The sequence below is a fragment of the Xyrauchen texanus genome, chromosome 15 (genome assembly GCF_025860055.1).
Source record: "Xyrauchen texanus isolate HMW12.3.18 chromosome 15, RBS_HiC_50CHRs, whole genome shotgun sequence".
In the NCBI taxonomy this organism is placed as follows: Eukaryota; Metazoa; Chordata; class Actinopteri; order Cypriniformes; family Catostomidae; genus Xyrauchen; species Xyrauchen texanus.
In genome coordinates this window covers 28,810,422-29,098,779 of record NC_068290.1, presented here as the reverse complement: position 1 = coordinate 29,098,779, position 288,358 = coordinate 28,810,422, and the positions used below count along the sequence as shown (strand labels likewise).

The window sequence follows — 288,358 nt, the reverse complement described above, 5'->3', positions numbered from 1 at the left end:
GTTTCATGTCAACACTGCATTCGCTCTCATAGTAATGGCAGGCAATCACGCGTTCACGGCATTATCACATGAGGGTAACTCAGTCAAGGTTCACTCGCATGTCATTCCGTGTTGCATGCCCGAGTGTTTCACACTGGAGAATTAAGATCATTATTCAGGCATGTCATCCTGTAAAGTACTTATTGTACAGGGTCCCATCACTCCCTTCAGTAAGATATCCCTGTTTTGTTGGTCGCCTTTGCTCTAAATCACATAGTGGGTGCTTTCCAATACAATTTATCATCCCTACTCACTAGGAAAGACAGAGCTCATGATGTGGGCACTCTGAGGGAGCATCACAGTTTAACGTCATTGTTACTGTTGTAACCTCCGTTCCCTGATGGAGGGAACGAGACGGGTCGAACGTAGTGACACAAGGGGTCTTTCTTGAGAGCCTCGTGTACCTCTGTACTTGAGAAAAGGCCAATGAGAAATTGGCAGACAGAATTTGCATGTCCTGCCCCCGGACATACGGTATCAAGGGAAGCGGGTGTGCGTCTGTCAGTCAGGTTTTTGCACTGAGGAGCCGAGAATAAGGTACGACCAATCACAGTGGTAGGTCTAAGGTCATAGCAAAGGGGACACAACATCTCGTTTCCTCCATCAGGGAACGGAGGTTAAAACAGTAACCATGACGTTCCCTTTCTGTCACTCACTCGACGTTGTGTGGAATGTAGTGACACAAGGGGTCCCATTTCAAAGTACCATGCACTAGACCGTATTACGTGAACTGCTAACACAGGTGCAAGCAGGCTGCTGCATGCTAGAAACAACTGTATCGGCCACACGTAACCCTCCCCAACGCCCCAGAAAAAGGTGTCATATACAGACCTTAGGTTCCCAGCACCCTTAAGGGGGGAACAGGTGCTACATGACCATCATGGGAGCAAGCCAGCCAGCCGTGGTCTTTTCTCTCTCTATGTTTCTCGCATAGAGCGTAAAGCGGCTAGGGCTATCTTAACACTATGACCACATCCTGCCCAGACTAGTGGGAGGTGATATGTGGCCAATACACCACATGGGTTGTCAAGCCACACGTGGGAGTGGCACTGTGGCAGGTCCTAACTGATGAAGGAGGAGCTCTACAAACACAGCAACCGGGGGCAGAGGGACTGCCCAAGGGAGACGCGGGTCCACCGACAGGGGAAATACATCACAGGGAGTTGCCTGAAGAGGAAATTAAGCTCGTTGTGGGTCTGGTCGCAAATTCCTCAGCTGACTTTGCAGACCAGAATGCTAGGGAGGAAGAACATCCAGGAAGCAAGAGCTTAGTGGCTAACCTGGGAGAAAAAGTGCACTGGATCAACTTGGTGAAGCACGATAGGTGCAAGCGGAACACCCGGTCGGCTGTTCCGTATCACGAGTTCTACCGGCTTGGACTTGACAAAACACGGGAAGAGATGGACTAAATCCTGAGATTTTAGAATCTCGCAAAGGTGTTGGGTGTTGCCCAGCCCGCTGCTCTACAGATTTCTGCTAGGGAGGTGCCATTGTCCAGTGCCCACAAGGATGCCACACTTCTCGTTGAGTGTGCTCGAACCCACAAGAGATGGCGTAAATGACCCAGTGAGCTAACCTCTGTTTGGAGACAGAGTTCCCTTTCCACCATCCGCCGAAGCTGATAAAGAGCTGCTCAGAACATCTAAAGCTCTGTGTGTGGTCCAGATAGATAAAACACATACCAGACACAGCAACGGAAAGGCTGGGTCTGACTCCTCCTGGGGCAGCGCTTGCAGGTTCATGACCTGATCCCTGAAGGGGGTCATAGGAAACTTGGGCACGCAGCCCGGTTGCGGTCTTAGGATGATAAAAGTATCTGCCAGACCAAACTCCAGGAAAGTGTCGCGGAGAAAGTTTGCAGGTCCCCAACCCTCTTGATGGAAGCGAGCGCTTTCAGGAGTGCTGTCTTCAAGGAGAGGGCCTTGAGCTCAACTCAGTCAAGAAGCTCGAAGGGGGGTCTCTGAAGGCTCGATAGTACCAATGACAGATCCCAGGAGGGGGACAGCCTTCCCTCCAACCCCTCTTGCAGAAATGAAAGCACTGACCAAACTGTGCATCTCTGCAGGTCTTCAGACCGGGAAGAACACCAATTTGCGAACAAGAGCCACTTTAGGGTCTAAAGCTGCCTGGTAGAGGGAGCTCTGGCTTGGTTGATCATGTCTATGACCGCAGGTGGTAGGTCATTCTGATCTTTCACGTCCCGTCCAGGGGCCAGATGTGGAGGTTCCAGAGGTCTGGGTGTGGATGCCAGAGGGTGCCCCATCCCTGGGAAAGAAGGTCCTTCCTCAGGGAAATTTGCCAGGGAGGTACTGTCGCGAGGAGTGTGAGATCCAAGAACCAAGTCCGAGTGGGCCAGTAAGGAGCCATTAAGGTGATTTGATCCTCGTCCTCCCTGACCTTGCACAGCACTAGTGAAAGAAGGCTCTCTGGGGTAAATGTGTACTTGCGCAGCCCCCGGGGCCAGCTGTGTGCCAACACGTCTGTCCCGAGAGGGGCCTCTGTCAGGGAGTACCAGAGCGGGCAGTGGGAATTTTCTTGGGAGGCAAAGAGATCTACTTATGCCATGCCGAACCGGTCCCAAATCAGCTGGCCCACCTGGGGGTGGAGCCTCCACTGTCCGCCGGGTGAAACCTGTCGCGACAGAGCGTCCGCTGTCATGTTGAGGTTGCTAGAGATATGAGTGGCGTGAAAGTGACTCTTGTCAACGTCGCACATCTTGAACATGTTCAGCCATAGGTGACGTTCCTTGACCACAAGGGTGGCCATCGCCTGCCCGAGTGCCCGAATTTTGAACTTCGTGGCACAGAGAGTGTGGTCGGGTGGGGGGCTTGGCTATGAGCGGCACCCTGGGCAGAGGAACCAATCTACTAGCTGTGAGGGATGAGGGAGGGTGGAAGTTTTTAATCCAGCCTCGCGCTCATGGCGGCCCGGGAAAGCATAGCGGACATCCACGCGTCAGCCTCAGACTGGGCGAGCAGACCCAAAGGTGGCAGACCAGACGAGTCATTAGCACCAGACACTGCTGTGACGCTCTCCGAAGCAGCGCCACAATCATTATCCAACTTGCGGGGTCCGAATGAGACAACTGATTGGCCGTGAGGTCTTGCATCGGACCCGGACAGAAGCAAACGAGCGTGCTGGTGGGCAGGTGGTTCATGGTGATTTACCTGGTGAAACCAAGCCCTCTCCCAAATCGCCTTCATCGCCGCCCGCGCCGACCTTAATCCCGTAGGAAGAAGGCGCAGTGCGGGTGGCGGCTGAAGTGGCTTTCCCTCGGTAGGGAGAAAGCCGCGATCGCAAAGTTGCCATGGCTATTTACTCGCAATGAGAACATAAATGTATTAACATAAACATAAATGTATGACCGTCAGGAGCGGAAAGAAAAGAGCCGCATCCAGGAACTACACAGAGGCGGAAAGGACGTTCTGAAAAGGATGTTCAATGCCTGCTGTGTATTGCACTTTTTTGTAAACTCTTTTAGAGAAAACAAACTCTTTTTGGAGGAAAACACCTTTTTAGAGAGAGCACTGTCGAAGCGCCCAGGGGCCTGGACTGCGCAGAGTGCAGAAAAGGAGAAAGCCGCTGATGATGTGCCGTAGATCCAACAGCAGTGCTTCGCCAACAGAGGTGAGTGGAGTAGTAGTGAGACTCAGCTTGCTGCTGCACAACCACTCGGCTCTGAAGAAAAAATCTGACTGACAGACGCATGCCCACTTCCCTTTATACCGGGGCGGGACATGCAAATTCTGTCTGCCAATTTCTCATTGGCCTTTTCTCAAGTTCAGAGGTAAAGTGAGGCTCTCAAGAAAGATCCCTTGTGTCTCTACATTCGACACAACGTCGAGTGAGTGACAGAAGGGGAATGTAGCCTTCACTAAAGTCTTGTGAAAGGGTCCTTAGTGAAATAAATACCCTACCCGAGTGCCTCCAAGAGCGCATTAAGCGTTTTCTTATTCTATACTCCATGTTCTCATCGGAAGCACCACTATCGTGGCGTGTACCTGACACCTAGCGGTAGGCTCCACACTGCATTCCCTTATTCTTCAGATTATTTAAATACCAGCGTAATGCATATCGCCATATGATCAGGTCATACAGGGGGTCATACCTATTTGACAGCATATTTAATTTTATTACTCATTCAGTCATCATTAAAGTGCACAAATTTGTATGGTATGTCTTCATAAATCATTCACTCATCTTTGTTCAGACTACGTTTCAATCTATGGGGATCTTCAAGCATTGGGGCTTTATCAATTTTATTAATATATATAAAAAAACGTTTTGCATTCAGGGCAGCTCTCGTCAGCAGCAGGCAGTAGGATTCATTCCTCTTGACATCACAGTGCCGGATTGTTGATCTTGAGGCAGATACCGAAATTCAGCTCACTGGATGTTGCATGTCATGGACCATGCATGGTCTGCTGGTTTTACGGGCTAATAATAAAAAAAAAACATGGGGCACGTCTCTTGAATTTCTAGGCATCACACTCTATTCTCTAAAAACACAAGCTTCCCTGCCTAAAGAAACTCGACAGGATCAGGTCTATTTGCACATCGTGCTCTGGTCAGTTTGGGTCTCAGCGCGATCTCCTGTCCCTATTAGGCCACTGCAATTTTGCCATGTGCATCATTCCTCAAGGCCGCTCCTTCGTTTCCTGACTCCTCACACTAGCTCATTCCGTAGACAACCTCTCCTACATATCAATCGATGATGGCTGCCACGAATCTCCGGATTACATGTCCCTTTTCTCGGACGTGGTTCCCTCCATAGGATTCGGTGGTTACTTTCTAGGATTATGGTTCACAGGGAAATGGCCAGAAGAATTTTTCAATATAGCTTCCTACGCTCCATCCACTCTCTTTGAAATGTATTCCATAATCACGGCCAGCGTTTATATGGGGTTCCCTTTGGCCAAGCAAACACGTCATAGTATTGCGACAATTCCGCAGTCATCACTATAATCAATATAGGCCCACTTACCAGCCTTTTTGCTAGTTTAACACAAACCGTAATAAGATATTAATGATGATTAGAATGGGAGATGGGGTGTGTTAGAGAACACTTGGAATTTTGCTGCACACATGCCAGAATCACAACTTGGTAACAGTTGGTACACCTAGGGAGAAGCATATTTCATTATTTTTGTCATGTCAGTTGTTTTGCTGTGTAAGATCAAGGAATTTTACATTCTGATTTTTAAATGATTAGATTTGGAATCAACTCCCATTAAATCTTAACTTCATATTTGAAATTATTTCTTAATTTTCATTTAGTCTTAATTTTAAATGCACTTTTTTGTTTTTGTTTTTTTAGGCAGAGCATTATTTGTGCATTTCAATTAGCATTTATCTTGTCATTGTCTTCATGAAGTATTTGTGATTTATCATGGATGGCTACATTTACTTTGTGCAAATAATTGGATGCTATTGAAAGGATGAGTTTAATTGATTTTTTCGATGACTGTGGACATTACTGGCGCAAACCCCAGATTGTCAGCAGGGTCTGTGTTGAGCTGCGATCAATGCCGGTGAATCTTCCCCCCTGCTTTATTTACTCAAGCCGGCATTGATTGAAACAAGCAGTTCAGGGTGAATATTGTCATGCCATTGCAAAGTTTCACCTTCTTAGCCTCTAAAAGATTTTTAAAAGATGCCTGCCATCTGATCCTGACCATGTAAAACACAGACAAATACTTAAATTGGAGTTTTCACACCTAATAAGATCCATCAAGAATATAATTTCTTCCTTTAAACTATTCATAACAGATTTAAGTGAATTAATTGACTGAGCACTTTATTAGGAACACATGTACACCGACTTATTCATGCTATTATCTAATGAGCCTGTAGCAGCCAATAATGTAATAACTACCATTAATGTAATAACTGCCAATAACATAATAGATTTTCCATTCTTAATGTAATAAAAGTCAATAATGCAATAAATAACCAATAATGTAATACAATTTCTGAACTAATAACATAATAATGTTTTGCCCATAATGTAATAAATTCTTACATTATTGGCTGGCTATTGCATTATTGGCTTGGTTAATAAAAAATAATAAAAAATGTATTACATTATTGGCAGTTATTACATTAACGGTAGTTATTACACAGCCAATCATGTGGCAGCAGTGCAATTCATAAAATCATGCAGTTATGGGTTAGGAGCTTCAGTTAATGTTCACATCAACCATCAGAATGGGGAAATGTGATCTCAGTGATTTCTACCATGGCATGATTGTTGGTTACAGGTGGCTGGTTTGAGTATTTCTGGAACTGCAGATCTCCTGGGATGTTCACCCACAACAGCCTCTAGAATTTACTCAGAATTGTGTGAAAAACAAAATACATCCAGTGAGCGGCAGTTCTGTGGACAGAAACGCCTTTTTGATGTGAGAGGTCAGCAGAGAATGGCCAGACTAGTTCGAGCTGACATAATCACTGATAACCATTATACTCTGTACAATTGTAGTGAGCAGAATAGCATTTCACAACATGTCAATCCTTGAGGTGGATGGGCTACAACAGCAGAAGACCATGTCGGGGACTTAATTAGGACCAATCTGTAATAGGTTTACTTATGTTTCAAGGAGATATCTTATATCACCAGTTTCAAACAAGAGCTTGTTAACATCAACAAACTGAACACAACAAAACAGCACCGCAAACTTATTGTGCATTCACCGGAGTCATGCAATCAATTTGGGTGTTTTCTGTGGAAAAACAAAATCTTATATCTTCTTCTCTAAAGAATGGTCAAATTACTGACAAACGGATAATCCCTTGAATCTACCTTGTGGTTCTTGCCTTTCCCTATTACTTCACCCATAAACACCGGCTCATCGTGCACTGAGCTGCAAGTTGACGTTTGCATATCCCATTTTGTGAGGAGCTTAGAGAAAGGTCACTTGTTGTAACCCATCTGGGACTCACAGTGTTGAATGTAATCAGTATGCGCTTGTTATTCCGGGTGCCTGTGCTTTCTCTTTTATCTGCTTGTTGGAGAGAAGTTAATTTCCCTTGTGACCTTTGTGTAATAAAACAGTATTATCTGTTGCACTTGGGAAGAAGCAAATTAGCTTTTTCTGTAGTGTTTTGTCACTAAGGTGATCACTTATAAAGTTATTTACTTAATTAGATTAAGAGCGCTGTAAAGGCCCCATCCAGAGTGAGGAGGCGTATCATGTCTGTCTGTTTTATCTCACGGCCTCTCCAGCCGGAGAACACAATGTTTGAGCATCTCAGATGAGATTCTGTGTAAAACCCCAGTGACAACAGCCCTCACTCCATAACGTTCCTCATGTGCTTGAAGAGGATTATGACAATACCAGCATGAAGGCCAGCACAGAGATGGGGTGAAGCACTTTTCTTCGACCATGTCTAATTTTGATAGGTTGCACTTAATGTGAATCAGTTATCTGAAGCAGGCAGACGAAGGAAGTTGGATGACGACCATTTCAACACGCGGCTCCAATGCGGTCACTGAATGCTTGTTTGGAATCACCTGAACTGAACAGAATGACAAAAGCTCCATGCTAAAAGCATTATGAACAGCAATTCTCCTGTCTAAAGTCCTTAATGTGGCTATTTTGCACAGCGCTGCACGAACATGTGCTATTTGATAGCCTTGAGTTTCTTTCAGCCATTCAGTTTGGCTAATCCTTCCCCTTATGCCTAGACTGCGGCCTGATTTGTTGGTTAAATTGAATCTGCCACACTTTGTCCCAAATAGCGTGATGGCAATCTGTCAGTACTGAACAGAAGTCCAGAATTTAGTTTTTCCTTTTGTAAATTGCAGGTATATGTCACCTCTGCTTGTCCTGCTTGCCACAGCTTGTTTTTAATGTATTTGGTTACAGTGCAGGGAGCATAGACTTGCTCATATAGTGTATGCGAAATACGCAAACGTTAACCCTAGAATATACAACTTTACAACAATGAAATGTATTTCTGGGTCACAATAGACCCAGGTGATATATAGATGCTTATTCTTTAAAAACTAGTTGTTTTTTTCCAAGGAAAATTAACTGTAATGATACTTTTATTAATAATGTAAATGTTAAAATGGTTTATATAACTTTTATTCAATTCAGAGTTTTACACACATTGAAAATGGAGTAGACGTTTTGGGTGGAAGTATAAAAAAGACTGTATAACATTAATATGGGCAATTTTCCATATTTCAAAAAACGAAAAGTTACAGGTTCAAACACATTACCATGAGCTATTACCATTGTGGTCTTGTCATGAACAAGCCATCTAACCTTAAGTTGCTCTATAGAGACTGTCCCTGTAATGGGTATAATGTCATGCAGTTTGGACAAAAGAATCGGCTGAATGGTATCTTGCTATACTTGCATACTACACATAAATATGAACATAAACTTGGTATTCAACATATATTTAATTACATAACATGAAAAATTAAAACAATCAACGTATAACAAGTGTGATACCATGCACTGAATATCATAGTAAACACATATGACTCATATTCGACCTACATATGCATTCTAGGGGTTGTGATTGACTTATATTAAATAAAGTAATAAATGTTTACTTAATCTTAAAATGGTCAGTTTACATGGTCAAAAACACCTAAACTGATGAATATCTGGAGTGCATTGTAGGGTCAAAGGCATGTTTTTTGGGGCAAAACTTTCTCACACACCTTCAAAAAAAGAGTTTTTGTGAATGGAGAACAGCTTATGTGAGAGTCCCACTGGTGTGTGTGTGTGTGTGTGTGTGTGTGTGTGTGTGTGTGTGTGTGTGAACCTCTGAAGGCGAATGCAATGCTTTGCTGACCCGTGGAATCTACCTCATTATCTGGCCCATTGTGCTATTCTCCTTCCTTGGCCCCTTTCACACCCTGTCACCCAGCCACCTCCAATGCCACCGGCCTGGCCAGCTCATTCATGTTCCTTCAGTCCATTGTGAGGCCACTGGAGCCCAGGGCCCTGTAGCGAGCAGGGGGAAAGGGCGGCCCCTGCTTTGTGTTTCCCTTGCCGCTCTTCACGCACACGGCGGGGAACTTCCTTTCTCATGTCACCGAAACCGGCATGGCCTAATCCGCCAGGCCACACCACCCGCCGAGCATGCTGGGAAGGGGCATTTATAAAGCAGTCCCTAATGGTCCGTTAATAAATCGCTTCCATTTTACGCTCGACTCTTCACACCAGAGTAGAGGAGGAAGTATTCTGGGCCGGAGTATCCAGGGATCTGTCATGACACATGTTGATGAACAAGCTTTGATCTGGGAATCAAGAGCTATAATTTAAGATTCTCTAAGAATTTCTGTCACATGCCAATGAGAAGCAGATTAATCTATGACTTTTTTGACCTGCAATAGCTTGAAATCACTTGAAAAAAGCTCTCAATGTATGGAAGTGTGAGTTTTGCTCGAGGGTTAATGGTTAGAGCACTGCCCTGCTGACCGTTTGCAGCCCCTCTTGGGTCTCTAGAGAATCTATTACCCATCATTCTCCCTCTTTTAAAGAGGTGACTTTGGTTAAAGCACTCTGGCTAAGAGGTTAGACAGGAACTCCATATTGACTTTGACGGTAACCAAGATGCGTACGCTCTATGATCTGAATGGCCCCCGTGTGAGGCGTAGATGGGCTGGCTGTATGAATGGGACCATGGGTGATTGGCTCAGCGGGAGCGTTCAGGGGTGTTAGGGGTGTCAGGAGCCCAGCGGGCTAATCTTGTTAAGTGTGACACACAGCCAGGGGGAGTGAAGGGGTGGTCCCAGCAAGACAAACACTCACACTTGCATGCACACACACACATACGCTAACAAGTACATTATGTGCACAAAGATAAATATGAGGGCAAAAGTGCATGTTTTTTGTTTAATGTTTGTTCTTTTAAGAATGTGTAAATATATAGTTAGTTTATTTAAGTGGATATTTATGATTGATTTTAATGTAATGTCAGTCAACAATATAGATTACATTGATTTGCAATCAAGCACAATAATATTTCAAAGTCATAAATAAGTTTGTTATTCTGAATTCTTAATTATATTAAGAATCCAGGCTACTTTTTTATTCCAATGAAATTAAAATCAAACTTCATGTGTGCATGGCATAAGTAGAATAAAGTAGCAATTACTTATTTTTTTTGCAAGTTTCATGGTCAAATATGTCATTTCAGAGTTTCAGAGGCCATGGTGTCATGTTGCTTGTCACAGGAAAAAGTGTGATTGGGCCAATTAGAGTGTAGGAGGATGTGTTCAGTTCATCTGACAGCTGCATGCTGTATTAAAAAACCTACTGATCATATTCAAAACTTACAGATTACCGACTGTTTAGAAGAAAGAAGTAAACATAGCTGAAAAAGTGGAAAGTGTACAACAATCTGCCTACAACAGCACAGCGATTGCACGTGCACACAGAGAGCCAAGACATAATGGAGCTTTTTCATATTGTGTGAAGACAAATGCAATTATTACACCATTGATTCCTCATAGTATAGACAGAACACTTAAACGGATGGTTCACCTTCAAAACATTTACCCTTAAAAACTTTTCCTTACCCTCCCTTATTTTGATTTGTTACTATTCACTTTCATGCACCTTATTCCCATACAATGAAGATAAATGGTGACTGAATCATTCTTCCTAACATTTCCTTTTGTGTTCTATGGAAGAAAGAAAGTCGTAAGAGTTTGGAACAATGTGAGGGTGAATAAATGATGACAGAATTGTCATTTTTGAATGTACTATCCCTCTAAAAATGTGCCATTTGAGATTTGCAGTTATAAGTTGCAGTTTTTAATGCATGGAAGAGCAGAACCATTACATGCGCACCTCACCTCGAGCAATCTGTGCTGAACCCTTTGTCAGTCAATCAATGCTCTCTGTTATCCAGAGAGGCATAAATTGGGTGGTTATGACAAACAAAAAGCTATCAGTGGCCATGAATAGAGAGCGACCACTGAGCAGGGTCAAGCATCAAAAGCTATGACTAACCATGAGTGAGCTCTTGTCATCAATAATATGAAAAGAGAAAGAGAAACAACCAGGAGAGCGTGAACTTGACAGGAAATTCTGAGTTAATGATTGGATCAGGTCTAAATCTATATGCTACCAAATGCTCTCTACTTGAATTGCATTTTGAATTGATACTGTACATAATTACAAACACAAGAATAGCATCAAAGAGAGAGAGAGAGAGAGAGAGAGAGAGAGAGAGAGAGAGAGAGAGAGGGAGAGAACAATGTTCTGTCCTGTTGTGGTATCTTTGACAGGTTTGGTGCTATTGGAAACATTATGGTGAATGTCTCAGTGGAGTGATGGGAGAGGGCTGAGGTCATGCTGGTATACGTGGCTGATCCTGGTAGCAAACATAATTGGCAGCATGTTTATTCAGGTATAAGCACCACATCTTGACAGACTGCAGCATAGCATGTAATTACCGCTCTACCTCTTGCTAAGTGGGATCTGTATTCATGTTATGGGGATTTCCAGGGTCTTTTCATAACAACTCAAATCAGAAAAGAAGGTTCAGGGGAAATGTAGTTATTCTCCAAATGTATTTTGAGAAATGCCTTGTCACTAAGTAATGGCAACATGGGCTTTTCCTTTGGCATTTCAAGGCAAAAAAGGTCAGTTGTTTTGTTCTTCCTCTTTTTTTCTTCTTAAAGCTCAGAAGCCAAGGAGGGAAGTGAACATTATTGATAATGCAACATTTTTAGCAATGTCAGAAAACTGTCATTTAAAAACATTTATATTGAAAATATATTCATGTGCAAAATGCAAAACACAGTTGCTAAAAATTTTTTGAGTAAGTTAAAGAGCATAAGTTCAGTTAAACAAAGTCGCTTTTTTTTAACCATGTAAACAAAAAAAAAAAAAAAGATGGACCCAAATTCAGATTTATTGTATGTGTCTACATAAGTAAGAAATTGTTACCAATCTAACTAACTACAAATACATACACACATTTTTTATTTGTCTATACTCCAGTTAAGGAAAATATTGAATTCAGAAAATAAAACGCTCCAGAAGAAGCACTTAATTTAACACAAGTACTCTCTGTCTCTCTCTTTTTCGTTTCAGTCATCTATGTGTCTAGGAGTTTAGGAGGCTTTCCCTCAGTCTCATTGCTCTAAGCATTCCATCATATATAAAATAATTTCAGAAAGAGAGAGAAAGAAATATACAGGGCCATTGTCATTGTTTATCTGGCTGTCTTTTCATTCCTCGCCCTTGGTTTCCTCTTCAGAAATTGATGCCCCTTTAAAAAGAAGCAGAGGAACTGACAGGTAATGCTTACTGTGATAAATACTTACTGATTTCATCAGTCAGAGTTTCCCCCTGCCTTTTTTGCACTCTACAAGTGCAATTGTTGGAAGTTGGATGGAGATTAGCTGTCAGATGCATCAGATAAACAAGGAGAGGTGGAGAGAGACCTCAAATCTCAAATGCTCAAATCTGGCAGTCGAGGGGTGGCAGCATGTGTACGGTGATCAAAACAAGACACATTTATCCTATTGTATAGTGCTGTGTTACATGTCTGCCTGTAGAACATAAGATTACATTTTGTTTTCCACATATATTTAATTTGTATTTGAGTGTTTGTTTTGAATTTTTCCCCTAAATGTAGAGAAAATTCCAGAAAGTCACTTTTGATATCTCACACTTCTTCATATTGTAGGTCTAGGGTTTTCAACCAGGGGTCCATGAAAGCACTGTAGTGCAGTGGTTCTCAGCCCTTTTGTCTCCAAGGCCTCACAGTGTCCAAAACAATATGTGTAGACCACCCAGTAGAGGGATGAAAAATCAGTCCTCTGTGGTAAAGTGGGAAATAAATAAATAAAAATTGAACGAGAGCTCTGGTGCATTTTGAGATGGTTTAGTGCATTGAAGTGACAAATTTGTCTTGTTACATGTTAGGCCTAAATTTGGATTCTTTACAGTTTTTTCAGCATTTTAATTAAGATTATATTAATATCTTGTTTAAATTACCTTGTGGCCAGATGTTATCTTGTGGCTGAAGGCCCCTGGTTAAGAACCACAGCTGTAGGTGGTCTGTGGACTTATATAGAATTCTTTTTTTAATTGTTTTATACAAAATAAAAATAAATAAAAACAAAATCTATATAGTTGGATCTATAGCTTTTTTTATTAATAAAAAGAACAATAAATTATAATTTCTTGTAATTTGATTTATTCTATAGAGTGTAAAATCATAATTAAAACTATTGTTTTTCTGTGATAGTAGTTGGAGAATAAAATTTTGTGAACAATCCAGGAAATGGCAAAGGATAAAAATAAGAAACCTGGTCAAAACTAGTTAAGAATAATGTAATTAGGATGTGCAAAGCTAAACATTTTCATAATCGACTAGTTGGTCAGTTGTTTGAATGACTAGGCGGTGTTAAAGGTAATTATGTACAATATAGGCTCCATTATGATCACGTAACCCCAATCAGATGCGATTAAGAGGGATATGTTAATGCTCAAAGCATCTTTTCAACATGATTACTAATGGTTATGCAAGAAATAAACCGGCTAAATAACGTAAAAAATGTTTTGCCCAAAACTATCTTATGAAAACAGTAAAAAAATAAGAAAGGCTTCAATACAGAGCGGCACAAAAGTCTCGCGTACATACGTATAATTGCTTTTTTAAAAGAATACTTTACACCTGCCGACGCGCTATGGAGAATCAGGATGCTGAGGTTCGTTCACCAGCGAAGTGGCAAGGTGGAGAGATGTTTGCCGGAGCACTGCAGGGGAGCGGAGAGTCTTCACATTGCGATGAGGATTCCGTCAGCTGGCTCGTGTGTGTCGATGGCGAAAGGTAGAGGGCTTCGAGACAAGATATGATCGCTGTCTTGAAGGAAGAAATTCCAAGGAAATGGTGTCTGTGCACCTGTTTTTATAGAGGCCAGTTTCGTGCCAAAACAGGCAGGGCTCAAACACCACAGCCAATATTAAAATATTGGTGTTATTATTGAGAGGTCTCAAATAGGTAGTGTATGAAGGCACTTCCCATATGTGTGACTACGCAATGTCAAGTGGACTGAGTCGTAAGGGAACCACTTGAACTGAACGCAGTATGACACGCTTCGATGTAAACAGAGAGCTGAGGACTCTCAAGGTTATCCTCGATGCACACTCAAAAGCGCAGAACTGCAAGATAACGAGGGTACACATCTAGTTTATGACATCAAGCAGTTTAAACATATTTTACTGCAATCTTTTATTTAAGCAGTTTCAGACCGAATCTGCAAAATACTTTAATCTCTCCAAAGCACCTCAAACACAGGAGCATTATCTCAGTAGATGATTTAACGTCTGATAGTGTTCGTCTTGAAATGTATTGTTAAAGGGATATTTCACCCAAAAATTTAAATTCTCTCATAATTTACTCACCTTCATGCTATCCCAAATGTGTATGACTTTCTTTCTTCTGCAGAACACAGATTAAGATTTTTAGTTGAATATTTCAGCTCTGTAGGTCCATATAATGCAAGTGAATATGAGCCAAAATGTTGATGCTCCAAAAGAAAACGTAAGACTCCAGTGGTTAAATCCATATCTTCTGAAGTGATTGTGGCAGGGCGGAGGGCGGGGCCGGGTCGTGATATTATCAAGCCGGTTCTCGCCTCCTCTTTGCAGTCAGCCTTTAACCCTCACAGAGGCATAATTAGCCTAATACGGGACCGGGTGCATAGGATCACGACCTGGCCCCGCTCTCCACCCTGCCACAGTGATATGATAAGTGTGGGTGAGAAACAGATCAATACTTAAGTTCATGTTTGCTTGAAATTCTTCTCCCTGCCCAGTAGAGGGTATATGATTGAAGAATAAGGATCACCATATACACAAGAAGAAGAATGTGAAAGTGAAAATGAAAGTGGAGATTGACTGAGCAGGGAGGAGAATAATGATTTAACCACTGGAGTCATATGGATTTTTGTGATTTTTGGAGCCTCAAATTTATGGCACCCATTTACTTACAGTGTATGGACCAAAAGAGCAGAGAAATTCTCTCATTTGTGGTCTGCTGAAGAAAGAAAGTCATACACATCTGGGATGTTATACGGGTGAGTAAATGATGAGAGAATTTTAATTTTTGGGTGAACTATATCTTTAATGCAGCATTTTGATGGCTGTAACAACAGCAGTGCATCAATGGACAAAACTTAAAGGGGACATATTATGCCCCTTTTTACACAATGTAATATAAGTCTCAGGTGTCCCCAGAATGTGTCTATCAAGTTTCAGCTCAAAATGCCTCACAGACCATTTATTCTACCATGCCTTTATACCCCTGTTGTGTAGCCCTGTTCCAAACGGGCTGTTTTAATGTCTGTAGCTTTAAATGCAAAGGAGCTGCTGCTCCCCACACCTTTTTCTAGAAGTGGGCTGTGCTTTCCTGCTGGTGCCATGGATATCTGGCCACAACAAAATTATAAGTAACACTGCGAACACACTGTCAATCATCTTACTGTATTGTGCATAACAAAGGTCAAGTTATGAAATATTAAAAACAGCTATATCTGTCGAAAATACCATTATCATTTTATAATCGTTTTTGAAATAATGACCGGTTTTATTACACGAAAATCTTCATTGCATGACCACTCAAGCGGGACTGTGGAGGACGCCAATCAGTTTATTTTGTAACTGAAACAGAGCTACAGCTTCATTTTTATGGAATAAGGTAGTTAGGGACAAATTGCTACATTACACAATGCACAATGTTTTCACAACATACGTATTTCGTGCAACGTGCAAACAAGTAAATTCAGAAAGCCAAATGGCAAACATTAAAAAAGTATAAAGTGCGAAACATACGACTTGCAAATCTGAAATTGGGCCACAGAGAGTTTGTATCGATCCATCCTTGATCCTTAGCTTTGAAGCAAATCCTTGTGTTAACCATCGTTGATGAAGCAGTCAGAGCAGTCAGTAGTCACAAGCGGCTCTAGCGATGTAATGAGGGCGGATCTAAGCTACTCAGACAGATCTCTTCACCAGCCGTGGGTGGTACCTTTCCCCTTTTGACATCATAAGGGGCATCATACCTGAACGGCACATTTGGAGACACTGTTTTATTGATGGGGAAAGGAAAGAAACGAGGGGATGTCTTTTACCATATTTTTTGGTTGTCTACACACACTGGGGACGAATAATTATGTGGATTTTTTTGTGGATGTAAAAAGTGGATTTAGCATAATATGTCCCCTTTAAATCAGAAAAAAGATTAAAGTTCTTTGCAGAGGGATTTAATGTGCAGACTATTATTCACTTTTATGCACAGCAAGCTATCATCATGCAAAAATGCTCTCCAAGAAGTTGCGTCTCTCAATTAATTTGAGAATTAGGTCTCCCATTAAAACCAACACCACTAAAATATTAATGTTAGTAGTCGACCCCACTAATTAACTAATCAGTTGTTGGAAGACTAGTAGATTAGTTGACCACCGTGGCACATCCCTAGATGTAATAATATTTTCTAGTGTTATTAATGAATGAATTATACAGTTATTGTTGTACAGTGATTATATGCCAGTTACATTAAAGTCAATCATTTTTAATTAGAAGGTTCCTAGGTTGGTTGACAGTTTAGGTAGGGGGTCCCTTGGTTGGAAAAGGTTGACATGCCCCGCCAAAAAAAAATACAAATAAAAAAAAAATATCCTGTGTACAGTAAGAGTGAGCAGTGGAGCTGAAATCCTTGGCACCTGCAGTGCTGTTATAACCGCACTTTAGCATTATTACATTATAAACACCCTCTTTGAATTAAATAAAGTACACTTTGCTATTGACGACTTTCTCTCTTCATTTCTCTCTCTCTCTCTCTCTCTCTCTCTCTCTCTCTCTCTCTCTCTCTGTCTCTCTTAGCAAAACAGCTGTGCTGGCCTTACAATGCATTAAGTCTCTTGTTCCTTTTAGATAGTTAAATTGTGCATGAAATGTAGCTGGCGTGGGGAGCTCCAAAGCTGGACTGATTAGGCAACATCTGTTACATTGGGGAAAATCTGTGTCTGTCGTAATTAGCTGTCTGATGGGGATACGGTGTGCCGGATGGCGCAGGGGGCTGCCACAGGTTCTTCTCCCCCATTCGGTCACCTGTCCGACAGCCCCAGCCCTCCCTACCCCTGCTACCACCACTCATCAGACATAATTATGGAGAACGCTGATACAAAAGAGCAGAATAAAAGGGAATAAGCTATGTCCATCTGTACTCATGCACACACAAACAGACATGTATACACATGCTTACCCCTCAAACGTGAGAACATGGGTACTGTGGGTACCATGTTGGCCCATCCTACCTCTTGCATCTTTTCCTGGACATGAGTTGACATCTGAAATCAAATAATTAATAAAGAGTTGAAATAAAATATTACAGCAACATTAATACAAAGAGAACCAATAAGATTATCATATCATTACCCACATATTGACAGTATTTACATTTTTGGGTGATCTATTCCTTTAAGCTTCTGGTCTGTTCCTCAAACAAAGCAATCATATGACTTACAATTATGATCACACAATTTTGATCACACAATTATGCTACTTTGGAATCGACTGCTTTTACAATACTTTTATGGTGCTTTTTGTCCATTTTGGGGCTTAATGGATGTGGTAAGTCACAGACCTACAAGAAGATTCTAAGAAGTTGTATTCTGCCCAAAAAATAAATAAATAAAATAACAGCATACAGGTTTGGAATGACATGAGGGTGAGTAAATAATGACAGAATTAAAATTTTGTGTGAACTATTTCTTTAAGAACTAAATTGTACAAGTGTTCATCAACCTTGTCTATTGAAAATGGCATTACACCCCACTGTCAGGATAGTAGATTCTGACATAATTAATTAACTAAAACGCATGAACATACCTCCTCCTATTGATGAATCTTGATTCTTACTGTAAATCTATATGTTTTAATCAAGGACTCTCTGTAGGCAGATTCTTACCAACACAGGGCAAGCAGAGCACTAACCTCTACATACTACACCCACTGATAATCTTTGACTAGTGGTTATAAGATTGGAAACAAGAGTTGATGACGAGAACTGTTGTTCTGTAATTGTAGCGGTGCCCACGCCTGCTTTTAAACTCACCATGACACGAGTCAAGACTTCCTACTTCGCTCACATAAGGGCCAAATCTCTAAACATAATTACAGCAAAGCTATTAGGACCATCTTAGACATTTATGCCCTGTGCTGGCACTGTGCAGAATGTCAATAAAAACGCATTTGAAGCCTCAAGGTCCGTGTCACACAGAGCTGACACAAACATATGTATAAAGAAATGCACATCTGAGTAAATACTCAATTTATGTCACAGTACTTTTTAGATCCTCTCCTTAATCATTTTAACAGGTTTTAAACTTTGACTACACTGCTGTGTTGATGGACAGGCTGTTTCCATGGTGCTTCTGTGAACTGCTTGACAGCGCCTAGTCAGTCCATGCAGATGATTTAGAAATCTTACCTGGGCATTTTTATACCATAAAACATTTGAGATGCTGCCATCTCTTGTATCTCATATCAAATAATCTGATCTCCAGTGAACTAAGTCTCTTTCTTCATAGTTCTTTTGATTAAATTAAATGATTCTCAAGGGTTAAATGGCATGGAATCGTAATGCTTTTGCAATGGTAAGAAATATTCGACATTACAAAGAAAATGGAATGAAAACCCCCCTAACTGGAATGTTTGTGGCTAGTATTTGTAACCTTTGTTTAAAGTAAAACAAGTTAAACTGTTTACAAGAAAAACTTGCATAGGACCACAGACCAAGTACAGTTCACGAACCAAAACCATTTCAAAACAATATAAAATTGAATTACAAACAATTATTTCAAAATAATAAAAAAAACTGCAGTAAATAAACATACTTTATTTCAGAGCAATGCCGTTGTGTTATCTACTTATGCTTTTTCTTTAGCAGAAATATATAGACTACATGACTGAATTCAAGCCACACAAGTTCTAGTTAGTGAAATCAATTGTGAGAGCATTTACTGAGATTCAGAGGATTTAGAGGGTTTAAACAGAAAGATCAACAGGTACAGGTGATACCACACACAAGTTTACATCATTCCTCTCATGAGCGCATGTCACAGAGATATACAGAAGCAAACATTTGTAGTTAAAAAGTATATAAGTATTATTTTGTTTCTAAAATAATCAATCATTTGAGTTCAGAAGAACTTTATTTGTCATGTGGATTATTTTGATACACCCTAAATATGCATTTTGGAAAATAAATGCTTATTCAAAATATTTAGTACATTCACTTGCATTGTTTAAAGGAGGAGGCCTGAAATGAAATCCTAAAAATCTTAAATTCTGTTTTGATGAAGAAAGAAACTCAAATACATCTTGGATGGCCTGATGGTGAGTAAATGATCAGCTAATTTTCATTTTTGGGTGAACGATTCCTTTAAGAGTCAAGCATTTGTCTCAAAAGTTTGGTAGAAATGTATAGCCACAAATGTGAGAAAAGGTAGATGAAAGTGTCCATGCATGAACAATTATGTTGGCTTTTTCTGCAGTAAAGGAAAACACTAAACTGTTAGAAAGACAGAATGGATGAAACAGAAAGAAAAATACTGTGAGTGGCGGAGAATGACAGCCAGCGACATGTAGAATGTCACAGCAATTGCGGGCCCATCAGACCGGGCTGCATGATGGGTGATTGCCTCATGTGTTTCTCACGAGTCCATCGCAGAGGACACGCGCTCTCTCTCGTCTATCCCTGGCCCAAGCCTCCGCCACTGCCTCAGACGTTGACATTTAAAATGTTGCTTCCTAACCACTTATGCTAATTGTTGTAATTTTCCTGATGAAGCGGCGTCCTGATACCTTGATGCAGCCAAGATAGTTTTACATTTTCTCTGTGTGTGCTGCTCGTCCATTTGGTCCATGTAGTGTCAACTTGGAGTGCTACTGAAAGCCGGCAAAATTGCAAGCAAATTGCATCAGATTGCCAACATTGTGAAAAGGTAAATTGCTTGCAAATCTATTTAAACCACTGGCCTATTTTCATCAGCCACAGTACTTGGTATTCATGATTGCTTAATTGGTGACCTTTTCTATTGTGTAGTGCTTTATGGTGTAATGGAAAGCGATCTTTACCAAACCAATTATGTATTTTTTTCTCGCCCCACACCCATACATTATAGCTGTGATTGCGATGGCTAGTCCTTTGTAAATGAACTTTCAGATTCCAATTATTTCTTTATATAACTGATGGAGGATAAAGAGTCATTTGTTTGCTATGATGTTGCATTTGAAATATCTTTGAGGCAGAGACTGTCAAAGCAAATGGAGGCGCAGAAGCCACAAGGTCATGCCCTGCTTTTGACTGACCCTCATTTACTGCTGCTTTTCTGTGCCGGGGACCAATTAAGGACTCAGCTGGTGAAATATTTTGTCAGATTCTTGAAAACAAGTATATTAACTCTGGATTCAAATGAATGTTTTATCTATAGTAAAGTGTGCGTTTTAGGCTATTCTCAGAATACTGACATTATATTGACAGTTTTTGTTTGTCTCATATTTATGTATGTTGTTAGAAGCACTTACTGTAAAAGACCCCTTATTATTCTGATTTTTAAAAGTTAAAAAAATTACAGTTGTACTAAAAGGTTGGAAAGATACATTGCTGTAAGTACATTTATATTTTCTGAATTTCACACATTAAAGGCATTAATCTAATGTATTTTTGCTGATGCCATGGTTTGGTGTGAGCTGATGAAAGATGCCACTCATTCAGTCCCACTAAGACACTGTCCAATCAAGCCCAGAATGCACTCCACAAACAAAGAGATTAGATACATTTCTTTACAATCTAATCTGTATTGAACAGAAAATATATACATAATCCTCTGCAATACACTGTTGAAAATATTATATGGTTCAATACAAGTTAAGCTCAATCAACCACATTTATAGCATAATATTGATTTCCATAAAAGAAAATTTGACTTGACCCTTGTTTACTTAATAAAAAGAAAAAAGAAAGAAAGAAAGAAAACTTGTGGTTACAGTAAGGCACTTACAATGTAAGTAAATGGGGCCAGTCCATAAACACAACATTACACAGTGGTTTAAAAGTATAGCCACAAGATGTAAACACTACACATGTTAACAGGATTTTAGTGTGATAAACTCTTTGTTCTACATGATTTGAATGTGATAAAATCGCTTAGAGTTAGGGTTTCCACTGTTTCACCGTCATGGCAATGAAGTTGTGATATTGCTTTACACCATTAAGGTTAGTATGTTATTTTATTACACTAACATTGTGTTAACATGAATAATGTTTGCGTGTTGTGGATGTACATTTGATACAGTGAGTAATTTGACGTTTATGGATTGAGTCCATTCACTTCCATTGTAAACGGGGGTGAAAACGAGGATGAGTCAAAATATATTTTTGTTGTAATCAACATTATGCCACAAATGCTGAAATTCCTTTTAATTCTGTTAAAGATTTATACAGAGATTTCAGTGTTGTGTGGCCCATAGGCAGGGTTGGGAGGGTCCATCCATCCATCGTCAACCGCTTATCCTGTGTACAGGGAACATTGGGCGAAAGGCGGGGGACACCCTGGACAGGTCGCCAGTCCATCGCAGGGCCTGATAAAAATACATTCTCTGAAAAACCTAAATATCTTATGCAGTGTTTCTAAAACAAGATTAATCAAACTGATCTTGTTTTAAGGATTTTTAGATATTTTACACGAAAACAATAAAAAATTATTAGCAAAAATAATATTTTTGCTCTAATATTAATGGTCTTACTAGAAAAAAGTAATTATGATCCAATGTGAATTTTCTTGATAAAAAAATATGATCGTGTATGTAAAATGTCTAGAAATAAAAGTTTAGCTTAGCGTAAAGCTGACAATTTACACAAGGTTTATTTCTACTTCTTCTGCTCCAAACTTCAAACGTACTTCTCTGTCTGCTCATATGAATGTAACACTTCATAAGAAAGTGTTTCACCGCTGTTCAAATGCATTTTGGATCGCATCATTTATATGTATAAATATTTCCATCTGAAAGGACTAAATATTAAATGAAACAAATGACAATACAATGCAAAGTAATCTCTTCAGTAATCAAAATACTTTTTGAATGTAACTGTATTCTAATTACAATGTTAAATTGTAACTGTATTGGAATACACTTATATTTTGCATTTTAAATACATAATCCTGTTACATGTATTCCGTTACTCCCAACACGGCACAAAGGCTGCTTCAGAGTTCAACATTGCACATGGCACACATAACAGGCCTTTACATATTTAAAATGCTATATAATCTTGAACAGTGTTGGGTGTATCTGATTACAAATTAATAGGTTTCAGTAATCTAATATTTTAAGTAAAAAGTAGTGTAAAAATACATTTTAAATTCTTGTAATCAGATTAAAGTTAATGACTTTCAATTCAAGTAATTACTTTTAAGTACATATGTATAGTAAAGTAATATGCATATTACATTTAAAATATAAATTTATATGTACATCTGTTAGCGTTTCTGTGACAGCTGAATGTGACAATGAATGAGGAAGAAATCTAGACATTTTAAATGAGTGGAAAACCAAATACTATTAATATTTAGAAAATAGTATAAAAGTAAAATAAGTAGTAATGTGATTACATTAACTACAAGTAATCTGAAGAAGTATTTAATAATTGTTAGTGGATCTTGAATGATGTGTACTCATAAAGTTATTTTTTGTTGATGTTACAGAGAGGTGAATTTGGGCTTCCTTGAAAACATAACAAATAGTAAAGGAAAGAGATGAGTTCTTCAATAACTATGCTGCAATGGCATGAACAGTATGTAGTGTATGTGTATGTGCATGTGTATGTGCGAGTTTGTGTGATTGATAGAGGGGCTGGCTGTGCACATGTGTTTGTCTGTAGGCTGAACCCCAGAGCAACAGATTCCTTTGCTCAGATTAGCTAATTTTGATTTGTTTTCAGACAGGGTGTGTGTATGTGGGTCTGTGTCTGGGCTTCAGGGCCTAGATTGTAAATTTTGCCTGCTGCAGGCCAGAAGCTGATTGATCTCTCAGTGTAAAATCGATAACAAGACACTGTCATCTTTGTAACGAATGAGCCGTTCAAAGGAGATAGATTAAGATTCTACAGATCACACCGTGCTTCTCTTTCATCAATCCAGCCCTGCCCGGGTTTGAGTAGTGGAACCTGCAGCCGGTTTGAATCGCTCCTCATCAGCTGTATTAGTCCGGACCTGAGTGCTGTCTGCAAAGGCCTCTTCATTATACCGTGTATATTTCATCCGTATCAACCGACATGGTAAAATTAAACATTTGCCCCTTTCCCCTCTTGTGTCTAATACCACTTGATTGATTGATTTTATCATTTGCTGAAATAGATCACATCGAGGGGTTGATTAAATGAAAAATTGAGGGCTATTGTCTTTCCCGCACGTACTTTATCAGAAGTAATATAACGAGCATCCTCATTTGTCTCCAGTTGTTACAAGAAATAAAGTCAGCTGTGCTTTTCGGCCGTCGGCAAGCCCGAGATTAGGAGAAGATTAATATAGTGCTTCTCGTCTCTCTCCTCTTCCTCTCTCTGTCTGCTCTGTCGCCTCTTGTATCTCTGCGGCAGAGATGCGCCGCGCTCCCTCGCGGGCCTGGGGTCTCTGCTTAACCTTCGCCTGCTCATCTATTATATTATAGTAGGCTACACCTCCACGCGAGACGCGAGCTAAACGCGCTCGTCATGCCTGCGCTGGATTGATGGTGGTAGAAAATCATTGCATAATCTCAGTTTTTTCTAGCCCATTTTTCAACTTCTGCCTCTGCTGGTTCTTCTGATGTGGACTCATCTTTGGAGAGGAGAAGAGAGCGGGTTTGTTTGTATGGGTGTGTGTAACCTTAATTTATCAAATACGAATTTAAGAATTTTTATTTGACATGCTGTATGTGAAAATCGCTTCGATATTTCACATGGATCCCCACTGTAAAAAAAGAGGTAACCTGCAATTGTTAGCTACCTTAAAGGGATAGTTCACCCTAAAACGAAAATTCTCTCATCATTTACTCACCCTAATGCCATCCCAGACGTGTATGACTTTCTTTCTTCTGATGAAAAGAAACCAAGATTTTTAGTTGAAAATTTTAGCTCTGTCAGTCCATACAATGCAAGTTCATGGGTACTAAAATAAAGTTCCAAAAGGACATAAAGGCAGCACAAAAATAATCCACACAACTCCAGGGGTTAAATCAAGATCTTCAGAAGCGATATGATATGTGTGGGTGAGAAAACTATCAATATTTAAGTTTTTTATTTTTCAATCTCTAAATTTTTCAATCTCCACTTTCACATTCTTCTTCTTTTGTTTTTGGTGATTCACATTTGTCATGCATATCGCCACCTACTGGGCAGGGAGGTGAATTTATCCTAAAAATGTCCTTAAATATTTATCTGTTTCTCACCAACACTTATCATATCACTTCTGAAGATATAGATTTAACAACTGGAGTCTTATGTGTTATTTTGATGCAGACTTTATGAACATTTTGGAGTTAAAAAATTCTGGTACACATTCACTTGCATTTGAGGGCCTTCAAAGCTGACATATTCTTCTAAATATCTACGTTTGTGTAAATGATGAGAGATTAAAAATGTTTGGGTGAACTATCCCTTTAAAGAGCTTCTACCTGCTCTAAGCCTTAAAATTCTTTAAGGCTCATATAATAAAAAAATACTATCAAACTTTATCAAACACTTTTTAATATATTTGCTATAAAGAATGTTCAAAGTTACTCACAGTGACTGAACCAATAACAACAGAGATTAATTTGTTTATAGAATACTTGATTTGTTATAAAATGCCAATTATGATGGGAATTAACAGAAAAACGTGCACCTTTTTCTGAAGCGTGGTTCTCAAATTTTGAAAAATCATTGTCTTAATTGGTTACTCAAAAAAAAAAAAAAACAAGCACCTTGCTGTCTAAAAGTATTAAGTATTAAGAATAAGTTGACAAATTTAGCCATACCATAGAACTATTGTTCCAATACCGTATCTACTCTATATCACTAATTACTTAAAGGTTATATATTTTTTGAGGAACAGACTTTTCTCATGACTGTTTGTTTACTAATCTTGGCACGTAGAGAGCAGATTGGACCCCCTGAGAAGCAGCTCTTCAGACAGTCATATTGCAAGTGACTCAAAAATATGCATACATTCTTCAGGGCAGCTTGACAACAGGACCAATGCCAACTATTGATCTAAATAAGCAATGGTGTGTTTTATTCAGAAAAAAAACCCACAATCTTTTCTAAATCTAATTTCAAATATAAATAATAATGTCTACAGATTTGCAGATTGGCTGAGCCTGGAAATATTTGAAAAAAATAAAAGAAAGATCCATGTTGAAAGTATCTGTATGACAACTTTCATGTTATTGTACTTTTGCAATTGAATCCCCAAAGAGTGCAGATCAACTACAAATGCAACTCCCGCTTGCACTCACATATAATCCTTTAACAACAAGTACTTGTGTTCAACAGTTTATATATGACCATCACCAGCATGTGTTCAGTTAATCACAAGGACAAGCCCCCTCAAGAGTTTGTGGAGATAAAGTGAGAACGAGAGCTGTTGCGTGTAATACTTGTTTAATTCCAAATGGGTGCGCTTCTTATCAAATAAAATAGTGTGGGGGTTCTGTCAGGAATGAAGCCCATCCTTTTCGATTGGGCAGAATGTGTAAAATCGACCAACAAGAGAGTCGGGTTGGTGGTGGATGGGGATAGGAGCACCACACAGCACTGGGTGTCCCTGTCACATCACTCCCCCTCTTCCAAGGCGGTTGTGCTCCCGCCCCGGGGTCAGCTGTCCCCGAATGCTGGCTATAAGGACTGGCACAGGGAGACAGGGGCCCACTACATCATCTCCAGCTGGGAGACTTATTACTGCCACCCCTCCTCACCTGGCCCAGCCATTTATAACATCATCAGCCTATTAAATATTCATGAGGGTAAGAACAGGAGGGAGGGGGATTGGCTGGTGGGGAAAGGAGGTGTGGGGTAAAGGGTGGTTGAATTCTGCAGGTGGCTGTAAGGTCTGTAATTGGTGCCTACTTGCCTCAGCAGCATAAAATTGTTTTCATTATGTGTTCACACACAGGCAAGATCCTGGGCCCTGCGAGAGCTTCCCACAGGGACCGGAGAACGAGAGAGAGAGTGAGAGAGATTACACTTAAACAAGGTCCTAGCTTGCAATATGAGAGAAATGGGACAGGAAGAGGGCTTTAAAGAGTGGAGAAAGAAAACAAGATGGGGACGCTAATAATTAACTAGCTGTGTTTGAACAAAAGCAGACAAATCAAAACAAAAAAGAATGGGATGTAGAGAGAGAGAGAGGAAGTAAAAGAGAAGGACAGAAACTGAGTGAAATACATACATATATATATATATATATATAAAAGTAAATCTAGAGGCAGAGGGGGGACATTACCCCTCACCCTTGTGGCCCTTGAAAACATCCATAGTCATCGGGGGAGCAGTTGGTTAGGAGGGGAGGGGATGCAGGGGGAAAGAAATCAAGAGAGAAAGAGAGAAAAGTTTCCACCTGACTGGAGTTCCCATGGTTTGCATTGCATGAGGGTAAGCAGGTTTTTGCAATAAACTCAGCCTTTTGTCCCCCTAGAAAGGCCAGTCAGGTCCCTCCATTTGGATTCAAGAGTGTCTCTTTCTCTGCTCCCTGCGCTGAACTAATCACCACCGTACTTTGTTTAATTGCAACCAAAGGGAGAGATGCGTTCAAGAAGTCATTCCGACCCCCAGTCCATTTCCTACCCCCCACCAACCTCTCTCTCTCCTCTTTTTCCTTTGCATTGAGTATTGCAAAAACATTTCTGCAGATTGAATGTGGTTTTGGTTGAGGAGGTGGAGTAGATAAGCACTGGAGGTGATTGCTTACAGCGTGCAGAAATGCTTCCCGCCTGTTGTGGGTATGTATCAGCGACCAGAGAGAATCTAAAAGGTCTCACTGGGGGCCGTTGAGTGTGTGTGTGTGTGTGTGTGTGTGTGTCTGTCAGGGTTAATGTATGGCACAGAAAGGACTGCTAATATTGCGGACTAGAGTGGCGAGTGGCCGGTAAGCCTGTTGGGCAGGAAGCTCACCATAATCAGGTGCATTTCAAAGCCACTATAATGGACTCAAATTCACTGCTCCTTATTTTAAAATGGACATTCAGAGAGTGAAGGTGCAGGGTTTGTGTGCAATGACTCTGGAGTCAGTTGCTTGTGTGTGTGTGTGTGTGTGTGTGTGTGTGTGAGGATGGGGGTGTATATGTAGGGAGTGTTAGGATTTATGAGACAGGACCTCTACATTAACACACACACGCACACACTTAATCTGGCTCTACACTAGCTGAAATTTCCAATGATTTTCAGGTGTTAGCTTCTTTTAACATAATCACTGGCCAGGTAGAGGGTTACAGAGCACACATTAGCACCTCTCAGTAGGAGGTGTAATCACTTGACTGTCGAGACTCACTGCTGAGTTAATGGCTTCAAGCACTGAAAAGACACAAATGTTTTATTTGAAAAAAATAATTCTGTCACAGAAGAACTGGCAAGATGACAAGCTGATCGGAACTCTTTTTTTTTTATCACACTCAGCTGCATATCATCACAAATGCTGATTAAAATCCATAGTGATTCTGTCATTCTGCAGAAATAATATAAAAAAGCAACTAATGATGGATAAAAATAAGCTTGATGGACATTTTACAGTTTTGGTGCATTTTAAAATATAACTTTTGTGAAATCCAAGTGAATATTGAAGAAAATGCAACATTGTAACTATTTTAGCCCCTGTTTTAGAACAATCAAGCAAGTTATAGGTCTGAAAATGCCCCAAATCACTCTATTGCCATTTTACTCATGTTGTTATTTTGTCAGAGACAGTTGTGGAGAGTCATTATGTGTGTCACTCTGTGTATCATTATTTTTAATCGGCAAGTGTGTCATACCCAGAGGTGGGTAGAGTAGCCAAAAACTGTCCTCAAGTAAAAGTACAATTACTTTAAAAAAATTATTACTCAAGTAGAATTAAAAGTGCTAACATAAATAATTACTTTATAAAGAGTAAGAAAGCATCCAACGAGAACCTTGTTACTTTCACAAATGATATAATGGAAGTTAACTCCCTACATTCCATTACATAATACACATTTAACATGTATTACAGAATTATTATTATTTATGGGAATTCAGTCATCATTCACCATCATGTTGTTCCAAACCCGTATGACTTTCTTTCTTCCATGCAATACAATAAGGAGATTTTAGATAGAAAGTTAGCCTTGGTCAGCATTTACTTTCAGTTCATGTGTTTTTTCTCTATATATTTGAAAGTGAATGGTGACCGATACTGTCAGTCCCTAACATTCTGTTTAACATATTTTGTGTTCCACAGAATACAAAGGCTCACACAGGTTTGTAACAACATAAGGGTAGAGACATGATGATAGCATATTCAATTTATGGCTGAGCTATCACTTTAAAGAGATAGTTCTCTCATAATGTACTCACCCTCATGTCATCCCAGATGTGTATGACTTTCTTTCTTGTACAGAACACAAATTAAGATTTTTAGAATAATATTTCAGCTCTGTAGGTCAGTACAATACAAGTGATTGGGTGCCAACATTTTGATGCTCCAAAAAGCACATAAAGGAATCATAACAGTAATCCATACGACTCCAGTCATTAAATCCATTACTTTAGAAGTGATATGATAGGTGTGGATGAGAAACAGATACATTTTTAAGTCAAGTTCTTCTCCCAAGCAGGGAACATATGCATGAAGAATGTGATTCGCCAAAAACAAAAGAAGAAGAACGTGAAAGTGATCTGTTTCTCATTCACACTAGTGGTGTAAAGAGTTCAAATTGATCACGGTTCGGTATGTATCACGGTTTAAGGGTCATGGTTTCAGTACAGTTCGGTATTTGCTTTGTTAAAAAAATATATATATATATATATATATATATATATATATATATATATATATATATATATATATATATTACTGCCAGATCCAAAGAATACTCTATTTAGTATACACTTCAACAGGTTTGCCCTTAAATAACAATCAATGTTTTCAACAGTAACCATAGTTTAACCATGGCATTTAAAGTAAAATCATAGTAACCACAATATAAACATGGTTACGTCATGGTTACAACATACAGTGAAATCATGGTTACTATATAGAAACTACAGTATTACACAGTAATAACAACTAATTGTATCAAAACCATGATTTTTGCAAAGAAAACCATGGTGACAACAGTCATGGTTACTACAATATTACTATAGTAAAACCATGGTAAAATTTATCTGAGGAAGTGAGCACACCTGAACCTAACAAAAACTCAAAACAACATTTGAGCATCTACCAAGTATTATAAATCACAGACATCAGAACAGTCATTAGAATACATTATAGTACTACAAATGTCAAGGTTGCGTTCGTTTGCATTCCTTAACTGCATTAGTTAACACAAACTAACAATGAACAATACTTTAACAGCACTTTTTAATCTTGGTTCATTTAAAATCTTACACATACTAATACATTATTTTAATTAAAAATAGAATATGTTAACATTTGTTAATGCATTTCGAACTTAAATGAACTAATAATTAACAATTGTCTTTTTACAACTCAACACGGTAACACTTTACAGTTAGGTTCCATTTGTTAACAATGAACAATACTTTTACAGCATTTATTAATCCTGGTCAATGTTAATTTCAACATATACTAATACATTGTTTAAATCAAAAGTTGTATATGATAACATTATTGAATGCATTATAAACTAACATGAACTGATAATGAACAATTGTACACTCACTGAGCACAACGCCACGGTCTAAATCACTGAGATTACATTTTTCCCATTCTGATGGATGATCAGAATGGGAAACATTAACATTAACTGAAACTCCTGACACATATCTGCATGATTTTATGCATTGCACTGCTACCACAGTGCAATGATTAGATGGATTGGCTGATTATAACTACATGAATAAGCAGGTCTACAGGTGATCCGAATAAAGTTCTCGAATGGAATCTTGTTGTAAAGTATTGCCATTAACATCTACCCTACATTAATAAATGCTGTTAAAAAATATTGTTCATTATTAGTTAATGATACCTCATGCATTTAGTAATGTTAACAAATAGAACCTTATTGTGAAGTGTTGTTACGAGCAAGCACAATATGTATTCATTTATAATTAAACAATATCACAATATCTCTGTCTTTTGTGGCATGCGCAAAATGGTGAGCCCAACTGTGCCTGATTAAAGTGTATACATGCTAAATGAAGCCAAGCTGCATTATCTAGGTCTCATAGTCCGGATAAAGTGTTTACATAAGGCTTTAAAAGACTAATTATTGTTTTAGTCCGACTGAAATCAAACTTTTAAAGTGCGTGTAAATGTACTGATTGTTGTCAATGTAAATATCAGGACTGTTGAAATGCCACTTGTCCAATCAGATTAGAGGACCAGAACTAACTGTTGTATAATTCTGTGCAAAGTATCTTAAATTGGCATTACCCCTCGTGACATAACTCCAGTGTCATGACTTAACATCGCCCAGCACAGCAGGAGCCTACCACGCAAGCCTGTTTTTGGGTTTGTGGTTAGTTCTGCTGGGGAATATCCCTCCTCATCAACCCAGCATGAAGGAGACCTTTTCTGGGCGAGGTGCTCAAATCCTGTCTCACTTAAAGACTCCCTAAGTGACCCTTGGACACTCATTTAACCCCTCACTGTGCCAGCAACCCTACTAACACAGGGGATTTCATCGCTTGATGCACATTTGGGGTCCCACCCAGACCAATTCATTGACAAGAGCTGAAATATCTGAGCCTGCTGGGAAATCCCTCATGATTGGTATATCTTTGGAATGGCAAAAAAAGGTTAGAAAGCTGTGGCTTGTATATGTGTCAAGGGAATTCTGAGTTAAAGGGATCGTTCACCTTAAAATAGAAAAATTCTGTCATCATTTACTCACCTGTTGTTCAAAACCTGTATGATTTTCTTTCTTCAATGGAAATCGAAAGGAGATGTTAGGCAGAATATTAGTCTCAAATAGTCATTTATTGTATGGAAAATATGCAATTAAAGTGAATGGTGACTAACATAATGACTTACATTTTCTTTTGTTTTCCATGGGAGAAAGTCAAACAGGTTTGGATGAGCTTGATTACATGATGACAGAATTTTCCCATTAGGGCAAACTCTCACATAATGGTATCCCTTATTTGTTCTCTAAAATGGAATTTTTTTTTTTTTTTTGCATATCTTCATATCATGCTGAATTCAGTACAAATCAAATTGGAAAATAGAAATAAATCTTCAAAATGATCGGTTGCGCATGAATGTTACAGTACCTGCAGTTCAAAAACTCTTTTGAAATGTTAGAATGTGATCATAGATAAGATTTGAAACATTTCCTCTCATTGTTGAGAGGTTTTTAAAAACAAAGGATTAATGGGACACAATTGCTATTCATGATGCTCACTCTCTCTTAAGAGATGGGGGGATTTTGCTGTCTCTCTAAAGAGATAGGGGGATTTTGTATTGTGTGAGCAATTGGGCTGTCCCTCCCTCGCTCTCTTGACTTCTGTGGGGGCTGCCTGGAGGTCGGAACGGGCCAATGAGGGCCCTGAGCTGACCTGTGAAATGCTGCATTCTGGTCCCATCACTCTCTCTCTCTCTGGCTCAAAGACTGTTTAAATGGTTGTGGTTTATTATTGCCCACTAAGGGCTAAAGTGATCCTCTGTCAGGCCTGTGGGGGGGGGCTGGCCCTTTTGCGGGACAGCTGTTCAGGCATTGCCTGACTTTTCATATGGATATGTATGGTAATGGAAGGCAATGGAGTGAGGATGAAGAGGAGGCAGCGTTAGAGCCCTCACTCTCTTCAGCACGCCTCCAAAAGCTCCACAAAAGGAGCAGTAAAAGGGGGCCGCACCGTTGAAGCTCCCACTTTTTGTGGGCCTGAATAAGTTCTGCGAAAGCAATGAAACTGATCTTTAGCCGCGAGACAGGGGAAGTCTGCCCACGGGATCCGGCGAGCTCATTAGCACAAAAACGTCTAGCGCGGACAGATAATTGACTGAGGCAGATTCAACTATCACTCCCCCAGAGTCTGTCACAACAGTTTTCTTAGTGCAACACACACACACAGTACACCCCATGCCCACCCCTCCACCTTCAGTGACATGATACAAACACATCCCATCACATTCTATTAACAGTTTGCACTCTTTCCTCCTGTCACTTGCTGCTATTCCTCCCACATCCTGATCTGAGTGCTTCGTCACTGTGGGTATTTTACCCTGTGGTGTTTCCCTCAGCCAGAGACAGTTAATGTTGGTGGATTAAGATGAAACCGTAGCTGCTAGTACACAAGCCTCTTGCTGACAGAAGATAATTGTTTACATGGCATAATTTGGAACACCAGCATCTGACTGGATCTGTTCTGCTTTATAAAATGAACAGGACAATATGTGTTCAGAGGCCCCATTAAATATTTGACTCTTTTGGACACCTAAGTCACATTTAAAAATGTCTGAATGTCATATAACTTTTAGCAAACAAATAACGCCAGATCATTTCTCATGGCTAACGTCCCTTTTTTCAGATTACTTTTAACCAGCTCTCAAGGTGATTCTAATGGGTATATGAAGTCATTTCCCCTCAAGTTCACACACAGTGTAACCACACAAGTGTAGTTCATCACATTAAAGTTTGACAATAAAAAAGTGTCCAAATACATCTTATTTTTAACACTATATCTATTGTTTTATCATTTGAAACCCAACAAACTTCTTATTGTGAAATGTTTTGTTTGAGTGATGTGCATATATATATATATATGTACATATATATATATATATATATATATATATATATATATATATATATATATATATATATAATAAAAACACTCTCTTGTTCATTTTTTCTGTCCAATTGATGTTTCACAGAATGTGACTCACTTGTGGTTGCATGTTTGTTAAATTTTATCACAGTCCTTCTCCCAGAATTGGGTAATTGTAATTAAAAAACAAAAAGTGGCTACATTTCCTGTCTAATAATTTTCTAAAAGTGTTTAAAGTTGTTTTTTTTGTTCTGGTGAGCACAAATGACTGTGGCACACATGTTCAACCCCAGCAGAGACCTCTGCCTGTGCTCATCATAATGGCAGTCTAACTGCTTCGAGGTTAAATTGACTGGAAAATACTGTTTTAATTTTCATGTTAATTGAAATGGAGCAATTGTTAATATATTCACAAGGTAAAAGAACCAAAATGGGATTTTGATTTCTATCGAAATCAGAATGGATCTAGATGGCAATTAACAATCAGGTTTTATTAGTTTTATTTTTCCATAGATTCTAATTAAAATCTTAGCAGTACCCAGCTGTTGAGGCGAATGTACTATATACAACGCATTTTTGCTCACACTTTCCACGATTCTGAAAAAGTTACATTAACTTTAAATTATTATTTTATGCCAGAAACTGGAAACATGAAAAATATCTGAGTGATGCATTTGTGATCTTTTTAGCCCCGATAAAGGCTTTTGATAACAGAAAAACACCTTTTAATAAATTTAATCAAATTCAATTGACAAAAATCCCTAAAAGGAATTACGAGATACTGACAGTGGGGGGTGAATCCCCATCCAACAATCACACTGCGTTTGCAAGAGAGAGAAAAAGAATTTTGTCAAGCAGCTAACAGGCCTATTCTCCACGGCTGCCCCCTTCCTTCATGGGCAACTATAGAAATTAGCCCTAGCCTTCTCTGCGCTCTCACACTTGGCTACACACGCTTGCATGGACACAAGGAAAAGTAGAAGGAAAAAAACTCTTTTCTTTCTGTCAGCATTCCTGGCCAACAATGGCTAGATTAGGCAACGTGAGGGCCCCTCTTAGGGGGGGCGTATTGAGTGGCCAATGGCCCCGGCAGGAACAGCTGGTGGGGGTTAATAGCGACTGAACTCCGCAGTCAGGACCCTTTCTCTATTATGTGGGCCACTCATGGGAAGGAAAGGGGGCCACTGACAGATTCTGGGTTGCGAGGGACCCTCTGTACAGTGTGCAGGGGTCATACAAGTGGTGAATGTGTGTGGTGTGCTACTGCTAGTAAGCCATAGATAGGAAAGTGCACACTGGCGGAACCGACAAAGAGTTTCCTGGGCACATTAGCATTAGTTTAGATTCAGCATGAGGACATGAAGGAGGGGAAACAGTGTATATAAGGAGAAAGAAAAAGAAAGGAAGGAGTTCCCTGTGAAATGAGAAAGACTGAGAGAATAGTTGGATTTCTTCCATTTTCACCCTCTAAGTCAATACAGATGAGGTATTCTGCATGAGTCGAGTAAATGAAATCACTTTTACTAATTTGATTAAATAAATGTTGTTCAACTCAAGTGGTGATTACTTTCTTTACTTGCAGTAATCTTTTCTGATTTGAGATTTCTGTCTTTCAGGAAGATGAAGCCCTATGTATTTGCTGACACATTAGGTCCAAACATCAGGTGTTCCAGCTACATGACTACACACTGAGGCTCCAATCATTCAGAGAGCAAGTGCCTTTGATCACATGTGTGTGTAAATGTATGTTGCTTCTTGTGTTCCAAAGATGGAATGATGCCTCCATCAGTGATCTAAAGGTTTTTCAATATCAGTGTTGTTTTGCTGAGTGTCTTACTCACTGGTTAATGATTTTGTGACCATTCGTGTGAGTTTTTGCATGTGTGTGCATTTTGTGTGTGTGCATGCACGTGCGTACATAGCCTACAGGTAATAATAATACAGGGACACAATCCATATGGGTATTAGATGCATAACATTGTCCAACGTTTTCTTTTTTTTTTTGTAAATCATCATCAAGGTTTACAATTTCTGTAGGAGAAAGTGCCAACAAAGTCTTATGAAAACTGGTGAAATGGTCGAAACCAGTCAACAAAAAGAATTTCAAATCAGTACAGTATAGGCATTACATTTTTGCTGTAACCTCATATCCAACACTTTATTAAGAAAGGAAATGTCAGTAAACAAATATGGTTACTTATTCCATATTTAGTTATGTAATACAAATGACTTATGCTTCTCTCAACTCGTTCCAAACCCAGATATTTGTATTTCTTCCGTGGAACAAAATACGGCTGCTCTCCATTCATGTTGGTAGTCTAGTAAAAGCTTTACATTGAGCCGGTGGACTCATGCTCTGATCACATGACCATTCAAACAGTCTCACTTTAGAGTGTACCTTTAATGTAGGTTGACTTATAAATTAAATTAAATTAAATTAATTAGTGCTTTTCCTATTAAAATCATAGTTAGGTTTAGATTTGGGGTTAAACTAATTTTATTTTTCCAAATTTAGTTACCTATTAAGATTTCTTACGATTTCGCCGTTTCATATTATTATTATGACTTGTCATGAGACTGAGTTGGAAAGTGTATATTTTAGGTGACATGACTTTTCACTGTTTTTAACAACCATTTTGCATTCACTAATTCCCTTTAAATGGTCCTGCACTGTGACACATGACTTTCTAAAATTACAATTATTCTGTGTGTAGTCTCTCAATAAATACGAAGTCATAAATATCTGCATAATAATATATATTTTAAAAGAATTTGCTAAATGCTGTTTAAAATAGTGTTAGATGGTGTATACCATATCACACCATAGGACACGCCAACTTCCAAAAAGTATTTCATGTCAACTACCCACATACATCCATACTGGGTGACACATAGTGACCAGAAATCTGTTTTGCAGTTTGTGTGATACTATCATATTTCTAAATTCATTGGAACAACCTGTGTTGACAGAACATGGTTCCCAGTCAAATGAGAAGGTTCCTTGTGAGAACTGACAGGAATTAAACCCAAACTCCATCAAGTATCCCAGAATTCCCTCCTTCTCATGTCAACCCGCCGTGGCTCATGTCGCTCATTAGTTGCCTGATTATGATAGCACACCAGTGTAACATTTAATCTAGTCTGACACCAGATTTGCTTCTGCTACAAATCCCCCTCTGCCATGCAAATTGAGCCGTCTGACTGTGTGTGTGTGTTTGTACGGGGGGTGTTTGATATGGTGCAGCAGCCTCGGAAATTAAATAATAGTGTGGAGAAGAGACGCTGGGGATGTCTGGCCTCTGCTCTCAGTACTGTGATTACAAAGATGCCTTAGTACTGTGCTAATCAAGGAAAATGAAATTAACTAGCATTTCTACCTCTAGTGAACACTCAAGAGAAGAGCCTTCAGTTAATAACAAATATCACCTGACAGTCATACTCAGTCAACAAATCTAGAACTTTGGTTAAATGAGCACAGAAAACATATAATGGATAATTAACACTGAATACACAGGATTTTCCTGCTAAATTCAGATATAATAAATCTAAAAAAAGTGCTTTTTTAGCCAAGTATACCCAAATCCAATTACTGTTTGATTTCATGTTTACTAAGGTTTAATGAAAGTAGTGCAGTTTGGCACACTTCAAATTATATAAAACATGCAATAAATAATCCAAAAGTAATCAGAGTAATTGGATTATATTATTTTAAATGTAATCTAAAGTATTATGTTTTACAATTTTAGTTGTGTCATTTGTTATCAGTGCCCGATTACATTTCAGAAGTAATCTACCCTACACGTCACATATTACACATAAATTACACAAACATTGAGGCTGCCATGTTATGATCACATGACCAGTCAAACACTGTCACTTTAGAGAGCACCTTTATTGTAGGTTGACTCGTAAATTAAATTAAATTTAATTAAATTACATTTTACTAAAATGTGGAGCTGGGTACACGCAAACCTAGAAATAGTTCACTTGTCAGTGTTATGTAATTTTTTAATTCAGGATTTAAAACCCACACACAAACACACACACACACACTCACACTCTTCCTGTAACACCCGTTTTCATCACTCACTACACCCTCTTCTACACTCTTTCTGTAATGCTTTCAAAGGGCTTCAGCACAGCTAGAGTTGGGACGTGTGTCGTCTTCACCCCCAACCCCCCCTTCCCGATCAGTAAACATTTCATTTCCTTGTCCTGTCAGTAGTGTCTTTGCCCTGTGCTTGTTGGCAGGGCCCCTAATCTGAAACACAAACTGACTTTTGTAGATTAGCCACTTCATCTTTCTCTTCTCTTTGAGGACATAGTTGTCCCCCCGCCTCTGCATCCCAGCGAGATATGCTGTCTATTCGCCGAGCTCAGCTGAGCCACTCCACTCCAACCCTGCTCTGTTTGTCGTCCCCCGAGTATGTTTGCCCAAGTCTTTTAAAATGTCTCTTAAGAAAACATATCATTGGAAGTGGCATATGACTCCCCTGCGACAAACATTTTTTACTGAGGCCTCAGCTAACTGCATCAGTCTCCAATGTCCCTCTGTGCTTATGATTGAGGGAAATTACATTTGCATACTGTATCTGCACAAAGCTCTGCAGAACTAAATTACAATCCCTTACAAATGCAATTGCCCTGGGAAAACAGCCAGCGTCGAGATCTCTTGGAATAGCTGCTTCAGAGCCCTTTTATGAGAGACAATGAGTCCTGCTGCGGATATGCAGCTACCTGTTTTTACATGTACCCTCCTTCCTCGAAACACCTGTGCTCAGTGGTTGTCTCATTGTTTTTCTCATCCCTCGCACATTAAAATTGAAAGACCAAAGAAATGACAGCGGGAGGCTCTCACTGACTCATGCCTCCTTTCTGGCGCCAGCTGGCTGACGGTATCCTTCCTGCCACCACTTAAAAAAGCAGGTCATGTGATGCAGAAGACTTGAGTTTCCAGATGCTAATCGTACCTGTCTCCATAAATTCAACAGGTTTGCTTGGGGCGACCACAAATATGTGACGTGCACTTCAGTTACACACACCGACAGGTTTCTGACATTAAAGCTACATCTCACACAGTAAAGTTATAGTTTGAGTATACTAAATTATTTATTTATTTATTCTGTTTTGGTTAAGAATGATGTCTGGCTCATGTCAGATGTTGGGTTTTCATTAACCCATAAAACAGAATTTTTTCAACACTTTGTTCTTCCATTTTTTTACATTTTCTTATTATGTAAACAAATTATTTTTTTTGTATTTTTATAATCACATTCTACTGCCATGCAAATGCAAGATGCAGACACCCATTGTTGGGGAAGCTACTTTGAATCTATAGTTCCCCTTCTGTCACTCACTCAACGTTGTGACCTCCCCTTCAAGGCCTGTAGGATGACGTCGTCGCTGACCGCGAAAGCCTACCCTTTCGGACAGGCTGCCTCTCCCCTGCATGCCATGGCCCTCCTGCAAGTCGACGAGGCCAAGGCACTAAAAGATCTGCACGTGGATAGACCTGACCCTGATGTGCTGCAGGAACTGCAATAAGCTACTGACCTCGCCCTCCGGGCCACGAAGGTTACAGTGCGGGCACTCGGACAGGCGATGGCCACCCTTGTGGTCCAGAAATGTCACCTTTTGCTAACTTGGTCGAGATGTGGGAAACTGACAAAGCCCGCTTGCTCAATGCCCCCATTTCCAGCTCGGCCTATTCAGCGACACCGTTGAAGACTTCGCCCAGCAGTTTTCAGCAGTGAAGAAGCAGACAGAGGCCATCCAACATATCCTACCTCGGAGCCGGTCTACATCCAGCCGTACCCCGTCTGCCCGCCAAGGGCGTCCCCCTGCAGCAGCAAGAAACCAGCAGGTAGGTCCGCCACAACCAGGGCCCAGCTCTCAGCCTCGGATTAGAGCCACCCGCAGGAAGCGGACACCCCCCGTCTCACGAACCTCCTCCAGGACCCTGAAAGGCTCCCAAGAGTTCCTGAGACGGACCACCCAGGGGACAAGATGGTCGCTCAGGAGCTGGTAGCCAGACCACTCCTTCCCCAGTGGAGGGCCAGGTGGAGAATCCTTGGTTTCCGCTTTTTCATTTGCCGCACCCTCTTCGTGCTGCTGTACCCACTTTTTCAATGAAAGAGCGATTTCCTCATCCCCTGGGTTACCTAGCCGGTGCCCGCAAATGCCGTTCTCACGGTGCCCCGGCAACAGAACCTTACAGATAAAGTGGCACCCTGGAAGTAGTATCTTCACCTCCATGTCCGCAGCTGTATAGCTTTCACAACCCCGGTCGGCCAGTTCTGACGAGTCCAGAGGACGACTTACCAGGACCTCCTCCTCAGTCACTAACCTGCCCCCTACTGGGTACGCGGAGCAAGGTAAGTGCTTTGAGTCTCTTCTCAGCACACATGCCTCAGGTCACAACTTTGCCTCCCAACGCAACACTACCTGCTCCCCACCGCTACGAAGCCCCACCGGTTATGTCCAAAACGATCGTCCCTTTAGTGCCCATCACGCAGAGCTTGGACGCGTGGCTTATGCTTTCCAACCCGTCGCGCTGGCTGGCCAGGACCATCCGACCTGGCTATAAGGTGATCACGTGCACTGTTTCTCACAGGAGATTCCACTAAACTCATGCTCCCTGGATGTCTTTTCCTCACTAGCCCTCTGGTCCGCAAATTCCCGACCAGACTCGCTATGGTACTAATTAATCTGTACTGGAATAGGTGCTCTACAGGGTTTGCCTTCTTGGATTAATCCCCCTGTGTGTATTTTCCGTGGTACGGTCCCCTCTGCCCCCTCCATCCCCCGTCTTTGTGCTTGTAGTAACTCCTCCCTCTCAGCAGGTAGGATCTACCACCGCGCCACTTCCACATGTGGCCTAAAAAACCCATGTGAGGTATTCACCATATTTAACCTCCTCCCAACCTGGGCAGGATGTGGTCTCCGCTGGGCCTTCTACAATAAAGGTAGTTAAGTTAGTAATGTCACTACTTTTAGTTAGTTACTCCCCAACACTGGTAACTACTCATTTTCTCCAAATTTAGTTATGACCGAAATCAGATCACTTATGCCTGTTTTACATCGCACACTGAATCAGTGTGTGAGCCAAACCGAAGAAGTGCATCATGACAGTTTTGCAGCAAATAATGCGCGTGCTTTTACACAATCAGCGTTTCTGCTGCAGAAACTGCTGTGCTCTATACAGAAAATAAATTTATAGAATGGTGAGCTATTGATAAGTGTTACAAGCTTGATCATCATGAAATCTTTTTTACATGATGCTGGTGTTATCTAATGCAGTCTAGTATCATTTCATGTAGTGACAGCCAACACAAGCTCTGCAAATTTTTAAAGATCATTATTTAGTGGACGGGGAATACGATGAGCCTGAATGTTGTTTTGCAAAACTTAATAATACAGTTTAATATTATAGTAAAAAAAAGTAATTAAGCACAAACTAAGTGTTTAGTATTTTAATCATCAATAAAATTCACTTCCAATATGTTAACTCACCATCTTCACCAACAGCCAGGTACAGCATCCCACATTTTTTCCTTTGTTTATTAATCTAGTTAAAAGTTGAGGGCAATAGAACACTTTAATATATGAGTTAAGTTCTGAATTTACCAACCACACGTGCTGTTGCATCCATTTGTTTACATTTGGCAGCTCACTGGGCTGTATATGTGTATTGCCGTTAACCCTTTAGACCTGCCCTCAATGTAATAGTATATAAAGGGGCCATTTTATTTTGTTTGTTTAAGGCTATTGACTTGTAGTTTACTGTCGTTTTAAATTATAAAACCGTATGTCCGCTTAAGCTAAATATTTAAAATAATAACATTTTCTTTTTGAGTAATTTTTTCCCCTATGAGCTGCAATTAAAACAAAAACACACTAGACTAATTATATGCTGCTCACACGCTGCTTTTGCCTAGTTCTGACATGCTGCTTCTGCTTTCGATGTAAATAAACTCATTTGTTAACATGTACGCCAAAGAAAATACACACTGCTTCTGTCTTCCTTCGGTGTGTGTTGTAAAACAGGCTTTAGACGATGATCTCTCCGGTGACACATCAGGGCTGCATTTCCCAGTAGCATCGCAAGCTTAAGTTGATCGTAGAGACCATTAGCGCCAATGGTTTCTATGATCTACTTAGGCTTACGATGCTTTTGGGAAATGCAGCCCAGTTTGGCTGAACATTGGCTCAACTTCTCTCCATTTTTTATATCACATTTATTATTTTGTAGGGCAGCATGCATGTTTATTTTTTCTAATGCTAAAATTAAGAACTGCTCCTCTAAAGGGAGGAATAGATACAATAAATACAGTTTACCCTCTTAACAGCAATTGCAAAAAACAAAGTGTTAAAATATTTTTCAAACCAATATGATTTTAAACCATATTTGACCATGTTTCTTTTAAACTTTCAATCAGACTAGAACCATAAAAAACTGAATCCTGGCAGAGAAATATAAATGTTACTGTTTTCCTAAAGTGCCAGGAATATTGTAGCATTATGGATTAGTTGTCATGTCCAGCATCCTCTTATTGATGGCAGAAAAATATGAAAGTAGCTAGCGACCTGTACGTAAAAGATCAAGATTTATAGCCTGGAATCTCTTGAACAATTTTATCAAAAGCCCATTCCAGCGTGGCATTTTTCTTTGGCCCATAAATCAGTGTTCTGAAGCCCCTTTGGTGGATAGTAAGAGGAGATAGATGAGCCGGGGGAGAGGTCAGTGCTGATTTTTCAACTCAGCATCCTGTCATGGGCCTCAGGCAGCCGCTGTGCCTTTATGAATTGGTCTTTTACTTACTTGTGTTTTTAATTTGTTTTACTCCATTTGGGCAAAATGAAAGAAAAAAGAAAGGTATTAGGACCTCAAATCCTGGCTGGAGATAATGTATTGATTGCTGAAGGACTTGTGTGTGCTGACTTGCCTCTTGTGCCATATTAAAATAGAGCAAACTTTTGACAAATGAGAGACAATTTTACCATCTCTGAGATGAAAAGTACCACCAGAGTGTCTCTTTCTTTTTTTATCCGATTTGTATATTGTTTTTTGAAGTAATTCTGCAGATCCCATAAGTGTACAAAACACACACCGTTGCAAGGCACATAAATACATGAATCAGAATATCACTTTTAATTAATCTTATGACTGGGCCTGGGTAACTTAGCGAGTATTGACGCTGACTACCACCCCTGGAGTCGTGAGTTCGAATCCCTAGTGTGCTGAGTGAATCCAGCCTGGTCCCCTAAGCAATCAAATTGTCATGAATGCTAGGGAGGGTAGAGTCACATGGGGTAACCTCCTCATGGTCGTGATTAGTGGTTCTCGCTCTCAATGGGGCACGTGGTAAGTTGTGCGTGGAACACGGAGAGTAGCATGAGCCTCCACGTGCGGTGTCTCCACTGTGTCATGCACGACGAGCCACGTGATAAGATGTGCGGATTAGCGGTCTCAGATGTGGAGGCAATGGTAAGGTTTGATCCATTGAGTAGCCTTGCCACCATGAGGACCTACTAAATAGTGGAAATTTAATTGGGCATTCCAATTTGGGAGATGACTGCAATATGTTAATGAAACTGTATGCAACAGACTTTACACAGTGAGTTTAAATGTGACAGCTTGCTCCCTCTCTTAAAGCTTAACTGATTTATTCCTTCATTGGTCATGGCAGGCCTGAATGTGGTCAGGCACACAATCTCCTATCTGATTGAAAGGTCTTCATTTATTATTCGGCTATGTAAAGCAGGGGACTCTTGTCAGCGATTTGATCCTGACACTATAATTGATGTCAGTAAGTGGATCATCCACAGAGGTTACAGTGGATTCAAGTGGGCCCTGTCGAACACAAAACCACTGCGACAACCTAAAGTTAGTTCAAGTGTCAGATGTACTAGTTATGGATTCCTGTATCTCAGCTGGTGCTAGCAATGCCAAGGATTTGATTCTTAGGGAAGGCACATACTGATAAGATGAATAAACTTAATCTACCTGTGCTGTAGCATCTACAGGTGAAACTCGAAAAATTAGAATATCGTGCAAAAGTTCATTAATTTCAGTAATTCAACTTAAAAGGTCAAACTAATATATTATATAGACTCATTACAAGCAAAGTAAGATATTTCAAGCCTTTATTTGATATAATTTTTATGATTATAGCTTACAGCTTATGAAAACCCCAAATTCAGAATCTCAGAAAATTAGAATATTACATGAAATCAATAAAAAAAAGGATTTTAAATACAGAAATGGCAGCCCTCTGAAAAGTATAATCATGCATATGTACTCAGTACTTGGTTTGGGCCCCTTTTGCATTAATTACTGCCTCAATGCGGCGTGGCATGGATGCTATCAGCCTGTGGCACTGCTGAGGTGTTATGGAAGCCCAAGATGCTTCAATAGCGGCCTTCAGCTCTTCTGCATTGTTTGGTCTCATGTCTCTCATCTTTCTCTTGGCAATGCCCCATAGATTCTCTATGGGGTTCAGGTCAGACGAGTTTCCTGGCCAATCAAGCACAGTAATACCATAGTCATTGAACCAGGTTTTGGTACTTTTGGCAGTGTGGGCAGGTGCCAAGTCCTGCTGGAAAATGAAGTCAGCATCTCCATAAAGCTTGTCTGCTGAAGGACGCATGAAGTGCTCTAAAATGTCCCGGTAGATGGCTGCGTTGACTCTGGACTTAATAAAGCACAGTGGACCAACACCAGCCGATGACATGGCTCCCCAAACCAACACAGACTGTGGAAACTTCACACTGGACTTCAAGCATCTTGGATTGTGTGCCTCTCCATTCTTCCTCCAGACTCTGGGACCTTGGTTTCCAAATGAAATGCAAAATTTGCTCTCATCAGAAAAGAGGACTTTGGACCACTGAGCAACAGACCAGTTCTTTTTTTCTTTAGCCCAGGTAAGACGCTTCTGACGTTGTTTGTTGTTCAGGAGCGGCTTGACAAGAGGAATACGACATTTGAAGCCTCAGTCCACTCCTTGTGAAGCTCCCCACACATTTGAATGGCCTTTTCCTGACAATCCTCTCCAGGCTACGGTCATCCCTGCTGCTTGTGCACCTTTTTCTTCCACACTTTTCCCTTCCACTTAACTTTCTGTTAATGTGCTTTGATACAGCACTTTGAGAACATCCAACTTCTTTTGCAATTACCTTTTGAGGCTTTCCCTCCTTGTGGAGGGTGTCAATGATGGTTTTCTGCACAACTGTCAGGTCAGCAGTCTTCCCCATGATTGTGAATTCAACTGAACCAGACTGAGAGACCATTTAAAGGCTCAGGAACCCTTTGCAGGTGTTTAGCTGATTAGAGTGTGACACTTTGAGCCTACAATACTGAACCTTTTCACAATATTCTAATTTTCTGAGATTCTGAATTTGGGGTTTTCATAAGCTGTAAGCCATAATCATCAAAATTATATCAAATAAAAGCTTTAAATATTTTGCTTTGTTTGTAATGAGTCTATATAATATATTAGTTTCATCTTTTAAGTTGAATTACTGAAATTAATGAACTTTTGCACGATATTCTAATTTTTCGAGTTTCACCTGTACATAGCAGGCTTCTCTCTAGAAACAGCCAATAATAATGGTTCCACTGTTAGATATATGAGCTTAATTTCTAAAATGATTAAAGGACAGGACTGTATACACAGCAAACAAATGAAAACATACACATACACTATTACAATCTGGTCTCTTCACCTGGTGTAAATCCTCTAGTAATGTAGTCGGTTCACATTGCTGACATTCCTGTAAACTTGGCCCGAGGAAAGCTGTGTTGCGGTCTTATTTATTGCAGCTCTGTGTTTGAAGTCTGAGATTTTAAGATATAAAATGTTTTCTTTCTTTTTTTCTTTATGTATTTGACCCCAAATATGAAACATGAATAATTGATTTTTGTAATTGTATTTTTCTACAGTTTTTCTTTTTTTGTACAGTATTTTTTTATGTATATATATATATATATATATATATATATATATATATATATATATATATATACACACAGACACACACTCACACACACACACAAACTATATTGCTGAGTGCCATAGGCAAGCACAGCAGTGCTGATTTAGGACTATATAGCACGACTGCGAGAGTGATATTGCGTATATACAATAGCTGAACAAGTACATTTACAGTAAAAAAAATGGGAAAACTGAGTATGGTCATAAAAAAACCCATTGTGGGACCTCTCAAACTGCAAATAACAGGGGTTTCTAGCATCCTCATTGGAGGTCAGGACCGGGCTGATTCCATTATGCATGGAACTACTTTCTTACACCATGGTTCAGAATCTGCCGTTGCTCGTTCAACATCATTTTAGGACTACTAGTATATCGGCTTGGGATGTTCCTAACATGTTATTGGTGAAACAAGGATGTGTGTGTGTGTGTGTGTGTATGTGATAGAGAGAGAGAGAGAGAGAGAGAGAGAGAGAGAGAGAGATATGGAGCATGTCCAAACACCTGTTGATGATGCTGTCTGTTAGTCAGCTTTCTGAAGATAATGTCATTTTGGTGAAATTCATCCTATTTTCTCAGTGGAAATATAGTTGCAAGTGGAGGTAATCTTCCCTATTTCATGGTAGCTGGTGCGCAAGACTCTTTCACTGTCCACCTTTTTCCTGGGGGTCTTACTGGGGAAACAAATGTGATGGGGACTTCCGCCGGAAATCTTTCTAAAACATTCCCTAGTTTTGGCTGCAATCATTTTAGACCCTGTTTATAGCTGGTAATAAGAGGAGTTTCAGATGATCAGAACTGATCAGAGCTAAATATTGTTGCCAGCTGATCAGAGCTAAATATTGCTAAATATCATAATCAGCACCACCTCTCACCAGTCAATCACCTGCCAATCAAAAGTTTAAACTTACTTGTGGATTTAAAAGGAAATAACCGTCCAATCGGAAAAAGTTAAAAGCAATTACATACCCAAGGACTATTCCTCTGTCTGATCTGAACATGCAGGTTGACAAGATGACAAGCACACACATCTGAAGCTGAACTAACACAGGTACTCCACTGTAACAACTGATAATTTTACTTGATATGTTGTGTTTGTGCTTATATTAAATCTTAACTGCATCTGGGAGAAACAACACATCGGTTTTGTTCTTGCTTTCTTTGTCTTTCTGACTTTTTTGCAGTTTATTATCGTTCAGTAACACACTGATATAGTGCTTGATATATGTCATCACAAAATCAGACATGCTCTCCTCAAAATCCCAACACTGTAATAAAAGAATGAATGGATGTACGCCACAACAACAGCTGTGTTTACTTGATAACAAAAGTACATACGCTGTACAACAAAGGAAGAAGAGCATAAAAATCTGACCTGAAGTGTGTCACTGCTTCCATCTCCTCATTTCCACACAAGAAACCTGACGTGGTGTCACACTGGTGCAGAAAACCAGGATTTGAGGAGATAAGTCATCATGGAGTCCTTACCACTGGACGAGGTGATCAAGACCCTCACCGGCATGCAGCAGAACCAGCATCAGGCCCTCGTCGAGCTGCAGCTGTTCCAAGCCCAAATGGAGGACCAACAGGCATTCCGGAGCCTGATCAGAAAAGAGGGAGTTGTTGTGGTAGCCCCGGAGCCCACTTCGAATGTCCAGCCAGTCACCCTTGTGAAAATGGGGCCGGACGATGATCCAGAAGCCTACCTCAATCTTTTTGAGAAGATGGCCGAGGTGTGGGAATGGCCGCATGACCAGTGGGCGGCCCGACTGTTGCTGTTACTCTCCGGGGAAGCGCAGCTTGTGACCCAACAGCTCCCCACAGCCAACCGCCTCGTCTATGCTGACTTGAAGAGAGCCATTCTGCAGCGGGCTCACCAGAATCAAATTGCTGGCCATTTAGGACAGGAAATAACACAACCAAACAGGTTTTTCACCTTCATGGGGACATTCGCAGGTGGTGTGCGGTGTGCCGTGAATGTCAGTTGGTGAATCCACCAGCCACCCCAAAAGCGTTAATCAAGGTACCCTTTGAAAGAATTGGTATGGACCTCATCGGCTATTAGAACAGACTGCACACGGACATCACTTTGCATTAGTTCTGATGGACTATGCAACGCAATATCCGGAAGCAGTGCCCCTGCGTAACATCTCAGCACGTAGTGTTTTTCAGGCACTCTTGAGAATAATCTCCTGAGTGGGGACTCCAGAAGAAATCCTCACTGATAAGGCACTATATTTATGTTATGAAAACTACGCAAACTATATAAATTTTTAGGTATTTAATCGATTCGCACAAGTGTTTACCACTCACAAACAGATGGGTTGGTGGAACGATTTTATAAAACCCTGAAAAATATGATTCGTAAATTCGTACACAAGTGTAAAGGGGTTCAAAGGGAAAGGACGAGGCAAGAACCGGCTTGAAGGTGTAACTCATAATTTAATAGTGAATTTAAAGCAAAAGCCAAATAATAAACAAACATGCAGGACAGCTGTCTGTAGCTCTCTCTCTTGAACTGCTGTCTCCGGTCACATTTATCTCTTGCTCTCCTCATCAGGCTGATTGGGTCCGGGCATGCGTCGTTCCGGCCCGGCTCGGCCCCGCCCTCCTCCACGCTACAATGAGGATGCTAGAAATTGGGATAAATGTCTTTAACCCCTGTTATTTGCAGTTCGAGAGGTCCCACAATCCTCCACAGGGTTTGCCCCATTTGAGCTGCTGTATGATCGTTGACAGCATGGCATGATCGACATCATATGTTAATCTTAGGAGGAGGGGCCTTAAAACAGCAAACATTTTATTCAGTACATTCTTGATCTTAGAACAAAACTTCATACTTTGAGTCAACTAACACATGAGATTTTGCTCCAAGCTCAGGAACGGGAGATAAAGTGCTTGTATCCCACCTCAAGATCTAAATTACTCGCCAAGTGGAAAGGGCACTTTGAGGTCACACGTCAAGTCGGAGATATCGATTATGAGGTTAAACGAACAGATAGGGGTGGAGCACGTAAAGTTTACCACCTCAATCTCCCAAAATCATGGAGGGAGGCAGTCCCTTGTGGCCTCCTCCCTCGGGCTGGAGGTGACTCTCAATCAAAGTTCATTCACCCGGTCCCGTGTGGAGACCACCTCTCACCATCGCAGCTCACAGACGTGGCCAAGTTCCAAGCGGAATTCGCGGATGTGTTCTCACCTCTCCCTGGTCACACGAACCTCATAGAGCACCAAATCGAGATCATCCTGGGGGTTGTGGTTCGTTGCCGGCCCTATTGTCTTCCTGAACACAAAAAAAGGTTGTTAAGGAAGAATTAGAGGTGATGCTTGATATTGCCGTAATAGAAGTGTTGCACAGTGATTGAGCCTGCCCGGTGGTTCTGGTACATAAGAGTGATGGAACGGTTCATTTCTGTGTAGACTATCGAAAATTTAACGCGGTGTCCAAATTTGATGCGTACCAATTGACGAATAGCTCGATCGGTTGGGCGCAGCAAAAAACTTTTCAACACTCGATTTAAAGAAGGGTTATTGGCAGATTCCCTTAACTCCAATATCCAGAGAAAATGTTTTGTTTTCCACACCGTTCGACCCCCACCATGTGGTTGTGGTCGTGTGTCTGTCTGCATGAGAGAGGTGAGTGGTGTGGCTCGTTAAACTGTTTGACATGAAGAAAACACAGCTCACAGTCCAGATGCATTCCAAAGATTCACAGCTTCAGGTGATGTGCTGTAGATCGCAAAGTATGAAGGGATAATACAAAATAAGTAAATTCTGAAGCACTCTCGTTGTAGAATACGAGCCGGAGCTGCAAATCCGCTGAAGCAAAACTTGCGTGTTGACAGGTTGGGAGGGATACTTTTGAAATGTTTTCCTCTTCAGATTACAGAATACATACTGTAAAATGTAATTTGTAATGTATTTTGTTAGATTACTCAAGGTCAGTAACGTATTCTAAATACTTTGGATTACTTCTTCAGCACTGGTAGATTTTTTCTCTTGTTTTGACTATAAAAACTCTGTCAGTACAGTAAGACAAAATACACATGATAAAAATACATTCTCTGAAAAACCTAAATATCTTATGCAGTGTTTCTAAAACAAGATCAATCTAATTGAACTTTAAGGATTTTTAGATATTTTACCTGAAAACAATGAATAACGATGATAATCAAAAAGGATTATCAAGCATATGATTTTTGCCCTAATATCAAAGGTCTTACTAGAAAAAAGTAATTATGATCCAATGTGAATTTTCTTGATAAAAATTTTTGATTGTGCCTGGAAACATGTGAATGTAAAATGACTAGAAATAACATTTTAGCTTAGCGTAAAGATGACAATTTACACAAGGTTTATTTCTATTTCTTCTGCTCCAAACTTACATTAAATATACTTCTCTGTCTGCTCATATGAATGTAACACATCATAAGAAAGTATTTCACCGCTGTTCAAATGCACTTTGGATCGCATCATTTATATGTATAAATATTTCCATCTGAAAGGACTAAATATTAAATGAAACAAATGACAATAAAATGCACCGTAATCTCTTCAGTAATCAAAATACTTTTTGAATGTAACTGTATTGTAAATAACAATTATTTAATTTGTAACTGTAGTGGAATCACTTGATAGAACAGAAGATTAAAGTTTCAATAAGTCAAAGGAAAATATTAAAAGTATTTAGAAAATATTATTATATTATATAAGTATTATTTTCTTTTTTACATGCTCATTATTGAGGTCTCGGGCACCCCAAACAAAAAGTCAATCTCAACAGAACATGAGGGTAAATATTATTTATGACCATAAGCCAGTCCAGTAAACTTGACTAGTTTACATTTTTTACTGCGGCTATCAAATGAAAAGTGAGGCTGGCGTCAAGTATCTGTCTCCTTCAGATATCGCGCACCACATCTACACACACCAGAGTCACTTGCCAAAACATGCTTCTCTGCTTCATATGTCTTTTTTTCTTTCCTGTAATTTTTCTTGCCAGCTACCTACCACTTACCGCTCAGTAAATTTCCTCTCCGTGAAGCACAGTGACTCAGAATAAGGCCTTCAAAAGCAACTCTTTAAAACTGGCACACCCAGAAAAGCAGGTTAAAACTTTGTTTTTACTGTGCACAAACATGATGTGGAGTAATTAAAATAGCAATGTTACTAACTGAACTAACTAAAAAAAAAAAACACAGCAGTATGTCAGTAATTTTTCCAGCAAACTGCCTGACAATAAGCTACACCATTGTTTTAAATGTTGCATTGTATAGCTTGTGCAACTTTACCACTGAGCAAATGAGGCGACACTCAAACAAACTCTCGTAAACTGTTCTATCTCTCATACTGTAGAACGTCCTGCATTGGAAAGTCTGATTCATTCAAGTGAATCGGTTTGTTCAGATAAGTCATGTACTGTATATTAAATAATAATAAAAAAATGGTTCACCTTTCCCATGCACAAGCTCTATAAACCCTAATAATAAATTAGCAGAACTCAAAACATTTGAGGCAGTCTGTTACTTCAAATTGAATAAACTCCCAAGTTTAAGTTCAGTCAGGTTTTGATTTTGTTCAACACATGTATGTTAAATGCTCTTGACTTGAAATATTGTGCAAGCTAACTCATACATTTTCATAACTCTTTGGCTCAACGTAAATACTTTGAGAAGGATTTTCCCTAAGCAGCATTAGTTAATTCTATCTAACACAGTGATTGCTAGCATGCATACTAACTGGAATCACTATGTTTTAATTATCATAGCGATTGCTCAATTAGTGCAAAGGACTTTAGAACAATGTTAAAAAGAGCCTGTCCTCGACCTAAGCTCAAGCTCCACTTTGTACCGTAATGGTAACCCCAAAATTTTTTAACATAACAGAAACTCTTTCATTCTTTACGTTCATCTTGCACAAATACACATTATATAACACTTAATTTTAACAATTATTCTCCCTGTCGAGTGCCATTCAAAGCATGCAGGGAAACAAAAATACTTTTCCTGTTAATTTAAAGTGACAAGTTCATTAAACTGAAAACAATAAAACAATTCAGATTACTTAAAATATGTAAGTTTTTCTTTAACTCAAAAGAAAGAGAAAGTTCTAACACTTCTCTAGGTTCAGTTATTTGAACTCATTTGTATGATTTAATTTTCCCTACACAAAACAAGAAATTATTTGAGCATTAGGGTTTACGGCGAGTCTTTGCACTGGATTTTAGGTCTTATTTATTTTAATGAAATAGTTATTTAAATTCTGATGTTCATTACTGTGTTTTCAACTTAGCTAAAGTCTTATTGAGATTGTTAATTCATTCAAAAGTGTTCATTGTATTTTTGTCATATTCTTTAAAAAGATAGTGCACCTAAATTAGCTTTAATGTAGTTAGCTATTTTGTAAGTTTGTATCTGCTGTGAAACTAGTTTTGTAAAAGTGTAGACAGGTGCAATTTACGTAATTGATGGTGTTTCAGAGTAGCAAATAAAATATGCAGTAAATCGTGGTGTGTCATCAACTCACTCTGGCCACTCCACTGAACTGAGTTCCTTGTCTGCTCTGGATGTCCTAATGATTTCTTTCTTCCATCAAATCAATCAATAGCAAACAAGTCCAACCAGACAGCAAGATAACTGTTCAAATTTGATGAGTCAATCAACATGGATAAAGAAAAGCACTCCAGACTGCTGTGTACCTCCTGACCACCTCTATACGTGTCTGTCAAGCCTAAGTTATCATTTTGACCACTGCAAAAACAGAATTTTCCATTAGAAGAGTAAAAGGCTGTGATTGCAGCAAATGCCTTGGTCCCAGCCACAGCTCAACACATCATCTACCATCATCAGACAGGACAAACATAAATACTGGGTGCAATCAACAAACAATCTTTATCTGGGCAAAAGGAAAATAATCACCAAGCTGAACTTTACAAACAAATGTGGATATCATGGAACATACAGTGGGTATGGAAAGTATTCAGACCCCCTTAAATTTTTCACGCTTTGTTATATTGCAGCCAATTTGCTAAAATCATTTAAGTTCATTTTTTTTTCCTCATTATTGTACACACAGCACCCCATATTGACAGAAAAACACAGAATTGTTGACATTTTTGCACATTTATTAAAAAAGAAAAACTGAAAAATCACATGGTCCTAAGTATTCAGACCCTTTGTTCAGTATTTAGTAGAAGCACCCTTTTGATCCAATACAGCCATGAGTCTTTTTGGGAAAGATGCAACAAGTTTTTCACATCTGGATTTGGGTATCCTCTGCCATTCCTCCTTGCAGATCCTCTCCAGTTCTGTCAGGTTGGATGGTAAACGTTGGTGGACAGCCATTTTCAGGTCTCTCCAGAGATGCTCAATTGGGTTTAAGTCAGGGCCATTCAAGAACAGTCACGGAGTTGTTGTGAAGCCACTCCTTCGTTATTTTAGTGGTGTGCTTAGGGTCATTGTCTTGTTGGAAGGTGAACCTTCGGCCCAGTCTGAGGTCCAGAGCACTCTGGATAAGGTTTTCATCCAGGATATCCCTGTACTTGGCCGCATTCATCTTTCCCTCGATTGAAACCAGTCGTCCTGTCCCTGCAGCTGAAAAACACCCCCACAGCATGATGCTGCCACCACCATGCTTCACTGTTGAGACTGTATTGGACAGGTGATGAGCAGTGCCTGGTTTTCTCCACACATACCGCTTAGAATTAAGGCCAAAAAGTTCAGAGAATCTTATTTATCACCATCTTGGAGTCCTTCAGGTGTTTATTAGCAAACTCTATGCGGGCTTTCATGTGTCTTGCACTGAGGAGAGGCTTCCGTCGGGCCACTCTGCCATAAAGCCCCGACTGGTGGATGGCTGCAGTGATGGTTGACTTACTACAACTTTCTCCCATCTCCCGACTGCATCTCTGGAGCTCAGCCACAGTGATCTTTGGGTTCTTCTTTACCTCTCTCACCAAGGCTCTTCTCTCCCGATAGCTCAGTTTGGCCGGACGGCCAGCTCTAGGAAGGGTTCTGGTCGTCCCAAACGTCTTCCATTTAAGGATTATGGAGGCCACTGTGCTCTTATGAACCTTAAGGGCAGCAGACATTTTTTTGTAACCTTGGCCAGATCTGTGCCTTGCCACAATTCTGTCTCTGAGCTCTTCAGGCAGTTCCTTTGACCTCATGATTCTCATTTGCTCTGACATGCACTGTGAGCTGTAAGGTATTATATAGATAGGTGTGTGGCTTTCCTAATCAAGTCCAATCAGTATAATCAAACACAGCTGGACTCAATTGAAGGTGTAGAACCATCTCAAGGATGATCAGAAGAAATGGACAGCACCTGAGTTAAATATATGAGTGTCACAGCAAAGGGTCTGAATACTTAGGACCATGTGATATTTCAGTTTTTCTTTTTTAAAAATGTCAACAATTCTGTGTTTTTCTGTCAATATGGGGTGCTGTGTGTACAATAATGAGGAAAAAAAATGAACTTAAATGATTTTAGCAAATGGCTGCAATATAACAAAGAGTGAAAAATGTAAGGGGGTCTGAATACTTTCCGTACCCACTGTATGTTCACATGATTTGCAAGAGATACAAATATTGGTGTGTGTGTGTGTGTGTGTGTGTGTGTGTGTGTGTGTGTGTGTGTGTGTGTGTTTAATGTTTTCTTTCTGTGATATCTTAAAAGAACATTGATAGCACTTAACAATAAGGTGGTATTAGTTAATGCAATAGTTAACATGAACTAACAATGAACAACTTGTACAGCATTTGTTATTATTGGTAAATCTTACTTTTGACATGCAATATACTAATACATTCAATATGTATAAGTTCACATAGGTAATATGAACTAAAATGAAATAGCAATGAACAAAAATATATTTGTAAATTACCATTAAACATAAATAATAAACTACTTATTGTTAAACAAAAAGGAGCCTAATGCTTTAATGAATGTTTATGAATAGAACCTTATTGTAAAGTGGTACTGAGTCATCTCCTTGTAATTAATTCACAAAGATAACAACGATATAACATTAAAAAAAATAATCTAATTATTCAAGAAAAAAACAGGCATAGTTCACCCAAAAATTGTTTATTCACTCTGTTGTTGCAAACCCATATGACTTGCTTTCTTAATCGTGACACAAAAGATGTTTGGCAGAATGTTACTGATTGATATCCTTTGTGCCCTTTCACTTTCATTGCATCTTTGTCCATACAATGAAAGTGAATGGTGACAGAGACTGAACCTTCTACTTAACATCTCCTTCCGTGTTCCATGGAAGAAAGTAACACAAGATTGTAACCGCATGAGGGCAAGGTAAATTATGACAGAATTTTCTTTTTTGGGTGAACTGTCCTTTTAAAGTTTCCGATTGGTAAATGTGGCCATCAGAATTCTTTTCAACTGTTGCTTTGCTTTCTGATATTCAGTGCATGAAAAGTTTTCAGTCTGAGCACCTACAGAACACTCACCATAGGCAGCAGTGGTAAATTGGGGTGCAGAGATGGTCTAATTGCAGAAAACTCAGGGTAGCTGATTGTGTGCCCACAAAGTGTTCAATTACAGGCATCCTTAACCCAAAGCAATGGACCTTTTGATGCTGGTTGCTTGGCAACAACTCATTTAAGCTGGCTTTGTGTAATATGGTACTTTTTTATTTAGTTGGAAAAAAGGAAAATTATTTTGCACATTATTTTGGAGTACTCACAGGGGATTTGGAAAGCCTAAGGGGTAAGAAATTAGCCATTCGTTAGATATTAGATGTGTAAGGAAAAATACATTTGGAGGGTAACATTGAACAAACTATTTTTAAAATGCATGTCAGGTAGAGCGGCATACACTCATTTAGGTTATAAAAGTTGTATTCCCCTTCTGTCGCTCTCTCCACGTTGTGTCGGAGAAGCGACACTAGGGGTCTCTCTTGAGCGCCGATATCAACCACTGATCTATGAAAAAAGGCCAATGAGAGTTGGCAGCCAGTATTTGCATGTTCCGCCCCCGGACATACGGGTATTTAAGCAGCGCAAATACGGGAGTTCATTCAGAAAATTTCTTCGGAGCCGATGGTCTGTCTGCAGTTTGCTGCGAGTTACACACCACTAACGTTCCTGTTTCCTCTGACGATCTGCATGCTGTTGGATCTTGACGGTGCACAACAGCGGCTTTCTCCTTCGCATTGCACGGCGTGCATTGTTGCCCCTGAGCGCTTCGACAGCGCAGACACACACACATACTGTGTATTAAAAGAGTTATTTCCCTTAAAAGAGTGAATTTCTCTAAAAGAGCAAAACACAGCGGCATTGAACGTCCTTTTCAGGACGCGTCTTTTTCAAGATGCCCTTCCGCCCCTGTGTTGTTCCTGGATGCGGTAGAGTGCTGTCCGCTTCAGACGGCCACAGGCGCTGTCTCGTGTGTTTGGGCCGCGATCACACCGAGGCGGCGTTTGTGGATGGCTCATGTTCTCACGTTGCGGTCGCGGCTTGCTTTCAACAGAGAGCAAGCCACCCCAGCTGGACCCCGCATTGCTCCTTCTTCCCACGGGATTGAGGACGATGCGTTTGGCACTGGGGCCGATTTGGGGGCGGCAGCGGGTGCAGTTTCACCGGGTAGCCCCCCGCGAACCTCCCGTTCCCCGACATGCTCGCTGGTCCCCATCTACGCTCGCGGCGATAGCGGCTCGCCTCACGGCCCGGCTGTCTATCCTCCCGAGCCCGAAGCAGATGAGCTCGCCGCTGCATCGTAGAGTGTGATGTCTGATGCCGAGGACTCCCTGGACTGCCGCCGGGCCAGCAGGCCCAGGCTGAGGCCGACGCTCAGATGTCTGACATGCTTTCCGGCCGCCGTGGCGTGGGGTTGGATTGGAACCATCCATCCTCCCCACAGCCTTCACGGTTGGATGACTGGTTCCTGGGGACAGCGCGCCGTTAGCGCCACGCATCCCCGGTCCCGTTTTCCCGGAGGTGCATGACGAGCTGGCGTCTATGTGGAGAGCCCGCTCTCCGCTCGTCTAGGTGCCACCCGCTCCACTCTCACCACCCTCGACGGCGGAGAGCCCACGGATACGGGCGATTCCCCAGGTCGATAGGGCAGTTGCTTACCATCTATGCCCCGGTAGCCCTACCTCCTGGCGTGGCCGTCCCGTACTCCCATCCAAGCCCTGTAGGACAACATCCTCGCTCAACGCGAAGGCCTACAGTGCGGCTGGACGCGCTGCCTCCACCCTGCATGCGATGGCCCTCCTGCAAGTCCACCTACGGGCCCTGCCCCGTCTGCCCGCCGAGGGCGTCCCCCTGCGAAGAAACCAGCTCCTGCTCCGCCTCAACCTGGGTCCAGCTCTCAGCCCCAGCGTCGAGCACCCCGCAGGCGACGCATGCCCCCTGTCTCACGAACCCCCTCTAGGACCCGGAAGGCTCCCAAGCGTTCCTGAGACAGCCGACCCAGAGCCCAAGACGTTAGCTCCAGAGGTGGTAAGACCGCTCCGTCCCCCGGTGGAGGGCCGGGAGGAGAATCCTTTGTTTTTTTCATTTGCCACACCCTCTGACGGGGGCTGTGGTACCCACATTCTCAATAAAAGAGCTATTTTCTTTGCCTCTGGGTCACCTGGCCCGCAAATGCCATTCTCACGGCAATCTGCTTTCAGATTACGACAGTCCCGGTACACCGGACGCGGCGATCCCGCCTTCCGCCTGCCTACGACTGCCCCCGGCCCGTCGGTTCAGACTAGTCCAGAGGACGCCAGCAGACCTCCTCCTCAGTCACGAACCCGCCCCTGCCGGTCGCTGGAGCAAGGTAAGTGCTTTGAGTCTATTCTCAGCACCCCAGCCTCAGGCCGCAACGAAGCCACCCGACGCTGCATTACCTGTTCCGCCCCGCTGCGAGGCCCTGCCGGGTACGTCCAAAATACTCGTCCCTTTGGTGCCCCTAGCGCAGAGCTGGGAAGCGTGGTTTTCGCTTCCCAACGCATCACGCTGGCTGCACCGGACCATTCGACTCGGTCGAACTGAAGACCCGCAGAGATGCGCGATTAGGTCAGTGCTCCTGTTCCTACAGGAGAGGCTGGACAGGAGGCTGTCCCCGTCCACCCTCAAGGTCACACCATTGCCGCCCACCACGATCCTGTAGACGGCAAGTCTTTGGGTAAGCACGACCTGATCCTCAGGTTCCTGAGAGGCGCCCGGAGGTTGAATCCCTCCCGGCCAGGCCTAGTTCCCTCCTGGGATCTCTCGGTAGTCTTGGCAGGACTCCAGAGACCCCCCTTCGAGCCGCTTGAATCAACTGGACTCAGGGCCCTCTCTCTTAAGACGGCCCTGCTGATTGCGCTCGCCTCTATCAAGAGGGTCGGGGACCTGCAAGTGTTCTCTGTCAGCGACACTTGCCTGGAGTTCGGTCCGGCAGATACGTCTGTGATCCTAAGACCGCGACCGGGCTATGTGCCCAAGGTTCCTACCACACCATTCCGAGATCAGGTGGTGAACCTGCAAGCGCTGCCCCGGGAGGAGGCAGACCCAGCCCTTTCGTTGCTATGTCCAGTGCGCGCCCTGCACATTTACCTGGACCGCACACAGAGCACCAGACGCTCTGAGCAGCTCTTTGTCTGCTTTGGGGGATGGCAGAAAGGGAATGCCGTCTCCAAACAGAGGCTCTCCCACTGGGTTGTCGACGCCATCACACTGGCTTATCACACCCAGGCCGTGCCCCTACCCTTGCGGGTCCGAGCTCACTCAACAAGGGGTGCAAGAATGAACTCCCGTATTTGCGCCGCTTAAATACCCGTATGTCCGGGGGCGGGTCATGCAAATACTGGCTGCCAACTCTCATTGGCCTTTTTTCATAGATGAGAGGTGGATATCGGCGCTCAAGAGAGACCCCTAGTGTCGCTTCTCCGACACAACGTGTCGTTCCCTCCCTCGAGGAACGGAGGTTACATACGTAACCAGACGTTTTTTAACAATAGACTGAAATTCAATTTAAAAACAATAAATAACTTAGATCCCAAGCTTCTCTTTGGTTAGCATTTCAAAAAAGTACATGTTTGTAAAATGACAGCAGAAGAAGCCTCATAATAAAGAAAGAGGAAAGACAGCCGTTCACCATCCACAGCAAAGCTGTGAAGACTGTCATTAAGGCCAGTGTCTATTGAAATCTAAATTCACTGGGATCATTAGAGGCTTGGACCTCCTTCTTCCTCTCTTGTCATTCATTGGGCAGGAAACCAGATGACTGCTGGGAAATAAACAGCACATCAGTGACTCGGCATTAATGTAAGACAGATAAGAGACTTTCAAGCATCTTAGAACTATATAATTAGCCATTGCTTTCTTTGCATTTGAATGGGCACTTAAACTTTGAAAGCTCTCATTGTCTTCAGTTACTACCCTATACTCTTAGCATCAGTTAAGCCTTCCATTCAAGAAGAAATCAAAGGTCCCAGCATTAAAATTAAGGATAAGAAGCCTTGCTTTTGTAAATCAAAGACATTTGCCTCTTTTTAGTTTTGTTTTTGCATCCTTTTGTTATTTTAATGGTTTACTTTCTAAGGTGTCAAAGTGAAGATAACATAGATGCTGTCTTGCTGAATACAGACAGCTACTGTACTGTATGTGTAGAACATCTCAGGAAGAGCTATGTACATAGTGCATCCAAACAGTTTCCCCCGAGATAAAAGTCACTTTTGATTAGATTTTCTACCAAAACACCAAATAGCAACAAAAACTACCCCCAGTACCTTAACACCTGTTTATCACTATGAACTGAAAAATAATCCTGATCCATTAAATAATTGTGTGCAATGTCTAAAGTTTGATTTGGAGGTAAACAGATCTAATATTTAATTGTTTTTTTTAAATGTGGCACTTTTTTGTAGCTAATGAGATTCACTGAAATTAATACAATTATTTTTAGACAAAAAAGAATCTTATTTGTAATATTCAGTTTTTTCAAGGTGATTAAAAGAAACTTTTTCTTCTTCTTCTTCTTCTTCTTCTTCTTCTTCTTCTTCTTCTTCTTCTTCTTCTTCTTCTTCACAGTTTTTAACTGTCCAATGAGTGAAATAATAGTTTTGAGGATAAAAAGCCCCCATGCAGGGGCTAAATACCCCCATAAAACTAATTTTTTTCTTAAGTGTGGAGAAAAGAATAGTTATGAAAAATGTTCAAAGTGTGCTCACATTCACTAATCCAATAATTTGTTTATAGAATACTTGGGATGTCATAAAATGCCAAATGTGATCTAAATTACCAGAAGTAAGGAATAGTGTCATGCCGTCCCATATATGTATGTCTTTCTATATTCTGCAGAACACATAGAAAGGTTTTTAGAAGAAAATCTCAGCACTGTAGGTCTGTATAATACAAATAAATGGTGATCAAAACTTTGAAGCTCAAAAAAGTAATCCATAAGACTCCAGTGATTTAATACACATTTACAAAAAAATGTGTATATGCTTAGATATGTAGACCCCACAGATTATACAATGCCCCCTCAACAGGGCCCTGTGACTATGAAGGCCCCCAGCCCTCTTATAGGATAAGATCCTTTTTCTAATGACATGTTTTGAGCCACTCTTTAATCTTATAATGCCTCCTGGTGAAATTTTCCATGCTCTTCTGGAAGTAGAAGACCTTGTAAAATAATTTCTAATATAGCTACTTTTGTATTTTGATGCACTCGTCTTTTTCATGTGAAATCTTTTGATTAAGGTAAAAACAATAACAATAACATTTATATTGTTACTGATATTTCAAAATGAGTATTTATTGAATTCAAGCAACTTGTGCATACAGTTTCATTATTTTATAGAAAAATAGGTTTAAAAGATAAAAGAAAATTGGCCCTTGCTATCCATAATCTCCCCCTGCTTGATGATCATGATTTTAAGCTCTATTACACTTTATTACATTCTATTACAGCTCTATTACACTTCCTAGCACCATCTAGCACTGTCAAGCACTAGGAAGTGTAATAGAGTTTGAAATCGTGATCTTGCCTAAAGACCGCAAAGGCATTCAAGTATTTGAATTGTGTGAATTGCATTATTGATGAATATCTGAACAACTTAATAGATATAAACAAAAAATTATCGTCACGCCATTTACCAGTAAATGACATAATGAAATGAAATAATTTTTAAACTCTTCCATGATGACCATGTTTTCAGTATCTGAGTTCAAAGTACAAAGTCAGGCTTAAAGTCAAAATAAAATAAAATAAATAGTCTAAATAAAAGCTGAACTTCATTGGAACAATATTTTATTATTATTTATTTTAAAAAAAAACACTTTTGTTTTAAAAAAAGTATTAATATTTGAAAAACATTTGTGTATCAAAGGTCAGGTGGTGTCACCAATATGCAGGTATTCATTCTATTGACATGTGACAAGAAGGACTCTTTAGTCCCTCATGATTTTTTTTATTTTTTTTTATTTCAATGTTTTAAATATTGTGACAATTTAATGAAATGGTCAAATGAAGAAACCATAAGAAAACTTTCTGATAATCGTGACTCAAAAATTAATTGATGATTCAATTAATGATTACAGACACACGTGTATTCAAAGTGCATAGAAAGTATTTTAATATCTTTTGCTTAATGGTTACACCACTTCTTTTATGAAAATGTTTTTCAAAAGCTACAAAACCAACATGGGCACAAATATCTAAGAACTTGATACATGTGTTTTAATCTAGAATATTAAAAGATTTCTGATTTTTGGCATCTCGAACGATATATGCATTTGCAGATGCTTTTATTAACTGACTTCCAGTGCATTCAAATTATATATTTAATCAATATGCACTCTCTGGAAACATATTAACTTGAAGTATAACAAGTTGAAATGGCAGAGATCAGCTGTTTATTACTATTTGTAATGTCTTTAATCTTTGTTTAACAGAAAATGAAAAACCCAAACAATGTAGTTGTGTTTTTTGTCATGTATGCACTAGAAATGTGTGCAGAGGTAAGAAGAGATCTGAAACCAGCCAGTTCAGTCACTCAAGAACTCTGATAATCAAGCTTGACCATAACTGCATAGTACTTCACATCCTCTAGCTAACACATGTGATCAGGTGGTCAGGACTGATTAACAACAACAGCTAGTCCACTTACTGTCATTCTTACAGCGAGAGGTGCTGGCAGTGCCATCTGTGTGTCCTGCTCCTCAGCTCCACAGCCTACAAGCACCCACATGGCACAAATGATACAGGACAACTTGTCATTGTGTCCCAAATATGAATCTCATCGCTATTTATCACAACCTCCCGCAGCCCTGCTGTCAGCAAGAACAGACACGGCCGAAAGCTGCATTTCCCAGGCTCGGCCGTGGTTTGGCAGACTCAACTGCCTCTGTGGCCCTTGTTGAAGGGCTGGATTATTAGGGCCTAATGATGGGGTCAGCTACAGGACAAAATCTGCTTAGGAAAGCTGGTGCTCCTGTCTCAGACCTGCTGCTGATGACAGAACTAATCATGTGTGAAAAGCCACCATGTTGTGGTGGCACCGGTGTGAACACGTATTGCATGATTTTGAGTGTGACTGGATACTTCAGAGTAGGAAAAGAGCATGAGTGCTGTTGATGTATGATGAATGAGACAGAGGCTTGTTACTAATGCCATCTTTGTTTTAGCCAATATAAATGGGAAGTTGACGTACATGGACTTTTTTTAACAACATCACAATTTTAGGTTACATTTTAAATAAATATATAAGGAAAATCGTATAGGTCCTGCAATGTTTTAATGGTTTTTTTTTACTTCATTTTAAAATGCACTTTCAGTGCTACAAATAAATGAGCAAGTATGAATATTTCACATAGTCTCTGAATTCATTTCAGGTCATAAAAAGTTCCATGCATAATATTCTGAGATGTAGCAAAACCTTGTTAATAAAATAGTTATAGAGGATAACATGTCAACTACCCTAATAAATAAAGTTCTGAAGAACGCAAAACACACAACCATATCTCTGTAATAGGTAATATGGCAAAATGTAACAAGGCAAATATCTCTGTAATAAGGCACAACAATATTATAGATAATGTACCCTGACAAAGAGGTTTATTTTGTGAAAAGGGCCAACTGACTTTACATTATCATCCTTTTTACATGGCTACTTAGCAAATAAATGTATATGGACATGAAATAGTTATCTGAGTTGAAATAATTTGATTATGTGAGAATAAAGAGACTGTGGAGTGCTATGAGAGACATCAAATTAGCACAGTGTAGGAGATTGGTCAAATATATTGTTTAATAAAAACTGATAAAATATGTTGAACGCTTCACTCTCCATTTGATTTGAAATGTTCCATAATAAAATGACACTCAACAGTCTATTTCATCAGCACTTAGGGTCCCACTGAGCATGAGATACAACACATTGATAAGCATGCAGGGAGGATGCCGAGAGTGACCTGGGGGCTTCAAATTAAATTAAATGCACATTACAAACTCTCAATGGGTGGCCATCAAGATTTAGACAATGTGATGGATGATACTATTCTAAAATATGATCAAATCTATTCTTAGTACTGTTAATGGACTATCTTCTCCTGCTGTGTGGAAATTTTGGTGTTTGTTTGTTTTATTTCTAGTTGTAGATGATAGAGAGCAATTACAGATTTGCCAGTTTTTTTATTATTATTATTATCATGTTTTGGCATAATATTACTGGAAACATTTTGGGATTGCACTAATAATTTCCCGAAGACCGAGTTTTCAAGTCTAAATTAATGACTTTGATGTGTGATGCTGACATACAATATAAGCGATTGATTCAATTTCCAACCACCCCAAGCTGAGAGGAGCTTTCTTAGACCTGTTTATAAAACACACTATCAAAGCAACCTTTTATAAGCTCTTTGCATAATAATGGCTTGAGTACTTACCTAATGGCACAAATTCTCTCTCTCTCTCTCTCTCTCTCTCTCTCTCTCTCTCTCTCTCTCTCTCTCTCTCTCTCTCTCTCTCTCTCTCAATTAAATTTGTCAATTTTCAATTTAAAAGTACTTTATTGGCATGATTGTGTTTACATACAATATAAAATAAAATAAGCATTTAACACGACATTATAAGAGAATAAAAGTACTGTGAATGAAGTACATTAAGGCACACACACACACACACACACACACACACACACACACACACACACACGCACACACTAAGAACTAAGATAGTCTTCGCAGGTACTTCACCACTGATCAGGTTGTTCATATCAAGTTTCTATTTGTCTTAAAGAATCACATCCTGTTTGAACATAATGTAGTGTGGAAAAATTTCATAACTATAAGCCTGAATTCATAGGATCGTAGGAGGAATGCATTTAGTGCAAGAACTGACATCTGTTCTTCAAAAGGCATTGTGCAATTCTTTGGCACTTTGGCTAATTAGCATTAGCATTGCATCACAATGGAAGGACAAACTTTTGTTGTCAGCACTCAATGCTCTCCCCCATTGATCTTTAAGAGCTTCTTGGAATAAAAGGATTCCCTCTTCTCTGTAATAATATTCTTGAAAAAGCAGATGACGAGACTGAAGAAAAGATACCTTATTTACACGTGTGTGTGCATCAAATGAAGTCAAACGTCTAGGGTCAGCTTTCACATTTTGTACTCCAGTGAACAGCCCATTTCTGAGTTTTAATTACGAGAATTCAATTCACAAAAATGTTCTAATTTAATAAGGTTTTGAACTAGGTGCTTGAAAACAACATACAAATCCACTGCTAGAGAAAATACACATTTGTGTATAGGGACTTTTGTCTAAACACCTGAGATAGTCCTTGTGACAACCTCCCCCGGTGACAACTAGCCTCGATCTCTTTGAAACTGGGTAACACTTTACAATAATTATCCATTCATTAACATTAGTTAATGCAGTAGGTATCACAAACAAAACAATTAACAATATATTTTTGTACATCATTTATTAATCTTCATTCATGTTAGTTAATAAAAATACTATCGTTCATTGTTAGTTCATGTTAGTTCATAGTGCATTAACTAATGTTAGAAAACACAACTTTTGATTTAAAAAAATGTATTAGATGTTGTATTTAACATTAACTAAGATCAATAAATGCTGAAAAAAGTTTGATCATGTTAACTAATGCTTTCAAATGAAACCTTATGTAAAGTGTTACCTGAAACTGCCTTTCTCAAATCACTGCTGGTCACTGAACATACCAATTCAAACACTGTGGTCATAAAACTACATCCCAGCCACAACAAACTGCCAGCAGATACAGTTTACCAGCTGGGAAGGTCCAGTCTGCATCTGGTCACTCAGCAGCTGCCCAGAACTGGGGCAATTTGCCCATTTTAGCTCACTGCGAGTTTGTGCCTGGTTTTGTATATGAGGCCAATTAGCGAGCCCTACCTTAGCCTGCAGCTAAAAGGTTACTAATGGGAGGATGTAGGACACTGGGGGAATTCACCTGAGAGGTGTGGAGAGATCCCCACAGAGCTTTAATTTGAGTGTAAAGGGAGGTGGTGATGGTGGATCAGTGGGATGGAGGGCCTCAGAAATCTTTGCACTGAGCCTCATTGTTACTGCTGGTCATTTGATCTTAAAATAATTAACTTCATAATCTCACAGCAGGAGCAATAGGTGCTGCTTGATTAGGCTGCCAGGTCTAAGAGAGTGGGAGAGAGAAGAGAGCATATAAGAAGTTGGGGGAATAGGGTTGAGATGGACAGGGGACAGCGAGGACAACACAGTCTGGTTCCTATGAGGACCTATGGGGTTTTTAGGGTTTTAAGTGTTTCAAAGGCTCAGAAATACATTCTCCAAGACAAAATTTAGGAGCAAGATATTTCAAGGAAATCTGAGGACATTTAAGAATATTGTATAGTGGCAAAACGGAATTGTTGTTTAAAAATCCTAGTAAATTCTAGTTTATTATAAAATAGAATTCAAATATTTGTATTCATTATAGCTTAAGTATTTAATTTCTATGCCACTATCTTATCAAACAGAATTGCAAAAATAATTACTTTTGCAGTGTTGCTGTTTTGGGATGGATAGACTACTCAAACAAAAAGAAGAATGTTTTGATAGAGCCACAGAGACTTGTACTTTTGGTGAAATCAGCAGTCAGATGGCTTACTCCATAAAAAATTTGTGTAATCTATGGAAAACGAGAACTTATTGTTAAATTAAAAAAAAATATACACATCAACTTTTAAACAGTTCTTCAGTGAAATGATAAAAAATTAAATGGAAAACACAAAAAAATAGGTATCACTTTATTTTACAGTAATGTTTTACATTTACTTACTATATAATTAAAACAACTATAGTAATTACTAGGTGCTTACCCTAACCCTAACCCTAACCTTCACCCATATAAAGTACATGTAGTTACCTAATATTACTCAGTACTTTCTTGGGTAAGTACACTGTAAGTATACTGAAAATACACTTACTGTAATATAAAGTGCAACCAACAAAAGAAGCTATGTTATCCTCACCCAAACTGATCCAATTTCAGCAGTAGAGCATATTTGGTACACCAGTCTGTGGCTTCTGTCCTGCAAACAGAAGCTATTTGCGGTAATGATGAGATATGAGCAAAATCCTGTCCCATCGTTTACTTCAACCTAAATCTTAACCATAGGCCTCTTTTCGTCATCAGATTTTATGAAACTAGATGAACTACAATTAGATTTATTAGGGGAAAGATAAGAACTCATTTTAATTTGATAGAGGAAATTTAATTAAATGCAGAACAATGATTTGACTCAATCTCAAGTGTTTTGTGGTTTTAGTTTCAGCTTAAGTATAAGGCAACATGATCCCCTGTCACCCAATTATTTCTAAACTGATTGTCTTGTTTCTTTAGGTTAGTTTAACTGCTACAAATGTAAAGAAATTCATGTATTTCAGTATTCAGATGCTCATCCTCATCAGAATGGGAGATTGTAATTGTTGCAAACAATATAAAACAGCACAATTACATACATATCCATAATGAATATGCATAACAAAGACCAGCTGTGTGTATTTCATTGGAATACGGAGATGCAACCGACCAAAATGCAAATGCGTCCCAATTCAGTGGATCCAAAAGGAAGAGAGGACCCATAAAGAGATGGTGACCTTAGGCAGTTTGGTCGCCAAAGCCATCTAGGAGAAAAAGTCCAAGGTTTCTGGGGTCATTCGCCTAGAAAGGCTGCTTCCCATAATTTGCATAAATGCCTTCAATCAGGAGTATGGAGGAGAGAGCTGAACTATGTCTCTTATGGGGGGGGGGTTGGGGCTGGAGTGTAATGCGCCCATTACAAGCTAGTCAAGTCCAGGTGAATTGGTGTTGCCATTTACAGCACACTCCCTCGCATACAGACAGGAATAAAGAAAAAAGAGGGAGGATTGAGGGGAGGGATAGGGGGAAGACAAGTTCTGATATCAATGTTACTAAATCAGAGTGAGGTGCTGTGAATGCAAATCAGATTGTTTGTATCACGTCATGACAAGCTGTTGAAAACATTGATTTAGCTTGTCTTTTCGAAGCTGTAAAACTATGCAAAATGAGAAAGTGGCAGACTAAAATGGAATGGCAGAGCACAATTTATTGTTATATCTACCAAAGTCCGCAAAAAATTGTGGACTGAATGATGCATAAGTAATGAACTCGTCTATTTTCAGACTTACAAAAAGCCTTTTTTAAAATAAATAAAACAAATAACAAAAATACAAAGTCAAATTTACATAAGTAGAAGCATTTAAAAAGTGGTATTACATGGGTCTTTATTTATGGAACACTTTTTGTTCTATGTATGTTTGAGAAATCATTCCATTGATTCTCTGGACATGGCAATACAGATGTATATGGCTTATTTAAAGTTGCACAAGCAGTTTAGAGATTAGTTTATGTTTAGCTGAGATTTGTTTTCTTGCAGGGACATAACTCCCTTAGAAAACAGTCATCGATGCCAAGATATTTCATTCACAACCCTTCTGGTAAATCTTACAGCACTACAGTTACGGCTCCAAACACAATGATATCTTCACTCCACAATCCACAGACAGTTAAAATGCTGCAGGCAAGTCTGGCTTTACACTCACAAAAGATGTGCACTTGAGTCTTTAGTTGCCTTGTAAAGTGTACACTGAAGAGAAAAGCAAAGAGTCAAACAGCATTAAATTACCATTCAGAAGAGCTCATAAATTAAGGATTTTGTTGTATTCAAATGTATTTGATCAATCAAGGGATTTCACATTTTCTTTACATTCTGTAAGTTAAAAAAAATGCAAATGTAACATTAAGTTACAGGATATGTCCTTTTTTAAAAGGACTTGGAGAAAGCTGTTATTGGAGAGCTTAGAATGAAAATGAAACAGCTTATCATTCAACAATGATTCCCATCTCCATGCAGCTGAAATACACGTGAGTATTTCATTCAATGTTTTTCATTCTGTAAACCCTGGTATTCTTTTTGGAGTGAGTATTCCTTTAGAAGCACTGTTTATAAAATGGAAAAATATCATTTAAAAACACAGACTTACAGAAATCACATAGCTATACACATAGTCAGATAGCAGAGTTTGTAGTCTTGGATGAATTTTTTAAACATTTATTGACCATCCTCTTTGGGCAGTAAAGCCAGTGTGCAGAATGTGTTTGAGACCAAAGGGTGTGCATATTAAAACTTTTATACTGGCCTCAGAAGCACCTGTGATCTCTCTGTACTAAGTGCTGGACTGCAAGGTCATAAATCACGAGCTGTGAGAGGAATATCTCATCGGCTGCCTGCATTGGGCTGCCAGTGCTGGGATTAAGGAATCAAAAGGCCACGTATAGACTAATGCCACATCGGCCCCTGAGACAAAACAGATCAACACCAAAGACCCTGTACCCCACACACTCTCATCTCTGTGAGGGAAGCAGGCAGCAGGGTCTGTAGGGCATGGGAGTTATCTACATACACACAATTTACATTTGTGAAAATAATAATAATTAAAAAAAAAAATTTAAGTGGCAAATTGAAAAAATCTATAACAAATAAATTATACAAAATAAATAAAATAAAACCATTTAGTTAATCAGTTGTTAAAATAAATAATGTTAATAGTTAGAGGGAATTGAAGGGTATTTATCACACTACATTACATATGCACTTTGTTTATGAGGAACGGTCTCTTGTTTTAATCTTCTTTAAGGTCAGTAGGGTATCACCAGGGAGGGTTATTGAAAAGAATAAAGCCTCTCTCCAGACATATGTAGCTACTAATGCTTTCCTTTGGGAATATTCAAGATCCCTCTGCTCTGTCTATTGGCTTATTCCCCACTCTCTCCTTACACAAAGACTAATACTTGCTAAATCTGACATGATTATTCATGTTAGTGTATGCTATGCTAAGGTATATTATACAGATACCATCCCAAACAGCACAATCTGCTCAGTTAAGGAAGGAATGCTGTAAATAAAAAAGTATTTGTCACAATCCAAGTGGAGCACTTAAATCTGTCATATCTCAAGTGAGGAACACTAAAAACAAGTACAGCAAGATAAGCAGCGGCGGTTGAATGGTTACTTCCTCTCGACCCCCGAGGACGTATCCATCAACAGATGCCCTCGGGTGGAGGATAACAAATTTGTTCTTTTATGAAGCTTGCATAACACTGCAGGGGTACACATAGGAGGGCCGCATGTGGCCGGATATCGCATTCCGTCCAGTTCAAACTACATTCCCATGGTTTCCCAGAGTGTTAACGCCAGGAGCGAGCGACTTTTAGTGGATGTAGCTGACGTGCCTCGGCATGAAGTCGCAAACACTGACAGAAAGCTTTCGAAATCGCTTCACTGTTCCCAGCAGATAGAGAATGTCTTTAGGCTATATACAAATATGGGCACCGAGTGAGCGAAAATGACTCAGCGAATTCTGAGGCTGATGTGTGACTTTTATGCTAGGAAACTAAATTTTAAAATAATATATATATATATAAAATATAATATAATTATTTATAATAAATATTTAATCAACTAACGTTAATAAGATCAGTTTAAAATGCAAAGTAAAATAAATCTCATTTGTTGTTGTTGTTTAATAATAATTATTATATAGCCATACCACCAGGGACAAAAATGTAATTATCTTGAGAATAACAATTACACAAATATTTCATGTGGTGTACTGAGTTGGCATAGCTTTGCCCTTTAGCATTAGAGCCTGTATTTTTTTTTTTTTTTTTTTTTTTTGATAATATATTATATATTGACTCCTTTGGGCTTGCACCATCTGTGCATAAGGTCTCACTTAAGTACAGTTCACAAAAGGGCTTAGTAGGCTAACTACTAGAAGTCACTTAATTTGGTTGCACCACCTGTTTTTAAGACAAGACTTAACTAGTAAGTAAACTAAACTCTCTGTAAAGTAAAGTGTAGTGGCATAATATTTACCTGATCCAATAAACAACCTTCATATTTGTACACAGAGATGTTAAAAAGCCTTGAGTTTCAGTTTGATCTAGTTATGGTTTATGTTCAAACCTCGTTTGCTCAAAAATATCAGCTGTAATATATTTTTAGTTAATGGTATATTTAGCCTATGTATGAACAATATTTAATAACTGAAAAATGAATGATGGGCAATAAATAAATAAATACTAATACAACAGGCTGGAAAAAAATAGACATTTATTAATTTTAATATCTTATATATTTTGTATATGTTGAAACTTGACACCGGGTGGTGTAGCCTACACCGGTTTCATGCTGAGTAAGTTTTTTTACATACTGTTTTCTCTCATAAATGTAAACTATGCAACATCTTCATATGTCAAAAGGATTGAAGCCTGTCACGCAAAACATGAGCTCATTGATGTCATTAAATGAGTCTACTTTTTTATTCCATCCGTTACTCCTGGTCGGAGGCTTCCGTAAATATTTATTAAGTTTATTGGTACAACGCTCAAATATGTAGTAATGCGTAAATTGTGACTTAGGTTAAGATGTAACTTGTGTATAGCTGGGTCAACCGGCCCAGAGCTTTGGAGAACCACTAGCTACTCATGAGGTAAACCGTCTCCCAAAGGAAACAATTGTTTTCAGGAAGGACCATATGCTCACCAAGCAGTCGGGACAGGTCGTGTTTGTAAACAGAAGCAGTCGGCGTTCATTAGTGCTTCAATAATCCAGTCCCCTAGAGGGCATTATTGGTGCACTCACGTGAAAGTTAGCAGAGATCCTCTGAAGAATTCATTCTGACAGTAGAAGTGTGTCATGATGAATTCTTATGAAGACAATAGAGGTTGTGGACCTTTTATTTTTATTATTAGAAGCCTATAAGATGTAACGATTACAATTTTTAAGAATGTAAATTTAAAGTTTTAAGAATGTTACAAATTGAGTTCTTAAGAATCTAACAGTTTATAAGCATGGAACCATCAGCTGTGGAACTGTCTAGCGTGTAAAGGGCCGTTCACAACGAACGCGTATTGTGTTTTCCCAACGCCTCGCGCAAGAGCGTTTTTTTAAAAGCCTCAGGTGAAGAAAAAAAAAAAAAACACTTCTAAACGCGCGCCTCGCTGTACAGTATGCGGGGGGGTTTTTTAGCGCAAGAATGCGTTGGGTCTGAACGGCTCCTTAGTCAGAATTTCACCTAGTATATTTCTCTGTTAAAACTACAGCAAGTAGAAAATAAAATGTGTTCTACATTTGAAAAAAGTTTAAATTCACGTCTGAAGCCACTATATCCAATTATGATTAGCTATTTAGTCATTTTTCCCTTTGTTACCTACTCGGTCCATTGGCCAATTTTTTTATCGTTGATGTTGACAAGTGAGACAAACTTCTTGGACTTCTTGCTGCTTTGGGTGTTTTGCATACTGTTGGATGGTATCCAAGGCAACTGGACGCTGTACCGCCCTCTTCCTGCACTTTTTTTCTGGATTAAATCTCTTCAGCCTATACATGAAGCAAAACGCGTAATATGTAAACACGTGACATTCATCGCGTTACACATGGTTTAAAAAATAGTTTTTGTCGTTCAGTTGGGTACCGCTGTTCCACAAGGACATCAAAATGTCAGAGGAGGAAGAATCTCCGTTTTCTCAAGACCTCAGGGTGCAGTATTTAGGCGAGAGACTGTGCCGGATGCTCAAAGTCAAAACTGATACATGGGAAAAATGTGTCAACCTTGAAAAAAACAAAACACATTTTACAATGTTTTTCGAATCACGTATTAGATTGTTATTTTTCAGCTTGACTGCGTCCAATGCTCTTACTGTTTCTACTGAGGTAAGTGATCAATGAGGCCTTGTGTTTACATCTCTGTGTCTGATATACAGTATATTCAGTGAATGCAAAATCAGGTATCACATGTTCAATAATTGAATATGGTACTAGTTATTTCAACAGCTATCAACCATTGTTTTATTTGTGTACTTTAGGCATGTCCTCTTTCTAAACACAAGGAAGTTTACATTCTCAAGAAAGAAAATGTCCCCATCCTCCCAGAAAACTGTAGAGGTTCTGTACTCTTTGGGGTGCTCTCACCCACCGTTCTGCCACAGCTGTCAGACACCATGGAGAATGTAATGAACTCTTTTAAATTTTCAAGAACATTGCTTAAATCTAAAACTTTTTGATAGGCTATCAGAAGTCAAAGTAAATATATAAAATAAATAAGTAGAGAAAATTTAAGCGAGAACTCTCATTATCAAAAGCTCTAAGACTTTTTGTTGACTTGAATGTATAATCTATGGTCTCTTAAACATAAAGCAATAAATGCATGTGAAATTTGTCATAATTTTGCATCAAGGTCTGTCTGCCGCTTCTATCAAACAAGAAGAATCACCTGATGTGGCCGAATTCAGTATCGCAGGATGTGACACAACACATTGAGAATTTGCAAAGCAAGGTGTCCGTGGTGACGGGAGAGTTAAACGGGAAAACCATCCTTCCCATTCCTGCCATCCAAGAGTGGATAGAGCACTGTCAAGAGGCAACTATCACACTGTATGACAAGCTTTATTTGTGGGGGGTTTCTTCTGTGATAATATAAATACATCTCTTAAAAGGAGTGCTTGATCAAAACTTCTAACGTTCAAGGGATTGTTCACCCAAAAATAAAAATCTGGTCATCATTTGCTCACTCTCATATCATTTTAAGCCTTTCGAATATTCTCACTTCCATCAAACACAAAAGAAGTTTAGCAGAATTTTGAGGCTGCTCTTTTCTATATAGTGAAAGTTACCTGTGACCAGGATCAGACACATGCTCTCCTTTCCTACTCGATGGAAGAGAGAATGTAAAATATTGGTTTAAAATGACAGACAGTTAATGGAATTAAATTTTTTTTTTTTTTTGGGTGAACCATACATTTAAAGTGTAATCATTGTAGTATTAATAAGTTGTATTCTTTAAAGGGATAGTCCCCCCCCCCAAATTTAATAGTTTACTCACCCTCATGCCATCCCAGATGTGTATGACTTTCTTTCTTCTGCTGAACAGAAATGAAGATTTTTAGAAAAATATTTCAGCTCTGTTGGTCCTTTCAATGCATTTGAATTTTGGCCATAAATCTGTAGGTCCAAAAAGCAGATAAAACAGCATAAAAGCAATCTATAGTACTCCAGGAGTTTAATCAATATTTTCAAAAGCAATAAGTGTGGGTGAGAAACAGATCAATATTTAAGACTTTTTTTTAACTATAAATCTCCACTTTCACTTTCACATCTGAAAGTCACATGTGGCACCTGTTTAGTTTCACTTTCACATATGAATAAGAATGTGAAAGTATGAGATTTGTAGTAAAAAAGGATTTAAATATTGATCTGTTTCTCTCCCACACCTATCATTTAACTTTTGAAAATATGTATTTAGCCGAAAAAGTCATACACATCTGGGATCTTTGGGTGAACTATCCCTTCAAGATTAGTGTCTTAACCTTAAACTTCATAGAGTAAGTGTAAATAGCATAATGTTTCATTGTTTTGACTGCAACCTATTGAACAACAATCTATTTTTGTCTTTGGCAAACAAGACAAGACAGTCACAATAGAGCCGTGATACATGCAATTGAGTCAATGGTCATCAGCTGGACGCACATGATCCATAAAGTCTTGCAGGCTGATTCGGCTGAATTGATTGAGAAGGGGCTGAACCCTGGACCAAAAGCTGAACTTGACTTCTGGAGGTCCAGGAAAGCGAACATACAAAGCATTCACGAACAGGTTTGTTTAGCCATTAGCATTTTCCTCTGTGTAAGTTAGTGTAAATGTTTGGCAATGCAATAAATCTTTCTAAATCTCAGCTTCAGAATCCTTGTGTTAGGAAAATGAGGAGGATTCTGGAAATAATAGACAGCAGTTATTTCCCACCATTCAAAGCTTTGGCGGAAAATGTTTTTGATGGTAAGGGATATACAATGTTCCAACCTTCATTTCATTAATACAGTTAATTTCAACTGTATTTACTGTGTCTTAATAATTCATGGCATTCTCTCTTAAGACTGCCTAGATATTGGTAACAATGTATATTTCCCATGTAGCCCAAATACTGATGACAATAGCAATTATGCATATTTCTCCCAAAGCTTTGCAGGAGGCCAGGGCTATAGACCTTCATTTTCAACCACTCAGATCAGTGCTGTCTCAACTTGAAGAGCATGAGTTCTCATTCCTCCATGCACTCATTCCACCAGTCTTTCATCTAATATTTCTGGTCTGGACACACTGTTCATTCTATCGTTCACCTGCTCGTATCGTCGTGCTGCTGCAAGAACTCTGCAACCTCCTCATTCAGCAGGTAAGACACATGTATCATGATTTGTAATATATGTTTAGGTTTCTCCTACAGGAGTTAAAAGGGTTAGATCACCCAAAAATGAAATTTCTGTCATCATTTACTCACCCTCATGTCATTTCAAATCTCAAATGACTTTCTATCTTACATGAAACACAAAAGGAGATGTTAAGCAGAATGTTAGGGACTAACAGTCTCAGTCACCACTTGTCAGTTTCTTAATTTTAAAGTAAAAATGTATACTCTTATAACCAAAACATCATATCTTTGCTCCAACTAGGCCACTTCATATCTCAGTGCAGAGGAACTGCTGAGAATGGAGACTGAAGATATTTTGGAAAAGTTACAAACTGTGGTGGGAATTTTCAGGTGTTTCAGGGAAACATTCAAGGCCTACAGACAGAAAGTGGTTGCTTCGATCAGTTCTTGTGCTTCACACAAGTGTTGGGATTTCCCATCAGCTCTCGTTTTTACTAGATTCGAAGTCTTCTTAGCTCGGGTTTCACAGTTAAAGGTAAGCAGTTATGTATACACTCACTCACTATAACGTAATTTACATTTGATTGTTGTGAATATTTATAGTCTTTGGAAAGAATTAGCTCTGATGATATTAGTTTAATTGATGTGAATTGTTTTATGTATTGTCATGATGTGAATTGATTGCTATATGTATGTATATGTGTTTAGTATATGTAAGTATTAGCACCGTTTACTTCAAAGGAATATTCCAGGTACAATACAAGTTAAGCTCAATTGACAGCATTTGTAGCATAATGTTGACTACCGCAAAAATGAAGAGTACAGTGAGGCACTTACTGTACAATGGAAGTGAATGGGGCCAATTTTTGGAGGGTTTAAATGCAGCAATGTGAAGCTTATAATTTTTTAATGGCACTTACATTAATTCTTCTATTAAAACTCATGTAATATTTGAGCTGTAAAGTTGTTTAAATCATAATATTTACAGTAATTTTAGTGTTTTAGTGTTTTTGACAATACACCATCATGGCAATTAAGTTGAAAAATTAGTTTTAATTTTACACATTAAAGGTTAGTAAGCAATTTTATCACACTGAAATCATGTTAACATGCATATTGTTTATGTCTTGTAGCTATACTTTTGAAATAGAGAGCATTTCAATGTTTATGGATTGGCCCCATTCACTTCCATTGTAAGTGCCTCATTGTAACCCAGATTTCTGCTTTTTTTTTTAAAGAAAAGGTGGGGCAAGTACAAATACATTTTTGTAATAATCAATATTATGCCACAAATGCTGTCGATTGAGATTATCTTGTGTTGAACCTGGAATATTCCTTTAAGAACCTGATAATGATATAAAAGTAGCATTTGAACATTGGGATGTTGGGATGCTTTATGTTTTTCAGGCTGTTTTCTCTACCATGTTGGAGTTCCAAAGGTTGGAGAAGCTGGTGTTTGGAGGACTCAGAGGAAGGGTTTACACTGAACAGGTCTCTCTGCTGCATTCAGAGTTTCTCAAACTCTGTAAAGTAATAAGAGATCGGGAATACAATCCACTAGATTTGACATCTCAGGTATGGTTTGACTTTGGATTTTTTATAGTATGTAAAAAGATCATGAAGATTGTGTTTTGAATTCCTAACAGAATTTTATAATCCGAACAGTGAAACACAGATTTGGCATGTTAGCTTACCATTAAACATGTTCAGTAAATCTTTGTAAATTATGCTAAATAGATAGCAGTGTTTGATGCAATAGTAGATATATATATTATTATTTTTTTAATATATCAGTTTGAAATGGATATATTTGTAGACAAAGGTCTCAGCTAACGAAACATGTACAGGTTTTTATAAAAACGCTTTTATCTGAAAATGGACATTTATTAAATGTATAATTTACATCTTATTGTAATTTCGGTCAACTCCCGTCAGACACACTAAAAGCATGCTATTTTAATTTGATACATCCAACAAGAGTGTAAAGTCTTTACTTAGCTAATAATGGTGTTCAGTAAAGGAGATAAGTTTTTTCTGTTTTCACTCTATTCTGAAAATTTGACAAAATTATTCTGAGTTGACAAAGTTAAAAAAAAAATCCATCTCAACCATGTGTTGTACACTGGAGCCATTTAGTTTTTTTTCCTCAGTTGAAGCTCTTTAACCTAAACTAAAATGGCTATTATTCTTCAAGTCTTAACAGAAATGATCTCAATGGGATGACAGTGTTGACAAATTAAAGCTGTGACCGCAGAGACTTAAAGGTGTAGTATGCGAGATTCAGAAACCCTTTTTATTAATGACTCCTGCGGCCGAATATTGAAATGCAGCCAGCTACCTGTTGCTCGTGATCGCGCTCATGAACACACTCTATAGGGACGCCAGCGAGCTAGCATCAGCCAAAACAATGAAGTAACACACAAAGAGACTGAACGTGATCCACCGGTCTCATGACGACAGATGTAATGCATAATTAAAATTACAGTTATGATTGTTTTACTACAAACATTGAGACTAAACAATAACTATCAATAGCTAATATAGCATACTGATATACACATACAGCTACATACTACCGAACTAAACCAGACAGTTTATTGTTGAACTGCAATGTAATGTTGCACTATTGTATGTTTTGTATGTCATATGTTGTACTACAATAAAAAAACAGCGTATTTGCTTAAATGTATCCTGTATACCTGATTTGTAGTATAAAGAGAAGATTGTTGAAATTATTTAAAAGTTACAAAGCAAGATAGCTTGCAATTCATCAGCATTACCAGGCAAGATCAAGTTAGCTAAAATTACATAGATCAATCCTTATGGCACTCTGTTTCACATGCTTTTCAGTTATGTAAGCTTACCTATCCACTAAGAAGAAGGCCAATTAGGGTCGTTTTGATCCCCAAATCCGAATGAAGGTCCCTGCAGGAATCAAATTCCATGCCAGTGTTCACTCTAGTTTTCGCTCGACCATGATCACGTTCCTAGAAAGAAAGAATTCTAGCTAGAAAGCATTCTGTATACGCCTCTCGGGAGCGTGCCCCGAAATCCATCCTTTGGATTTTCCCGGCAAATGCGACCCGCTCCCTTTGCATGAAAATCAGTCTACAGGCAACCTTTAATAGGCAACCTAGGAAGTTCGGGAAGGGCTCATTTATTAAGTTGCGTTACAAGCCGTTCACACGTTGGCAAAAAAAGGCAAATATTACATGAAAATTGTTACATACTGCACCTTTAAACATTGTTTGTTTAAAATATATAAAAATATAAAAATGACCAGATCACGTGTCCTACTGTTGCATCTACCATGAGCAGGAAGTGGGAAACATGCAAAGTGAAAATACAAGTTTGATACTTTTTTGTTGAAAATATAATTACAATTTTACTTTTTGAAGTGTTTGATATCTTATAGATCCCTAACATTCATTTGATATTTATAAATGTGTTGCATTGTGACCTCTTGCTGAGTACAGGTTAGTTGCAATTATTTAAAAATACAAGTAATAAATGCCCTGAGTATACACATTTTCTTTCAGGTGTTACTTTTTTAGTATTTTAATTATGATTAATTTCTTGATTTGTTAACATAAAGAGGACTCTTTTTTTATGTATGACATGTTTTGTTCCTTATCTCAAGAATCAATGAACTCTTACTGGGCCTCCGTTGCTATAGTTCTACTGTGATATTTATCAGTATCATGGTGACAGTTTTTATAGTGGAAAAGGTTATCTTTAAAAAGATAAGATATATGTGGATATTGAGAACAGAAGGGGTGGCCAGAAAGCTTACTTGGGAACCTTTTTTTCCTTGTGAGGTTTGATTGTCCTCATAATTCATCTTTATGTGAGTCCTGTTTGTAATGTTTTATATGACACTTTGTAGTAACCTCCATAACTAAGTAATTAGCCAACTTTATACTAATTAATTACTTTATAGGCATATACAGTACTGTAGTGTTTAGCTTTTTTCAGCTTTTATTTTTAGTATTTAATAGATGAAACACACATTTGAAGTACTTACCTGAACTTTTTTGGCTTAATATTACATTTTAAACCTTGATTTAAAATTTTGAAAGGATTTTGAAAAAGACTGCAAAGGTTTCCAAGAAAAAGTGGCAGACTTTGATCAACGGCTGTCCAGCATTCTGTGCCTAGCCTTTCAAGATTGTTCAGGATTGGAATCTGTTTTCAAAGTAAGCTTTTTAAATGAGGATAATTTAGTTAAAAAATATAAAGAAAAAGCAGACTATAACCTATAATGTATCTTTCAATATGCATCTCTTTGAAGCTTGTTGCTGTGCTCAAACCCTTCTTGGACAGACACATCATAAAGGAAAATTTTACTCCAAATTTCAGCAAAATAATTCTGCTCTTTGGGGAAGAGCTGGACAAATGCAAACACCTGTTTGCTTCTCATCTTGAGCAGGTACAGTTGTAGTTCTTCAGCAGCGCCTTGTTGTTGGTATGCAAAATTGACCTTTTTTGGAAATCACTTATCATTTAATTCCAGAAAAACAGCAACAAAATATTGTTGAGCAAGAACATGCCGGCTATGACGGGAGCTTTGAAATGGACAAAAATGCTCAGAGACAGAATGCAAACTCCCTGGAAGAATTTCCGATTTGTTCTTGATATGTAAGTGTTTATAAACCCTTTTAGCTAATTTATTGTTTTCAGTTTATTTTATCGGTACAATTGAGTCTGATTAGGTTGGTGAAATCCTCTCACAGGAAAATGGAAGGTGCAGAGATGAAGTTGGTCAGTCATAAGTACATGGAGATGTCCACACATTTAGATGAGTACGAGAAGCAGGTCTATTTCAGCTGGTGTAAAGATATTGACCAGGTGTGCCAGATGAACCTGTATCAGCCCCTCATCAAAAGGGATCCCAGCACAGACCTACTGTCAGTAAACATCAATCAAGAGGTGAAGAGCATAACTATAGTGTGTTGAAAATGCGGCACAGCACATTGCTTTAATTTCAGTTGTTAAACATGCCGAGTACCTAATTGTAAATTTTTGGGATTTGGTCAGTATAGTAATTTGCATAATGTTGAGCTTTTTATCTTCCAGATGATTTGTGTGCTGAAGGATGTGAAACAGCTGAAAATTCTTAATCAGATGAACATCCCCTTTGCTGCCTTGAAGGTTTATGAGAATAGAGAGATTTTCTTTAAGGTTTGTGAATGCTCAGTTTTTATTGCCTATTATCAGTTAAGATCTTGTTTGTTTTTAACATACTATGTGGTCAGTGGGTCTCATTTGCTATTAATTGCATACAAGGTTTTCTCACAAAGTCTCCAACAGATTCCTAACTGGTGTGTAAACATACATTTGTTAATATTCTCATTTTAATTGACTCTTTTTATAGACAGAGTAATGCAGAGTAAATCCAAAAATATATATTTATATTTTTTAATGAACATAACCTGATTCTTTGTGTTATATTTACCTGACATTAATAAAATAAAATAAAATAAAAGCTAGTCAACAATGCTGTGATGGGATTTTGGCAGTTTGGCATCTTTCTCTCTTCTACTGTTGGAATCCATCTCTTGATTTTTTATTTTATTTTATCTTTTACCATTTTTGTAAAGTCGTGGCAATGTAATAATGGATTTTTACTTTTGCTCTTGGAGCAAATGGCAAAAATAACACAATTTGCTGTGGTCTCCCATGTACCTGTATAGAAGTTACCCTGCTATATATTACTTCTGAAATTCCCAGAAGTAAAAGTAACTTCAACACAGAAATGTAAGAAGGGTTCATGTTAAAGGGTTAGTTTACCTACAAATGTAAATTCTCTCATTATTTACTCACCCTCATGCCATCTAAGATGACTTTCTTTCATCGCTGAACACAAACAAACAGTTTTAGAAGAATATCTCTGCTCTGGAGGTCCATACAAATCAAATCAAATCAAATCAAATCAAATCAAATCACTTTATTGTCACACTACCATGTACACAAGTGCAACAGTAGGTGAAATTCTTGTGTGCAGTTCCGAGAAACATAGCAGTCATGACAGTGACGAGACATATACCAATTACAATAAACAACATACTTACACAAAATAATTTACATATCAAATGTACACATACTTACACAACACAATAATTATATACAATGTACAGTAAACAATACACACAATATACAATACACAATATACAATACAATAAGTAAGGAATGGTGACTATTCTTCTAAAAATCATCCGCTGAAGAAGGAAAGTCATACACAACTGGGATGTCATGAGGGTAAGTAAATGATGAGAGAATTTTCATTTTTGGGTGAACTATCCCTTCAGTAAATCCACAGTTAGTAATCAGTATAATACATGCACAAACCATCTCCATATAAGGGGTTTCCAGACAGCCTCTACTGTACAGACATTCATAATATTCTGCATTATTATTGTTTGAATTTGTTCAATTTGAAAAATGTAAGTGCAAGCTTATTGAGAAATCATGAGTTCTGTGTCAAAAGTGAATGAGTAGTGAAGGAGACCCATTGGGAGAATTTTTCCTAATCTCTCACAGAACCTTGGGAGCCTACATTTAATGGTGCAGTGGTACAACAAGGTGAGACAGACAACCCTTGAGGTTGAGGCTCCGCTCATGAAGAAGGAGATGGAGATTATTGACCAGCAGCTCCATAGAGCTGAAACCAAGCTCACATGGCAGGACCAGAACTGTTGGGACTACATCTGCATACTAAAGGACTCAGTCTATCAGCTGGAGAGAAGAATTCAGAAAGCAAAAGACAATATTGAGACGATGGAAGGTCTTATGAATGGATGGAGCAAACAGCCGATGTTCTGCAGGAAAGAAAACAAGAAAGACACACTCTTGCAACTGGAAGATAGAGCAGCAAGAGTGGAAAAAAGATACAGCAACCTCAGGAACGATGGAGAAACAATCAATAATTTGTTACAGGTAAGGCAGTGCCTTTTTCTTAAAGGTGAGTGTGTAATTTTTCCTATCCCAGCTTAATGTGGAAAGACAACTATAAGCAAGCTATTCCTTAGTAGATGTCCCCTTAATCCTCCTATTCTGATTAAGTACAATTTGCTTGCTTTGCTGTTCATGGTCATTTTTGACCGACGACACTACAGGTGTAAATATATTTTATTTTTTTTAAAGAAATTATTTTATTTATATACACATTTCTCTATTTCAACATTCATTTGCATATGCAAATTAGCAAATTTATGTAACATCACTACAGTAAAAACCTTGTTGAAACATGAAGAAAATATGAGAATGTGTCCCGCATTGAGGGCGGAAAAAAAATGAATTGAAAATCATGTCAAGACAATAATAGCAAGTAGATGGCTGCAGTGTTTTATGCAGCCACCTACTGTGTAGTAATTCTAAATTGTATCACAAGTTATGCATTTTTATACATATTTAGACATTATCAAACTATTATTTGTCAATGTTTTGCATTTTTGTCAAGTCTCAGTTTTTGGAATAAGGTCACATTATGCTTACAGTCAAACCTGACCTGATGTTACAAAGACAAGACATACAATAATATTGTTACCAATAATTTATTTCAAACATCAACATTTAATAACTTAAAGTAAATTAATAATAATTCAAGAAAATTAAGAGTACTAAACAGAAATGAACAGCAATGGAATGTGAAATTTCAGTTAGTGTATAAAACAGAAGATTCAGACTTTGTTCTTTGTTCTATTTGTACATGTGTGTGTGCGTGCATGAGTGTGTTTAAGTGTGCGTGTGTGTGGGTGTGTTCTGCCTTCTGGCTGTTAGTCTCACCCATTTATTTCTGTGTGTGTGTGTGTGCTGCATTGTGATTGTTTTATGACCTTACCTCCTCATTTGTTTGTGTGTGTGTGTTTTCTGATTTGTGGCTGATTTGTAGATTTTATTTGACAAAAATTGTAATTATAGTGACACCAGTTAATTTGTGTATGTGTGTTGGAGGTGTGTTGCACTCTGCATGTTGAGTCTCACCACTTTATGTCTCTGTGTGTGTTTTCTGCATTTTGTCTGCATTTTGTCTGATTTAAAAATGTTATTCAACAAATAATAAAAAAAAAGAATAATCGTTCTTAATAATTTCCTATGGTCAGTCAATTTTGACTTGCGAACAGCAAAGGTGTTCTTCTTCCCTTTTTTAAGTTCAAGTGTTAAGCGCAACGCAATGCCTTAAGTCATAAGTGCAAAGTCATTGGGCATGGCCACGAAGTTTTGTTATTTTCGTGCATGCATGCACTAAGTCAAGGCGAAAGTGGGTTTGGTGAAATCGCCACGTGCAACACGCAAAAGGTGTGCCATTTCATTCTGAGGTTCTTCTCAGGTCATTCCACTGTCTGCGTCATATTATATAGTCCTTTCCCTCAAGCGCCAACAATTTAAACAAAGACAGCACATTCATTAGAAGTTGGTAGTGTAAATGGACTGTATGCAATGAATTAGAAGAATTTAAAATTACGTTATTTTGTGCTTAGTTGAATCCTTAATGAATGTCAGGAATATTTCTATAATAGCTACACCGTCCTTTTAAATGCAAGGAAAATGTGATTCTCATCAGAATTTTGATTTGTGCTCCATTAAATTAAGTAATTATTATGAATCATTTTCATCTACTGACACTCAAATCATGTCTAGTATAAACATTTTGAAAAATTACATTTATTTATTGAAACACGAAAAAATTTAACCAAAAATATTTCTAAATTCAGTTGATACTTCAAACGAAATAAAACAATTCTAAAAATAACATAGTGGTCAAAAAATCATACTAAATCCAAACATTTTACTCACTTCTTCCACCGGCCCCTTTTTCAGTGATGTAAAAATCGTTCTACGACGACTTTTTGCTGGTCAGAATTAAATCATAAATAGAACTGTAAATCTACAATAATAATACATATAAACATAACAATAATAATAATAATTAAAATAAGAAACCATGATCTCTAGAAAGTTTATCACATGATGTTCTGTACTTTCAGAATTTGGACGTTAATTTTATTACAACCTGCTGTTGGAATCACCAAACTGCATATGCAGGAACTACATATTTCTAAAGTAAATAGCAAACTGCGCTTTGCACCACATTTGTTTACATACAACACACCATCATTTTTACTCCTCCACACACAGTAGCACAAAAACTCCCTCCAACGCCCACTTGCGCATTGTGCTGGCACAAAAATACGTTATAAGACGTTGCGCTTTGCGCACTCACGAAAATAGAGCCCAGGGAGTAACTGTTTGCAATGCCAATGGAAGACAAAGGGCAGTGTTCAGAAAACCTGTTTGAAAACAGTTTTTATTTTTGCCATTTCATTTGGTTACGCTAGTGTTGCAGAAGTTACACACGTCAGCTTTAAACTTCACGTCAGCTGGTGCCGTTTTATCTGAAATATTCCTCTTTTCTTGTATATTTTTCAGGAGAACATTATGCTCTTTGCTGCAGATAGTTCCTCGGATGCATGGAAAGCTTATTTGGAGTATGTGGATGATATGGTGGTGGAGGGGTTTTTCAGTGCAATCACAACTTCTGTAGAGTTTTTCATTGATAATACAGAGGCGTCAGGGAAACAGGCTCCCCTGTTTGAGGCTCAAATGCTGCTAACAGGATCCGAGATTATGTTTAGACCATCTCTGGATCGAGATGCTGGGGATGGACTTTATGAATTGGTGGAAGAATTGCTAGGTGATGTGTTCAAGATGTCTGCTCAGGTGAAGAGGGTGGCACCTCACCTGGGCTTGGAGGATTATCAGGTACTTGCTGTTAAGATAAATTAAGAATATATAATATATAAGAGTAAAGAAATATAAATAAAGAATTTGCAGAATAAACATACAAGACTTAAGAGGCTTAGAGGAGAACCATTGTGGATCTGTGACATACAGTGGCCCAAACAAGTATTTAAGTATATCACACTTAAAATATATGAATGTTATTGAATTAGATAAAAGAATATCAAACAAAGTGGCGTTTGCACACTATTTTCTTTTTTCAGACAAAAAATTGGTGTCAGGTTTTAAATGATAAAACAATAGAAATAAATATTAGAAATTAAGACAGTAGTATTTGCATACATACTGAAAATATTTCTGTGAAAAGCTTAATTTGTTCATTTGTTTACAGATGCCCCTTGGTTTGATTTTTTTTGTTATCTATGCAATGATATTCATACATTTTCAGGGTAGCTTAAGTGTCTAAATGCTTTTGCGGGCCACTGTATATCTAGTCTCTCTGTTTGATGCAATCTAATCTTTATCAGAAAGAAGCTATGCATAAGTATATTGTTGTGCAAATACAAATTATTATTTGCTGTTCATTTAGGCTGATGTCGAGGACATGTTGGACCTCTTAGATCTCAGACAGGAAGTGATGGATAGAGTTGATGATGTCATGAAGAAAGCTTTGCAATACCAGGATGCATTTAACCGCTACGCTCTCCTGTGGCTTGACGACAGGGTTGAATTTCTTAGGCAGTTTCTCCTCTATGGTCATGCGCTTACAGCTCAAGAGGTGGAGGCATATGGAGAAGATGCAGTTCCAGAAAATCCTCCCACCACAGTGCAGTTCGAAGAGCAGGTGAAACTTTACTGCTTTAATGTTTCTCCTTAAATACCAGGTTTTTAAACAAGATGTGACATATTACTAATTTGGCATACAATGATAATATAGATATCGGACCATAAACTGTCCTCTAATAGTAGAGGGAAGGGTTTGTCTTGTTACTAGAGAGCTGTGTCCTTTCAAAACAGATGAATCATTATGAAGATCTACATGCAGAGGTCAGCAGTTGGGAGGATTGGCAGGTGTTTGAGGGCTGGTTTAGAGTGGATATCCGTTCCTTTAAGATGAGTCTTTTAAACATAATCAAAAGATGGTGCTGGATGTTTAAGGAGCACTTGATATCTTATGTTACTGGCAGGTGAGAGCCTTTTCAATAATTACATAAAAATTTTTTTTTTTTTTTTTAATTGAACACCCTTATTTACTTAACTCCAAATGCTTTCCTACATCAACTAATGTCATTGATTTCTGCTGATGTTCTTCAGTATTGGTGAGCTAGAGGAGTTCATTGTCCAGGCAGAATTCAGGCTTAGAGAGCCAGTGTGCAGTGGAGACTACCAGGCTCTTGTGCAAGTAATGGGTTACTTGCTGGCTGTCCGAAACAGGCAGACTGATACAGACAGGCTTTTTAAACCTATCAGTGATGTGGTCACTCTTCTGGTGCAGTATGGAGAAACCCTACCTGAGCATGTTCACACACAACTTCAGGTGAGAGAATTTTAAAACTCCTGAGCCCTTGAGGGGAAATGTACTAGCAAATAGTGTGTATTTTTAGATGTGTTGGACAACAAAGCTCTTTAAAAAAAGTGACTTACCTGTTTCAGGAGTTGCCAGAGAAGTGGAATAGCATGAAGAAGCTGGCCTGGACAGTGAAACATGAGGTTGCTCCTCTCCATACTGCAGAAGTGGCTGTCATCCGCAGGAAGTGTGTGGCTTTAGAGGTGAGGTTTTCTCATTTGCTCATAACTAAATATCAGTTAAAAGTGTGAGACTTTTCTCACTTGAAGCTAAATTAAATGTTTTGTTTGCAGGGTTGAAAGTCTGAGAGTTAGCTATGAGACTTCAGGAAACATTTTATTCCATCTTTAAGATAAATGTGCCCTTCATGTAAAATACTATATTATTTTTGCTGATTCGCATCTCTTCTATTAGAAAAAGCTGTATCAGTTTCGGGAGAGGTTCAAAACAGAAGCTCCTCTCCAATACAACACAGAAAGACCTTACACTCTCCTGGATAAAGTAAATGTTTCTTACTCATAACGTAGTTTTGATTTGCATGCATTTACATACATTCACAGTTCACAGTGTACATTCACAGTATTGTGTGGTAAAGACGTTATGTTTGTTAGTGTCACAGGGAGATGGTGATTTTAGAGGCAGAGATGGCAGAGCTACAGGAGTCCTGTAAGCTGTTTGAAGTGAGCAGCCCTGATTCTAAGCAACTCCGGCTTTGTCAAAGAGAGACGGCTGTTTTAAAACAGCTCTGGGATCTGATGCTGTATGCTCAGGTGGTTCATGCTTTTTAGTTTAACTTTTTTATTTTATACAGATTGTTCTGTTTTTTTAGTTATTTAGCCAGATTAACTCTGCAAAGGACTCTTAGCTTGCTGAGACATCTCACATTCTACTGCCATTGGATTAAAAAGCACAGTCAGCAACATTTTTGAAAAATTCAACACATGGATATGAACTTGAAACTACTGAAAATCTTGTTTTCTGGTAAAAAAAAAAAAAACCTTTAAAACAATATAAACTGTCTTTTGAAGCAAACTTACATACAATAGTGAAAGGATAGGTTACCTAAAAATGAAAATTCGGTCATCATTTACTCGTGCTCATGTTGTTTCAAACCCATGTGACTTTCTTCTGTTGAACACAATAGGAGAAATTTTGAAGAATAGTAGCACTGCTCTTTTTCAAAACAGTAAAAGTGAATAGTGACCTTTTGTGTTCCAAAGAAGGAAGTCATATGGGCATTGCTACATTGCAAGTAAATCACTCGCATTTGCATCCCAATTTTCACATTATGTGATTAAAATATGTCTGTTATTAGCCACTGGTTAGTACATTTTCACTCACCAGTGATTTAATTGTGTAGTGGTCAAATATTTAAGCACAGCAAACTTTTTACTGAATAAAAAGCTGCCGTTTAAGAAGCTGGATTCAGCCTTGTCTTTTACTGCTGTGCCTTGTGAGTGCGCACTCTGAAGGAAATGTACCTTATTTGGCTGGAGTGGGTCCTGAGATATGCCATAGTTACATTTACATTTAATTTAATGATGCCAATTCAGATTTTTCTTAACCTTTTCCACAGACTGTTTTCACAACATTTTCCATTTTACAACATGGCTACAGACCAGTAACACGCATGTTGGACATCTGTTAGACAGTAAAAGTGTTGCAAAACTCGAGAGTTTGTTGATTTGAATTTGAGAAATTGTACAATAAATATTTGTAAATGTAAGTCAGTACACATTATGCAAGTAAATGTTTCCTTTTGGCTCATTACATGTATTTTGTGTCCAGAGACGAGATTTACACACTCTATTTCATTTTTATGACTCTTTTGATATTATTTCTGTTATTTAAAGTCAGTTGGTGATCAAAAAGGTAAAAATTCACATGAATTCTAATTATACATTGTACAGATGAGGGACAAAACCACTGGAGAACATCTCTCTTGTTAATGTGCGCTGCGCTAATTCAACCATAAACATTTACTTGCAGAGTTTCCAGTTCTCTTAAAGAGACAGTACCATTTTATTTTTGTTAAACATATCAGTGTAAGCTCAATGTAAATCGTACAAGTGCATATGAACAGACATGCAACAAAATGTAGTAAGTGTAATAAATGTGTAAATATAAATATTTAAAGGGACAATCATACATTGTGAAATATTTTAACTTCAACAAACATTTTAAATGTGAAATAATGGAATCAAATATATGAATACTTTATATGTGTGAAAATGCCCCCTTCTTGGTTTGGTTCATATCTTTTTCAGTTTTCATTTGCATTACACTTATATCCAAAAAATATTACATCAAAAGTCTTGCGAATAAAAACTAAAATTTACTAGCCAATGGCGATTCTTTCTTCAATTTGTCCGTAGTGGGTTCTATGGGTTTGGAACACATGGAGGTGTGTAAATGATGACATAATCTAAATTTTTGGGTGAATTATTCCTTTAAGAACAAGAACATTTAATTCTTGAATTTAATTAGTTTTTCTTACCCCATTGGCAAATAGATTTTTTTCTTGTTTTCAAGTTTTAATCCAAGAAAATGTCGATATATCTTGACGTCTGATTGTTTAACACATTTTGCTTCTCAAGTGTATTTACCTTGTTTTAAATTTGTTGGAAAATCAGACAAAATACTGATTAAGAAAATGATTTAACTTCGAACACATTGTTTCTGGCTGTTTGTCTAGTGTAACGGAATGTTATGTCCTCACAGTGCAGTATAGCAGCCTGGACAGGGACAAAGTGGAGAGAGATCAATGTAGAACACATGGAGACAGAGCTGAGGAGATTTACAAAAGTAAGAATGCCTGCATCAGTATCCTCTTATAACAACATTTGAAAATTTCCAAGAAATAAGATTTAACAGACACTGCTGTCAAGTTGCTGTTAGTATTTCTTATAAATATGTTGCCAAACACACTTGCTTGAAGATTCTGATTTTATGGACCTGTAATTATGGACAATGTTCAGAGCTGAATTTTTTTGAAGTGCATGTTGAACTGGGTTTGATATCTTTTAACTAACACTAATTCTATGTCTGGCCAGGAAATGTGGGTTCTTGATAAAGAGGCCCGAGTTTGGGATGTTTATGAGGGTCTGGACCATGTGCTGAGGGATCTGTTGGCTTCTCTTAGGGCTGTAACAGAACTGCAGAACCCAGCCATGAGAGATAGACACTGGCTCCAGTTAGTCAGGACTACCGGGGTGAGAAAGAAAGGGTAGAAGCAGAATATAACCATTACTTCAGAACTGAAAACACTATTTCTTTAAATGTGTTAATTATGCATACATAAAACATCCCTGTTACAACAGGATTGAGCATAATTCACACTTTAAAAATGGGCTTTTAATTTATGAGCTGAATGTTACATTAAATTGGCCAAACCCCACAGGGTGTTGAATTAGAATTAGAATTTATTATAATTGATTTCTAATTGCTATTTATATAAATATTGATATAATGTAACATCTTTGGAAATACCTCATACTGAAAAATGAAATATAATATTTAAAACTTCACTAACAGCAGTTGTATGGATTATTTATTAATTTAATTTAATTACATTTTTATTCTACTCAAACTCAAATTCTACACTTTGTAACACTTCTGGCATAAATCTAATTTGAATCAATTAATTATTCCATACATTCATTTTCAAATTCTTTTTTTACAACATTTACGCAACTTTTTTAAACATGCTGTTCTCTCAGGTAAATTTCACCCTAACTGAAGGAACGACATTTGAAGACTTACTGGCTTTGCAGCTGCACAAATATGAGGATGAGGTGTACACTACAGTTGGGAGAGCCGTCAAAGAGATGTTCACTGAGAAGGTTCCACCTCATATCTCTTCCAGCACAATTTTGCTTTGACACATCTTCTGGAAATAAAAACAAGTGTGTAATATTTTTCTTCTGTAAGGTTTTGGCTGAAATTACGCAAATGTGGACACAGATGGAGTTTTCTTATGAAGAACATTACCGCACTACTACGCCAATGCTCAAATGCAGTGACGAACTTATAGAGAGTCTGGAGGAGAGTCAGGTACAAACATCTCAGAAATGTCACATGCAATTAGCTGGACAGTTTATCATAGATAAAACATAAACATTGATGCTGATAGCAGGTTCACTCAGCTTATCAGAAATGTCAACAAACTGTTGTGTGGCCAAGGTCTTTATCTCTTTCTCTGCGACCAGAGCGATCTTTCATTGTCAGCTGCCTGTATTCAGGCATCTGATTTATAGCGACCACACATTGCCGGCTTTGTCATCACACTGCATATGCAGGGGCCAAATCTAGCCAAACACATCTGAGTCTATTGAGAGTGAGTCTGCCGTCTGTGCGAAACCGGCCCCCTTACACCCACATGGCTGAAAACAGTAAAGAGAACAGAAGGGCACAGAAACAACAGACACTGGGCTGGAAGTAACCAAACCCATAACCCAGGTTACTTTTAACAAATCTTACATCTCATAACCAGAGCTAAGCCAGATCACCTCCATGTGTGACCTGGATTTTAGACAGTAAACTAAAATGAAGTTATGAAGTTTGTTATAACATCTAGTGGAAAGGCTTCCAAGAAGAGTGTAAGCAATTAGGCAGGGCTGCTGCCTATTAATGCCAATAGTATTAAAATTAAATATTCAGCAAGCACATATGGATGGGTGTGGTGTCCACACACAGTACTTTTTGCCATATTGTACATATCATAAATTTGTTTTATTTGAAACTCAAAATCATGATGTTAATTACTGTCCTGTCTCCACTGTTTACTAAAGTAGACTGTCCAGATTGTTAGCTGTTGACTCTGTATACTGCACGCATCATTGTTCCTCTCTTAGGTGCAGCTGCAGGTGTTGCTGCACAGTAAGCAGGCAAAGTTCTTCCATGGGCAGGTGTTGGCTTTACAAGCCCAGCTGACTCGGGCTGACTCAGTGCTGTTGCTCTGGCTGGAGGTGCAGAGAACTTGGGCTCACCTGGAGAGCATCTTCATGGACTCAGAAGACATTCGCCACCAACTGCCAAAGGAGGCACATCAGTTCAGTGGCATTGATTCTGACTTTAAGGTATGCTTGATTTCATCCCAATTTCACTGATTACCGTTGTTTTGCGTGCCATGTTTACACCTGGTATTAAAATGTGTCTCAGGTGATCTGATCACATGCTGTCAGGCGAGACACATCACTGTTTACACCTAGTCATATAAATGCATAATCTTTGACCACTTTTGTTCAGATTTCGTGGGCAGAGTCTCTGATTTCATGGCAACATATATTAATCACTATGTCAGTGTGCTACTGCATAATAATAAACAGCAATAAAAGTAATAAAAGACAGAAAACGCATGAATAAAACCAGAGCGCTGTTTCTCCCAAATGCAGTTGAATTTAAATTGTAGCACAAATGAAACATTCGAGCACAATTATCCGTTATTTTAGTATAGTTACTTGTAATAACCTGAGCTTCAGATGTGTGTGCTTGTCATCCGTGTCCCTGCATGTTGATATCACACACACTGAAATGTTTTTCGTGATTGTGTATGTATATTCGCTTTTTCACGTTTTCAGATTAGACGGCTATTTCCTTTTAATAGCATTGTAGTTAATTAATAGCATTCACTTGCGTTGTATGGACCTACAGAGCTGAGACATTTTTCTAAAAGCGGTTGATTGACAGGTGAGCGGTGACGATTCTGCTGTACGTGGACGCTTTCAGGATGGATTAACATACATGGATTAACATACTCCTCAAATGTGATGTGGGCACATGCATTTTTTACCTCCATGTGTTTTTTGCGATCCGATTACAAAACGTTTTGCACCCAGTTTACACCTATATTTAATGTTGAACACTTGTGATTGGATCACCCGAAACACATCTTAATACCAAGTGTAAACGGTCATCAAGTTACTCACGTGTACCCTCATATTGATTCAAAGCCGTTTTACTGTCTTTCTTCTGTAATAATATACTATTTACTAATATAGTACTTAACATCTGATTTGTGATCCATGAACTTTTTTTAAGCACTTCAATAACAATTGAAGTACTGATAAAAAATAAAGATGACACTCTGAAAACAAACATAATTTTTAAATAGAGTACAAATTATAGAAATTATGGCGACAAGTTCAAAGAATGGAAGCAAAGATGGTGTTATAAAATAATTATTATTTTTTTAAGTGTGGATAAAAGTATTTACCAAATGTATAAATGTAAATATTTATATTGTCTTTTTGTGTGTTGATGTGGATGTGTGAAGGACCTTATGTTCAAAAGTGCCAATACAAGAAGTGTAATTATTGCCACAAACCAGCCCAATCTTCTACCGAAGCTTGAAGATCTGCAAGGGAGGTCTGTGAAATCTTAATTTAAATCTTACTGTAAATTGAAATCTTAAATTATAAAGACTTGTTTAAAGAGGTCTTCATAGTTACACATTTCAGTACAGAGATATTCTGAACGTTTCCTGTTATTTATTCTAGACTTGCTGTATGTGAGAAAGCACTAGCCAAATACCTGGAGACCAAGAGAATGGCTTTCCCTCGATTCTATTTCCTCTCCTCAGCAGATTTACTGGACATCCTTTCCAAGGGCAGTCAGCCCAGACAGGTACTGTATTTGGTATGCCCATTCACTTTCATTGTATGGAAAAAAAATATGCAGTGAAAGTAAATTGTAACTCTTTTGCCTTTGAGTAAATGGTGAATTAACATTTTTGTATCCTTTAATAGGTTAATAATTTTTCAAAGATTTTTAGAAATTCTTTGACATTTGTCTAATTATACAGCTCATATCAGTTTTACATTTATCCATAAGCAGGTCAGCTATGAACTATGCAGACTTTCCTGGTATTTGTAAAACAAAAATATAAAAAACAGGAAATCTTTATGGAAATCTGTTTTACATTGTACCGTATTTCCTCATCATTCTCCTCAATTGCCCACTGTAAACTTTATTCTCTGTGATTAAACTTTTTCATTATCAGGGAGGGTGATAATTCCAAAGGCAGTGCTTCTCTGTGAAATATCATAACGATACATAAAAGAAAGTTCCTCTCTTGGATTGAATCTGACCCTGGCCACCTCCTCCTTTAGGCAGATCCTCCCACATATGTGTAGGCTTTCTCCTGAAGCATTCAACCAGAACAGGGTTGAAGTGCTTCATCTCGTTCTCATTGTACCTTGGTTATAATAAGAATTGCAAACATATCCACAATCATGTCATTATCCACGAAAATATGCATGTACTTAACCATACATAACTCAGTAGATTATTCCAATACATAGAGGTATTTTATATCATATATTGTTCTGTGAAAATATTGCTTTATGGTTCATTGCTTTGTAGGTAACCTGTCACCTGTCTAAGCTGTTTGACAGTATGGCTGATCTTGAGTTTTCTGACAAGAAGGAGGGAGGAAAGGCCCCTGCAGCAGTGGGAATGTTCAGCAGAGACAGAGAATATGTTGCGTTCTATTCGCAGTGTGACTGCATTGGACCGGTAAACCCCACATTCACATGAAATAATGAAATAAGACTCCAATTAAATCAAGTTTATTTTAAAACTGAAAGCTAGAAATTTTGAGTTAAACATGTTTGGCTTGTCTGATTTGATGGTTTCAAAGTGGTTTTGGGCAATTGTCAGCTAGTCAGTCTAGGACTAGCTGGTCAACCAGCTAAACACCATCTTGGCCTGGCTGAGAGACCAGTTAGACCACCTAGAACCAGCTAAGATCAGCAAACCACCTTAGTCTGGTTTAAGTTTTTCTCATCCAGAAAAATTAAAAGTTACAGAGAAAAGTTCCTTTTTGAAAGTGTTCTGAAACTTTCTAGCCATTTCGGGCCTCTTTAGGGAACAACTGGGATGCAAGATTGAGTGTGGCATTGTCAGTCTCTCTCTGAATTTTTGGAACTGGTGTTATTTTGTATTTTGTAAATATGAAACCCTTGACATAAGATTAGTCAACAGTGTAATAAGATTAATTCCTTATGGAGTGAGTCATTTTCTGTCAGGTTGAGCTCTGGCTGACCCGTCTGGAGGATGTAATGAGGGAGGGAATGAGGAGGCACATAGCTGAAGCAGTGGCCGTATACGAGGAGCGCTTGCGGGAACACTGGGTCCTGGAGCTGCCGGCTCAGGTTGTCCTCACTGCCTCTCAGATCTGGTGGTCCACAGACATGAATCTGGCATTCGAGCAGCTGGCCGAGGGTTTTGAGATGGCGCTCAGAGACTACAACAAGAAACAGGTCATTTGTTTACATTTCCATGTAAAGTACTTTTGTTTCAGATTAGGTTCTCCTCCTAAAAGGGAACAAAGCTCTTTTGTGATTCTGTTCTACTAATTACATTTTCAGGTGGTTTTTTAAATGTGACATGTAATGTTTTGATTTTGATGTTAAAATACTTTCTTCTTTCCCATCTTAAAGGAATAATCCAGTTTCAATAGAAGTTAAGCTCAATCGATAGCATTTGTGGCATAATATTGATTAACATAAAATGAATTCCTTTTCTTTAAAAATAGCAAAAATCGAGGTTATAGTGAGGCACTTACAATGGAAGTGAATGTGGACAATTTTTGGAGGATTTAAAGGCAGAAATGTGAAGCTTAGAATTTTATAAAAGCATTTACATTAATTATTCTGTTAAAACTCTTTTGCTATTTGAGCTGTAAAGTCATTTTAGGGTTTCTTGACATTACCTGGCATGGTCATGGCAACAAAGTTGTAAAATTAGCTTTAACTTACACTGAAAAGATTAGTAAGTGATTTAATTACAATAAAAGGCATATTGTTTATGTATTGTGTCTATACTTGAAAAAAGTGTGTATTTTAATGTCAAAAATTGTCCCCCATTCACTTTCATTGTAAGTGCCTCACTGAAGACTTTGACGATGTAGTGACGAACCCAAGTGCAATTTATTAAAGATACGTGAATTCCAAAAACCCTTACAATAAATGAGAACTAAACATAAACATAAACTTGACTTGAACAAGACTTGACTTGGCTGGACTTGACTAGAACGAAACAACAACGTTACATTCACAAACAATACTCGACAAACGACAATGGCAAACATGAGGGCTTAAATACATGGACATGGGGAAACATAAGCCAATGAACAAACTGAACTCTAAACAAGATAACAAGACAATAAGCATAAACCAATTACATACTAGAACTGATAACAACCTAATGAAACAATAAACCAATGAAAACATGACACGTGAACATGGAGGGAAAACAGGGCATCACAGGAACTAAACTTTTCAAAATAAAAGACATGGAATCCAGACATGAACAAAAACACATCTAAACATGACAGTAACCCAGATTTTGTCTTATTTTTTTTTTTAAGAAAAGGAGGGGCAAGTTAAAATAAATTTTTGTGGTAATCAACATTATGCCACAAATGCTGTCGATTGAGCTTAACTTGTGTTGAGCCTTGAATATTCCTTTAATATTCAGGGACAACTATAAATTATCCAAAGAAATTACACACTTCAGATCTAAACATTTGAACAGTGTTAATGCTCCCTGGTAGTACAACGCTGCTATATCTCATGACAGATAAAGACACAGTCTTCTTGACACTTTGATTTAAAACCTGAATTTTACAGTTTTCAAATCATGAAATGTCATTAGTTCTTCCTCCCTATAGAGCCTAGACTTTTCTTCATAGTGCTAGACTTTCTGGTTTAAAGGCATAGTTCACTTAAAAATGACAATTCTGTTTTCATTTACTTATCCTTATGTTTTTCCAGATTCCTTTCAATTTCTTCTGTGGAAAGCAAAAGGAAATGTTAGGCAGAGTGTCTTTCACCATTCCCCTTCATTCTATGGGGGAAAAAATGCTTTGAAAGTGAATGGTGACTGAGGCCAACATTCTGGCTTACATTTCATTTTGCATTACACAGAACATAGAAAGTAATGTGGGTTTGTACCAACATGACAGAATACAATTTTTTGTGTGAACTATCTCTTTATGGCACAGATGGAGCACATCTGTTGTATGTACGAGGTGATGATAAAGCCTTTGGAAAAAAAAGAGCTGTTTATTCACTATGATGAAGTGAATAGTGCTGATATGTGTAGACTGCCATGAGCCTGTCCATATTCTTGCTGCAGCTTCCGAATCAGTCATCAAACGCAGGGAAGGTTAGCACGTCCTTGGCCGCCGTTTAAATAATCTGCCTCTTTCCCTTCAAGCCCTTGATTGGAGACGCTGTCAGACAGCATGGGGTGATAAATGCAGTACAACCTAAGCTGCTTTTACACCAAATAGAGGCAGGAAGATTACATCTCATTTGCCTGTCTGTGACAGCGATCCACAGTATAGCCTCTTAACCACCTCCCCCACACACACACACACACACACACACACATACACACACACACACATACACGCACACACATACACACATATTGACCCACCACTCTCATTCATTGTCACACTCACATACACACACACACACCAGCTGCCTGATCTTATTCATAGTCAAACACTCTTATACATACTCGCAGTACCCCCAACATTGATAAATGAGCTCTGTGCTTATTTGGCCTCCCGACTGGAATATATGACTATATGACCTTGCTCCATAAACGTTCTCTGATGAACACATGACCCTGAGCACCTATCACTGCAGTTATTACCATCCACTTCTCTCTGGCATGTAAATTGATATAATTACTGTAAGCAGAGGCCACAAGGCTTATTGTATGCTCTCACAGACCATTATTGTACCCTCATAAACTCTAAAATATCTGTCCTTCTCTAGATTATCCAGCTAAACTCCTTAATAAACATGTTATTGGGAGAGCTGAACCCAAGTGACAGGCAGAAGATCATGACCCTGTGTACCATAGATGTTCACGCCAGAGATGTGGTCTCCAAACTCATCGCTCAGAAGGTTGGGTCATGTTTGCTGTGGTCCATAAATAATGATTATGTTGACAAATGGACCACTCTATTTCCTTGTTTTAAATCATTTAGCTGTGTTTGTCACTCATAGTTTTGCAGTCATTATGGGATTTAAATTGGCAAACAGTAGTAATTGATTCATTAATTGAGTTGGTATCTGTTTTGACTGTTTATGACACTTTGTCATATTAAATGTAGTTAAACTATTAATAACATGTTATGAACACATTATAAACTTGTTATAAACATGTCCCAGCATTCTGTTCCATTCCATTGCATTCTATGAAGCTGTTTTAGAATGCAAGAATGTGTTCAGTGTGAATGGAGTATTAGACATTTGTTTTTCTTCTATAAGGCACTGTAGGGTATTCTGGAATATGTCAGAGTAGATATAATAAATGTTGTAAATCATCTTTACCCAGGTGAGCAGTGCTCAGGCTTTTGCCTGGGTTTCTCAGCTCCGCCACAGCTGGGATGAGGAGCAGAGACATTGCTTCATTAACATCTGTGATGCCCAGTTTCGCTATTCATATGAGTACCTTGGAAACACACCCCGTCTGGTCATTACACCCCTCACGGACAGGTAGCTAAACAGATTATGGTGTCTTAAGTATACAAAAGACAAGAAAAAGTGTCACAATTTTCTAGAAATTTCTCATTATTGGACGTGAACTCAATTGACATGTTTATTTAAAATCCAGGCAATAAAAGCAAGGAAATCTGACTTTTTGTACAAAGGAGTTAACATTGCTTACTTGAAAAGTGACCTTGAAATAATTTAGAAATATTTAATTAATATACTTAAATATTTATTATTAATTTAGTATCATATTAGTTATTTGTTTTAAATTATTCAAAATACTTACATTACATTTTTTAAATAGGTAAAGAATCCCAGATTTGTATATAATCTGAGACCTTTGGACCCCACTGTATATGAAAATAAATGAATTAAGTTTCAAGACATCTTGCAATTTGAATGTAATATAATTATTACAATATCTTAATGTACACATTACCTACTGATATTTTAATTAGGGATGCGCATAAGTAATCAATTAATCAAGTACCCATTCAGCTTTAAATATTCGACTAGGAAAAACACTACTGGAATATTGCACTTTGATTTTCCTTTGTGCCCTTGCTTACTATGGGCAACATTGAAATGGCTTCTCTCAATTAAATCATATTAATGATTAATATTAATTAGTTAGTTCTCCCGAAGAAAAGAAGAAAATGTTGCCATTATTTAAAGTGATTGTATCGATTCGGAAGACTTGGAAAGTATGTTTCTACGTGTGAGTGCAAATGTTTTTGTTTTTTTTCAATTTTCTTTATTTTATTTACATCTTTCAAAAGTTCAAGAGTTGAAGGTAATAGGTAATACCCATCCCTAATTTTATTAGTTTATGATGTAATAATGTTATTCATGAAAATTATTACAATGTGTTACAATTAAATATTTAATACAATGTTTGAACTGTTTTTTGTTTTTTGATTAACATTTTTTATTGATTCATATAGATAACAAAGAAAAGAAAAACATATATACACAGAATCAACATTTAACCCCCACTATTACCCCTCCCTATCCTCAACCCCACCCTGACCCTCAACAAACATCCCTGTGGTCACATATAAGTATACACACACACACACAAATATATATATAATAATCACACACATTTAAAACTATGCTTCTCTCTCCACTGCCCCTCCCCGAGAGCCCTCCAAAAACACCAAATAGCTGCTCCATTTCCCATCAAACGAATCCCAGATCCCCAGCCTTCTACACGACACTTCCTCGAAAACCACCACCCTCCCCATCTCTGTGCATCACTCTTGTCTGTGCGTCACTCTTGAAATGAGGGTGCTCCAGTCGACTTCCATCCCCTTAAAGTTATTTGTCTGCCGACCATAACACTGGTTAGGACCCAATTTTTTATGTGTTTATCCCCTATGTTGATGACTGTCTCCTTCTAAAATACAGAGTCAAGGGCAAAATTAAATTTGAGTGGCCATTACATCACATATAAATCTCTGAACCTTCAACCAAAATTCTTGGATCTTAACACAACACCGAAAAACATGGGTTGTGTCTCCGTCTTCTTATTGTCTTTAATACCAAGCCTATACAATCTAGAGGGGGTCCAATAGAATCTATATAAAATCTTGAATTATATAAGGCACACCCTTGCATCTCTAGATACAGACTTGACTTTTTTTAGAATCTTAGCCCACATTCCCTCCTCCAATGCAAAGTTTAAATATTTCTCCCATAATCTCTTGATAGTAGTTGAAGCTCCGTCCCCCAGACTCTGAATTAGCAGGAAGTAATACATTGATGCCTCATCATCTTTTCCAAATCCAGTAATCACCACTCCCAGAGTATCTGCCGTTTTAGGGGGGTTGATGCTACTCCCAAAAATAGTACAGAACAGGAGGCGCAGCTGTAAAAACCTAAAAAAAAATTATCTGGGAATCCCAAAATGTTGAACCAAATTTTCAAATGATCTCAACACTCCACTCTCATATAGGTCACAGAGTGTATTAACCTCCCTTTTAATCCATTCTGTCTAGCAGAAAGGGGACTTATAAATACATAATTTTGGGTTCAGCCATATGCTTGAGACATCATTTAAATAAATGTCTGAATTAAACACTCTGGACACTTTTGTCCATACTGAGTGCAACTGCGAGATAACGGGGAGTAACTTAACTTCTCCGGTTAGTTTAATAGAAATGCTTTGCAGTGGTGAAATAGGGGCAAGAACTTTCTGTTCAATACAAAACCAGGGTGGGCTCTCTCAGGTAGAAGTTACCAATGAGCCAATGTGCCTGAGACCAAATGCATAATAATAAAGCAAAATCTTGGGTAGGCCTAACCCACCTTTCTCGATCGGCCTATGCAGTTTACTGAAATGTAATCATGTAAACATTTACCATTCCAAATGAAGGACTTCGCTGTGCTATCAAATTGTTTGAAATAAGAGAGGGGACATCTATAGGGAGAGATTGTTGCATGTAGTTGAATTTGAATAACATTAACCTTCCCAATCATCGATAAATGTAATGAAGCCCACTTGCCCACATCGCTTGAAAAACTTTTTATTAAAGGGTCAAAATTAACTCTAAATCACACAAATTTGCTGGGAATAAATTACCCAAATACTTAATGCCCTGTTTGTGCCACTGCATGGCACCTGGCTGAAAAGCCGTTAACGGGCAGTACGCTGTCAGAGCCAAAGTTTAGGATTTAGACCAATTAACTCTCTATCCCAAGTATTTAGAAAAGGAATTAATATGCAAGGCATTTATCTAGCAGGATCAGAGACAAATAATAAAATATCATCTGCGTAAAGCAAAAGCTTATGCGCCACACCTACCGCCTCCACCCCTGGAAAATCATCTTCCTTTCTTATCACATCTGCAAATGGTTCTAGGGCATGTCAGAACAAGGTTGGGGAAAGCAGGGTGCCCCTACCCGGAGTAAAATTATCGGAAATGAATCCATTCGTTTGTACCGCCGCTACCGGGTTAAATTTGCTGTTTTTAAATGCAGGTGCTATATAACACTGACTCAGTCTCTACACCTGACCATGAGTGGAGCCTCAGCAGGACCAGCTGGCACAGGAAAAACTGAAACCACTAAAGATCTGGGCAGAGCTCTGGGGGTGATGGTCTATGTTTTTAACTGCTCTGAACAGATGGATTACAAGGTAGAGTGTGGACTTTATTTTCTGTTCAGGTAAACTCATAATGAGTTACTTTGTCAAGGTTCAGCCTAGTAGCTGGAAGATATTAATGACTGATTACCTGATTAAAATGTATAACATTTGTCAGGTGTTTTGGAAGTTCTTTATTATTACTATTAAGCCATAACACATAAGGCAGTGAATTGCTTTCCTGACCAGTTACACTATTCAGTCTATAGGAAACGTCTTTAAAGGCCTGGCTCAGACCGGAGCCTGGGGCTGCTTTGATGAATTTAACCGGATCGCTGTGGAAGTGCTGTCAGTCGTGGCGGTGCAGGTGAAGACCATACAGGATGCCATTCGCAACAAGAGGAAGAGGTGAGTAGTTCAGGACAGTGTCTTAGAACTACTGAATGGTTAATACAAATTATTTTGGAAAAATCTTTTGGATCTCATTATCCCCTGCAGGTTTTTTTTTCTAGAGGAAGAGATAAACTTGAAACCCTCTGTTGGGATATTTATCACAATGAACCCTGGATATACTGGACGAACTGAGCTACCAGAGAACCTCAAAGCTCTATTCAGGTAAAGCTTGATCTAATCTCAGTCTCCGAAGGCACAAACATAGGCTACCTACAATCTGTTTACTGACGATTTGATGCATGTTTTTCAACAAATATCAATCACTGAAATCGACAGTTAAAATATTATTGGCTGACTTTACTCAAATTCAGGGAATAAGACCTCACAAGTTTTTATTAGTCTGCCTGAAAACATAGTCATGATTACACAGTATAGGAAACCGGGTTGAGACATGAGCACTTTTCCACATTAGTGCCATCAAATCTTTAAAATATTTTTGTTTTGTTTAGGTTTTGAGGTACTTGATAGCAAGTAAGATAGATTTCCATGAGCAGAACTGCACAGTCTGCTTTGTTCATGTGACTGCTATGCAATTGTTTGGCTTTTTTTTTAACCTGGGTGTATTATTGTGGGACAGTCTATTTTAGATAAACCTGGCCCAAATTAGCACATAAAAACTGAACAAATTTTGGTCACTTTAAATTTCAATCAGACAGTCTTTTTCTGGCTAGGTGGGTGGTTCTTGGCCAGAATAAACAATAATGAGGATCAGACTTTATGCTGCATGTTGATTACAGAAATACATATCAAACCACAAAGGATGTGTGAAGGGTGTTTTAAGGTGTTATGCACTGACTAGTAAAAGAATGCCGAACTAGCATACGTATTGTCAGGATGTGTTTGATGTCACATCACCTGTAGTGGAAAATAGATAAGGTGCTTTTTTAAATGCTGTATTAGCAGTGAATAATGGAGTTCATGAATGCAATATGAATGCTGTGTTTGCAGACCGTGTGCAATGGTGGTACCTGACATGGTACAGATCTGTGAGATCATGATGATGTCTGAGGGATTTCAGAATGCTCAAGTTCTGGGCAACAAGTTCATCACTCTGTACAGGCTCTGTAAGGAGCTGCTCTCTAAACAGGTATTCTATGGTGAAGGAAAACCACTTTACCTCTGTTTGTATCTACCCATATGCAGCATGTTCTCTTTGCTGTAGGACCACTATGACTGGGGCTTGCGGGCTGTCAAACCTGTCCTGGTAGTTGCTGGAGCTCTCAAAAGAGCAGATCGGACCAGACCAGAAGATCAGGTAATGGAAATGTGTCTATGTGTTAGTTATATTGCTATCAAGAGCTATAGAGTTGTTACTCAACTTTCAAAAATAGACATGCTATTATAAAAGATATAATTCAATTCAAGATTCTGAATTGAATTTGGACTGTTGTAGCATACAGGAAGAAGATTTGTAATTAGAGCCCAAGCACTGAAAGTGCGGAGGCCCTATTGTTCTTCTAAGGATAATTAGGGCCCAAGCACTGAAAGTGCCAAGGGCATGTATTGGGGTCTCTGTAGCACTAAACATTGGTCACAATGTACAGTCTACTAAAATTACAGTCACTAAAACTGGTACATATGTAGATCTCATCTTTCTTAATTATAGTCATTAGCTCCACCCAACATGAAGTTGGCCATTTTGGATTTTCTGAAAATCGCATGCTCTGAATATTTAAATACTCCTCCTAGGGGATTAATTATGACTGGCACAAAATTTGTGCAACATCCTGCCAATAAATTGTAGATGCTAAACTTCAAACAGATTTTTTATATTTTGAACGGCGTCGCCATGGCGAAGCCATGGATTTATGGCTAAAAATGTGAAACAGGAATTTTCTTGTATCTTCTGTGTGAATTGTTTGATTTTGATGAAAATTCAGCTGTATGTTTTGTAATGTGGGCTGATCTCATTTATGCAGCTATTATGGGTCATGGTCATAGCGCCACCAACTGGCAGCAGGAAGTATGGCACTTTTAACAGACTTTGAAATATCCCTCTTATATTTACATGAATTGCTTAAAAAAATATTTAGAATAATGTCAAGACAATGCTGATGTAAATTTGTCAAGGGATATTTGATATCTTAAATACTGTCACCACATTTAGACAACAGTATTCCAAGATATTGAAGATGATAAATTGCATACAGACTTTGATATATCCAACTGTGGTACCATGGCGAGGCATTAAATTGATGGCAAAAATGGGAAACAGGAAGTGTCACATATCTTCTGTGTGCAATGTGTGATTTAGATCAAAATTGAGAAGTATGTTTAGTGTTGGCGGCTAATCACAGGTCATAGAGCCACCACCTGGTAGCAGGAAGTGTGGCTTTTACAGCAGATTTTAAAATAGCCTATTATATTTACCCAAATTGCTTCAAAATTGTTTAGAATAATGTCAAATGCCAAATGCATGTGTCAACCTTGCATTTGGTTTCCAAAAGCCACAGGGTGGAAATGGACCTGTTGTGCTTGGGACTGTCATCGGTGCTTGCAGCTATTTTTTATATTTTAATATGAAATGTAAGTTCCAAGCATTTGTGTACGTAGCTGCTATAATTATAATTATTAATAATAGATGTTCTTTTTATTTTGAATTAGTCATAAACGTGTTATCACAACATGTGGCTTATTCACAGAAACATTAGATGAGATAATCAATCTTTGAAATGCCACCTATTCAAATTTTACTTCATATTTCATAATAATATTTAATAAACCACGTTGAAAGAGCACTTTATTTTCCAAAATCCTTATCTACATCAGAGTCTACAAAATGGTGACAAACAACATGAAGCAGACTTACCAGATGAAAACAGTTTTGAACATTTTGTTGTTCTGTTGGACCAATGAAAATCTTTTGTTGTTTGACAGTGTTGAATTGATTTCAATTCCAATTACTATGAGGCTTGGCCAATTAAATTTGAACTCATGAATTAAAAGGGGCCATTTTATTAAGTATAAATATTGTCCAACCCTTTCGTAATATAGGTGTTGATGCAGGCTCTGAGAGATTTCAACATGCCAAAGATTGTCTCTGAGGATGTTCCAGTATTCCTTGGTCTGATTAGAGATTTGTTTCCTGGAGTGGAGGTGGACAGGGGAACTGATGATGAGTTTGAGCAGCAGGTCCGGCAGACGAGTCTAGAGTTGAAGCTCCAACCTGAAGACACATTCATTTTGAAAGTGAGAAAATCTCTGCACAGTACATGGTCATTCTTTATTTGTGTTTAACAAGTTAATCTCTTTAGATTTCTCTATTAGCATCTTGTTTTATTGTTTCTTTTTGTCCTTTTTTAATAATAATAATAAATGAAGGTTGTACAGCTTGAGGAGCTTCTATCTGTTCATCACTCAGTCTTTGTTGTTGGTAATGCTGGAACAGGAAAGAGCCAGGTCAGTACATAGTCCTTATAGGTACACACATTCACTTGTTTGCAGTGACATTTGAGTCCACTTTCCCTGGAATTTTGAATTAATATAGATTATATTCAGCTTTTAATAATTTTCTTGCAATATGACATGAGTCTCTATACCTAAACAGATCCTGAGAACTCTTTACAAAACCTACAACAATATGGGAAGGAAACCTGTCTGGAATGATCTGAACCCAAAAGCAATAAGCACAGATGAACTCTTTGGATTCTTTCATCCAGTTACTCGGGAATGGAAAGATGGTACATCAGCAATCACTGTTTTGCAAGCCTGACTCTGTTCAATTCACAGTACATAACTTACTGTTTTGGTCCATTTTCCCTGGCAATTCTTTGAGATTGTAAATCTCTGTCATCTGGCAGGTTTATTGTCACATTTCATGCGTGATCAGGCAGGCAACTCTCAGTCAGGGCCGAAGTGGATTGTTCTGGATGGAGACATTGACCCCATGTGGATTGAGTCTCTCAACACTGTCATGGATGACAACAAGGTACCTTGCACAGCTTGTCCATTTTCATTCTGATTATTCCTAAAGCAGTTGGCTTGGTTAGTATACTCATCAGGTCAACTTTTTTCAGATGTATGTGGCTTTGTTCAGTTTGCACAATATTTAGCAAATGAGGTTGCATTAATTTAGAAATATCAACCATTGCCTATAGAAAATAATACTTTTTCATTATTTTAATGGCCATTATCTGATATCATAGCAGATTTTAGATATGTATAAATTTGTTTAATTCTAAACCTCCAATCAAGAATTTTATATGCTCCAAATTACAGGCAACAAAACATAAAAGCAGTGATAGATAATTTTTATAAAAAAGTAATCCACTACATTGTAATAATTACCTGTCTAAAATGTAATCAGATTGCTTTAATAATTACTTAATCTTAAAAGAAATCACATTACTATGATTTTACTTTTAAGTTAGTCTAAATTGCTTTTCCAAGAAAAGTGTTTGGTTTTCCACTCAAATTCAAAATGTCTATATTTCCACCTCATTCATTGACACACACCCTTCAGCTGTTACAGAAAAGCTAACAGATGTGCATATGAATTCACATTTTAAATGTATTATACATATTACATTAGCGCAAGTAATGGACTTAAAATTAATTACTTTTATTGAAAGTCAGGTACTGTAATATGATTCCAAAAATGTTAAATGTAATGTGTTGCATTACATTTTTGACTAAAAAGTAATAAGATTACAGTACAAAATTACATTGTAATCAGGTACACCCAACACTACATAAAAGTAGTACATTGGAAAAGATGTATAACTGTAATAGTACTCTTGAAACCTGGCATAGAAAAAGAGAAAAATAAAAGTATTTGGTTTTGAATATGATGAAATAAGCCCTGATATTATCTGTTTCCAATATCGGCCTAATCAGACCTATGCCAATTATAAGAATGGCCAACAGGATATGGTGACATATTATGAATATTAGTTATGCTGTAGCTTTCATGCTGTGTATGTCTGTGCAGGTTCTTACTCTGGCCAATAATGAACGCATCCCTCTCACCTCCTCGATGAGACTTTTGTTTGAGATCAGCCACCTGAAACATGCCACGCCTGCCACCGTGTCCCGCGCAGGCATCCTGCACATCAATCCTCAAGAGCTTAGCTGGAACCTGTGAGAAATTTACTTTCAAACCATGTTCAATCTGTGTTAGGCAGAAACAGGTGGTTAAAACCTTAGTTAGTTAGTTGAATAGCTTCTATTTTTATCAATGTTTAGATGTGTTACAAGCTGGATTGATAGAAGGGAGAAACAGACAGAGAGAGCACACCTGACCATTCTGTTTGACAAATACGTCCCTTGCTGTATAGAAAAAATGAGAAGCTCCTTCAAGACAATTACTCCTATTCTCGAGCACAGCATGGTTCAGGTATCATTCACATATAAGCTTACACAATCATATAGGCCTATCCTCTGCTTTTCAAATGTTAACTGATCTCTCTCTCTCTCTCTCTCAGACTCTGTGCTCACTGCTGGATTGTCTGTTAACTCCTGAGAACATTCCGGCAGACTCTCCTCGAGAAGTCTATGAGACATACTTTGTGTTTGCCTGTGTGTGGGCTTTTGGTGGAGCCACATACAAGGATCAGGTATTCATTGTTTTATTTTACCCTAATCAATCATACCAGAGAATACAAAATAAAAGTTCAGCATTGACATACATGTGATTTTATGTCTCATTTTATTTGCATTGTAAAGGGTTTATGACATAAGCAAAAAAAGTGCCCTTGATCTTTTGACATAAGAGGTCACTGTACTATAAAAACATACTGTAAGTTTCAGAACTGAAATCTTCCTCCTCACTGCAAAAAGAACATTTATTGAAACCAAACTGCCAAACCGAATCGTTCTCTACTTCCTCCACATTGTGATGTCACACTGTGGTAGATAGTTGCATCTGACCACCTCCACAATACCACATCAATGCCTTATTTACCTTTAATCATGTTTGTAGCCTGCCCAGTAACATTGAGCAGTGAGATGGCAAGTAGAGAGAGAAGGTCAGTCAAGAGCAGAGAGCCAATAATAACAATGGGTGTTTACTGTCAAGTCTTAAAGAAGAAACAGCACCAAAACCGAGCATTCAGAATGAGGGTGGAAAATTATCATGTTTTACAAATATATGTCTTTTTTTTGTGCAAAAAAAATTACTAATATTAGAAGTGAAACTCAAGGAGCATATTAAAATAATAATAAAAAACGTCACTCACTCGACGTTGTGTCGATGTAGTAAGACTAGGGGTCGCTCTTGAGATCCCCTAACAACTCCCATTCTTTGAGAAAAGGCCAGTGAGAATTGCCGAGTGGAATTTGCATGCCACTCCCCTGGACATACGGGTATAAAAGGAGCTGGAATGCGATTCCATTCAGATTTTTTCTTCGGAGCCGAGCGGTTGTACTATCAGCGAGCTGAATACTAATAGCGTATGCTGTTGGATATACAGCACATTTCCAGTGGCTTTCTCTCCTGCATGTCGAGTGCAGATTTCACCCCCTGGGCGATTCGACAGCGCTAAAAGAGTGTATATTCCTGCCAAAGAGTATATTTTCTCTATTAGAGAACCCACATTGACACCGAAGTCAGGGTGGATGAGGAACAAGTCACCCTCGTGGCCCCATATTTGCCCACCTAGACTTGGTTCTCGGACCTCATGCTCCTTGCAACAGCACCTCCTTGGCAGATTTCTCTGAGGAAGGACCTTCTTTCTCAGGGATGGGTCACAATCTGGCACCCGCGCCCAGACCTCTGGAACCTCCACATCTGGCCCTTGGATGGGATGCGGAAGATCTAAGTGGCCTACCACCAGCAGTCATAGTCACGATCTCTCAAGCTAGAGCTCCATCTACCAGGCAGCTTTATGCCATGATGTTCCCAAGCCGAAGACCCCCAGAGATGCGCAGTTGGGTCAGTGCACTTATTGCAGGAGAGGCTGGAGGGGTGGCTGTCCCCCTCCACCTTGAAGGAATATGTAGCCGCTATAGCCACACACCACTACACAGTGGATGGTAAGTCCCTAGGGAAACACAACCTGATCATCAGGTTCCTCAGAGGTGCCCTGAGGCTGAATCCTCCCAGGCCATGCCTCTTTCCCTCATGGGATCTGTGGTCCTCTTGGGCCTTCAGAGAGCCCTATTTTTGCCGCTAGAGTCAGTCGAGCTGAAAGCCCTGTCCTTATAGATGGCCCTCCTGATTGCACTCACCTCCATCAAGAGGGTGGGGGACCTGCAATTGTTCGCTGTCAGCGACTCTTGCCTGGGGTTCGGTCCGATAGATTCTCACATGATCCTGAGGCCCGACCGGGCTATGTGCCCAAGGTTCCCACGACCCCCTTCAGGGATCTGGTGGTGAACCTGCAAGCGCTGCCCCGGGAGGAGGCAGACCCAGCCCTGTCGTTGCTGTGTCTGGTTCGTGCTTTGTGCATGCTGAGCCCATGTGTCGTATTTCCACATGTTGACCTCCCCTTTTGGGCAGGATGTGGTCTCCACAGGGTCTTTTGCCCCTGAAAGAATAAGAAAGGAAAAGAATACCTACCCCGATGCCTATGATAGCGTTAGATGGCCCCAGACGAATTTAATACTCTGTGGAGAGAAAACATAGAGAGAAAAGGCAGTGGCTGGCACGGCCTGCTCCCATGCTAGTTACATCGGTTCCCCCCTATAGGGATGTGGGGAACTACATGACGTCTTTTGGGGCGTTGGGGGAGGTTACGTGGAGTCTGATGCACCTGCTATTGCGCACGCAGCATGCTACTTGCACCTGCATCAGCAGTTCACGTAACACGGTTCAGCTGTTGTGGCATTTTTCTATAGGGACACCTAGTGTCACTACATCGACACAACGTCGAGTGAGTGACAGAAGGGGAACGTCTTGGTTAATGTCGTAACCTCTGTTCCCTGATGGAGGGAATGAGACATTGTGTCCCTCTTGCCACAACACTGTACTAGCCGCTGAAATGACCTTGTCTCGGCTCCTCAGCACAAAACCTGATAGGAATCGCATTCCAGCTCCTTTTGGAATGCAAATTCCATTCGGCAATTCTCATTGGCCTTTTCTTAAAGAATGGGAGGTGTTCGGGGGTCTCAAGTGGGACCCCTAGTGTCACTACATCGATACAACGTCTCGTTCCCTCCAACAGCGAACAGAGTCTGATGCACCTGCTATTGCGCACGCAGCAGCCTACTTGCACCTGCATCAGCAGTTCACGTAACACGGTTCAGCTGTTGTGGCATTTTTCTATAGGGACACCTAGTGTCACTACATCGACACAACATCGAGTGAGTGACAGAAGGGGAACGTCTTGGTTAATGTCGTAACCTCTGTTCCCTGATGGAGGGAATGAGACATTGTGTCCCTCTTGCCACAACACTGTACTAGCCGCTGAAATGACCTTGTCTCGGCTCCTCAGCACAAAACCTGATTGGAATCGCATTCCAGCTCCTTTTGGCATGCAAATTCCATTCGGCAATTCTCATTGGCCTTTTCTTAAAGAATGGGAGGTGTTCGGGGGTCTCAAGTGGGACCCCTAGTGTCACTACATCGATACAACGTCTCGTTCCCTCCAACAGCGAACAGAGGTTAGAACAGTAACAAAGATATTTTGTGGCATGACTCCTTTAAAGGGATAATTACATTTAGTTGAACTTTTCTCATCATTTCCTAGCCCTTATGCTATCCCAGATGTGTATGAATTTTAAAAGAATATTTTCAGCTATGTAGGTCCATATAATGTAAGTGAATGGTGACCAGACTTTTCAAGCCCCAAAAATCTTATAACGGCAGCATAAAAATGTATCCATATGACTCCGTGGTTAAATGTCTTTAGAAGTGTATCATATCAATATTTAAGTCCTTTTTTACCATAAATCTCCATATTCACTTTCATTTTTACATCCCTGCCACTCTATTTTTTACCTGTTTAATAAGGAGTCAAAAGCCCAAAAACTAGATTTCACTGTATACACTAGGACAGCGATGGGCAAAGTTGTTTGGGGCCACATTAGGCTTTAAACTGTACTGAACATGGAGGGACAAAGTTCCCTTTGGGATGTTCTTCTTTGATTGGTTTTCATCTTTTTAGCATAGATACAGTCTAATACATGATATACAATTTTCTGAAGTGTATCAGTGACTGATGAGACCATTCAGGAGTTGTTCTACCCATTGCTCTACAAAGGTACCAATAGATCATTTTCCATCAAGCATTGAAAAGGCTGAGTACACTTTTAAAACTGTTTATTTTACCATCTCTTCTTCCCATCCTGTACTTTTTGCTTGTCCCAGCTTCATGATTATCAGGCAGAGTTCAGTCAGTGGTGGACCAAAGAGATGAAGACTGTAAAGTTTCCTGTCCAGGGATCTGTGTTCGACTACTACTTAGATCCCCATGCCAGACGTTTTCTGCCGTGGACTGATAGGATGCCGACATTTCAAATGGAGCCTGATACACATGTACAGGTGAGGGCAGGATAATGTATTGCAGGAAACTGATGTAAAACTACTTTCTGAATGTACTTATACTTCCCGTTACACACAGAATAGAATGCTGTGAACATAATCTTTACATCACAATTTTTTTCTTAGTGAGTCCTTTTCCTGAGCAAATTCACAGTCACTTTTACAGAGAACCACTTTAATTTCACAATAATGGCATGCTAATTTAGTGCAGTTAGTGCATTAGAGTGGGTCACTGCACAGATACAGAGAAAACAACCTCCCTCCATCATGAGCTGAACCTGCTGTCAGAGGAGTTTGGGATCTGATTACCGTTCAGAGTTATCAGAATTATGCATGTGTGTGTGTTCACCCATTGTCTCTATTTTTGTCCTTCAAAGATAAAGAGGCAATGTTGATAATAGGGTAGTCATAGTGATGAACCGGACCTACAGGTTTGTTGTGTCTCAATGTGAAATAATCATTGCGCAACTAAAAGTTCATAAAAGTTCACATTGTAGTATTTTTGTTTTGTTTTCCAGCAAAAATATCTAAAAATCCTTGTTTTCAGAGAATGTATCTTGAATATACACTCACTGAGCACTTTATTAGGAACTCCTGTACACCTACTTATTAATGTGTTTACCTAATAGCCAATCATGTAGCAGATACAGATAAAATCATGCAGATACAGGTCAGGAGCTTCAGTTAATTTAAACATCAACCATCATAATGGGAAAAAATTTGATCTCAGTGATTTCAACCATGGCATGATTGTTGGTGCCAGACGAGCTGGTTTGGGTCTTGTTGATGAAAGAGGTCAACAGAGAATGGTCAGACTGTTCGAGCTGACAGAAAGGCTACAGTAACTCAGATAACCACTCTGTACAATTGTAGTGAGCAGAATAGCATCTCAGAATGCACAACATGTCGAACCTTGTGGCAGATGGGCTACAACAGCAGAAGACCACATTGGGCACTTTATTAGGTCCATAGTCTTCTTAATAAAGTGCTAAATGAGTGTAAGTCTATTTACTGAGACTATTTAAGACTTTTGAAAAGTAGGTGAAATACACTATATACTTATTTTAAAGATACATTCACTGAAAACTTCCTTCCCAAGTAAATATATCTTGTTTTAATAGTTTTTTTTTATATTTTACTGGAAATCCAAAGTAAAAAATACTACTTAAAACCCTTTAAGATATAATTTTTTGCCGTGTACATAAAGTATTCAACAGCTTTTTCAAAGTATGTCACAGCTTTTCTCAGAAATACAAAGCAGTACTTATTGATTTAGATATCAGAATATGACTTGAATGATGAAATGCAAGGTGTTATCATGATATGATTTAATCTGGCTACAGGCTGTGTTAGTACCTACAGTCGAGACGATCAGACTGCAGTATTTTATGGGCATGTTGCTGGAGACTTCTCAGCCTCTCATGCTGGTTGGTGGAGCAGGCACAGGGAAGTCTGCTCTGGTCAAGAACCTTCTAGAAACACTACCAGAGAGCTTCATAACCACAAAAGTTCCCCTTCACTTCTATACCACTGCATCTATGCTGCAGAGTGAGTGCTTACTGCTTACATTTCTTCCCATTTCTTTACAAAGAGCTGGCATTCAGATGTGTAGAACAGCACCTCTTTGTGGTACATATGCTGAAGTTCAAATTCAGTTAATTTGTTTTGTGGTCTGTGAAGGATTCCAAGTGTTGATTGATTAATAAAAAAAATAGACCTGCTAAAATAAAATTATTATAATTGAAAAAATGTGCATTATTTAATTAATTGACTGATTAATCAACTCATCACATTTATTTGTGTAAAGTATTTCTTTCAACATACTTTTATAATATAGCTGTCACCGTTTGCAAGGGTTCATTTTGGTTTATCAGCCAACAGTAGCAGCCTGGTTAATTTAAATTGAAATAAGAACAAAACAGTAGTATTACAAAATTATTGATATGTAAAAGTAAGGCTTTTTCTGTATATAGGGTATAAACTAAGGATAATTTGTGCACTACTTTAAATGATATGTAATTGCTTTGAGGCAGCTAGTTGGCTTGATCCAGGAATATTTCAAATGCATCCAACCTATATGGGAATATACAGTGTAACAGCTTAAAGGGATAGTTCACCCAAAAATGAAAATTCTCTCATCAATTCCTCACTCTCATGCCATCCCAGATGTGTATGACTTTCTTTCTTCTGCTGAACACAAATAAAGATTTTTAGAAGAAAATCTCAGCTCTGTACACAATGCACGTTTTTAAGTTAAACCTTTATACTGCATTTATGTGCTTTTTGAAGCTCAAAAAATTTGTTCATCATTCACTTGCATTGTATGGACCTACAGAGCTGAGATACTCTTCTAAAAATCTTCATTTTTGATTTGCAGTAGAAAGAAAGTCATTCACATCTGGGATGGCATGAGAGTGAGTAATTGATGAGAGAATTTTCCTTTTTGGGTGAACTATCCCTATAATCTCTTTTGCTTCAGTTTATGGAATTTTGCTGTCACAGTCCTATTAAAACAACACTTCACCTTCATATTGCCGTGATTTTCAGATGCAATGGAGAAACCTTTGGAGAGGAAGGCTGGTAGGAGTTATTCTCCCCCTGGAAACAAGAGACTCATCTATTTCATTGATGACATTAACATGGCAGCTGTGGACAGTTATGGGACATCTCAGCCACACACTCTCATTCGTCAGCATCTGGATTACAAGCACTGGTTACGCAACATCAGCCTTTTTTAATTTATTTAACTTAAGAGATTTCAAAATACTCTATAACAGCATTTGCATTTTTTGTTTCTAGGTATGACAGCAAAATGTTAACAATGAAAGAAATACACAATACCCATTACATCTCTTGTATGAATCCAACATCAGGAAGTTTTACAATTAACCCCAGACTACAGGTGAGTGGCTGGCATGAAATACTTTTGTGAAGTATATTTATAATATAAAATATTTTTAAGCATTTTTTTTTGTAATTCTTTTAAAATTCTTTATTATTAATTTTTATAAATTATTATAAAAAATACCTATAATCTCAAAAGCGTCTTTTGCACATTAACAATGCACACTAATGTCAAAAATTCGGATTGATATTAAAAGTTATGTTGACAAAAAAAATAAAAATTATGTGCAAAAACATAGGAAATTTACTTGAAACTCTTGATAGCATTGACCTTATCTTGACCTAAATCTTCATCAGAGGCATTTCACAGTGTTTGCGGTCAACACACCCACCAGTGAGACCCTCAGCTCCATCTTCGGCTCCATCCTGAACTTCCACCTGCAGTGGTGGCCATTTAGCCCGGCTGTGGTGAGGAATGGTCCAGTCGTGGTGCAGTCAACACTAACCCTCCATGACAGAGTGCTCCAGCACTTCCTCCCCACTGCCACAAAGTTCTACCACCTCTTCAACCTGTGGGATCTCACTCGGCTGTTCCAGGTAAGCATTCCTGATTTGCTTTGATGTTGCTGTAATTTAGAATCTGTTAATATGTGAATAAAACAACATAATGTACATGTGTTTGTATGTGTATCTAGGGTCTTCTGTTTTCTAGGCCAGAGTGTACTAGACAGGGTTCTGATCTGGTTCAACTTTGGATCCATGAATCCAGCAGAGTGTATTCTGATCGGTTTTCAGAGCTGTCCGATCTGCAATTATTCCGCAGGTTGCAGAGAGATGTCGCTCGACAGGCCTATGAGGTACACCAGCAGTGCACAAATGGAGATATGTTTACTACTACACATTGACTACTGTTAACTATATCAGATTTTTTGGGGATTTTATTTCCAAACTGTTTCTTCCATTTACTGTAGTGTGTACTGCCTGGCCAAAAAAAAGTTTTCATACTCGAATATTCCACTGGACCACCATTAACTTTGATTATGCATGCATTTGTTGTGGCATAGTTTTGACAACTTTATGCAAAATCACAACATTTATTTCCATCTAAAGTTGCATTAAGTTTTGGCCGAGATCTTGTATTGATGACTGGAGAGTCAAACCACTCATTAAAGTCTTCTCCAGCACATCCCAAAGACTTTCAGTGGGGTTAAGGTCAGGACTCTTTGCTGGCCAATTCATGTGTGAAAATGATTCCTCATGCCCCCGGAATGACTCTTTCACAATTTGAGCCCGATGAATCTGGGCATTGTTGTCCTGGAAATATGCCCTTGCTGTCAGGGAAGAAAAAATCTATTGATGGGATAACCTGGTCATTCGGGTAGTCAGCTGACTTCATTGTATTGCCGCAAAACGTTGTTGAAGCAACCCCAGATCATAACACTGCCTCCAGAGGTTGTACAGCGGGCACTATGCATGATGGGTGCATCACTTCATGCGTTTCCCTTCTTACCCTGATGCACACATTGCTTCTGGACTCTGGACTCATCAGACCACATGACCTTTTTCCATTGTTCCACAGTCCAATCTTTATGCTCCCTAGAAGTTTTTTTTTCCGATTAGCCTCACTAACAAGTGTCTATCTTGTGGCCACACAGCTGTTTAGTCCAATCCTGTAAGTTCTAATTGCATTGTGCATGTGGAAATGCTCTTACTTTCACTATTAAACATAGCCGTCAATTTTTTACGATGTGACTACGAAGCGTTTAAGTGATCTCCGATCACGATCATTCAAGATTTTTTCCGACCACATTTCTTCTGTGAAGCTGACGGTTCACCACTATCCTTCCAGGTTTTAATAATGCGTTGGACAGTTCTTAACACAATTCCAGTGATTTCAGCAATCTCTTAGTTGTTTTCTTTGCTTGATGCAGGCTAATAATTTGCCCCATCTGAAACACAGTAAGTTCTTTTCCACGACCACATTATATATCTTCAGACATGGTTGTTTAAGAAATGAGAAGCTACACAGTGCATCAGTTCGGGTTAAAAGAATTGTTGCCAGCTGAAACATATTTATCACTGCAATGATGCTCCAATCATAGTCTCTGAAGTGTCTGCTTATTTAAATCCAAACAGCTTTTTTTTTGGCCAGGCAGTGTATGTATGTTTTACTTATCGGAAGGCCCACATATTCTGCACTGACTATGTAACTGAAAGCATTCACAGAACATATTATAAACGAACAAGAAAGAGGCAAGAGATGTGTAGAAATTTTTAAATGACAGACATTACACTCTACATCCATATTGTCTATTAAGTTATCTGATTTTCATATGAAGCTATTTCACAAAGTAGCCTTTTGTTTATCTTTTGCAGGAAATGCAGGAGGATGCAGTGTTTCAGGAGCCTCTTATATACCTGCACAGCAGTGTGGGGTCTGAAGAACCTTCCTATAGACCAGTAGCTGGATGGGAGCTGCTCCGCTGTATCCTTACTGAAGCTCTGGACAGCTACAATGAGCTTCACTCTGCCATGAACCTGGTGCTGTTCCAGGAAGCCATGCAGCATGTGTGAGTACTCCATCTGCAGGATGTGCATTGGTGAATACAGATCTACACCAGGGTCAGAAATGTACAAGGGACAGGGCAAAATGCCACCAAAATGACAAAAATGCCCCCAAAATTAAAATTGTGGAGGCAAAAATGCATTTGTAATTAATTCTTCTGCAACATCTGTAATAGTTCTTAATATTGTATTATACTGTAGTTATAACCTAGTTATACATGACATAACATATTAATTAACATTGATTTAATTCTTAGGGTAAGAGGATGATTCTTAAATAAATGAGAAACAAAGTAGTTTACAAATGGATGTGACACAGTATTATTAAAATATGCCACTGGTCTAGACGCAAAAAAACTAAAACAAGTAAGTATTTTTGTCTCTTTTTTTCCAGTAAAAAAAAAATTAAGCATCCTCAAAACAAGATTAGCAAGAACTAACAAAATTTTGTAAGCTTTATGTTTAAAAGATTTTTGCCAATGTGGTAAGAAAAATAAACTTGTTTTCCCATTGTTTATTTTTCTCTTGTTTTAAGCATACCTTTACTGGAAAAAAAGACAAAAATACTGAGAAATGTATTTAATTTTTTTTACATTGTGTATATATTAATACTGTTTTTTTTTTTTTACTGGTTTCTGCAGGTGTCGAATCAGTCGCATCCTGGCATGTCCTAGAGGCCACGCCCTGCTCGTAGGTGTTGGCGGCAGTGGCAAACAAAGCCTGACCCGCCTTGCCGCCCACCTCTCCAACATGGATGTGTTCCAGCCCACCCTCAGCAAGGGCTACAGCATACAGGACCTGAAGGTAACCGCTTCCACTGAGTTCAAGCCAATAGAATACAACCTTAAGATACAATCATTGGAGGACATGATGTAGAATAGAACAGAAACCACAACAAATGGAACAATGATATTTTTGCCAAAATGTCACAACCGACATCAGCTGCCCAAATCATAGTACCCATCGCTGGTAAATCTGAAATGGTGGTGATTCATTACCAGAGATCAAGCTTTCTTTTAGACAACACTTTCCCTAATCAATACCCCGTCCGGCTCCATCGATCTCATTTAGTCCTGCCCGGATGCAATGGGGAGTAATTGCCAGATCCTATTAAAGAACCAAGGCAAATATTTCAATGCCCTATTGATGAGGCCGCTGCTATCATTTCATTCATCAGTGTGTGGTAAATCTGAGGCCAGTTGGCTGAGCTGCATTGCTCTCTACACAATCAACACTCTATGTCTGATGCCCTCTACACATAATGACAAAATGCATATATGTGTTTATACAATCCTACATTTTTATCTCTTAAAGGGATGAGTAGTCATGTTTCTAGGGGAAGATGTGACAGCATTCTCTGTTTTCCCCCTTATTAAAGTCTGAAGTTTGATGCTTTTCAATTCAAACAATATCTGTGTTATTATTGCTAGATGCCATATATTTTGGTCGGGAAAACTGTAACACTGGTTTTTAAATACACATTGTATGGATGTACAACAGAAATAAAAGCTTTAAAATACACAATTAACATTATTTCATCAAATGTTCTAATTGAAGCCTTTTTTTTTTTAAACTAAAATGTTATTTCTTATTTCAGATAAACTTATTTAAGATTATTATAATGTGTCTCAATTAAACTTTAAACACAAATGATCCCTGACAGCCAAAATAGTACCATATAAAAGTGAAAATTATGAAGTAATATTAATAAGTATTAAAGCAATGGTGTTATTATTTTGAGGTAAAAATATGGGTAAATTAAATTAGATATTATGATTCCCTTGCTTGTTATATGTCTATTACTGGTTATTATTGGTTCTATTAATGATAATGTTAGTTTTAGCACATGTATGTTTTTTAAATTTCTTTTTTGTCAGTGAGTTATGAAGAAAAATAAACCCTTTTCACCTTTTTGCCTTTATTTCGCAGCATATTTTTCTTAATTATTATTTAATGTAAATTTATAACATTATTTTCTGTGTTATATAAACCTGGCATTACCTTAGAAAAAAAGGGTTTGCATATTTCTCTCTTCTGATTGCTGTAAACTATCTCTATATTTATATATATATATTTTTCTTTTGTAAGGTCCATAGTTTTCCTCTGCGTTCCAAACGTGGAAAATTGAGGAGTCAATTTCCAACTGTCTCCGCACTTACTGATTTATGTGATTTTGCAGATACATTTTTTGGACTTACTGCCAATTTTATTGAGAGTGAAATTGGAGTTGAAAAAAAATTATGGGAAGATGTGGGGGAAATGGGTTTGGGACCTGATACGGGTCAGATTCAAACTCGCATCTTCCACACGAATACCAAAGCTCAATATGTCTGAAGCACATGCTAAGCCACAGCTCAAAGTTTATTTTGGAGTTTTGTTGTTCTCTCCCATGTTGTAAGTGTTCTGAACAACAATCTCTTGTGTAATATTCTCAGGGAGATCTGGCCAGACTGTACGTGAAGACAGGGGTTAAAAACGTCCCCACAGTGCTGCTCCTCACAGACGCTCAGATCCCAGAGGAGTGTTTCCTCGTCATCATCAGCACCCTGCTCTCGTCAGGTCAGAGCCTCCCGCACATGCATACATTCACACACGCCATGGGGGGGGGGGGTGCTCATTGTGTGTTGCTCTGATGAATGGGAAACATATGTAAATGGAGCGGGGCTAGTGAAGTAGATTAAGGTTGACTGGAACAGGTCTGCGTGTCATTGAATCAAGACCTCCAGAACACAGATGGTGGCTCTCATCTGTCATTGATGTCAAGCGCCGAGGTCGGAGAACTGCTTAGTGTTTAAACCAGAATAAAGCATCAGATCATTAGAGTTAACAAATTTAACGTAGTTTAACTGATACGGGTGTAATTGTTTATGATTCAGTGCACTAAAAAAATATTTTTTAAATCGATATGCAATGATATTGCATATTGGGCCATATTTGAAGACATGTCTTAAGCACAGTGCTATGTGATATTCCATATGTGCAAAATCAGTGGGCATGGCCAAAGAGGTTTTGTATTTTCGCTAGTCTAGGAGTAAGTGGGTTGGTGAAACTGTTTGCGCTAAGCACAGTTTATGAATGTATATTCATGATGCTGTGTATTTTTCACAATGAAGCCAAACCAACTAAGATACACATCTGTCTTTTACATAGCAAATGGTTCAAATTTGAAAATAATATATATTTTTTTCATAGTAATTTTATTGTCCCTATAAATAAGGGATTGGAACCATGGCTGTGAAATGTTCAGAAAAATATCCCTTTCGTGAGACATGGCTGTTATTTCACGAGACTGTAATATCCGATGTAGTTTGTACACGTTAATATTGTTATAATCAGTATAAAATGCATTGTTTATTGCACAATTCCTTTTTGCTCTCTGCTGCTCTGTTACTGGGATGGTGGGGCTACTGTACATTGTGAATATAATATATATCATTTATGAAACTAGGTAAATAAATTTGATAGGATGACTTGGTTTCATTATTTAGATTATTTATACATTTATTCTACATTTAACATTTTTGTGAGTTTAATATGAGGTTCGATGAGATATAGTGAATTTTATATGTATTTTTGCATCTGTGCTGGGAGTATATTAAGCTTTTTAAAATTAATATCTCGTGATACGGAGATGTCAGGATTCTTATTTATGCTAATAATGGTGAAGAAACCACACCAGCACTGCATTTGAGCATATGAACTCAAAAGAAACTGTAGCCTGAGGCAACTGAGACTTGTCCTCCACCACCCAGATTGAGACGAGTAACCGCACCACCACGAGGACCTACTAAGTAGTGGAAATTGAGCATTCTAAATTGGGAGAAAAGGGGATAAAAAAAAATTATGTAGCATTTCAGGACCACTGGAAATGAACAGCGACCGATATGAGATCAGGGGTGCCCAATACGTCGATCACGATCTACCAGTCGATCGCAAAGGCAATGCTGGAAGATCGCACAAAATGTAAATGTGCTTTCGTTAAATTTTTATAAAAATAAATATAATGTCTTTCCTTCTTTTAGTTTCTGTCTGACTTGAACTTGACGAGTACATTTTGACCAGGCGAGATTTTTGTTTATTCAGTTGCCATGACAACTAGGTTTGCGCCCTCCAAGGACTTCTGAGAACAGAGCGCGAAATTGCAAAGCTAGCAGTGTTTGAGACTAGCTACCAGCAGCTACTGCCCTGATTATGCAAAACTGTCTGATTCCATTCAGTGCAAGTCATCAGAATAAGGTAAATGCCCTGTCTATTGTAATCCATTGTGCTGTAGGTGTTTTTGGTTTAGTGTTAAAACTGGATGGTATCAACATTGAACATTATTTTATTTTTTTTTAATTAATTTGAAGATGAATTCCATGTAGGGATGCATGCAGTAGTCCCAACAAGCATTTTTTTTTTTTTTTTTTTTAAATGAAACGCAAATCATCACGCAAAAAAGGCACCCCTGTATTAGACTATGGAAAAACTGACTGACTATCCTGCTGAAATCAGAAACATAGTAACTATGTACTTCTTGAATGTAATCTATACTGTACATCTATAACACACTCTTTATATGCATGAAAGAGGTGGTTCTCGTCTGGGCTAATTGGATAATGTACGTATATTTAATCATATTGATCTACTGATACACAACGTCATGGTTAGTATTAACCCTAATTGTCAGAGACATCATTTTACATACCATTGTAATTCAAGAGTATGAACATAGCACCTACTGGTGGAATCCCCATATATTAAATTATAAATTGTGCTCATTGTGTATAAAATACAAGTTGTGCAATATTAGCTTGAATATAGAACTGTTACGCAAAAGCAATAGCAATATCATTCAAGTAGATGCGATGATGAGCTCTGTATGACTGAGAATCAGATATATAGACATATTTAGAAAAAGATATAGACCTTATTCACAGCAGAGCCATCTTTGATTTTTTTGATGGGAATGACAACGAGGGACCGACATACAGTCACTTCAATGGGTTGTACTGCAGTTTAAAGTGTTTTTGGATCATTTCATGGACAAAACATTGAGAAAATAAATATTTTCAAGAACATTCAGTAGACAAAACTTCAGACAACATGAGTTGTAGAAAATCAGATCTTTTTACAGCTTTACACTGTTCGTCCCATTGAAGAGATAAAAGTCTATCTCGCACAGCCTCGTTGTTATTGTCATTCAAAATCAAAGATGGCCCTAGCGTGAATAAGGAATTCTAAAAGTGATAGTTAATTTGGAAATCTGGGTTGCTTTAATTCAAGTTAAATGTGGAGCATATAATTCCTGCACCAATAGCAGCTCTAAACAGATTTGCAAAAAAATGTAATAAAAGGTTTCCAAGTAGGTTTCTCAAACATAATGTAGTCTCCCATTGGTCGGAAAACAGATAATCACACCCCAAATTCACGCCATTGGTTGAGCCAATGGTGCTGTGTCTGGCATATTCATTTATTTTTCACTAGTGGTGTAGAAAGTACATACTGCACCTTTAAGTGAGTTAAGAAAAACTTAACAAATTAGCTTTCAATTGTGTCTGTTTTGTTTTCAATATGTTAATATGTTTGAAAATTGTAATTCACTGTAATGCATGTAATGAATTAATTGAAGTGGACTTTACCCATATTTGAGATTAGTTGTGGCTTTTTTTTTTATAAATACTAGCAAAATTACAATAGTTTCATTAGTTTCAGTTTAAAGCTTTGTAAATTCATAAATGTTAAATTTTCTGTTATGGTTTAACCTCAGGTGAAATTCCTGATCTGTTGAGTGAAGAGGAGGTGGATGGTGTTAGGAAAGCTGTAAAGAGTGAGGTGGGGGAATTGGGTCTGCTGGACACCATTGAGAACTGCTGGAGCTTTTTTATTAATCGAGTGCGAAAACAACTCAAGGTTTATTTTTTGGTATACTTTAAATCTGATTTTGCATATATCAGTATGGCATCTAGGTTAATAGATAATGACACCTGTGTGTTTATGTGTGTGTAGGTTGTGCTCTGCATGTCTCCAGTAGGTAACCGTCTGCGTGTACGTGTGCGCCGTTTTCCAGCTCTGTTGAGGTGCACCACTCTGGACTGGTTCCAGGAGTGGCCTCTGGAGGCCCTACAGTCTGTCAGCTTGAGGTTCCTGCAGGACATCCCAGGCATTCAGGTAAACCTGAGCTTCAGTCTGCTTGCCAGTGAAGTAGCTTTATAGTGTTTTCACAACAGTACTTTATCTTTAATTTATCCTTTTCTGTCACAGTTTGGGCTCATCATAGTCATGGGCTTTTCTTAATTTTCTTCCTATGAAGTGGAGTTTTCTGTCTTAAGTCCATTTCTTTTAGCTCTGAGGCCATCTAATGTATGCTAGTTTATATGCTAGTGTACTCCTAAAAGTTGACAAAAGTATCTTTTAGCAGATATACAGTACACATTTAGAACAGGCTTTCTTGTCTATGAAAAAAGAACAAATATTTTGACTCCGGCACATACAGATGTTTGTCCTATCAAATGCTTTGCAGATGAGAATGTCTCCTTCCCCAATAACACCTACTTTATATTAGCAATATCATGTAGCAAAGTTAATGGATAATGGTTATCTGTTAATGGTTGTGACATAAACTAAATGCTATTGGCTATTTAAAAATTAAAAAACAAATGAGAGCGAGAAACCCTTCAATATGCCCTAGTCCAACTATCATTAATTCTCTCAGAAGGCTTAGCTAAAACAGATTGCATATCATTTTACATTCCTTGAAGTTGCATGACAAAACTAAAAAGCTAAAAGACACCGTAATTATTTCAATGAGTTTTCTCTTCTCACATTTACATGTGCACCAGATTTCTCATCATTAGCTTGACTCTGAAGTGAAGACAAATGGCTGATCACATGCACAGTGAGCTCAATGACAGAAGCAGTTTCTCTCTCTCTCAGCATTGTTGTTTTCCCTGCATCAGTGGAACGATCGCTAAGCAGGATCATTTATGCTAATAAAGCAACAATGATTAATACACACAGACTGACCCTCAGAGAAGCCACAGCTGTTTCAACCAGACTGTGTGTGTGTGTTTAGGTTTCAAACTGGTAATTACAAGGGTATTATACTATAAATGTGGTTTATGAGGACATTTCTAGTGTCCCCATATTTCAAATCGCTTACAAAACATACTAAACAATGTTTTTTGTGAGGGTTAGGTTTAGAGGTAGGGTTAGGGGATAGAATCTATAGTTCATACCATATGGAGAGTCCTCATAAGGATAGCGCACCATCATATGTTTGTGTGTATGTTGTGAGTTTGTATATTTGTGTGTGTGAGTCTGTAGTTTGTTTCCTCTTTGTGTATTTCGCATAGTATTAGACCATATTTCTGGAGTAGTGAATTAAGGGCTGCCAATTTTTTGGGGGGATAAAAACTGTTTTCAAAAACTGCTTTTGTTTTGTTCCCAATCATGTTACCAGTAATTAAAGTTTTGCGATGTTACAATAAAGCAATTAAAAGTTCTAGCATTACAAAAATATTTTATATATATTTATAATATATATATATAGTGTCCGAAAATGTCTCCAAAAGCCTCTTCAAACAAATAAAACATAATAATTGTGCATAAGAACTAATTACACATGTAAATACAACTATGACTAAAGGTATGCTCGCTGTTGAAAGCATGCAGACAGTAGTAACAAGACCTCATTCAGTTCCATTCTGTGTCATTTGAGCCATCGTTGAGTCTGTGTCATGTACTGGTGGCCATATGTAATTAGAGTGAATGAACCCTCTCTGCCCATATTTGGATGACTTCCACTTCTGGTTGCAGCAATCTAAATCCTAATACGATTGGTTTACTGGACAATTTACTTGATCATTTCTGATTAAATCATCTGATCCAGGAAAACAAATTTGTTTTTAGCCAGATTTGCTATGTGGACATTGTGCTCTGTGTGGATTATTTAATGATCTATGAATCCGATTACTTTGTATGTATGCTTGTTTTAAAGATAATCACCTCCTCTAAGTTATGGTATGTGATATTTTATCTTCCGTTTATTTTTCTTAAACGGAAAAAAAAAGCTGCAAATAATGCAACATGGGTTTACATGTAATATATATATCAAAGACAAATACTTAGTTATTACTCACTATATTTTTGCCTGTGAGTAAAACAAAAATAGGCTAGCTGTATTCTACTCTTAGAGAGGTTTCCAAACACATATGCCACGTGGCTATTTGATCAGCTGGATGTTTTTACCGATTACAATAATATATGTATTTATAATACAGTATATATACATTTGCAGACAAATCAGAAGTGTTCCATTTTTATATTTTATTATTAATATTGCACTGCACATATTATTGTAATCGGTAAAAATATATATATTTATATACAGTATATACACACTCACCGGCCACTTTATTAAGTACACCTGTACATCTACTTATTCATGCGATTATCTAATCAGCCATTTGTGTGGCAACAGTGTAATGTATAAAATCATGCAGATATGGCTCAGAAACTTCAGTTAATGTTCACATCAACCATCAGAAAAGGGAAAAATGTGATCTCTGTGATTTGGACCATGGCATGATTGTTGGTGCCAGATGGGCTGGTTTGAGTATTTCTGTAACTGCTTATCTCCTGGGATTTTCACACACAACAGTCTCTAGAATGTATAGAGAATGGTGCAGTTCCGTGGGCGAAAATGGCTTGTTAATTACAGAGGTCAAAGGAGAATTACCAGACTGGTCCAAGCTGACAGGAAGGTGACAGTAACCCAGATAAACGCTTTACAACAGTGTTATGCAGAAAAGCAGTTCTGAACACACAACACGTCAAACATTGAGGTGGATGGGCTACAGCAGCAGAAGACTCCCTCCTGGTACCACCGTTGTCAGCTTAGAACAGGAAACTGAGGCTGCAGTAGGCACAGGTTCACCGAAACTGGACAGTAGAGGATTGGAAAAGCATTGCATGGTTTGACAAATCTGGATTTATGCTGAGATACACAATTGTAGGCCCACTGCAGTCTCAGTTTTCTGTTCTTGGATGCCAGAAGCTGAACCCAACGTGGTCTTCTGCTGTTTTAGCCCATCCCCATGTATTCTGAGATGCTATTCTGCTCACTACAATTGTACAGAGTGGTTATCATAAAAACATGAATGTTGATGTATTTATTATGAATGCATATGCATGTAATCACATTTTAATGTGTTAACTTTGACAACCCTAATTGAATTGCTACTCTGAAACATATAATATCATGTACATTTGAAGAAACTATTACAAAACTATTACAATCTCAGTTCTTAATGTGAGTCCAACTGCTTTTACTTATCCTTAATACATTTGATTTTGGATTAAATACATTTATGATAAAATGCCACCTTTGTGCAAAAAAGTTTTTAGCTTGTGCAACGTTTTTATCTTAATGTATTTATAAGTGTAAAAAGCAGAAAGCAGAAAATTGTTTAATGTCTTACACAGGTAACGCTGACCTTTGAGTGTAAGAGATTGATGGATTATTTAACATGTATCTAAACTCAATATGCTCTTTAACAAATAGCATTATGTCAGATGTTCATTTATAATAGCATTTTGCCAGCCAGTTACATGTACATTCTTCATTGCTTTTCTGTGAATTATGATCTGTGTTCTTGCATCTTTTAAAATGCATTTGCCTTTGCATGAATTGATCTTTAACAGTCTGATAAATGAGTCAGTCATTGGAGAGCAGAACTCATCATAAATAACCAACAAACAAAACACAACGCGTCTCTGAAAGTTAGAAGACACGTTATATAAACACTCACCCTACTTTATACGCTCTGTGTCACCAACCATGGGCTATTATTTTCCCAGCCCTCTACCTGCTTAATCTTCCCCTCGGCTCCCTGCACCTAAATTTCAGATTGAGTAAGTCCACAAGCAGGCAAAAAGCATTCAAACTTGGAGATGAATTTAGGATTTATGAAGATGATATTTCAAGGCTTGTGACAGGCGAGGATGTTAAAGAGCGTTTAATCCGTACAGGTCCTTCTCTTACCCTCTTTCCTTGCTCTAACACTCGTCTTTACAGCCGGCTGTTCGAGAATCTATCAGTCTTTTCATGGCCCATGCTCATGTGAGTGTCAAGCAGGTTAGTGAGCATTACTGCCGCAATGAGAAGAGGCACAACTACAGCACTCCCAAGAGCTTCCTGGAGCAGCTGAGACTTTACGAGAGTCTGCTGAGAAAGAGAGAAAGGGAGCTACAGCTGAGACATGACAGGCTTCAGTCTGGCCTTCAGAAACTCAAGACAACTGCTTCTCAGGTGTGTACAGCTCATCTGCATCCACAGAGTTCGTAATAGGCCTGTCTAGTCTTCTCAAAGCTGGAGTTAGGATTTGCAAGAGAATGTACAGTAGTTGCTGCTAGTATAGATGCTCAAGATGAATGTCAATGCTCACCGAAGGCTGAGGGACTCGTAAACCTTGGGACTGAAAGTGTTGATGATTGCTTACATTTGTGATATAGGGTTTAGTATTCAAATGTTGCAGAGGATTGTATCTGATAATGGATTCCAGATTAAAAAGGTCAAGTTGCTTTTACCACTTTCAGCAAGTCGTAAAAGCAGATTGTGTGGTCTTACAGGGTTTCATTTGTAGATTGTGATGTTACATGATTGTATTGTGCCATTTTTGCAGTTTTAATGTAGAGTGGGGTCCAAACATCTGAGACCACATTGAAAATCAAATTTAAGCCTAAAAATAAATTGAAATTTGTATAATGTTGAAAAATGTTAAATCAAGAAATGTTATGAGATAAAATAATATTCTGCACTATTTCGAAGTCACTGATCAAATAAGCTAATTTGTAATGCTGACCGTGTTAACTCTTTGTACAAACATGCCACTGATTCCATTGAAGCACAAAAAAATACTCAAATCATCTAAAATAATGCTGGATAACATGGATGATCAGATCAGACTTGTGGAGTCTATGCCAGCTCAAATGCATGCTGTCATTACAGCCAGTTGGCTTCTTTTTATGTAAAAGCTTACATTTCAATTTAGCTTTTTACTCAAGTTGTTATGCTGATAATACAATTTGTAATGAGAAATTTGTATTATATTATAATATAATATAAACTATAAATAGAAGCATTTTCACTAGTTGCCTGCAACTTTTGGACCTCACTGAAGTAAGTATTGTTGTCATTACTGTATAGTTGAACAGAACTTAAGTGTACCCTGCAGTAGTCAGGGCTTATGGAATATATTTATACAAAGCTCTGAGAGGAGCATAAACTACATGTAAACATCTACACTAATACGTTCCCAATAGGTGGAGGATCTGACAGTCAAGTTGAACTCACAGGAAGTGGAGCTGACACTGAAGAACCAGGCCACTGAGGCTCTCATGACCAGGATCGGCCTGCAGACAGAGAGAGTGAGCCAGAAGAGGAAGGACGCTGATCTAGAGGAGCAAAAGGTAGAGGAACCTTGTAAAGGATCTGTGGTCACAGTCTGTCCCCCTCATGTTTTTCAAGGACTCTTATTTTGAAGTTTTCCCCCTGACTACATTTCCCAGAATTCACTGCCCTCATCACTTACATCTGTTACCTATCATCCTCACCTGTCCTCCATTCTATCATCTGCCCTTGTTTGTATAAATACCCTCATGTTTTGTTCATCCATTGTCAGTCCTTGACGTGTTTCATTGTGTAATGTTAGCCTGTTAAGCTTTATTGTTTGTTCCACTCCAGCGTTTGTTATTAAAGGATTTAAAGTGTTTACTCCTGTGTCCCCTGTCTTCCTCTTCCACTCCAAGTACCCAATGTTACAATCTGAGGTGTATCTTTATTGAATTTCAAGATGGTGCTTTACTGTTCATCACTGTTGAGACTGTATATTCATCTGCAGGTAGCTGCCATGCAAGCCGAGGTGTCTCGTAGACTGAGAGACTGTCAAAGTGATCTTGCTAAAGCTGAACCTGCTTTAGAGGCTGCTACAGCTGCTCTACAAACACTTAACAAGGTATTTACTTTCTATCAACTTAAAATAAAGAATAGCTTGGTGTTTTATTATTTGCAATTAAAAATACCAAAATAATGCTAAATTGTTACCAACTAATTTGTCATAGATGCTTACTAAACTATTACTATGTTTTTGAACCAACCCTTAACCTAACAATTAAACTCTGGGGTGTATCTTGTCCCACACCTTTTGTGTTATGGACATGAATAGTTGATATCTCAACTGTCTTAATTGATTGGGAGAGGTATGTTTTTACTTTTCTAAGTGATGAGACTTCTTTTAACTGCCAGATGATAAAACTGACTTGCATTGAAGGGGTCCTTGGGCCAGATACATGAAAATGTTCAAGAGAGAGAGGCAATTCTTGAAACATTGTTTAAAAGTTATCTTATTTTTCTTAATAAATAAAAAGGACATTCTCAGATTTCTATTTATATAAATTATGTTTCTATGGACTCTAAAGGTCTCGGAGAGAGAGCACTATATGCAGCACATCCATTTGAATTGACTTCCATGATTGGTCACCAAATTAAGATGCTTCAAAACAACATTTATTGTTTGAATTTCATGATAACATTTAAAAGGTATGAAAGCTTAAAATAAAAACAAGTTTTAAATAGTCAAAAACAAGTTGGTCTAAAATCACATTTCTACATAAACAACCCATTGTAACTTTCCGACTCAACATGATAGAACACGTCATGTTTAAAACAACCCAGTAAATTCATTAAACGTCTTACCTTTTGGGTTTTAAGACAACTGTGAGTTTATTGCAACAATATATTTTATTTATTTATTTGTTCATTTGTTTTTGCGAATACAAAATATTAACTTTTTTTAATAAATTAGAAATTACGAAAAAAATGGTAATTAAGAATAATATTCTTCTCAAGAACATTCATTAAATCCTTGAGTTTAGCTTGAGTTTATTTTGTGGAGTATATCTTGCAAAGACATTGGAGTAAGTCGTTTACATGTACTCATGTTGCAGCCGAATCGACTGGCTCACTGAACATTCTTTTGACTGTCTGAAGTATCTGCATGCTCTTTTTGTGCTGGTTCCACCTATTGGCTGGAGTTTGTTTTATAGATTATCTTTTGCTGTGTAATATTGTCTCACAAAATTTGTATAGAATCACCAAACTTGAGCAATCTGTTGATATCATCTGTTGAGTGCTCAATTGGAAACATTTTAGTCTCCGATCACACCCTGGTGTGTTTAGAGGTGTTGCCACATATGGAGAAAATTAAATCATATACTTGGTGCTTTAATGTATACTTTTTGCAAAATTCTGAATTCCAACAAATGCTAAAGGCTGAAATCAATGTCTATATGGATACCAGCTGGTCCTAAAAATCCTCTGTGGTCGTGGCTTGGGAGGCACTTAAGGCACTTCTTAAGGGCCAGATCATGCAGTATTCCTCATTCACCAAAAAATTCAAAGCACATGAACTCGTGCAATTGGAAGGGAATATTAAAAGTGCCGAGGCATTGAAATACAGATATAAAACTATTTTGTCGCAGAAGGTGGAGTTTTGGCTATTCAGGGCAAGACAGTCATACTTTGAGTCAGGGGACAAGGCAGAAAAACTTCTGGCTAGATATATAAAACAGAGAGAGTCTTTTTCTACCATTTCCTCAGTGAAATCTGCTGGTGGTGACATATTTACCTCAGCCATTGATATTAATAATGCTTTTAAAGAATTCAATCTTGATCTCTATAGTTCTATGCCTTCGTCTTCTGATGAAGATATTACAAATTTGTGGAACCATTAGAACTTCCTAAACTGACTACTGTTTTATGTGTATTCTCAAGTTGGACTTCAGGGATATTTTTTGAGGGTCAGGCTGGGGTTGGGGATTGGGAGGGCAAAGGGGAATTATGGGGTTAAAAGTTGATTCGGTGTATATATGTTTTCTTTTCTGTTTCATGTGTCTGAATCAATAGAATTGTTTATCAGAACATGAGGGAAAGTTGATATTTTACATTGGTGTGTATAAATGGGTATAGTTTATGGTGTATATGCTTTTCCCACTGTACTTCCAGAAATATTTAATTCTTTCCGCTGTGTTTACTTGTTGTTTGGCTCCATCCTATGACATTTGTTATCCGGTCTGTTCACTCACATGCACACTGCTCATAAATCTGTTAGATTACCACTTATGCATTTACAAGACCAAAATAAGCCATGTTCCCAGGAGAAACTTGGATGTTTTAAATCACTTTCTCTTAATCCCTTAAACAGCTGAAGGAAATTGGCATTTTTGTTTACATGGCATTTCAGAATGCCGCTTTCTGCAAAAACCCAGGAATAAATAATTTTCTTAAGTGCATGTAAATGTGGTCATAGAGACTTGGGGGTGGGCTCTTTTGACTTGAGCTTGTAAGCACCCACCCAGAACACTGTAGCAACCTCATTGCAATGTCCTGGCAACCACCCACAACACCTTAGAATTGTGGCAGGGAGTTTTGCATAAACACTGCTTACATTTTCTTCAGAAAATGTAAAAACCTTGTTCAGCTGATGCTTTTATTCAGAGAAGAACATTTATGATAGTATAAGCACATTTGGTGGAACATGGATTGTCTTGTTCAAGGACACAATTGTGATTCTGTAGCTCATGAATTGCCACTTGAGGTGAACCTACTGTAGTTTGAGTAACCTTCTGGATTAGAAATTAGCAGTTTTTGACTCAACAAAGATCTTCTCTTTTCTATCGCCTTTGTTTCTTTCAGGTAAATCTAACAGAGTTAAAGACGTTCCCCAATCCCTCAGAGGCTGTGATCAATGTTACAGCTGCTGTGATGGTGCTGTTGGCTCCACGCGGGCGAATTCCAAAAGACCGTGGGTGGAAGGCTGCCAGAGTCTTCATGGGCAAGGTAAAAGTGTTGCTATCACAACAACACACCCATGCCCCAGCTCTGTCTGACTCTGATTCATCCCAGTGTAATCCACAACCAGGCCTTGACCCGCAGACCCTGCTGACCTAGTGCAGTGCAATGAATATACTGTATTATAAAAGCACTTTTGTGGAAGAGAATATTAAATACATGTCAGATGAGATAGAAATGTAAATACTGGGGAAAGGTTGATTTATGAGGTCAGCATGAGGGGCAGGAGAGATGGCTTTTGAAAGTCAGTTGTGTAGTGTTTGATGATGTAGCTGATGTAAAAAGATCTGAGATGCAAATCTAAAGGTTACAGGTTTAGTCCTAAGTCTAGGCGATCCAAGAACTAAAATATTTTTGAAGTCATTATTGTGCTGTATTAGTACTTTGCCCTTGAATACAATATTTTATCCCAGGTTGTTTAAGGGGGACTGTTTGCACATTTAGTGTATTTTAAGTTGCCTGTGTGCAATTTAGAATGCACTTAATATATATGTTTACTGAAGATTTAACAAAGAAGGCTTCATAACTTATATGACAATTAATTCTTTCTCTAATTTAAAGGTGAATTGTGTCATTTTGTTCTGTGTTAAAATAATTGATCCTATCTTAGCTTAATGTGCAAAGACAGCTCTAATTAAATGTAAACAATATGACTCAGTGGCACTATTAAAAAATTGCTCCTTTTTTTTTTGAGCATCCCAACCAGCAATTGGCTCAACTAATGGCAAGAGTTTGGGTTGGACTATTGCTTTTTTCTGTTTCTAGATACACACACTTCACCTTTAGTTTACGATGTTTATGTTTATGCATTATCTAAATGTATTGTTTGAGATGAGGATTGAACTTTTTTTCTGCAGGTTGATGACTTTCTTCAGGCATTGCTTTCTTATAATAAGGAGCACATCCCTGAGTCATGTCTAAGCGTTGTGAAACAGGAATACCTGAGAAAGCCTGAATTCCATCCCGACTATGTCCGGACTAAGTCATATGCAGCAGCAGGACTTTGTGCTTGGGCCATCAATATAGTGCGCTACTACGAGGTAAGAGAGTGTGACATGAATGAGACAAAAAATGCACAAAAATATTTTAAATATTAATATTAATGACGCAATCAAATTTATACATAATTTTTTAATTTTCTTGGTTAATATTTTGGAAATAATTGGCTGTAACTGAGCCAATGACAAGTGTGTTAATAACAAACAAACATTCCCTTTAAGAAATAAAATATTTGTTGATATAACTGTGGAGTCAATAGAATGTGTTGTTGGGTTTTTCCAGGTGTACTGTGAAGTTGCACCAAAGCGCCTGGCTCTGGCACAAGCCAATACGGAACTAGAAGCTGCTACCACAAAACTGCTCAGTGTTAGAAAGAAACTGGAAGTAAGTGAAAAATGTACTAATGTTTTTTGTTATTATAAAATTCTTCATTTTATTGTAGAAAAATGGCAATTTTCACACCATCATGCATAGTCACACTTTAAAGCAGTGCATCTGCATACTTCTAATGCTATCCTGCCTGTTAATGTGCCATGGGTTTTATTCACTGTAATTATTGCAATTCAGCATCCTCTGAAAATAACAAACAGTGGGCCCAAAAAGTATTTTAACATTTCTGGACACTTTTACGTCACACTTGAACATACAGTATTTATGAATTTGATTTCATTAGAGAACAAAAACACCAAAACCAAATGTCAACTGCAAATTAATGACGCTAAACCTTTTCTCAGAAATGACTTGAAGTTCAGTCAGGAAAGTCTATAATACAAGCTGATAGGTCCTTCAATGTAATCTAGCCAATAAACGTCTAGGTTACTGTTGTAACCTCCATTCCCTGATGGAGTGAACAAGACATTGTGACGAGTGAAACGACATTAGGGGACTTCATGAAGGCCCCGGTTACCTCGGAACTTGAGAAAAAGCAAATGAGAAATTGAAAACTGATAATCAGACCGTGCTTCCCTAGGGACTTACCGTCCACAGCATCGTGGTGAGCAGATATGGCAGCTCCCCTCCAACCTCTCTTGCAGAAACGAGAGCACTGATCCAACTGCACATCTCTGCGGGTCTTCAGATCAGGAAGAACACCAATTTGCAACAAGCGGCACTTTAGGGCATAAAGTTGTCTGGTAGAAGGAGCTCTGACTTGTTTGATTGGGTCTACGACAGCAGGTGGTAGGCCACTTATATCTTCTGTATCCCGTTCAGGGGCCAGATGTGGAGGTTCCAGAGGTCTGGCCGCGGATGCCAGAGGGTGCCCCGTCCCTGAGAAATATTTTTTTTCCTCAGGGGAATTCATCAGGGAGGGTCGCGAGGAGTGCAAGATCTGAGAACCAAGTCCATTGGGGCCAGTATGGGGCTACCAGAGTGATTTGTTCCTCGTCCTTTCTGACCTTGCATAGCACCCGTGCAAGTAGGCTCACTGGGGGAAATGTGTATTTGCGTAGCCCCTGGGGCCAGCTGTGTGCCATCGCATCTGTCCCGAGGGGAGTCTCCGCTAGCGAGTACCAGAGCGGACAGTGGGAGTTCTCTTGGGAAGGTCTATCTGTGCTTTGCCGAACTGCTTCCAAATTAGTTGGACCGCCTGGGGGTGTAGCCTCCGCTCTCCGCTGAGCGTACCTTGTCGCCACAGCATGTCCTCTGCAGTGTTGAGGTTGCCCTGGACTTGAGTGGCACGCAAGACCGGAGTCGCCGCTGGCTCCAAAGGAGGATATGGCAGGTGAGTTGTGACATATAACGAGAGCGCACGCCGCCTAGGCGATTATGGTTAGCTATTGTACACGTGCTGTCTGATCGGATCAAGACGTGCTTGTCCTGCATTAGTGGGAGAAACCTCCGCAGGGCAATGATTACAGCCAGCAACTCTAGGCAATTGATTTTCCAACCCAGCTGGGGCCCATTGCACATGGTGGCCCAATCCTGTTTGGTGGCATCTGTGGTGACCAGAATGCATCGGGACACCTGCTGTATGGGCAATCTTGATGCCGGACGCAAGTTAGAATGTGTTTTTGCATGAGCATTTTGAATGGCAGTTTGTGTAAGGCCCGGTTGAAAACTCACAAGTCCAAGATCGGGTGTAAGCCGCCGCCTTTCTTAGGCACGATGAAGTAAGGGCTGTAGAAACCCTTCTTCATCTCTGCTGGAGGGACAGGCTCTATTGCGTCTTTGACTAAAAGGGTCATGATCCCTGCCAGCAGGGTGTTGGCATCTTCAGCGTGCACCGAGGTAAAGTGGACGCTACTGAAAGGGGGTGGGAGCCTGGCGAACTGAATCACGTAGCCGAGTCGGATGGTCCTGGCCAACCAGCGCAATGGGCATCCAAGCTCTGTGCGAGGGGCACTAAGTGAGCCGCGTTCACCTCAAGCTTGGACAGAAGTCAACAAGGGTGCCGGGGGGCGGGTGGTTTGTGGGGATCTACCCAGCGAAACCGAGCCCGCTGTCTTCCCCAAATCGCCTCCATCGCCAGTCGGGTCATCCTCAATCCTCATCCTCAAACGCTGCCGTGTATTTGTTCTTTTAGAGAAATAAACTCTTTTTCAAATATTCTCTTTTATCAGCGCTGTAGAAGCACCTAGTGGGCAAAGCTGCACTGCCATGCAGAGAAGGAAAAAGCCGCTGATATGCGCCATAGGATCCAACAGCGTAAGCTCTGCAGAGGTGAGTGGAACAGTTAGTGATCTCAGCTCGCTGATCGCACAACCCCTCGGCTCCGAAGAAGAAATCAGAATGGACAGATGCAAGATTCCCTCCTTTTATACCCGCATGTCCGGGAGAGGGACATGCAAATTCTGTCTGCCAATTTCTCATTGGCCTTTTCTGAAGTTCAGAGGTAACCGAGGCCTTCAAGCTGTCCCCTAGTGTCTCTTCACTCGAAGTGAGCGACAGACGGGGATCTGGTTTTTACCAATTACTTCTCACTGCGCAAGTTTTGAGAGTTTTCATTGCATTTACCCACCTCCTCCCCAGAACCACATGGCAAGTTCTGCTTTGGGGATCTCATGCATGTTTTATTTCAGCTGCAGCAGCATGTACTGCATGCTCGCTGTAGCATATCTATGTGTGTCTCAGCAGTAGCAAGTCTTTGTACTTGCTCTGCAGCAGCAGCTTAAGCAGATCAAGTGCACCAAGACCAAACCTACTGTCATATTCAATAATAAACATATTTTAATACTCATTCTGTGAGTTGCCGTGACTGAAATAACGTTTTAACGCCATTTTGTCCTTTACTAAAGTCAACTGTTCCTAAGGTGATTTTTATGGACGTATGAAGTCAGTTCCGCTCAAGTTCACACAGTTGTCTAAATACTTTAGTGACTTAATTCTGAGCAATACACTGTGTATGTTGTTTTATTAAATAAACCTAATTAACTTCTTTTTGTACATTGTTTTACTTGGAAATTGTGTTTGTGCTACCTTCATTTAAAATGCTATTTGGTTTCATATTTTGTTATAAAATGTGAAGAAAGTCATACATTATTAAGTGAATCGACTTACAATCGTTACAGTATAACCAACAATTTTAAGGCATTAGACCACCAATACACCATATCTGTTTCTGAATATTGCGTGAGACACATATGTACAGTATTTGATTAAACAAAGTAGTAGTATTATATATTGCATACTACATTGATGTGTGTCAGGACTCATGGCTGCTTTGTGCTGACAGGATCTGGACAGGCACCTGCAAAGCCTAACAGCTCAGTTTGAGAGGGCGGCAGCTGAGAAGTTATACTGCCAGGAGGAAGTGACACACACCAGCCAGACCATTGATCTGGCCAATCGACTGGTGGGAGGCCTCCAGGTACTGGGTGACTGTGAGAGGAGAGGTTCTGGGGTTAGGAGACTGCACCAACAGACCTAATCTCAACATGAGCTTGGCTTCGTTCAAAGGGGAGGTGGCAACGGTGTAAATGTTTGGCCAGACGCTCCGATTGAGAGGTCGGAAGGAAGGGGCGCACCAAATGCACCACTGATTTGGGCAAGGGGATAGATGGCTGTAGGCCAGTTCAGGATAGTGAAAAAAGAAGGGCACATATTCATCTACTGTCCATTTTTTTCTGAAAGTGGCTCACAAACCGATTAGGAAAATATATTTATGAGGGATAAACTGGATTTGTGTGCATGTTTCTGAAGCTAACTTTAGATATAAACCTTTTTACAGGGAAAAGCTATAGGTTTTAGTTACATATAGAAAATGTGCTAATTGCAGTTGGCCATGATTCACTTATTCCGTAAGCAAAGGTATACAGGGGTGGGGGGGTGGGTAGTATTCGGCTGGTCATGTGATCTCGACATGGTGGCCCGCATGAGGCAGCCTGTCTCTTTTTGAAATATAAACAACATTTATACGGTTACTGATACGAGTCACTGAAATAATACTTTTTTTTAAGGATATTTATTTTTTTAATGAGGAAAAATGCACCTTTAAATTAAATTCTCTTTTCTTGCCTGTAGCACTGATAATAAATATCCTGTGAAATTATCTAAAATATTTAGCAATGTTAATGCATACAAATGTTTCTTTTAGTGCTTTTCCACTTTCTTAGTTGGAGAAATAAATAGGCCTATAATGGGTCAGCTTGGCTTTTAAACATATCAAGACAAATGATTTGTCTTTATGCCATTGACCTGGAAGAAATAGTGTTTAGACTAATACATCAGCCCGTCTATATGTAATCATTAACTTACCTCAAAGCCTTAACAGCTGTTTGAAATTAAAAACACTTCACCCAGGACTGAGTGAAATTCCAAGCAATCCATAATGCATTAGGATAAAATTATAGTGATTTTTAACTGTCTGCGAATGTATTATGCTACATGTTCTGGAAGCTCAGCCCCTGAAAAGGCAATGTCTGAAAAGATTTATTGATGCGGTAGCATCTCTGCAATATTATTGAAGTCTTAAATGAGTGCTAAATTGATGCTGAGTGAAAATGTATCTAAACTTTCAATGACAGTTTAGTTGAATTGCGACTGTATACATTATTGCTTATGTTCTGTCAGTATTTACAATCAATTGGGAGGACAGGGATAGCAGATGGGTTAAAACTGAGGTTTATCTATGGCTCTGAAGGAGAGATTTAAATTTACAACCCATTGTTTTCCTTTTCTTCTGCTTTGCTATTTCTTGATTAATTTGTCTTGATCTTGAATCACATGAAACCTGTCCAGAATATGTCCAGATTATATGTCACCCCAATATCAAATAAGAAAAAATTTTGCCTAAAGAAATTATAGCCTATTTTCAGATGAAGATTTTTTTTCATTGTGACATTTTTTCATTAAAGTTAAGCACATTTTACTCCCCAATTCTCATTACTGCAATGTGCAAAAAATTATTTATTATTTAAATTGTTAAGTATTTAAACATCATGGTAGGATGTGCTGTAATTTTTTATATATGCTTAAATGTATGTATTTTATTTAATTAGCCATTGTTTTACCATTAATTGTTATAAAGTTAAAAGTTACTGTATTACAATCTAATGAGAATCACCTTTGAGAATGAATGTGCTTAATTGCTATGAAACTAATGTCATCATGCAAAAACACTTAATGGATCTAAATATAGGCTTCATTTTCTTTATGCAAAACATAATTACTTTTTTATTTTCTATTGATTTGGGTGAAATGTGACCTGCACTTGGAGGATTCACAGACTCACTTTCTCATTGTAGGCAGAAAATGTGCGTTGGTCGGAGGCAGAGCTGGAGTTGGAGTCTCAACTGAAGACTGTGTGTGGTGATGTTCTTCTGGCAGCTGTCTTTGTGTCCTACGCTGGCTACTTCACACAGCCGTACCGTCAACAGCTCTTCCACAGCATGCTGATTCCTTTTCTCCAAGATCTTAGAGTATGATTCCTGCACAGCCTTTCCATTTATTCATATTATATTATGCTTCATAGTTATTGTTTGCTTAGCAATACAAAACAGTTAAATAGCAATTCTTTAATTAGTTAGAAATTAATTAAGTCTTTAATTGGTTAATTTAACCCATACATTTAGTAAGACTACAATTTAGTTTTTTGTTTACAACTAGTAGACTTTTCTTAATTTTTTTCAAACCAACGGAGATCTGTTTATACAGGACATGTTCTTGCGTTCAAAAACAGCTAGACGGTGTGCAACAGAATGTAACAAAATGCAGGCATCCCGAGATTCGTTTTTTCCACAGGTGTAGCATGGGGGGTGGGCGGGGGTGTGTTAATATAATAAAATGTAAATGTCTCCAAAGGGATATAAATTATTCTGAGATTTAAATGCGGATGCATGGAGGATTCGGTTTTCAGAGCATCAAGCGCCCCCTGCAGGAATAAAACGTTTTCACAACAAGACACAGTCAGTGGCTGATAACATGTGCAATTTCGGTCTGTTGGTCTACTACCCTGACAAAACTTTCGTTGTAATTAAGAAAACATGAGACATATCACATGATTCATACGTGGAGTCAGTGAAGATGTTAAAGGAGCCCATATAAATTATTAGTTGTTGTTTTTTTTTTTTTTAGGGTGAGGAAAGCATTTCAGATGAGCATGTAAAGTCAAACACAAGAAAAATGCTTAAAAACTTGCCGCTTATGGCACGAGACAATAAAATAAACAAATGGCTTAAAATGTCTGTCTGACACATATGTATACAGGCCAACAATTGATAAACAGAATGCGATAACATTTTCTAAGTAAGCTGTTCCTAAGTTTACCTCAGACAGACTGACAAACTTGATTGTAAATTAGATCAATGGACTGTAGGCCACAATTTGAAATTAAAACTAACAAAATATTGACATCTAAAGCCACTTTTTGTTATGTTTATTGAATTATATACTGGTCTGCCAAAATATTGTAATGCCTTTTGATATATTTCAGCAAATATTTAACTAATTTATTCTAATTTAAAATCAGAACATCATGTAAATGTACATTGTAGTTTTTGCCAACTCTCTATCTCTTGTCAAAGTTTTTGGATCAGTGTTTCCTCTTGAGCAGTCTACTGTAAAATCATGTTACTGTACTACAGTGTCTGCACTCCAGTGGAGCATTGAACTGAATAGCATCACTGTCTGTCTTCCTCTCTTCACACCTCTTGATCCAGACCCCTATCCCACTGACAGACTGTCTGGATCCTGTACTTATGCTGACTGACCAGGGCACTGTGGCAGCCTGGCAGAACCAGGGCCTGCCAGCTGATCAGCTGTCCGTTGAAAATGCAGCCATCCTGATGGCGAGCCAGCGCTGGCCTCTGCTCGTGGATCCTCAGCAGCAGGCCAGCAAGTGGATCCGAAACCTGTACGGGCCCGATTTGAGGGTGCTGCAGTATGGCCAGAAAGGGTGAAGTATTTTTACATTGGGCACTTAAGATTATTAAAGAAAAAATTGTTGAGTGGGTAACAGCAAACATTAAATGCTGGTAGTCCTAAAAAGGAACTTTAAAATAACTTTTCTGAATATAGGTAGTGGACAAAAAACAAACTTTCAAGATTGAAAAAAATGTATATTAATGTATGGGAAGGGACAGTCTGTATATTTACATGCACTCAACAAGTTTGATTTCAGTCAGACTAAAACAATAATTAATCTTTATAAAGCATATGTAAACATGTAAAATTTAACATGTAAAATTTTGAATCTGACTGATATCATACTAACAGACCTAGATAATGCAATTATAGCTTGGCCTCATCCAGCATGTATACACGTTAAAGGTGCACTCAGAATTTGTTCCTCATTAAAAAATGAATAGCACCTTTGAAACATATGTATAATATCATGAGCACTCACAGTCATATTAGTAACCTTTTAAAATCTGTTTAAATCTACATGGAGCAGGATCCCCTCATGGGGCTGCCATTTTGGAATCACATGACCAGTCAAATGATACTAACTTAATCTCAGGAACCGAACTCTAATTGGAAACTTTCATTCCAGGATTCAATTAATCATGGCTAACTGCAAATACTAAATTTCTACAATGGTATTGGTAACTGAAAACTTTTGTGTTTGAACGATGCTGCATCCATACCACTAGGTGTCAGTATATGTCCAAGACAACATGCATAAAAAAATACTGAGTGCACCTTTAACTGGACCACAACTGGCCTCAGCGTTGCTTCAAAATACAGAGGTGGCATGCGGTGCGTATTTTAACACTTTCTCAGCTGACATCCATCAAATATTTGACTATGCATTGTGTCAGCTATACTTGGACAGACAGATGAAGACTATCTCTGCTTGACAAAAACCTGCTCTAGTTTAATTGTAGATGTGCATATTAACATACTGAGATTATTATTTAGATGCTGTAAAAAAAATTGTATCACTTTCACATTTACTAGTTAATTTCAGTGGCCTGTCAGGGTGGACATGCGGTAACGTTGTCCCATGCACTGTTGAGGAGGGCCTCAATTACTTTATTTTAAATGTTTTTTACAGGTATCTGGATGTTATTGAGCAGGCTTTAGCCTGTGGTGAGGTGGTCTTGATTGAAAACATGAAGGAGACATTGGACCCTCTCCTGGAGCCACTGCTTGGAAGACAAACCATAAAGAAAGGAAGGCAAGTTTTGCCATCTCTGAATATCTGTCACTTTACTGCTACTCATTTTAGAGTATCATTTTGATTCTCTCATTGTACATATTACTGTAATAAACAGCAAAGTACCTATTGTTATCTATGTTTTGAAGAGCTTTTTGTCCTGCAGATGATTTTGCCTAGATCCTTTTAAGGTTAATTTTCCAAGGATGTAGCTCTATGAGCTCCAAAGAGCCCTATTTATTGCTGTGAATCTCTGCAGTATGAAAACTATAATGGAAGATGATTTAGTGTTGTGTGATTTGAAAAGATTTGAAGGCAGCGGTATTGATTCCTCTCTCACAGAAGGTGATAAATGTGGGTTTGTTTGTTCTTTTTTTCTTTATGTGTGTTGAATACGGATCAGTATCCTGCAGCCAGAGTGATGTGTTTTAAATCAGAGACAACAACAGAATTATATTATATTATATTATATTATATTATTATAATTCAGTGCTTAGATATATGTTAAAACCCAGACTTTGATGGATTTCTACACATTTGGATTTCTAGATAAACTGTAAATTTAACACATTGGTGACTTCACCCACAGCTATATTTAGTAATTTACTAAACTTTATATCAATGCATATTCATGCTAATTAAGTGTATACTAAATGTGACAATAAATGCAACATTTCTCTATTTATCAGCTCTGATTTATCACGTCTTCAAGTCATTTGTCCTTGTAGCATTGTACCTCAGGGACACATGCAGTCCCCCTCTTTTGACCCATAACCGTGGCCTGATGTTTAATTTGATTACGAGTTTGTTCCCGCGCCTGACCCACACTCTGGTCTGTGCCCGTGATTAATCCGGCCTGGCCTCGGCAGCCATGATGGATCTGGTACGACTCGCCGGCTGAAGTTCATTAATAATTGGAATGTTGCAGAGTGTGAAGTAATGAATACTAATTATTCCTTTCATGTCTGATGGAGGAACATGAGCCAATCCATCAGCTGGGACTTTAATTTGGTGAAGTAATGGTTCTATCAATAGAACATTAATTCCATCTTTTGAAGATATAGAGTCGAAGAGGACCCGGGTCTTGGCGGAACCTTTGGCATGAGAGTTGTTGTCGCTGGCTGACAGGCGCCGGGTAATTAGAGAAAAATTAAAAGCTACCACGTATGGCCAGCCAGGCCTGATTTAATTGAAATGCAGATTGGGATAAATATTGGCTGCTGGGAATATTATCTTCCAATTTTATTTAACGCCTTTTGCCTGTGGTGGCTATTTCGGGCATTTGTCATCCTTTTCTGTTTGCTTTAATAAGGCAGTTGGTGAAACTGGTGTGTAGTATGGGTGAAGTGCATTTTTCCAGCTCTTACAGTAGTATGACAATCTATTCTTATCATGTACTGTGTTGGACTCTTTACTGTAGACTTGCCCACATGTATCGACACAATGTGTTTTTCCCACAGGTACATTAGACTGGGTGACAAAGTGTGTGAGTATAATAGTGGTTTCCGTCTCCTTCTACATACTAAACAAGCCAACCCTCACTTTCCCCCGGAGCTTCAGGCCCAGACCACACTTATAAACTTTACAGTGACACACGCTGGTCTGGAGGAGCAGCTTCTGGGACAGGTGGTAACACACGAGAGGCCCGAACTGGAGATGATGAAGGTTAGTCAGTCACAGAGCCTGTTTCCTGTTTCACAGAAAGTCGAGATTAGAAAAGAATGGTCATGTTCATTCAGTGATCAAAGAAGACTCTCACATTGGCTATGTGAGGTCCACAAGGATCAAACTTTTACTAATTGTATATTTATTTACATTTATTATGTAAAATTAAGTAAAAACACATGATTTTACTTTATTTGTTACACTGGCTAAATGTTTTCAAATAAGTATATTAGGCAAGTTTTGAAAGGAACCATCTCGGGTTACTTAACTGTAACACCTGTTCCCTGATAAAAGCAGAACGAGATGCAGCACTGATTTAGCGCTTTGGGAACGTCTTTAGGAGTGACCAGCTATGAATATGTGTGCAACAGGTCAATGAAATTGACTATAATTTATAGCCTCTGCTGGTGACATCATTGGATGCACCTGTAGCAGGGCTATAAATAGATGCGCCACATTTTTTCTGAAGAGCATTCCTGGGGCATCCTCAGTGCAGCAATGAAGCGCAGCATCTCGTTCTGCTTTTATCAGGGAACAGGGGTTACAGTTAGGTAACCTGAGACATTCCTATCAAAAAGCTACACTTTGATGCTGCGCTGATTTAGGGCTTTGGGAACGAGAATACCCACGCCGCCGCACTGTGGGTGTCCGGACACCTTACGGTTGTGTAGTTGTGCTCGAGAGGTTTACTCAAGGACGTGAGAGCCCGAAGTGGCATGAACATCCAAACTATAGAATCTTATGAATGTATGCGGAGAGGAACCAGTCTGCTGAATTACAAACATGTTGCAGAGGGACACCTCTGGCCAAAGCGTTTTAGAGGAGGCGACCCCTCTTGTAGAGTGAGCCCTGATACCTACTGGCGAAGCTTGACCACGCACCTCGTAGGCCATGGCATTAGCATCCCTCACCCAATGTGACATAGTTTGCTTGGTCGCGGCTGCCCCTTTGTTGTAGCCCCCATGATAAACGAATAGTTGCCCTGACTTATGCCACTGGCTTGTGCGGTAGACATAAGTCTGAAGGGCACGGACTGGACACAGTCCGTGAAGTCTTTCCTGCTCCGGCATTGTAAACGGCGGAGAGCAGAAGGCTTCAAGAGAGGAACCAGGTAGTAGATTCAAGGGGTCTCAACCAGACCCTCAAGGACTATTGCTAAGTCCCATGAAGGGATCCTGGTCCTAGCAGGTTGTCTCAAACACATGGCTCCACGAACGAAGCGAGCGAGCAGGGGATGTTTCCCCAAAGGCATCCCGTCAATCAAGGCATGGCAAGCCGAAAGAGCGGCCACATAAACCCTGAGAGTGGCGGGGCATGTGCCTGCTGATAATTTTTCCTGCAGAAAATCCAGAACTGAAGCAATCTGGCAGTTAACTGGATCTGCATTATGTGCACTGCACCATCTTTCAAAGACAACCCATTTATTGCCATAACTTCTAGTAGAGGGAGCGCTAGCACTTAGAATGGTCTTGATAACTTTAGGTGAAATCCCAGTGTCTCTCAGTTGGTACCTTTCAGAGCCAACCATGAAGGTTCCACAGCTCGGGCCAGGGATGAAATATTATCCCCTGCGCCTGAGACAGAAGGTCCCTCCTGTCCGGAATCGCCCAAGGCAAGCCATCGAGGAGAGACATTATCTCCGAGAACCATACCCTTTTCGGCCAACGCGGCGCTATCAGTAAGAGGCAGGACCCTTGCTGGCGAACTCTGGCCAAGACTCCCGGGAGCAGAGAAACTGGAGGAAATCCATACAGGCACATTCTGGGCCATGTATGTGCCATCGCGTCAAGACCCAGGGGAGGCTGGGTGACTCAGAGAGAAGTAGAGGGGACATTGCGCTGTCTGTTGGGAGGCGAAGAGGTCCACTTCTGCTCTGTAAAATCTCAACCAGATTTGCTCCACTCCCCCGTCTGTATTTTCTGTCTGGACAGTAAATCTGCTCCCACATTCAGGCATCCAGGGATATAAGCTGCTCTGATTAACAGGAGCTTGTCCTGGGCCCAAAGGAGAATCTGCCATGCCGGTCTGTTCAGCTGGCGTAAACGTAGACCTCCTTGATGGTTTATGAAAGAGGCTAATGCTGTGTTGTCCACCCACACCAAGACATGGCAGCCTCTGGAGGAAGTATTTCAGGGCCAGAAATGCAGTCGTCAACTCCAGACAGTTGATGTAACAATTGAGCTGATGACCCTCCCATTCCCCTTAGGCTGGATGACCACTTAAGACTGCTCCTCAGCCCGTCAGGGAGGCATCTGTTGTTAGCAACCTGTGATGGCAAGACACACTTAGAGTGGGACCCAAAGTGAGGAACTGGGGTCTGAACCACATAGAAAGGGTATGTAGCACGTGGCATGTAACCCTTATCAGCCTGAAGGGACTGGCCCTTGGATGAAATCCCCTGGCTTTGAGCCACAACTGAAACGGTCTCATGTGCAGAAGGCCCAAAGGGATCACCGAGGACACAGATGCCATGAGACCTAGTTTTCATTGATACTGACGAACAGTGCAACCTTGGCCTAGCCTGACTTTGCTCAGGGTGTTCTGAATGGACTCGATTCGAGTGGGAGACAATTGTGCCCGCATTGTGATCGAATTCCATACGATCCCCAAATAGGTAGTTTTCTGAGTGGGAGAGAGGATGCTTTTCTTGGCGTTGAGCCTCAACCCCAGACAAACCAGATGAGCTAAGACAATATCCCTGTGCTATAATGCCAGTTCTTGTGACTGTGCTAGTATCAGCCAGTCGTCGATATAATTCAGAATGCAGATGCCCCGGAGTCGCAAAGGAGCCAGTGCTGCATCCATGCACTTCGTGAATGTGTGGGGTGATAAGGCTAGGCCGAATGGAAGAACCCTATATTGGAAGGCTTCGCCCCGAATGCAAACCTCAGGAACTTCCTGTGTTGTGGCAGAATTTCTGTATGAAAGTATGTGTCCATGAGATCGATCGTGACCAACCAATCTTGAACTTGAATGCCCTTACTGAGCGATTCAAGCCTCGAAGGTCTAAAATCGGATGCAACCCGCCATCCTTCTTGGGAATCAGGAAGTATCTGCTGTAGTAACCTGGCCCCCAATCTTTACGAGGGGGAGCACGATTCGCCATGCTTTGTTTTTGAGCATCCCTTCTAGAAGGACAAGGGCGGGGCTGGGAGGCCGATGGCCCCTCCCGCTGAGTGCGGCGAGGAAGGAATTGCCTGAAGGCCCCCTCATGACTCTTCGCCTCCTGGAAGCTGGTGATAACTGTGTTCATAGCATCACCAAATAAGCCAGAAGGCAAAACCAGGGCATCGAGGAGGAAAACTTTGTCCTTTTTTCTGATGCCCGAAAGGTTGAGCCATAAATGTCTCTCCGTGCTGGACAAAGCAGCCATAGACTGGCCAATGGCACAAGCCGTCTGTTTGGTCATGCGGAAGAGACAGATCCATGGCTTGACAAAGCTCTGAGAAAGCCTCTTCATCGACCATGGTGCCCACACTCAAGTCCTTCAACAGGTCAGCCTGGTACGCCTGTAACACTGCCATAGTGTGCAGGGCAGCACCAGCCTGATCTGCTTGCCTGATAAGCCTTCCCCACAAGTGTAGAGGTGGTCCTGCACGGCTTTGTGGGGAGAGTAGGTCTCTTTAGCGATGATGCCGAGCCAGGCGAGAGAGAACCCGCAAATGTCTCTTCTACCGACGGCATCACTAAATACCCCCTGTGCCTCGGCACAAAGACACGTGAAGTATAAGATTTCCTCCATGAAAGAGAGAGCTCATCATGGAGGTCATCAAAGAAAGGAAGGGACTGATATAGCATTCCCTTCCTTTTTTTTCTCTCCTTTTTTTTGCCACCAGACAGAAATCTGTCTTCTAGTTTGGAATTTTTGGAGGTCTCTTGTTCGTGTGGCCAGTCTAACTGTAGCCTGGCCACAGCCCGAGTAACCACCTTGAGTAATTCCTCAGCCGCTTTATTATTGTGTGTGGAATGTTCAGAGGTGGGTAGCTCAGAGTCCAGAGACTCAAGAGATTCAGCGTCCCCCTCGTGAACCGAAGAGGCACCGAAGCGCACTTCAGGCTCATGAGAAGGACCAGCTGGATCTGGGGAGAGAGCGAGCAATAAGGACGGACCCGTCTCTCGCTCCTCAGCCAGATCCATGCAAGAGCCCCACAATGAAAGAGTGGGCGCTGGCATTTGGAAGTAAGCGAGATGAGTGCGAAACATTTTGACTGTAAACAAATCGCAATGCTCGCACCCGCTCCAACGCAAGAGCTGCATGCTCTTCCCTCAAACACACAAAACAAAACTGGTGTGTGTCCGTTTCAGCCATAGAGCATAAACACGGGAACACACACTGCTTGCTTTGCTTCACACTCATTCTTGGAAAGGAGAAAAGGTTTTCTGCGCACTGCCTAACAAATTCGAACTCCTAATAGAGGAAAAGAAAGTTCTGACAGCTTGAGAATCACAACACACACAGAGTGGGCTGAAGACAAATGTCCTGATGATGCACCTGTGGCGCATCTATTTATAGCCCTGCTACAGGTGCGTCCAATGATGTCACCAGCAGAGGCTATAAATTCTAGTCAATTTAATTGACGTGTTGCACACATATTCACAGCTGGTCACTCCTAAAGATGTTAACGAAGCACTAAATCAGCGCAGCATCAAAGTGTAGCTTTCTGATAGGGAACTTGCTTGTGCTGTGGCCCTAAAAATTAATTGGGCACATTACAACACTTAAGTAACACTTAAAACTGTATTAATGTTATTGTATTATAAAGAAAATATCAAAACAAAAAATAAAGATGCATTTGCAAACAATTTACACCAATTGGTCCTAAGGGCATTTTTAACTGGATGTATGAAGTCAGTTCCTCTCAAGTTCACATGTGTCCTAATAGAGTAGCCACATGAGTACTTCGTCACCCAATGGATATGTTGAATTGAGATTGACAACCAGAAGAGTGTCCATTATATTTTGTCTTAATTTATAAGCAGTATATCTATTTTTATCTAATTTAACTGAAACTCAACAAACCTCTTTTTGTTTAATATTTTTTCTTGACATGTGTTTGTGATATTTATGTAATATAAATGCTTCTTGATTCCATATTTTGTTATGTAATGCAAGACATTCATACATTTTAAATTGTAGCTTATGTGTCCAAATGCTTTTTGGAGCCACTGTACAGTACCAATGTTCCCTTAAAGTTCAGTGTGTCTGGATATTGTTTCCTCAAAGAGTCCTAACATTGTGTTGTCTTTGATTACTCCAGTTGGAATTGAGCACTCAGCAGAACTTGTGTCAGATTGAGCTAAAGAGACTGGAGGATGAGTTACTGTGTAGACTGTCCGCAGCAGAGGGGAACTTCCTTCGAGATACAGCTTTAGTGGAACAGCTAGAATACACTAAGAGCACAGCCAAACACATCCACAACAAGGCACGATACACACTGATCATTCAGCTCTTATTAGTATTGCTTGCCCATGCCTCTTTTACTACATTGTGTTTTTTAAACAAACTTTTACAATTCTAAACTGAGCTGGAAATTAGATTTACTTCATTGAATTATGGAAAGATGGTCAGTTCTCATTCCAATAGAATCTTATAGTAACTGTCAGTAGATGGTATAATCATACTGTAAATTTTTATGAGAGCTTATATATGGTTGTAATTCATCGATAGTGTGTTACTTGCACAGGCTATTGCAGCTCGAGAGAATGAGATAAAGATCAATGAAGCACGAAATCTGTACCGGCCAGCAGCAGAGAGAGCTACACTACTCTACTTCACTATCAAAGAACTACACAACATCAACCCTATGTACCAGTACTCCCTCAAGGTACTGTAATACACTACATTATTAACCCGTCATTGACAGTTATGTCATAATGTACCATTAGCTCCATATGCCATTACCACTCTTTTGCTGTAAAACTTTATACAGTACAATAAAGTTGATGAGCTAGTACTATTTCACTGCTTAAATCGAAATTAGAGTTTTGTGGCTTTTACTCCATGCCTGTTAATTTTTAGGTCATTTGTTTTATTCTCCTAAAGGTCTGTTTAGATTTACCTTTGTATGGCGAAATTCAGTGGGCGAAGAAGGCATGTGAATTCAGCAAAAAATTATTGCCAAGCAGCCTTTTTTTAATGTTGCACTAAATACTCTGTGAGTGTGAAGTTAAAAAGAAATTCGCTGCTAAAATTATATCCTTGTCCATTCTGAAATTCAGTGTAGCTGTGGACAAAGCTCCACCCACAACAAGGTCACTGCCAAACAAAGCAACTTCCTATTGGTCAATGTGGCCAGTTCACCAAACATGAACTCTATGCAAAATCTTCAAGGGTAAATTCTATGCCACCAGAAGTCCATTGCACAAAATTTACAATCACAATCCCGCAGAATTAAGCTGTGCGAATGTAAAGGTGACTGCACCTTAAAATTTGACAAAATTAACTTGAAGCAGATATACACATTTAAAATGTACAGTTTTACTCTTTTGGAAAAACAGACAAAAGTAATGATGATCTTGCACTACACAAATGTTTGTCCAATAAAATACGCTCTAGAATAAAACAATACCTCCTTTATATATATTTATTCCCCAAAGAAATATTAACAAAGAAAAAAAAAATATATATATATATATATATAACAAAACTTCTTCTGACTAGCAAATAGCAATGCATGGTTCATAGCTGTGATGGAAACTTATGACTTAAGGATATTAAACATATGGAATATGTCAACACAGGAAATAAAACAACACTTGTCAAGCCAATTCATATGCACTTTAAACCATTAATATCAATAATATCACATTAGCCATGAATCAATTGTCCTGTCTAAGAACAATGGCTTATTTACACCAATTTTGTGTGAAAGTATAAAATAATTGCTAATGTTTCAATACATAACTATTCAAAATATAAATTTGAAAAATCAATCTAATTTCAGTATGCTATTTCAGTATGAAGTTGATTAAATCTTGTTGTTCATCCATCACGTGGACAAAACAAAGTGTAGATATTCCAACTATTCAGTTCAAAGCAACATGTTTACAATGTATCCATTTACATTAGAGAAGGTCAAAGTAATGTTGTTTTTACCATCTGAACTGTATTTTACATTGAAGGCCTTCAACAAAGTGTTCCTCAATGCCATTGAGAGAGCTCCACAAGATGAAGACGTGTCAGTGCATGTTGTGTCTCTCAGTGAGGCCATCACCCACTCAGCACTCCAGTACACCTGCCAGGGGCTCTTCCAGAGGGACCGTCTCACCTTCCTTACCCACACCGCCCTCCAGGTGAGTGGGATGGGATGCCGCCGGAATAGAAACACCTCCCATCCACCCACCACCACATCCTCCTATGCTCCTGCTGCACTTTGTCATTCACATCAATCATTACACTTTTCTGCCCTTATATTAAGTTTCATTAGGCCCTGTCAGTTGAGCCTGGTTCGTTTCTATTGATTAACTCTCACAGCCCTAGAGCCCATCTCCCTTAACAGGTCTGCTCTGACAGGAGGGTGGGCCGCAGTGGCAGAATGCAAATACCTGTCAGTACAACACCTGTTTCCCCTGCTGCTGTCTGTCTCCAGTGCCTGTCCTTCACACGTCCACATCAAACAGAGTAAAGCTGTTGTGAGACCTGCTTGTCCTTCTCTGATGTATGGAGACATCTGCATTCAACAGACATGTCCTTATTATTTTGCGTCTCTGGTATATTTATTTAGATTCTCCTGATGAGAGGATCTATCGAAGGTGAGGACCTGGAGCTTCTATTGCGATGTCCTGTAGAAGTTTGTCAGAGCAGTCCAATCAACTTCCTGTCTCCACAGGCATGGGGTACCATTAGGGTAAGAACTGGCTGTGTTTAGGACACTTTCTTGTACTATATAAAAATATAATTTGATGTTTTAAAAATAAAGATCACTGCTGAAAAGACCTTCTGTTCTTAGATTGTTTAAACTGGATTAACTGGATCACAATCTGGTCAAGCCTGTTTTCAGCTGGTTTAGCTGGTCAGTCTTCTGGTCTCCTAGTCTGAATAGATGAAACACTTCTGAAGGCTCTCTAAAACAAGCCAAGACCAGAAAAACTAGGCTAGTTTAGGAATATTTTTCTGCTGGATAAAGGTTACAATTTGGAGAACTTTTTTTTTAAATTCCACAACTAGCTTTTTGTATTTAAGTTCTTTAGAAAAACATATACTGTATGTACTTAAGCTTTAAAGAACTCTGAAACCAATATGGTGATATTGTGAATTTTTTCACAGAGCTTGTCCATGCTGGATGAGTTCAGTGGTCTGGACAGGGATGTGGAAGGCTCTGCCAAACGCTGGAGGAAGATAATAGAGTCAGAGTGTCCAGAAAGAGAACGTTTCCCTCAGGACTGGAAAAACAAGAGCCCCCTCCAGAGACTCATCATTCTCAGAGCCATTCGGCCTGACAGGATGACCCATGCTCTCAGGTAATGGGCAAACTTTAGAGTACTATCTAAAACAACCAATATGGATCTAAAATATAATTTTAAAATCAGTTGGAGTTGGTCAGAGTTAAACACCCATGTTTGAGTCAGTCTTTCTGGTTCTGCGTACTGTAACAGAAATTTTATTGAAGAGAGTTTGGGCTCCAGCTATGTGGATGTTGGTCGGATGGAGTTTGAAAAGTGTTTTGAGGAGTGCGCTCCTTCCACACCAGTGTTCTTTATCCTATCTCCTGGAGTCAACCCCCTGAAGGATGTAGAAACACTTGGTAAAAAGAGAAACCAAAGACATGTATCCTGAATTGCAGCATATTCAGAGTGTCAACATTATGATATCTATTTTTAGGCCTGAAGCTGGGCTTTAGCACAGAGCAGAGCAACCTCCATAATGTGTCCTTGGGTCAAGGACAGGAGATGGTGGCTGAGAATGCTTTGGAGATTGCAGCTGTGAGAGGACATTGGGTCATTCTGCAGGTAAACATTTACAGCTTTTAGCAAACACATGCTTATGGCCTACAAGACCAAGAAGAGGCCCAGAAACTACAAATACATAAAATGAATGTGAATTAACATAACAGCAAATTGCAAACTAAATTAATGTGTAACCAGTAATGATACATGTGTAACCATTAACGGTACCAGCTACTGAAATGGTACATAACAAATAAGGCTGAGATGATAAAAAGGAACACACAATTCAGTCAATATTTTCAACTGGTTTTCAAACTTCTTTTCCCTGTATATATATTTTTTATAAATATCATGACTGTTTTAAGTTAATCCTGAGTTTAGATTTTTTTTTGTTTTTTTTTACTTTAAACCCCACAAATATATATTTTTAATTGTTTTTAGTTAATTGCGATTAATCACAGATTTTGAAAGTGCTGATATTTGAGACTATATATAATAATTTTTCTGTCAAAATGCATTTATTTCAATCTTAGTAAAGAAAACAAATCAGTTTGTAACAATATTATGCTTTATTAATATTTTGCAAACAAACCCTTCAACAGTATAAAGATAGAAATGCACTAAACTAGCACCTATTCTAGTAACATTAAACATTTCCCAAAGTCTAATTGGGAGGATGACTAATTATAAGAACTAGTCTCCTCATATGTTGTATTTTAATTGCAATCTGCAGTAAATATGCAGAAAACTCTCATCCTCCAAAATATGAATCTGCCTGTAAAGTGTGGCTATCCACTTTGCTACAGCAATTGTGAAGCTGGGTTCCTGATTCACATCAGGGTATCAATGCCAGCATCATGTGCCACTTTGAATTCCCTATTAAAAGCACTTGCAGACAAAAATGTCTCATTCTGCATTTTGGTGACAACAAGTGTTTATACTGTTTTATGCTGTAGTAAAGTTAAATGTGTTAATTACTATTAAGTAAATTAACGCATTAATCTTTTTTAATTAATTGCACGCATTAACACATTAATTCTGACAGCCTTATATGAATATATATGTATATTAATTATTTGTATTTCAGAAATTGAAAACTTGAAGTGTATACAAGTAATTTTTTGTTTGAATTACATATGTAATGTCTTTTAAATAACGTAATACATGCGGACAACATCACAGGATTGACCCACATACGTTTATGGTTCCCTAATTAGACAAGCACATGGCTCATTTTTGTTCATAATCAGTGAAAGCTAAAGATAAAGTTTCCTGTAAGCCTAATGGACATTGATTTAATTCATAGCAGTATAAATGAAACTTACTGTACCTGAGTTTATAATATTAGCATATTGTCAAAAATGGCTATTATACATATAGATAGTAATGGTGTAAAAAAAGCCTTACAATGGCAATACAATATATGATCTTGCATTTGATAATTCAACTTATAGTTAGACATTCTGTGCTCATCGTGGTCTTTTGCAGAATGTTCACTTGATGGCACGATGGTTGGGTCATCTGGAAGAACTATTGGAGAAAACAGGCAGCCATGCTCACTCAAACTACAGAGTGTTTTTGAGTGGAGAACCAGCAGCCAGTCCTCATGAGCACCTCATTCCTTGCACCATCCTGGAGAATGCTCTCAAACTCACAACTGAACCACCCACTGGCATGAACTCCAGCTTGCATGCTGCTCTGGACAACTTCACCCAGGTCTATACACACTTCTAAAACATTTTCAATGTCACATACACTCACTGAACACATTATTAGGAACACTATGGCCCTGATAAAGTGCCTGACTTGGTCTTCTGCTGTTGTACCCCGTCTGCCTCAGTGTTGGACATGTTGTGCATTCTGAGATGCTATTCTTCTCACTACAATTGTACAGAGTGGTTATCTGAGTTACTGTAGCCTTTCTGTCAGCTTGAATCAGTCTGGCCATTCTCCGTTGATCTCTCTCATCAACAAGGTGTTTCTGTTTGCAGAACTGGCACTCAGTGGATGTTTTTTTTGTTTTCGGCTCCATTCTGAATAAACTCTAGAGACTGTTGTACATGAAAATCCCAGGAGATCAGCAGTTACAGAAGTACTCAAACTAGCCCGTCTGGCACCAACACTCATGCCACGGTCAAAATCACTTACATTTTCCCCCATTCTGATGGTTGATGTGAATATTAACTGAAGCGTCTGACCCATATCTACATGATTTTATGCATTGTACTGCTGCCACTCAATTGACTGATTAGATAATTGCTTGAATATGTACAGGTAGGTGTACAGGTGTTCTTACAGGTGCTCAGTGACTAATATAATAATCAATAAAATAATGTGAATGAGCATTTGCTGGTGTTGTAAGTGATTTCAGCCATTCTGCTAACATCTAACCAAAACCCAAAATTATTTCACAGACAGAGTTTCTGATTTGACTAAAAAAATGCCTCGATGCAGGTGTGATTTCTTAGGCCACCTATTTCACTGATATCTGTCAGGTAGTAAGGACAATTTATGCATAGTGTTCTAAGAGAATTAGCTCACAGCACCTTTAATATTCATTGTTTTGTTCTGGTTTCTTGATGATAAATTTGTATCAAAAGTTGAATCAAAACAGTATGACATAACTATTGTGAATTTGTTTCCATGTTCTCATTTCCACCCTACAGGATACTCTTGAAATGTGTTCTCATGAGCAGGAGTTTAAAAGACTCCTTTTCTCAGTGTGTTACTTCCATGCCTGTGTAAGTGAGAGGAGGAAGTTTGGGCCACAGGGCTGGAACCACAGATACCCATTCAATAGTGGAGATCTGACCATCTCCATCAGTGTGCTGTACAACTACCTGGAAACAAATGCTAAGGTAAGAGATCAGTGTTCATTACTTATAAATGCATATCTAGACAAGTGGTGGTGGGGAGGAGGGGGGTTTTTAGAGAAAAACTCTTGTAGGGTGCTGCAATAAAACCAGCTTATCTGCAAAACTGAGCAATTTAAATGTTAGACAAAGAGAGAGTATGCAAGTTGATTGGCTAACAAATAACCACTTCAAAGAACCCATTAGCTTGCGCAGTGTAGAGTTTCATGACTGAACTTCAAGTCATAAGATGCATCTCTGCTTTTAAATCCTTCAGAACATCTTGCCCCATAGACTGTTTTTTTTAAATGCATTACTGTAAACTTAATTTATGCTTGTTCTTATAAACTGAGGGAAGAGTAAAAATAATTGGAAATAAAATAAATAAATCACACTGGTTCTGTATAATTTCAAACAGTCACGATCTCACTGTATCCACAAAATCTCATTGTGTGTTTTTCCTCTCCCTGCATTACTCTGGTCACAACCAATTATACCGCTCTAGATTTTGTCCCTCCCCTCAAAAAACGAATGTCCTTCATTATGTTAACCAAACAGTAACCTGTATGTGCGTAAACTGAGGATTCATTAGGCGGCAAATGAAGCGTCATGCTATATGTAATTACACGCGTTGTGCGTGACACCTTACAATGCTTTATAAGTGATCACTGCAATTAGAGCTGATGAAAGAAGCAATTTGCAAAACAATACAGGTACAAATGATGGTGAACCTCTAGCGTCTGTCATTGGTTATAAGACACACGGGCACTTGTTCTTCTATCCTTTAGAATCACGTGTCATAAACTCTTTGCTCAGAAGAGACTCTAGCTAAACACAGTGTTAGTTCAGAAATAGCTTGATCTTTATTTGAATTGTGCATGAACAGGATTGTGTTCTTCCCTGGTACAAAAAGTGAGAGAAGAGTGTGATTTCATGTACATAGGCTAATGACATTAAATTTTAAATGAAAACCCTCACTGTACTTCACTACAGGAGGTTTATTTTGATAAGGGATCAGTTGTTTTACCGATCACATTAAAGTAATAATCCATGAGAGGCCGTGATTTAAAACGAAGCAGTGTTCTAAAACCTCTTTACCCATGTTAAAATCACTGTGATGAGTCACTTGAGTGGCTTATTGCTTTTATAAAACAGCAGTAACAGCACTATGATAAAAGAAACAAATGTTTATTAAATGGTTAGATTTTATTATTGATAATTATCTGAATTTAATTCTTCCACCAAATAATATAGATCATCTTACACTGGTGCATTAATATAGAATTTAGAGTCTTATTTAGAGTCTGTTTTATAAAGACAGTTTTAACCATGTGTTTTTATGTGAACTTGCAAATCTGGCTGAAAATATTGCTGTGGGTCTTAAACACGGGGCGCTGAGGTATCAGTCTGTGCATGGAATTTGACGTTTTTATTTATGTGTTTATGTGTGTGGGTCAGGTACCATGGGAGGATCTGTGCTATCTGTTTGGAGAAATCATATATGGAGGACACATCACTGATGAGTGGGACAGGAGACTCTGTCGTACATACCTGCAGGAGTTCATCAATCCCAAGATGGTATATTTAGAAATTCAGAGCACAAACATATTTGATTAAAGCATTGATGACGGTGTTATCTAACTTTGAATTTGATCCAAGTACACTGAAAAAAGTAGGAGGGGAGTTTACTTGTAAAAATTAAAAATAAAAACCTAGGAAACAATTTCCATGCAGAAATTGCAAGTAAATTTAACAGACCATATTTTTAAGTAAAGGCTACACACAATTATTGGTGGCTTTAATTAGAAATTTTCAAGTGAAGATACCTTAGCAATATTCAAGTAAATTTTACTCACTCTTTGTTTTTAAATTATAATCAAGACATGTAGCACTGACTTAAGACATGCTTTTACAACAAAAGAATCATAAATTATATTTACTTTTAAGCAAGAGCATTCTTTTTGACTTGTTTGAATTGAGTTTAAATGTAAAATTGACTTATTTTTTTCAAGTTCATGCTTAAATTAACTAAATTATCTGAATGTAGAAAGTAATCTTTTAGAATTTAATATTTTCTGCTATATTAACTTCACCACAATATATATATATATATATATATATATATATATAGTAGATTTCAATGTTTTCACAGCACTGCCAAAACAAACTAAGAGATAAATGTACAATTTATACATTCATTAATTTAGAAGACGCTTATATCTAAAATGACTCACAAATAAAGAAAATTGCAACAAAAGCGCAAGACAAAATTTCAGAAAGTTCAAAAGAAGACTAAAGTACAAGCACTGCAAAATACAATTTTCTTAAATAGTATCTTTGTCTTGTTTTCCAGTAAAAGTATCTAAACATCCATAATTCTTGTGCAACCTTCAGGAAATTATTGTCTTTTTAATTTTTTGTAATAATTTTGGCTGTGTTAATGCCAACGACATATATTTTGTCAAAGGTGTGTATTTTATGGGGAATTTTGATATTTCAACATCAATTCCTATAATAAATCAATAATATGCTGTGTACACAAAATAGTTACACTCAGGAACTTAAGGATAAAAATGTCCACATTGAAACCCATTAAAACAGCAATATTTGATCCCAGTGCCATTAAAGTTAAAAATCATGAATTCTATTATATTATGCTTTCATTCCGAGCACTGGCTTAAAAATAAAAAATAAAAATATTTTCCACCAATTGGCGTTATTTTCTCACGTTAGCCTATGGAGCAATTACATTCTTTTTCCATGTTTTCTGTATTATAGAGCACTGCAGGCCAATTGAATAAATTATGCTGCTAAAATTGTGTTGGTGTGTTGGTATGGATGTTAGAATGTGTTTTGTATGTGTGTATTAAGACATTTTGTTTGTTCAGTGAAAGTGGAAAATAATATTAATATATAATATTTTTATGGCTATTCTTTGAGACAGGCATATTTGTCCTCCAAGAGTGTGAGTGTGAGCTTTTTTTTTTAATAATCTGACACTTTTTTTGTGCAATGTTTTTGCTAATCATTGATATATCCCAGACTGTGATAATACAATAATAAATAAATTCCCCTTAGCATTTAGCATAAGGAAAATTATTCTTTCTTTTTTTTTCCATAAAAAACAGTAGTGGCATTATATAAACAAACTGGCATTTAAAGAGCTAAAATCCTGAAAATTAATGAATATTTGGTAGTTATGATCAGGACTGATGTCGGTTAAATAAATTAACTCTGAAAGTGGAAAATAATATTAATATATAATATTATTATGACAGTTTTTTGTTTCATTTGACTCAAGGACCTCTGAGTAATTTCTTTTTAAATTGATGCACAAGGGTTAAACAAAATACATTTACTTGAGAAGCAAAATTGCATAGGATATTAAGTTTATTTTTAAGGTTTATGCTTCTAAGAAGGAAAACTGTTTGCCAGTGGGGTGAAGAAATAACTTTATTCAAGATATACTCTCTGAATACAAGTCTTATCTTGTTTTAAGGATATTTTTACTGTAGAAAACAAAGACAAAATACTGGTTAAGAAAAAAATCCTGTGAGCTAGTACAAAGATGTTCTGTAGTTTAGATACTGGAAAACTGAAATCCTTTTGGTGTTGGGAAGATGTGATGTGATTTTGTGCCTTGACATTTCTGGAGTGAACGTAGATTTGCAAATACATCATGTTGAGTTTTAATCTAGAGTTCTAATAAAAGTGCTTCAGTGACACTCTGCAGGGCAAGTGTTTTTGAGCAACATGTCAGAAATAGACTGTAAATGTAAACAACCTTTGAACACAGAGATCAGGATTGTACCTGTAAATAGCTGTATGGGGCTATCTAGTGGTGAAGATTTGCATTACCCTTACACAATTCTCAAAACAAATATGAAAGAAGCATTGACTCAAACAAATTTAGCTTTTGGTAATAAAGTCCCACAACACACTGAAGACATTTATTTGTTTGCATGTTTTGTGTGCATGTGTCTTCCATGTTCATGTTTTATGATACATTTAAAGGGTCAGTTCACCCAAATTCTGTCATCATTAACTCACCTTAATTTTGTTCCAAACCTGTATGACTGACTTTCATCCATGAAACACAAGAGGACAAATATTGAAGAATGTTGACGCTGCTCGGATGAAAGAAAGTCATACAGTTTTGGAACAACATGAGTGTGAGTAAATGATGAAAGGAGTGAAGTATCCCTTTAAGCATGTCTTTACTGAAGTGCGGTAATGATTAAGGCAGCTTTCCAGCAGTGGTCAGGCATTTAGCTCACTGTTTACTTACTGTGTCTCATTAGACCCCTGGATGAGCAGCCATCAATCACAGCGTTTATCTTTAGCCTCTCCACTGAGCTGCATTACTCTCCCAGTACCCAGCACAAACAATGCTATCGATTACCTCACACTCCATCTCTTAGCGAGGACAACTCTAAGGGGAGCTTCCTTTTTAGCATCGAGTTAGCATGGTGAAATGTTGATCAGGACCTCATTTTATGCAGAAATCATCTCCAAAGTTACATTATTTGCCTAATGTCCTGTTGTGTGACTTATGCTAATTACAGGGACAATTCCCCAGGAGTAGCCTTAAGTGAAATGCCTTGCTCAAGGGCACTATGGTGATGCCTCATGAATCATCCCTTGAGGAGTTTGAACATAAAACCTTTTGGTTACCAGCCAAGAACATTAACCATTAGACCTCAGAAATTTTTATATGAATCATAAAAAAACTGCCACCTCCCAACTACTCGATGATCTGTTAAAGGGATAGTTCACCCCAAATTAAAAACTATCATTATTTACTCACCCTCATGTCATTCTAAGCCTGCATTTCTTTTCTTTTTTTTCTATGGAACAAAAAAGTAGGAAGTCTAAAGAATGTTGAGATATCTCTTTTTCATATAATTCCTAGACAACCATGGTTGTCTCCAAGAAGGCCACCATAAAGTAGTCCATATGTACTACAGTATATACCATGTTCCCAAGGAAACACAGTCATAAATCTTTCCTATCACTGCACTTCTTAAATCAAACTATTCATTCACCATATTTAAACAGACGCTCAGCGATCGGTTTTAACACATGCGAGAACCAATGGCTTTTGCCGCCATTGAGGTCAAACCTTGTGTGATGTGTTCAGTGACTAAACTTACATTTCTGTCAGTTCCTCAGACAAAACTCTCATACAGTATGGCTTGGAAAATATCACATGAGGTGCATGGACTATTTTTATGTTTTTTTTGTTGTTTGTTGACAGCCGTGGTCACTATGCACTGTCCTTATATGGAAAAGAGCTGCCAGATTCCTTAGATTCTTAAAAATGTATATTTTTTTTTGCTTAAAGGTGCAGTATGTAAGATTCAGAAACTCTTGTTATTAATGACACCTGTGGCCATTACATGAACTGCAGCGAGCTACCTGTTGCTCGTGCTAGCGCGCACACTCCATAGGGACGCGAGCGAGCATCGACCAAAACAGACTGAATGTGATTCACCAGCATCATGCAGACAGATGAGGTTCCATAATTAAAATTACACAGTTATGATTTTTTTACTACAAACTTTGAGACTGTATATTATATTTGACTCTCCAGTGCTGGAACAGGGCTAAAATAAAGTGTGGATATAGGTCTGACTTTGCGAGACTGTAGTTTGAAGTAATCACTTTTCTTTGCATGATACATTGACTGCATTTATACGATAGCCTATGTCGATGTTAGCAAGCTAGCCAGCTTTATCAATAGCTGTTAGTTAAATTTAGTGGATGATGAAAGTAGCTGTTTATAAAATTGACTGTACATTGTAACTATGTTGACACAATTCAGTATCGATGTGATTCCATCACAACTGTCATTTTGATATATCGATGCGCTATTGTTTTATTATAATAGAATGTATATATTTTCTGTATAACTAAGTTACGTTACACTAATGAATTAAGCTTTTTGCATTATCTTGAACATTGTCTAGCTTTAATGTATTATTGTAGTTTAGCTAAAATTACACAGATCAATCCTTATGACACTATATTTCACATACTTTGCAGTTATGTAAGCTTACCTGTCCAATAAGAAGAACTGCAATTCAGAGTTGGTTTTGATCCCCAAAACCGAACAAGGTCCCGAAGGAGTCGAACTTTTGCTGGATTCCATCTCTAAGATAATGTTACCTAGTGTTGCAGTTTGTTGTCGCTGTTGAATAGCGGATGAGAAGCTATTACTGTCTGAGGCAAGGCTCTCGGGAACGCACATAAATGTCACATCCTTTGGATTTTCCCGGCAAAAGCGACCCACTCACTTCGCATGAAAATCAGTCCACAGGCTTTAATAGGCAACCATTTTTGGGTGAAATATTCTTTTAAGTGTCTTAACCGCTCTGTTTTAGTTTGAAGGGGAGCTGTTCCTTTGTCCCAGCTTTCCAGCTCCTCCAGATTTGGACTACACTGGATATCAAAGCTATGTGGATGAGATGTTACCTGTGGAGAGTCCTGGTCTTTATAGCATGCACCCTAATGCTGAGATTGAGTTCATGGCAGCCACATCTGATGCTCTCTTTAAAACCCTGTTGGAACTCCAGCCCAGTGACTCATCTACAGGAGAGGGAGCAACACAGTGCATAGAGGAGAAGGTAAAGCTACAGTAGATATAGTGTCACTGGTGCACCTGCAGTAATCATCACTTCGTTGTCTAAATTAAAGTATTTTTATCCTATAAAATTACCTAAACATCCCTAAAAAGATAACATTTCTTGAGAAGAAAAATGACAATCAGTTAAGTGTTGCATTTAGACAAATCCAACCAAATGTGCAGTGTAGCACTATTTGGAAATAATGTAAGTGTGACTATCTTAAAGGAATATTCTGGGTACAAGTTTGTGGCACCATGTTGATGACCACAAAAAATTATTTTGACTCATCTCTCCTTTTCTTTAAAAAGCAAAAATCAAAGTTACAGTGAGGCACTTACGATGGAAGTGAATGGGGCCAATTTTTGGAGGGTTTAAAGGCAAAGGGTTTAAATGTGAAGCTTATAATTTTATAAAAGCACTTACATCAATTCACCTGTTAAAACTTGTGTATTTTCCGAGCCGTAAAGTTACATTTATCATTTTTATATCATGTTATTAATGTTGTAGATTTTTCGATGTTACGTCGTCATGGCAACAAAGTTGTAAAATGGGAAATAACTTTGCAAATAAAAGGTTAGTAAGTGATGATGTTTTTACACAAATATCATGTTAACAAGCATATTGTTTACATCTTGTGGCTATACTTTTGACACAGTGATCATTTTAACGTTTACGGATTGGCCTACTTAACTTCCATTGTGAGTGCCTCACTGTAACCCAGATTCTTTTTTTAAAGAAAAGGAGGAACAAGTCAAAATAAATGTTTCTTGTAAACAACATTATGCCATAAATGCTGTTGAATTAGCTTAACTTCTATTGAACTCTGAATATTCCTTTAAATCAACTATTTAGGCAACTTCCTTGAGTCTTAATAAATAAAGGTTCATTTGGTTCTTTGCAGCATCTTAGGTTCAAGAAAGAATCATTTTCGTATCAAGAACAATTATTTTCTTTATCCACTGGATGTGATTCTTTGGTGACTAAAAAGGTCTTGATGGAACATTAGATCAGTGTATTGATTTCTGTGCTCTTTAAAGCACCAGTACATAGATGGTTTTCTGAAGAGCTAGAAAAGTTATTTGTAATACTCGAAGGGATAATTATCCAAACATTTTAAATCTCTCATAATTTTCTCACCCTAAGATGTACATACTAAGATTTGTATGGGTTTCTTTCTTTTGCGGAACACAAATTAAGATTTTTAGAAGAATATTTCAGCTTTGTAGGTCCATACAATGCAAGTGAATGGTGACCAGACCTTTTAAGCTCCAGAAATCACATAAAGAGAGCATAAAAGTAATCCATATGACTCAAGTGGTTAAATCCATGTCTTCAGAACATGACTTTTCATTCATAAATAACTGTATTTACTATAAATCTCTACTTTCACTTAAACATTGTGAAAGTGGAGATATATAGTAGAAAAATTATGGAAATATTGATCTGTTTCTCAACTTGCATCGCTTCAGAGTACATATATTAAACAACTGGTGTAATATTGATTACTTTTATGCTGCATATATGTGATTTTTGGAGCTTCAAATTTCTGGCCTTTATTGCATTGCAATAACTGCAATGATCTTCTAAAAATCGTTGTTTGTGTTCTGCAGAAGAAAGAAAGTCATACACATTGGGTGAACTATCCCTTTAAAAAGGTTCTCCTAAGTGTGATTAGGCTATACAACCCTTTTTGGTTCTAATTGGAAGCTTTAAAAAGTGTAGTAGAATTACTATTGATAATTTTCTTATCTTCTGTGATCAGGTGAAGAGTGTTCTGGATGACATGCTGGAGAAGTTGCCTGAGGAATATAATTTGGCAGAGCTCATGAGTAAGACAGTAGAGAGGAGCCCCTACATCCTAGTGTGCTTGCAGGAGTGTGAGCGAATGAATGTGCTGCTGGCAGAGATACACAGATCATTAAAAGAGCTGGAACTGGGACTGAAGGTAGGAGACTAAGGCACACAGAATAATAAATATAATTAGGAATAGGGGTGGGACAGTCTTTGGGTCCATTTAAAACATTTATTTCATGACTTTCTGCTGAGTTTGGCACTCATACATGTAATTATGAAAAGCAAAAAGGCCACCAAAAATCACTCTGCTATTCATCAATTTTATGAATTTTGCTGTTGCAAAGGCTTAGCTAATGAATATTAACATCCTTCCTTCTCAAGGAAGACCCAAACAAAGGTTCCTCAAATTCAAATCTGGTACAATCCATGTCACAGTGTCGAGATAGACTTCTTTTCTGAAAATGTGGTAAATTAGATTGTTCACAGACAAATTAAACTCAAGTATGTGTACATTATAAATAGACAGCTATGTTGCTATCATATCCCTATCTGTAAAGGGTATGATTTTTGAATTGGGTTTTGCTAAAATGATGTATGTTGTACAGGGTGAACTGAGTCTTTCTTCAGACATGGAGATTCTCCAAACAGCTCTGTTCTATGACAGTGTTCCAGAGAGCTGGAGCAGGCTGGCATACCCTTCAACCAAAACACTTGCCCTGTGGTACAGTACATCAGATACCTCTTTTATGTTCCAGACAAAATCCAAAATATTAGTAAATCACATCACTGCAGACTTGAGTGATGTAGACTCTATGATAATATCCTGCAGGTTCATTGATGTTCTGGCCCAGTGTCGGGAGTTAGACACTTGGACTCAAGACTTTGTGATTCCTGCTGTGGTTTGGATCTCTGGGCTCTTTAGCCCTCAATCATTTCTCACAGGTGAGACAAACATTTATTTTTCAAATTAGTAAATTAAACACCATGAAAATGTGATGTATAGGCCTATTCGGTTAACTATTAGACATGTTGTTTTGCAGCAATTATGCAGAGCATAGCCCGGAAGAATAAGTGGCCTTTAGATAGGATGAGTCTGTCTGTGGATGTCACCAAGAAAACTAAGGATGATTATGGACATCCTCCTCGAGAGGGAGCGTATATATATGGACTCCACATTGAGGGTGAGAATAAACAACTTTGTTGTATTGAAAATAGTATTTTGTAGGTATGTGTCACAGAATTTAATTTAATTGACAAAAAACAAAACAACTCTAATGCCAAAATATTAATTCAGGTGAAAACAATTCTGTAATAGATTCATTTTGAACAATTCTAATGCCAAAAAATGTTTTTGTAACTTAGTCAAGTTGTAATAGTTTGGATGTTCTAAGAACTGTAAGAAATCCATTAATTGTTTTCCTTGAAAAGTATAAAAATTGTCGCAATCAAAACATTACTTTGTTCGTTTGAGCATGCTGACCAGCCAAACCCAGCAACATTAGCTCAATCAGTGGTGTGAGTTTGGGGAGGGGTTATCTGTTTGGCTGACCAATAAAAGATAGAGAAAGTGTTTGTAAAACCTGTCTGAAAACAATCATTATATTTGCCATTTCATGACACTAGTGGCACAGAAATCACACACTTCAGTTTTAAGACTTTTTCACCATTGTTTCTGTGTCTCCTACAGGTGCTCGTTGGGACAACTTCACAGGTTTGTTATCAGAGGCTGTTTTGAAGGAGTTGACTCCAGCCATGCCAGTGCTGTATATACGTGCAGTGCCTGCTGACCAGCAGGATGTGAAGAACACATATGAGTGCCCAGTGTACCGCACCAAACTCCGCGGCCCCACCTACATCTGGAGCTTCCGCCTCAAATCACGCCATCCTCCTGCAAAGTGGGTCCTTACAGGAGTGGCTCTGCTTATGTCTGTGTGAACAGGGCCACTCTGTTCCGCTCAAATATGTTGTCCTTTTTTCAGGTCTGTTATATAGTTACCTTTATAATAAGTATTGTGTTGATTTTTATCTGCTGTTAAAAAAATGGTTGAATTTAAGTTTTTTAATGTGTCAATTTAATATGATAGAATGTGCATATAGAGTGTTATGTTGTAATCTATGTAGTGTATGGATTTTTAGAAACTTGAATGTTAATAAATAGTTTGGAAGATCAAAACATAATAGAAAGCAATGTTAGGCAAAATGTTTGGGACTGATTGCCTCTTTAATTGCATATTTTTTTCATACAATGAAAGTGAATGGTGACTGAGACTGTCATTCTGTCTAAGAATGCCTTTTGTGTTCCACAATAGAAACAAAGTAAAACAGGGTTGGAACAACATAGGGATGAGTTAGTAATAACATCATTTTCATTTTTGGTTGAAATAACCCTTTAAGACTAAGAGTAGCTTATATGAAAAGCAGCTTTTATGGCAACCCAGTGCCCAATGAATGAAACTATCTTCTCGAGTGCCATCACAATAAGAGACTCCCAGTATATTATGTAGGCTGATTTTTAAATGAGGTGTGTTTGACATTGACTCTCCTCTCCCGCTGAATACAGATAGATCACTGCGATTCATCTCATGTCGAGAAACCAATTTGCTAGCTTCTTTGAATGGCATGATTGAGCTTGTCAGTTTTTTGCTCAACCTATGTGTGGTTTAATAACTATATATTACTAGGTATCATAATGCTGAACTACAAATGTGCTTTTGTTCAGTACTATTTCAGAAGGTATTAGACAGCAACTTTATATTCCACACGATCACAAAATAAACAACATCTGCTGCTGTGTTTGTCTGGGATTGTTTATACACCCTTCCCACAGTTCTTTGCTATGACGCAGACCTTGTCAGGAGACAAGAAAATGATACATCTGTCCGGGAGAGGGAAATGAGTGGTTAGCACAAGATCTGGAGCTCTTCCTCCCCTCTCAGTGAGTCCAGCAGCAGGCGCGCAGCGAGTAATAATGGCCCACAACAGGATGGATCTGTAACTGTTTAGACAATTTGTCTAAACAGTCAGCCAATTAAGCTTTACAGCTTTCTGCATTGTAGAAAGTTCACACTCTTACTGACACATACAAAGGTCTATGTTTTTAATATGATTAGACACAAGATATTTAAAAGTGTTTGGCATAGTTCATACTGTATTCCTACCACTCGGTTGGCAGTAAGTTTCTATTTTACTTCAAACATTTTGAAACATTAAAGACCCCATAAAATCATTTGATGAGTGCAGGTTTCTTTGTTGACAGTGTTGGGTAGTGATGGATTACATGTAATCAGGATTTTCTAATCCAGATCAAGTACTTGTAATTAGATTACATCCAAAATTAATCCAATTAGGTACACTAAAACATGCACTCTAAAGGATTATGTTACTTTTTACAATTTTAGTCATGTAATTTGTTATCAGTACCGGCTTACATTTCAGAAGTAATCTACCCAACACTGGTAATCAGTAACATAATCTTTTAGATATCACATTTTAGGTAATATTGAAGAGGTTAATCCAAGATCCTCACCCTTTTATTTTATTTTAGTCTTGTATAAATAAGACCTGTTTGTCATCTCCTTTGTGGGAATGTGACTATGTTATTGTTAATGGCGTGGTCCTAGCCAGTCATCTTCCACAGAATGGATATTTCATTGATATTATGAGTAAAGAGGCGGCCAATACTGTAACAATCAGAATGTTAGAAAATCAGTGACGTAATCTGATCTTGCATATGCCTATAAAGGCCAATATTTCTGTATTTTAGGGTTGGGATTAGTTTGCTCACCTTTCTTTCTGATTGTTGCCAATGGAATTGGAACCCTGAAACCAGGAAGTAATCACGTTTGTGTAGTCAGTGACGAACATAACATTTTTACTCCACTGATCGTTAGGTATAGGTTTGGGGGTTCAATATATTTAGCATATTATATGCATTCCTCTTCACTGTATTACAGCCGAAAACAACCTGGGAAAACAGAACTCACATGTGTGCCCAACAATGGTTAACTTTTTGGCCACTGGGGGCAGTGTTTCGAATATCAGTAGGCACACACCGAATTTTGCGAAAGAAAAGTCAAACTACTGTTTCCGATTTCACTGTGAGATCAGTCTGATAAACAAGGGGGAGGGATATTCTCATTCTAGAGAGCATTTGATTGGTCAAAAATCTGTGTAGTGTAATTTTTAGTCATCAGTATTTTGGTCCATTGTCCGGGAAGATAAAGACTGTAAATGCCTTTGTCTGCTAAAGGTAAATTTGGTCAAATTTTCTTTTAACTTATCAACTTTAAACTTGTATGTGTGGGTTTAATGATAGCTTTTATTGTCACTAGGCACACAAAGGAAAAAGAAACAGTGGCAAAGAATATTTTTCTTTAATGTCAGGCTCTTGACAAAGAAAAGTGCAAAAAACAGCTACAGCCAGTCACTGCTAACAAAAAATGTTTCTGAAGGTGAGATGCACACCTTGCAATTTCTTTATGGCCTGTTTCTTATTATTTATTAAAAATCCATCTTTGTGTATTTACAGAGTTTACATGTGAACCGCACATGTATTAACAATCAGACTGGTCAATCAATGGCGTTGCCAAATCCTTCAGACCTGTGACGTGCACAGAACGGGGGCAGAGCATCAAAGAGCCATTACCTCAGACGAGAAACGGGTCAGACAAAAAGTTCACTCCATGTTTTGTGTTGTAAGTTCATCAAAAGATTAATACTCGAATACTGTATTTCTGACATCACGCACCTCAGTTTAGACAGATTTATTAATTATAATGGATCTGGTCGTGTCACTTTCAGTGATATAAATTAAATTAGTCTTTTATAGAATATTGACATAAACTGAAGGAGCTCTCTGGTTAAATCAAAGCCAGTTTGGTTTTGTTGAAACAAATAAGCCATTAGACTAAACACTTGTAGACTACCATGATAACCAATAATATCCATGGTACCATATTGACACCATTATTGTACCATGGTTCAGCCATATTATTGGGTTAAGGTCCTGTATATGTATACATATGAATGACAGAATACAGTAAAATAACATTATATGAATATTAAAAGAAATGAAGAGAAAGTAATATAAGAAGTGTCCGATGATGCAGCAGAGATGACAGTATGCAGTGAGGGATTAGAAACAAGAGAAAGTGAAAAGAGTGATGAGACAAGAAACTGATTGACAATGTTCATATTTCATGATACTGTCATGGCACTTCAAGTTCATTTAAATAAAGCATGGTTTTACTATGACACGTCATAAACATGGGGTTATCATAGACCATGTCTGAAAATAAATAAACAAGTGTATTACCATGGTGCTTTTTGTGAGAAATATAACAGAATAGGCTATTATTTGTGATAAAGGAAAGGTGGGGGAAAAGTATGTACAGTATTCAGTAGGCTACATATAGAAGAAAATTGTTAAATGCTCAAAAAGCAAATAAATTAGTTAAGTATATACAATTACAACTTATTAAAAAAAAAATTATCCTTCCGACCCAGTCCCTGTTAAGGTCTGTGCACGTCACTGTTTCAGTCCATCTAATCACATTTACAGTACAACATTACATCTTTTCTTTGTGTTTACAACTGATGTGTCTTATTCCCCACTGAATCAGGAAACATCTATTGTCTAATAAATATGTCTCACAAGTACAACTATACACTGTACAACAAAATCTATACACTTGCATTTTTTCTGAGCTCTCTCAGGGGTAAAGCAGTTTGGCTTCTCCAATAAAGTCCTGAAGTTTTGTTTAATTATTTCTATAATTGTCTGCAAACTAAGTTCTAACAGAATTGCAATACAGTGAACCTGATCAAGCATGTAAACCAACACATTAAAACCAATTACAAGACTCTGGGTTCCCTACAGCAGGGGTAAACTGTGTAGATGCCTGAAAGGAACATTTCCTGGTTCAATACAAGTTAAGCTCAATCCATAGCATTTGTGGCATAATATTTATTACCACAAAAAATTATTTTGGACTTCTCCGTCTTTTTATTTAAAAGTAAATAAAAAAATAAATCTGGGTTCCACTGTGGAACTTACAATGAAGTGAATGAGGCCAATCGATTTGTAATTTTTTTTTATTTTAAAGAAAAGGGGGGGAAAGGTGGGATTTTTTTTATGGTAATTATTGGTAATATTACCAATTGACAATATTTTGCCACAAATGCTGTTAATGGAGCTTAACCTGGAATATTCCTTTACGAGAAACTTTTTCAATTAAATTCAAATGTATTTTATAGCGCTTTCACAATACATATTATTCCAGAGCACCTTTACTGAAATAATGGTCTAATAACACCCAGTGAGCAAGCTAAAGGTGACTGCTAAAGGTTCAATAAATATTTTTAACACAAACCTATATGCAGATTTTGTTATTATTATTAGATCTAATAGTTAAAACTAGGGTTGTCAACAAAATAAAATAATCATAAAAATCTCCTGATTTCCAACCAGTCTTTAGAAAGCAGAATGAAACAGTAACAGTGTCAAATTCGGTACTGTCAAACTTTTATCTTTTTCATTTGTTACATTTTTACATGTTTACATTTTTATTTTTTTTTCCCCACGGACCCACTAGCAAGACATCAGTTTGAAAACCTTTGCCCTACAGCACAGGATTTATTTTTAAGATAAGTATTATTTCAAGGTTTGATTTAAGATGTTCTTATAGTTTGTTATTAGTAAAGTCCAGCAAAGATCACCACTGTTTTAATTCTAGACTTCTACTATTGCTTGTGGTAGCAATGCTGTACCTAAATACAGTGTGCTGGATTGGCATATTTTTCTGATTGTCTACAAATAGTTAGAATTACATTGTTTTGTGATTTGTGCATGTAGCTCAAATATTGAGTAGGTGCCCATGATTTTCCCATATGTGTATATGCAAAAAAATTACTTTTTTTGTTTTTTTACAGTTTTTGGACCGGATCAAAATACTAACATTCTTTTCTAAATGACTGAGTTAAAAAGCACTGTACAAAACACCATCTGGAATCCCAACATGATGTGTTTTTACTGTAACTTATAGAATACTGGATAATTGTAATCGTTCATACCTGTTGTAGCTGTTCTGCAGAGGTCTTGCTCTTTCAGAAGCCAATTTTACATATCACAGTTTTGCATGATTCAGTTTCTTCACATAAATTAAAGGGATAGCTCACCCAAAAATGTAAGTGCTGTAATCATTTAATCAGCCTCATGTTGTTCCAAACCTGTATGACTTTATTTCTTCTGTGCAGAAAAAGTCATACAGGTTTGGAACAACATGAGGGTGAGTACATGATAAACACATCTCCAATTTGGGGTGAACTATACCTTTTACCTATGTACTTGTGTACTATTACTTGCAGAGAGATAGATTTATTTGGTTGTGCGATTCTCTCTGCCTCTGGTCTTTGAGGTTGATGTGGGTGTGTCGCCCCTAGAGGATGACTTTATAATCACAGCTTCAGTCAGAGGGAGCATTTTGTCCTCTCTTTCAAGTAGGTATAGATGTAGGCCGGAGATCTCCAAAAGGGGGTGTCACTTCCACTCACGGTTACGGTTAGGGAAAGAGTTTGGTTAGGGTCTCACTAAATCTTTGCAGCCAGTTTGGAGCTTCCACCACTTTTTGGAGCTCTGCCTGCAGTTATATCTTTCTCTCTTTCAGTAGTGGATTGGGACCCATGTGTGGAGTTGTTCTATGTCCTGGGCTCCAGTCTGTGCGAGAGCTCAAAGAGGATCTGTTGATTGTCGATGACGTGCAGGTAGTTGATGTATGTTCTCACCTCTACACTGTCCTTCTGTGACAGCGTGTTTCCTGATGGACAAAAAAGCCAAAAATCATTATCATAACCTATGATTTCTGCACCCTCACAATAGGAGTGAGTTGTGCTCTCAGCAAAGAGTATGCATAAACAGCTAAACTAGGTCAAAACTACACTGCCTGGCCAAAAAAAGTTGCATACTTTAATATTTTGTTGGACAGTCTGTAGCTTTGATTATGGCATACATTTGTTGTGGCATTGTTTCAACAACCTTATGCAACATCACAACATTTATTTCAGTCCAGAGTTGCATTCATTTTTGGCCGAGATCTTGTATTGATGACGGGAGAGTCGAACCACTCTGTAAATTCATCTCCAGCACATCCCAAAGACTTTCAGTGGGGTTAAGGTCAGGACTAGTTATGTGTTAAAAATTATTCCTCATGCTCCTTGAACCACTCTTTCATAATTTGAGCCCGATGAATCTTGTCATTGTCGTCCTTGAATATGCCCGTGCCGCCAGGGAAGAAAAAGTCCATTGATGGCATAACTTGTTCATTCAATACATTCGGGTAGTCAGCTGACTTCATTTTATTGCCGCATGTGGAGGTGAGGGTGTGGTCGAGTGCCCGTCTGGGGAGAGAGAAAGCGGTAAGGACATCCACCTGAGATGAATTGTGAACAATTATCATCTCTATGTTCACAGTGTGAGTCGGGGGAGATACATGACGGCCAGATCACAGAGAGAGGAGAGAGACAGGCAGACCAGGGTCCTCATGTCTGTTCCCTGAGGGAGAGTCTTGTGTTGTGAGAAGCTGAAAAGAAGACTGTTTATTTGAATGACGCTGAAAAGCCGTCTTATGTTTTGAGTGAAACTGTACAGCGATTGCTGGTTATTTGTGAATAAAACGGACTCAGGTGAACTGTGAAAACCGGTTCCCACTTTCTCCTTTATCTGCCAACCTGAACATTTTTTACACTGGTGCCAAAACCCGAGACACCGCTTTCTCTCTCTCCAGATGGGGGCTCGACCACGCTCTCACCTCCACACCGCATAACGTTTCGGAGCCTAGACTTGATCAATTAAAGCAACCCCAGATCATAACACTGCCTCCAGAGGTTTGTACAGTGGGCACTATGTATGACGGGAGCATCGCTTCATGCAATTCCCTTCTTACTCTGATGCGCACATCGCTTTGGAATAGGGTAAATTCATCAGACCACATGACCTTTTTCCATTGTTCCACAGTCCAATATTTATGCTCCCAATAGTAATTTTTTCTGATTAGCCTCACTAACAAGTGTCTTTCTAGTGGCCACACAGCTGTTTAGTCCAATCCTGTAAGTTTTCGTCACATTGTGCATGTGGAAATGCTCTTACTCTCACAATTAAACATAGCAGTAAGTTCTACTGATCGATTTTTTATGATGTGACTTCAAGCATTTTAGTGATCTCTGATCATAATCATTCAAGATTTCTTCTGTGAAGCTGACGGTTAACCACTATTCTTCCAAGTTTTAATAATGTGTTGGACAGTTCTTAACACAATTCCAGTGATTTCAGCAATCTCTTAGTTGATTTCTTTGCTTGATGCAGGCTAATAATTTGCCCCATCTGAAACACAGTAACCTCTTTTCCACGACCACATTATATATCTTCAGACATGGTTGTTTAAGAAATGAGAAGCTACACAGTGCATCAGTTCGGGTTAAAAGAATTGTTGCCAGCTGAAACATATTTATCACTGCAATGATGCTCCAATCATAGTCTCTGAAGTGTCTGCTTATTTAAATCCAAACTCTGATTTATTTTTTTGGCCATTCACTTTTTTTATAGCAGAGACAGATATGGGTTATGCAGAATTATATACAGAGCCATGCAAGTCAAAGGTGATGTGTGTAATTTTTGCAATGTAGCTCTCCTATCCCAGTTTATTATGTTGAAGTAAGCCTTTCATAAGTTGATTTCCACAAAATGTATAAACACTGTGGCTCTGCAGTGCTTGAGTGGCCTGACATATGGTGGCTTAACCAATGACATGAGTTTTGGCTGGGACTGTTTGCCCAATCGCAAAGGCTGGGGGTGGTTTTACATTATATGGGCAGTGCTGGGTGTAATTGGATTACAAATTAATTAGTTACTGTAATCGAATGACTTTTAGGTGTGAAAAGTGGTGTAATGCATTACATTTTAAATTCTTGTAATCAGATTACAGTTACTGACATTCAATTAAAATAATAACTTTAAGTATATTACTTAGGTTAAAAATATTTATATTCTTAATGTGTGATACAATCAAAATGTAAATTCATATGTATTTCTGTTTGCATTTCTGTGACAGCTGAAGGGTGTGCAACAATGGACAAGGTGAAAATAGACATTGTTTTAAATCTGTTTAGTGGAAAAACAAAAAATGTTTGTGACAAGTGTTTTAGAAACTAAATTAAATTAAATGTGATTACTTTTCAATGAAGTAATCAGTAAAGTAATCTGATTATAATTTTTAAGATACACTTGAGGTAATTAGTCATTTGTAGAGGATTACTTTTTAAAAAGTAATTTACCAACACTGTACATGGGAATCCTGTTTGAAAACAGTCATTTTTTCACAATAATTTTGATGCTAGTGTCACGGGTCTTACTCAGGCATGGGAGTCAAGGAGGCTATAAAGCAATGGCCTCTAGCCTCAGTTGCTAGTGCATCTCTTAAGGCCAGGAGAGTGAGGTTTACACACTGCACAGTTATCACGTACCAGCTGGAAACTGTTACACTCACCCACCTAAACCTCAATCCAATCTGGGTCACAGCACCAGTGTCACCGGTCCTAATCGACCTGCCCAGGATTCTAACCGATGACCCCCAGTATGGGTGTCGGATGCACTAGCAAGTAGGCTACCATTACACTAGTGGCACAGAAATAACACACTTAAGTGATTTGAGCACTTACCCATAGGATCTGTCCGACATTGCCTTATGATCCGCACTGTGTCTGCTATCATGTGCTGTACACAAAATACACCTTACATTCACTTCACTTGATGAGACATAACATTAATTTTCCAAGTAAAATAATATTCATAAGGCCTGTTGTTCACTTACTAGCTTATCAAAGTTAACCAGGTTGTCAAGAAAGGTTTTGTTGCCCTCATGAATAAAAGTAATATCTGTTCAAAGAGAAGATATTTATACAGATGTCAATACAGAAACACATGTGAAGGGTGTGAGAACTAGCCGAAACCCATTTAAATAGAATCACACAGTGTCCTAAACATGTGTGTTGTGATGAAGAGTATAAATATGTATGCAAATATGAGTTTTTTTTCTCCGAAACCACAATCGCAGTGAAGAACACAGAGTAGCCCCGCCCACTGTTACATTTAATTGCTCCAAAAGATTGCTTCACACAACAGTACAATAAACCTTAATTTTTGTTTTTTTTACTAGCTTTAATTGTGTCACTTTTCACAGCAGTTTTGTTCAGACAGACAAAATGCTTAATGCTGGAAACTTGTGAAATCATACCCAGTTAGGACATGTTGTGTGCAGGTTATAAAGAATCATAAGTTAGACCCTTGTTAAACAGCACAGAACAAGACAGAACTCATTTGTTCTTGCCGCACCTTTCAGAAGCAGAGGTAGGAATGGGATCTTGGGAGATTTCATCTTCCTGAAGGCATCTCTGTAGGCTTTGTGGTTTAAAGAAGGGTCCTGCAGATCATGGCAGAGTATTAATGTGTATAGTACATATTTGCACAAGTTTGTAAAACGAACGATGTGCACTATGTTACAAAATAACACCATCTGGTTTGTCTTGAATCCCTTCTTCTGCTGTTTCCTCCCTGGAGGAAACAGGCTCTGATATGTTTATGGCTTTATATATTACATTCTAATGAGCCGTAAGCAGCACAAAATGATCTAGCAGGAGGAAACAGGAGGTGAACTTGCAGGAGGCAACTTAAAATCCTGATGAGATAATCACTTACTGTCAGGCTCTCCAGCTCGGAGAACAGCTTCCTGAACTTCCCAGGGACTTTCTGGAAATGAAGCCAAATCACAGATCCTGTTTAGAGGAGTTTGCAGTACACTCTGGTTTCTTTTAAAAACAATACATGGCAAATAAAGATTGATGTGTACAATGTGACTGCAACACAACAACTCCATACATACATACTATACACAGTGTTGTGTGTCAGTGTATTGGGTTGGCATCATCCTACCTCCCAAGTCTGAGTGAGTCGACTGACAGCTGGACTGTTCAATCCCATAATGATAGCAAAAAATGAGTTCAGGTTCATCTGTGCTTTACAGCTAATACAAATTGAGAAAAATAAGATAACAAGGGAAAGAGAGGAGGACAAGAAAAGAGGAAACAAAATGAGCATGCGGGTATGTACACCAAATGCTTTGAGATAAAAGAAATATGATAAGAAATAGCATTTACAGATACCAGTAAAATAATGCTGACAGAAAAAACATTGTTGGGATCAACAAATTCCCATGAGGAAATATTGCAAAACCATTTGTGTGAGTTTAGGGTTGGGTTAAGGGATAGAAAATATAATGAACTAAGTATATTTTTTGTTTGTCACTCACTGAGCTGCGATCTTGATAAATTTCTTGAAGAGCTGCACACGTTTGCAGAGGGTCGGACACAGAAGCACTTCAGTCATCACCCACTGCTGAGTCTCATTACAGCGCTGTAGCAGCTGCTCCAGCGCCACCGTGTGGCTAGTGCTTGAATCGCGGCTCAGCATAAAATACACCAGCTCTTGCTACAGGGTCATGACAAATCACATTACTATTGTTATTGTCTGCTTGTTGAATATTATCAAAAATACTTATATCATGCTGACAAAAATGGCCCTGACTGTTCAGACTGACAGTTCTGCAGTCAGAAATGTGAATGTGTGTGTGAGGGAACGAGACTTCACCTCATGGACATTACTGAAGAGACTCCAGTCACAGTTGGTGAGTGATACAGCTACATCCCACGTGTTCATGCTCAGCATCTTCACTGACCGCTGCTGCAGCTGACCGTTATCAGTGAAGAGACTCTAACAGAACACAACATTCATACACTAACTATCACTCATCCATTTGCTTCAGTGCAAGTGCATTATACAGTTCATTGTACAGTGTATTTTTTCAGTGGTTCACAGCCTTTTTGACTTCAAAGCCCCCACTGACCAGGACAATATTCACAGGTCAGCTTCCTCCATCAAAAAACTTTGTCTAAGTGAGCGCTCAGTGGTGCATTTTCAACAGAGTGAGAAATATAATGTCAGTTTATGTTGTATTCTTGAGTTCTTAGCTGTTCTCAATCAATATAAATTAATTTAAATCATCTTATAATGATTAGAAATTAATTTAAATCAATATAAATTATCTTGAGGCCCCCCTTGGATGATTTCTGAGGCCACCTTGAGGGCCCAGGGCCCCTGGTTGAGAACCACGGAGTTATTTGTCTGTTTTTTTTATTGGCTATATCATGGAAAACAGGGTTTTCCTTGCTCTTGAAATAAAAAAGCTAAATGTACCATGCAGCTATACTCTCAGGTTCAAAAAGCAAAGTTTCCTCCCCAGTCCAGACAACCAATTATGAAAAGTATGTTTAAGCGGGCTAATCAGAAATGATGATAACAATATGAATTATGCTGGTACTGTAGATGGAAGTTAACCAATCAAAGCAGAAGTAATTTACAAATAGAAGTCTTTATAAATTATTGCTGTTCTTGGAGTAAGAAACCCTGAATAATATTTTGGGCTGTCAATCAATTACAAATGTGATTCAATTATTACATGACATGCCGCTTAATTAATAAAAAATAATCTCAGATATCAATATTTACTATTTTGTGTGTTTAAGACAAACCCAAAGATCTTTTTTAAGAAATGTACATGAAGGTCAGGGGCATGATTAAATGTTTTTTTTTATTATTATTCTAATTATTATTATGAATTGTACTAAATTGACTGCCCAAACAAAATTATAAGTGGACTTCAGGGAACAAATAAAAGGCCACAAAAGTGTAGAACATGGCCTCTTTAAAGGGATAGTTCAACCAAAAAAAGTTGAAAAACTTTCTCGTAATTTACTCACCGCCATGTCATCCAGGATGTGCATGACTTTCTTTCTTCTGATGAACACAAACGGCGATAGTTAAAAGCATATTTCAGCTCTGCAGATGTATAAAATACAAGTCAACAGGCTCCAAAAACTTTGAAGCTCAAAAAAGCAGCATAAAAGTAATTTTATGACTCCAGTGGTTTAATCCATGTCTTCTGAAGCGATATGATAGGTGTGGGTGAGAAACGATCAATATTTAAGTCCTTTTTTTTATCAATACTCCTCCCTGCCCAGTAGCTGGCAATATGCTCAAATAATGTGAATTGCCAAAAACAAATAAAGAAGAGCACTTAAGAAGGCTGTCTAAAAGTGGAGATTTATAGTAAAAAAAAACGACTTAAATATGTATCTGTTTCTCATCCACACCTATCATGTTGCTACTAAATGGATTTAACCACTGGAGTCACATGGATTACTTTTATGCTACTTTTATGTGCTTTGGAGCTTCAAAGTTTTTGACCCTGTTGATTTGCATTGTATGGACCTACAGAGCTCAGATATTCTTCTAAAAATATTTGTTTGTGGTCAGCAGAAGAAAGAAAGTCATACACATCTGGATTGGCATGTGGGTGAGTAAATGATGAGAGCATTTTCATCAAGCAGATTTATTTGAACAGTCTCACCATGATCTCAGTCAGGTCTCTTCTGCAAATGTGCAGCCTGTCAGCAGCACTGAGCGAAGCCGAGAATACACACTGATCAGACTGAAGCAGAACCTTATCTAGAGAGAGAGAACAATAGAGAGGAAGTGTCAATGGCAGAGAATAAGCATATGCAGCAGGGCTCACTTTGTGGACACCCATATGTGGTTGTTCAGAATCTAATTTCAAAACCATGGACATTAAAGCTGAAGACTGTAACTTTTTTGGTGTTTAAATACTTTTTCCTATCCTTGCCTAATATGCAGAGACAACTATAAGTGAGCCATTCAGAGGTTTATTTACTTTAAAACTGTAAACTAGAAGGGGGTATTAATACTTTTGACTATGTAGCATACACAAGAAAAGAGGAAAAAATTAAATAATGTATTTGGCCCACAGAGGTTAGTAGTGACCCTGCAGTATGGGATGCCTCATACACAAATAGAAAGCTACAGCTCTGTCAATCAATATGAAAACAGATATTCTACACATTCAGACCTCCAGTATACGTGACAGCGACAAGCACCATGTCATCCTCAGGGCAGTCAAGCCTTTCTGCCACAGTCCCCAGCAGTTCCTGCACACTCACTTCGCTGTGTGTCTTTACACTCACGTATGAGTCTATGGTCACGTACACACGGCACAGCACTGAGGAGACACACAGCAGCACTGCAACGGTCAGTCACCAGTTCACATAAAATTTTGTGAAACAAGATTCTCACTTGCTGTTATTCATAAACAACCTGCCACTGGTCGCCAGTAGCTCTGCAGGCAGTCAGAGTGCTTTGAGTGTGTAGAAGAGAAATATGAGGGAATATCTGATGAGCTTACCTTCCTTTCTCTCCCTTTGAGCTCCTCTCATGGGGTGCCAGCTCTCCTTCAGACTCAACTGATGGACGAGAGTTTTATTCTGAAACATTGCAAACACAACGGCATTGAAAAAAGTTAACACACACCTCGAAGCAATAGTGAGAGTCTGATATGTGTATAATATAGAGGTTGACAGATAGTGTATTTAACTAATACCAATAATTAAGGTGGTTGAAAATGGTAACCAATAACTGATTTAAAATCGATTTCTAGACTGTTAATACATTTTCTTAGTCTTTCCTTTCTATGACAGGAACAGACATAAGTGGTAAAAATCCCAGATGCTATTTATTTTGCAACTAAAAACCCAATGATACTAATAATAATGAAGATTTGGTGTAATTCACCAGATTAGGATTTGTATGATTATTCACAAGATATGAAGTTGGAAATGTGCGGATGACATATTTCCATATAGTATAATTTCTCTCACTTTAAATATAGAACATTTGATTTATTTAATCAAAATAACAAAATATGCATTAAAGTGAGGATAAAAATATTGATGAATATTGTAAATGATGAAAGACACAGACAAATTCCCACAAGATGTCACTGATTGTATTTATTTTAACACTAGAGGCCGCTATTATACTGTAGAACAAAGACATTCTAACTGTAGAATCCTCTGGAGGAGCAAAATGGAGCAATAATAATAATAATAAAATAAAAAAATATCGGCATAGATATTGCAGATAACCGATAGTTCCAAAAAGCAACAATCTGCACCGATTAATCGGTCAAACCGATATATCGGCCTATCTCTAGAATAATACAGCCACCCAGTACAATATTAAACTTTTTATAGTTGGTAAAGACTTTTTGAAAGAATATTTGATATTAATTTTGAACATGAGGAATATTTCAATTTAAAACAAATACTTCTAGTCCTAGATAGTGATTGGTCATCATTCCAGCCTGCTAAAATAAGCCATGATGGTGTTAACACTAAAATTCTCAATTCTCTACATTGTAGAGATTATTAAAAGGGCCATATTATATACTTGATTAACACATTTAAATGTAATTTAGTTTTATATTACAATATTCAAACTTCTCTCTCTGACCTTTTAAATTAAACAACCTGTTTAGCTGCTATAGCTTTAAGAGTTCAGCTTTCCACTACCGCTTTAATTTCAAAAGAGCAAGTGAATTCCTGTTTTCCACGATATGACCCCTTTAAAACATGACTAGTTAGTCACTGTGAACATTGAGGTGGTATCATTGAAATTTTGTGCTGGTAATATAATGTATGGTTTTAACTCTTACCTTGCTTTGTGGTGAGTACTCATCTACAGTGCTGATAGACATAGAAAGAGAGACAGAAATAAATTATAAAAGAGAATGAGCAAGAGGGATCCCTTGAAATATAAATGTGCCATTATATCAATGCTGAATGCTGGCATCCCCCACCCGCTGTGAGGAGCAGTTGTAAAAAGCCCTCTCATTCAGATCAGGACTGCATGATCAGCGCTAACATTAAAATCTGACACGTGGTGATTTACTGATGACCGCATCTAAATGAAAAGGCACAATGCTCTCATCCATGCACACCTCATTTTGATCGAACAGCCTGATAAAAGAGAGAGCTTTATAGTCTTCGTATTCCCCATCTGATGCCACTCTCATTAATCACTGGACTTAAATGAAGCACCAGCAGGCATGTGATGTGTAGCCGGGAGGTTATTGCTAGGAATGATGCATAATAAACAGAGACATTGGATCAGAGCTCTTGTACAGTACACTAGTTAGTTTAGACATACTTGACTGAATTTATATTTCTGAGAATACCCAGAGTGAGCAGAGCTCACGCAAAGGGTGTCTACTTTGAAGAAGCTAAAATTTTAGACAGTTTTGATTTATTTCACATTTTTGTGTTTTTTGTGGTTGCTGTATATTTCCAATACTTCCTTTTGTGTTAATATATAGTTTTTAGAACTGTACAGTTATTCCAAAAGTGTGTTTAGGAGTAGGTGTTAATCTGGTAGTGCAAAAGTTTGTTGGGCTTATCTGTTTGTATTGGTCTAATATTAAAAAGCAACGTTACACCCAAACATGGAAGTCCAACTTTCCTAATCTTTTGTGCAGTGTTTCTGTCAGCTATAAAGATGTAGGCTATGACCCCCAAAATGCCTGACCCTGACTTTAGTGTAGTTATGAACAGGAGTGTAGTAACCATTATAACAAGACATTTCTGGCTTTTCCACACTTTTTAGAAGATAATCTGTACATTTTATAAGTGGTAAGATACAAATTGTAGCCATCCATGTAAAACCCCCCAAAAAAAACTATTACTCACATTCATGTTTTTCCAAACCCATATGACTTTCTTTATTCTGCAGAACACAATAAAGAGCGTTGCTAACACTGGTTTCCATACAATGGCAGCTGGTAGTGATGGTGATAGTCCATGAGACTCGTATGTCATTTTCCAAGTCTTCTGAAGACATACGATCACTTTGTTTGATGATCAGGAATCAATTAAATGTCATTATTCACTCTCAAATCAAATGAAATTGATTGATCAACTCCAATAAACAGATTATAATCAAATATGGCAACATGTCTAAACCATCAAACATCATTGGTTCTTGTGTCACGACATTTGGTCATGAGATACACAACAACCAATGAGGTTACATGTTATGACGTGATGTTTCATTAGTGCGGTTTACAGGAATTAAACAGTGATTTGCCTTGATTGACATTTATGCCGTTTTTGGTTGCTCTTTTAAGTCACTATCTATTGTTATTTTATTGAAATCAGCAAACGGAATATATCCTTTGCAACATTAACAGAAATCATATGGGTTTGGAATGACATAAGGTTGAGTAGATAATGAAAGAATTACATTTTTTGGGTGAACTGTTCTTTTAATTCCAAGCAGAAGCCTCTGCCAACCACTATATCCTTATATCCTATACGATTGTGTGGCCTTGCCTGTTTCAGGTAAATAAGAGCACATATTGTGAATGTTCTTGGATGTATCCAACTTGTTAACAGTCAATTTCTGATTAATATGTTGTTTCTTTAGTTAGTTTATTAGTTAGTTAGTTAATGTTCTGAATTTAAGAGTTTTCCACATAAAATATGTTTGTTCCCCTGGCTTATCTGTCAGTTCTTTCATTTGAGCTGAGGTCATTTAAATCCACAGTCTTCTAAATCTTGTTAAATGAATTAAAGCTCCATTATCACACACAGCAGAATGTCTGTTGGGTGGGGAACGACTGAGGAGGGCTTCAAATGTCAACACACAGTGAGATGAGAATCACAAACAACAGCGTCTTTGTAATATCAATTAACTCCATTAATATATATCTGTTCTCTCCTCCTGTCTCCCAGGTAACACACAAAAAAAGAAAGGAAATCATTTCATTTTGGGATAAAACTTGAAAATGCAGATGGGTCTTTTAGAAGGCATCACTCTGTCTTTTGTATTATAGGCAATGCAAACTCTGAGGGACGCTATTGAGTGAAAATTATGAATGCACCTCAAAATATCAAGAATTTTCGTAACAAAGTGCTTCCCAGAAGTCAGCAGGGATAATTTGAGTAGTTTGTTACATCACATGTGGTCTGGTTGTGGTTATGAAGTGACTCACTGTCTGCGTTGCATCCGCAGAAGTTTCTGAAGTTCTTTGAGATCTTTTTCCAGGAAGGGGAACTCATAAAGATCATCTAGAACATATCTGTACAGGGTCTGCAAATTGAAACGAACACAAGATATAAATAAAGTCGCAAGAGGTTATTATCTGGGTCCAAGCACATGTGAAAAGAACATGACCAAAAGAGACAAATTTGAAAGAACAGATTTTCAACTTCTTTCATCGAAGTTGCAAAATAAGATTTTAAGTTATAGAGCCCTCTAGTATCAGAAATGTAGCATGTGCCCTCAGCATGTCCTGTTGTACATGTGTACCAAGTTTTGTAAAAAAAAAAAAAAAAAAAAAAAAAAGTACTGACTGACTGATATCTATTATATATCAAATTTATTATACAATAAAATGTATTTTGATAACTTTTTGTCAGGAACATTTCTAGATGATACTCACCAAATGTCTTGTGAATAAGACAAAAGGCCTAGGAAAGTAAGTTTTTCAGAAAATTCTTATTCTAAAAAATTTTATACATGGAAATGAAATTGGAGATATAATTTTTTTTGGCTAGACTCAAAGAATCAGAGGAGGACTAAAATTCTAGTCCATACCGTTCCGGAGTTATTAGCGAAAATGACTGCTACTCCCTTACAGTATGCCTCTTGGCTTCACAGTGATGTTTAAAGGAATATTCCGGGTTTAATACAAGTTAAGCTCAATTGAAAGCATTTCTGGCATAATATTGTTTACCCCAAAAAAATATTTTGACATGCCCCTCCTTTCCTTAAAATAAAGCTCAAATCTAGGTTGCAGTAATTCCACTTACAATGGAAGTGAATGGGGGCCAATCTTTAAAAGTGAAAATACTCACTATTTCAAAATAGACATAAACAATATGCATGTTAACATGATTTAAGTGTGATACAATCGCTTACTAACCTTTACTGTGTAAAATTACAGCCAATTTTACATTGTCAGTTAATCCTAAAACCCTAAACCGACTGTAAAAATTATGATTTAAACAACTTTACAGCTCAAATAAGATATGAGTTTTAACAGATGAATTAATGTAAGCGCTTTTATAAAATTATAAGCTTCACATTTCTACCTTTAATCCTTCCAAAAATTGGCCCCATTCACTTCCATTGTAATTGCCACTCTGTAACTTCGATGTAGGATGAGTCTAAATTATTTTTTGGGGTAATTAACATTCTGCCACAAATTCTATTGATTGAGCTTAATTTGTATTGAACCCAGAATATTGCTTTAAGTCTATAGCAATCGATGTAGATATATCGGATATTGACTGAAATGTCATCACTTGCAAAATGCAAAGCCTCGACTTCCCGAGGTTTCAATAAAAAACATACAGTGCATGATAATGAAAAAGTCTGAGGGCATTTCAGAATCATCTGATGCCAGCAATAATGTTGCGTTCTCTTACTCATTAGCTGGTGTTAAGAAATCAAATGCTCTAGGGGCTTCTGGCAGTTTTGTATTTCCAAAAATAATTCCCTCCCTCTCTATCTCCCTCCCTCCCACAATCTCTCTCCATCCATACCTTGAGGAAGAGTTTGGCGTGCTCGTCATCCTGCGGCAGGTCTGTGCACAGCAAGCTCCACTGGGAGAGCAGGTGCAGCACTTTTCGCTTCCTGAGCAGAGTCTCACTCCCTTCTTCTTTCATTTGTCCTTTCTTTAAACAATAGGTGAACCAGAAGCAGTTAAGGCAACAAATCTACACTAGACAAAAACATAGTTCAGAGGAAGAGAAAACGCCTGAGGCTTAAATATCTTTATTCAATTAAGAGAGGTTCAATAACAGACTTGATACGTGCTCTCAGCTAAATTTGGTACTATAAATATCCACTTTCACTTTCAAATGTAAAAAGTGATACTAAACAGGCACAACATGTGACTTTCAGATGTGAAAGTGAAAGTAGAGATTTATAGTAAAAATATTGATCTCTTTCTCACCCACAACTATCATATAGCAACCACTGGATAATTATGGATTACTTTTATGCTGCTTTTATGTGCTTTTTGGACCTTCAGATTTCTGGTCACCATTCACTTGCATTGAAATGACAAACAGAGCTGAGATTTTCTTCCAAAAATCTTCATCTGTGTTCAGCAGAAGAATGTAAGTCTTCCACATCTGGGATAGAATGAGGGTGAGTTAATGATGAGATAATTTAAATTTTTGGGTGAACTATCCCTTTAATGAAGAGTGGAAATATCAGTACGAAATATTTTTTCATTTGCTTAGGTATCAAGAACACTTGAATTTCTAAAGTAAAATTTTTGTATAAAAAGTTGACAAAAACTATAAGCTTTATTTCTATTTGTCTTTTGACTTCTGCCATAGCTTAAGCAGTGCTTTTTGCGTTTTTCACTCAAGAAGTAAAACAACTTACATTTTGTGTTGATTCTCAATTAAACCTATTGTATGCCTTCAGAAGACTGGGAATATGAAGCATGTGCCACATGGACTACTTTTATTACAACTTCGGGAACTTTTTTAAACTTTAAATTGAGTCTCTATCAACTGCCATTGTACTAAATTCAGAGAACGGGACATCATTGAAAATTCTTCCTTTTGTGTTTGCCGAAGAAAGAAAATCATACAGGGTTTAAACTAAATGAGAGTGATAGCAAAGTTTTCATTTTTAGTTAAACTATTCCTAGTTATTCCAGAAAGGTAGTGTATATTTACAATATACTTTGTTGAAATATAGGTAGAAATGAATTGCAGCACCATTTACATTTATGCATTTGGCAGACGCTTTTATCCAAAGTGACTTACAGAGCCCTTATTACAGGGACAATCCCCCCGGAGCAACCTGGAGTTAAGTGCCTTGCTCAGGGACACAATGGTGGTGGCCGTGGGGTTCGAACCAGCAACCTTCTCATTAACAGCCCTGTGCTTTAGCCACTATGCCACCACCACTCCTGTATCAGTATTAATGCATGTAAATAAAGGATATTGTGCAAGTAATGCTTGGCACAGGTCACTGGTGGACATGAACACAGGGTATGTGAGCAGGAAGTCATCCAACAGACTCTCTGAAAATGAACAGAACATGCAATACACATTAGACATTTTATATTAAAGTGGGAAAATGTACACAGATTTATGCAAACTTTGACATAGAAAAGAGTTTTAGAGGACAATGCCAATGGATTAAGAAACACATACAAATGCAGAATATTCTACAGAAGATTTAAAGATTGATCTTTTTATAATGCAAATGACTGCAGCCACATTAAGATCATGAATAGAAAGACTCCAGTGAGTATAGTGTCATGAAAAATTCAGCACGACTGAATCAAACACAACGAGCATTTTAATGTGCATGTTTGTTTTCATCTACTCCCTCTTTTTCTCTGACATCCTTTCTTTCGCTTTCTCTCTCTCCCTCTCTCTCTCTCTCTCTCTCTCTCTTTCACACACTTTGCTCTTGCTCCACTTTAATTAGAGTCTGCCTGGAAGCGTACTCTGCCGATGCCGTTCATACTTCATCTTCCTCTGGAAGTATTCACTCATTGCTGGTGTCCTTGAACTAGACTGGTAATGTTTTTAATCCCAATAAGCAGTGATGGAGGCAATCCTTATCTGCCATGCAGACAGACGGAACGTTTGCTCAGAGAACAGTACTAGACCCAACTTAAACACAGGTTTTATAAACTTATGCTAAAAGGATTACAGTACATTTGGAAAAGATGCAGAGGAATTTATTAGCCATTCATTACATGATTTATCATGCTTGTCAATGTTGTGGTGTTCGTAATGCAGAGCATATTATATGCACTGACTATTTATGGTTCAATTATTTCATATAAGGATAACAAGACTTGATAAATGAACAGTTCATATAAACTCATTGTGAAGTACTCTATAAATGACTGGTATTTTATATCCATATGGTATGGTTGGCAAGATGAGCTTTGTAGCTGCATTCCATGATAGAATCGCTTTCACTTTTCAGTTTTATGTCCCTGACTGTGACAACAATGGTGACCAAGGCGGTCAGTCCTTAACATTGACTAAAATTTCATTTTGTAACTGTTTAAAATCCAATGAGCTAGAAATCCTATGAGCTTTTACATATTGCTAGCGAACAAGAAGATGAGAATTGAAAAAAAAGAGAGGGACATTACTGGAAAATGGAAAAAAGAGAGGGAGCTCATAAAGACTGATGTGCATTCACTCCTCATTCTGCTATAATTTGCTCTGCAGTAACCTACATTTAAGCATATGCTCTCACAGACATCAATCAATACTATCATCTTATCTACACATCGTCTGAATCTCTACATTGGAGCTTCTGAATCCCTTATCATATCATAATCCATTTTTGGCTTGTGAATAATTTAGAAAGCTTCTGGACAATCTGGACACCTTCCAACAAATGTAACAATGTAGAGGATTAATAATATTCTGCTTAACCTCATTCAGGTGAGCAAACTCAATAGACATCCTTTACATATGCTTTATCATATTTGTATTTTATCATATCATACGGGTGCTGGTTTGGAATACACCAAACACTGTAAAGGTTTTCCAATGCATTTAGTAACCTTGCAAGTTACCACATGTCATCAGCATAGTTGATCAAGCTGATCTAGATGTCTTTCAAGATATTATATGTGCAGTGTGAGATACACAAAATGAATTATTTGCAGGGTGACTTATTGCAAGGCACCGTTAACTGAACAAGTTATATTCTTTATTTGAGAAAATGGCTCATAATTAGCCACAGAGGAAATATTATATACATTCATTAAACATGCTCGAATGCAAGAACAAAATGAATCAATCTACTCTTTTAAGGATCAATGGACATTATATGCAAAATCAAATACAAATTTGTATGAAATTGATCAGATTTCCTTCTCAAACCAACATTGTGAATAATTTAGACAGCTTACAGAACAGACAAGTCTTTACAACATATGCAACCACATTGAGGTTCACTTAATGTTGTGTTTCACAGATGTAGTTCATCATTAATTATGGTCATGCTCCAGTATATGTTTGACATCAAGAACGTGTCCAAAACGTCTTAAATTATAAAATAATTAATATACTTTTCAATTTTAACACCTAAAAAAGAAAAAAAACAACATATTTTTGTTAAATGCTTTGATTGAAAAGTGTGCTTGTGCTATGTAACTTTAAAATAAATGCCACTTGGTTTGATATTTTGGTATCTAATCCAATGACATGCAGCCATTTTAAAGTGTGGCTTAAATGTCCAAACACTAAGGACTATGTAATAAGTAACATTTTAGCTATTATAAATGTAGTTTTTGTGGATGCCTGAATCTGCGATTAAACAAAGCCGTAGTACTTATTCTACAGTCATTTCTCAGAGTCACTCTGACATTAATTAACAGTGAAATAGACTGATTATGCAATCCAAAGCAAAACAGGGGGGAAGGAGGGATCGAGAGAATGAGAGAATAATGAATGAGTGAGTGTTTTGTGGAGCGGTGTATAGTGACTGAAGGATTCCTCCTTAAGCTGTAAATCCTATTAGTGCCACTCTTCCTGCTGGCTGCAGTGTGAGTGTGCTGCATTGGCACTGTTGTAAATTCCTCCTTAGTTTCACACTTACTTCCCTGAGCTTTGTGCTTTCTGCTCTACTGAACCGCTTGCAACATTATGGTAATCTGCAGAGCGCAGCTGTACACACCGCAGCCAATGGTGCTTGCTCACTGACAGACAAGAAAGGTTTACATAACAAACACCCCAAAATGATGCCCTGAAACTGATACCAAATTGCTTTAACAGGAAAAAAGCCCCACAAAACACTTCCACTCCAGAGTCACACCTTTTTACAGTGCAAGCAAATGGCACAGTATTACAAAACTAAATTAATCTACCAATACTGCAATCGATGCATCATTATGCTCTAATTTTGTTTAATACTGCATTCAAAGACAAAACACAGCAACTACCAAACACTAAAACATTGAAAAAATTACTTCAAAGCTTTATGATTATTAGTTGAATTAGATTAAATAGGGACTATCACATTTTCTCATTCCCCTTTCTCTACATTTGAGCATAGTGCAGTCAAACCTGTCTATCTTAACCTAAACTGATTAAAATGTGCTGTTTGCAGGTTAGCCCGTTTCACTGCAGCACGCTATGTTCTCTCTCTGAAACCGTCCTCCTTCCCAGCACCACTGGTCTAGATCTGCTTCACAGGTATTGAATGCGTCGCTAATTGTGCAGCAGCAGCAGCATGTCCAACAACACCTTTAATGTATTCTACATACTCTACATATAGAAATGTGTGGCGAGCAGGGTGGGACAGAGTGACATCTGGGCAGAGCGAGGCCAGGAAGGTAAGTGGTGAATGAGCTCTGCCTGTGAGCCACATCGGTCTTGCATTCCATTATGGAGCGGCGGGAGTTTTTGAGGAGAGGAGACAGCAGCAGATGGGAGAGACACATGAAGCTTGTGTGTATCTGAAAATCAAAGCGGCCTTATTGTGTGCGACTGAATTCTGCAACAATAAATATCTACATGTTTTGTCAAGCCGGTCCCAGCTTCCTCCGTTCCATAATTGCTACAAACTGTGGTATAAAAGCCATATCATCCCCTCATTTGTGCTGGTTAATTAAATGTCAGCATGACTGTGATTTCCTGCAGCCTCATGCCTACAGCCCAATGACAGACATGCTAATGTTCAGTACAACAGCACAATGCTCGAAGAAGTGTTAAATTAGCAATGCTCATTCAATATTCTAACATGCAGCTACATGCAAAAACGCACACACGTAAGCACTAATTTGCAGAGGCATTCTCATTAACACTTTCTCTCTGTGGTTGCAGATAAACCTGACCTACTCTTCACTCTTTCATTTATTCTCCAGAACAAGATCATTTTCTTTTGCTACCAATAAAACAGGATTATTTTTTCATTATCTGAAAAAATGAAGGACTTTGCTGCAGCACCAGGTGCCACTTTACTTAGAAAACCTCAGAATGCCCCTCTGCTATAAAGAAGTGCCACACCAGCAAAGGATTAGACATGCTTGACTTCCATGGGAAATACAGTTTTTTACTTTATGATAATCCTATGTCTAGCAAACTACTGAACTGACCATGACTAAGAGTGTAGAATGAAAATGTAAATTGTAAATGATTTATTCATATGGTAGAAGTTGTTGTACTGCTTTTAATTTATACTTATATCGATTTTTGTCTTTTTAATTATGGTATTACAGTATTTTTCTGCATTGCCGTAAAACATGACTTTACTAAAGTAATAAGAATCTAATAAGAATAACCATTGAGAATAATGAATGTATTAAAAAATAAATACATAATAAAATGTCCAAACCCATTAGGTTAATGAGACTTTAGGCTGAAAGTGAAAGTGTATATTGATATTGTCGATGCAAAAATGCAAAAAATTGGGCTTCCTTTTATTGTACATTTCAAAATGTATATTTATTTATTTAGGGTTAAATGTGACTTGGGTTTGAGATTCCCCCTTAGCCTTTCAGAATCAAGTTGCAGATAGTTCCTGAGAAGATGCCATATTCAATCATTATGAATACCAAAACATCTGGAAGCTTAAAAGATTTCATTCTAAATCTCATTAGATAGGAAGTTGTTTTGCGAACAGTTTCAGCAGAATGTGGATAAAAATCGCTAAGCGATTGCAGAACCAATGTTTTGTTTGTTTTTGCACTCAGTGGAAAAGTAGGTCTAGCTGTGTCCTCTTTGTACAAGCTCTCTCGAGTTCTTTCTCCTACACTAGGCGAAATGTCAGACTTAGCTTGACTCGAAAACAAATGTGAAAAAAACGTAGCATTATTGAGCACCTCAATGACACTGGAGGTCAAATAAGCAGCTGGCTGATGCTGTGATGGACAGCTGAGGGATTCTGTAGTTCATGGCTTGCAGGCACATGTCTAGTCAGCTGCTTATGATATTGACAGATGCATGCAAGGAAGCGGAGCATGCAGGAAAAAATTAGACTGTTACACTTAATGAGAGGTCCTGTCAGATGATTGACTTGAAACCACTTAGAAAGTCACTTTTAGTTTGCAATTTCTAGATTCTAAAAGACCCCACGAAATCACTTGAATATTTGGGTGATATTCTTATTCTAGAGAGAATTTGAATGGACAAAATGTGTAGTGCAACATGAATCATCAATATTTGTATTTATCTAAGAGAATGACTGTTAATTTTTAATGCATAAATCTGCAATAGGTTAATTTGGTACATTTTTAGGAAAACACAGATGGCTTCAAAGCTAAGTGACTAATACTAGTCACTATTAGTAATAATACTAATAACCACAAAACACAAATTTGGATTTAATGGGGTCTTTAAAAAGAATGTGTACACAATAACACATTGTTCTTGAGTTTTTGATGTCAGGAAGTAGTACTTTAACCAAATTGTTCCTGTTTTGCATAAATCCTTCTCATAAAGCTTTGCGAGTCCTGACAGCTCATAATTTTCAGGGTTTGTGTGGGAGTATTCAGTAAGTTATCATCAATGAAACCATTTTCACAAGTCCCTCTGTCACCCAAGTGGACAAGGTTTGATTACTACTCATTGATCAGCACTTGCCAAATTCCCTCAGCAGGCCTTGTGCACAGATACGACCCAAGCACTGTTCAGGTGATTGACTTTGTTTAAGGCAGAAATAGAAGGTATTGGATCAGGTTAGCAAAACCAATAAGCATCCCTTACAGGGACATATGGGCTTGAGCTTGATCATGTTTGTGCAACATGGGCTAAGGTTTGGATAGTGAACAATATTAAAGCTCAATAATTCATTTTCAAACCTTTATGCTTTATGTTGTCTCAGAATAATCCAAAAGAGACAGTAACCAAATTAATCTAGATGTTTTTCAGAATATTTACATTAACTGCTTCTATTTATTATTGTAATAAACATAGGAACTGCATGTGGTGTAATAGAAAATTATCTTTAGTCAGAGTGGTGCACTAAATAATGCTTTGCAAAGTGACTTTTCTGTTTAAAAATGGGTTCCTCTGCTACTCACAGAATTTTCGTGTACTTCTGTATCCTCGTGCAAATACACACAAACAGAGGTTGAATGCAGAAAAACATAATTACTTGCATTACAAAACACTGCTCTGGTTATCATTTCCATTTTTACATTCACAAGATTCATTGTTACAGTGTAAAATTTAACTCATTACTCTTTCTGCATACACTGCATGTTCAAACGTATGTGGACACCTAAACACCAAAACCACATGTGCTTGCTGAACATGTAATTACAAAACGTCTCGGTTACTGTTGTAATCTATGTTCCCTTATGGAGGGAACGAGACCTTGTGTCGATGTAGTGACTCTAGGGGTTGAACTTAGGAGCCCAAATCGCCTCTGACATTTGAGAAAAGGCCAATGAAAATTGGCGAGTGGAATTTGCATGCCACTCCCCGGACATACGGGTATAAAAGGAGCCGGATTGCATTCACTCATTCAGGTTTGTGCTGAGGAGCCGAGACAGAGTCCTGGCCGTTTCAGCGGGTAGTTCAGTGTTGTGGCAGGAGGGACACAACGTCTCATTCCCTCCATCAGGAACAGAGGTTACAACAGTAACCAAGACGTTCCATATCTGTCACTCACTCGATGTTGTGTCGATATAGTGACACTAGGGTTCCCTATACAATATGCTACAACCAGCTGAACTGTGTTATGTGGCTTCACTTAGCTGGGACCAAGATATATTCACACCGGGGAAGGTGTTCTTTTCCCTATGGAGAAAAGGACACTGCGGAGACCACATCCTGCCCGACGGGAGGTTACCATGTGGAGAACACATCACATGGACTTACCAACCAGTAAGTACCACACATGGAAAGGAGTCCCGTGGTAGGTCCTACCTGGAAAGGAGGAGCTTTACAAGCACAGCGACTGGTGGCAGAACAGAGCCCTGCCCAAGGGAATACACGGGTTTACCGTCAAGTAAACCGTACCATGGAAAACACCTCATATGCGATTACCGATAAGGAGCCACCACATATGGAGCACCTATCACAAGTACAGGAGCTGACCTGACAGGGCATACTTCATGAGTACTGGGCCTGGAATCGAATTCCTCTGCTGATTTTGCCTACCATTGCCTGGGGGAGGAAAGACATTCAGGGTTCTCCTGTCCCGGGAACTCACATGGACGAAAAAGTACAGCAGCTGCCCGCTTATTTACATGTTTGTACCCTCTAACACACGGGACAAAACTGGCTAAACCTGGAGATTGTAAAATCTCGCAAAGGTATTGGGTGTCACCCAGCCTGCTCCTCTACAGATCTCTGTTAGAGAGGCGCTGTTCTCCAGGGCCCAGAAGGATGCCACACTCCTTGTGGAGTATGCTCGTACTCCTAGGGGGCATAGCGCACGCTGGGCCTGGTATGCCAAAGTGATGGCATCCAAGATCCAGTGGGAAATCCTCTGTTTGGAGACAGCCTTCCCCTTCCCTCAAAACAGACAAAGAGCTGCTCAGAGTGTCTAAAGCTCTCTGTGTGATCCAAGTAAACATGCAAAGCGTGTACCAGACACAGCAATGACAAGGCTGGATCTGCCTCCTGGGGCAGCTTACAAGTTCACCACTTGATCCCTAAAAAGGTTAGAGGGAACATTGGGCACATAACCCAGCCGGGGTCTCAGGATTACGTGTGACTGTGCTTGACTGAACTCAAGGCACATATCGCAGACAGAGAACGCATGCAGGTCCCCAACCCTCTTGATGGAAATGAGTGCAGTCAGGAGGGCCATCTTCAAAGAGAGGGCTTTTAGCTCAACTGACTACAGGGGCTAAATCAGGGCTCTCTGTAGGCCAAGCAAAACTACATAGAGGTCCCACAAGGGAATGAGGCATGGCCTAGTAGATTCAGCCTCCTAGCACCTCTAAGGAACCTGAAGATCTGGTCATGCTTCCCCAAGGACTTACCATCTACTGCATCGTGGTGTGCCGCTATGGCAGCCACATACACTTTTAAGGTGGAGGGGAACCTCTCCTGCAAGAACGAAAGCACTGACCTGACTGTGCATCTCTGTGGGTCTTCACCTCTGAAAAAACACCAGTTTGCAAACAGATGCCACTTCAAGGCATACAGCTGCCTCATAGAGGGAGCTCTGGCTTGAGTTTCAGTGTCTACTGTATCCCGTTCAGGGGCAAGACATGGATGTTTTAGAGGTCTGGGTGTGGGTGCCAAATCGTGCCCCATCCCTGAAAAAGGAGGTCCTTCCTCCGGGGAATTCGCAAGGAAGGGGCTGTCGCAAGGAGCATGAGCCAGATCGGTGCCACCAAAAAGACTTGTTCTTTGTCTTCCCTGACTTTGTACAGAGTCTGTGCAAGCAGGCTCACTAGGGGAAATGCATATTTACGCAGGCCCCAGTGCCAGCTGTGTGCCATGGTGAGTGGTGTGCCAAGTGGGGCCTCAGTCAGGGAGTACTATATTGGGCAGTAGGAGGATTCCTGGGAAACAAACAGTGTACCTGCGCTTCGCCGAATCGACTCCAAATCAGCTCGACCACCTGGAGGAGGAATCTCCACTCTCCTCTGAGCGTCACCTGTAGCGACAGCATGTCCGCTGCTCGATTGAGTTCGCCAGCAATGTGAGTGGTTTCAGTCGCTGCTGACTCCAAAGGAGGAGATGGCGGGTGAGTTGCGACATGTGATGTGAGTTTAAACCGCCTTGCCGATTTATACAGTCTCTCACAAAAGTGAGTACACCCCTCACATGTTTGTAAATATTTGATTATATCTTTTCATGTGACAACACTGAAGAAATGACACTTTGCTACAATGTAAAGTAGTGAGTGTACAGCTTGTATAACAGTGTAAATTTGCTGTCCCCTGGAGTGGTGGTGGCGTAGTGGGCTAAAGCACTTAACTGGTAATCAGAAGGTTGTAGGTTCAATCCCCACAGCCACAACCATTGTGTCCTTGAGCAAGGCACTTAACTCCAGGTTGCTCCAGGGGGATTGTCCCTGTAATAAGGGCACTGTAAGTTGCTTTGGATAAAAGCGTCTGCCAAATGCATAAATGTAAATGTAAATGTAAAATAACTCAACACACAACCATTAATGTCTAAACTGCTGGCAACAAAAGGGAGTACACCCCTAAGTGAAAATGTCCAAATTGGGCCCAAATTGTCAATATTTTGTGTGGGCACCATTATTTTCCAGCACTGCTTTAACCCTCTTGGGCATGGAGTTCACCAGAGCTTCACAGGTTGCCACTGGAGTCCTCTTCCACTCCTCCATGATGACATCACAGAGCTGGTGGATGTTAGAGACCTTGAGCTCCTCTACCTTCTGTTTGAGGATGCCCCACAGATGCTCAATAGGGACTGTAGGCAAGACACACTTGTCTTTGTACTCCTCACCTGGTTTCCGCCACACACGCTTGACACCATCTGAACCAAATACGTTTATCTTGGTCTCATCAGATCACAGGACATGGTTCCAGTATTCCATGTCCTTAGTCTTCAGCAAACTGTTTGCGGGCTTTCTTGTGCATCATCTTTAGAAGAGGCTTACTTCTGGGACGACAGCCATGCAGACCAATTTGATGCAGTGTGTGGCGTATGGTCTGAGCACTGACAGGCTGATCCCCCTCCCCTTCAACCTCTGCAGCAATGCTAGCTGCACTCATACGTCTATTACCCAAAGACAACCTCTGGATATAACGCTGAGCATGTGCACTCAACTTCTTTGGTCGACCATGGCGAGGCCTGTTCTGAGTGGAACCTGTCCTGTTAATCTGCTGTATTGTCTTGGCCACTGTGCTGCAGCTCAGTGTCAGGGTCTTGGCAATCTTCTTATAGCCTAGGCCATCTTTCTGTAGAGAAACAATTCTAATCCTCATGGCAAAGATCCTAAGAGAATTCTTTGCCATGAGGTGCCATGTTGAACTTCCAATGACCAGTATGAGGGAGTGTGAGAGCGATGACACCAAATTTAACACACCTGCTCCCCATTCACACCTGAGACCTTGTTTCACTAACAAGTCACATGACACCGGGGAGGGAAAATGGCTAATTGGGCCTAATTTGGACATTTTCACTTAGGGGTGTACTCCCTTTTGTTGCAAGCGGTTTAGACATTAATGGCTGTGTGTTGAGTTATTTTGAGGGGACAGCAAATTTACACTGTTATACAAGCTGTACACTCACTACTTTACATTGTAGAAAAGTATCATTTCTTCAGTGTTGTCACAAGAAAAGATATAATCAAATATTTACAAAAATGTGAGGGGTGTACTCACTTTTGTGAGATACTGCATATGCAACCTTCGCTATGTTGTCCGTCCGGACTAACACGTGCTTGCCCTGGATCAACGGCCGAAACCTCTGGAGTGCCAGCAATAACACAAGCAACTTGAGGCAGAGAGATGTTAGAGCACTTACCTCACTCCACGTACCCAACATAAGATCGGTCTGAGAGGAGGCTGGGCGTCCTCGTGGCATGTCGCATACGCCTGATTGTGGATATGTGAGTGTAGCAGCTGGGTGTGCGAAGGCGGAGGACTCGCTTCCGCAGCGCCCCTGCTGCGAGTGTTCGATGTATGGCTGTCATGACAACAATGGCCGTAGACACGAGTGTGTGACCCAGAAAATTAGGAAACTGCTCTTTTTTTAAATGAAATTGCCGTTGCCCCCTGGTCAAGCCGTGAAATCAAAGAAAAAGGGAAAAATCCTCCTGACCCTCCACCGGGGGATGGAGTGGTCTGTGTACATCTCCTAGTTTACAGGTCTCCTCACCTCTGGGTCACCCATCTCAGGAACGCTTCAAAGCCCTCCTGAGGTTCTTGGCAACGAGCTGAGAGATGGGGGGCATAAACTTCCTGCAGGCTCCCAAGTTTAACCCCTAGTGTCACTACATCGACACAATGTCGAGAGTAGTGACTTTTACTTTTACATTACTTTTACATTTTTATAATCCGATAACAGTTACTGACTTTGAATTAATTTACTTTTTAGTACGTTATAGGGTTATGATTATTTCTAATATATTATTTATGTAGAATATATTAATTATGGCTCCATAACGAGTCATTGTGAAGGAGAAATGTAAGGTGTTGTGTGTATGACTTGTGTGTAACAGTGAACAAGGAAGACATTTTATGAATTGTGTTTTAGAAAGTAACTGGTAATGTGATTATTAATTAATTCATTGAAAAAGTAAAGTAATCTGATTACAATATAAGAAGAAATAATTTGTAATTTTTAGTGAATTACTATTTTTTAAGTCATTTACCCAATACTTCCCGTTGGTGTAATGGGTGTAGCTGAATTACGCAAACCTTTTCATTAGAAGGGGGTGTTACATACTTTTGGCCAAGTAGTGTATGTTTGATAATAGAATAATTGTTTTCCTTGCTGAAAAAAACAATTTAAACCAGCCTAATACGGGTTGCTGGTCTAATCTGGTATAAACTGATGTAGCTGGTCTCACAGTCTGGACGAACTAGTATTCAACTGGTCTTTTTGGTCTTAGCAGGTGTCCCAGCATGACCTGTAAAATGTCTTTGGAGACCAGCTAAAACCAGCAAACCAGCTTATTTTTATTTATTTTTCAGCAAGGATAAACAATCATTGAAACACAGGCACAAAAATAACCAAATGTATGAAACCGCTACTGAGCATATACTATTTCTCCGACTGTTTATTGCTTTTTGTATTAGCACTGAGAATGCATGCCAGGAGCTCCAGCTCTGCAGGGAGATACAGATGGCTGGGTACCTTTTATTTGGCAAAACAATAAAACAACCTCTGCTCATAAACGAATCAATACTTTTACTGCACACTTCCCTTTGGCTTCATACCTTAAAAAAACAAACATTTAAATCCCTTTGTGTGCTGAAGCTGCCTGTACTGCAGGATGTAAACACGGAATTCATATGGGATCAGCTGATGGATCCGTCAGAAGCAGTATGAAATCAATACTCGCCCCCTAAACTCCAAATATATATGAGGAGTGTGCAAGCATGACAACCCCACATTATACACTGGCAAGACTTGTATTCCTCGAGACCTGTCCTCTGGGAATCTCAGTCTCTACTTCTGTCTGTCTGAATCATTCTTTTTCTCTCTGGGTCTTTCTTTGTGTTCACAACAAGAACACACAAAACAAACAAATGCACACAAAGCAATTACAGTAAGTATATATGGGTCACTTGGGCTTTGCAACAGTGGTGCATTTTAAATATTGCATCAAAAAACACATTTTGATATAATTTATTATCTGTCACAGCATTTCAGACATAATAGCTTTAAAGTTTGGACAAAACCCTCCCAGCAGAATACAGCTCACCAGGCACTTAGGAGTGAAGCTACTAGATCATGTTGGCATTTTTCTGCCTAATATATTACTGTAAACTCTGACAACACCTACAAATCTTTGGTTTCTTAGTAGGAAGATTTCATAGAATAGATTGATTGTAATTATAAGTTTGTACTTTGTACTTCATGCGCACAAAGCTGTTAAACGAAAAGTTAACCAGAAAATGTAAATCCTTTATGTCTTTCAAAACCCATAAGTCTTTGTTTCAAACGTAGAACACAAAAGGAGTTATTTTGCAGAATATCCAAGCTGTTCTTTTCTAATCAATGAATGGTGACCAAAGTTATGAAGCAAGATTTTCAAGGCATGACAAATTTCAGTCTGTTCCTAGCAGAAATGTTAAAATGGCTTCAGAAGAATTCGAATATACCCCATAAATTGTATGAACTACTTTTAAGATGCTTTTATGGTGCCTTTGACTGCCTCTGGTCTCACATTTACTTTTATTTAATGGAAGGGAGCAGCGTGAACATTCTATCTAGCATCTCCTTTTGTGTTCCAGAGAAGATAAAAAGTTGTAAGGGTTTGGAACAACATGAGGGTGGGTAAATGATGACAGAATTAAACATTTTGAGTTAAATTTCCTTTAAAACTCATGTACATAACAAACATACTGTTCACACTATATATCCATTCATGATAAATGTTCTCTTTTTGTTACTTAATCTGAGTATGAGTGGTGTCATGTAACTTACAGCTACTGTAGTATCTGCTCATTCTGTTAAGTAGTTGAAGAGAATGCTGTAATTGCATTGAAAGCACATAGAAGAACCGCAGCAGTGCAGGATTTGAGCAGACAGATTCTGTGCTCCACAGAGAACCGAGCTGAACTGTAGCGATTAGCTATCAATGCCTTTAATGAGGTTAGAACTCACTCCGCTGGACTGCCTCAGCCCTGTACAGGGAGGGGGAACAGCCACAGCAGAGTCAGGCTTTTTTCAGAGGGGAAAGAACAATCATTCATTCCTCTAATCTAGTCCGAGAGAATTTATATTGAGCTTTATATCTAACACACTACGTCTGCAATTCTGAGTAAGAATCAGAGTACATTCATACTACATTAAAAAGGTTTGTACATGTGTGACTTTGTTTCTTTGTCCAAAAACAGATTCAAAATATAACTGTGAATCCTCTGGATGCTTAATAATCTTGACATTTTCACAATTCCACTCCATATCTGACCCAGGAACAACGGCTTTGGGGCTACAGAGATACTCTGTTTCCTTTGGGGAGTCTAAATCAATAGTTGTACAACAAACACCCCTGCTGGAAAATCAGGAGTCTTGTAGACTGATTACTTATAACCTCTCTTTTGGCACTTTTCCACTGCACGTTATGGCTCGACTCGACTCTGCTCGCTTTACTTTTCTGAGCTTTTCTGTCTATTTTCCACTGCAGTTAAGTGCAGCCTCAACATGGGTGGGATTATAGGCTGATCGTCACAGTTGCGTTACCAATAGTCTTAACTACTATCATCTTAAATGCGACAAAAACACAGAACAAAGGAGCAATGAATGAATGGTGTTCTTGATTCTCGGCATGTGGCTGTTTTTCACAATAAGACGTCAAACTTTGTTTCAAAAGAGGCTGACAGCAGCAAGACAAAATACCACAAAAAAAAAAAAAAACAGGAGAGTTTAGGAAATCATACACCAAAGCACAGACAAGGACATCACAGTTTTCGCTCAAAGATGATGCATGAGGGTAAGCTAACCTGCCATCTAGCTTATAGCAATGACGTTGGTAGTGACAATTTTCACTGACCAATCAGTGATCTGCAGGGTTTTGACATCATATTTAGTATCGGCTCGGCTCGCTTGGAACCTCGACTGAGGTGGTACTAAAACAAGTACCAGGTACTATCCACAGTGGAAAACCACCAAAGAGTCGAGCTGAACCGTGCAGTGGAAAAGCCCCATTTGTATCCCCAGAAAATATGTCTAAGCATATTGAATTCTTTAGATATTTGCCATATTACCATAATTTTACCTCACTTGGCACAGATCTGACCCCAATATGGTTTTGCTATGATCATTTAAGTATTTTAGGTTTTTCAAATATTAAAAAAACATTTTAAGAAAATGTTTGGTGTTAAAATACATTCTTCTATCTCAGCTTACAATACAGAGATAGCCATAAGAAAGCCATTCATTCATTTGATTCACAAAAACCATTCACAAAACTGTAAACACTGCAAATCTCTGGTACTTTGAAATTTCTTGTTTGTTTTGAGTGACCCATCTCAATAGAGACAATAACATAACTGATAACTGACAATAACTGTCTCATGCATGAGCTGGCATTACAGAGTAGAATTTAAACTCATTCACAGACTTAACACCAGTTCAAGGCAGGCGCAAGACTTCAATAGCACTCGCGTAACAGAAACAAGAGGGGCTTTTACACGAAACACAATGGTGAGATCAAAATCACTCGTCAGAATGGACCGCGGCCCATAACCACACTGAAGCTAGTATGTTTGGACGGCTGCAATTCTGCTACTCTAGCACGTCAAACATGAAGCAGCTCTTTTTGAAGGGAGGTTGTTCTGTTCAGATGGCGCATATCATTACATATTCTCAGTCCATCTGATTATAGACAGGATAATACAATGGCTTGTTCAAAAACAGAAGACAATAAGAAAAACAAAAAACTCCAAACCAAAGCTATCTTTTTTTGTATCTATTACATTATGCAAAAGTTTCCAGGATTTAGGCATTCATGTTTTACCGGTGTTATGCTGTCATGCCAATGGAGTTCAAATACTGGATTACTTTAAACAGACAAATCATGTTGACATGTAGTATAATAAAGTATTGTGGCTATACTTTTGAAAAACTGTGTGTATTTAATATTCTGTGTATTGGCCCTGTTTATTTTTATTGTATGTGCCTTACTGCACCCAATTTGTTTCTTTACAAAAAGAGAGAAGTCAAAAGAAGTTCAGTTATCCTTTAGTGGAGTAGATCATTATGCCACAAACACTGCTAATAGATTTTAACTTGTATAAAACCCAAAACACTCCTTGTAAGAATATAGATCTATGAATTAATTTTAAATCTCAATTAAGACCATTCATTTCCTGCATGATTTTGTGATAAATGGCCACCTCGTGCTTCTTAGCTAAAATTAAGATTCTCTTACTTGATAATAAAAGATGATCCAGTTAAGATGTTCAGTGGTTTATCCCAAAAGCACTTTTTAAGCACTAAATAAGCTTCCCATTTGTACAGCGCGGTGCGACACATTATAAACCAGGCTTGACTGGATCGTGCAGAGAGCCAAGCAGCGCATCGCAGACCACAAAACCTAAATTAAACCGATCATTTTCCAATTTGAAGCACTATTAAGAATGTCAAACATTTCATAAAGCCTGACAGTCCTGACATTCTAAACAGCTCTGAGGAGGAAAAGACGAGAAAACATTATGTGTGCCATTACTGTAGCATTTGATTTTTATTCCCATATTAAGATTCATATTAAACCTATAAAAGGGGAAGGGGAAGTCTATTTAGTTTTTATTATTAAAAAATAAGTCATTTAAATTCTAGATTTTAAATGAGGCTAGGCTTTTTTTTTTTCATAACAAAATGCTATGGTTTGTTTATATGAAAAAACAAAGTGACATTGACGTACTCAATAACAAGCCATCAATGGTCTAACTGATAAAAAGTCAAATCATAGGCTTTAAAGTCTGGACCTCTATGATTGATGGACAAAGTTTTCGGTTTTATTCTAATGCGATTACGTGGGGGGATTGTTTTGTTTGCCTTCAGATATTCCAAGAGATGACTTAAATCAACATTTAAAACCTAAAAATCCAATATTTCCATTTGAAACACAACTAAAATGACACGATCAAACGTTGTACTGTAAATGTTTATTGCATAGTCATGCTAATAAATGCTTTAACTTATTTTAATGAACTTTTCAAACTACATTTTTTTTGTGTCTCTTATTGAATGTACAATCATGATTATGTTCATGTTTATTAATACTTATATTTTTTAGCTGTTGACAGCTAAACACAGAGTGTGCCATCCATGATGACAGGGCATTGAATCAAGCAGGTGAGAATAACTCAGCACGAGTAGGAAAACACACAGGCAGGAACCGGCTAAAAGTAGATCACCACTTTCAGGTCATTAACCACTTACAGCACAATGACAAATCCAGGAATCGTACTGCTGTTTGGAGCATATGCCACAACATTTTGGAAATTCACAGCAGATGACAATGTTGATAGATGTTATTGCTAAAAGTAGTGCATAGTTTTTTTCTCTTTCACTGACTCAAGATTCAAGCAGCTTTTAGTTTTAGAATTTCCACCCTGCAATAAAAACATTGTCTTAATCATTCTAAATGGTTGACTTTTCCAGTAAAACTACTTGGGCATCCTTTGAACAAGATACATTTAATTGAGAAGCAAAATAGTGTGAAATAATAAGACTAGAAAATATATCTTGAATTAAATGTATTTGCATTACCCCATTGTTTTTGTTTTATGCATAAACCACTCAAAATGTTGTTAGATTACTGTTTAAAACAAACAAAAAATTTGCCAATGGGGTAATTCAAATAAGCTATATTCTCTAAAAACAAGTGTTTTTAAGAAATATAATATTATGTTTTAGTTAAATAGGTCTTGTTTTAAGGATGTTTAGACAAAAATGGTGTTTAGGTAAATTATTTCTGCAGTGCTTATTATTTATCAGAATGAAAGCTGGTTTTAAACAGTCCAGGTACCTAATTCAAATTCTGAATATACTGTGACTGTTAAAGTCCTACTGTAGTTGAGAGCATGACGATCAAACAAATTAGATCATGTTGATACATATCCCTTTCCACACCTCCATAGTGAACAAACACTACACACCAACAGTAACCTCTCATCTGACATGCACACTGTATCATGAGTTATTTATCGGTCACAGCTGAGTTGAAAGGTGACAGCTCACCTCTCTCTGTGCACTGCGGGCTCCTCTGCTCTCCGTCCAGCCTCAGGTGGCCCAGCAGGAGCTCCAGAACTTTCTCAGGGGTGGCGGGCACCGCGGCATACCTGTGGGAGACAGAAGAGTCACTGGAGTCCTCCTCTTCGATGGAGGACAGTGAGCGACTGCTGCACCAGCCTTCCTCCTCGCCCTCTTCCTCCGTGCCCTCCTCATCAATGTAACGGAAATACGGCACGTCAAAGGTGGGCACGGTAGCTCGATCTCCACTGCTGCGTGTCGGAGGACTCGTCCTCATCCTCATCTTCCTCCTGCTCCACTAGAGCAGCCGACATCAACCTGCCATCCAGGCGCGGGTCCAGGGACACTGCACGCCTGCTGCCCATATCGGCATTGGCACCGGCTTACCACATTGACCTGGAGGATCAGGGAGTCTGCTGGCTCAGCCCTGCCAAGGGAGAGCTCCACAACACTGGGCACGGCAGCCTGACACTCCCCACTCTGCGTTCAGCCTCTGGTTTAGGATCCCTCAGAAGCCAAATGGCTCCATAGGAAAGAGCGCACAGCAATGCAGCACATCCTCAAACGTATGTGTATGTGATGAGTGTGAGAGAGAATGACTTCGGGGAGATGAGAGATAAAAATAAAGTGACACGGCTGGACAGGTCACAAGCAAGACAGAATGAGAGGAGTGAGAAATAGTGTGTGTGAGAGAGAGAGAGAGGCAGAGAAAGGGTGTGCGCACTCTGAAGCGCTGCATGCATGTGAGAGCGAGTGTGTGGCTGCTTACCTCCTGGTTGAAGAGGAAGAGATGAGGGAGGGGGGAGATCTCGGTGACGTTGTCCTCTGAGGAAGCAGCACCTCGTGGGTCTGCTCTCGCTCACACACACGGACTGCTGCGTCACCATGGGGCTGTGGGGAGGGGTTAAAATTATCACCAAGGAGATTAATTCCCTGTCCTCTCTGTCTCTCTCCCCCTGATTTTCATTACAATACATTTTTAAATTAGATAGTCTACATCAAACGGTGCATTTCAATGAATTTATTTTATCGTGACCCAACACAATGCCTTCTACTGTAGCGCTCTTCAGCGCTGGCTGCATTTATATTTTAATGATTTGCTCATTAGAAACGTGAAATTATTTAACTAATTTATGAAGTTCTTATGTAATTTAATTGGTGTTACATATTTAGCCATTAACTGCAATTAAACTATGCTAAAATGTTCTGTGCTTTTTCGTTGAGTGTATATTTACATTTATATGTACACTCACTGAACACTTTATTAGGAACACCTGTACACCTGCTTATTATGCGATTATCTAATCAGCCAATCACGTGGCACCAGCGCAATGGATAAAATCATGCAGATACAGGCCAGGAGCTTCAGTTAATGTTCACATCAACCATCAGAATGGGGAAAAATGTGATCTCATTTTTGTGATTGTGGGATTGTAGGATTTTCACACACAACAGTCTTTAGAATTTACTCAGAATGGTGCCAAAAACATAAAACATCCAGTGAGCTTCAGTTCTATGGACGGAAACTCCTTGTTGATGAAAGAGGTCAACAGTGAATGGTCAGACTGGTCCAAGCTGACAGAAGGCTACAGTAACTCAGATAACCACTCTGTACAATTGTAGTGAGCAGAATATCATCTCAGAAACACGTTGAACTTTGAGGCGGATGGGCTACAACATTAGAAGACCATGTCGAGCACATTATTAGGACCATAGTGTTTCTAATAAAGTGCTCAGTGAGAGTTTATATGTGCACTGTACATGTATATGTACTATAGGGTCCAAAAGTCAGAGACCACTAGAGCTTGTATATATTATACACATAACCCAGCATGATTTAAGAATTTTTTTAAGAGCTTTTTGGAATGCTTGGCTGTACGTACAAAGTTAATTTAACTTTACAAACTGTGGAGCTCAATTACTGACTAGTGCAAACAAAATAAGAATATAAGAATATGAAAGACCCTCATATAAGAAAAGTGATGACTTCATCTAAATATGAACCCATGTGAATGCTTAAGCAGCAGATAACCTGCTCTGGACTGTGAACTCCAGGAAAGGGTTGGTTTGAACTGTAGTTCAGCCACCCTTATGTAGCATGTAAGTTGAATTGGTGTTTTGACTCATTTTTGTGTGTAAATATGGGTGTGTGCATAGCATGCCTTCTTCCTTAATGCTACTGTCAACAGTTTATTGGCCAATATCATACTGGCACCCTTCCAAAATCATCCTCATTAGAATGATACAGTAAAAGAAGGGCCAGTGTAATTTAAAGTGATAGTTCACCCAAAAATGAAAAAGTCTTGAAAATTGCTCATGCTGCTTTGTTCCATACAATAAAAGGACAACCTCACTTCTGAAAAAGTTGGGAGAGTATGAAAAATGCAGATAAAAACAAAAAGGACTGATATATTCACACTTTGCTTTATTGAAAGCACCACAACTACACATTATATTATACTTTTCCTTGTGAATTTCATTGTTTTTTGAAAATGTACAGTAAATTCAAATCAGATGATTGCAACATGCTCCAAAAAAGTTGAGACGGGCAATTTAAGACTAATAACAATTTGACAAGTTGAAATAACAAGGCGATGTGAAGCAAATATAAACAGGTGAGGCAATCATGTTATAAGGAGCCTCCAAAAACAGCCTAGTCCTTCAAGAGCAAGAGGATCATTCGAGACTTGTTAATTTGCCAACAGATTCTTCAAATAATCCAGCACTTTGAGAACAATGTTCACCAAAAACAAATTGGATGGATTTTAGACATTTCACCCTCTACAGTGCACATTATAGTTAAAAGATTCAAGGAATCTGGTCAAATCTCAGTGCGTAAAGGGCAAAACGAAAACCACTTCTGAATGTGTTTGATCTCTGATCCCTCAGACGTCACTGTCTTAAAAAACAGCATTTATCTGTAATGGATATAATGAACATGGGCTTGGGATTACTTTAGTAAACCTTTCTTAGTCAGCACCAATCTCCGCTGCATCCACAGATGCAAGTTAAGACTTTACTATGCAAAGCAGAAGCCCTACATCAACACTGACCAGAAGCGCTGCTGACTTCTTTGGGCTCGGTCTCATCTTAGATTGAAAGTAGAACAGTGGAACTGTGGTTTTTGGTCCACATTTCCAAAAAACATTTTTTAAACAAAGCGTTCCTGTTATATGGGCCAAAGAGGAAAAGGTCCATCCAAGCTGTTATCAGCATCTCACATCTGTGAGAACACCATGAATGCAGACAGATACTTATGTACAAATTTTGGATCAACATATACTGCCATCCAGCACTGTCTTTTCCATGGACGTCCCTGCATTTTCCAGCAGGACAACTTCAAACCACATACTGCCCGGATTTCAAGTGAATGGCTGTGTAAGCAGAGAGTGTGGGTGCAAGTCCTGACCTATCTCTAATTGAGAATGTGTGGCGCATTATGAAGCACACCACACGGCAGACCCACATATGGATGACTGGGGGAAAATTCTACTTTCTAAACTTAACAAACTTGCGTATTCAGTGCTCAAATGCTTAATAAGTATTAGAAGAAATGGTGATGTTTCACAGTGGTAAACATTCGACTGCCCCAACTTTTTTGGAGCATGTTGCAATCATTTGAAATTACTGTACATTTTCAAAAAACAATGAAATTCACAGTGTCATCATATAATGTGTAGTTGTAGTGCTTTCAATATAGCAAAGGGTGAATATAATTCAATAACTCCTTTTTGTTTTGACAATTATTTTTTTTAGGGGTGAACAATTCCTCTTAATTAGCAGTGTAATTAATGGACGGATCATACAAAGTTTGTGTGAGTGTGCACAAGTTTTAATGAACCACAGAAAACATCACATCAGTCAATGTGGTATGTATGTGTGTTTAGCCATAATTAGGCAGACAGACAGGGTGGAAGTGCCAGCACTTTTCCGCTCTAATTGCCCATTGCACTAAAGCATTGAGAGACCTTCAGTGATCTGACACACACACACACACACACACACACAAATGCTGCTTATGCACAACCATACATCAAGACTATTAATATAAAAAAACTATTATGAAGACAAAAACAAGCAGTGGAAAAAAAAATCATAAAGCTTAAAACTGAAATTTGCAAAAAGAACAAAAATTTGATAAAACTACAAATGTTAATGAAAAAGCACTAAAATTAGAGTTAAAAATATAGGGCAGGGCCAAGTGTCACTGGACTTCACTGAGTATGACTACAAAAAGCAGCATAAAAAAAACATATGTAAAATTACAAATTGTATAATTAATTGTATTTTAATTTTAGCAATTCTTCTTATGTTTTTTTATGCTGCTCTTTGTAGTCATAATCACTGATGTCCAGTGATTCTTTCATATTTTTATCTGTAAATTTATGCAGCTAATTCGTTGGTGCCTTACTCAAGAACCGCTTTGTCTATCGAAAAGCTTTTGATAACATTTTGTCGTGGGTGTCCCTAGACGATACAAAACAAATGTCCTTGTGAAAAATCAGACTTTTGGCCTAGGAGGAGTTCGAAAATGTAGGTTTTCAATTATATTAAAAATGGCGGACAGGAATGTCCGACTATGGCAAATTTGGTATAAATGTATTCGGCATGACCGAAGGAATCTTTAGAGACCAGTGACAGTATGACAGGCCAAAATGATCAAACATTATAATCATTTGTAAACATTTCATTATACTTTTGACCACAAAGTGCCACTAGGCCAAAACTTTACGGATGATGCTTACAGAGTTTCGTAATAAAAAAATTATGCCCAAAATGGGAGAATGGGGTATCAGGGAATCTAAAGAGAGCAGCTTCATAATTTTAGGTCAAACTATTCAGAAGTTATAAGCAAAAATAGCTATTTATCATATTTACTCAATTTCATATTGATATTCCAATATGTGCATTCGTCTCAGCATTAGTCAAGGAGTCAGAGGAAAAAATACATTTGATTCTAGACCTTACGGTTCCAAATTTATGAGCATAAACATAAGTGAATATTTGAATAGTTGGTGGTGCTACAGTGTTGGAGTTAGAGACCCCAAATTTGGTTCAGTTACAGTTTAGAGTGTTCTCTACCAGTTTGCCAAATTTCATAGTTTTCCTATGTACAGTTTAATGTGGTACCATAGACTTCAATGGCGGAATAATAACAATAATAAGAACACTAACAAATACAATAGGTGCTTAAACACTTTCAGTGCTTGGCCCCTAAATACTTTTGTATTTCAGCTTTTGAATAAACACTGGAAGTAAAAAACATCCAATCAAACATGAAGTGGCATGTAAAACAACCAATCAGTTTGCCTTTATACTTTTCTGATAATGTTGTGTGTCTTTATAGGCAGATAGAAAAAAAAATGTGCTGCTGTGTTACAAGCATTGCAAACTAAAAATAACACAGAAACCAAATAAAACTAAAACTTGTAATTTCCCTGAAACTGAAAATCTAAATATAAAATGAAATAAAAAAATAAAAACTAGTGACATATTCAAAACCCAGACACACAGAGACAGAGTGTGTTCAGTAATGAGGATGTCAGCACAAACTGCATTAGAAAAGCCACAATCACAGACTAATTTCCCCAGGCAGAACTTTCAGCTTGGATTTGCCCTAGCAAAAGTCCCATTAATGGAAGTGTCCCTTATTTCACACACAATTCCTGCCTGTGAAATAGGGGGGGCTTAAATAAAGGACTATGGAGTATTACACAGTATCAGCTAATACTTTGGCTGGGAGTTACTTTCACTGTTTGAATGCCACTTCCATCAGTTATAATGGCATAGCCACAGGCTGGGGCAAACCCAGATGAGCAGAGCCCATTAGGTGCAAGAATCAATTTGCATCTTTTCTTTCTCTTAACAGAGGACGGGTAGAGGGATCTTTACATGAAGAACTGATCCCAAAGGACATTTCAAAGTATTTTTCCATAAAAACAAATTTAACCTCAGGAAACCTTAATAGAAAATTAGGACAGAAATTATTCTTGGGTGAACTGTCCCTTTAAAAGGTACACCACAATCACACTAAAATGTCTCTGGCTTGCCTCTGCTGCTTTTTGAAGTGACTGCATACATCATGATTAGGCCTTGCCAACCTGTTCTGTGATTATACAGGGTCTGAAGTAACCATTATTTTAAGTTTCAGTCGAAAGCTACACATATTTGCATATACAGTATGTGGGTTAGATGATGCATTTTCTAAGAATAACTGTTGTCAACCCTTATTTTATACTTTAACTTCAGAATTGTTTTCACTGTAATGATGACCAGCAACAGCCCTGAACTCAATTAATTCTCTTAATAATGTGTAGATGTTCTTACTAAGTGGAGGTCTTTCTATACAATGAATTATTGATTCTGTGACCATAGCTGGTTGGCCTGTTGCCCTCCTAGAGAGTCCACCAGCTTCTTCCAGAGCACATGGGACAGAGTTAATGCCACATGGATGTGGAATTTTAGTTAGGACAAATTGACAGAGCCTTCAGGCACACATCTAACACACAAACACATGTAGAGGTACTTACAGTGTGTACTGACAATGTATGACAATGGTATACATGAGGACTATGTTTTCTGTATACTTTTTTTGCATTGAGTATTCCAAAAGCTATTTGTCCAGTGGAGAAATTTCCAGGAATCTTTAATATATTTTAAACTTCTGGTCAACTGTCTCTCTCATCTTTCCTTTATTACTTTGTTTAAATGTTAGACCTATATGTTAATTAATAATTAATAATAATAATAATAATAACACTGGGAAAAAATATTACATTTCCAGTCAAGCACTTTATGCAAATATCAAGTGCCTCAGTGACTGAAATAAAGAGCAGAACCCTCTAGAATCTTGTTTTTTTTTAAGCAACTGTTTGTTTGTGAGTCTGAAAGTGACAAAAAGACAAAGTGGTATTTTTAAGTCATCTCTGGGTTTCCATAATTCCAGCTGGAATAAACAAAATATCTGTTTGTCATATGTCCTCATACACAGCTCCTAAGGGCTATAGGGATATACTAGGATACAGATCTATCCAAACCAAAACCAGAGCACATTCTGTAGATTAAGCATCACCCTTGATTAAATTAGTAATTCTCCATTGAAAATACATCCACTCTGTGCCTATAGTAGACTAACTATTGTATCATACTGTTAAAGACAGCATCACACTGTTTAGTTTAAATTCATGTATAAAGATCCTACAAAACCTACTACAACATATAAATGGCAGATAGCAGAAGACAGAACGCATATAGTTCCACCATCATCCTTTAGTTAATTCCAGTCTGATTCCAGGCTATGCAAAGCTCCACTTTTTAATAGCAGAGATTACAACATTGTGCGATGGAAAGTGGTGAGTGAAAGCAGAGAGCAAACAAAATGTGTGGAATGTACTTGTAAGAGTGTTTGTAAATCAAAGAAGAGACCTCATCCCTCTGCACACTGTCTTTACTGTCAAACTGGCTTTGTGTCTCACGTCAACGTGCTAAACAGCAGTCAACGGTGTTAAGATCTGTTCGTGCCAAGTTTGATGTGAATAAAAGCATCAACATTCCCACCATAACTATTCACAGCGAGTTTATCATAATTCCTAGAAAAAAAACCTGAAGGAATTTTACAGCATCAAACTACTAAAAAAAGTCAAACTTGCTTTTGAATGAAAAACAACAGATCGGAGTTCATGGAGGTTCATTTTTAACTATTGAACTAAGAAATTGGGTGGGAAATGTCAAACGCCTTTTTCTTAAACAGCCAATAGCCTTTAGTTTACGTCATAGCCTTGTTTTGCTACTGAAATATGAAGTCATGAAAAATGATTTGCTACTTGCTAGTAGCTGCTGATGATATTAAAGGAATATTTCACCCAAAAATGAAAATTTGCTGATAATTTACTCACCCTCAGGCCATCCAGGATGTTTCTTTCTTCATCAAAACAGAAATTAACATTTAACATTTCAGGCCTCCTCCTTTAAAAAGTGAATGTATTTTTTTGATGGTCTAAAATGCATATTTAGGGTGCATCAAAATAATCCACATGACTCCAGTCAACAAATAAAGTTCTTCTGAAACCAAGTGATTGATTATTTTAGAAACAAAATAATACTTATATACTTTTTAACTACAAATGTTTGCTTCCGTACATCTCTGTGACATGCACTCATGAGAGGGATGACGTAAGCTCGTTGGTAAAGTCATGCGTCACGTGGAGGAGGAGGCAGCAAGTTGTTTACAATGTTTACAAGAGAGGGAGCCCTGTACAAAAGTTTAATTGTCTTTGCTGTAGATTTGTATTGTTCAAAATGGTTATTTGGTGAGTGTATCATGGATGCTTCAACCTTCAGAAACCCCAAAGAAAATGCTGGACGGGAAAAAAATATCAACTTTTCATTGATTGCTTATACATGATCATGAGCGATTTAAGCTCTGGCTTATTGCACTGAACCTGGATATGAGTATCCCTTACATTCACTCAGTGAACATTTTACCCCTGAGGATTTCAGACCATCGAAAGAAACAGTGTCGATATCTGAATTCATCGTCTGTACCCGTGCTGTTTTTCCAGCAAACTCAGTTATGTGTGAAATCTTTGTCATTGTTATGCCTCCCTCGGGATCTGCACCTCCCTTAGTGCTCCGTTCCTCATCACCGGATTTCAAATTCACCAAAGCTGCATTCAATTCACTCGCTCATCACTGCCTGCATAAATAACTCACTTTCACGCCACTTCACTGTCAAGTCTCACACAAAGGACACTAGTTTGACTGTGCTGCTCTCATGTAGTGTTTATTTACCTGTCTGTATTTGCTCTTGATCTTCTTCGATATCTGTTTAGTGCTTACCCTGCTTGTTTTGAAATAGTTTTGAACTGTTTTGGTTTGTGAACGGTGCTTGGTCTGTGCTCTGTACAAGTTTTTCTTGTAAACAATGACGCCTTCCTGCCTCCTCCACTTGTGACCTTACCAACGAGCTTACATCATCCCTCTCATGAGCGCACGTCACAGAGATGTACGGAAACGCAAGTATTATTTTGTTTCTAAAATAATCAATCATTTGAGTTCAGAAGAACTTTATTTGTCATGTGGATTATTTTGATACACCCTAAATATGCATTTTGGAAAATAAATGCTTATTCAAAAAATGGAGTACATTCACTTGCATTGTTTAAAGGAGGAGGCCTGAAATGAAATCCTAAAAATCTTAAATTCTGTTTTGATGAAGAAAGAAACTCGGATACATTTTGGATGGCCTGAAGGTGAGTAAATGATGAACAATTTTTCATTTTTGGGTGAACTATTCCGTAAAAGGGAAGGGACATTCTCATTCTAGAGAGTATTTGATTGGAAGAAAATCTGTGTAGTGCAGGACAGGGGCGTTCTGTAGCACCATAGGTTGGGCCCTGGGTACAGAACTATTTTAGGCCTCCCTAAACAATTTGGGTGATTGGTGGGGGTAATATATACATTTTATATGAATATTTAAAAGTGCTATATCATTTAAAAGTAATTCACAACTTTTTATTTTTAAACACAAATATTCTTTGAATCAAGCAATACATTAATTTTATTGTTTTTTTTTTTAAAGCAATGCCTATTTACAAAATGAATTATACATTTATGAGTTTTCTTGTTGGCAAAGTCACCATAAGACCATAAAAAATGAGAGGAGAGCCAGGTTGTTCAGTCTATCCTGAGGGATTACTGCTCTCAAGCTTTAGCAAGTCTTTCTAACTGACAGGGTCCAAAATAAACTTAAAATATTGTCAAACAAATTATCCAATCACTTTTTATGTATATGTAGGGTTTTTATTAGGTTTCAGTTAACCCATTCAGCACACACAGCTTAACACAGTCTCGGGGTGTGAGTGGCAGCTCTCCTTGTCCCTCACTTATTCTGTCTCGCTCTTAAATCTGTCTCCAACTCTCAATGCAATGGCAAACAGCTGTTAGAGACAATCATTGCCAGTTGATGATCTTTACCTGTCTCATCTCCTGATCTTGCACTCATTCACAAGCTGGCGCTCAACCACGTCCCCACCACCACAGTTTACAATTATTTAGTATTATTTCTGAAAGTTATATCAGATATTGCAAAACATATGCATGCAGAGCTCATCTCCACAACAGCACCTGGCTTCCTTCCTCAAGCAAGTATTTACTCCTATATCAGTCCAGTTCAGTCATCTATTGTATTCACATGTAACAGCACACTTCCATAAAACATGATTTGTGTGGATACATGTTATTATAATCCTATTTTTGGTACAAAATTTGGCTTAGCAAAAGAGGCTATGCACATTTTTACTTTACTTACTCAATCTTTATTATAAACATTTTCCACAGTTTGGAAAAATATTAAAGTAATAAAAACTATGAATCAACACAAATGCAAGGGTATTTCGTAGTAACCAAAAAAAAAAAAAAAGAAAAAAACAACAAAAAAAAAATCACATTTTAGGTTCTTAAAAGTAACCATCATTTGCCTATGTAGATTAAGCTCTGCACATGCTCAATGTGTTCTCTCAATAATTCAGTCAAGTGTGTTCAAACATCTGACAGATATACAGTTGTATAAAGTACTCTAGTATGTCAATTAACATTAACAGACTGATTTAATCTTCCTAACAGTCTGAAAATAAATTGAGAACACAATTAATCCTGACAACAGAATACTCTTACTTCAAATACTGTGACATTCTCTACAACACAAAAGCGATTTGGGTCAAAAGCTTTTGTCAAGAATATGATACATTACAACAAGTGGGGGCTTGTCTTCATTTAGCATTTAAAGTCCATTGTAATGTTATAAGCACAATGTAGGACAATTACACTTCCTTTAAACAAAGGTCAAGAATTTTTTCACTCATATGGAATGCTACAGTATGACTTGGCAGAAGGAGTGATTGGTTGCCGACAACCTTATGGCACTCACGTCAACTCTTCCTGCCATTGTGAGTGGATGGCCCCTATCAGGAAGTGACAAACCAGGACTATTGTGGGATCAGCCAATAAGAGACTAGGATAAGTTAATCTGTGGCATTTTGGTTTAAGTTCAGTTATCAGTTTGAAATTTTGAATGTAGACCCCCTGACAAAAAGTGACAAACTATGAATTTTCATTAAAGGAATATTCCAGCTTCAATACAAGTTAAGATCGATCGACAGCATTTGTGGCATAATATTGAAGATTACCACAAAAATATTTTTTTAAATAATAAGCCTTTTCTGGGTTCCAGTGAGGCACTTACAATGGAAATGTGTGGGGGCTAATCCGTAAACATTTAAATACTATTCCAAAAGTACAGCCACATGACAAAGGATATGCACATTAACATGATTTTAGTGTAATAACCTTTTCTGTGTAAAGTTATAGCCAATTTTACAACTTTGTTGGCATGAGGATGTAATGTAAACAAACCCTAAAATGACAGTAAAAATTATGATTTAAACAACTTAACAGCTCAAACAATATATGAGTTTTAACATAAGAATTAAGGTAGTGCTTTTATAAAATGATAAGCTTGACATTTCTGCCTTTAAAGCCTCAAAAAATGGTACCATTCACTTCCATTGTAAGTGCCTTACTGTAACTTTTTTTTAAAGGAAGGATGAGTCGCAATCATTTTTTAGTGGTAATCAATATTATGCCACATATGCTGTCGATTGAGCTTAACTTGTATTGAACACGGAAAATTCCTTTAAAATGAATGAAATCAGCCTGTACATTAAGTGTGCTGCTACCACAACAAAATAAATATTATAAAACAAAACAAAATAAAGCTATTAAATAAAAAATCCCTCTACCCCACATGCAATACAACCTCAAAGCATCATTATTTTTTCAAAAGAATAATCATGTGTGTGTGTGCTGGCGTGTAATTGGGTCCAACATACTTAAACCATAAAAGCTAGCATGGACTGCACAAGTTTGTGCAAAACCTAGAGATGCATGTTATCCCAGAATGATTTCATCATGTTCCAAAAATAATCTTTTGTGCTTCAATGGAAGACAGAAAATATCTGACCTTTTGTACAAAAAGTTAACACATTCAACGTCACAATACTAATCCTGGAATATTAGTTTGCATCTTACCTCGACGGTCCTTTCAGTAGTTCTGAGTGGGCCATGTAAAAGGCGGCATCCGTCCTTGGCAAGTCTCTGGACCATCTCCAAATGGCTGATGTCCTCTCTATCATGTGTACCCACTCCAGTGCCCTGCTGCAGTGCAGGTGATATGGAAAACACATACCTCAGGCCACAGTCCCACGCCATAGGCTGCAGCACACACAGAAGCAGCTCCTTCTCTGAGTAACTTTGAGTTTGACAGCTTCTAGCTGTGTCTTTACTCAGGTGAGACTGAATGCCCCCTGACTGTGAGTTTGCTGAGATGGCCTCAGTAGTTCTGTGGGTTTACTGAGACGCAGACACTCAGGAGGAAGGCTTTTAAAAAGTGAAGGCACGCAGACAGTGTTGCCTGAGGGGGAGAGTGAACCTGCCTCTCTCTTTCTGTCGCTTACGCACATAAGCAGGGTGGGGGCGACCAGGAAACATCTGGCAGTCCCTTCCAATCCTGAATAGGAAGTTTCACAATCTCCAGAAAATGGGATACAGGCCAGGCTGGGGTCTGGGAGGGCAGGTTATTGATGGGTGAACTATCATGTGAACTAAGATGCCATACAAGTACAATCTTTATATATACTGTATATATACACACACACCAATGAGCCAAAACATTATGGCCATCTGCCTAATATGCTGTTGGTTCATCAAGTGACGCCAAAAGAGTGCCGACCAGCTGAGGGTGTCTTGTGGGATCTGGCACCAAGACATTAGCATCAGATCATTCAATTCCTGTAAGTTGCAAGGTTGAGCTGCCATGGATCGGACTTGTTGGTCCAGCACATTCCACAGAGGCTCAATCAGATTGAAATCTGGGGAATTTGCAGGCCAGGGCAACATCTGTTCATCAGGTTCCTCAAGCCATTCCCCAACAATGTGTGCAGTGTGGCAGGGCACATTATCCTGATGAAAGAGGCCACTGCCATCAGGGAATGCCATTGCGATGAAGGTATACCCGGCCTGCAACGATGTTTAGGTAGCTAACAAATTGATGTCCACATGAATGGCCGGGCCTAGCGTTTCCCAGCAGAACATTGGCCTGAGCATCACACTACCTTTATCAGCTTGTCGTCTTCCCACAGTGCATCCTGGTGCCATCAATTCCCCAAGTAAACGGTGCACACACACATATAAGGCCATCAATTTGGTGTAAAAGAAAACGGGACTCATCGGACCAGATAACCTTCTTCCACTACTCCAAGGTCCAGTTCTAACACCTACGTGCCCATTCTTGGCACTTTCGATGGTGGACAGGGGTCATCATTGGCACTCTGTCTGGTCTATGGCTATGCAGCCCCATACGCAGCAGGGTGCGATACACTGTATTTTGTGACACATTCATCCCATAACCATCATTAAAATCTTCAGTGGACCTTCTGTCGGTTTGGACCAGACAGGAAAACCTTTGTTGCCCTCACGTTTTGATGAGTCTTGGGCGCCCAACACCCTTTCGCCGGTTTGTTTTTCCACGGACCATTGTTGTTAGGTACTCGCCACTGCTGATTGGGAGCAACCCACAAGCCTTGCCATTTCAAAGATGCTCTGACCCATTCGTCTGGCCGTAACAATTTGGCCCCTGTCAAAAGACGCTCAGGTCTTTACTGCTGCCCATTTCTCCTGCATTTATCACGTTGACTACAAGGACTGATTGTTTGCTTACCATCTAATCTACCCAGAACTTGAGATGTGGTCTTGTTAGGGGATGATCAACAATATTGTCTTCACTTGTGAGTGGTCATAATGTTTTGGATCATCAGTGTATACAGTAGCAGCATTATGGTCAAGTCACACTTTGCTGTCCTACAAACAGCATATACTGTACAGTGGACACGTAGGCTCCACTTAAAAATTATAAATTCCAGTGAATTAGATAACTTGATAAATACCAAATGCCAAAGTGGAATCTGCAAACAAATGATGCTTCCCTTTCTCAGAACTAACATAAATTCACTATTTTTACAATTATTTGTAACCAACTGGTTCCAAAGTAATTTTAAGTGGATGCATGAAGTCAGTCCCCATCACGTTCACACAGATGTCCTAGAAGAGTAACCAACGGTATAGTTCATCACATTAACTATGAACTAGTTATAGACGATATATAGGCCAATATTTGGCTATTAATGCATCGGCCGATAACTGTGTTCCCTTGGCAGATTAACAGAAGTGTTAACTTTCCATTGTGTCAGTTCCAAAATTGACCAATAGGTTTGTCAATGAATGGTCAACACTTTCTGTTTTCAAGGTTTTTCTTTTAAAGTTCATGCAAATTAGAGTAAATATTGCATAAAATTTGTGTTTGTTTCACTTTAGAAATTGTATGTATATCTGATTTGCTGTTGTTAATTTGTATTATGTTATCACCACTTATATCGACAAAACTAATCTTAGTCGAGCACTACTATGGACATGTTCCACAAAGTTTGACAACCAGAAAGTGTCCCAATACTTTCTGACTTTTGACAGTAATTTAAGTATATCTACTCTTTTATCATTTATAACCTAACACAAATTTATTTTTGTGAAATGATTGTCTTGAAAAGTGTGCTTGTGCTATCTTCCTTTAAAACAAATTAATACAATCTAGTTCAATGAAATTCATACATTTTAAATATGGCTTAGACCAAGTGTTAAAATACTGACGGGCCACTGTGCATTGTCTAAAGCATCATGGCAGCTAGATAAACTAACAATGACATAATATGTGATGTCCTCATCTCAAAACTACAGAATAAATCCAGGATCAACCAAAAAACTTAAAATATATCTGGAATTCCCCAGAAAGCTAGCTAAATGATATTCCAATCTAAATGCATCTTAAAAGAGTAATCGAGGATGTATCCCGTTTAGTCCTCCTGCTACATTTAAACACAATGGCAAATACCATACATCCAGAGGAGAAACCTGTGACCTCATTCTCTGAAGTAAGGGAAGGAGAGAGGAATTTGTCCCGAACAAACACAAGTATTTCCATATCATCTCTGCTGTCTATATAAGGAATCAAATCTAATGCTAGACAAATTCAACATAACCAAAGTCTGTGACATTCTTCAGCACTTCAGTGTAGGAAGAATATATATATATATATATATATATATATATATATATATATATATATATATATATATATATAAAAACATTGGGCTGTTAGATTGAACTATACTTGAACTGATTAGCCACAACATTAAAACCACCTGGCTAATATTGTGTACGTCCTCCTTGTGCCTAGGGCTGGATGATTTGTAAAAATTATATCCGATTACATCGTCAAACCCTCTGCCGAGGGACTTTGAATTATTTTCTTAATTGATTTTACTTTAAACATTTCATTCATTTATTGAAACACAAAAAAAAAATAAACAAAAAGACATTTCTAAATTCAAATTGCACTTTTAACTAAATGAAAAAGTAATGAAATAACAAAGAGATAAAAAAATCGTATTTAACCACCTCCCCAAATCCAAACACTTACCATCTTCAACGGCTCCATTTGCCATCACACAAGTATCCGTCAACGACACCAGGATCAAAATTACTAATAGCCTACAGATTGAGAACTAAAGACGAACATAAATGTAAAGATAATAATAATCAGAATAATAAAGTCTAATAAATTTCTTTGTGTTCCCAAAATAATGCTGCCAAATCTGTGTTCTTATCGAATTTGTTTCTGTATTGCGTTTTGGTAATACAGTTAATGCTGGCTAAAGAAAATAAAATAAATCATTTTAGGTTCAAGGTGAACATGTCTTGTATTATTTTATGATTTAAATCACTTTCATCTTTTTCTTTAATGCAAAGATATATATTATTGAACCTGCAGAGTTGCATTCGCAATGCATGCCAACCGTGTGGAAATAAAGAGAACTAAACTAACAGCGCCTCACAAGATAATCTGAGATAATTTGCAGCACACTCATAGTTTGCATTATTCTTGCAAACAGTTTTCAGACAAATGAAACAGAGAAAAAAAAGAGTGAAATCTTAACATGCACATCCACATGACTTTGACGTGTGACTAACAGCATTTCTTGTCATAGGTCACCCGGAGACATCTTACAGGTCGCCCGCCTGAGCAAAATTATCCACGCATGAAATACATTCTCAGATGCTATTCATCTCAGCACAATTGTACAGAATGGTTACCTGAGTTACTATGGTACTTTCAGTTCGACCCAGTCTGGCAATTCTCTGTTGACCTCTCTCATCAACAAGGCGTTTCCATCCACAGAACTGCCGCTTACTGGATGTTTTTTGTTTTTGGCACCAATCTGAGTAAACACTAGAGACTGTTGTGCATGAAAAGTCCAGGAGATTAGCAGTTACAGAAATACTCAAACCAGCCTGTCTGACACTTACAATCATGCCACGTTTTCATAAAAAAATTATGGTTGATGTGAACATGAACTGAAGCTTCTGATCTGTATCTGCATGATTTTATTCACTGCACTGCTGCCACACAACTGGCTGATTAGATAATTGCATGGATGTTTGTTGGTGCCAGACAGGCTGGTTTGAGTATTTCTGTAACTGCTGATCTACTGGGGTTTTTCACACACAACAGACTCTTGAATTTACTCAGAATGGTACCAAAAACAAAAACATCCAGTGAATGGCAGTTCTGTGGATGGAAATGCCTTGTTGATGAGAGAGGTCAACAGAGAATGGCCAGACTGTTTCGAAATGACAAAGTCTACGGTAACTCAGATAACCACTCTGTGCAATTATGGTGAGAAGAATAGCATCTCAGAATGCTATTCTGAGATGCGGGTTGGCACTGTTTTGGCAGCATGAGAGGGACCTACACAATATTAGGCAGGTGGTTTTAATGTTGTTGCTGATCGGTGTATTATAAAGACCTGATAAAAGGGAATAACTGAAAAAAGACCCAGCGATAAACTACTGAATTGATTAAAAATTGCCATGGGAGCTCTCAAACGCAAATAGGCTAATAAGGAACTATCTTTGATTAGAAATACAACAAGATAGGAAATGACACCATATCCATGTTATATTACAAGAACAAAAACGTTTGGTTACGTATGTAACCTCCGTTCCCCGAGGGAGGGAACGACACGTTGTGTCGGAGAAGCGACACTAGGGGTCTCTCTTGAGCGCCGATATTCACCTCTGACCTATTGAAAAGGGCCAATGAGAGTTGGCAGTCAGTATTTGCATACCCCGCCCCGCATACGGGTATTAAGCGGGGCAAATACGGAAGTTTAGTCAGGATTTTATTGAGGAGCCGGAATGGTCCGGCCACAACAGTGGCTCGGTTCAGTGACATGGTGGAGGAAAGACACAACGTGTCGTTCCCTCCCTCGGGGAACGGAGGTTACATACGTAATCAAACGTTCCCCTTCTGTCAGAAGTGACACTAGGGGACCCATTCCAATCTTGCCATGCCCTGAACCGTGTACGTGAACCGCCGATACAGAGGCGGGCAGGGATTTCATCCAGTGCCGCGCATCGTCTGTACCTGGCTGCACGTACCCTTCCCCAATGCCCCATAAGAACATCGGAATCCTTCTAGTTACCCTGGAAGGGGAACAAGGCGATGTTTGCCAACATGGGAACGGGCCAGCCTGGCTGGGCCTCTTTTCTCTCTATGTTTCTCGCATAGAGCAATCACGGCCGGGGCCCTTACACGCATATAGGGAAGGGGTCTTACCCAGACCCTCGCGGAGACCACACCTGCCCTTTTTCTTGGGGAGGAAAAGTGGTAGACACGTCACACGGCTGTCTTAGGGCTCGTGTGGAAAGTATGGTGCGGTGGTAGATCCAGCCTCGAAAGGTGGGAGTTGCTACAGCACGGCGACCGGGGCAGCTGTAACTGCCTAAGGGAGACACGGGGTCCGCTCGTAGGGGACAGAACTGTGGAATTACACACAGGGGGAGTCCGCGCAGGAGGCCTTACATGTGGAGCACCTATACCAGTACAGGGTAGCCATCAGGGTACCCGCGAGTGGCCTGGGTCAGCGAGTTCCTCCGGCTGAACTGCGGACCCGGAGGGCTGGGGAGGAATCGACCAGGGGCCCGACTTCGAGTGGGGCGCCCTGGGAAGAAGGCGACTACTTTACCTTGACGTCAGGAAAAGGGCTGAGCGCAAGCGATCCACCCGGCCGGTCGGTCCACGTGTTACCGAGTTCTCACGGGCTCGGACCTGACAAAACACGAGACGCAACCGACTCAACGTGGAGGTTGTAAAACCTCGCGAAGGTGTTGGGTGTTGCCCAACCCACGGCTCTACAGATGTCTGCTAGGGAGGTGCCCTTGGACAGTGTCCACGAGGACGCAACACCCCTTGTTGAGTGAGCTCGGACCCGCAAGGGTAGGGGCACGGCCTGGTGTGATAAGCCAGTGTGATGGCGTCAACAACCCAGTGGGCGAGCCTCTGTTTGGAGACGGCATTCCCTTTCTGCCGTCCCCCAAAGCAGACAAAGAGCTGCTCAGAGCGTCTGGTGCTCTGTGTGTGGTCCAGGTAAATGCGCAGGGCGCGCACTGGACATAGCAACGAAAGGGCTGGGTCTGCCTCCTCCCGGGGCAGCGCTTACAGGTTCACTACCTGATCTCGGAAGGGTGTGGTAGGAACCTTGGGCACATAGCCCGGTCGCGGTCTTAGGATCACAGACGTATCTGCCGGACCGAACTCCAGGCAAGTGCCACTGACAGAGAAGGCTTGCAGGTCCCTGACCCTCTTGATAGAGGCGAGCGCGATCAGCAGGGCCGTCTTAAGAGAGAGGGCCCTGAGTCCAATTGAATCAAGCGGCTCGAAGGGAGGTCTCTGGAGTCCTGCCAAGACTAACGAGAGATCCCAGGAGGGAACTAGGCCTGGCCAGGAGGGATTCAACCTCCGGGCGCCTCTCAGGAACCTGAGGATCAAGTCGTGCTTACCCAAAGACTTGCCGTCTACAGGATCGTGGTGGGCGGCAATGGCGGCAACATACACCTTGAGGGTGGACGGGGACAGCCTCCTGTCCAGCCTCTCCTGTAGGAACAGGAGCACTGAATTGCCGCCTTTCTTGGGTACAATGAAGTAAGGGCTGTAGAAACCCTTCCTCATTTCGGTTGGAGGGACGGGCTCTACCGCGCCCTTAGCTAAGAGGGTCGCGATTTCCGTGCGCAGGGAACTGGCATGCTCGCTGTGTACTGCGGAAAAGCGGACGCCCCTGAAGGGGGGCGGGAGCCGGGCAAACTGAATTGCATAACCGAGTCGAATGGTCCGGTGCAGCCAGCGTGATGCGTCTCCTGTAGGAACAGGAGCACTGACTTGATCGCGCATCTCTGCGGGTCTTCAGTTCGGGAAGAACACCAATCTGCGAACAAGCGCCACTTTAGGGCGTAAAGGTGCCTGGTAGAGGAGCTCTGGCTTGGTTGATTGTATTCACAGCGGTCGCCGGTAAGCCGGCTAGCTCTTCCGCATCCCATCCAGGGACCAGGCGTGGAGGTTCCAGAGGTCTGGGCGCGGGTGCCAGAGCGTGCCCGTCCCTGAGAGGAGGTCCTTTCTCAGGGGAATTCGCCAGGGAGGAGCTGTCACGAGAAGCCTGAGTTCCGAGAACCAAGTCCGAGTGGGCCAGTAGGGGGCCACTAGCGTGACTTGCTCCTCGTCCTCCCTGACCTTGCACAGCACCGGTGCAAGAAGGCTCACTGGAAATGCGTGCTTGCACAGCCCGAGGGCCAGCTGTGTGCCAGCCGTCTGTCCGAGGGAGCCTCTGTTAGGGCGTACCAGAGCGGGCAGTGGGAGGTTTCCTGGGAGGCAAACAGGTCTACCTGGGCCTTGCCAAACCGTTCCCAAATCATCTGAACCGACTGGGGGTGAAGCCTCCACTCCCCGCCGGGCAGGCGTTGTCGTGATAGCGTGTCCGCTACGACGTTGAGCTTGCCGGGGATGTGAGTGGCTCGCAGGAGGAGGAGACGGCGGGCAAGTTGTGACATGTGGCGGAAGCGTACGCTGCCTTGGCGATTTATGTACGCCACCACCGTGATGCTGTCCAATCTCACGAGGACATGTTTGTCCCGAACTAATGGGAGGAACTTCCTGAGAGCAAGAAGGACGTTTCAGCAACTCCAGGCAATTGATGTGCCAAGGCAGCGGGGCCCCTTTCCAGCGGCCCGCTGCTGCGTGCCCGCTGCACACGGCACCCCACCCGGACCGGGAGGCGTTGGTTGTGACCAGAACGCGTCGGGACACCTGCTGCAGGGGCACTCCTGCCCGTAAAAAGCAGAGGTCTGTCCAGGGTCGGAGTGTTTTGAGGCAGGCGGGGGTGATCCTTACCCGATGCGTGCCGTGGTGCCATGCTTGTCTCGGGACTCGAGTCTGGAGCCAGTGCTGGAGTGGTCTCATATGCATCAACCCCAGTGGCGCGACCGCCGCGGAGGACGCCATATGCCCCAGGAGCCTCTGGAAAAGTTTTAGAGGGACCACTGTGCCTGGCTTGAAGGAAGCGAGGCAGTCCAGCACCGACTGAGCACGCTCAGCTCGTGAGGCGTGCTGTCATTGAGACTGAGTCTAACTCCAACCCGAGAAAAGAGATGCTCTGAACGGAGTGAGCTTGCTCTTTTCCCAGTTGACCTGAAGCCCCAAGCGGCTGAGGTGCGGAGCACCTGGTCTCTGTGTGTGCATAGTAACTCTCGAGAGTGTGCTAGGATGAGCCAGTCGTCGAGGTAGTTGAGAATCGCGGATGCCGGCTACTGCGACCTTCGTTGAAGACGCGAGGGACAGAGACAGGCGAAGGGAGGACTTTGTACTGAAACGCCTGGCCGTCGAACGCGAACCGTAAGAAGGGTCGGTGTCATGGCAAAATTGAGGCGTGGAAGTACGGCGTCCTTCAGGTCTACGCTGCTGAACCAATCTAGATGCTGAGCGCCAGCCAGAATATTTCTCTGCGTGAGCATTTTGAGCGGGAGTTTTAACAAGGCCCGATTGAAAACTTCGCAGGTCCAGGATTGGTCGTAAGCCGCCGCCTTTCTTGGGTACAATGAAGTAAGGGCTGTAGAAACCCTTCCTCATTTCGGTAGGAGGGACGGGCTCTACCGCGCCCTTGGCTAAGAGGGCCGCGATTTCCGTGCGCAGGGAACTGGCATGCTCGCCATGTACTGCGGAAAAGCGGACGCCCCTAAAGGGGGGCGGGAGCCAGGCAAACTGAATTGCGTAACCGAGTCGAATGGTCCGGTGCAGCCAGCGTGATGCGTTGGGAAGCGAAAGCCACGCTTCCCAGCTCTGCGCTAGGGGCACCAAAGGGACGAGTATTTTGGACGTACCTGGCGGGGCCTCGCAGCGGGGCGGAACAGGTAAAGCAGCGTCGGGCGGCTTCGTTGCGGCCTGAGACTGAGGTGCTGAGAATAGACTCAAAGCACTTACCTTGCTCCGTGCGCCCGGCAGGGGGCGGGTTCGTGACTGAGGAGGAGGTCTGATGTCGGCGTCCTCTGGACTCGTCTGAACCGGCCGGCCGGGGGACAGTCGTGGGCAGGCGGAAGGCGGGATCGGGTCGTAATCTGAAAGCACATTGCCGTGAGAACGGCATTTGCGGGCCAGGTGACCCAGAGGCAAAGGAAATAGCTCTTTTATTGAGAATGTGGGTACCACAGCCCCCGTTAGGGGGTGTGGCAAATGAAAAAACAAAGGATTCTCCACCTGGCCCTCCACCGGGGGACGGAGCGGTCTTACCACCTCCGGAGCTAACGTCTTCGGCTCTGGGTCGGCTGTCACAGGAACGCTTGGGAGCCTTCCGGGTCCTAGAGGGGGTTCGTGAGACAGGGGGCGTGCGCCGCCTGCGGGGTGCTCGACGCTGGGGCTGAGAGCTGGGCCCGGGTTGAGGCGGAGCAGGAGCTGGTTTCTTCACAGGGGGACGCCCTCGGTGGGCAGACAGGTCGGGGCCCGTAGTGGCAGGTCTGCGGCGGGGCATGATGTGACTGATGGTCTCCGTCTGCTTCTTCACCGCGGAGAACTGTTGGGCGAAGTCCTCGACGGTGTCGCCGAAAAGGCCAATCTGGGAGACAGGTGCGTCCAGGAAGCGGTTCTTATCAGCCTCACGCATCTCGACCAGATTGAGCCAGAGATGGCGTTCCTGGACCACTAGGGTGGCCATCGTCTGTCCGAGTGCCTGCGCTGTGGCCTTCGTCGCTCTCAGGGCGAGGACGGTCGCTGAGCGCAGTTCCTGCAGCACATCAGGATCAGGTCCACCCCCGTGCATGTATCTGAGAGCTTTGGCCTGGTGGACTTGCAGGAGGGCCATCGCATGCAGGGCGGAGGCAGCGCGTCCAGCCACACTGTAGGCCTTCGCGTTGAGCGAGGATGTTGTCCTACAGGGCTTGGATGGGAGTACGGGGCGACCACGCCAGGAGGTAGGGCTACCGGGGCATAGATGGTGCGCAACTGCCCTATCGACCTGGGGAATCGCGCCATAACAATGGCGCTCTCCGCCGTCGAGGGTGGAGAGAGTGGAGCGGGTGGCACCTAGACGAGCGGAGAGCGGGGCTCTCCACGTAGACATCAGCTCATCATGCACCTCCGGGAAAAACGGGACTGGGGGGATGCGAGGCCGCGAACGGCGCGCTGCCCCCAGGAACCAATCATCCAACCGCGAAGGCTGTGGGGAGGACGGAGGGTTCCAGTCCAACCCCACGCTCGCAGCGGCCCGGGAAAGCATGTTGGACATCTGAGCATCGGCCTCAGCCTGGGCCTGCTGGACCGAAGGCGGCAGTCCAGGGGAGTCCTCGGCATCAGACACCACACTCTCCGATGCAGCGGCGAGCTCATCTGCTTCCGACTCGGGAGGATAGACGGCCAGGCCGTGAGGCGAGCCGCTATCGCCGCGAGCTTGGACGGGGACCAGCGAGCGTGTCGGGGAATGGGAGGTTCGCGGGGGGCTACCCGGTGAAACCGCACCCGCTGACGCCCCCAAATCGCCCCAGCGCCATCCGCATCGTCCTCAATCCCGTGGGAAGAAGGAGCAATGCGGGGTGCGGCTGGGGTGGCTTGCCTTCTGTTGAAAGCAAGCCGCGACCGCAACGTGGTCATGGTCATGTTCTCGCAGTGAGAACATGAACCATCCACAAACGCCGCCTCGGTGTGATCGCAGCCCAAACACACGAGACAGCGCCTGTGGCTGTCTGAAGCAGAGAGGCTTCTACCGCATCCAGGAACGACACGGGCGGAAAGGCATCTTGAAAAAGACGCGTCCTGAAAAGGACGTTCAACGCCGCTGTGTTTGCTCTTTTAGAGAAATTTGCTCTTTTAAGGAAATTTGCTCTTTTAATACACAGTGTGTGTGTGTGTGTGTGTGTGTCTGCGCTGTCGAAGCGTTCAGGGGCAACAATGCACGCCGTGCAAAGTAGGAGAAAGCCGCTGTTGTGCGCCGTCAAATCCAACAGCAGGCAGATCGTCAGTGAAACGGGAACGTTCAGGCTTCTGTATTCTCGCAGCAGACTGCAAACAGACCATCGGCTCCGAAGAAATTTTCTGACTAAACTTCCGTATTTGCCCCGCTTAAATACCCGTATGCGGGGCGGGGTATGCAAATACTGACTGCCAACTCTCACTGGCCCTTTTCAATAGGTCAGAGGTGAATATCGGTGCTCAAGAGAGACCCCTAGTGTCGCTTCTCCGACACAACGTGGAGAGAGCGACAGAAGGGGAACTCAGCATGGAAAAAACACGCTATAGTTTGTGCAGTAGTTTGCAGGTCTGTACTGATAGGGTCATAGGAAACAGGAAAACAATAATGCTAAATGCAAATAATAAATTACAAATAACTATAATTGTGCAAAGTTTGGATTGCAAAATAAATAGGCTTATCAACTTTTAAAAGGAGAAAATGCTTTGTTGCCAATGGTCTAGTCAAATTCTACTGTATCATCTATCACTTGGTAAAAGCTAGTCAAATTTGGTAGGTGGCAACATGGACAGGTTCAATGACATGCCCTAATCATTGAAAACATAAACAAAACGATTTTTCTATGTTTTCTAAAACCTAGATGACATTAAATGAGTTAAATACGAGCAGCAAGGATTAAAATAGTTTGTGTTGACCCCAATATGCTTTGTGTGTTTGGCAACCAAGAGCATGGAATTCAAGAGACATTTAGTACATTTTAACCACTCAACCTTTTCCTATTTATGTCATGGTAATTTTTATACATTTTAAAGTTTAATGTTAGCAAAATTTTTACTTATGTTTAATAATTTGTCTAGGCAACTACCACACCTGGAGTCACAAGTTCGAATCCAGGGTGTGCTGAGTGACTCCAACCAGGTCTCCTAAGCAACCATATTTGTCTGGCTTGCCATTTAATACAAAATAAAAACAAATCTGGGTCCTGTTGCAAAACGAATTGAGAACAACTGTTTTTTAGTACCCCATTTATAAGATGGCATGTATGTTAACCCTCTGGGGTCGACGGACGTGCCAGCACGTCCTGCTGGATATTTTCGTCATTACAGCGGAAACAACTTAAAATACTCTGTCATTTTGGGGCATACAGAGAAGTGTAAGACATCTTTAGAGACTATAAAGGGTCTACTTTTATTTGTGTACACTCACAATAACAACAAAACCTTGTGCTTTTGTAAAATAAAGAAAATAAAAAGGGTGAGAGTCACAAAAATTTACTGAAACTCAGCGAATACTTATCACACAAACATGAAACATATGTCTAAAGAAAGCTTAATATTTCTACTTTTAAATAAAAACAATTAAAATTTAAAACAAATATTCTCCTGCAATGTAATCTGTCTGAAACAAAGCGATGTACATTTTTTACCGGTTCATCTAATTATAGATAATGTGATCCCACCCACCAGCAGAGCACGCCACTCATACTCTAATGTGCTGAGGCGATCAAGGCAAAAGGTGCACGCCCCCGACTGTGTTCAGAGGTTTGATGTAAACAATTCATTAATTTTACTGCACGTTTGTAACGATACACAGGTGAGGAAACTCCTGGATAGTAAGGAAGAGTTAACATTTTCCTCAGAAGAAGAGCGGGACTCCGATGAACGTTTGTATTTTGAAGAGAGACTTGATCCAGCCGAGGATACAATTTCGGACGAGTAAGTCATTTAGTTTTCATTAGTTGACATGCTATTTTATATAAACATGTACATATTTTACTAGTGGGACTGTTTCCAGACTTGCCAGCCAGGATTCAGAGTATTGACATTTGAAATATGTCCTAATAAGCAAGTTTTAGTTACATGTAAATGTTGTTTCGGCTAAAGCAGGTATTTAAATTGTATGCTGTATGATATAAATATGATATGTAATATGATATAAAATTATATGAATGTTTAGAATATATTTTAACTAGTGTTTATGCTGCCTCATTATCATCAATGCTTGTGCTTGCAAATATGTGTTCAGGTTAAATGAGTAAAATGCTCTTAAAATATGCCCATATTAGAAAATCAGCATCTTATAATGATTTCTGAAGGATCATGTGACACTGAAGACTGCAGTAATGACGCTGAAAATTCAGCTTTGATCACAAATTGCATTTTAAAATATATTCAGATAGGAAACTGTTTACAATATCACTGTTTTTACTGTATTTTGGATCAAATAAATGCAGTCTTGGTGAGCAGAAGAGACTTCTTCTAAAACTTTTAAATGGTAGTGTAGGTAAGTAAAGTCTTTATGTAAAGATGTAACTTTTATGTAACTTCTTTTAACTTAAAACTTGATTTTAATCATTAAATCTCCTCACATTCATTCTCTTTCTGTCACATTCCTCATTGATAGGCCCAGGGGAGGGGTCTTTTGTGTCCTCAGGTGTGAATTACCTCAATATTCATTATAGTTCATGCCTTCTTGCATATGAGCTTTCCACACTAAAAGTGTCTTACAAAAGTTAAAGTACTATATTGATTTGTATGAATAAGTGATCAGGATAGTTTTCACATCATTTTGTAGCAAAAACTCTAGGCTACAAGATCCAGTTCTCAAACGTCTTGTGGACAAATGTTTAGTATGTGTTATATGACCTTATTTCAATGACTTAAAATCTTTGTTTTTTCAAAAACCATGCATAAACGTTATTTTCTCAAAAATACAAACATGTACACACATGTTGCTCACATATTATTGTAGCCCATTTTGTGCTGAATACAGTGTTATCAGACTTCAGCCATTAATGTGTTATTAAGCAACTGAAAAAAGCACAAATGTCAAGGCATGTCAAAACTTCTCCAGGGCCCAAAACACCCTCAGACCCCAGAGGGTTAAACCAGTACAGCGTTGCCTTAGAAACAGCATTTGTCCTTGAAAACCGCTGCTATTCTGTTGTCTTAATGACAGTCCCATCAACTGTATTGTAATGAAGCATTAGCTATTACACAGAGCTGGAAAAGCCAAGAGCCTCTTAAACGGGCACAAGACTCTGTCCTGACACACAGAATAGAGTATCCATCTATCTCCAATCAAGGCTTCTTTTGCCTTTCTGCAAGTTCAAGGGCTTTCTACTGATGACTGGGATGCAGGAAAGCATTGCTCAATCAGGGAACGTATGGACAGCAGTGAGCAACTCAGATGGCTGTTGAGCTCAGCAAAACATACAGTATAAGCACACAAACACATGACACATGCACACATACAGAGTCAATGTAAAACCTAATAACCAGGAATCTGAGTTCTAATTACCTTGAGGTCAGCAGAACTTGGAGAAGGTAGTGGGGTGTCTGTATTGTGCTCTGGACTGCTCGTCTCGATCACTGTATAATAAGAATAATGTAGTTAGTACAGTTCTAGACAGAGTCACAAACTAACTAGGATTCAAGGCAAAAATGTCACCAGATATTGCAAATATGGGGGTAAAAAAAATGCTCCCATAAGGAATTGCTCTATTTTCCAGTATTTTAACATTTTCTATTTCTTAACAGCAGTGGGGTACTTTATTGTTACTGTAGACTGTGTAATCTGCATATAGAGTGCTGTGGAACTACACATCTGTACATACTGTAAATGGGTCATTCCAACAATTCTGTGACATTCTGGCTTTGAAGCTTTTGAAAAAAGTTTATTTTTGTTATATCATTACAGGAACATATAAAATATTGTATTAGTCATACTGGTCAAGATAAATTACTAAGGAATTCAGATGTCCATCCAGCTAATTGGACAGCATCAGGGTGGACATTAACAGGGTGGACTTCCAGTGGATAAATGAGCCACTACATGTCTGTGACTGATTTCTAGGGAACATATTTGCAAACTAATATTTATGATTTTATTTCTGTTAACATAAATACTATATATTGACAATTTAAAATTATATACATTTTCCATATATCTTCCCATAATAGGGTGGACATGTCATGCTTGACCACATATGACTAACACTGCAAAATATTTTGCATAATGGCTGATGTCCATGTCTTCAATGAAAGGTCATGGTATCATGACATAACATGGTGCACAATAAATCAAGGGACACACAAAAAACCTCCACTATCAGTGTTACAATTACACATTTACCACAAATGAATACATGTTAGTGAGAGAATGTAACACTACAATCTTAACAGTAAAAAATAGAAATCCAATGATTTATCATTTATTTTTGTCAGAGATGTCTGACGTGCAGTTTCTGGGACATGAGGAAGTGACACAGCGCAATAGAAAAGGATTTCAATTATTTAAAATGTAACGTTTAATCCCACAGAAGTGTGTAACATTATAAAAAGACTTTTAACAAGCCTATCAAAATTGTAATGGGGACTTAAATGTCAAATAATTGTAGGAATGACCAAAGGCATAGATTTGGCTTGAACATTGGTGTAACAATGTGACAAAACAGCATCCAATACAGTTAAAGGGAAACTAACGACAGTAGACTATGCACATCTGAAGCAGCAAAAAAAGTGGGTATACCAAGGGTATACGCAAATATTGATCCTTAGAAGTCATACATAAGCAGCCCTGAGAAAAAAGTAAGCATACAGCATATATGTGCGTATAGCCCTGACTACACCAATGCTTCACAGTATATTTAAGATCTTCTATCTAATTATGGGTTTATAATGAGTTTAGTGCCTCTGCATTTTTATAGCTACTTTTGTTTTGATGTTAGTTTTATTTTATATGTAACAGTCATAAATGTTCAGTTTAGGAATTTATTTTAATTAAAGTATTAGACAAACATAAAAAATGCCCTCATAAAAGGGAAAACATGCACCTAATTATATTTACTATTTATTATTTAAAAGATCTACCCTTCATAACAAAGGACATTTCTGGTCCTCTAATGCGATTGGTCAAAGGGCATTACAAGAGTGGCGATATTTAGTATAACAGCACAAGGATGCTTCATTATTTCTGTCACTCTGCTTGTCTGTGTTTGCAGCATTCAAGACAGATCAGTCTCTACGTTGTTTGGTGGCACACAATGGTTGACTATTTTGGCTTCGTTTGGAACTATTTTCGTTAGTGGTGAAAAAGTAAACAAAATAATTTTTCAAAATGAAAATGGAGCTTTGGCCACTGGGGGCAGTGATTTTAGCTACTGAAATATCAACCTACTGTTTCCGATTTCATTGTGAAATCTGTTAGTGAGTGGGAAATGTAGGCTAATGCATTTTTAAAAAGTTATTTTTCAAATACTTATGCTACAATAAAAAAAAATCATACTGAGGAAACAGTATAACCCTTACTTGATTTAGTCCTTGCCTTGCGAGCCAGAGCCACAAGAAGTTCATTCTGCACCTATTAAAAGAAACAAATTGTGCCATGGTTCTTCAGAGAATCAGACATCGGCTACTCATACGTTACTAAAACCAAGCTTTACTGATTGCACATATTGTAATACTGTAGTTTGATTTATATTATTCTAAACCTGCTGCTTGAGAAATGCATTCTTCAGTGAGCTCTAAAATCACAACTGCTAAACGCAGCTTGTTCAATCTCAGAAGACATCTCTAACACAATGAATTTACAGTCATGTGCTCAGCACTACATTTTAGATCTATTTTATTCTGGGTGTTTTCTCATTTGACTCACATTGGATGTTTTTAGCAGTGGTATAGGTACATTTTCTGTTCTGTAACCATCACTGCCTTTGATTTCTAAACTACCAAACAATGTCTTTGAGTATGAAGACTCAGGGCCAGATTATGGATCCATGACTGGAGGCCCATGTCAGAATGATGCTCCACTGGCCAGTCCAGAATCCAGCCCTGTGAAAACTGTATATGGATCTATTTGTGATCTGACTGCACTCTTGCCAAATCCATGTATTTGGAAGTAGTGACAAATCTCTGAGCACATGGGCACATTATGAACACAAATGTATCCTGTCCATCAAGCATCTAAAATGAAATATCACTCAGTTATGAAGGGTAGTCCATCTGCTCTCTGACAATGGGAGGCCTGTACATTAGCAAACAAGGTGTGTATCAGTAAGTAATGAAGATGTTTAACTGTGCTTAGTGGCCCATAAACACTACATGTCCTATGGGGCAATCTGATGTGGCAGCTTCTGGCCTGACTGTATAGACTCTGGACAATGACAAATGGAGCTGGACTTGGAAATGTGCAACAGTGACCCTGCACAGGCCAAATACAAAAGCTCACTTTAACCCTCAGAGACCCACTGTAGCAGAATTGCAACATTTAAAGCAAATCAATTATATATTTAAGCAATGTTATAATTTATTATTTTTTTTTTAAATACACATAACTGTAGCTGACAACAATTTGGGTGAGAAAAAAAAAAAAAGAAAAACTGTATATTGAATGTCCCAACTTACAAAGTCAAACAAAAATAACACATTTTATGTGGTGTAACAATCCAGAAACAAAATAAAACAATTCTCAATAAGAGTCTCATTAAAGGCTGAAATACTTGAAAAAGAAAATGTTGACATGAGTAGTGCAGAATAAACAAAAAAGCTATAGATAAAGCTATTTTGTTCTACATGAAGGTGGTCCCTCATAGTGTATTTTTACAATACCACTGATAACCAGAAATGCATACCGGTACTTTAGTCAATAGGTCTCAGTTTATCATCACGTATGCGTTAAAGCTATTCATTAGCAAAAGCAGTTGCTCGGCTGGTGAAGAATAGCCAGAATACACGGATACTTTTTTTAATGGCCGTCAATAGAGAAAATTTTGTAATAATGGTATAGTTATCCATAATGCTATAGTTATGGTATCTATCAGCATAGCCAAATGGACCATGCTAACCAAACCTTGACCCTTTTAACCCACTGCCTGAAAGAGGGAAAAATATTACATATTTTAAGATAATCTTACGGAGTATCTGGTTAGAGGTCATGCTCTAAATCCTATATTTATTGAATGTGTTGAAATTAGGGCTGTCGATTTAATGCGTTAATTCAGTGCGATTAATTTTACAAAAAATAATGCGTTCAAAAAATTAACGCAATTAATCGCATGCCCACGGACCATAATAAGGAACATTCCTGAGAAATGCAAGCTTGTAGTACCACCTGTTTAATTGTAAGTGAAATTTCAGCTGTATGAGCAACGCACAGTTTATACAGTGAAGAAAACACTTCAGTAGGCAGAACAACACAAACATGTGTCACGTTCTTGCGTTCAAAACACTCGAAGGAGTGCAAATGCGATCTAAGGGATTTCAAGATGTGTTTAAAGATTGAGTATTAAACTATATTTAACTTGACACAGTGACCTAAACATTTTATGTTTATGATGCAACACACCCGAGACGTCTGACGTAGGTGTAAATTGACAGGCCCTTAAACAAGCCCTCATAATAAATCTCCAGCTAGTTGAGAAATTCACTTGTGTAATAGATTGCTGTGAACTGTATGCCAATGATTGACTTAAGATCAATAATATGGTAGTAAACAATACATTGTATTCCAAAGCCACTATTTGTATGGCCTTTTCAATTATTAACTCTTCTGCTACAGGAATGTAAAGCATTTGAATTATCTGAATATATATATATATATATATATATACACACACTCACCTAAAGTATTATTAGGAACACCTGTTCAATTTCTCATTAATGCAATTATCTAATCAACCAATGACATGGCAGTTGTTTCAATGCATTTAGGGGTGTGGTCCTGGTCAAGACAATCTCCTGAACTCCAAACTGAATGTCAGAATGGAAAAGAAAGGTGATTTAAGCAATTTTGAGCGTGGCATGGTTGTTGGTGCCAAACAGGCCGGACTGAGTATTTCACAATCTGCTCAGTTACTGGGATTTTCACGCACAACCATTTCTAGGGTTTACAAAGAAAGGTGTGAAAAGGGAAAAACATCCAGTATGCGGCAGTCCTGTGGGCGAAAATGCCTTGTTGATGCTAGAGGTCAGAGGAGAATGGGCCGACTGATTCAAGCTGATAGAAGAGCAACTTTGCCTGAAATAACCACTCGTTACAACCGAGGTATGCAGCAAAGCATTTGTGAAGCCACAACACGCACAACCTTGAGGCGGATGGGCTACAACAGCAGAAGACCCCACCGGGTACCACTCATCTCCACTACAAATAGGAAAAAGAGGCTACAATTTGCAAGAGCTCACCAAAATTGGACAGTTGAAGACTGGAAAAATGTTGCCTGGTCTGACGAGTCTCGATTTCTGTTGAGACATTCAGATGGTAGAGTCAGAATTTGGCATAAACAGAATGAGAACATGGATCCATCATGCCTTGTTACCACTGTGCAGGCTGGTGGTGGTGGTGTAATGGTGTGTGGGAAGTTTTCTTGGCACACTTTAGGCCCCTTAGTGCCAATTGGGCATCGTTTAAATGCCAAGACCTACCTGAGCATTGTTTCTGACCATGTCCATCCCTTTATGGCCACCATGTACCCATCCTCTGATGGCTACTTCCAGCAGGATAATGCACCATGTCACAAAGCTCGAATCATTTCAAATTGGTTTCTTGAACATGACAATGAGTTCACTATACTAAAATGGCCCCCACAGTCACCAGATCTCAACCCAATAGAGCATCTTTGGGATGTGGTGGAACGGGAGCTTTGTGCCCTGGATGTGCGTCCCACAAATCTCCATCAACTGCAAGATGCTATCCTATCGATATGGGCCAACATTTCTAAAGAATGCTGTTGAATCAATGCCACGTAGAATTAAGGCAGTTCTGAAGGCGAAAGGGGGTCAAACACAGTATTAGTATGGTGTTCCTAATAATCCTTTAGGTGAGTGTATATATATATATATATATATATATATATATATACATATATATACACACACATACACACACAGTATCTCACAAAAGTGAGTACACCACTCACATTTTTGCAAATATTTCATTATATCTTTTCATGTGACAACACTGAAGAAATGACACTTTGCTACAGTAGTGAGTGTACAGCTTGTATAACAGTGTAAATTTGTTGTCCCCTCAAAATAACTCAACACACAGCCATTAATGTCTAAACCTCTGGCAACAAAAGTGAGTAAACCCCTAAGTGAAAATGTCCGAATTGGGCCCAATTGTCAATATTTTGTGTAGCCACCATTATTTTCCAGCACTGCTTTAACACTCTTGAGCATGGAGTTCACCAGAGCTTCACAGGTTGCCACTGGAGTCCTCTTCCACTCTTCCATGACGACACCACAGAGCTGGTGGATGTTAGAGAACTTCTGCTCCTCCACCTTCCGTTTGAGGATGCCCCACAGATGCTCAATAGGGTTTAGGTCTGGAGACATGCTTGGCCAGTCCATCACCTTCACCCTCAGCTTCTTTAGTAAGGCAGTGGTTGTCTTGGAGGTGTGTTTGGGGTCGTTATCATGCTGGAATACTGCCCTGCTTCAGTATGTCACAGTACATTTTGGCATTCATGGTTCCATCAATGAACTGTATCTCCCCAGTGCCGCCAGCACTCATGCAGCACCATACCATGACACTACCACCACCATGCTTGACTGTAGGCAAGACACACATGTCTTTGTACTCCTCACCTGGTTGCCGCCACACACGCTTGACACCATCTGAACCAAATTAGTTTATCTTGGTCCCATCAGACCACAGGACATGGTTCCAGTAATCCATGTCCTTAGTCTGCTTGTCTTCAGCAAACTGTTTGCAGGCTTACTTGTGCATCATCTTTAGAAGAGGCTTCCTTCTGGGACGACAGCCATACAGATCAATTTGATGCAGTCTGAGAACTGACAAGCTGACCCCCCACCCCTTCAACCTCTACAGCAATGCTGGCAGCACTCATACGTCTATTTCCCAAAGACAACCTCTGGATATGACGCTGAGCACGTGCACTCAACTTCTTTGGTAAACCATGGCGAGGCCTGTTCTGAGTGGAACCTGTCCTGTAAACCGCTGTATGGTCTTGGCCACCGTGCTGCAGCTCAGTGTCAGGGTCTTGGCAATCTTCTTATAGCCTAGGCCATCTTTAAGTAGAGCAACAATTATTTTTTTCCGATCCTCAGAGAGTTCTTTACCATGAGGTGCCATGTTGAACTTCCAGTGACCAGTATGAGGGAGCGTGAGAGCGATGACACCAAATTTAACACACCTGCTCCCCATTCACACCTGAGATCTTGTAACACTAACGAGTCACATGACACCGGGGAGGGAAAATGGCTAATTGGGCCCAATTTGGACATTTTCACTTAGGGGTGTACTCCCTTTTGTTCCCAGCGGTTTAGACATTAATGGCTGTGTGTTGAGTTATTTTGAGGGGACAGCAAATTTACACTGTTATACAAGCTGTACACTCACTACTTTACATTGTAGAAAAGTATCATTTCTTCAGTGTTGTCACAAGAAAAGATATGATCAAATATTTACAAACATGTGAGGGGTGTACTCACTTTTGTGAGATACTGTGTGTGTGTGTGTGTGTGTATGTATATATATATATATATATATATAAATTTAAATATTAAAAGATACCTATGTATAATTATATATTGATATAAATATGTATAATCTTTATATACTGAATTATTGTTATATGAGGTGTTTCTCAGCAAATATTTGTATATGCGATTAATCGTGATTAATTAATCGGGACACCATGTAATTAATTAGATTAAAAATGTCGATCGATTGACAGCCCTAGTTGAAATGTAAAACAGCCACAACCACTAGCTATACGGTAAAGGTATAGGCCTTTGATGAGGCCATCAAAATGAGTATGTCAAATTATTTAGCTGAACACAGCAATTCAAAGATTCAGTTGAAATTTATTGTGAGCATCATGAGTTCCCCAGGGTGTCTGAAGCAAATGCCGACCCTCTCAGAATCACACAAAATGGCTTTATATTTCTGTTTCCAAGGTGACTGCAGGTGCTCAGGCCACCTTGAGGAGAGGTTCTGCAACATTAACTTAATGGCTGGAAGCTAAGCATGCACAACATGGCCACAGTAATGTACTGATTCAGTCATTTTACCAGAGCTGCTGTCTCAAATGGACAAAGTACAGGTGTGACCATTTCTGTGCACGTAAAAAAGGCTTTGTACTAAACCACTACAATTTTGTTCAAAGAGTGGCTTAAAAGCAGGGAAAATATAGTTGTCATTAGATGTTTATATAAAACAAATCAAAACTTCAAATGAAATAACAAAATGAAACAGTTGAAAATAAAAAGGGCTCATTAGTTGCAGTTAGTATGGAGACATTAACAACAATAGTTTTCTTACCGTTGAGGTGAGATGCTCCAATGCTCTCATTTGAAGAACTGAATTACAAACATCAGAGGTTTTCGGTGTGTTTTCTGTACAGCTAAAGACCAATATAAATCACAATGTCATATCAGTCAAGTGTATAGTTTCAAGAACAAACAACCAACATTACCATTTTTTTTTTTGTATACACTACCATGGTTATTACACTTCATACTACTGTGATGGTAATATAATATAAATAGCATGGTTTATTAACATGGTAACTACACTAGGCAGCGCCATGGTATACTGCATGTCAAAGAATCATGGTATTACCATAATAACATACTGTACCATGGTAGTGCCACAGTACTTTTTTGTAAAGGTCAAAACAATTTTTCATTGTGGTACTGAACAGTTAAAACCGCAAATCATTAGCTAATCTTGACAACAGAGATTTGCTGACAATGACTGGGATGGCTACCACTATTTATCAATCTGTAGAAAGCTGGAAAAATAATTCTCTCTAAAGATAGTCTTCCTGTTCAGATAAAGCCACTAGGACAGCACCTGACTGACTTTCCCAGCAGACAGGAAATGATGCAGAGGGACAGCCTATAGACTTCCATTTACGTCCATTGACCCCCTGCTTATGTACTGTTTTACAAAGAGCTAAACATCATTGATCTGGGTGAATGAGGCAAAATACTGTATCTCGCTTTACCAGGGGTAAAACGATTTTGCTTTTGCTTTGTTGAATATATAAAACCGAAAAAATTATGATTTGTATTATACTAGGGTGACAGAGCTGTCAAAAGATACAAAATAATTGGTAACACTTTACAATAAGGTTCTATTTGTTAACATTAGTAAATGTATATGGTATCATGAACTAACAATGTACAATTGATTTTTACAGCATTTATTAATCTTTAAGTTAATTTATATAACATAAAATTGTAAGTCCATGTTAGTTAACAATGTATCAACTGTTAAAATTAAAGTACACAACTTTTAATGTTAAAAAGTATTGGTATACAGCATGTTTTTGTTATTAACATTAGCCAAGATTAATAAATGGTGTAAAAGTATTGCTCATTGTTAGCTCATGTTAACTAATGCTAACCTTCATCCCATCTTCTCATATTCAGTTCCGTTTAAAGAAAATAAAACAAAATGCAAAACAAAAAAGTGCCAGGATTGTAGGTTATGTTTCATTTATTTAATTAAATTAGACTTTACAAAAGCAGCAATTTACTTTTTTAAATGTCACTTCTGGTTTTCATGTATAAATACATTTGCCCTTATAAGGTCTTGCTTTTGTGAAAATTTCAGATAGACACACAAGTTCAGGGGTCTTATTAAAGTTAGAGGAAGCTACTTGGTCAGTATTTCAACTATGGTATTAAAAGTTTTTAGTTTAAAAGTGCATCATTGTAATAATTTTACATGGATTGTTTATCCAAAATGAACAATCTGTCATCATTTAGTTATCTTCTAAATGACGACAGAAAAGGTCAAATTTAGTTACCTTTTCTAAACCTGTATGACTTTCTTTATTCCGTGGAACACAAAAGATGTTAGGCAGACTTACTGTTTAGCCTCTGTCACATTTACGTTCATTACATCCTTTTTTCATACAATGAAAGGCAATGGTGACGGATACCGTCAGTCCCTAACAGTGTCTGGCAAGTTACAATAAAAAAGAAATCCACAAAAAAAAAATCACATTACTAATTACTTTAAAATAATCTAAAGCACTTGTCATAGTAATTTTTAGTTTTTCCGCCTTTCCCTTTTTCTCCACAATTTGGCATGCCCAATTCCCAATGTGCTCTTATTAATGGTGGTGGCGTAGTGACGCCTCGATCCATGTGGCGGAAGATGAATTTCCATTGCATCTGCTTCTGAGACCACGCATGGTTTTGCAGCCTGTTACAGCGGAGACTTGGCGAGTGTGGAGGCTCACTCTATTCACCGCGGCATCCACACACAACTAACCAGGCACCCCACCAAAAGCGAGATTCACCTTACAGTCAACACGGTAAAGTTAACCCATGTGACTCTACCCACCCTAGCAACTGGGCCGATTGGTTGCTTTGGAGTCACTCAACACACCCTGGATTCGAACTTGCAATTCCAGGAGTGGGAGTCAGCGTCTTTACTTGCTGAGCTACCCAGGCCCCCTATGAATTCACATTTTGTAACACAAGTAATGTACTTAAAAGTAATTACTTTCATTGAAATTCAGTAACTAATCTGAAGACAAGAATTTAAAATGTCATTCATTACACTACTATTGTGCCTAAAAGTAATTAGATTACAGTAACAAATTACTTAGTAATTCAATTACACCCAATAATGGTCCCTAATACTCTGCCCTTTTGTGTTTCACAGAACAAAGTCATATTGGTATCTGTATAAAGGTAAGTAAATGAGGACATAATTTTCGTTTGAGTTAAACGATAAGAAGTATATTATGAGTTAAAGAAACTAATTTCTGGTTTGTTGTCGATGAAGGGTTACTTGAGCCATACTGATGGGGCTGTGGGGGTACATGAGGCAAAAAAAAGGTTTGAAAACACTGAGCCATCAATAATGTTGAAAAACTTGAGATAGCAAGACATCGACAAAGCACCAAAGAAAAACAAATGTAAAGATAAAAAGTGCAGAGGCAGTGAGGGATCACACAGACAGCCTGCATCATACACGGACATATTTGTAAGCTGACGAGATGTGCTTTGACAGACAGTGGAAGGTCAGAGGGAGAGCTCTGTGCAGTGGTGCGACCCTCAGAACAGGTTGGGTATGTCTGAATATCTGAGAGTGAGACAGATGGAGCCTGGAGCAACATCACTCTTCTCCTAATGTCCTGCACTCTGTGGTGTGTTGACACATAGACATCTGCTGGTAAAGTCGGGATCTGCAACTCACATTACTGCATTGCTATGCTCAAATGATGTCTCTAAATTACATATCCCTGCCACATTTAGCCCTTGCATTACAAATTGGGTCCTAGGTACTAGAGATCATCACTTATAATAGTACTGTAGTTCTGCCTAGTGTGCCTCAGAACAGTGCAACAAGATTCCAAGCCAGGAAAAACAATACAAGCGGTACAGTACGTTCTTTTTATAAATGGTTGTTTATTTTAACTCGCTTAAGGTAATTGTTAAGAGCTGTTGACAGTAACAGGCACATTTTATTAGCACTATATGGTAAATTAAAAGCTATGAAGTTTAACAATTCAGGGAGACAAGGTGTGTGATGACCTTCAAGCTCAGAAAATTACAATAGCTTTAAGCTTTTTTGTGTAAACGTGTGCTCACCTTCTGTGGGTTCCAGTTCGGAGCTGAACGTGAGGCAGCTGTTGCAGGAGCAGACGCACTGCACTCTGCCAGTTGGACTGGTTTCTGAAATCACAGCTCTGAGCCTCACATTCTTCAAAATTGAACTGGTACAAAGAGCTAGAGTCCTTGAATCCGTCCTGCTGCTCCACTGGACACAAAATAGGGTTTAAAGTTAAAGATCTCCATGCTGGACAAAAAACCAGCATAAGCTTCCAACCTGGTCAGACTGTTTCAGCTGGCTGGTTTTAGAGAGGTTGTGGGTGCTTTTCAGCTGGTCAAGCTGTGTTAAGCTTTTTTTTTTTTTCCCAGAAGGCCTGTCCTACTAAAATCTTTAAATATGGCTTGTCTATGCTTGCTAGATTTTAAAGCGATATTTCACCCAAAAATTTTAATTCTCTCATCATTTACTAACCCTCGTGCCATTCCAGATATGTATGACTTTCTGTCTTCTGCAGAACACCAAAGAAGATTGTTAGAAGATTATCTCTGCACTGTAGGTCCATAAAATGCAAGTGAATGGTGACCAAAATTTTGAAGCTCCAAATGCACATAAAGGCAGCATAAAAATATCCAAAAAACCACAGTGGTTTAATCCATGTCTTTGAAGTGATGCAATCGGTTTTGGATGAGACCAAAACCCTTGCAGTTTTTAGGCATGATTATGATTTCAAGCTCAATTACACTTTCTAGAACTTGACCCATGCGTAGTGTGCTAAGTGGCACTAGGAAGTGTAATCGAGTTTGAAATCATGATCGCAAGACTGCATGTCAAGATTAATTGTGAAAAATGAGTTTTTAAAGTTCCAGTATGCTTTTCTGGTCGGACAATTCATAGGGAGCTTGGTTGTATTACATATTCAAACTGTTTATGGTAAATGGTCTGCACTTATATAGCGCCTTTTTTAAACTTAGTGGTTACCCAAGCACTTTAAAGTGTTTCCCATTCACCCACACACACGACGGCAGAGCTGCCAAGCAAGGCGTTAAGGACACTTGTGGAGTCATGTGGGCCAGGTATCGAACTAACCATGAGATTAGTGGCAAAACCGCTCTACCACCTGAGCCACAGCCACCCCATAATATAACGCTTTATTAAAAATTCACTTAAACTATGTCCACAGATGCTTGTGGCTCATTTACACACTGAATAAACAGTCCAATAAATTACAGCAATAGTTGTTGCATCTGTTTACCTGAGAGCAAAATGCCCAAGTCCAGGAGAATGTTCCAGATTCTGGAAGCTATTGCCCTGTTCTGTATAAATTCACAGTGATCCATCAGCCATTCCACCAGCTCCAGACCGATATATGTCCTCCTATTGAGCCAGATGAGCACAGGAAGACTTTACATAATTTATGTGAGCAATTTACAATCAAAAATGTTACCCAACATAAAAGTGATTAGAAAATGTTACTGCTCTACAAACATTTTTACATATTATTTTGGTGATTGTTTTTAAAAAATAAAAAGAATTCAAGGAAAAATCTACATTGAGCTCAAAACTATTGCAAAATAAACACAAAAAAGGTTATCAGGACCCAATGTAAATTGGAACAGCCAATTCCAGAGAGCAATGTAATAAAAAGCAGTTAATGACATGTTTTGAATTCTGTTCACTTAGTATCCCATTGACTGTTAAAGGGAGAATTGCACTGCATCACTTTGGAAATTTCAGTCACTTTCTTCATGCGTATCAAGTTACATTTCTAACTTAAAGTGTGTCTGAATTAGGGCGGAATGATTATTATTTACCTTGATATTGTAATTGCAATTAGTTTCAATTAATAGAATTTACATTAAAAATATTTATTTGGGGTGAATCAAATGCATGCCATATTCCTGAAGTTGGCTACACATCTAAACAAGCTAAGAACGGTGTTATTGAATGACTTTATTGCTGTTTTATACATCAGTAAATCAAGACTAGTTACCTTTATGGTCAACTTTACATTGGCCCTCTAAGAATAAAAAACAAAGCTGTTTTCCGCATTTTTAATAAATCATACACAGAGGCAAGCAATGGATATGTCTCTGCTTGGTTAAAATTATCAACCACTGCCAAAACCTATGTTTAATAGAAAATTAAATGGAAAAATTTGAAAATTGAAGTAAAATGATTAGACCTACATGGACTGCTATGCTTGACACTTTTCATGATTAGTTAATTGTAATCTCAATTATTTATTTGAATAATATTCATATTCATTATTTCCTGTGACTTTTTGTATGAATATTTCATTTGAATATTAGAATGCCAGATTAGCATTTGCAGCATGTTATGGTAATATAAATGTATGCGGCACAATCCCCTTGTATTAAGGCTATAGTTTATCTATCGCAGGAAAACAGTGTATTATGTTGAAATTTACCTGATGATTCTTGCCAGTTTAATATGTGCTTTCCAGTTATCCTGGCCAGTGGATAGGCAAGCATTCCGGAGAGCTCGGCCAGCACATGGCACATTTTTCACACATGCCTAAACAACACACAAAGAACATTCTTAAAATCATGATAAACTGAAAAGATTTGTATACAAAACAACACAGCCAGCAAAGCAGACAGGAACAACATGGAGGCATAATGCAACAAAAAACAATGATGATACGCACTACCAGCAATGTTATCATGAAACATTTTAATAAATAATTCTTAAAACGCATTTAATTTATGTAATAATTTATTTAATGTATTATTTAATAATAAGAAAAAAAAAATAAAATTAAAAAAAATAAAATATGGATCAGTCAGAAATTGAATGAAAATTAGCCAATATGTGGCCATGGTAACTCAGTCACTGTTTGAAAAGCATGCCAGGACACCTCATGAAGTTGATTGGCTGTAACTAGGCAAAGTGCATTACATATACATTTTAAAGAAAATACAAGATACATAAATTAAAAACCACTTCATAATTCCAATACTTTAATTTGTGTTGTTTAATAGTTTTGATGACTTCACTACTATTTATAGGCCACGTCCACACTAATCCCTTTAAGTTTGAAACCTACAGTACATTTTCAGTTTCCTAACATCATTGTCTTCTTTGTATTCTACAGTGGAGGAGAGATGTGAACTTAGCAAGATTCATGTGTTTTCAAATGAAAAGTGAATGTAGCCTTAAATGTAAAAAAGTAATAATAAAGAAGAGTAGGTGTGTTCCAACTTTTGACTGGCAGTATATCAAATTTTCAACATAAAAAAAAGAACAAAAAAATAAAAATAATCCAGAAAATGTGGAAACTGTATCTTAAAGCAGTAATATATCCCACCCAAAAACAAGTGTTTATTGCAGACAAATGGTAAATGGTCTGCACATATATAACACTTTTTTAAACTTAGCGGTTTTCAAAGTGCTTAACACTGTGCCCCATTCACCCATTCACACACCAATGATGGCAGAGCTGCCATGCTAGCCTGAAATTGGGAGCAACTTCGGGATTCAGTGTCTTGCCCAAGGACACATCAGCATGTGGAGTCATGTGGGCCAGGAATCGAACCACCAACCCACTCTACCACCTGAGCCACAGCTGCCCCAGACAATAGATAACATGTTTTATCCATCTATTGAATTGTATTTCGACACCACGAGACAACCAGATTTTCAAGTCACTGAATGATTGAGAGATAGTGACGGGAAGTAAATGTCTTATATACCTTGTGCCTAGTCTCTCCTAAATTTGAACTGTGGATGGACTCATGTGGTGGCTTCTGAGATTTAATCTATAGCAGGGGAAGAAAAGAGGTTAGACATCTAATAACAATAAAAGCTCTGTCTTCAGACAATACACTCTGTCTACTATATTTTATCTTAAATCATCTGCTATGACGATTACATGCAGGAGTTCTTTAAGATTACCATCATGTCTAGCTTTTCTAAACTGTCTAATTCAACTAAAACATTTGACACAAAACAAAAGATCAGATTGGGTGAAACATTTAATAGTGATAACACCTGCTAGAACATCTACAGATAATTGAACATTTATAGATAATTACTGGCTAATTATAAAATAAAGGGGATTTACACAGCCGAGATAAGCCTGCTCTGTGTCAACACAAAATTATGAATTTCTTTATTATGCATCCTTAAACTTTTTTGTTGTCATGATAAACAATATTAATCATAATATAGTTTCATATTTAAAATTATAAATTTGTTTGTAATTTCAAAAACCTTAATTTTTTATAACATTACTTTTGAAATTATAGTTGCTGTGAGCACAACTGAGCAGCATTAATACAAAATCTGTGCCACCTTTGCAGTGTAAGGATGACTTAATTCTAACCTTTAATGCCCTACAAAGCCAAAACACAGTAACTACACCAACACTGAGGAAAAATGGCTTGTTAAATTTTCTTAATTGACATGGATTATGCGTTGATTATAAAATATCACTGTTTTCTGATTCTGAGCATAATAATACATCTGTAAATGGACATATTATGGCCTAAGATTATAAACTAAGTTTTAACAAAATGTGTAGTTAATAAAAGTGGCTTTGTAGGCCAGTGTACAGATTGAGTGATCTATAAAAAAAAAAAAGAAGCAAATGACCACACAAGTATAAAGCTTTGTTAAAAGTGAAACAAAGGCCTCAGACACAATTGTGTGTTCCACAGGTAATACAAGACTTCAAAAGCTGCCAGCATTGTGCCACCAAAGAAACCAGATTACAAGAAAGCCTGGTTGTCCATTACTCTTTGTGTACTTTAGCTAAATGACTCATGTGGGTTGTGGGAGAAACACAAAGCTAGTCATTTTTGCTGTCAGTGTTTGCTGTAAACTGCTGTTCCATGTCTAGAAAATTGTATATTGAAATGATGGAGGCATTTTTAATTATGTTATGAGACAGATTTTAAAAAGTTACAAATTGTACAAATAAATAAGTACGGTAGACATTTAAGTGAGTTTAATCTAAAACTTATTGCTATATTCTCAAGTCTCAAGCAGGAACTTAAACTAAACCTTTTTGTATATTTGCAATACATTCAGTTATGACTTCATATTCATTTAGAGACAACAATGGAATATTTTGTACTTTTAAAGTCATGTCACTCTGCAGCACTACTGAAGTCAGGGCCACAGATAATGGGGTGTAAGGTGGTAACAATTCAATTCAACAAAATAACACATTTTTTATTTTATTTTTTTTTAATATGCAAGGGCCCCAGAGCAATATACAAGAAAGAAAGAAAGAAAGAAAGAATGAAGGAAAGAAAGAAAAGTTGCTAGCATTTTTTAGACAGACTTTATACAAATAACTTTAAATGCACATAAGTATATTGTTGGCACTTTTTAATGTCTCAAAGTACACTCACAACTTCCAGGCTCTTTTTGAACGGAGTTTCATTCTTCTTCAGTAGGAGAGGACGAAAATCATTTATGCTGCTGTGATCTTTGAGGACTTTTCTCCAGCGCCAGCGTATGAGAGCACCCTTGACCACAGGGGGACTCTCGGCCACCTCCATACCCAGAGGTCCGAGACAATACAAATCAGAACAGGTTGAGGGGAACTTTTGAGTCATGTGCCGAGATATCCTTTAGAATCTAAAGTTTACATCAATGACGAGTGTTTAGTCGTCACAAGTGAGAATATGAAATCGATAGAACTATATAACCGGTCCGCACATCGTTAGATCAGTCGATGGGCAGAGCTTCTGTGAAGACTGCAGACATCATGACTATGGAAGACACGCGAGTAAATAGAGGTGCAAGGTAGTGTAAGGTAACATGTCACATGACTTGAGTGGGCTGTACCTGTGAGATCACTGATAATAACACGTTTGGTAGTGTTAATGTGATATATAAGATAAATAATTATTGCTCATTCGTGTTGTCTAAACTATCGTCTCGGCCTCAGACGCGACATTATAATAACCCTAGTCACAAGTAAATTTACTTGTAATTAGATATATGCCACTGTGTACAACATATGTAAATTATGTAATCTAATGATACTACAATTAAAAAACTGTGGTCCATGTAGAGTAGTAAACTAAATATTTTGGTGATTTTCTTTTTTTTTTTTTTTGCCTGTACGGTGTAATAAAAGTGTTCTTTGGATTTGGTTTACAGTGACATCTGGTGGACACAGGGTGGAATTACAGACCAGCCCATATAGTTCACCCAAAATGAAAATTCTCATCATTTACTTACTCTCATGCCATCCCAGATTATTATAACTTTCTATCATCTACAGATTTAGGTCCATTCAATGCAAGTGAATTGTGGCCAGAAGGTCTAAAAAGCACATACAGGCAGCATAAAAGTAATCCATATGTGTCCAGTGGTTAAATCCATATCTTCAGAAGCGATATGATAAGTTTGGGTGAGAAACAGATTAATATTTAAGTCCTTTTTTACTATAAATCTCCACTTTCAATTTCGCTTCTTTTGTTTCTGGCGATTTGCATTCTTTGTGCATATCGCCACCTATAGACCTTATTCACTATAGCACCATCTTTTATTTTTTTTTTATAAATCTTTATCCCGTTCTTCCATTGAAGAGATGTCCCTATCCCTTACAGCCTCGTTGTCATTCCCATTAAAAATCAAAGATGGCCTAGCGTGAATACGGTCTGGACAGGGAGGAGAATTTATAGTAAAAAATAACTTCAATATTGATCTGTGGATTTAACAACTAAATTCATATGGATTCATTTCATGATGCCTTTATATGCTTTTTGGACCATCAAAGTTCTGGCCACCATTTAATTGCATTTTGATGACCTACAGAGCTGAAAAAAATATTTGTTTGTGTTCTGCAAAAGAAAGGAAGTCATACACATCAGGGATGTCATGAGAGGTGAATAAATTACAAGATAATTGTAATTCAAATTCAAAATCAAATTGTAATATATATATATCACATACACACACACACACACACACACACACACACACACACACACACACACACAAGGTTTCAATCGAGTATAGCCTATTGCACTGCAAGATGCTGTTCCCTATCGAGAGGTCTCTCCTATTGCGCAAGTAGCTTACGCTATGGGAAAACTCAGTTTCTCGAGAAATACTGAAGTCTTTATGTAAAACGCATTGCAGCTGCACAGCAGACAGTGATGAGCAAGGCAGCTCGGTCATTGGCTGTGCTGCGACAACTGCTCGAACCAGTGACGGGGCGACTTAGAACGCGCGACCAATGGGGGCGCGTCCCGCATTCGCGCGCACAGAGCCTGCTGAAATTAGCATATGAGGGCTATATAATGAACGTCCCGTCATGCCAGTTCTTTTAGATTTAATCTCCTTCAGCGAAGACCTTCTCTTCGCTGGATCCTCCGGATTTTTGGATCATCCGGCGCGCATCGCATATCCTTTACTGAACAAGCGTTCACCCCCGCGACGCTTTTAAGAGTAAAAGAGTTATTTTCCAGGCGTTGTTTCAAATGCCTTCAGCCTGCGCCTCGTGCAGAGGCCCTCTTTCCAATGGAGATCGGCACACCATCGGCACTCGCTGCCTGGGTCTGGACCACGCAGAAGCTGCACTCATTAGGCCTGTTCGGACCTACGGTGAGAGATTTCACGGAGCGCTTCACTGAGGCGCGGAAGGATTCGCAAGCTATGCATCACTTCCTGCCTAAGCGCTCCAGCTCATCTCAAAAACCGACCCAGCAGCAGCAGCGAGCCAGGGCAGAGCCGCCCGTCTCCCAGCCGAAGAGCAGACCTGAAAAGGACGCTCGACGCCGCTCGCGTTCCGCTGGCCGAAGAAAGCCGCAGGAGCAACGAGGCCCTCGACCCAGAATCACCCTGAACACAGAGCCTCGTAAGTCTTCCTAGCAGCAGGAAGAAAGAGAGGGAGTACGTGTCTCGCAAATGCCGGACCGCTCCCTCGCAAACATTTAAAACATTACCCAGTCCCCTTACAGGCGGCTGGAAATGTCTATACAGCAGTCAATGGGCCAGTCATAAAACTCGCTCACCTGCAATCAGACGCCGTTTTCACGGCGACACACAGAAATCACCAAGAGTCATTTTCTGCCTGTGTCACTAAGGGTTCACATGTCCACACTAAAGTGCGCATTCCCACATATCAATACTGTCCAAACAGTGCCAAACACCTCCCCAGCTCAGGCTGGATGTCTCAAAAATGTAGATCGTGTGCCTATTGTCATGTATGCACCACTACACACAAGCACTGTTCCCACAGTTATAAACACTTCCCCAGTAAAAACGGGAAGTGCTATAAGTGTAGCGCTGTGCCTGCCGTGATTGCACGCACCCCTACACACAGCTACCCACACAGTTTCAAACAGCTATGCCGCAAACATCACAGATGCAATGCGCGAGCTAAGAAACTCCCCGCTAAATGCGGAAAGCTTTATGAATGTGGCGCGCGTGCCCATAATGATTAATGCACCCCCACTTCAAAACACTGTTCATACAGTTTCAAGCACCTCTCCGACTCATGCTGTGAGCATTTCGGAAATAGCGCATGTGCCTGTACTCTCACACGCACCTCTGCACTCGGCACTCAATACGGCTGCTCAGCGCGCACCTGCACCTCTGAGAGCCGTAGATTCTGTGTTAGCACAAAGCGATTTGCCGGCGGGGCCCATACGTCATATCTGTGCGAGCAGAAGCCTGGGAAAAAATCCCTGACATGCCGAAATGGGGTTTGAACATAATAAAACACGGATACTCACTTCAATTCGCTCGCAGACCACCCCGCTTTTCAGCGGTGGTCGAGACGAAAGTGAGGAAAGATGTGTCACATGTTCTACGCACCGAGGTGCTCAAACTGATAGAGAAGGGCGCTACAGAAACTGTTCCTCCCTCTTTGAGTGAGGCGGGTTTTTACAGCCGCTATTTTCTCATCCCGAAAAAGGACAGTGGCCTTCGCCCCATCCTGGATCTCAGACATCTGAACAAAGCGTTAATGATTCGCTCGTTCAGAATGTTAACAACCAAACATATCCTCGCGCAAGTTCGCCCCGGGGATTGGTTTCTATCAGTGGATTTGAAAGACGCTTACTTTCACATCCCGATAGCGCCTCACCACAGGCCCTTTCTGAGATTCGCTTTCGAGGGACAGTCATACCAGTACACAGTACTACCATTCGGCCTATCATTGGCCCCCCGTACATTCACGAAATGTATGGATGCGGCACTTTCCCCCCTGAGACAGCGGGGAGTGCGGATACTGAATTACCTCGACGATTGGCTAATCATAGCACAATCAGAGGTTCAGTTAATGACACACAGATCTTGGACTTTCAGCCATTTACAATGCCTGGGTCTGAGAATAAATTTTGCAGAGAGCATGCTATCCCCCAGCCAGAATATTTCTTTTCTGGGAATAGTGCTAGACTCAGTGCAGATGACAGCGCGCCTCTCATCAGAGCGCGCGCTCTCTATTCGACGCCTTGCAACATCGTTCAGAACGGGCGCGCACGCCCCCGTCAAACGATTTCAGAGAATGCTCGGTCTCATGGCCTCGGCATCAGCTGTACTCCAGCTAGGATTGTTGCACATGCGTCCTCTCCAGCGCTGGCTCAAGAGCCGTGTCCCCACTCACGCGTGGCGCTCGGGCCACTTTTTGATCAGCGCGAATCACGGCTGTATAAAAGTCCTGACGCCCTGGAAAGCCATAAACTGGTATCAAACCGGCGTGAGTCTGGGCGTGAATACGCAGAGAAAAATGATCACGACAGATGCCTCCAAAATAGGATGGGGGGCCCTTTACGAGGGCAGGCCTGTTTCCGGCTTTTGGTCAAACCCGGAAAAGCGCCTACACATAAACTGTCTGGAAATGAAAGCGGTCGCCTTGGCTCTCAGAGCCCTGCTTCCGTACCTGCAAAACGAACACGTCCTGGTCCGAACGGACATCATGACGGTAGTTTCGTATATAAATCGCCAAGGTGGACTCAGGTCGCGCTCCCTGCACTCTATGGCCAGGGAGCTCATCCTATGGTCACAACACCACCTGCGCTCGCTAAGGGCAGCGCACGTGCCAGGCGTCCTGAACCAAGGAGCGGACATGCTATCCAGAGACAAAGTTCTCCCAGGAGAATGGTCTCTCCACCCTCTGACGGTTCAGTGGTTATGGCGAACCTTTGGCGAGGCAGAGGTCGACCTCTTCGCCTCCAAGGAAAACGCAGCACTGCCCTCTCTTCTTCTCAAAAGCACGGACGCGCTCGCCCAAGTTTGGCCGAGCCGCCCCTTGTATGCTTTTCCCCCGATCGTGATGCTGCCTCAGGTCATCAGTCGGATCAGGGAGGTGAAATGTGCAGTGCTCCTGGTAGCCCCACTCTGGAAAAACCAGACGTGGTTTCCAGAGCTGGTGCAGATGATGCAATCTGCCCCATGGCCGATTCCGCTGAGGCAAGACCTCCTCGGACAGGCCAGCGAGATGATTCTTCATCCCTGCCCCGATCTGTGGGCCCTCCATGCATGGCCCCTCAACGGGTTCCCGAGAACCTCCCCAGTGGAGTTCTGAAAACCATTACTGAGGCGCGAGCCCCCTCTACGAGGCGCTTGTATGCCCAAAAGTGGAAAGTGTTCAGTGACTGGTGTGATACCAAGAGCTTGAACCCCAAAACGTGCGAGATACCAAGTGTACTCGCCTTTTTGCAGGAGCTGCTGGAGGCGGGCCGCACACCCTCCACACTCAAAGTCTATGTGGCTGCCATAGCGGCGTCACACAATCCTGATAAAGGACATTCATTACGAAAAAACGATCTGATCGTTCGTTTCCTAAGAGGCGCTAGGAGGATGAACCCTCCTCGCCCACCTTCGGTGCCGATCTGGGACCTGGCCACGGTCCTGGACGCACTCAAAGGTGCCCCGTTCGAACCTCTCCGAACCGTGCACCTCAAGCAGCTCTCGCTCAAAACCACGCTCTTGCTGGCACTCGCTTCAGTTAAAAGAGTGGGCGACCTGCACGCGCGGTCATCAAGGAATTTGGACCTAACGACTGCAGAGTTGTCCTTAGGCCAAAGCACGGGTATATTCCTAAGGTGCTCTCTACACCCTTCAGAGCACAGGTGATATCTCTGGCAGCGCTATCGTCCTAAGCAGACGAAGGTGATGCAAATTTACTCTGCCCGGTCAGGGCGCTCAGAGTATATTTGGAACGTTCTGCCCTATTCAGACAGACGGAACAATTATTCGTATGCTTTGGCGGCCGAACTAAGGGTCTCGCTGTCTCAAAGTAACGAATATCGCGCTGGATAGTGGATGCTATAGCGCTAGCTTATGGAGCCAAGGGCCTTCAATGCCCCTTAGGCGTCAGAGCTCACTCTACGAGGAGCATGGCCTCCTCGTGGGCATGGTCGAGTGGGATACACATTGAAGATATTTGTGCGGCGGCAGGCTGGGCCTCGCCTTCGACATTTATCAGGTTTTATAACCTACAGGTCCCCTCACTGCATTCCAACATTCTATCAGTCTGACTGTGGAATGAACTGGAGTATGTATATGCTGGGCATCATCTCCTCCCTTATAAGGTCCGTCTCTGACCGACTTAGAGGGTTTATTATGCGTACCAGTACACAAAAGCTCAGTACATGAGATATGTGCTTGTGTTTGTACAAGGAGCGCCCCACCTTGAAGGCAAGGGTGCCCTGTCATACCCCACTATATAGCTCGCCGCTGGCCGGCTCGTGGAATATCACTTTGCTTTAAGGCTCAGGCACCTGCCTCTGGCTTTATAGAGCGATGTCAGCACGCACGGCGTTTTACATGGTGTTCCCATAGCGTAAGCTACTTACGCAATAGGAGAGACCTCGCGATAGGGAACGACTCGGTTACTAACGTAACCTCGGTTCCCTGAGAGGAGGGAACGACTATTGCGTAAGCTGCCGTGTCTGTGCTTGGTCAGTTCGCTTCAGTCGATTGAACCTAAAAGAACTGGCATGACGGGACGTTCATTATATAGCCCTCATATGCTAATTTCAGCAGGCTCTGAGCGTGCGAATGCGGGATGCGCCCCCATTGGTCGCGCGTTCTAAGTCGCCCCGTCACTGGTTCGAGCAGTTGCCGCAGCACAGCCAATGACCGAGCTGCCTCGCTCATCACTGTCTGCTGTGCAGCTGCAATGCGTTTTACATAAAGACTTCAGTATTTCTCGAGAAACTGAGTTTTCCCATAGCGTAAGCTACTTACGCAATAGTCGTTCCCTCCTCTCAGGGAACCGAGGTTACGTTAGTAACCGAGTCGCTATCAATTACTTAAAATGTCATGTCATCTACCCATTTACTTTTCAATTATCCATTGGCTATTTTTAAGGAAACAGATTAACCCAATTAGTCCATTATCTACTGAAAGCACTTTTATTGTTCGTCATTGAACTGTCTAACACTGAAAGATACCTCAAACAACATTTAACATAACACATCAGCATTGAATTAATAATGATATGTGAATTGTACAGTTGGCTTTCACAAATAAGTTCAAACTAGAGTTCAAAACATAATGTAACAGTTAAGTGCTGAGGTAAGATTCTGTCTTCATCCCTTTTGAACTCAAAGAAAGTAATAGTGAATTTAATGACCATGGCACAATACTTATAAACAGGAGACAGGCACTTACTCATTTTTAATAGTGAAACTAAAAAGAAATAAATCAGTCAGTCAAAAGCACAAAAAAATAAAAAGGGCTGACTATTGAGAACGCTTTAAGAAGCATTTTAGAGAGGAATGTTCTCTTTCTGTTGGACGAGATTTATTGCTTGTGTGCTTTAATCCCAAACCATGTAATCTTGACAGTATAAGTGAAAGGTAGACTGTCTGTCTGTTTGCCTGTCAATTGTATGATTTATAATATACTGTAGCTCAGTTTAATGATGTTTCATTATATTCTGCTGGTAACATCTGCTTGTCAGCATGCTGTTTCTGGCTGCAATGGGACAAAATTGAAAAGGCTTACAAGAAAGGATTTTGCTTAGGTGTTAATCCATACAAAATGTGTTGTGTCAGCTATGTTCGTGTTGAAATACTGTGCGTTCTATAACATTTATTAACATTCAGTGTGAATGTTGGCTTAGTGGCGCTTTATAAGCATGAAGGCGTTTCCCTTGTTTGACTGCAGGAGGCGCTATTTCATAGTCGTTTTCACCTGAGTACTGAGCTGCTTCTGCCACACTTTTCTTATGCAGCGCTCACAGTGACATCTTTTTTATATCCCCTGCTGGTAAGAAAGGTAGCTTAAACCAGCCTAAACCTGTTTGCTGGTATTAGGTGGTTTTAAATGGCATAAAATTGTCTCACAGCCAAGCCAAGCTATTGTTCAGATGGTTTAAACTGAACTGCCAGCTTGACCTGCAGTAAAGTGCCCAGAACCCCTCTAAACCAAGCCAACCAACCAGCTTAGACCATCTTATGATGATTTTTGCCCTAGTTTTAGCTTATTTTTTTTTCAGCAGTTAAGCAATTTTGTGTGAATCCAAGAATTGCTGCAGCAAACAATTATGGCACAGCGCAGGGTTGGAGTCACATTCACAAACTGGTGACAGAGTCTGTGCAACAGCGAAGTCTGCATGTATATCTATGTTGCTTATGTGTTTGCGTGTTGTTTCCTCTTAGCCTTCCTGGCGTACCGGAAGTACATGATGTGTCCCGTCAAAATGAACAGGACAGAGACGATGACAAGGATGCCAAAGTGTTGTGGCTGAGGTGCAGAAATGACCATGAGGAAGTGCAGCAGGTCCATCAGGTAGTTTATTGAATTCTGGACTCCATTGACCACCCCACGCTCTGATTCACATATCGTCTCCTGCAAGAGCTGTGTCACTGTCAGGTCAAAGGACCAGAGACCTGTAAAAAATTGGACAGGTATCAGTGGGAGGATCTCTAACCTACTGTGTGTGTTACTGCTTAAAATGTCACATCAACTATACCCATTTACTGTGCAATTATCCATTTGCTATTCTGATTATTATTTATTTCTGATTAGTATTTTATTTAAGGAATACTAAACCTATACTAATTGTTCTCAAACAATTCTCTCAAATCCAAGATGACTTCCCCCCTGTTCCATAGCTGAAATACTTAATTTAGAGCTGCAGCAGAGGGGAAGATAATTAGTGAACAATGACTTCAATTTCAATCCGTTCATCACATACAGAAATTTTATATACATGTTTGTGTGTGGGGTGTGTGTGTGTGTGTGAGTGAGTGAATAATGACAGAATTTTCATTTCTCAATTAACTATTCCATTAAAAGTCTTTTATATTACTTTCGCTATCACTTAAAATAATAGCATCCATAATAAAAAATATTGGATTTAAATTAGGGCTGTCGATTTAACACATTTTAGTGCAGTTTATCTGAAAACTATTGCGTTAAAAAATAAATAACACAATTAATCATTACCCCAACCAGTACATAAATTCCATAATAAAGAATGTTCCTACAATCAAAGCCATTCAAGCTTGATGTACCACCTTGATATTTTTGCGAAATTGTGGCAGAAGGTGGCAGTTAGCGCTCCAAATGTACAGACAATACTCCTCGTCAAAACAACGAGAGCAACAGGCAACAAACCCTTCCACGGATAATGCACTCGACAGCTGGACGGAGCACAACAGAATGCAGGATTCCCGAGATGTGTTTTTCAGCTACATTTATTTTGACACAGCATCCTAAAAACATATTGTGCTAATGACTAGGGACTCAAAGAGCATCTGACAAATTAGAACATAGACCAACAATTAAAAATAGTGCAGATGGAACTAAGACAGTATTAGGATTATATATGTAATGATATGAAAACTTCTAAATGCTTTGTTTGTCTGCTGACACAATTTATGTGTCATATATGCCCTGTTGTCTTTTGTTTTTGTGCTTTTATGTTGAAGTTCTTGTTTAGTTCCTGTTTCCTGTTAGGTTTTTGTAGTTCTTTGTAGTTTCATTTTAGAATTGGTTCTCCCTGATTATTTCTCATTCCCTGATTGTTTCCCCAGGTGTTCCTCGTTCCCTTGTTTGTTCCCTTGTGTATTTAAGCCCTTGTTTCCCCCAGTTATTTGTCAGTTCTTGCATGTTTTGTTATGCTCTGTGCTAGGTTCCTTGTGTTTTGATTTATTCTGTGTTTTCTTTAATAAAGCTGTGTATAGATCCTCATTCCTTGCCTGCCTCGTCACATTATATAAATATGATGTGATGTATTTTATTATGTATATATGTGATGTATCTGAATTATAATATTTATTATGTATTTATAATTATTTAAATTGTTATCTACTAAATGATCTTTATTTGGGGGAATGGAGGCCTTTCTTAAATAAATTGTGATTAATTTGATTAATTGACACATCATGCAAATAATTTGATTAAACATTTTAATAGATTGAAAGCCCTAATATAAATGCAATCAAAATAGTATTAATGCTAACAATGTAACTCTGTAAGTACATTAAAGCTAACGTGAAATCAAAATAGACCTTATTACTTTCATAATAAAAGTTGGCATGTTTCACAGTAGCCCTGATGTAGGTAATGCGATTTTGAGTCCAACTCGCATCATTTCCCTATCCCATTCCCTGATCTTTCATCATTTTGTCTCCTCTACTTATGACTAAATGAGTAAAGTGCCTAAAAAATGCCAAAATATACTTTTTATATATAATCTTTCACAATCTTTTAATTGTAACAACTGTCTTTTCCAAAACTTTTCTTTTCTGGTGATGAAATCAAGGCAGCATACTGGACATTATTATTACATGGCTCAGATCAGGAATCAATTACAGCATTCTGCAGTCAAAACTGCTAGTTTTATGTTTTTAATTTCTTCTTCAAGGTCAAATTTTTTTTCTTCTTCACATAATATCAATTATTTCAACTCAGCAAGATTTTGTGTCCATTTGTTTATTTCTTTGATAAGTAGCCATGTAAAAAGTAGGATAATGGCCAGCTTAGGCTACATTACCCCTTGCATATCCTAGCCTAACCAGCTTCATCCTCTCATAATCCAAATAAATCCAGATGGATAAAATCTGAGTCTGGCTTTGCTTTGTTTCCCATTGAATATTCTGTTTTACTTCAAATGTACTTAGCATTTAACTTCTGTACTTCTGTAACTTAGGCATATTTCTATTGAATTGTATATATGGACATAATGTCTGTTCTCTAAATATTAAGTATTTTATATAACTATGTATCATAGCCATGTGTGCACGTGACGTAGCTACCGAAATTGATACACTACACTGAAAGTACATAGTACAATTCACAAATACACACATGGCATTTGATTTCTGCTTTAAATTTAGATTCTAAATTAATGCACAAATAAATACCAAACTATTTGTATTTGTACCCTGCATCGAAAATAATGTATTTCAAACAAGAGCCTGTCCACCATGTGTAAAAAAGAATTTTGCAAACAAACATTTCAGAGGAGTTGGTGACATGCAACTTTGTTCCTTTGTACCACGCAAATGCACTGTGGTCCATGCTTCAGGATGGCAAAAAGTACCTGTTTTAGGTGAAGGCCACACCTTTTCATAAATAATAATGAGGAGGTACAAATCATACATATCTACTTCATACTGTATCTAAAGACATTCTCTCATTGCTTTAAAAGATTAATTATAAAAGTCTAATTCAAATTCTTAATTGTCAAAATAACAATTAGATTATTGATAAAAATTAAATTAGATTAGATTATGTAACGGATTACAATTTAAATGGCGTATTTTGTAATCAGTACCGATTACATTTCAGAAGTAATCTACCCAGCACTGCTTACTTACAATTTAACATACATGTAAGAAGGTAAATGTCTAACCATACTTAAAATGTAAACAGTCTTCTACTCACCAACTCTAGCCGTAATGACTCCAAGGAACAGCAAGATAATGGAGGCATAAGACTCAGGTTCGGTCACTGCTGGTGCATTTTCAAATAGCACAGTGTTATTGGTCCAGTGACTGGAGGAGCGGTCTGGCAGTAGTGGCTGGTTGCTGCCTCCACGCAGTGGGTATCCATGCCTCTGGTGACCTCTAGTCAACCCGCCAACATCCAATGAATTCCAAATATTTAGCACGCTGAGGTCCATGGGGCTGCCGGGGGCAAACACAGAGCACACACAAAGCAACAGGCAGCCGAGATGCAGACAGCTGGAAATGACCCCAGTGGTGACCAAGCCACATGCTTTCTGCAGCTTTGTGAAAAGCAAAGTGCCCAAAAGCCCTGCTACAGCTGATACGCCCATTAATATGCTGAGCAGCGAGCCGCTGATGCCCTGGGTGTAGGCGTAGCCAGTGGTGATGCAGTCAAAGCTCAGCACTGTCGTGTAGAGGAAGGCTAGACCCAGGCCGGCGAGGAAAACAGGCTGTTTGTAATACGCCCTCCATCCCTCTCGGCAGGTGCTGAGGAGCCCACACAGGCGGTGGAAGCACACTGGTAATTTGGTTATCTGTTGTAAATGCAAGCTGCTGGTGCTCTCTTCAGAGATGGCTGCAGTTGGACACACTGAGGTCATACCTGAATAAAAGATGATGAATTATATATTTGGTCATCATACATTGTTGTGCAGTCAGAGATAGCAGAAAAAATAGTAACATATTTAGAGAGCTTACAAATTAAAGACCACATGAAATCATATTTTTTTGGAAGTTTTGTGGCTTTTAGTTGATGTCTGTTAGCTTTGAGGCCATTTGTATGCTAGGGCAGGGGTTTTCAAACTTTTAGATGCCTTGGACCACCCAATATGAAGATCCCCTTGTGAGGGACCGCTGTTCATAAATATATGTAAATAAAAATAAATGTATACAAAAATTACTCCATTGTAAAGATATTTTTTAAATAAGTTTATAGTGTTTTTCAACTGTTGGTGTTTGTATAGAAGCTTTAAAGGAATATTCCGGGTTCAATACAAGTTAAGCTCAATTGACAGCATTTGTTGCATAATATTTATTACCACAAAAGATTATTTGGACTTGTTCCTCTTTTTTTAAAGAGAGCAGAAATCTGGGTTACATACAATGGAAGTGAATTGGGCCAATCTGTAAACGTAACAATAATCACTGTTTAAAAAGTAAAGCAACAAGACATAAACAGTATGCAGGTTAACATGATTTTGTGTGGAAAAAAAATCACTTACTAACCTTATTAGTAAGTGATTTTACAACTTTGTTGCCATGACGACGTAATATTGAAAAACCTACAATATTATAATGACCATAAAAACTTTTAATTTAACAACTTTACAGCTTGAAAAATACACAAGTTTTAACAGATAAATTAATATTAGTGCTTTTATAAAATTATAATCTTCACATTTCTGCCTTTAAAAACTGGCCACATTCACTTCCATTGTAAGTGCCTCACTGTAACCTCGATTTTGGCTTTTTTAAAGAAAAGTAGAAACTAGTCGAAATCATTTTTGCGGTAATCGACCTTACATTTACATTTATGCATTTGGCCATTTATTTACATTTATGCATTTATACTTTTATCCAAAGCGACTCATGTGAAAGTTTATAGAAACACTTGCTGTTTGTAATGGGCAAAAAGGGTTTTAGTCAATTAATAGGATGTGAGGATCTTAAAGTATCTAAGATTAAAAAGACAATGCATCCAGTAGCCTACTAGGAATAGGGATTGAAACAATTCATATAATGTCAATTCATATAAATGTGTTAAAAAGTTCAAATCTGACATGTGTACAAAGGGTAAAAATTAATAGAGGAATATGTAAACGTTAGATTGATTAATTAATTTTGCAGTGCCTAATTTATGGGTAAAGTGTTAATCTGTGATCGCTAAAGTGATCTTAATCTATGCGGCGTGATCGATTGTTTTTGTCTTCCACCCAAGTTTCCGGGAAATCGCGGTCTTTTCCTCATAACACTAAAGTTTTCAGTGAGGAAACCTGACTCTATCACTCTCGTGATTATTTCTCCCCTTTTTCAGGTGCGTTGTTGATAATAAACTGAGTTGAGTAAATGTAATGATGATTTAACATGTTAAGAGTGTTGAAGATGTGTTTTAGTAACATTTTGAGTAAGTGAGAGAGTTAAGTTCACGAGTTTAAAATGTGCGTGTGTGAGCGGAGCCCTAGCTCGGTTATAGATAAAAATAGCTTCGTAATGAGAGCAGCCGCCATTTTATGTCAATTGTGAATTAACAGATACCTATATAATATCTATTTTGCTGTGTTATTTGTATAATGTGTTTCAAGCACTTTATTGATATTTTTGGTAAATGTAGTAATGTTTATTGAGCTAAAACTACTTTGTGCTTGATTGACAGCTGTTATATTGGAAAAATGATTTTATGTTCCAGTGAATTACAGAGTATGCTGTTGTGACTTGAATAAGCCCTATAAAGCTACTATTTTCTGTAGATCTGTAAAATGTATTACTGTTGAAATGATATAACACTAAAGTTTTCAGTGAGGAAACCTGACTCTATCACTCTCGTGATTATTTCTCCCCTTTTTCAGGGGTGTAACATTTTGGAGGCACCGGCTGGGATTGCTGTTCAGATGTCCGGTGGCCACATACTGGTCGCTGAATTCAGAGCCAGCTAAATCCCCCCATAACAACCCAGGCAGGGAGGAAAGTGTTGCTGTTCGAAGGGACCTGGATTCTGGTGGTGAAGTACATGTCAACTGAGGCCATTAAGAGATCATCAGAGACAGTAAAGACCATCTGGTTCAGTTTCAAGTCCTGCATGGTAAAAGTCCCTCCTGTCCTGTCACCATGACAACCACCTTGGAAGAGGTACAGGGAGAGTTAGTAGGGAAATTGCACACCCTGACCAAGGACAACTTACTAGAGATATGTGATTTTCTTGGCATATCAGGCGAACAGAGAAGAAATGTTCAAGACAAATCCCGCATATCATTGATGACTCTTATTATGATGTTCATTGAAAGAGAGGAATTGGCAGAGTTAGAAGATGACGGCATGTCGGAATTGTTGCTACTCCAAGACAAAATGGCGGAGATGAACAGTGGCATGGATAGCAAAACAGAGCAAACGGAACATGATATAGAAACAACAGGAACACATCACAGAACAGAGGAACCGAGAGCTGTAACCTTACAACAAGGAGTGAAAACCGAGCAGATTACTGCAGTCAATGCAATGATCAGTGATTCTCTGCACCAGCCCCAAACCCCTGTCCATCGTCAGGTGAGCATGCAGCCCTCGCCCAGTCAATACTGGCGCAAAGAGTTTAAAATTTCTGGGCAGATAGGTGAACCGGGCCAGAAAGAGAAACTGATTTTTTCCAGCCTTGCCCATCAGATTGAGAATGGACTTAATAGAGGTTATCCTGAGGTAGAGATTGTAGATGCAGTAATTAGGGCTATTTCTCCAGGCTCACAGCTCTGCAGCTACTTGGAAGGTAAACCCCAGCTGACTCTTCCCACACTTCGATGCATCCTGCGTTCCCACTTTCAAGAGAAAAGCGCAACAGAGCTTTACAAACAGCTAACTTCTGAATCGCAGCATTGCAAGGAGACCCCTCAAAGCTTCCTGATGCGCGTCTTCGATCTGAGGCAGAAAGTACTGTTTGCGTCCCAGGAGTCAGAATCAGGACTTAAGTATGACCCGGCGCTGGTCCAGCGCATGTGTTTACACACCGTCCTTACAGGTCTCCAGAGTGACAGTATCAGGATAGACATGCAGCCCCTCCTGCTAGATAGTGAAACGTCAGATGAGGTCTTGTTAGAGAAGCTTAACATTGCTGTTGCAAATGAAATAGAAAGACCGAAACAAAAAGCGGTTTAATGCCACACAGCCTTCTACAACTGTCAGTGTAGTCCAGTCAGAAGATACGCCATCTGCAAAGTGTTATGTGAAGGAAGTCAAAGCGAAGATACCCGCAGAACTATTAACAGAGTTAGCTGAACTTAAGACGGGTGTAGCTTCTCTAAAAGGTCTCAGTGCAGAGATAGCTCAGATTAAGGAGACATTACAGCAGCCTTATGTTTATGCCCCACCTCCAGTTAGGAGGCCCGATAGGGAACCCCAGCCACCCCTGCCCCAGCAGCAGTATTACAGCAACTACAATCAGCCCCAAGCACCATCTGACCCTGCACAGCATCAATATGCACCTAACTGGTATACAAACCGTTCTGCTCAAGCTACAAGGAGGTGTTTTGTCTGCCAGCAGGCCAGAACAGATGAATGCTGCACACACTGCTTCCAATGTGGGAGTGGAGAACATTTTCAAGCTGGATGTAAAATCCGGGGAGTCAGACCATCAAGAGAGGCTCCTTTAAACGGGAAAGGGTTACCGCTGAGGGACGAGTGTTAACCACAGCTATCGAAAAGTCCCAGAAATGTGCAAATTGTGCCAGAGAAGATTCAATGGAGAACCTGAAACAATATTCATCATGTAAAGGGACACTTTATTGTTCCAAAACATGTCAAAACCAACATCGGACCAAATATAAGAAAACATGCACTCACCGGGAAATTGACTCTCCCGCTGAAAAGCTTTCCTGCCCAGAGGAAAATGCCCACTCTTTATCATTTCTAGCACAGGTTTGCCACCCCCATAAGGTAATCTCCCTAGTCGGTAGACAGTGCCTTGTTGAGTGTCACCTGAATCGCCAACACCTCCAAGCTCTATGGGACACAGGCTCTCAGGTTTCAGTCATTGATGAACGATGGAAAGAGGAATCCCTCCCAAACGCAAGGCTGAGGGATGTTTCAGAAATCCTGGACTCACCTGATGAGCTAAGATTGACTGCAGCAAATGGGACTGAAATGCCGTACCTGGGATGGATTGAGACAACTTTTCGGCTAGCCTCTGAAACCGACCAAACAAATGAACTGATCATCCCAGTGCTGGTGATGAAAGGCTGTCACCTATCTCATCCCATCATAGGTTTCAATGTTATCGAGCACATCCTGGCAATGACCGAAAAGACTAAACGGTACAGTACAGTGAGAAAAGCTTTTCCAAGCCTCAAAAGAAACAAGGTGAGCGCTTTCATACAGGCTGTTAGTGCAGAACAGACAGATGAATATGGGGTGAAAATAAAGGAAAAGAAGGCTGCTGTACCAAAACACAGTAGTATTCAGATTGAGTGCCGTGTAGCTTCCCAGCCTTTTAAAGAGGACACGACAATGCTTTTTCAGCCAGACCTGAACCCTCAGTGGCCAGATGGACTTGAGTTTTTTGACACATTAGTCAGAGTCAGGAAAAGTGCTTGTCCAGTCATTGTGCTTGATGTCTCTAACCCCACTGACCACGACATTGTCCTGCTAGGACGCACAATAATTGGTACCGTACAAACCATAATGACTGTGTTACCTGCCCAAGTCTTGGAAAAAGCTGTCACCTCAGCCACAGTGAATCATACCAGCGTTCAAGCCCCATGTAATTTTAGTGAACAGTGGGATCCACCAGTAGAGTTAAGTCACTTAGCCGAAGAGCAGAGAGAGTTAGTTAGGCAAATGCTTAGAGAAGAGTGTCACTCCTTCTCCAGATCAGACAATGACATTGGCTGCATTGAACGATTGGAAATGACTATTTCCCTGAAGGACTCGGAGGCAGTCAATCGCACATACATGTCAGTGCCCAGGCCACTGTATCAGGAGATGAAAGGTTACCTTCATGACCTCATAGATCAAGGCTGGGTTAGGAAGTCAAACTCTTCATACTCTTCACCGGTTGTGTGCGTCAGGAAAAAGGACGGGACCCTCCGGTTGTGTATAGATTACAGAGAGCTGAACCGAAAGACGCATCCCGACCGCCAGCCAATCCCTCGGGTCCAAGACATCCTAGACAGCTTAGGTGGTAATTCCTGGTTCTCCCTCTTAGATCAGGGAAAAGCATATCACCAGGGGTTTATCTCTGAGGAAAGCAGACCACTGACAGCATTTGTGACCCCGTGGGGACTCTATGAGTGGATACGCATGCCATTCGGTCTCATGAATGCTCCTGCAGCTTTTCAGCGTTGTATGGAGGAATGTCTGGAAGGGCTCCGGGATAATATCTGCATTCCTTATCTTGATGACACACTAGTTTTCAGTAAAACCTTCGACAGCCATGTGAATAACGTACGTATAGTTTTACAGCGCCTCAGAGAGTATGGCATCAAACTCAAGCCAAGTAAGTGTGACCTCTGTAAACCCCAGGTCCGTTATTTGGGAAGAATAGTGTCTGCGGAGGGCAGTAAAGTTGACCCAGCTGATTTTGAAGCAGTAAGAACATTGAAAGAAATCAGACCAGAGACGGTGGGCCAGCTCAGAAAAATGCTTGGTTTACTCACTTACCACAGACAGTACATCAAAGACTTTTCTAGGAAGGCCAGCGGTCTGTATGACCTCCTGAAAGCAGATTCAGAGAAAGTTTCTGACCACCCACGGAAAACAAAACCAAAGAAAGTAAGTCATGTGGTGCCCTCAAACAAGCCAATCCTGTGGACTGACCAGCACCAACAGGCACTTGAACAGCTGATTGACTGTTTGCTCCACCCACCAGTCTTAGGTTTCCCTGACTTCACTCAGCCATTTGTTGTACATACTGATGCATCACACCAAGGCTTGGGAGCAGTTCTTTATCAAAAGCAAGATGGGAAGCTTAGGGTCATTGCTTATGGCTCTCGAACCTTAACAGCAGCTGAAAAGAACTATCACTACCACTCTGGCAAGTTAGAATTCCTAGCTCTAAAATGGGCAATCACTGAGAAGTTCCGTGATTATTTATACTATGCTCCGACATTCACTGTGTACAGTGACAATAACCAGCTCAGCTACATTCTGTCTACTGCAAAACTGAGCGCAACTACTTCCAGGTGGGTCGCAGAATTGGCTGACTTCCACTTCACCATAAAGTACAGGCCAGGTAGAGAGAACAGTGATGCAGATGCTTTGTCGAGGATGCCACTGGATGTAGAGTCACTGATGAGAGAATGTTCTGAAGAGCTTCCACCAGACACTATTGCCGCCACGATACAAGCAGTAGAGGTACAGAAAGAGTCTGTTGCAACTTGGTCACTTTTGGCTGCATCTATGTCAGTATCAGTTGAAGGTGAGACAACCGCTGCATCAATCAGCTCGATTCCAAAAGATGAGATAAGAGGAGCACAAGAATCTGATCCGGTCATCCGTCCGGTGCTTCGAGTTCAAACGGTCTGGTTCCAAACCGCCAGTTAAGGAGCAAAAAGAATCCAGTTCAAAGACAAAATGCCTATTCCGAGAATGGGACAAATTGACAGTAGACAGTGATGGCATTCTGTATAGAATCACTACAGCCCGCAAGCAGTTAGTTCTACCAGAGCAGTACAAAGGTAAAGTGATGAAAGAGTTACATAATAACATGGGACACCAAGGTACTGACCGCACTGTATCACTAGTATGTGACCGCTTCTTCTGGCCATATATGCAATCTGACATTGAGCACTATGTGACTCAAACTTGTAGCTGTGTCAAACAGAAAAAGCCAAGCCATGAAATAAGAGCTCCTCTGACAAACATTGTGACAACACAGCCATTTGAACTGGTATGCATAGACTTCCTCCATCTTGACAGATGCAAAGGCGGATACGAGTACATCCTCGTTATTGTTGATCATTTTACACGTTTCACGCAAGCCTACTCCACCACGTCAAAGTCCGGAAAAACTGCTGCAAATCTCATCTTCAATGACTTTGCCCTAAAGTTTGGGTTCCCCGTCCGCATCCATCATGACCAAGGGGAGAGTTCGAAAATCAGTTGTTCCATCAGTTAAAGAAACTCAGTGGCATGGCAGGGTCCAGAACAACACCCTATCACCCGATGGGTAATGGTCAAGTGGAACGTATGAACAGAACTTTGTTGCAAATGTTAAAGACACTGACTGAGACACAAAAGTCAAATTGGAAAGAGTCTCTGCACAAACTAGTTTATGCATATAACTGCACCCGTTGTGAAGTGACCGGCTATTCACCATTTTTTCTTCTGTTTGGGAGATCACCCAGGCTTCCAGTTGATATGCTCTTTGGATTGTGCACAGAGGCAGGTCCTAGTAACCAGCGAGACTACGTGGAGAAATGGAAACAAGGGATGGAGGAAGCATACGCCATTGCAAATGAAAATGCTCAGAAAAATGCTGAAAGAAGTAAGAAGTATTATGACACCAAAGTTAGGAGTGCAGTGCTACAGCCTGGCGAGCGAGTTCTGATTAAAAACCTGACACCAAGAGGAGGACCAGGTAAACTCCGTAACTATTGGGAAGATACAATTCACACAGTAGTGAGACAAATGGGTTCAGACCTGCCGATTTATGAAGTGAGACCAGAAAAGGGTAGGGGCCGCTCCAGAGTCCTGCACAGAAATCTGCTCATGTCCTGTGACCACTTACCTTTTGAGACACAACCAGAGATGACTAACGAGGACACAAGTAAGAAAAAAGGAGACATCAGCCTGCATCACAGTCTCTCGACTCTGATGAAGACAGCGGGGATGAATATGACCTTCATCATGAGCCGCTACAGGTCCCCACATACACTGAACCAGCGAGAGAGTCGGAACACAGGCCTCCACCACTGGAAGAGACAGTTGTAGTGCCAGTTCCTGATATGCTACCAGCACAGCTTTTTGTTGAGAAGCAGTTGGAGGGGACAACAACCGTTAAAGACCTACCTGCTGAAGAGATGAACTTGCCTGATGATCGATCCACCAAGGGCCTTTCCTTCATTAACTACCGTTGCTGAACCTGAGGACCCAGCCTATCAGCGGCCACAAAGAGAAAGACACCCTCCAAGACGTATCACCTATGATCAGCTTGGTAGGCCTTCCTTGTACAGTATCCAGCCACAACCGCAATTGTTCTCTGTCTACCCTGCACCAGGACTGGTTCCGTGGTTGCCATCACCACACCAATATTACCTTCAGCCACCCTGCATGTATGGACTTCAGCAATCATAATGCTAGGGATGACAGGTTTGATTTAATTCACAGACTGTTGCAAGAGACAATTTTCAGACTATGCATACAGATCATGGAGCCTGATGGACTGTTGAATTAACAGTATGAGAAAAGACTGTTTATGGACTGTTTATACAGTTGGTCGACAGATATGGACTGTGGATAATGCATTAACTTTATTTGAGCTGTGACCTTTGACCTCTGCTCAAGTACGGACTCGCAGAAGATGATTTTCTAGGTCCAGTGCATAAGAGACTGTTTAAGATGAATGTTGGTAATGTCGGGACGACATTTATTTTGTCGGGGAGAATGTGACAGTTTATAGAAACACTTGCTGTTTGTAATGGGCAAAAAGGGTTTTAGTCAATTAATAGGATGTGAGGATCTTAAAGTATCTAAGATTAAAAAGACAATGCATCCAGTAGCCTACTAGGAATAGGGATTGAAACAATTCATATAATGTCAATTCATATAAATGTGTTAAAAAGTTCAAATCTGACATGTGTACAAAGGGTAAAAATTAATAGAGGAATATGTAAACGTTAGATTGATTAATTAATTTTGCAGTGCCTAATTTATGGGTAAAGTGTTAATCTGTGATCGCTAAAGTGATCTTAATCTATGCTGGCGTGATCGATTGTTTTTGTCTTCCACCCAAGTTTCCGGGAAATCGCGGTCTTTTCCTCATAACACTAAAGTTTTCAGTGAGGAAACCTGACTCTATCACTCTCGTGATTATTTCTCCCCTTTTTCAGGTGCGTTGTTGATAATAAACTGAGTTGAGTAAATGTAATGATGATTTAACATGTTAAGAGTGTTGAAGATGTGTTTTAGTAACATTTTGAGTAAGTGAGAGAGTTAAGTTTGCCGAGTTTAAAATGTGCGTGTGTGAGCGGAGCCCTAGCTCGGTTATAGATAAAAATAGCTTAGTAATGAGCGCAGCCGCCATTTTATGTCAATTGTGAATTAACAGATACCTATATAATATCTATTTTGCTGTGTTATTTGTATAATGTGTTTCAAGCACTTTATCGATATTTTTGGTAAATGTAGTAATGTTTATTGAGCTAAAACTACTTTGTGCTTGATTGACAGCTGTTATATTGGAAAAATGATTTTATGTTCCAGTGAATTACAGAGTATGCTGTTGTGACTTGAATAAGCCCTATAAAGCTACTATTTTCTGTAGATCTGTAAAATGTATTACTGTTGAAATGATATAACACTAAAGTTTTCAGTGAGGAAACCTGACTCTATCACTCTCGTGATTATTTCTCCCCTTTTTCAGGGGTGTAACACTCACAGTGCACTTATTACAGGGACAATTCCCCCTGAGCAACCTGGAGTTAAGTGCCTTGCTCAAGGACACAATGGTGGTGGCTGTGGGGATTGAACCAGCGACCTTCTGATTACCAGTTTACCAGTTATGTGCTTTAGACCACTACACCACCACCACCAACATTATTCAACAAATGCTGTCATTTGAGGTTAACTTGTTTTGAACCTGGATTATTCCTGTAAGAGAAAAAAATTTAAATTCAATTCAAATGTATTTTATAGCGCTTTCACAATAAATATTATTCCAAAGGAGCTTTACTAAGATTATGGCCTTATTAACACCTACTGAGCAAGCTAAAGGTGATTGCTAAAGGTTCAATAAATATTTTTACTACAAACCTAGTAATACTAATGTCAGTAATGTCAAACCTTTTTTTTTCTTAAATTTTTACACTTTTATTTTTTTATTTTCCGCAGACCACCTTGCAGCCCCAGAACCCCAGTTTGAAAACCCCTGTGTTAGGGTACTCCTCAAAGCTGAAAAAAACAAATTTTTAGTAGATGTACAGAGTAAAATGTATTGTCTTCTCTTATGGAAAAATGGACCAAAAATTTGATGACTCATTCTGATCTTGTTAATTGTATGAGCTCATTCTCATTTTGTATAACAAAATGCTTTTATAAAATTATTTAAGGATGAGCCCTTCAATATGTCCTGTTTCAATAGGAAATACATCAACACAGGAAAGAAATTGTTTTTTTCAAACCATTTCATAGGGTTTATAATATCTATTAATTATACATTTATTCTCAAATATTTATTAGTTGTTTGACTTTTGATCATGTAAAACCATTATCAGTATTTGTATTTAACCTACTAACAGTTTATGCTCAAGAATCACTTTACCTTTGGAGCATTTTCTTTCTCTTTTCTTTTCTAAATAGCTTTGATGTTCCATTGCTGGTGGTTTGACAGAGAGCGCTGGTACAATACGGTAGACCCTGGAAAGGAAGATGAACTCTACAATGAGGGATACCAGATTCCATCCCAAGATGAAGCCACAGCCAACCACATTAGAGGCCAGGGTCATTACCTGACCCACCGCCAGTGGAGCCAGGATATTAGTCACCTGATCGATCCGTCTCATTGTTGCATTCATTCCTGCATTAGGAGGGGATCAAAATTCAAATTTTTAGGATGATCTTGTAAAATTCATAAAGCAATGAGTTTATCAAAGGAACATGCATGTATTTATAATTCCCAATTTGGAATGCCCAATTCCCACTACTTAGTAGGTCCTCGTGGTGGTGCAGTTACTCACCTCAGTATGGGTGGTGGAGGACAAGTGTCAGTTGCCTCTGCTTCTGAGACAGGTAATCTACGCATCTTATCACGTGGCTCGTTGTGCATGACACCGTGGAGACTCACAGCACGTGGAGGCTCATGCTACTCTCCATTATCCATGCACAACTTACCACGTGCCCCATTGAGAGCGAGAACCACTAATCACAACCATGAGGGGGTTACCCCATGCTACCCTCCCTAGCAACCGGGACAATTTGGTTGCTTAGGAGACCTTGCTGCAGTCACTCAGCACACCCTGGATTCGAACTCGTGACTCCAGAGTTGGTAATCAACGTCAATACTCGCTCAGCTACCCAGGCCCTCACATGCATGTATTTTTATAAATATTTATACTGTATTTGTTGAACTAGGCTGTAAAATGTCATATCTCAGTTTAATATGCAGAGACAATTTCAGCCATTCATAAAATCAGCCATTAATAGTTACATTTCCCTGAAAAGTGTAAATACTGTGGTTTTGTAACATAATCAAAACATTGCTCTGTTTGTTTGTGCATCCCGATCAGCCTGACACAATACGTAACTCAACATATGGCATGAGTTTGGAGCGGAACTACCAGACCAATGGCAGTAGGAGAGAGTGTTCAGGAAACACATTTTATTTTTGCCATTCTGTTTGATGACGCAAGGGGTGAAGACTACACTATTCACCTTTTAAAAATAACTTCTAGCATTGTCTATTATGCAAATAAGGTCTTGCCCTTGGAACAGAAATAAAGATCCTACCTGCAAGGTGACCACGGTTGTAGCCTGTGATTACCACTATCCAATCCCTCTGAATGGCAATGGTGAGAGCTGTGCTGGCAAGGTTTGTCACATCTGCCAGGATGATCACCACCATATAACAAACCACCTTGTGTGAGTTGTGTGATGCAACAGGTTACTATGTATGCTATGTCATAACAGCAGGGATGCTTATTTTCAGCAGTGACTATTCAGTGAGACAGCAAACATATAGGTATAAAAATGTGCAATGAAAGTGAATGTAACTAAGAATAACATTATTCTGAACATATCTGTTTGAGCTCCACAGAAGAGAGAAAGTCACACAGGTTCGGAACCACATGATGGTAAGTTAAGTATAAGATAATTTTCTGTTTTGGGTGAACTATCTCTTTAAGATCAAATGCCACATCACATTTATATATAGTATAGTTTAGGCTTCAAACAAGGGACTTGTTTGAGGGACTTACAGTTAACCACCCATCCCAAATTTCCTCAACCCACTTTTTGTAGGTGAACACAAACATGAGCACGATGCTGCAGACGGTCACTGAGATATTCTGAATGAACAGGGATGCATGGGCCACTATAGTGAGAAATAGAGAGGAGATTATGATACATTGCTTGAAAAAATACTGGTTGAATATTCATTTATTACACTTACTACATTACAAAATGTTGTTACATGTTTTAATTTACAAGTATTCACATTGATGTTACATTGATATGTATAACAAACGCTAAAACGGTACTGTCTATGTAAGAGTACTGGCAGTTCTGCAAGCAAGTGTTTACAGTTGGGCGAACAACAATGAGAGAGAAGTTGCATGATTGTTTTTACCTCATCTGTGCAATGTGTGATTAGAATTAATGTTTCTTTTTTTAATCAACAACTGACTGTGAATAACAGAAAGGATATTAAAAGATACATTGTGAAACGGGCGTTTCCAGTAATGTATTGTTCCAAGCCCCAGAACTTCTTTGAAGACTCACACACATTGCACTTCACAAATAAAATATGTTTTATGACTTTGTCCTTGTTGCCCTGTAGTCTGTCTGTCTATAATGAAACACAGTGGGCGCTGGCCGTGGTAGATTAGTGCTTGCACATTCATTCAGTTTCACAGCAGAAATGACTATAAGCTGGGTTTTAAAGCCCTCAAATTTATATCCAGCTGTTGAACAATACTGGTGCATCCCTAACCGCACTCTTCTGCTTTACTCTTTTTTTATTTTGTAGTGCAAGTAGTGCAAGAAGTATGTAAACACTGAAAATACATAAAAGTACTAAAAGTGCTAAAGTTCTTCTTTGCCACTACACAACTCAATCACTGGTATCACCACTTTGCCACTACACAATCACTTCAAGTGAAATCTGAATATTTACAGATACTATGTAGCCCAAGTTGGAGCACTTGTATTACATTAAATTGGAGAAATTCAAACAGCCAAAATGGCGGCTGTAGAAAAGGAAGTCCTGCCTAACAGGTAAAATAGCCATTAACCTTTTAGATACAGACATCACCTGTCAGTCACATCATCAAGTACGTGCACATAAGCTGGACCATCCTAAAGATAATGTGATCTGAGCTGAAGAAGCACAATTTATGACACAATTGTTGTCATATTTAACATTTTAAATATGTTCATGTTTTGAACATTTTTCTTTGATCGTAATCTTGTCCAAACGTCTTGGAGATTTTAGTCTTCAAGTAGATAGGATCTGTACTATTATTTCACTTGTATCCATAGAAAAGAGCGGGTCGGGCCGCCAAGTGGACAGACTTTCTTTGAAAGGGACTTCGATTTTCACTAGCCAGTGGCTAATACTGCAATTATGTAAATAATACATATATTAACTTTTATCCAAAAAAAAAAATAATTGAATTGTTCTAAAATTGAGGTAATTTCTTATTTCTGTTAAGAACGGACATGTTTCGAACATGACAGGTTTCCTGCAATACACCCATGTCGTACAGAGTTTCAGTTATTTCAGTGGAATCAAAGAAAATTATAATTTGTGGCTAACCCAGTGATTTTTCCAGAAAGCAAATATGTACATGGTAATAAGCCATTCACCTTTGTTTCTTGGATTGCGATCAACCCAATCTCCAATCAAAGCTCCCAGTAAGAGCACCGATCCAGCCACCACAAGTCCAAAGATGGCAGTCAACAGCAGGTTATGCCCATACAGCTCAATCAGAAATACAGAAATGGCGAAATGCCACATGCGATCACCCTGGCACATGAAAACATACTTAGGATATCAAACTTCAGATGTCATATTTCACATCTTTTGTATGGTCTTCCAATCATCATGAAAAACATCACAGCATGGCAGATATGAAAGGGCTCCTTACCCACATAGATAGTGCTCCGCTCACATAGATGGGAAACTTGGGGCCCTTGAGGTAGATGAGGGCTGATCCTAAGAGACAAAGGGTCTCAGAACATTTATATATTGTATGCACTTTTATTATAGAATAATACACAATTTCATGCAAGGCAGCAAGAACATGCAAGGTCTGCAGATGTGTTTTAAGCATCTTTTAAAAAGCAGATGAACAATGTTTTTTATGCTTCTATTTTTATCACAGTGAAACAATTCCAATTTAAAGGAATTGTGTGATGAGGAGGAGGGCAGGGTCGGGCCGTGACTATATGCACACCTGGCCCCCAATCGGGCTAATCAGCCGAGGAGGGATAAGTGCAGTGGGATGTGGCAGTTCAAGAGAGAGCGAGAGAAAGAGAGTGAGAGAGAGAGAGAGAGGGAGGCACATGCAGCTGCCGTGTGTGCATTTGTGTTTTGTGTCTTTATGTTTAATTAAATATTACTTTGACTGTTCATCCAGTTCCCGCTGAAGAAGCTGTTTCAGATCTCCTCCTCCATAGGATATAAAAACCCCCTATTCTTCCCTCTATACTCAAAGTGTTTTGAATAGTTACAGTAGACGCAGGTGAAGAAACGTACTTGGTATGCTCCTGGCTTTCATCACAGGTGAATCTCTGTTATTATCATTGTTAAACTCCACAACACCACCATCACACTGGGACCCCTCTGTTCTAAGAGACATCCTGCATGAAGAGCAAGACTGTATCTTAATGAAGTGAGTCGATACATGATTTTACAAAATCTCAAACCCCCTTTTTTATGTTCTCTGTTTAAAGAAGGCATCTATTACTGCCATGGTTGTCATGGAGGCCTACTGTGTACACCTGCATTAAAAAACTTGTTTGCAACTAAAAACAAACAAAAACAACTATTTGATGATCTACGTAAGTAAATGACATTATTAGTCAAGTAAGCGATAATGTAGTCAATTGGTCAATTAAACCCTGACAGGGTGATCAAGACCCTGACTTGAAGTGGAGGGGTTTTGTATCACCCTGAAGGACCAATAATGACTAATTGTATAGTATTTCAATTTGTATGCCAAATTAATTCAATTCAATTCAATTTTATTTGTATAGCGCCTTTCACAACACACATCGTTTCAAAGCAGCTTCACAGAACATCAGCATTAACAGACGACAAAAACTGCAACGTCCATAAAGTCGATTAATCATCATTGTGTAATTTAGACAAAATTTGATTTTAATGGTTTAAAAATAATTAAATGATAATTATATTAACTCTTTCCCTTCCAAACACGGAATTTTCCGGGTTTTATGAAAAAGCTTCCGCCAAACACGGAATTTTCCTGGTATCCGTGTTTTAGGTGGAATACTGATAAGAAAGACCACGACGCATGTTTTTGAAAGAGTACGCTAACTCTTTGATCAAAGAAACAGACTGCGATCGTCTTAAACGTAAGTGGAGTTTTGAGAATGTAGCTCAAAATGTAGACAGAAATGCCTTTTCTCAGCTTTTTGTCCGAAATGTTGTTTTTGACAAAGCCTACCTTTAATGCCTTAATGGCATTAAAAATAACAAATGAAGATAAAATAAAATCGTTTTTTATTTGCCTAAAAGCAGAGGCTCAGATCTTTATTTTGATATATAGCATCTTCATATATTCATGGAATTAAATATTCTGCGGGCCATTAAAGTTTTGCGAAAATCGTCAAAAACCCTGGCGGTGGCTGGCAACTTTTTTTTTTTAAAACGCTGGCGGGGAAAGAGTTAATAACCCCAGTGAGCAAGCCGTAGGCGACTGTGGCAAGGAACACAAAACTCCATAAGATGTAGATTAATGGAGAAAAATAACCTTGGGAGAAACCAGACTCACTGTGGGGGCCAGTTCCCTCTGGCTAACATTATGAATGTAATGTAAATATTAATTATGTATAGGTAAAATCATGTTTTAAAATCATTAAACTAAGTGTTAAGGTGTCAGTGAGTAAAAATCGATTGTGTTTGAACTGTAAGATTAATGACCAAAGTCTTTGAAGTCCATCTAGATTAATTGTAGAGGTTCACATAGATGCAAGTGTCCCTGTCAATTGGCCGACGAAGGCTTTTGTGGGCAATAGTTAGTCTATGCATTCCATTTCACGATCGTAGTCCATCAATCGACCGCATTTAGTCATCATCATTCAGCGACATGTAGCAGTGGAGTCCAACATGAAGCAGGAATGGTGCTGGATCCAGCCGGTTCTGGTGACCTCAGGATAGGAGTCCCGAGGTTGAGACAGGGAAACAAATAAAAAGATGTAAGCGTAGATGCCATTCAATTTATTGCAGAGTTTGAGATCATGCTCAATGTTTCTAGTTCCGGCAGACTCAACTAAAGCAGCCTAAGTGTGGGATAAATTAGGTGTATGCCTGGCTAAATAGATGAGTCTTTAGTCTAGACTTAAACTGAGAGAGCGTGTCTGCATCTCGAACAGTGTTTGGGAGATTATTCCATAGTTTAGGAGCCAAATATGAAAAGGATCTTCCTCCTTTTGTGGATTTTGATATTCTAGGAACTATTAATAGGCCAGAATTTTGCGATCTTAATGAACGTGTTGGAATATAGCGTGTTAGAAGATCACTTAAGTACCGCGGAGCTAGACCATTCAAAGCTTTGTACGTAGATAACAGAATTTTAAAATCAATACTGAAATTTAACAGGTAGCCAATGTAGCGATGATAAAATGGGGCTAATATGATCATATTTCTTGGTTCTCGTCAGCACTCTGGCTGCTGCATTTTGAACCAATTGAAGTTTATTTATTGATCTTGCTGGACATCCTCCTAGTAATGCATTACAATAATCTAGTCTTGAGGTCATGAACGCATGAATTAGTTTTTCGGCATCAGCAACCGAGAGCATGTGCCTTAATTTAGCAATATTTCTTAGGTGGAAGAATGCTGTTCTACAAACATTTGTAATTTGATTTTCAAAGGACAGATTTGTATCAAATATAACACCTAAGTTCTTTGCTGTTGAAGATGATGTAACGGTACATCCATCTAGAGTCAAATTATATTTTAGTGGCTTATTTTTAGAGCTTTTTGGTCCAATAATTAGAACCTCTGTTTTGTCAGAATTGAGTAGAAGGAAATTTCTGGCCATCCAATCTTTTATTTCATTGATACACTCTGTTAATTTTGATAATTGTGAAATCTCATCAGGTTTTGAAGAAATATAAAGTTGTGTATCGTCAGCATAGCAGTGGAAACTTATTCCACGATTCCTGATAATATCTCCCAGGGGAAGCATATACATGGAGAAAAGCAGAGGCCCTAAAACTGATCCCTGTGGCACTCCATATTTTACTTTTGTTTGGTTTGACAATTCCTCATTTACATAGACAAAGTGGTAACGGTCTGCTAAATATGACCTAAACCATGCTAATGCCACTCCACAAATTCCAACATAATTCTCCAGCCTATTCAAGAGAATGTCGTGATCTATCGTGTCGAATGCAGCACTAAGATCTAAAAGCACTAGAAGAGAAATGCTGCCGCGATCAGATGATAAGAGCAAGTCATTTGTAACTCTGATAAGTGCAGTCTCTGTACTGTGATGAGGCCTAAATCCAGATTGAAATTCTTCATATATACTATTTTTCTGTAGAAATGAACATATTTGGGAGGATACTACCCTTTCTAGTATTTTTGACATAAACGGGAGATTTGAAATCGGTCTATAATTAGCAAGTTCTCCAGAATCAAGTTGTGGCTTCTTAATTAGCGGTTTGATAATTGCCATTTTAAAGTTTCTTGGGACATGTCCTAAGCATAGCGAGGAGTTAATGATATTAAGAAGAGGTTCTGATATTACAGGAGATACCTCTTTTAAGAGCTTAGTTGGTATTGGATCTAACAAACAAGTTGTGGCTTTTGATGTTTCGATAAGTTTTGTTAGCTCTTCATGACCTATGATAGCGAAGGATTGAAGATGCACATGAGGGAAACTAGTCGACTCTGATTTCTGAGGTGCTATGACAGATGATTGCATAATTCCAATTTTATTTCTGATTATTTCAATTTTATCTTTAAAGAAATTCATTAAGTCATTACTCTTGAGGTGTGACGTAATATCTGGTTCGGTTGAGGCTTTATTCCTAACCAATTTAGCCACAGTACTGAATAAACATCTAGGATTGTTGTGGTTATTTTCTATGAGTTTACTAAAATATGCTGACCTGATTAAAATTAAAAATGAATGGACATGTAATATTGATTTAGTTTCGATTATATGTACAAGGAAAGCCATAGAGTGATATGAGAAGCATACAGACACATCTGTGTAGGAAATCATCTACCTGGAAGAATGGTTATTTACTGTATATAATTTAGTGGTGAGTGCCATTATTGTCTGAAATTTATCAGAATCTGTAAATCTATACAGTATATTTAGAGTGAAGGTTAAAAAAGTATATAGTGTATATAAACATGTTGCACAATCCCTGGCCAGGAATTTTGTAATCCAGTATTTTATTTTATTGTTCTTTTATTAAATTAATATAATTTACAAAAAAGATGGTCTAAATTGGATGCAGTGATTATATTCAAATACACAGAAAACATGAGAAAACCACACAACAAAATCAGCAAACTGTAGAAGACAGACAGCAACGAAAAGCACCTGATATTTGACACCTTGAGGTCCTCCTTGCTATGAGAGCTTGCTGTGTCTCAAGAATGTGCTGTCCTTTGCCATGTGTCCCAGGTAGGGATGCTTCCATGCAGGCCTGAATTCCAGCAGTTGTACTGTGAAGAGCTTGATAAAATCACAGTGCATGAGGGCACCATTGTATGAAACTGCCAGAAAAGCAGAATGAGTCACATGCTCACAAAGGTAGCCAGCATATTCCACAGCACATGACAACAAGAGGGGACAATGAGAAAGTTGACCCCCCACATCACAAAAAAGGACCACCCTGTCACCCAAATGACACACACACACAGAAAATTGTTATTATATCATTGTGGGGACTCTCCATAGACATTTTATGGATTTTATACAGATCTAATGATAATTTCTATCCCCTAACCCTACTCCTAAACCTAATCCTCACAGAAAACATTTGGCATTGTTACATTTTCAAAAGAACATTGTTTAGTATGTTTAATGAGCCATTTCCATCGTGGGGACCACTGGCTGGGCTATCCTTCAATGTATACACACACACACACACACATTTTGTTTATATATCCATGACCAGCGACATTCTGACTCAACTCCACGCAGCCCACCAAGGTATCGAAAGAACACGTAGGTTGGCTAGAGAAAGTGTATATTGGACAAAGATAAACACAGACATTGAAAAACTGTGCAGATCTTGCAGTACCTGTGCAGAAAATCAAGATGCACAACCAAAAGAACCTCTTATTCCACACAAAACACCCACAAAGCCATGGCAATACCTGGCGTCAGATCTATTCGAGATCCATGGACATCAGTACCTACTTAATGTGGACAGGTATTCCAAGTACCCATTAGTTGATGAAATGCCCATACCAGTAAGTAGCCATGCAGTTGCACAAAAAATGCCACACAGCTCTTTCCATTTTGTCAGATTCCTGTTGTGATCCTCCTCATCAAATCCACAAACGGCAACATCGTCTTCTATGCTGATTACACCATGAAGACCTTCAAGAATTTGATCCATTTTGGCTTGGAAAAGGTCTTGGGACACACTGAGACCAAATGGTAAGCGTCTCCAGCAGTATCTGCCAAAAGGAGTGCGGAACGTGGTTAGAATTTGTGACTGCTCTTCAAGATGTATCGACCAGTATCCGGCTTTTGCGTCTAGCTTGCTGAACACTTTTGCATTTGCAAATTTGGGGTTTAGTTCTTCCACAGTTGGAATTTTGTGAGGGCACCTCTTCAGGCTTGCATTTAGTTTCTGAGGGTCTAAGCAGATTCAAAGTGATCCATCTTTTTTGGTGCTGAAGGCAAGACTAGAACACCAATCTGTGTGCTCTTCTACTTTTCGCAGGACTCCTTGATCGACAAGTTTGTTCAGCTCATTTTGAAGTTTGTCCTTGATGTGGATACTGCATTTGCGTGGAGGGTCGACGAATGGATTAGCCCCTTCCTTTAGGATGAGCTTTGCTGTGCCACTGAAACTGCCAATTTTATCAAATTGGTCTGGGTATTTCTCTCGTAGTTCTTTGATGCCTTTTATGTGTTGTTGGGTACTCACTTTTGTTTGTCGTCCTTCATGTCCATTGTTCTCTCTTTCAGTCATCACATCAACATTTACTGTCACAAGGCTGAGGAGCTCACTTGTGGGTAGTCCAACCACGGCTGGTCCAGGTACGTCAGCGACATAGAACTTTGCATCTATCCATCTGGACTTTTTGTACTGGCATGGCATGTTGATGGTTCCAAAGCAGGGGATCACATCACCAGTGTATGATGTCAGTTTAACATTGGATGCCGATTTGAGATGTTCCATGATTTGTGGTGATGCACCATACATCTGTTTGAATGTACGCAGTGGAAGTGTGTTTCCAGATGCCCCTGTATCTATTTTCAGGCGAAGCGTGTATCCATGACCTTGCAAGAGAGGTGGTTCAATATTCAGAGTTGTATATGCCTCATCTCTGGGTGGTTTCACATGAATGCTATGCATGCATTTTGCACTGATGGTGATGAAGTAAAAGTGTTGTTGGTATGTATACTCATCGTCTTTAGTGCTGTCTACAGTGCTAATGCTGGACTCATCTTTGCGTTTGTGGTCTTTCCATGGGTGAGCGTGGCTTTGGTATCTGTTGCGTGTTCGTGACTTACTTCTTCTGCACTGGCTTGATAGCGGTCTCTGTCGTCTGCTCTTTTTACAGCACTTTGCCCAGTGGCCTCTGTTACCACACATAGAGCATATATCGTTGTATGCAGGGCACTGCCTTGGCTTGTGGTTTGTGTTGCAATTTTGACACGTTCGTCCTCTTGTTACAGCATGGACATTTTCAGTCTGTGACATACCAAGTTGTTGTATCTGTTCATTACCAGCTGCTAAGGCTTCGTACTTTCGTCCCTCTGCTAGTACTTCGGAAATGGGGTGACCTTTAGGTTTGCTGTATAGGTCGTTTCTTAAAGAATCAAAAGGAGTACTGGCAATGATAAATTCGACTAAACGTTCATTGAGCTCATCGTCAGTGAATTGGCATTTCAGTGCTAAAGTTCTTGCTCTAGTCACAAAGTCATCGATGCTCTCACTTGGCTTTTGTCTATATTGCATGAGATGGAGTCTGTGGATTCTGAAATTCACATTTAACTTTAGTTGCCCTTCAAAGAAATTCCACAAGGTATCAGGCTCTCTCTTATCTGCATCACTAAGCCCACTTGCATTGAGTCATTTTAATCCTTCATCTCCAATTCCTCTACATATTTGTCTAGCTTGTTTCCCTGCATCCGTTATTTCTTCATCTTCCATGTACAGATTCATTTTTTGTTTGAATAAAGACATTGCTTCACTCAGATCGGGGTCAGACCAGTTCATCATTGGTAAATGTGCTGCCATTTTAACACATTTATCTTGTACTCACGTCAAAAGTAGTCGTTGTTTTTTTATGAACAATTATCACGCAGACAATCTTTTACGATCCCACACGTGTACAAGAGAGCGCGTCACAGAGTGGTCTCCCGCGGCATTCCACACAGCCATATAACGTTAAACAGATTGGTCTCGCGGCATAATTTTGTCACCTCACTGGTCACGAACACTCTCGCGGTTGTTTTACCGCTGCCACCATGAAGTATTACTCGACAGCCTCAGAGGTAGGTGTACGAACATCCTTACTTGGGGTTCACATGTTTAATATAGTATACACTTCCGGTACACGCACACAGCGTCCTACGTACACATGTATTACGTAGACTATCGCAACAAGAACCGGCTTGTCAACATAAATCATAATTTAATGCAAACTCAACTCAAAACCCGCGCGCACACACATGCCCGTAATTATCGCTCTCTCGAACTATCGTCACCGGCCGCCTTTGCGTACACACTGCCAGCGACTTTATCGCTGCAGGTCGCCAGTGGCTGGCGGTGAAGTCGCTAGTGGGTGTTCCCACTACTGGTTGCCTAGTAACGTTTATAAATGACATTCACGGATGTCATTCCATTGCTGTTGTCAGCGAATCTCTTTTCTTGGCGCTAAAAACAAACATTTTGGAGGGAAAAGACTAAATATAAATGGAATCAGTACATAAAATGCTTTATATCAAAGATGAATGAGAAACAAGTCATGCTGTTTGCCAGAGTGGCTGTTTATCTGCGGCGAAAATGCAAATGTCGGTCTGTCTGGGTCCATAAAATCCCCGCGATCTCAGATACACCTTTCCACGCAGAGAGAGAGAGAGAGAGAGAGAGAAGGATCACGTGAGCTCTCCCGTCGTCTCTCCTATTGGCTGTCGCTTCCGTTAGTCGCTCCAAAGTTGAACTTTTCTCAACTTTGTCGCGTCGCTGGACACGCCCACATCTAGCGCCAACGGTCGCGATAGCTCGTGTCGCCGGAAGTCGCTGTGCTCGCGTGACACTGAGCTGTCGCGACCGTTGGCGCTAGATGTGGGCGGGTCCAGCGACGCCGACAAAGTTGAGAAAAGTTCAACTTTGAAGCTTGACTAACGGAAGCTTACAGCCAATAAGAGAGACGACGGGAGAGCTCACGCGATCATCTCTCTCTCTCTCAGCTCCTGCAGTAACGGAAAGATGGATGAAAGGCTAATTCTTGCTGTTAGAAATTTCCCAGTGCTCTATGATATGTCTCTTCCCACGTACAAGGACATTTTTAAGAAAAATACTGCGTGGAAAGGTGTATCTGAGATCGCGGGATTTTATGGACCCAGGCAGACCGCCATTTGCATTTTCGCCGGAGATAAACAGCCGCTATGGCAAACAGCACGCCTTGTTTCTCATTCATGTTTGATATAAAGCATTTTATGTACTGATTCCATTTAGATTTAGTCTTTTCCCTCCAAAATGTTTGTTGTTAGTGGCAAGAAAAGAGATTCGCTGTCAACAGCAATGGAATGACATCCATGAATGTGATTTATAAACGTTACTAGGCAACCAGTAGTGGGAACACCCACTAGCTACTTCACCGTCAGCCACCAGCGACCTGCAGCGATAAAGTCGCTGGCAGTGTGTACGTACCTTTAATCTCTCGCTCGCCTCATCAGGCGATTGGACCGGGCGCGTGATATTCCGACCCGGCCCCGCCCCCCTCAGCTCCACACACACTATGCATTTTTTAATTACAGTTATGGTAAAAATGATGCTGTGATTACCAGAACATCACCTTTATAATAAACAGTGATTATATTCAGGCATTAGGGGATGCCATTTCGGTGTCTGTATTTTATTTTTTAGTTGGTGCCTTTATTTAAAGACAAAACACCATCATGGTAAAACACATCACTCAAATTATGAAATAAACTTTACCCTTACTTAAGTTTTTCTTTTGCAAACAATTTAATTTCTTTCATTCAAATTAAGTCAGATTCATTTAGCCAACATAATTTAGTTGGATTAGGTCAAATCAATGCACTATAGTAGTTTTAACACAACTTCATTGTGTTTGACAAACTACATTTAAAATACATTTTTAATTGAATACATTTTATTATTTTGGTCTGATTTAATTTATTATACAAATAATATAATGCCAGGTGAGCAAATGTAAGAAGAGTGAAACTGTTACGCTGTCACTTTGATAGCAACTGCTTTTAGAGCTAGGCAAATGCAGCTGGTGCAAGCCAGACATCACTACAATCTATTACGATGGACCGCAGTGGATGAACTGATGCCAACTCCAACCATAAGACATGGGATACTTCATATGTCACTGCCTGAACCTTGGACTTAGGATAGACCTCACCAAAATGACTGGCCAGTTGAACCGCAAAGCACCTCACTGATCTCTGCCTGCATCACCTTGGTCTAATGATGGACTACACTCTTAAAATGGAATACATTGACTTTCAATGAATTTCCAACAAAAGCCTTCATCGGCCAACTAACAAAGGACAATGCATCAATGTGAACTTTTGCAGTTAATCCAGGCTGAACTTCAAAAACATTAGTCATTAATCTTACAGTTCATACAGAATCTTTATATAAACACTAGCCCTTAACACTTATTTAGTATTTTTATTTTAATCCATGACCTGCACTGCACATAAATAACAAATATTGGCATTATATTCATACATTATATTATATTGGCATTATATTCATGCTGGTTAGCCAGAGAGGTACTGGCCCCCACATTGAGCCTGGTTTTCATTTTCTGTTGATGCATGATTTTCTGTAAAGTTGCTTTGAAATGATGTGTGTTGTGAAAGGTGCTATACAAATAAAAATGACTTGACTTGACTAAGCAGTACTCGAATCAAACCTACCTTGAAAGTTATAATCCATCCTCAAGCTAAGCACAAGCGCTAATCTTCACCACAAATGTAACCCGCAAAACTCAAGCCTAGCATGCACTCTTTGTAAATACCAATTTAACAGAATGTTAAACATTAACAAATCTCATCCTATACTCATCTTGCTCAAAAATGCATAAAATAAAACTTAATTTCAACATTTGTTCACACCATCCAGCCCCATGCTAAACATGCTGGTAAATGGATGTTCCCTGCCCAGTTTCATCAATGCTACAATAATTATTTATGTAATACAAACTCAAATGGATTAAGTAAATTTGACTAATTTAATTGGATAGAACACAAGTACATGCATTGTCAACATATTATACTTTTCAGAATTAATATGAGGTTATACATTTTACATACTGTATTAAAACAAATGTTTTACAATATTTCACAGTAAATGCATAAATATTTTTACAGTTAATAAAAGGACAGTAAACCTCTTGAGAATGTTTACAACAATATTTGCTGTGCTCATTTATCCTGATGCATTTGAGCTTGAATTTGTTCATCAGCACTGCTTAGCACTGTTAAAATATCTTGGTTAGTATTCATTTATGACTACTTGACCACTGTTCAAACTATTTTTTTCTCTCTCTCTGTTAATGTATGTATTAGCTGAAAATAGGCAATATTTGTTAACACATTTAATCCCTGAATTTCTGTCATCACTGAAACAAGATCACTTCTAATACTTATTCACTGACTGAACATAGTCTTCAGTGAAAGATATTAAATCTTTTTTTCTGCTATATGGTTTGTTGTAGTGTTTCTTTCTGTGTTTGGAAAGAAATTCTGTCATGAGAAAATCTTGAAACATCCAGTACCTGTTTTTTAAAGCCACAGACACAGATGGACTATTGTGTGGCTGAATGTTATCAGACAAGGAAGAGTGCCAGTATATCTTGTGAACAAATATTTAGTTGCCTTTTGTCAGATAATCAATACATGTATATAAGAAACACAAATTGCATCATCCTGTTAATGAAACACATTTAAAACATAAAAAGTCAAGTTAAGAGCCAGTTTAAAAAAAAAAAAGTCTTTGTTCAAAGAGATAATCATAGATCTATTATTTGAAATTATTTTTTTAATAAGAATTCTTCATAGGAGATTGGTGGTTTTATTTTTTTATGGATGATTAATAAGAATCAATAGCTGTTATTCTCTTTAAGTTTCAACATCATAAGGTTCTGCAGTGCATCTGTTTGTGTGCTTATTGAGGAGCTGAATAAATTGGTAGAGCGCCCCTAGTGGAATAAGACAACATGGCACAGCAGACAGAAGAACACAAATAGCAAACACCCAGTCTGGATATGGCAGATTCTGAGCCTGTGAAAAAATTGAAAAACAAATGTCACTGTGAGTTTTTATCCCTATTTACCATTTAATTAATATACTTTAATTTTATTTAGAGACCCCATGAATTAAAAATTAGGGATGTCATAAAATATAGATATATCGATTATTGATCTGCATCAGTTGGCCTCTGTTTAACAGTCTGGCGTAATAGGAGACCTCAAGAGGGTGATATAACATGTATCTCTTTCTTTCTCTTTCTCTCTCTCTCTCTCTCTCTCTCTCTCACACACACACACACACACACACACACACACACACACACACACACACACACACATGTTGGTCTACCTATCATTATGAGGACTTTCCATAGAAATAATGATTTTTATACTTTACAAACTATAGATTCTATCCCCTAAACCTAACACAACCCCTAAACCAAACCCTCACAGAAAACTTCCTGCATTTATACATTTTCAATAAAACATCATTTAATATGTTTTTTAAGCTGTTTAAATTATGAGGACACTAGAAATGTCCTCATAAACCACATTTATAGCATAATACCCTTGTAATTACCATCGTAAACCACATAAACATGCCCACACACACACACACACACACACACACACACACACACACACAACAGACAGCCAGGATGAGCTGAGGCGGTGCATGAGATGATAGTACAAAGTTATGAAGGTTTTTTTACTTCTTCAATAATGAACAAAGTGACATTGATGAGTGTGGCAGGGCAGAGGGCAGAGCCAGGTCATGATCATACACACCCGGTCCAGTATCAGGCTAATTAAGCCTCCGAGAGGGATAAAGGCCGATGGCAGACGGTGTTGCGATGAGAGAGAGATAGTTTACAGACATGTACGTCGTGTGTGTGTGTGTGTGTGTGTGTGTGTGTGTGTGTGTGTGTGTGTGTGTGTGTGTGTGTGTGTGTTTGTCTGTTGTTTAGTTTCTCATTAAAATATTATTTATATTGCTGCAGGTTAGTGAAATTGCACAAACTGAATGATTAGAAATGGTGATGTTTATTATTGAATTTCTCTGTAAGTACAGTAGCCTTTAATAGGTCTTTCATTCAAGCTGTCAAACCACAAAGCAACATACTTGTAGCTGAAAATAGGCTTTGTGAAAAATACATGTTCACAATATATTATCCAGTGATAGCTAGAGTAAATAATCTTTGTCCTTTGATAATGATTTGTGTCGAATTTAATAGAAAACTACACAAGCTGCATTCTGTGGCACTTCAAAATGTTGACGCTGAGTGTTGGCAATGCGTGCCTACCTTTGTAGAAAATAAATAATTGTTTTGAATTTTAGAACATGCCATGATGTCCACCAAACACGTCCGGTGTGTATCCCCCTTCGATTTACCCTGCCGCTCACACTTTATTAAAGTTGTGTTAAGAAATATCTCTGAAGAGATAAAGACATGTGCAACGAGTAGACATTTTTATATCTGAAACAAAAATATCACAATAGATAATCATCAGGAAAATCTTCTGATTATCGATGCTTGAAAAAGGCATTTATCCCAAGCCTATTAAAAATATATGTTTTGTAGTTTACAAAAATGCAACTTTTAGCAAATATACTGTATTAATTTAAAATGCGCAGTCTATCTCTTTTGGGAAAATATTGATGAATTACTGAGCACTACACAGATGTTGGGCCTCATGTACTCAGACAGGAGACAAAGGCAGGCCTACATACAGTCATAAAGCCTGAATGTAGTAACATTCAAAGCCTGATAACACAAATGGTGCCAAACTCAAACAAAGGGAGTCCAAAACAGACTACAGATCCCATCAAGCCTTGCTCAATTTACACCTAAGTGTGAAATTCTGAAGAATCAAACTCTCAACTCATATTGGATGAAATGCACAACAAAAGGCATCCCTAAACCATGACATTGTCGAGAGTATAAAACCTTGGAGATCTTTCTAAGATCGAACACACAATCTACCCACGTCCTCACGTGACTAAAGTAAGAGGTTTACGTCTGGGCAGAGATAGATTATTATAGTGTGTTATTCTTGTGTATCAAGGTTATTGCTTGTACAGTTTACGGACTGCCAAGTCCACTCATTGTTGTTAATAATACTCAAGGTATTACTGTAACTTCAAAAAAAATGAGATTTGCTGTGTTGTCACCCAACTACACTGGGCTGTTTTTGCATTTCCGCCATCGCGGGTGATACCGGCACACTGAGTTTATCCATTAAAGAACCAATGACCACGGAAGACGGATTGCGAGCTGTTCACCGCCTCTCTGAGTGATAAAACTAACGGTTGTCTTCTCTCCACTGATTGCTAAAACCAGCTTCGGTGCCCTTACTCAGAGCCCAGCTTTGTCCCAAGTTATTGTACCAGTGGAGACATACGTTAAATGGGCAGACGCCATTAACCAGTCTCTCCGCTCACATTCGTGGCCACATTCTCTGGCCGGAAACCTTGCGTGAGACACTCTCCACGTGAGACACGTGTGCCAGTTTCTTCTCTCCTTATGCACACACACACACACACACACACACACACACACACGTATTATAGGCTTATATGTTACCATATCTAATCATGTTACTGTTTAGTTTGTAGTTGGAAGTCGGCAGTTTATCGACTGCATTTTACTGATTATTAATTGATACTACTGCCTGCATCAATACAATTTGTTGTATTTTGTTATAAGTGTTTTGGTATGCACCTGTGATATGGCAATATGAATCTTATTAATATTCTATTGATTTTGATAATTGATAGTTATTATCTTTGATGATTGTTGATTTGAAGGATTAATAAGTTAATGTTGATTCTAATCAATGTTCTATTGATTTTAATAATGAATCATTATCTTGATAATAAGAAATACTTGAAAAACTGTGCACGTCAAGCGATTTCATGGGGTTTTTAATTTAATAAGAATAAGTAACTCTGATAAATAATAAAAAAGCATAACATTAAAAAACTGTTCTTCTGAGAGATTCATAAATAGCAGAAAGCTGTTGTGTCATACATGATATGGGTTCCACGCTGAGTAGGTTGGCTGCTTCTGGGCCTCAACAATCACATATGACAGAAACACCACCAAAAGCATGAGGGGACTGATAACCCTCCACATCACTTGCCAGTACAGGTTAGGCCTCCGTCCTGTCATCCACTCGATATCATTGTTGAACCTGATTAATATATGAATGAAACCTCCTTGAGCCTTTATGTAAACCAATAATCAGTCAGTTATTATTACAAGCCTTACTTCTTTATTTATTGACAGTGTTCTATTCATTCATGAAGGCTACAAATTGCTGTGGAATACTTTTAGTGACGTACCTGTTAATACCATAGATATAAACCACGGCTATGATCTCAAAAAAGGCAATGACTAGCAGTGGCACAGACCCCACATAGCTGTCGAATATTTCTAGCCAGTAGTTTCCAGACTGCAGACAAAATATCAGTGCAATACTGAAGGAGACTAGGCATATAAGACCTATAAGGAGAAGACTGTATGACAAACTGTACACAAGTATGGACACCCCATTCTAATTAACAGGTTTTAGTGACACCAATAACCAGGCGCATAAAATAACACATGTGGAAATTTTACAAATAGTCCCCTGACAAAATAATTCTTACCAGTTTCTTACCAAATGACTGAAATCATTTGACTCCTACCTGTTAACAGCTCTTTGGGCATCCATTTAGGAACAATGTGCAGGTCTAACAGTGGAGTTAGGACCCCTTCCAGATTTCCAAACATGGAGGACAACCCCAAACTGAAAAGCATGATGAAGAAAAGCACTGCCCAAACCTGAGAGCCTGGCATCTTTGTCACTGCCTCTGTGAATACGATGAACGCCAGGCCAGTACCTGAAGCACTCTGAGAACAACACATACACACACACACTTTAATAGTTAATGATTTGTTGGTGCTATCTACCAGTGCATTTAGAAAAATAGAGGACTGTTTGCAAACTTGTATGCAGATAAGATTTTTTTTTAATTATTATTATTTTTAACCCAAATATAGCTATTGAAGGTAGTACTACGGCTACATTTTCTTGAAGTATGAGTAATCAAATGCAACTGTACCTTATTGAGAAATGTATGAAGATCACATGTCGTCAAGTTAAGACTTCCATCAAGCCCTTGATTTGTGGCATTCAGATATGTTAGCCACTCTTTATAATTTGTCTCTGTAATATTCTGATCCGAAATATTAAAAGTATTTTCCAAGTTGTTGATATTACTAAAAAGATATGTCAAAGGTTAAATATTTGCACAACACCATAAAACACTTTTCAATATTGTGGCGCTTACTGTTTAGCTAACCTGTTCATGCACTCTTCGTAATTGGTTTGAGCCTTGAATCCCAGGATTGCAAAGATGGGTATAGAAGCATAGATTGATGTTGCACTATTGATGCAACCAACAATGACAGCATCTCGTTCACAGTTGTTCCTGATCAAACAGACAGACATACAGTGAAGCTAAAATGCACATTGTTTTTAATAGTTCACCTGTATACAATGTTTGAGGATTTGGGTGACAACAATTTGATTTAGTTCAATTATGATTTTTACTAACTGATATGCTCTATCATGAAATATGAAGTTTGGTCTCAATTTGGATTTCTAAACTGAAAATATAGATCAATTTTTAGAGGTGCTAATCCTCATCCCAGCTGCTTCACACTCGACTGCCAAGCGATCCAGTGAGAGCTGAAGGTAACGGACCGATGATGACATGAAGACAACATCATCTGCAAAAAGCAGCGATGAGATCCCCAGTCCACCGAACCGCACACCTTCCCCACCCCGACTACACCTCAATATCCTGTCCATGAATATCACAAACAGGATTGGTGACAAAGCGCAGCCTTGGCGGAGACCAACCCCCACATGGAATGAACTCGACTTTGTGCCGAGGACCCGGACACAGCTCTCACTTTGGACGTACAGGGATTGGATCGCCCTAAGAAGGGACCCTCCCACCCCGTACTCCCGCAGCACCTCCCACAGTCTCTCCCGGGGGACCCGGTCATACGCCTTCTCCAGATCCACAAAACACATGTAGACCAGATGGGCATACTCCCAGGCCCCCTCCAGGATCCTTGCGAGTAAAGATCTGGTCCGTCGTTCCACGGCCAGGACGAAAACCGCATTGTTCCTCTTCAATCCGAGGTTCGACAATCGGCCGAACCCTCCTCTCCAGCACCTTGGAGTAAACTTTACCAGGGAGGCTGAGAAGTGTGATAACCCTGTAGTTGGCACACACTCTCTGATCCCCCTTTTTGAAGAGGGGAACCACCACCCCGTTCTGCCACTCCTTAGGCACTGTCCCAGATTTCCATGCAATGTTGAAGAGGCGTGTCATCCATGACACCCCCTCCACATCCAAGGCTTTCAGCATTTCTGGTCGGATCTCATCAATCCCCGGGGCTTTGCCACTGTGGAGTTGTTTGACTACCTCAGTGACCTCCCCCAGGGAAATAGAATCTGATCCCCCATCAGCCTCCAGCTCTGCCTCTAGCATAGAGGGCGTGTTGGGATTTAGGAGTTCTTCAAAGTGTTCCTTCCACCGCCCAATACCCTCCTCGGTTGAGGTCAACAGCGTCCCATCTTTGCTGTATAGAGCTTGGATGGTTCCCCGTTTCCCCCTCCTAAGGTGGCGGACGGTTCTCCAGAAGCACTTTGGTGCGGACCGAAAGTCCTTCTCCATGGCTTCTCCGAACTTTTCCCACACCCACTGCTTTGCCTCCCTCATGGCCGAGGCCGCAGCCCTTCGGGCCTGTCGGTACCTTGCAACTGCCTCCGGAGACCTCCGGGACAACAAATCCCGGAAGGCCTCTCCGGGAACCAGCACCTTATTGTGGTGGAGAGGTTTGTGTGCCCTTATGATCCTGAGGGCTGTGTTGTCTGGAGCCATGTGCTCCTGGTAGGGTCTCCCAACGCAAAGTGGTCTCAGGTGAGGGGCCAGGCTAAGAATGGTTCACAAAGACTCTATGGCAAAAACGGAAGGAGGAGTTACCCTGCCCGGAGGAAGCCCGGGGCCCCCGTCTGGAGCCAGGCCCAGATGGAGGGCTCGTCGGCGAGTGCCTGGTGGCCGGGCTTGTCACGGAGCCCGGCCGGGCACAGCCCGAAAAAGCGACGTGAAACCCTCCTCTACATTCCTTGGGCCCCCCACCCATTGGAGAAACAGCACGAGTCGGGTGTGCTGCCATATGGGTGGCAGTGAAGGCCGTGGGCCTCGACAGACCAGACCCGGGCAGCAAAGGCTAGCTCTGGGGACGTGGAATGTCACCTCACTGGGGGGGAAGGACCCGGAACTGGTGAGGGAGGTGGAGCGTTACCAGTTGGATCTGGTGGGGCTTACATCAACGCACAGTTTTGGCTCTGGATCCGTACTCCTGGATAGGGGATGGACACTATTCTTCTCTGGAGTTTCCCAGGGTGTGAGGCTGACGGGCGGTGTGGGGATACTCAC

At 39.3% G+C, this 288,358-nt stretch overlaps 4 protein-coding genes across 8 annotated transcripts in view; 1 reads left to right on the top strand and 3 right to left on the bottom strand.

The window, feature by feature from the left end:
• The first annotated feature begins 71,023 nt into the window (after nt 1–71,023).
• LOC127655806 (dynein axonemal heavy chain 11) lies at nt 71,024–164,402 on the top strand. Its single transcript, XM_052143790.1, has 82 exons — nt 71,024–71,239; nt 71,392–71,535; nt 71,763–71,959; nt 72,988–73,177; nt 73,258–73,357; nt 73,540–73,751; nt 74,029–74,262; nt 75,135–75,302; nt 77,807–77,923; nt 78,019–78,156; nt 78,241–78,365; nt 78,461–78,656; nt 78,804–78,908; nt 80,268–80,663; nt 83,157–83,489; nt 84,058–84,312; nt 84,486–84,655; nt 84,783–85,005; nt 85,122–85,238; nt 85,450–85,536; nt 85,647–85,805; nt 87,757–87,840; nt 88,089–88,247; nt 88,755–88,877; nt 88,966–89,088; nt 89,889–90,113; nt 91,310–91,401; nt 91,533–91,659; nt 92,398–92,550; nt 93,063–93,296; nt 95,829–95,960; nt 96,394–96,554; nt 99,534–99,690; nt 99,899–100,044; nt 100,135–100,251; nt 101,038–101,176; nt 101,252–101,344; nt 103,084–103,278; nt 103,411–103,488; nt 103,637–103,769; nt 103,890–104,017; nt 105,020–105,168; nt 105,274–105,424; nt 105,513–105,644; nt 109,337–109,510; nt 110,854–111,058; nt 112,058–112,223; nt 112,310–112,412; nt 112,712–112,951; nt 113,050–113,211; nt 114,731–114,924; nt 115,561–115,723; nt 117,355–117,478; nt 120,669–120,811; nt 120,908–121,069; nt 124,977–125,210; nt 126,224–126,370; nt 126,802–126,915; nt 129,654–129,797; nt 130,667–130,849; nt 131,091–131,192; nt 134,482–134,616; nt 136,493–136,666; nt 137,906–138,141; nt 139,243–139,365; nt 140,805–141,009; nt 146,268–146,432; nt 146,694–146,834; nt 148,132–148,302; nt 148,734–148,856; nt 149,276–149,469; nt 149,605–149,753; nt 149,831–149,958; nt 151,384–151,611; nt 152,562–152,753; nt 154,206–154,325; nt 159,131–159,373; nt 161,136–161,318; nt 161,773–161,888; nt 161,997–162,109; nt 162,208–162,348; nt 162,855–164,402. The coding sequence occupies exons 1-82, from the start codon at nt 71,024–71,026 to the stop codon at nt 163,100–163,102; spliced, it is 13,401 nt and encodes a 4,466-aa protein (XP_051999750.1). The 3' UTR covers nt 163,103–164,402.
• Nucleotides 164,403–165,476: 1,074 nt separating this feature from the next.
• Nucleotides 165,477–244,220, bottom strand: LOC127656088 (rap guanine nucleotide exchange factor 5-like). 5 transcript variants are annotated; one of them, XM_052144257.1, is made up of 25 exons: nt 243,858–244,220; nt 242,193–242,258; nt 240,908–241,014; nt 239,732–239,853; nt 238,518–238,686; nt 235,225–235,306; nt 229,251–229,302; nt 227,242–227,312; nt 201,261–201,382; nt 200,480–200,580; nt 183,150–183,228; nt 181,727–181,871; nt 180,172–180,269; nt 177,838–177,868; nt 176,530–176,608; nt 176,197–176,346; nt 175,681–175,778; nt 173,862–173,984; nt 173,524–173,702; nt 173,148–173,238; nt 172,914–172,964; nt 172,551–172,638; nt 172,030–172,094; nt 171,878–171,932; nt 165,477–168,981 (listed from the first exon to the last, which is right to left on the bottom strand). In XM_052144257.1, exons 1-25 carry the CDS (start codon nt 244,062–244,064, stop codon nt 168,863–168,865), a joined length of 2,550 nt encoding a protein of 849 aa, XP_052000217.1. In that variant the 5' UTR covers nt 244,065–244,220; the 3' UTR covers nt 165,477–168,862. The 5 variants fall into 5 exon arrangements, with proteins under 5 accessions (XP_052000217.1, XP_052000220.1, XP_052000221.1 ...); XM_052144259.1 differs by having other exon boundaries at nt 168,932–168,981; nt 171,878–171,949; XM_052144260.1 differs by lacking the exons at nt 227,242–227,312; nt 229,251–229,302; nt 235,225–235,306; ... (3 more) ...; nt 242,193–242,258; nt 243,858–244,220 and adding an exon at nt 212,579–212,901.
• A 6,930-nt stretch (nt 244,221–251,150) lies between these two features.
• On the bottom strand, nt 251,151–270,808 carry LOC127656089 (solute carrier family 40 member 1-like). Its single transcript, XM_052144263.1, has 8 exons — nt 270,706–270,808; nt 270,095–270,162; nt 269,814–269,973; nt 268,205–268,320; nt 267,738–267,864; nt 266,554–266,808; nt 255,313–255,978; nt 251,151–252,308 (listed from the first exon to the last, which is right to left on the bottom strand). Exons 1-8 carry the CDS (start codon nt 270,806–270,808, stop codon nt 252,049–252,051), a joined length of 1,755 nt encoding a protein of 584 aa, XP_052000223.1. The 3' UTR covers nt 251,151–252,048.
• Nucleotides 270,809–280,838: 10,030 nt separating this feature from the next.
• Nucleotides 280,839–288,358, bottom strand: part of LOC127656433 (sodium-dependent neutral amino acid transporter B(0)AT1-like) — a 17,567-nt gene continuing 10,047 nt past the window's right edge. Inside the window, exons 7-12 of the mRNA XM_052144758.1 lie at nt 286,205–286,333; nt 285,965–286,121; nt 285,548–285,752; nt 285,203–285,362; nt 284,889–285,051; nt 280,839–281,887 (exon numbers count right to left, since the gene is read on the bottom strand). Coding sequence (XP_052000718.1) covers nt 281,726–281,887; nt 284,889–285,051; nt 285,203–285,362; nt 285,548–285,752; nt 285,965–286,121; nt 286,205–286,333 — 976 coding nt within the window. The 3' untranslated portion in view covers nt 280,839–281,725. The remainder of the gene's footprint in view (nt 281,888–284,888; nt 285,052–285,202; nt 285,363–285,547; nt 285,753–285,964; nt 286,122–286,204; nt 286,334–288,358) is intronic.

Coding starts and splice junctions, on each gene's coding strand:
- LOC127655806 (XM_052143790.1), top strand. CDS start 71,024: ATGTCAGAGGAGGAAGAATCTCCGTTTTCTCAAGACCTCAGGGTGCAG. Junction 84,656..84,782: donor ATATCTTATGTTACTGGCAG/GTGAGAGCCTTT, acceptor GATGTTCTTCAG/TATTGGTGAGCTAGAGGAGT. Junction 117,479..120,668: donor CAGCACCCTGCTCTCGTCAG/GTCAGAGCCTCC, acceptor GTTTAACCTCAG/GTGAAATTCCTGATCTGTTG.
- LOC127656088 (XM_052144257.1), bottom strand. CDS start 244,064: ATGACTCAAAAGTTCCCCTCAACCTGTTCTGATTTGTATTGTCTCGGA. Junction 201,383..227,241: donor CAAGTTCTGCTGACCTCAAG/GTAATTAGAACT, acceptor CCCTCCCCACAG/CCCCATGGTGACGCAGCAGT. Junction 172,965..173,147: donor GACTCACTCAGACTTGGGAG/GTAGGATGATGC, acceptor CTTCATTTCCAG/AAAGTCCCTGGGAAGTTCAG.
- LOC127656089 (XM_052144263.1), bottom strand. CDS start 270,808: ATGTCTCTTAGAACAGAGGGGTCCCAGTGTGATGGTGGTGTTGTGGAG. Junction 269,974..270,094: donor GCGGAGCACTATCTATGTGG/GTAAGGAGCCCT, acceptor TTCATGTGCCAG/GGTGATCGCATGTGGCATTT. Junction 266,809..267,737: donor CAACCGTGGTCACCTTGCAG/GTAGGATCTTTA, acceptor CTCCTAATGCAG/GAATGAATGCAACAATGAGA.